Source organism: Pogoniulus pusillus, chromosome 34, assembly GCF_015220805.1.
Source record: "Pogoniulus pusillus isolate bPogPus1 chromosome 34, bPogPus1.pri, whole genome shotgun sequence".
In the NCBI taxonomy this organism is placed as follows: Eukaryota; Metazoa; Chordata; class Aves; order Piciformes; family Lybiidae; genus Pogoniulus; species Pogoniulus pusillus.
Genome location: NC_087297.1, coordinates 10,793,040 through 11,074,609, shown reverse-complemented (window position 1 = coordinate 11,074,609; position 281,570 = coordinate 10,793,040). Strand labels below are relative to the sequence as shown.

Here is a 281,570-nt window from a genome sequence, read left to right as displayed (position 1 = left end):
CATGGAAGACCTGATTTTGAAGCGGTAGAGGAGAAGGAGCGGCCCCCGGAGCGATGGTCACAGGATGAGGAGTGGGGAGTAGTCCCGACAGCGAGAGGCGGCCGGGGGGAGACAACCCGCTCCGGGCATCACCGAGGAAAGCAGGGAAAAGCCGAGTGAAAAAGTAAAGGAGAAGAGAAATCCAGGCGGAGAAGGCGGCCCTGCGGGGAAAAGAGAGGTTACTACCGGGCACTGCAGCCCCGGCAGGGCAGGGAGAAGCCAGGTGGGACGGGAGGGCAGACTGTATCTCTGGTGGTGGGATCCTCGGCAGGATGAGCTTGCTCCAGGCAGCTGAAAAGTGACGGATCTGCCTGAAAACTTGGCTGAATCTCACTGAAAGTGATGTTCAAGTCCGGTTTGAGCAGCAACACCTCCCTCAGGTCTTCCTCGTCTCACAGTGCTACAGACCGTTAGAGATATGCCCGAAGACACCTTTGGCGGTGTGTCCTGAGGCAAATCATGCCAAGAGAACCCCAGAATGCCTGCAATTCTTAATGATACTGAAACTATTTTGAAGTATAGTGACAGAGGCAACTAACTCTGAAATTTACGGATCGAAGGCAGTGGACCCCTGGGGTCCCTCAGCCCTCCCAGCAGACAGTGGAACTCGGGCGGCCGAGTTTTGTGCCAGCGTCACCTGCGATTCCTGACCTCAGAAGTACTGAGGCGCCGTGCGCTCAGCACATCTAAATGATGTTCGAAGTCCGGTTCCTAAGAGGCCGGCGATTGTTTGAGAGCACACAAAGGGAGAACTGGATTGTTGCACAGCGTTAGGAGTCGCTGAGAACTTCTGCTTACTCCCAAAGCAAGGACATGCTCTCAACATCACGCTCCTAGGGGCAGTGTGCTTAGGGTAACTGGCAAAACAGGTCCCTATACTTTTGCTTATGTTAGCTTTCAATCACACTTCAATGTGAACTAAGGGGGGGGGAACAAAACCAAGCGTTTTGGAAGGAGGGAGTCTGTGTTGTGGGTTACTGATTTTGTCTCCTGTACATCTTCATTCAAGAGACAATCGAAGTCCCATTCTGTAACAACACTTACTTGAAATGGGGAAAGAAGCATTGTGCTGTGCCATACACTTCCTACATACATACAAACGGCTTTTAGGAGCAAATGTTTCGAGATACTAGCATCTAGTAACATCCTAACTGATTTTATCACGTTATACATTTAAGATACAAAACATAGCACATTGTACCTGGTCATTCACACCTATGAGAAATGCTAATTTGGCCATAGAAGGTTGTTTAATTGAGATGGGAACGGGAAGGAAAAGACCCATTCTTAGCTTCATTTAGAGCAATGTCTGTTAGGCAAGCTGAGATCTCATTCTCTGTACAGCGTAACTATAATATATAGCAATGATCATGCAGAGCCAGTTATTGCATTGCAAATTACATAAACCCCTTTACATTTTCTTGTGATTGTATAAAAACATCAAATATCAATTTTTTTCAGGCTAAAATGAAGCTCAACAGACAGGTGAGGCCAGAGCTGGAGAGCTGATCAGTTAGATATTAAAGTCTGCTGTGGTTTAATTTAGTATTTTAAAAGCACATCAAGATCCTTAGGAAACATCATCTTTAGAATCAGAGTCATTAAAGGTTGGGAAGGACCTTCAAGACCACCAAGACCAATGGTGCTCTGCCAAACCAAATAGAATAAGTGTTTCTCTTATGGAGAATTATTTATGTTCCTTGTTTTCTTGTTTAAATGTTTTAGTATATTTTTTGTTTAATTTTTATAGCATGAAATTATTCTTTTCTTGTTTAATTATTATAGTATAAAAACTGTGTGCAAGAGGAAAAAAAAACAACACTAAATTAACTTTTTCTCCCAAGTGAAAAGTGTGACTGCACAAGAAGTAAATTCTCATGGTGGAAAAGAAGAGCAGGAATATATATGTTATTACTTTTACATGACAGGTTATGAGATACACATCCAGGTACTGAAAGCTTTTTATGTGCTAGCCTAATTTGTTTTCCTTGCAATCAAAAGCAACACAGCTTAGGAGTGTTTCCCTTTTTCTGATGCATGTCTGTCAAACTAGCAACAAGTTCGATCCTAAGAGAGCCTCTACTTCTACATTTAAGTTGGTGTACACTTGAGAGATCTGTTTCATGAAGGGAAACTAATGGTAAGGGGCAGAACTTAAGCCTTCAGGGCTATTCAGGTGCTAAGCAGTACAGTTCAACCATCTGCTTTGCAGTGAGAATGCCTAGTTTCTGAATCCCTAACGTTTCTGAATGTTACTTTTGACTGAGAAGATTGAATATGCTTCTACAGTGAAGATTGAATACACTTCCATACTTCCATTATGAAGGAAACAACCATTGCTTTTTAGCTCCCAAGTAATAGATATGAATAAAAATATATCAGAATGCATCTGAGCATAAAGGGAGGTGCAGGCACACTACCTGTGAAACAGAAACAGAGGGTCAGCCCTGACATACAGGACCCATGATCCATCTTGTCCAGTGTTCTGTCTGTCAGAGTGGAGACCACCATGTCCTTCATGACCTTCAAAACACACAGATACCAAATCACCTGTTCCCAAAGAGCAGTCCTTCCAAGCCACTCACACAGAGATGCTCTCTGGTGGTCTTTCCAAAACAAGCAGAACTAAGACAAGGTGGCAGCGAGGTGCTTGTTGCTGTTAAATCTTTCTCAGTAAACTGCATCCGTTTTTGCAGGCATGTACACTAGAGTGTGAAGGAAAGCTGCCTTCTGCCAAAGCCTGGGAGACCTGCAAGGAGCTCCTGCAGCTGGCAAAGCTGGATCTCCCCGAGGATGGCAGCATGACTCCAGGAGACAAGAAAGAGCTGGATGAGAACCATCTGCTCACAAAGAAGTATGGAGGCTTCATGAAAAGATACGGGGGGTTCATGAAGAAAATGGACGAGCTTTATCGGGTAGAACCTGAGGATGAAGCCAACGGAGGGGAAATCCTGGCTAAGAGGTATGGAGGGTTTATGAAGAAGGACTCAGATGATGATGCCCTTGCTAATTCCTCTGATCTGCTGAAGGAGCTTCTAGGAACAGGAGATAACCCTGAAGCGGCACATTACAGAGAGCTAAATGAAAATGATGGCGACGTCAGCAAAAGGTATGGAGGCTTCATGAGAAGCGTAAAGCGCAGCCCAGAAATGGAAGATGAAGCCAAAGAGCTGCAAAAGAGATATGGTGGCTTCATGAGAAGAGTGGGCAGGCCAGAGTGGTGGCTGGATTACCAGAAACGATACGGAGGGTTCCTTAAGCGCTTCGCCGACTCCATTCTCCCTTCAGAAGATAATGGGGAAACTTATTCCAAAGAGGTCCCGGAGATGGAAAAGAGATACGGTGGATTTATGAGATTTTAATACCTTTTCCTTTATCCCTTTTTGTCCTAAATGAGAAAGACTGCCTTATTGGTCATAACTTATTGTAACGTGTTGCTTGTACTGTACAGTTTTTTACTGTCCTTGGTTGATGATGCGACCTGCGATTTGGTGTTTCAGGTTATGTGTTCTTTCGAGTCAAAGAACTGATTTCTGTTTCAGTCCAGTTTCACTCTGTATTGTAGTTCCCATGCTAGAACTAATTTGATTACTGTATTCATTTTCTTTAATGAGGAAGTACATCTACAGTAGAGTTGCTTACCTGTATATACAATAAATTCTTCATCCTAACTGCATAAATTCTGAAATCTTCTTTATTTTCTCTCAGACATTTAATCAAATATCATTTCCATTTATCTTTAAGCCATCAGAGCCATGCCAACCTCTTTGCTGTGATTACAGGACTTGTACTGCACACACAACAGCCAAAACACATTTTTGTCTTTAGCTTTCCCACTTTCTTACAATACTAGAATCATAAATATGCTCTAAAGTGAATATCTCTGTATTTGCTCTAACTGCTCTCATTTTAACCAGTTAACAGAATAAATGTTTAAAGCCCAAATTTATAATTCATAGTGTTCAGTCATCCAGATGAAAAAGAAATCCTAAGTGTGTTTGACTTAAAGCATTGTGCACAAAGCCCTGTTTCACTAGTAACACATTTTATAGCCATCCAACACAGGATTCTACAGCTGCCCTTAATGTTATAAACACTAAGTCAAAACAATCAGTTTGTGCAAAATAAAGGTGACTCAAAGTTGCAGAAAAAAACCTTCCAACTCCTAATTTTTACAGAGCACCTGACAAATGGGTTTCCGTGGAGCAGCTTTGTGTTTGCTTCCTCAGCTGGTATAAATCACTGAAATACAGGAAACTGCAGCTCAGACTTTTCTGTTTCGAGAAAACAACATAAGTAAAGCTGAGAACAAACAAAGAAGCCCCAGCACTGACACTGTAGAACCTTTGACATTTACACAGGTGGTGCTTACATCAAAGGCCAGCTCCCACCCCATGATCGTCACTGTCCCCCACATAGAATCATCGCAGAAGGTCTTAGGATGGAAGGGACCTCAGAGGTTTCCTACTCCAACCTCCCCACAATGGGCAGGGACACCTCTCAGCTAGACTCAGCTGCTCAAGGCCTTATCCAACTTGGCTTTGAACACCCACAGGGAGGAGGCATTCACAACCTCCCTGGGTAACCTGTCCCAGAGTCTCACTACCCTTGTACTGAAGAACTTACTCCTAAGATCCAGTCTAACCCTACTGTCCCTCAGCTTAAAACTGTTGCCCTTGTCCTGTCTCTAGACACTCTTACAAAAAGTCTTTCTCCAGCCTTCCTATAATATCCCCTCAGGTATTGGAAGGCAACTCTAAGGTCCTTCCCCTCGAGGCTGAACAGCCCCAGCTCCTTCAGCCTGGTCTGAGCACTTCTCTCCCACCTATCACTGCAACTTACTGGTTACTTCCTGCTTAAATTAACATGATAAACCCCACCTCCTGCTTAAATTAACATGATAAACCCCACCTCATTCTGAGGCCAGCGACCAGAGTCTGCATTTCCTCTGCCTGACTTTTCTCACTCATCTATCATTGTTACACAGCAGTCAATACTCCAGGGTATGTTCCAATATGGTGTCACTGGTCTGAACAAGTGTCATAAAAGCTGAATATGAACAAGGAGTGCTGGAAGGGTCTGGACCAGTCAGAGAGAGCAATGCCTCTGCATTAGGAACAAAAGGAGGGGGAAAAAGTCTAGCGGAGGTTAGGGAAAGATGAGTTGGACTTTTTAATAGGAACTAATTAAAGGCAGAAAAGAAGGAAGGAAGAAAAGGAAGGAAGGAAGGAAGGAAGGAAGGAAGGAAGGAAGGAAGGAAGGAAGGAAGGAAGGAAGGAAGGAAGGAAGGAAGGAAGGAAGGAAGGAAGGAAGGGAAGAACTCAAGGAAGGAAGCAAGGAAGTAAAAGTATTTCCTAAACCAAATGGAGTTCACGTACAGGAGCACATCATAAGGGAGAGAGAAGCTGAAAAATGCAGTGATTTCTGAATACCAAACGGCATGCAGCTGGAGCTCTGCCTGAAAACCTAAGCTTAAATCTTTGGCTAATGAGGAAAGGTCATAGCACCATTCCCACATCTCTAATGAACTTCTATGAGCTGAAATATGCAGAGCACAGCTATGAATTTCATGGTGGTTGTTTTTTTCCTGGTAAATGAATATGTAGTATGGTATAAACCAAATATAAATAACTACAATAATGATTTTGTAATTATGTCTGGATAATTGTTATCATTTGCTTCATAATTGTTTATAACCATATCGTAAATACAAGTAATTATAACATTAATGTTGTTAGCTGCTTCAGATAATGTTTCCCAGGACAGAAGCTTTATAAGAACAGAAACGTGTTCTAATTTAATAAACTGAAATAAGTATGATTAAATGGAGTTCAACATAGACTCTAAACATGCACTGGCTCATTTTAATTCTGAAGGGAACTTAATTAACATGAATCAATGTCTTCAATGTATGCTGTAGAAGAGCCTCTCTGTCCTTAAGGAGGCCTAGATGAAAAGCAGGAGAACAAACCCACATCCCAGTGCCACATAAAGTTTTCCTTTACAGCCTTCTTCCTCAAGCTCAGCTGGACACAAACAGTGAGATTCCTTCTTACGCCACCAGGAACATCCCAGAATTCACAGCTTAGAAGGCAAATGATTGGTTAAGTTCCCTAACCCCAGGTTGCTTTGAGAATGAGGAAATCCCTGGTATACATCCCAGTGCCACACAAAGCTTTCCTTTACAACCTTCTTCCTCAAGCTCAGCTGGACACAAACAGTGAGATTACTCCTTATGCCACTAGGATCATGCCACAATTCACAGCTTAGAAGGCAAATGAATGGTTAAGTTCCCTAACCCCAGGTTGCTTTGAGAATTAGGAAATCCCTGGTATGGGTTAGCTAGCCCTGAAATCTGTTTTATGTATAGCAGTGTCCTGGGGCAGCCCCAAGGAACGTTCCATATTACTGGCCTTTTAAAGCACTGCAGTGAGATGGGAAAAGTCACATGCAGAAGGATGTAGCCACTTCCATATCAGCCTTAAAACTTCTATGGTTCTCTTCAGTTCCCACCAAGATGGGTGAGTGAAGCATCACCGAAGCAATACCCCCACCTAAGCAAGCTTTGCAGGCAGGTTTCTCCAAGTGCAGCCACTTAGGCAGTGCACAGACTTCACCTCTTCTATTCACTCTCTGGCAAAAATCCCTTGGCCAGCTTCCTTTGGATGTCATTTGACCACACAAAACACTGCAGTTTGTTTTCCCACACAGGGCATGAAAGACACTTGTATATATTTAAACTGAGAACAACTGCGACCTCCACTCCCAGGTCCTAACTGAAGAAGGTAGGTGGCTATTTTCAGATGTTCTGCTTTCAGTATTTAGATCAGAACCCTTTGCTACCCACAGCATTAAAACCAGTTGTATGTATGCAGAGGAGTGCACAGATTACATCCAATCTTTATCAGAACTGCATTTCGGAACATCACAACTCTACTGCAGATGCAGACCACCACTCCACACACCCCTGAGAAGGGTAAGGAGCCAGCAGGAGCATAGCTGTAAGCAAGGAGCAGGCTAGCAAAGCCAGCTATAAATCACTGATCCCAGCATTCAATTACTAATCCCATCAGCCTCATTTAAAGCATTTAAACTGACAGTCACATATCCAATTAACTGTTGCTATAGAAATCGAAAACGCCTAGAGGTATTTGACAGGCAAATCTTTACTGCCCCAGCAGGGATTTAGGCTGAATTTGTTTAATTAGATTGTGACTTTACCTAAATGGAGCATTTACTGTAATCCCTGCTGGAACTACGGAATGCAATCCCTCAAGGTTAAACAGTCACCACAAAAGCGCATCCTCGCCCTGCTGAATGCTGCGCTAACAGCGCTGCCCTGTGCCTCATCCCCCAGGAGAAGGCTGCCACGTCCTGGTACTCACACAGGATCGCAGGCTCACAGGATATTAGGGGATGGAAAGGACCCGAGGAGATCATCGAGTCCAACACCCCTGCCAGAGCAGGACCACACAATCTGGCACAGATCACAGAGGAGATTTCTCCTCCAGAGAAGGAGACTCCACCGCCTCTCTACGGAGCCTGTGCCAGTGCTCTGGGACCCTTACAGGAAAGAAGTTCCCCCTTATGTTGAGCTGGAATCTCCTGTGCTGCAGCTTCCATCCACTGTTCCTTGTCCTATTCCAGGGAGCAAGTGAGCAGAGCCTGTGCCCCCCAACTCCTGACCCCCAGCCCTCAGGTATTTATAAACATTGATTTAATTCCTTCTCAGTCTTCTCTTCTCCAAACAGCCCCAGGTCCCTCAGCCTCTCCTCATCAGGCAGTGCTCCAGTCCCCTCATCATCCTCGTAGCCCTCCCTTGGACCCTCTCCCTGTGCATCTTACACCAGTGAGCCCAAAACTGAAGGCAGTACTCAAGATAAGGTCTCACCAGAACAGAGTAGAGGTGGGGGGAGAACTTCCCTGGATCTGCTGGACACACTCATCTTAATGCACTCCAGGAAGAATGGACTGAAGCTTGAGAAAGGCAGATTTAGACTGGAGATTCTTCATACTAAGGGTGGTGAGACTCTGGAACAAATTGCCCAGGGAGGTCATGGATGCTCCCTCCCTGAAGGTGTTCAAAGCCAGGTTGGACAGGGCCTTGAGCAACCTGGGCTAGTGGAAGGTGCTATCCCTGCCCCTGGAACAGGATGGACCTTTAAGGTCCATTCCAACCCAAACCATTCTATGAATCTATGATTCTATGATTCTGTGATGGACTCCATGAACAGTGAGTGCTGGCATAAGATCCTACCAACTCTCTATTATCATATTAAATTTAAGTGTATCCCTTGACTTGCACTCCAAAGGCAGTGAGATCTCAGTGCAGACCTCTGATCAGAGCTCTTCTTGCTTCCAATTAAAAAAATTACAGGACACTGAGTTACAGAAACTCTTCCCACACTCCTGAGAGATCTGCACTGTAACTCTTAGTGCCTCTGGAAAATATTCTAGACCCTTTAGCTTGGTACTGCTTTTTCTTTCTCTCATTAGCAGAAAACAATGGTGGCAGCAGTATAAATAGTAGGTGAATTTCTCTCCTAAAAGCAGCTGAGGCAGATAAGCCACACAAGCCCTCTTAGAACATGTACAGCAACACTTTACAGTTGTGGCCTGCAGTAGAAATAAGTTCTACAGGGAGATTTTCACATTTCCATCTAGATCTCTGCAAATAACAAGCTGACAAGGGTGGCAAACGGGGCTGAGATTTCACCTGCACCACATTTCTCCACCTAGAAAAATATTCCATAGAAGAATGTCCTTTTTTGCTGTTAATATGGCACAGCTGTCATGCTGTGACAGCTACTGACAGAGTTGATGTGACAAAGTCATTCTCAGAAAGTGATTAACTCATTCTTTGCCCATCAGCCAGAAAGTAAGCTGTCAGCTTCCACCTGAGCAGAAGCAGTGGAAAGCAGTCAAAGCAAAGAACCTCCATGGGAGCCCTCACATGCTTAAACTGCATCCCAAGCTGCAGAGCAGCAGACTTGAGATATGGAAGGCATTCCACTTCCAGGTATCCATCACAATGAGTTTCTCTGTAGTAACTGAGACAAGAAATACTTAAAGAAGGCTCTCAGGCTAGATTAAGAGTTCAGAACTACTAACTTCTCCCTCTGAATTCTTCAGACAGCTCTTAGACTGCCTGCATAAAATGGATCAAAGGCAGGTTTTGAGAAAGACAATTTGATAACTTTAGAGGTCTTCTCCTAATGATTCTATGACTCTACAAAAAGTACTTTGAGAAGGAAGAGGGATTCACAGAGAACATTTACACTTAGTGGCCAACCCAGCCCTAACCCTTGACACCTAAATAAACCATGTCCCCAAAGTGCCTTGTCATATACCACATGTGCTCTCTACCTGAAGTTGGTAATGAGCTGTAACCCTCCAGTGTCACATCAGAGCCTTTAATTTAGGTATATGAATTATTAATCAACCATCATTGTCCTCTCAACTACTTACAGAACAGTACTCCCTGCTGTTTGGGTCAGTGGAGTGCAAGAGCAAGGAAGTTATCTATTAGCACATCCAGGCGTGTCCTTTGGAAAGAGACTCCTCCTGCCACCTTACAGCTTGCCAAGTTTTGGTTGCAACCACATTCCTTACCAATGTTGTTTACCTTGGAATGTTGTCCTAATAAACATGCATCACCTCTGGGTTTGCTTCACAACCACAAATTCACATCTGAATCATTTCACCACCTCATACACCACTGGTTTTGACATGTGATTCCTGATTATAGCATAAGACACTGGGGAGTTGCCTTATCCACCTGTTTTGTTTGGAGCCAAGTCCAATGAGGCTTTGAGATCTGCTATCAGTCTCAGTGGATATATTTGAGCTGCCCCTTTTGCTGGCATTTAAACAGAATATGCCATAGTTACTCGTGCATCAAAGTACATCACTCCTACAGGATCATTAGCATGGACAGCATAGAACTTTCCGCAGTGTTTCTTGGTGTAAATTACATCAAATTATGTGAGCTACCACTCTCTGGCAACTGAAATGATTCCCCATCAACTGCAACCTGACTTGTCTTTACAACAGAGGTGTGTGGAGCAGGGTGCACCATGACTTTGCTTCTGTAACTTTCCTGTAAACAAGATCTTTTGTATCACCTATTCCAAACTCAAAGTGCAGCAACAGTGCTCCCTTCAACTGCCTTTTAGCATAAGTGGTGTGTGGAAGATGTCACAGTGATCAAGACAGGCTGGGGATATAGCAGGAGGACAACCTTAGGGGCTGGGCAGGAATATGGAGAATATTGGGGGGGGGGGAAAGAGTGACTCTACAGTAGGACTACTGGAGAAGAAAACAGTGACTCTACAGTAGGAATATTGGAGAAGAAAACAGTGACTCTGTAGTAAGAATATTGGAGGGAAAAGTGACTCTACAGTAGGAATACTGAAGAAGAAAACAGTGACTCTACAGTAGGACTATTGGAGAAGAAAACAGTGACTCTGTAGTAAGAATATTGGAGGGAAAAGTGACTCTACAGTAGGAATATTGAAGAAGAAAACAGTGACTCTACAGTAGGAATATTGGAGAAGAAAACAGTGACTCTATGGTAAGAATATTGAAGAAGAAAACAGTGACTCTACAGTACGACTCCTGGAGAAAAAAAGTGACTCTGCAGTAAGAATACTGGAGAAAAACAAGTGAGTCTACAGTGGTGCAGGCTGTGGATTTAAAGCTGGGTACTGTGTGTATGAAAAACTGAGGGACCACAAGTGGCATGTTCCAGATGTGAAGCAATGACAACCAGGAGGATCACACTGATGGTCGGCACCGCCCTCTCTTTATTGCCATGCCGGCAAGCTGGAAAAGAGCAGTTTATGATCAAGCCATAGAAGCATTCAAGTTCACAGCCACCATAAAGCAGCAGAAAAGGAAGGAAAATCCTCGGCCAGGTCGCTCCTCCTCATGTCCTAAGCGAGATGCCAAGCCGAAACCCAGCCCCAGCCCCGCCGTGCCCCTGGCCGCACCCGCCCCAGCACGGAGTCACCTCCCCGGAGGCGGGCAGCACGGGGCAGGGCAGCGCCGGTCGGCAGTGCCAGGTAGCCCCCGGGCCGCGGCGGACAGGAGGGCAGATCGAGGCAGAGAGGCCGGCGGGGAGCACAGGGCGATCTCGCCGGCTGCAGGCTGCGGCACCGGGCTGGGGCGGCAGCGGGCGGCGCCGGGGGCAGCTCTCGAAGCACGGAAACACTCAAGCGTGCCCCGGCAGGGACACGGCGGCGGCGGGACCGAGGTCACCGCACAAGGCTGCCGGCGGGGTGGTGATAGGAGCTCCTCCTCCTGAGCCTCGCCGTAGCCGTCCGAATGCTGAAGGCGAAACGGGCTCGGTGAGGGGTTAAAAGGAAGGTCTGACACTGCCGGCGCCGTGCTTGTCTGCGGGGGTGGCACTCTGCTGGCAAACGACGGCGCTTGGTGCGATCTCGGTCACACAGCACTGGAACATGTACCCGGAGGGGTCGTGTGTTCATCTTGCCTGCCTTCCGAAACAGCAGACGCATCTCCTGCATCTTCTGTTCCGGAGAGCAGGTCTTGTGAGGAGCAGTGAGGGAGCTGAGGCTGTGCAGCCGGAGGGAAGGAGGCTGAAGGGAGACCTTCTGGCTCTCTACAACTCCCTGCAAGGAGGCTGGAGCAGTTGGGTCAGTCTCTTCTCCCAGGAAACAAGTGACAAGACAAGAGGAAATGGCCTCGGATTGTGCCAGGGGAGCTTTAGATTGGATATTAGGAAGAAAGTTTTTACTGAAGGGGTGGTCAGGCCTTGGAACAGGCTGCCCAGGGAAGCGGTGGAGTCACCATCCCTGGAGGTGTTCAAGGAACACGTAGACATGGCATTTCAGGACGTGGTTTAATGGCCATGGTGGTGTTGGACTGATGATTGGACTTGATCTTGGAGGTCTTTTGGAACCTTAACGATTCCATGATTCTATTCTGTGACTCTGCAAAGAGGACAACTTCCCTCCTAAGACTGATACCACAACAGCGTCTTCAGTGCCTTATATCTCAATCCGCTTCTGCAGGAGAGAAAACTCTTCTAAGGTTCCCCCAACTGAAACCAAGAAGGAACTGAGCAGTTGGTTGATAAAAACAGTTGCATTGTATTTCTCTTACATGCACAGGGAGAAAAGTTAGACATATAGAACAGAAAAGAATGAAAAGCAAGAAATGCCAGAAGGATGTGGTGGAGGAGCTCCAAATTTCCCTGTTAGCTTGATGGTTCTATACTCTTTCCAATCTCATATGTGGTCTGTGATAGTTTGAGGCTAACTAGACTATTGTAATGAGAAGAATTAGATGCTAGGCTGTGAAAAGGAAACAATGGTGCTGTCTGCTGCACTCAGAGGCTTGCTGAGATGTATAAAACCAAGGAGACAAACATAGACAAGATAGTCAGTGTGTGTCTGCCACAGTTAGTGCCTATGCTTTTTTTCTCCCTGTGTAACCCAACTAATTCTGCTTCTAACCCCCCCCCCCCCGGCCAATCCTCCAAACTCACCTTGCAGGTAAGGCAAAGTCTGGGATAAGGTGGAAGGGTGGCTGGGAGCCCCTCCTGGGGATTCTGGTTTCTGGGAGGGCTGTTGTGTTTCTGTGTTACCTTTAACTTGTGTATTTCTGTCTATAGCTGTAGGTATTGTAAATCTCTGTTTGTATATTGGGCTAAGCTGTAAATATAAACCTTGATTCCTGACCTTCCAGCTGGCTGAGTCTAGTCTGGGTGATTTCATAAGAGGGGGAGGAGTTGGGGGAGGGTGGGGAGCAGGTAACTCCCAAACCATCAGAGTGGTCATAGTTACACAGCAAGCTCCAGCTTGCATGACAACACTGTTGTGTGAAATTTGTGGTTCTGAGAGCTCCAGCTTGCATCACAGCACTAGATTGCAGTTTGCTCAGGTTAGCAGTTGCTATAGTCACAGAGATAAGTTTAGGATGAGGTACCCTGTCCAGTTTGGTCACTGTCTGCACAGGGCAGTGTTGAGACACACATCTGAGTTCAGCAGCTTTCACAAATTCACAGACTCACAGATTGCATCAAGTTGGAAGGTACTCTCAAAGGTCATCTTGTCCATCATCTCTACAGTCAGCACAGAAATATCCAAGTAAATCAGGCTGCACAGGGCCATATCAAATCTGATCTTGAATGTCTCCCAGGGATGAGACCTCAACCACTTCCCTGGGCAACCTGTTCCAGTATTTTATGACTCTCGTTGTAAAAAACTCTCATTGTCTAATGTAACTCCTTAACTCCTTGCATCTTATTGTTCAGCTGATAGCACCTTGCTATGAAAACAAAGCTCTCTATAGCCACTGCCGCAGTGTACATGAATAAAATGCATGCAAATATGGATGTAAAAGGGATGTAAAAGGCTACTAAACCTCTTTAATTACCTGGGAAGCTGAGGCCTCTGAAACAAAGCTGCAGATGTTTAGGATCTAGCAGAATATATTTGCTTTAACCCTGCCAGTAAGACGACAGCAACTTCCACAAAGCATGTGTTTAGTGTTCTATTCTGTACCTGCACAGACAATGGCAAAGAAATAGCTGCTTGAAAATCAATTTCTTTTTGTAACTTGATTTCTTGTTTTCACCACTATCTCTGTGTTTTGAAGGACTAGTAACATTTTCCCCTTCTGGGTTTGTACAGCAGAAGAGCTGTGTTTGTGCCTGAAACATGTTCAACTGCAGAAGCATCCTGAAGGTCCTACAGGTCCTGAAATCGATCATTGTTTGTTTGTTAGAGAAGTTAATCCTCTCAATAATTCCTCGACGCAAAAAATCTTTCATTGGGGAAACTGTGCTCATTACTGGCTCTGCAAATGGAATTGGAAGGCAGATTGTCCTCAAATTTGCTCCAACGGCAGCAATCTTGGTTCTTTGGGACATTGACGATGAAGGCAACAAAGAGACAAGCAAATTAGCCCAACAACTTGGAGCTAAGAGAGTGTTTACCTACCACTGTGACTGCAGCAATAAGGAGGAGGTCTATAAACAGGCAGACAAGGTAAGATACAGCTTCTGTCTTCTGCTTTGGCTTCTTGGTTCTGATTTTCTTTGCTTCTTTTTAATAGTATATGCTATTGAAGTTGGCTTTTAGGAAACTGGATTATTCACTAAGGGGAAATAATGTCAAGCAATTACTTTGCCTTTGGGATAAGTAGCTTCTGGATCAAACTTTAACTACATTTTCAACTAAATAACTGAATTTCATCTGCATTGTCAAGATGTATCCATTGCCAGTCTTTGTTGTGAGATGGAAACTTCTCTAAGAGCGTGGTTTGACCTATTCTTGTTAGCAGCAGTTGAGGCATCTAACAGAGGCAAAGATCATGGTAAAACATGCCACAGAAGCCTGCATTAGCTTGTTGGGGCTCTAAAGTTTCTTCTAGGTATCAAGAAATAAAAGCAGATAGAACAAAACCACAGTGGAAGTTGTAAGGGAGGATGTCCTTTGTCCATCTGCTTAGGAACCTGTAGCTCTCTAAGGTGTGTAAACTGCAATCATGGTTTCAGAAATACCATCAGGATCTGGCTGGTCTCCAGTAGAACTCAATCTCAGTTTATTGTTTGGTGAATCCATTTGGAAAATAAAGTAGATAAACCCCTTCACTTTAAATGAGAGCTTACAGACCTGCACTCTGTAAATTTTTACTTTCTAAATTCATTTCTAATTAATTACTTTTCTAAATTAAGATCCACAAACTGGATCTTAAATTAACATATTAATTTTCATTTCACAGGCTCACAGGATGTCAGGGGTTGGAAGGGACCCAAAGACATCATCCAGTCCAACCCCCCTGCCAGAGCAGGACCATACAATCTAGCTCAGGTCACACAGGAACACATCCAGACAGGTCTTGAAAGGCTTTAGAGAAGGAGACTCCACAACCTCTCTGGGGAGCCTGTGCCAGTGTTCTGTGACCCTTCCAGTCAAGAAGTTCTCCCTTGTGTTGAGCTGGAACCTCCTGTGCTGCAGCTTCCATCCATTGCTCCTTGTTCTATCCCAGGGAGCAAGTGTCCTTAAACTGATTTTTTTTCCCAGTATGACCTCACTTACAGTCCACTTCTCTGTCTTTTTACAAGGCTGAATTCTTCTGTTTAATTCTACCTACTGATGTACAGGACCTTCAAGTCAGCTTTTTGACATTCTGTGTCTGAAGGCACACATCAGAGAAATCAACTACAACATTTCATGACACTTGAATGTTGACAGATTGTTTTGGAGTGGCCTTGAAATGTAACATTAATTTTCCATGATTTGTTGGGGGGGAGGCTCTTTGTTTTGTGGTTGTTGCTTTGAATCTTAACCAAAGCAGATGAATTCTTTCTGAACATGACTATGAGAGCTGAAAATAATTTCCTTCATAGAAAAAAAGGCACTTCTAAAAGGTTGGTCAGATTCAGGATTGTGGTGGTAAATTCCAATTTGTTGGACTCCAAATCCAAGCCACTACAAGGATCTGTAAGTATCCAGAGCTCAGATTTCCATGTTTGCAGTCAGCAAGGTATTGTTTGACCTGTTCTTGTTAGCAGCAGTTGAGGCACAGCCAACTAACAGTGCACAGAGGAAAAATGCTGTTTGAGACCATCGGTGCTGGGCATTCAGAGCCACAAGTGGTAGGATAATATCACTTGGACAGTGGTGACAAGAAGATATTGGATCATAATGGCATGGCTGCAGGCAAGCTGTCAAATCTGGCCTCTGCTGACCCAAATCACAGTGTTGAAGAAGATGACCTTTCCCAAAGACTTGGCTGTACAAATGACATGATCCTCCCTGTGTGAGGCACTGATTAGACCTCCTAGAATTTGGGAGTAGGAACCCCAGAGATCCCAGCAATCTCAATATCTGTTGTCACTCCTCAGCAAGATGAAATGTCAGCCTGAACAACTTGTGGTCAGTAAAGCAAAAGGTGACACCTAATCTTTATCCACAGTGACACTACCAATCAAACAGCAGTTCTTTTAGATTCCCATTTTTACAAGGGAAAAAACAATCACTTTAGATCCTCCCAAGATCAAATCTCTATTGAAACATAACCTTTCAAATTGGCACAAAATCCCTTTTGCCACAAATGCTGTCTGCTTCTTGCAAAGGCATGCACCAAGATGGTTAGGTTAAGCTTACATGAGTGATTTCTCTGCAGGACTTTCCTGTCCATGCTGAACATTTTCAAGTTATGTGTTGGTTCTTCATTGAGCAGAGTTCAAAATGTTTGTTTTGTGCACTCCAGTAACTCTCAATCTCCAAATGCATTAACTGGATCAGCCGCAGGGCTTCCAGCCTGCCAGATTTGCTGTGCCCATATCAGCAAAGAACACTCTGAAGTGCACAGCAGAAACTCAAAGGGCTGCTTGAAATTCAGGAATTGCTATGAAGATGTTAAATTATGGTTAACAAACCCAACATCTTTGTAGGCATTTGCATGAGCTGAGCAGTCATAATGGAGCCAGAAATTAGTTTAGACTAAGAGCTAGAGGCCTCCTCTGCTCTTGGAATTACCTGCACCATTTTGGTTGATAATATTAAAATTCTTCAGCTTGGACACAGAAGATAAAGCAAGAGCAGGAAAAAAAAATTGCTTTGATTTGGTGTATTCACTGCAAAAAAAAACCCAAACCCTAAAGGTTTTCCCAGAATGTATGCTTTTTTTTTTTCCAGGAATCAAATCAGATCATTGAAATCCCTAAAGAAGAGGTAGAATAAACTGCTGAAGTGGACAGGAACTGATTTGCAGGATCAGAGAGGAATTCTGAAGGAAGTCAGATATTGATCTGATGAGCTAGAAATACCTGGGGGGGTTGTTTTGTTCACTGTAACAGGTGTCCAAGAGCAATCTGGTCTACTGGAAGATATCTCTGCCCATGGCAGGGGGGTTGGAACTAGATGATCCTTGTGGTCCCTTCCAACCCAAACCATTCTATGATTCTACTTCTGTACTCAAAGGGATCTGTGCTGAATTCCTTCCTGTCCAGTAGAAACAATCTGGGGAAAGGCTTCATCAAGCTTGGATGATCAGATTCTCACAATACCAGAAACAGAGGACAAGAAATGTTCGAGCTGTGATTAAAGCATGCTCACAGTGCACACTAAAGCTTTGTAACTCAACGCTTTGGGTTCCTGTGGAAACCAAAAGTATTCTGGAGATGAGAAGCAGGAAGCAATTAGCAGGAAGCAAATTCTTGGGGAGTGTGGGGAGAAAATCATGGGGATATCATAAACACAAAGATACAGATATCTTATCTCTCTCTGGAAGCTCCTAAGCTGCAAAGGATGAGAAGCCAGGGAGTGAACTGGAGGAGTTCTTTTCTTCCTGTTTTCCACCATGGGACAAGGGCATGCTGCTAAATGGACCTCTGACCTGATGCAGTACAGCAGTTCTTGGATGTTGTAAGAACAAGTTCTTTACCATGAGGGTAGTGGAACACTGGAACAGGTTGCTCAGGGAGATGGTTGGTGCCCCATCTGTGGAGATACTCAGGATGAGGTTTGACAGGGCTCTGGGCAACCTGATCTAGTAGAAGGTGTCTCTGTTTACTGCAGAGGGGATTGGACTGGATGATCTTTGGAGGTCATTTCCAACCCAGATCATTCCATGATTCTGTGACTCTATGATGCTTACACACTTGTGCTAGAAGATAAATAATTGCAAGTAACACTAACATTTTCACAAAGGAAGCAGAAGAGGCAAGGAGACTTTCTAAAGCTTTCTGTTCATCCTTTTTTTTGTTCCACCAGGTTAGAGAAGATGTTGGAGATGTTACTATTCTAATCAATAATGCTGGCATAGCAATTGGGAAGAAGTTCCTTGAGCTTTCAGATGCAGAATTTGAAAAAACTATGAGAGTCAACTTCCTCTCTCAAGTCTGGGTAATGTATGGTTGGTTTGTTTCTCACCTGGGTGACCAAAAGGTACAGACAAGTATAGTGGTGCTGAAAACCCCCACGGTGACACCTCCCTGGGGAACCCAACATGGAATGAAGATGGAAGGGAGGAAGAGAACTTATTATTTTTAATCATCCTGTAATTGGAGACACACCAAATTGGCAGCATCCTCAGCACGCCTGAGTCATGTTGATACAAACCTGCCTGCCACTCTGGTAAATTAACTCTGGTAATTAACACATCTGTGCCTGCTGTGGCTGAAGTTAGTGCTAACATGATGGCTTGTGGCTTCTCTTCAGCTTGGAGAAGCTTACTGCAGCCGTTCAGTACTTAAAGAAGACCTGTAGGAAGAACAATGGCAGCGCTTTCAGCAGGATCTGTTGTGATATGACAAGGGGTGATGGTTTGAAACTAAAAGAGGGAGATTCAGAGTGGATAGAAGGAAGAAAGGTGGTGAGATGCTGGCCCAGGTTGCCCAGATTGGTGGGAGATGCCCCATCCCCGGGACCATTCCAGGTCAGCTTGTCTGGGGCGCTGAGCAATCTGATCCAGTTGAAGATGTCCCTGCTCACTGCAGGGGAGTTGGACTAGCTGAGCTTTAAAGGTCACTTCCACCCCAAACCATCTATGATTCTAGGACTTTCCTGCTCCTGATATTTGCTGGTATCAGATTTTGTCTAATAGACTTGGAGCATCCAAGGAGACACATCCATGGTTTAGTGGTGGACTTAGCACTGTTAGGGTTACGATTGGACTCAATGATCTTAAAGGTCTTTTCCAGCCCAAATGATTCTGTGATTCTACACTGCTATGTTGATGTCAGTCTTCAGGTTTTGCTTTCATCCCTAGTCACCACCTGCCTAGTGTGCATGGAAAACTAATCTGCATCACATGCACTACCTGAAGGAATGTGGTGTTATTTGGGATCTCAGTTCACCTTTAAGAGGTTTTATTGAGAGGGAGGGAGAGTTATCCCTGCCTGCTCTTTCATTCCTTGTATATATGCCTGAGTGAGCAGCCTGCATCAAGGACAAACGTAACCTTGCAACCTCCTCACTAAATGGCATTTCTCAACTGCAAACCCTTGAGACTGGCAGAGCTGTTCCTCCTGACAGGTCTAAAGAGACTCAGGACAGGGGGACAGTGACTGTGGGGCCTCAATCAGAAGAAGATGCACTAGGCACACACATCCAGAGTAGAATAGACATGGCAGGACACTCAGCTGTTGGAAACTATTAGCTACTACTCCTGTCTTTTTGTCTTCTCTCCCCCTTCATAAAACACTAACGTCCTTTTTCTGGAGGCATCACCCACAGCGGTGGTCTGGGGTGGCAGAGCACTCAGACACTTCGGTTTATAACAAACTGAGCCCACAGCCAGCTGAGTTCCCCTTGATGCGTTGGCTTTTAGCTCCCTCTTGTGTACCAAAGCTTTGGTGATAGCCTCGAACACACTCAAGCCACGAGGGGGCAGGAAGCAGAGGAAACACAAATAGAAAGCTTTTAACAACATGATTTTAATGCTGAGCTTTCAATGCTGAGACCACTCAAGGAACTGCTCTCATCTGTGAGTTCTCACAGGCATAGAAGGTCACTTGGTCGGTTGTATTTTGAAGCCCCAGAAAGCAAACTGAGCTCTAATTTGGAAGGCAACAGGTTTGGGTATGCCTACTCACAAAGGATTTTGTTTAATATATGTACAACTCTTAGACTTGCAAGACCTTTCTTCCAGCCATGATGACCCTAAACCATGGACACTTGGTCACCACAGACAGCACAGCAGCACTGATGGGATTCCCCAGATTTTCAGGTTAGTATCATCAGGTGCTGGTCCAAATCAGATCTAGATACTTGTCTTGGAGTTACCTAAACGCTTGGTTTAAGCAATCCACACTGAGTTTCATCTGGAACACCTGGGAAGAGCCTGCAGGTGCAAGCAGTGGGGCTGTACGGAAGAGGATGGTGGTGGCACAGCAAGCTCCCTGCAGACTGTGCTGTGGGACTGCAGCCTGTCTTATCTCCACAGAAGGACAAAAGAGCTCCAGTTGGGGATGCTCCTGCTTACTGCAGGGGGTTTGGACTAGAAGAGCTTTAAATGTCCCTTCCAACCCAGTGCATTCTGTGATTCTATGGATCCATACTAAAGGGTGAAGACGTTTGGAATGGAAAGAATTCCTGGCTTGTGTATGAGTGCCTGGAAAGGCACAGACAATGCAGAATAAACTCATCTTCCTCTACTTCTCTATCATGCACTGGAACAAAGTCCTCTGGAAAGGATTCATCTTAGCTTTAGACAATTGTGCATCAGTCACGGCAAGAGCCACTAACCTTCAGAGCTGGCAACCCCAATGTGCACAGCAACCTTAAAACACTACTTCCAAGACTGCTAATTACATAACTAAATAATAGCAGGGCTTAAATAGTATAACAAAACCTTGATTCCTGTCCTTAACATTCAGTGTGGTGCTTTTGCTGTACTCCTTTCTTTCCTTTTCAGATTATTCCGCAAGTAAATATGCAATCATGGGAATGATGGAAGCCATAGACTGGGAAGTGTCTCGTGCAGGAAAAGATGGCATTAAAACCACAATTGTTTGCCCTTATTTTGTACACACAGCATTAGCTAGAGGTTTTGAAAGCAAGTAAGTAACATTCCCTGATCCATGCATTAAAAATAATCCCTGCTCACCTCACCAGATGTGCCACATCTAGTGATGGCTTTGGAGTAGTCCCTGGACCACTTATAATCTTTAATAATTATAAGGTTAATTTGCTTCTCAATTTTTGCCCTATTGGCACACACAAAGATGTCTCTTGACATTGGGCACTGGAATGGGCTACCTGGGGAGGTGGTGGAGTCGTCGTCCCTGGGGCAGTTCAAGGCAAGGTTGGATGTGGCACTTGGTGCCATGGTCTAGCCTTGGGCACTGTGGTAAAGGGTTGGACTTGATGATCTGTGAGGTCTCTTCCAACCTTGGTGATACTGTGTGATACTGTGATACTGTGATAAGTCCAAGTCTTGTGTACAATCAGTAAGTGATGTGCAACGGGGACTGTGTAATAACCTCACAGCCAAGGAACTGTTGGGATGCAGAGCAGTATTTAAGGCAACCTTATTTGTCAGGAGAATTGGCACTGTTGAGCTTCTCTGCCCCAAGGAATTTTGGCACTGAGGTGACAGTTATGGCTGTCAGGAAAGCCATGGGCTGTCTTTATAAAGTCTGCCCCACTATCTATTAGCAGGCATTGCTCTTCTCTGGGTGAGAACAGCTGTGATGGTAGTATCTGTTTGGTGTCTGTATGGTTGTAGTAATGGGAGAGGCTGCAGGCAGACACCAAATTAGCCACTGCAGTAGTACAGTTCCAGTGATGTTGGGCTTTCAGTGCTCTGCTTCCACCATTCATCACCCTGTAGCAGCACATATTGTGCTTCCAGCCTTTCTCCTGGCTGGAAATAGGCCTGGCCGTGGTCTGCTTAGCTGTCACCTCAACATCAACAGCAGAAAAGTGGAAGGTGAGTGGAGGGCAGAACTCTTACCCACAAAACAGCTTATACTGTGGCTGAAGTGCAGAGTTTTGAATGCCTCAGTCACTACAGGCAGTAACTCCACGAGGGTCTGAGCAGGGCTGGCACTAAAGGTTACTTCTTAGTCATTAAAATGCACAATATCACCAAAGTGATTTCCATCTTGCTTTTGATGATAGAAGGAGCTAAGCTGACTAGAGAGTCCTTGTTAAGAGTACTTGAGGGGATGGAGAAACATTCTTAAATGTTTTCATTGGGTTTGTGTTCGAATATATCTCAGCAGTAAAGTTTTACCATTCTCAAATGCTTGTCTCTTGTTTCACCAGGTGCCCTCTTCTCCTTCCTGTCTATGAACCAGACTATGTGGCTTCCACAATCATGGATGCAATCCAAAAGGACAAGTTTTATGTAGTGATGCCTCCAACTCTACGCTTTTTGGGTATCAAAATGTAAGAGTGTGACTCCTAGCATGGCCTCTTTCCTTTGCCACATGCCTGCAAAATAAGCAGGAAAGCTTAGCAAAAAGAATCCCTTGGTGTTCCTGCAGTAAAGCCAACTAAGTCCCCAGTTAAGAAGAAACAGTGGTTTTCATTTCATAGATCCACAGATTGCTGGAGGGGACCCTCAAAGGTCATCTTGTCCAACCCCCTGCAGCCAGCAGAGACATCTCCAACTAGATCAGGCTTCTCACAGTCACACCATTGAGATTTTGAACATCTCCAGGGATGGGGCCTCAGCCATGTTCCAAGGCAGCCTGTTCCAGTATTTTACCACTCTTGTACAGAACTTCCTCCTTATGTCCAGCCTAAACCTACCTTGCTCCACCTTAAAACCATTGCCCCTCATCCTATCACAGAAACCCTTCTAAACAATCCCTCCTCGGGCTTCTTGTAGGTTCCCTCCTGATATTGAAATGTAGTTATAAGGTCTCTCTGAAGCCCTGCTGTCTGCAAGCTGAGCCCCGACTTTCTCAGCCTATCCTTGTAGAGGTTCTCCAGCCCTCTAATAATTTTTGTGGCCCTTCTCTGGGCCAAATTCATCAGGTCCATGTCTCACTTGTGTTGGGGATCCCATAGCTGGACACAGTACTCCAAGTGAGATCTCAGCAGAGCAGGATAGAAGACAAGAATCACCTCTCTCCAGATGCTGACCACACTGCTTTTGCTGTAGCCCAAGTGAAGAGCATTCCTCTGGCTGCTTCTGTCTCTAATACACATCTTAAGCTATAGCTGACTACAGGAAGCTTAATTTCTTTTCCTGGGATGATACACTGGGAGCAGTGCCTGGGCTAGAACTGTCTGCTTCCAGTAACTCTCCACAGCTGGCTGGGCTTTCACAAAATACCTTTGTCTGGCATTCCTTTCATTCAGAACACAGGAGCACCAAATGGGTTACTGCCAGACATTAGAAGTGTTGAGCACATATAACACAGTTATAATGTCTTTATTTATAGAGTATATTTTTACTGGGGGGAGGGGATCTAAAAAGCTAACTCTGTATTTGTTTCACCAGGTTAATTCCTAGGAAAATAACACTGCTCTTGCTGTCTTGTCTGAAGATAGCAGACAGCATAGATGAAGCCTATGGTCGGAAGAAAAAGGATGAACCCTCAAAGTTATGAAGACCTCAAGTGCCACCTGCTTGAAAATTAGCAGTAAAAAATGATCTTGGATCATGTTTATTCTTTGACCAAAAGAAAACAAAAACCAACCCAAACTTTTGCTTCTTTTATGCTATTTGACGTTACTTAGCCTGCAATTTAATTCTTCTTCTCTTTTAATCGTTGGGGGTTTAGCTATAATTCTCCCTCTCATTACATGACTGCATTTTGCTTTTATCTGAGGTCTCAATAAAAGTCAGTAACAGCAGGTGGGAATGTTGGACTTCATTTCATACTCTGAATTCTCCATTTGTAAGCAAACTCTCGAAGCACAGGCTAAACACACTACTGTACATGCAGAAAGAGGAGGGAGGGAAGAAACCACAAAGCATTTAGCAGAAAGTTAAAACCAAAAACCAATCCACACACAAAACATTTCACATATTTGCCTTTCAGGGCCAAAGCAGCAGTGCAGCTAACACAGAGCTGACATGAAGCAGGGTGCTGTGGGATGATCACAGGCTCACAGGATGGCAGGGGTTGGAAGGGACCCAAAGACATCATCCAGTCCAACACCCCTGCCAGAGCAGGACCACACAATCTAGCTCAGGGCAGGCCTTGAAAGGCTCCAGAGAAGGAGACTCCACCGCCTCTCTACGGAGCCTGTGCCAGTGCTCTGGGACCCTTACAGGAAAGAAGTTCCCCCTTATGTTGAGCTGGAATCTCCTGTGCTGCAGCTTCCATCCACTGCTCCTTGTCCTATCCCAGGCAGAAAGTGAGCAGAGCCTGTGCCCCCCAACTCCTGACCCCCAGCCCTCAGGTATTTATAAACATTGATTTAATTCCTTCTCAGTCTTCTCTTCTCCAAACAGCCCCAGGTCCCTCAGCCTCTCCTCATCAGGCAGTGCTCCAGTCCCCTCATCATCCTCGTAGCCCTCCCTTGGACCCTCTCCCTGTGCATCTTACACCAGTGAGCCCAAAACTGAAGGCAGTACTCAAGATAAGGTCTCACCAGAGCAGAGTAGAGGTGGGGGAGAACCTCCCTAGATCTGCTGGACACACTCATCTTAATGCACCCCAGGATCCCATTGGCCCTCTTGGCCACAAGGGCACATTGCTGTGCCATGGACATGATGTGCCCTGGCTGGTGAGCAGCATGGGCAGCCTATGGCCTGGAGGGGAGTGAACTGCTGTGAGTGCAGGTCTGTGCTGCTCACTGAGCTCCTGGTTAGTCTCAGTGCACTTCTCTAAGCGCAGCTCCACAGGTTTGAATCCAGGCTGACAGCAGATCGTGGATCACAGGCCACAGCTTAGAAAAAGCCTTTGTGAAACTAGTGGTGGCAAAAAAAAAATCGTGTGCCTACTCAAAAAAAGAAAGATGATGAAGCTCCACAACCAGAAGAAGCAGACAGGAAAGAAATCCATGATAGAAATTACTGATGTGGAAATTAATTGCCTTTATCAATTTTGTAAAGCATTCCTGCCACAAAGGAGTCAGAGTATAGAAACACAGGCTCTGCTGGGAGCATCTGCTGCAGGCAGCTGCCTGGTGAGCACTAATGAACTGTAGAACCATAGAATCATAAACACTTTGGGCTTGGAAGAGACCTTTAAATGTCACCTAGTCCAGCCTCCCTGCAGTCAGCAGGGACATCTTCAACTAGAGCAGGTCGCTCAGACCCCAATCAACCTGACCTGGAATGGTTTCAGGATGGGGCTTCTACCATCTCTCTGGGCAGCCTGGGCTGGTGTCTCCCTGCCCATTTCTGCCTTCCACCCAGCCATCACTAACAATCTGCTGTGTCAGAACAAAACCCATGCAGCCCAAAGAGCACCTCTCTTTTTAGTGCTCTTTTCAGTTTCTTTCACTGAAATATGTCAACCTTATCCCTGACATTTGTAGTTGTCAGTTACCATCTACATACACAGGACACGAGAAGATTAAGACTAATATAAAGGAAAGTGGTTTCTTTTCTGAGCCTTATCTCACCTCCTCTGCACAACCACTCTGCACAGCCTTCCTCTGCAGAGCTGCAGCCTCAGCCAAGGGCATGCTTCTGCTAATCTGCTTGTCTCAAGAAGGAATTTGTAAAGCTTATGCTAAGTCTCACAGTGAGATGACAGATCTTCTTATCGGCCCTGAAAATCAGCAACCCCTTCTTTTCTATCAAAATACCAGGAAAATAGTTCATTTTTCACTTGTACAGAAAAGAAGTGTGATGATCCTGCAAGACACCTCCCAGACTGAAAACCAAGACCTCCCTACTAAAGTTAGGAGATGCTGCCAGATGCTGTTCTTCATTTTTAATCTAAAGTTATCTTTTCTATTCTTGGTTTTTAATCTAACATTATCTTTTCTGGTTTGCAATATAATGTGCCACTTAAGTATCTCAGAGTTACAAGGGCACATTGCTGTGCCAGGGTTAACTTGTTATCCACCAGCACTCCCAGGTCCCTCTCTACAGGGCTGCTCTTCAGCAGATCACCTCCCAGCCTGTACTGCTGCAGTCTATTATTCCTTCCCAGGTGCAGGACTCTGTTGAACCTCATTTGGTTCCTCTGTGCCCAGCTCTTGGTCTGTCCAGGTCTTGCTGGATGGCTGCACACCCTTCAACTGTATCAGCCAAGTGAACCCAAAGAGCTCAGTTATCACCAGATCACACTTCTGTGTTGATTGCTAATATGGATTTTTCTGCTTGCTTTCCTCAGTCAATGCAGTGCCTTTGCAGTTCAGATACTTCAGGATGCCACAGCCTGGATTCATTGACAAAATAATGATGCAGACCTAATTGCCATTTCGCACCGCAGAAGCCAGATAACTGATGGGGAACATTCACTCCATTGACTGCTGGCAGCACCACCTGAGGCAGCAGTGATTTAAAGTCACCAGGCACTGCTCAACCCTGTCCCAAACTCCACACTTCCCAGATGTGCACAGATCAAACGTGCCAGTGGAAGTGGCATCCTAGTTGTGGCAATGCCGCTTCCTCCAGCATTTCCTTCCCTGACATCTCATAACCAATGGACACATTCCTATCTCCAGTAGAAATTTTGGGTGCTGTTTAAGTCCCCATACACCTTGTTTCTAATTGCAGCCTGGTTTGGATGAATTCCACTCAAAAATGCCTTCTCTGCTGTGTTGTCATTACAAGGAGCCTAAGTGGCTTGTAGCTACAGGTGTGTGTGATGTAGATATCTGCATGGGCCAGCTGAATTCCTCAGAGAGCAGGGCAGCTCTTCTATCTAACAGAGGGATGGCTCAGAAATCTCAAATGGTAGTTTTTTTGTCTGCATGAAGCAAGCAGAGGGCTGATGATTAAAGGAACTTCTTCATTTGATTGTCCTACACAACACATTTGCTGCTCCAAAGCCTTCATTCACAATCTGGGAAGCACAAAAAAATCCAACCCCATTGTAAGTGACAACTTAAATGTAAATGTATTTTTGATGTTTTTCACTCATGAGAGATGATGAAGGACACAAACTGTTGCTTTATTCCTCCATTTCTCAATTTCTTTAGTCAAAGAGCTCACAGATCTGAAAAATTCACAACTGAAAATTATCTTTTCACTTGCAGCACTTCAGATGCAACTTTAAGTCCTTAAATAGTTTGGGGTTTTCTTTAGGGCCAGGCAAATCATCAATTCCATATGAAGGCCTTGTGAGATTTTCCTTTTCTGTGATGGAATGGGCTAAGTGGAGCGAGCTCAAGAGTCAGCAGGGTTGCCTGTCTGCCTTGGATGATATGCTAGGAGGTAACAGGAAATGAGGAATAAAAGAGATACACTTCCAGAACAGGAAAAGAGTTTGAAAGAAGCCAGAGAGTGTGATAGTCTTGAAAAGGTCTCTGAAAGCTGCTTGGACTCTGAAACAATCAAGCTTAAAGTAGGAAAGCAGGCTAGACCTGATGTCTACTTGCTTATCTCAACTCCTTCTTATCTCTAGCTTGCTCCTCCCTAGGACCCGAGGGAACAGCAGTGCCTAAACTGGTGAATCTGAGTCCCCACACGCATTAACAGCTGTCGATACACAAAAGCCACGGTGCTAACCATGCCCTCCAACACAGGAGGGCCCATGGGGAGTGGAAATAGGAAGAAAATCATTTCCCTTCAATACTGAAGCCACATTATACAGGACCATGCTTCCCTTAGAGAGATGCATTTGCCACCTGCTAAACTGGTGGTGTTTGTTCAACATATATAACTCCTTCATATATACCATTTCATGCCTGATAATTGCCTGCTATGCAATCACTTCACTGTGGCTTCCTAATTAATCATTCCCTTCAGTTTGCACTTTTTACAACCTCCTTTCCCAAGCAGACACATACTTCTACAGGAGAGGCAGAAGTCACTGCAGTAAATAGAGCAAGGAAAATAGATCTGCATTAACTACATGTATTTTAAATTGTTCTCTATCAGCAGAAGCAACAGCCAGGATTCCCATGGAAGAAACAACCTCCATGATTCAGGAAGGGACCTTCAGTTGGAAGGGACCTTAAAGATCATCTAGTTTCAGCCCCCTTTCCATGGGCAGGGACATCTACTAGATCAGGTTGCTCACAGCCTCATCCAACCTGCCATTGAACACTTCCAGGGCATTCTGTTCCAGTGCCTCACCACCTTCATTTCTTCCTAATGTCTAAGCTAAATCCAGCCTCTTCCAGTCTGAAGCAATTCCCCCTTGTCTTGTCACTCCATGCCTTTATAAAAGTCCCTCTCCAGCTCTCTTGTAGACCTCTGCAAATATCAGGAAGCTGCTACAAGAATTCCCTGGAGCCTTCTCTTCTTCAGGCTGAAAATCCCCAACTCTCTCAGCCTGTCTACATAGAAGAGGAGCTCCAGCACTTGGACCATTTTCATGGCTACCTCTGGAGCTGCTCAAACAGTTCCATGTCCAGAATCACAGCCCACTTCCTATGGTGTAAAACTTAGGAGACTTTAACCACACATCTCAGCACCTGATGCATTGCTGGGATGCATTCCCAGCACACACACTCTGCAGATGACATCAGACCTAGAGACATTAGTGGCAGTTGATTAGTTTCAGTGGTTTGTATTCAAAAAACTGCAAAATGGATCCTTCATTCTCATTCCAACACTGATGCATTCCCATAGTTACTAACACAGCCTGTTAGAATCTCTAAAAGGAAAGAGCAGAAAATGGGTATTAGGAGAAGCTGATGATACTACAACTGCAGCATTGTGGTTTTCCTCTTCTCTTAACAGGAAATGCCATCCTTTTGGGGAAAGGAGGGAAGGATGGCCAGGAGCCAGCAGTGTGCTCTTGTGGCCAGGAAGGCCAATGCCATTCTGAGATGTATTAGAAGGGCTGTGATCAGTAGGTCAAGAGAGGTTCTCCTACTCCTCTACTCTACCCTGGTGAGGCCTCATCTGGAGTATTGTGTCCAGTTCTGTGCCCCTCAGCTCAAGAGGGACATAGAACTGCTTGATAGAGTCCAGCACACAGCCACAAAAATGATTAAGGAAGTTGAACATCTTCCTTATGAGGAGAGCCTGAGGAAGCTGGGGCTGGGAGCTTGGAGAGAAGGAGACTGAGAGGTGACCTCATTAAAGTTTATAAATATGTAAGATGTGAGTGGCAGGAGGCTGGAGCCAGGCTCTGCTAGGTGATGCCTGATGACAGAACAAGGGGCAGTGGGTGGAAGTTGAGGCACAGGAGGTTCCATGTGAACCTGAGGAAGAATTTTTTCCCTGTGGGGGTGACAGAGCACTGGAACAGGCTGCCCAGGGTGGTTGTGGAGTCTCCCTCTCTGGAGGTATTCAAGAACCATCTGGATGTGTTCCTGTGTGATCTGCTCTGGGTGATCCTGCTCTGGCAGGGGGCCTGGACAAGATGATCTTTTCAGGTCCCTTCCAGCCCCTATGATTCCATGACATATGAAGAAGGACTTAGCATTAATTTGCATTGCATGCAAAACAGAGAGGGGGAACATATTCAGCTCTCAAGTGCAGAAGAGCCTTCATTTTGTCCTAGTATTTTGATTTTTCAATGAAGCAACTTTGCTTCTGGTTTGCTTTCTTGGCAGAGAACTATCCTTTGTGGGTTTTATCTATAACTTTAACATTATCTCAGAGACACTTCAGTCCCTGGGAGTGTTCTTTGAGGCTTTTCTGTCACCCAGATTTCCTCCAAACACAAACAGCACTGCTGAGGAAGCAGAGCTTCAGACAGAGTTGTGCTGACCTTGCTATTTACAGTGAAATGTATTAGCTCACCTGAATGATCCCACAGCAGGAAGTGTGTGCTCAGTCTCACTTAATTTTGGTGATCTGGAAGTGAGGTGACATTGAGTGAGTGATTCTTGACAGCACAAATGATTCTGCAGCAGTTTATTTCCACCAGCAGATGAGGAAGTTTGGATGGATTTCCTATCCTGAGATGTTCATTTAATTGGCTAAAGTGGGGTAAAGGAATTCCACTCCATGTCCTTAGTGACACCAGTTCAAATACTTGGACAAAACACAAAACAGGCAGGAAGGATAGAGCTAATTTATACCCAAAGTTAAACTGGTTTTAAGCAGTACACACACACTGTGCCTATCTCTAGTGCCAAAACATCACAGTGCTGTTGAGATGTTGGATTATTCCTTCTTTCTTCACTTCAGAGATTAGCTCTTATTTAGAACTAATAAACCTGTAATTGGGTAAGCTGGAAATAATAGATGGCAAGTGGAATGCAGCGAGCCATTAAAACACCAGATGCCTTTCCTATGACTATTGAATTAGCTACAGGTGTTCAGTTCAGGGGGTTAGGTAAAACCTGCCTCCCATCACTTGCTCTCTGTGGAGATCAGTGCTGACTGCAAGGGGTTTATGTTTTATGGCACAGTAGTCCCAGAAATGCTGTGGAGGTTAGGAACTGAGTACCTCTCATCTGAAATTCAGTGAGTGTGGCCTTGGCTACAAGCATCACTACCCACTCCTTACTCACCGCTTCAGAAAGGCAAACGTGGCATGAAAAACACTGATGAAGATGTGAAGTTTGGGTTCAAATTCTCTGGTTTTTTTTAAACCTTGTCATTGTCATGCAGATTGCTAGGGTGCCATGTATATGGATCTTAGGGAGAAGTTCTTCAGTACTAGGGTGGTGAGACTCTGGAATAGGCTGCCCAGAGAGGCTGTGGATGCCTCCTCCCTGGGGATGTTCAAAGCCTTGAGCAGCTTGAGTCTAGTTGAGAGGTGTCCCTTCCCGTGGAAGGGAGGGTAGAGTAGGTGATCTCTGAGGTCCTTTCCAATCTAGGCCCTTGTATGAGTCTATGATACACTAACTAGAAGTGCTGTTTGTTCCTTATGACAAATAAGGTGCCACTGAACTGAAAATTCAGCTCCTCGTGTAGGTAAAAAAACTGCCTAAAGGGTAAAGACAACTGGGAAGAGAGAAGAGCTGATTTCCAGAGTGGAGGTGGACTGCCTGGGGAACCCCAGAGAGATCTGTGCTGGGATGTGTGCTCGTTTCATGCCTTTGTTACTGCTCTGGAAGAGAGGCTGAAGTTACAAAAGCACCTGATGATGTTAAAGATAATTAAGGACATGTAAATCAATTCTTTCAGCCCCTCCTTGGCTTTGTACCTTTGCACCCCAGGCAGCCACAGTGCAGAGGTACTAGTCAGCTACCAGCTAAACTAAGGCAAAGCAACTGTTTGGTGTTTGAAAGAGTGCTCAGGCACTGGAACAGGCTGCCCAGGGAGGTGCTGGAGTCACTATCCCTGGAGGTGTCAAAAAAGCCAAGTAGACATGGCACTTGAGGACATGGTTTAGTGGGCATGGCAGTGTTGGACCGACAGTTGGACTCGATAGTCTTGGAAGTCTCTTCCAACCAAAACAAGTTTATGATTCTGTTCTGTGGTTCTATAGCCTAATATGGTCCAGGTGTCAGCAGACTGTCCTCATGGTACTGCTAATCAGCCATGAGCTTCAGCTCCTCACACAGTGTTTAATGAACTTGCTGAGAGCTGCCAAGCACAGTTGCAGGCCTGTGCTCCCCACGCAGCCAGTAACAAGACTGAGGCAAGTATCTGGACTGAAGGAGTGCTGAGATTTTGAACCCTTGGTGTGTACATGAGTGTGTGAATTGAAGCCTGCCCTCCCAGAGAAGTGTCACTGCAGGAGACTGAGCATGGAGAGTTGCCTTCAGCTGGCCCAGATTAGGCATGCAGGGACTGAAGTACAGCCCTGAATATTTATCCAGAGCATGAGTTGGTAAACACTGGAACCAGGCAGTTAGTGTGGGAAAAAGCCCTATAAATTTCAGCAGGCTCTCCAAGAAGTGTTATTTACTCATTGTTAAAATCTCACAATGTCTGCAGCTGTTCTTACAGACTTTATTTGAGAGGGGACTCCGTGAGGCTGGAGAATCGATACCGAAATCATTTGCTTTAAAGAAAAAGAAAGGCAACTTGGCTGTGAAACTTTACCTTTGTTGTTTTTAATCTCTGTTTCTTATTTTATCAGGTGCATGTTTGCAGTTTCTACTTTAGAGGTGGAGCACACCACCAAGAAAGATCACTCTTGAAGTTCGAGTGGAAAAACACAAGCACATTCTTACTTCAGCACTTAAGAATGTGTCTTTACTCTTCACAGTCTCTTTCTTCTCTCTGCCAGATATTGATTAGCAAATATTGATGACTACAAAGCTGGTGAAAACCTGCAATAAGATTGACTGGCCAGCTCACAGTCATTACTAATCTCAATCACAAAAAGTGGTTTCAAATCCCACTAGCTGAAGAGGATTCCCATAGAAACATATGCTTCATATACATTTTTCCAGCCCCATACATGCATATATTTAGTCCAAGAATTTCCATGAGTCTCAAGCAGAATTCTTTGGCAAAATGCCCTCTGAGGGAGGAATCAACAATTCCCAGTCTCTGAAGTCTCTCTTACTGACTGTTCTCTCAATTTAAAAGGGCTCAACTGAAGAGCAGGTTCTTCTTCATCTGCAGCCTCAGAAGGTCAGATCACAAAGAACAGAAATGGAAATGTAAGATTGTCACATTTATTACTAAATAAATACTAAAGGTCTGCACAATCCCAAGTACAACTCCAGGCTGGGTGGGGAATGGCTGAGAGCAGCCCTGAGGAAAAGGCTCTTGGGGTCTGGGTTGGTGAAAAGCTCAACATGAGCCTGCAGTGTGAGTGCAGCCCAGACACAACCCTGTGCTGGGCTGCAGCAAGAGCAGTGTGGGCAGCAGGGCAAGGGAGGGGATTCTGCCCCTTGGCTCTGCTCTCCTCAGACCCCACCTGGAGTCCTGTGTGCAGTCCTGGAGCCTCCAACACAAGAAGGACATGGAACTGTTGGAGGCTCAGAAGAGGGTCACAAAAATGATCAGAAGGCTGCAGCAGCTCCTCTACAAGGACAGGCTACAATAGTTGGGGCTGTGCAGCCTGGAGAGGAGAAGGCTTTGAGGAGACCTTATAGTGGCCTTCCAGTATCTGAAGGGGACTTCAGCAAGGCTGAGAAAGGACTATTGACAGGACAAGGGGTAATGGGTTTGAACTGGCAGAGCAGAGATTCAAACTAGATGTTAGGAGAGGGTTCTTTACAGTGAGGATGGTGAGACACTGGCACAGGTTGCCCAGGGAGGCTGTGGCTGCTTCCTCCCTGGAGGTGTTCAAGGCCAGGTTGGATGAGGCCTTGAGCAACCTGTTCTAGTGGGAGGTGTCCCTGCCTATGGCAGGGGGGTGGAACTGGATGATTCTTGAGGTCCCTACCAACCTAAACTACTCTGATTCTACGAAAATGGTATCATAGTTATATCTAAGGAGTGTATAGCAATAATTATATATTTCTATGGATTGTCAACTTCATTACTAAATAAATACTAAAGAAGATGGTATTATAGTAACATCTAAAGAGTATACTGCAATAATTATATATTAATATGGGTTGCCACATTTATTACTGAATAAATGCATAGAGTCATAGAATCACAGAACTGTCAGGGCTGGAAGGGACCCCAAGGACCGTACAGCTCCAACCTCCCTGCCACGGGCAGGGACACCTCACACTAGATCAGGTTGCTCAGAGTCCCATCCAGCCTGGCCTCAACTTCCAGGGATGAGGCTTCTACCCCCTCCCTGGGCAACCTATTCCAGTGTCTCACCACCCTCCTAATGAACTTCTTCCTAACATCCAACCTGAATCTACCCACTTCTAGTTTTGCTTCATAATCAATCACTTTCTTTGTGTGTTCTTGTGTTTGCCAAGTCTAAGAGCTCCACGTGGATAAGGGAGCTGTAAGCCTGACAAAAATTTTGGCATCTGGTGGAGGGAGTGGAAGCTGGAATTCATTGGGCAAGGAATTTGTGGAGAGGAGAGCTAGGGATGTTTTTGTAGGGTTTAGGGTTCAATCATAACAACTTCTACAAGAGAAAAACGCTGACTGTGTACAGTTTGTCACGCCTCGTGGCAGCAAATGGCAGACCCAGATGTGCTTGAGGAAAAGAACACCTTTACTTCCCCAACTCAATGTACAGGTTCTTCAAAGAGGCAGGTACCAAGACCAGCTTACAGCATGGGAACCAGGCAGCCTTCTGCTGAGCTCTGCAGGAGTCCTTAGTACATCACTCACTAGCAGGGCATCAGAGAGCCATTCCAAAACACATTAAGCAGCAGGACTTCTTGCTTGTTGCGTGCTGTTTGTTCTCTCCCCTAGTTCCCAAGGGAAGATGCTTGGGCAGTGAAGTGATGGCCTTGGTAGAGCTGGCTTTACTATAAACATGTATGATGCCTCAGTGGTTTTGCCTGAGAAGGTCACATAAATGTATCTCGTGCTCTGAATGGCAGGTTGAGTTTGTGACTGTCCTTATATCCCAGGAGATTTATTTCACTGTCCCACAGTGGTCTCCAAGAACATTCTGTCTCCTGAACAGACAACTTTTATGACAGCATTTACCCCTACTGAGGTGGAGATAGGGAGCAAAGGCAATGGTCTGCAGGGACAGATGAGTGTAGCTGTCAATGCTAAGCTGTGGATGCTTTTTGGCCATGGTGGGAAACTCCAGTGTGATGAGAACTAAATCTTCCTTTTGACTTCTTTGCGGGAGGAGATTGTAGACAGCTGAGGACAGGTCTGATCATACAGTCAAAATAAACAGCCTGGCTGAGGGCTTTTTATTCTAGGTGAATTGTTCTAAGTGCTGAAAAGCCTGCTGACCAAACACATCAGACTCTTGTAGTCCAGCCAGGAAGCAAGTGAAGCATGAATAACTGAGTAACGTGTCACTGTCTGCCAGCATGGGATGGGGTCTTCTAGCCAATCAAAGCCCATAGAAAGTATTACTCAGGGGTAATGCTATGTCCAAACTTAGCCCAATCAAGGAACACACAATCAAGGAATGCAAAAGGACTTCTAAATTATAGATTCAGTTGATCAGTGACAGATGTGGATCGACAAGCTCTGAAGCAGACTGCAGTCTGCACTCCTCACAAAGGCTTTCCTCACATCAGGATTCTTGCCTGGGTTCTGCTTCACACAGCTGGTTTTCATCCTTGGGCTAACTTTGTCCAAGTACAGAGTCAACCAGACAGAAACAGCAGCATGGTTGTATGGAGTGACAGACAGAGCAGTGCATCATCTACCTGTCTCTGGTACTTGGCTTCACACCACCTGATCAGTTTAGCTTGGCGATAAAACAGATTCAAGAGAGAGTGTTCCTGAACTCCACATGTGAACAGTCCAACTGCATCTAGCAATTATTCATCACTGCAAGCCCTGTAGAAAGGATTCAAAACAGCTTAGCACATTCTCCAGCAACCTTTCCTTTCAGAGGAAACAATTTCTTTCCATGGCTGACCACTTCAAGTGCTGCAGGAAGATATGGAAGGGTGTGAACGTGCTGCTTCCCCATAAATAGTCATTTCTGTTAAGGTTAGTGACAGCCACACAAGCTAAATGGCCCTACAGGTCAAGCAATCCTATTTCTTCTGTAGAGTAAGTGCTTAGAGGGGGCTGACTTGTTGGTGACACCTGAGCTCTCTACTGTTTGCCATTTCATTTCCTTCAGGTAATTGTCACAATGAATTCTGCAGGTTTAGTGACTGGGCAGTTACACAGCCTGTCAAGATATTTTTTTTTCCAATTCTTTTCCAGCCATGAGCATCCTTTACTCCTTCATTCATGGCACAGAACAAGCTGGCATTTGGCCTAGACATTCTGTAGCACTGCTCTGTGTTTTGCAATGGAATAAGAAAATAGAGTAATACCTGTTTACTAGTGAGTAGTTTCCTGATTTGATGGGAAATGATGGCTTGCATGAGGAACATTTCTTGACTGAGGAAGCCATGAATGGTAAATGTGCAATGTATGCATTGCTGCAGCTCTGCCAGCAGGCTATTAAAGCAGCACAAGTAAAGCAAACAGTTTATATCTTCCAGGACTATTTTAGCTGCATGGTTTCAGGTGCCCATTCCCATTCATATCATTCAATACATCTCTGACTTTACTAAGAGGAAGGCTTCAAGGAGACCTTGGAGTGGCCTTCCAGTATCTGAAAAGGGCTACAAGAGGGCTGGGGAGGGACTATTGACAAGGTCTTGTAGTGACAGGATGAGGAGGAATGGGTTTAAACTGGCAGAGGGGAGATTTAGACTGGATATTGGGAAGAACTTTACAGTGAGGGTGGTGAGACACTGGCACAGGTTGCCCAGGGAGGTTGTGGAGCACAGAATCACGGAATGTGATCAAAGATCACCTCCCTGGAGGTGTTCAAGGCCAGGTTGGATGAGGCATTGAGCAACCTGTTCCAGTGGGAGGTGTCCCTGCCTATGGCATGGGATTGGAACTGGCTGAGCTTTGAGGTCCCTTCCAGCCAAAACCATTCTATGATTCTGTAATATCTGTTTGCTGTAAATAACTGACATCAGCCATAAAGCTATAATTTCAGATGCTTTAGGGAAGCTATTGCATGGCCTCACAGATCTATTGTTCTTTGAGGGAATGAAGAAGCTTGCAGACAAAGGAAGAAAAGGTTAACATTGTCTATACAGTCTTTAAAAAAAAGGCCATCTGACAAGCTTAAAAAAATACCCTGACAAGGGCAAGCAGGAAAAGCCCTTTTGTTCCTACAACCACTAAAAGAAAACAGTAGACACTGGAGTAAATGCCAAGTGTCACAGCCTTCTAGAACCTGTGCTCAGATTCAAGGTTTTCATCATCATATCCCAAATGACTACAGAATGGTGTGACTCAGAAGGAGATGTGGTGTACTACTGGTGCTGTTCAACATGTAAGAACGAGGGCTGAATATGAACGACAGAAGAGCCTCAGGAGACTGAGTTACTAAGTATGACAGTGGCAGAGGAAATTGCATTTCTGTAAACAACTGTAAAATGATCCATGAAAGCACAACTCTAACTTTGCAGGTACATCTAATGATGGCACCAAACTGGCTACTACTACCAGGGAGTGAGATATTAAAAGCAAGGGTGATAGAGCCCTGGAACAGGCTCCCCAGGGATGTTGTGGAGTCTCCTTCTCAGAAGACTTTCAAAACCCACCCAGATGCATTCCTGTGTGGCCTGTCCCTGGTCCTGCTTTGGCAGAGGGGTTGGACTCAATGATCTCTGGAGATGCCTTCCAACCCCTCACAGGCTGTGATTCTGTGAATACCAGTGTTAAATAATGATTAAATTGCTTTTGTCAGAAGGAAAGGAAATGCTAGGAATTAGTAGGAAATGAACACTGAACAGGACAAAAATGTCACAATGTTGCCGGCTAAAATCAGTTGCATTTATTGTGAATGCCAAGAGCAGGACTGAAAGAGTGTAGCAGAAATGAAAAGGTAGCAAGGATAATATTAAACCACTGAGTGACCTTTCTATAAAGAAGAGGTAGAATAGATTTGAATCACTAAACCTGGTGAGGAGACAGCTGGAAACACAATAAGAAGTCTAGAAATCAAGGGCGGCACAAAGAAGGTGAATAGAGGATCTGTTCTAAAACATCTGGGAGACATCAAACGATACCAGCAATGAAGTGCACTGCAGACACAAATGTGTAGAGAAGTAGAGCTTCTCTTTTATCAGAAAGACAGCTGTAAGCTCTTAAATGTTCCTAGACATGAGACGAGAAGGTTTTAAGGTATTCAAATCTGCCAGCGACACTTCCATGTTTGCCACTGACTGAACCTTCTCCGTGTCTACAGAGTGACCTGAGAAACAACATTCTCTTGCTTCACTCCTTGCAGATGCACACAACTTTGGACATTCCAGTATGACAAGCATGCAAATAATAAGCAGGATGTCAAGTCATTAAGTCTACAAACTTAAATTCTCTTCCTCTCAAAAACAAAGTGGCCCCAGGGAACCATCCCTGACGTGTACTGTCCTCAAAAATCACACAGTACAGATGACCACGGGTGAGTGCTCAGCCTCTGATGCTGTTTTCTTCACCAGTACAGATGCAGACACTGATAGATGAAAAGGAAAACCAAGGATATGACACATCTTTGCACAGCCCCGGGGGAGGCAGGGAAGGCTGTGGTGACTGATCACTTCCTTCTCGTGATTCACGGGCAACTTGCTGTAGAGCTGTTTAAAAACCTCAGCGTGCAGAGGTGTTCTCTGTTCTTGCTTATGGAGCACATATCTGCAAGTAACCTGGGACAAGGACTGAGAGAGCTTCATGGATGTTTCTGGTTTAAATTAGTGCCATACAGACATCTACCAACAGCCAAAGAACGATAGCAGCGCTCCTTTGCAAGCACTGTACAGTCCAGAGCTGTGTGAATGATGTCACTGTGTTTGGAATCATTCCTAAATCACATGAAAAATACTCATGGGCTGTAGTAAGTGCAGCTGAACTTTGCCAGCTTTCATTTCAAGCAGGCAGAATCATCTTGGGTTTGTTTTGGTTTTTGGCTGTTTTTTTTTCCCACAGAACTTAGCACAGACACATTGACTGGAAGGTATCTCTGGAGGTTTCCAACCCAGCTTCCCACTCAATACAACAGGATCAGCCAGAGCTTTGGCTCTCTGAGCCTTGAAAACTGGAAGGAGATTCCTCCATCTCCCTGGACTCGTTCTCTAGTGCTGCACTATCAGTCTAATAATTTTTTTCCTAACATCATAAAATCATAGAATTGCTTCAGTTGTGAAAGACCTCCAAGATCATCAAGCCCAAGACCAGCATGGCCATTAAACCATACCCCAAGTGCCATGTCCACGCATTTCCTGAGCACCTCCAGGGATGGTGACTCCACCACCTCTGTGGACAGCCTGTTCCAACGCCTGACCACTCTTTCAGGAAAGAATTTTTTTCTGATCTCCAACCTAAACCTCCTCTGGCACAATTTCAGACCATTTCCTTTTGTTCTACCACCTGATACTGCAATGTCCATCTTAAACATCCCCAGTCACAGCCCATGGTTATTGCACTTTGTCATTAGATAACAGGGTGAGGAGAATCACTTCCCACAACCTGCTGACTGTGCTCCTTCCAGTGTAGCCCACTATGTCCAGCACCTTATTGTCCACCACAACATAGGCTTGACTCAAATGTCACCTCTGACACCCAGGTCTTTTCCAGCAGGGCTGCTTCAACAGCTTGTAAAGAAAAACCTCTCTGCTGATAAAGGAGCATGGGTCTGTGTCCATGAAAATGGAGAGGTTTCTCTTTCTACAACACAGTCAAACACTGAAAGTTCAGATGAAAAGAAAATGAACTAAGCAATGGGTCAGAGATTATGATTTCATTTAGCTAGCACACGTGTCAGGAACCCAAATGGTGGTGACATTGCAGACCTCATCTGTCCTTGCCTTCAACTGATGACTGCACAGGGAACAGCTCAGAATAAAAAAAGCATAATTCTGCTCTCTTAACATGTCCTGTGCAAAGAAAGAAAGGAGGAAAAAGGATAAAAAGTGTTCCTAAGCTGGATGTATTCATGCAGCCCTACTATCAGCTTTTTAAACAGAGAATGAATTTCCCACATCAGATGTGTGAAGTGGTGTATTCTCCAGTGCCTCAAGATATCAGATGGCTTCTCACTGCCATTACAATCTGTTCTTTACCTGGGTCAGACTGATAAAAACCTCTGCTGGAGATGGTATGTTTGGTTACACTGTATAAGGCTGTGGCTACGTGATCACTTTGATAGCTCTCTCCAGTACATACCCATCAGCAAGTATGCTGAAAGCTGCCTTTCCTCTTGCAGACCAGTTGAAGACTGGCACATTATTTTCAGAAGGGAAGAAAACAGAAGAACTTAAACCTCCAATCCATTCCCTAAGAACTGGAAACTTTGCTGAAGCAAAAAATGTTCACGGAAGATCAGCAACATACTGAAGCCATCAAAACAAAAATTGAATACATCCCTATAATTCAGAAGCCAAGTTTACTGACTATAAATCTGCACTGAAATGCCTGGAAAACCACACAGCAGACTTGCAGCCTCGATAGTGCTTTTCCTCCCCTCTGCTGTTGCAGCATCAGCAAGTACGGGGCAGTGCTGGGATGCTCTGAGCGAGCAGTGGTGCCTCTCTCCTGTCACTGGTGCAGACAGTGTGTGCTTCACTCACACTTCTCACCATTACCATGCCTATGGCATCACAGAATCACAGAATGGGAAGAGTTGGAAGGGACCCCTGAAGATCATCATCCAATCCCCACCTAGAGTAAATCACATGGGGATGCTTCCAAAGAAGGGTTTGGAATGCTTCCAGAGAAGGAGACTCCACAACCTCTCTGGGCAGCCTGCATCAGGGCTCTGCCACTCTCAAAGTGAAGATTTTTTTCCTTATATTTATGTGTGACCTCCTGTGTTCCAGTTTGTGCCCATTGCCCCTTGTCCTGTCACTGGGCACCACTGAGGAGAGTCTGCCCCATCCTCTGACACTCTCCCTTCAGTTATTCGTAAGCATTCATGAGATCTTCCCTCGGTCTCCTCTTCTCCAGGCTAAACAGACACAGGTCTGTCAGCCTTTCCTTGCAGTGCAGCTATTCCACTCTCCTCAGCATCTCAGCAGCTCTCTGCTGGGCTCTGGTCCTTGTACTTGTTACTAGAAATCCCAGAACTGGACCTAATACTCCAGGCAAGGGCTCACAAGTGCAGACCAGAGGTGGAGAAGAACCTTCTTTGACTTGCTGGCCACATTCTTCTTCATGGACCCCAGGATGCCTTTGGCCTTCTTGGCCACAAGAGCACCTTGCTGGCTCATGGTGAACTTGCCCACCCAGACCTTTTCCCCAGAGCTGCTCTCTAGCAGCTCTCTGTTTGGCTTTGAGAGGGCTTGTTTGTTGATTTGATTGTTTTTCTTGCCTTTTTGTTGCCGTTGCTTGGTAGGCTTGGTTTTTAAGAGGAAGAGAGATCTCTTACTCTCTTTTGGCCTCTTGCCAGTTGACTCTTTCAGTTTTCCTACCACAGGCTCTGCTAATTCCACACTACCCAGTAGGTGGCCTCCGTGTATAATGAATTTCTTTACTCTTTTTTATTCATTCTGCCTTGCTTTTCTTTATTGCAGCGACTCTTATATTGGTTTTTAGTTACAATCTCCTGCTTTTGATCACTTATTTCCAACATCTGAGCACCAGCTATTCGTTAAGGACTAATCTCTTTTTAAATGACTCCTTCTTTGTCGGTCTAAAAAACCCATTCAATTTCTAGCATGAAGCTGATGATTTGGAAAAAGACCAGACAAGATCCACAGGGTTGTGCTCTGGTTTAGAAATGTCACCCACATATTTCTTGATCCTTTCTCTACTTCTCACTTGACATGCCTCAAGGCTTAGAGAAACATCTTCTGTAGAGACCATAACATATCACCCAGGTCCAGACAGATGGAATACAGAGGTAGACAAACACGGCACATCTCCAGGGTCATCTTCTCTGGATCTCTCAAAGAGCTACTCCTGATGCTTGTTCTCCCAGCCTCCATCTTCAGAACTCAACTCTTGGGATACAGTCAGCCCCTACTTAACATATCAGTGTTACCTGTACTAGCCATCCAGTGGGAATGCTTTGCCACATAGACAGAGGGAGATTCTTTGGATATGAAACAGATTAAGTGGATTCTTAACTGATTAAAGATATTAATGATCCTATTTCTAGTTCTCATGGAAAAACATCTCTTAGTTTCTAGGTAGGCATGAGTACCTCTGGCTGTGATCACTGGCAACACACTTGTGTGTACCAGTCTCTTATTGGCGGTGTCCAGTGACAGGACAAGGAACAATGGGTAAGAGCTAGAGCACAGGAGATTCCACTTCAACTCGAAGAGACACTTCTTTACTGTGAGGGTGATGGAGCACTGGAAAGGGCTGCCCAGAGAGGTTGTGGAGTCTCTCTGAAGACATTCAAAACCCACCTGGGTGCTTTCCTGTGTGACCTACCCTAGGCGACCCTGCTTTAGCAGGAAGGATTGGACTCAATGATCTCCAGAGGTCCTTTCCAACCCCTACCACTTTGTGATCCTGTGATTTGCAGCTTTTTGTATGTTCAAAGACCAGAATTCATTCAATTAAAGCATTTCAGGCATACCCAAAGTCATCTATCTACTCACTGTCACAAACCAGGAAACTCTGAGCTGCGCCAGTTAGTGGAGTCACTTCCATATTTCACCTCAACGAGACTCTGATTCATTCCACCTTGTCCTACATCATGCAATAAACCCTGTAACACAAGATCCCTTGTCATGTTCCCTGTGACCTTCTACACTGAAAGAGAAGCCAGGATATTTGTGAAACCTATTTGCCCATGCAGTATATTGGTCTATCATGCATCTCACCAAACTTCCTGATCTATTTTTCATAGATAATTGACACATAAATTCCATCTTTGGCTATTGCCAGCAAGCTAATAAGACAGACAGTCTTTTGGTTTCCCTACCATAATGAGGCCTGAAACCAATTTGGCTAGGAGCAAGGAAATATGAAGCCTCCAAATATTTCTGGAATTGCCTCACTCTAAGCTTTTTTCAAAAAGGCAGATTGAAATGTCCTATAATAGATGTGAGTGTTTGCATCACCAAGCAGATATTTTTAGATCTGTGTTAATAAGGGCTTCCTAAGGAGAAGTTGGTGTCTGGTGCTATATCCTGTATCCTAACACCACCCTCAGCTAAGATTGGGATCTTCACTGCCCAACAACGTGGGCTCAGTACTGTCTTCATTTAAGGCTTCATTTCCATGGGCACACTAAGGAAAGCATCGAATCAAGATGAATTTGCTGGTCAGTGCACACAAGTGAGGGCTCAATGCACTTCCTTGCAGGAGAAAGGCAGGTTTCTCTCACAGCAGGCTAAGATAAGGTGGGACCCAAGTTACAGTGAATGAGAGCATCCACACAGAGGTTTAGTGCAACTTAGCATATGTGCATTGGTTTATTTCATTTCAGGCAAGTCCTAAGAAAACAGCCTTAGTCGAAATGAAAACTTGGGTTTGCATTTGTCCTGTCCATGGCCTGCTCTGCTACCATGGAGACAGACAGCTCAGCCAGAATCTAGTAATCTCATCTTCAAAGAAACAAAAACATTCTTGGTGAAAGAGCCTGAAAAGCTGTATTGGCCCTAAATGGGATCTTGCACCCTTCACTGAAATCCCACTTCCTCACAAAAGGAAAGGGAACTATTCTCTTACACCTTTGTTTTCTTCTCATCTCTTTCCCTCACAAGTAGTCAGAGCTCCTCAATAACAAATTGTTCCATGGCCAGCACGGGTAGTGGGTCCTGCACAGCACCCTACATCTGCCCAGCAGCACCATCATAGCACCTCTGTCCCTTCTCCTGCATCTCTTCTGCTCCTCAGTGCAACTCTCCTAACTGTTTCCCACCATGGCAAGCCCCTTCAAAGCCCTTCAGTCCACCCTTGAATGCCTAGCTCAGGCTATTTGGTTCACACCTTTGTTGCCTCCTTTCCTTAGCTCCTGATGGTTCAGCTGGCAACTAAGAGCATCCCCTCCAGATAGCAATGGAGGACCTGCCAAGTGCTGTCTGCCTCCCAGAGCAGGCAGTGACTCAATTCTTCCTGCATTTCCCTCAGCTCAATTCTCCTCTCTTCTACAGCTCTTCACAGAAAGTATGGAAATGTAACTTCTATGTCCTTCTGCCAAACATTCCTGATGGAATCCCAGCAGGGCAGCCAAAAGACAGCCTGATTAGCCATGTGTCATTGTGGGCAGGAACCTAGTCTGTGAGATGAGAATCCTGGGGTGTCAGCCTAGATCACAAAGCAGCTTTCCCTGCACTCCCCACAAAGGGACTTCACCTCACTGCCTGTCTACAGAACAGAAATGTGAAATGGTTTGTCAGAACCAAGGTCAGAAAGGTGCTGAGAGTTCAAGACACTGGTTGGACATTAGGAGACTGATAAGGAACCACAGAAGATCTTCTGACTCTCAAAAACATATTGAAATGAAGAAATTAAAACTACTTTCAAGCACTCAGGGATATTTGTATCTCGGGGGTATACTCTGAATACTGAACATAATTCAGAAGGAACTCCAACTATTTTTAAAGACAGAAGTGACACATGGAAGTTATTTTCATGTTAGCTGGAGAGACATTGAAGGAAATGCAAATTTAACCCTCAGACTGGGAAGGACAAAACTGCAGCACATTCCACTTTCATGAGATTTAAATGTCTCCTCTCTACCACAGAGTAGACAGAGTTCTCACAAGTAATCACAGATCTCAACTCTGTTCCTTCCAGAAGCTGCTGCCAGAAAATCTTGACCCCCTATTTCTTGCTTGCTTGAAGTATTTTATTCCTAGTATTGTTACACATGATTTGGGTGACTATAGTGATCACAAGCTCTTTGTTAACATGTTTGTGCCATGCATAAATTAGTACAGTCACTGGCCTGGGCTCACCCTGAATCCTGTGTGCTGTTCTATCTGGGTCAACGTAGTCATTTAGCTGCTTTGTAATCACCTCCCTGCTTTGGTACAAACTTTCTATGCTGAACACTACAGGAGTCTCATCCTTTCATTTTCAAAGTAAAATAATCAAGCTAATTATCCCACTATAAAGTAGTGTCTCCAGCAGGTGCATCAGTTAACCTACAACTACTGAACCCCAAACTAATCTCACGTCTGTGGTGTGTCCAGCAACAGAAATATGAGATGCAAAGCATCAGCTCTTTATACACCTGTGGCAGCAGAAAGAGGAGCAAAGAGGCTGAGCTGGGAATGCTGCCTGGTGTAAGGACAATGCATGTGGGAGAAAGGTGAGCAGAGATGCAGAAAGAATCATAGAATCAACTAAGTTGGAAGAGAGCTCCAAGCTCATCCAGTCCAGCCTACCACCCAGCCCTGGCCAATCAATCAGGCCATGGCACTACGTGTCCCATTCAGTCTTTTCTAGAACACCTCCAGCCACTCTGTCCCCAGCCTGTAGTGCTGCTTGGGGTCATTGTGGCCAAAGTGTAGAACGCTGCCCTTGGCCTTGTTCAGTCTCATCCCTTTGGCCTCTGCCCACCCATCCAGCCTGTCAAGGTCCCTCTGCAGGGCTCTCCTATCCTCCAACTCCAATATATGGTCAGGATTAGGCAGATTTGATTTCTACTACTGGCTGTAACATATTTTAGTTATTTCAAAGTGTGACCTTTTGTCCTGTTCTACTACAGAGAGGTGTAGAGGGAGAGGAAGGATCACAGTGGGATCACACAGAAACTATGAACCATGTTCTGTATCACTTAGACTTCCAAAGTAAGGCAACAACCAGTTAAGATCCACATGAAAACCACCCAAGTTCTGCTCTCTTTGAGCAGCTGCAGTTTAATCCACATGAATACAATATTCCTGTGAAAATTCTATTGTAGAATGAAGGCTGTGACATTGATTCCATCTCACTGCTAAATCTAATTAGATGTTCACATGAGAGACATTAAACCAACATGTCCCACCCAGTTCTGCACTCAAACTTTTAGTCTGGTACACTGTCAATACTTACAATTGTTTTTTCCATTCTCAAGCCACACAAGTTTGGTACCTAGAATTAACCCTGTGGAAATTTGCAACCATTTATGTCATTCTCAAGCCACACAACTCTTAGACAAATTCACACGGTCACAAGCCTGTCACAGACATCCACAACCCTTTCTTTCACGCACCTCAACAAACCTACACAAGGAGTCCATCACTGACACATGGTATAAAACTCAGCTTCAGCCAGTCTGGATCCTTTTAGGGACCTCTTTCATCTTCTTTTGGCCAGCTCATGTCCCAGGAACAGCTCTCTCAAGTTGCTCCAGTGAATCCCCTAGCCCCTCAGCTCAGAATCACCTGAACATGGGGACACAGATGGATACCAGCAGACAGCTCCAAGTGATTACAGCCCATCCCAGGAGAAAGAGCTAAGGTTGCATCAGCATGAACTTTGCTTCCTCACTCTGTCTGTCAGAGATCAAAGTGTTACTGAAGTGCACCTGGTGAAACCGTGAGGCATGACAAAACAATTCTGACAATGTGTTAACACTTTTTTCTGCAGTGAAATCGAACGGATTACCAAGCTAATGGCCAAGCCTTTTAAATCACAGGCTCATCCACTTCCCCTTCACCCTTCCACAAGCAATCTTCTCTTCAATTGTGTGACCATCCCACTCAGAAAAAATGAGAGAGCTTATCTCTCCTGAGTCTCTGATGCACTGCTGGCCCTGTTTTTTCTGGTCTAAGAGCTTATGCACAGTGCACTTGTTTGCTGTAAACACCTAACAAGTGCATTTCACCCATGCAAACTGTTCTGTAGAGTGCAAAATCTGTGGGATTTTTGCCATAAATATGATTGCATTTGAAACTGGTGGGGAGCACTGGGAAATAACATCCTGCAAAGGCTGCAGCCACTTTCAGCTTTGACCTGCAACTTTGCTTCTAAGTGTTGCAAAAGAATGTGAAGACTGAAGAGAGATGGGAGAAGTACTAATGGACACCTTTACTACTCTATGAAACTCTAATAGGTTTGTGCTCAGGACTTGTCAAAGGGTGTCTAATTTTCACAAGAAACAACAGATACTGTGCTTTCAGAAAGACCTTTCTGCATTTTCAGTCAATAAACAAAAAACAATACTGTATAGGTAAGACAGCAGAAGATCAGGTACTACAGTAACGTGACAAACATGGATGAGTACATGGATAACAAGGAAAACAGATGTAAAATACATGCTTAAATTAACAATCAACATTTTACTTCAAGCACCAACAGAAAGATCATAGAACCACAAAGGCTGCAAAAGACCTCTATGATCAGAAGGGACCTCTGGGATCAGAAGAGAAGACTCCAGGGGGACTTTATAGATGCCTGCCAATACCTGAAGCAAACATACAGGAAGGTTGGAGAGGGACTTTTCATAATAGTGACAGGGGCAGGACAAGGGGAACAGTTTGAAGCTGAGGGACAGCAGGGTTAGACCGGATCTGAGAAAGAATTTCCTCAGTATGAGGGTGGTGAGACTCTGGAATAGGCTGCCCAGGGAGGCTGCAGATGCCTCCTCCCTGGGGGTATTCAAGGCCAGGCTGGCTGAAGCCCTGAGCAGCCAAATCTAATTGAGAGGTGTTCCTGCCCATAGCAGGGAGGTTAGAGAAGATGATTTCTGAGGTCCCTTCCAATCTGAGTCATTCTATGATTCTGTGATCATCAAGTCCAAAGATAACCTGTAAGGGAAAAAAAATCTTCCCTTCCCAACACACCTAAGTCTCAGAGAAGGTGTGCAGCTCCAGTAGATGTGAACACAAGCTTAAAACTAGAGGAACACTGCCTTGGAAATGAACCCTTCTTCTCTCCCTTTAACCACAGTGTCAAGATATTTTACAGGTGCACCTGTACAAGACCTTTGCATGTGTTTTATTACTAAACTTCAGTGACCTGTGTGAGGTAAATAAATCTATCTGCTGCTAATACAAATTTATCTTATCTTGTATGAGGCAACAAATACATACTGACCGTTTCCAATCCAAGGTGGCGTTTTGATTTCCTCCCAGAGCTGACTTCTGCTCATGTTAAGCTCCACTTCATTTTCTGAGCTTTTTCATCTCTGATGTCTTCCACTCACCCCCATTTCTGCCAAGTCTTGAGAGACAATCACCAGCACCTGGAGTTGTAGAGAGGAGAGGTCAGGTGAAGGGACATGATGACAGTCTTGCCTGCTCCATTTCATACACATTTCATTGCACAAATACACAATAAGCCTGGGACTACATTATTACCTTGGTCCCATTTTTTCTTGGTAGCAAATCAGATTAAGGTGTCATTTTATTATGTATTAAATACAGACAGCATGTTTTAGTTTACTCAGGGTCCCTCAATGGTATCACAGAATCAATCATGTTGGAAGAGACCTCCAATATCATCCAGTCCAACCTATCCAACCTATCCATCCAGTCCAACCTACCCAATCAAGATCATCCAGTCTAGCCCTAGCCAATCAACCAGACCATGGCACTAAGTGCCCCAGCCAGGCTTTGCTTGAACACCTCCAGGGATGGCAACTCCACCACCTCCCTGGGCAGCCCATTCCAATGCCAATCACTCTCTCTGTCAACAACTTTCTCCTAGCATCCAGGCTAGATCTCCCCTGGCACAACTTGAGGCTGTGTCTCCTTTGTCTGTTGCTGGTTGTCTGGCAGAAAAGAGCAACCTCATTGCTGTCTACAACCTCCTTTCAAGCAGATGTAGACAGCAATGAGGCCACCCCGAGCCTCCTCTTCTCTGGGCTAAAAACAACCTCAGCTCCCTCAGCCTCTCCTCACAGGGCTGTGGCCCAGGCCTTTGGTGTGTACCTTCTACTGTGGTTGCTACAGGTCCTAACAAATGAAGCAATGATCTAGGAAGCAGGGGGCAGAACACACAAGATGACGGTCACAGGACACAATGATAAAGAAGAAAGAGCAGAAAGCAAATGAAAGTGGAAATTTGGCAACACAGACTTTCCAGAAAGGGACATCAAGATGCTGAGGACATATGGATGAGTAATGGTTCAACCAGAAGGAATTCCTAGGCTGGGCACCAGATCTGAAAACCAGAGAGCAGTGGCTGAGCTGCTTAGGAGACACAACTGCTGGCTCAACTGCCCTTTGCTGCATAGATTTGTCACTTACAGTTTCACAGTCATAGGAGATTTAGCCATAATATGAACATTACACACAGAGAAAACTTTTCTATGCTAGTACAAATAGATCTCTCTCACACAAAGAGAGACTGAGAGACCAGGGACTTGCTAGCTGAAGGAACTAATGCTCAACAAGGGAAAACTGAGCATCTGTCCTTCAAAAGGTGTGGATGGGAGACAGCCAAATGTTGAAGAGGCAATGCTTGGGTGGTTACGCTAAGTTACAACACGTAGTACACATGGATTGACTAACAATCTCCAAACCACCCTGGGTAAGCTGGATTCTCCTGGAGAAGGTCTGTGCTGCGACACCAAGAGTGGAGGAAAGCACACCACTACCAAAGGAAAGGCATGCCAAGAACTGCAGCCCATTTAAGCCTTAAGCATCACTGAGGTGAACCGCAAAAGGAGCTCCCCGCCCTGGCAGCACGGAGAAGCAGGTCTGGCCGGAACGTGGCCAGCAGCATTGATCCCCGGCAGGGTGAAATTGGGGGGTGGAAACCTGCTCACATGTCAGCATCCAGGTGCTTTCCCCACTCGCGGCGGCCTCATCGCGGCGGCACACCTAAGCATTTCTGGAGCGTGTTATGGGATCAGATCCCTATCGCCTTGTCGGGAAGCGTTGTTCAACAGGCACCACTGGCACAAGGAAGTTCATCCACCCCCAGCTCCGTGCCTGAGCTTTGCGCTGACACCCGCCAAGCTTTCCCGCTCACTCCGGCTCAACCAGCAGGTGCCATTTTGTAGCGCAAGAGGCCCCAATACTTCACACAGCCTTCACAGAGGCGGCCCCGGCACTGCCAAGCTGCCTGAGGGGGCTGCGAGCGGGGCGCGGCGGCTCTGCCGCCATGGCCATGCCAGTGCCCGTGCCCGTGCCCGTGCCCGTGCCCGCCCGCGGCCCGCGGCAGCCCCGTACGGACGCGCTCCGTCCCGGCGGGCCGCGTCCCGCCTGCCCACCACTACATCTCCCAGCAGCCCCGGGCGGGGAACGGCGCCATGGCCGCCACGGGGGCTGCTGGGACAGCCGTGAGCGGGACGTGCCCCAACGGCAGCCCTGAGGGGAAGGGGAGGAAGCTTCGCCTTCCGAGGTGCCCACCGGCACCTGCAGCTGCCGGTCGTACTCGGCTGCTGGCAGATAACATCAGTGCTGGTTGTGTAAAGGGGTTAAGAGGGACGAGTGAGTGACCGAGGGACGCGGCAGCACCGATCAGCCTCGGTCCTCCACCTCCTGGTTTTCCGGAGCATCAGGGCTTATGGCTCCGTGGGAAGGAAATCTTTGCTTTTGGTAGGCGCAGACCTAGTGGGGGAAGCCCAACAGCCTGAGAAAATAAAGACAAGAGCAGTGTCTCAGTCCAGTTCTCACTGGGACCAGTAACGGCTGTGCCACCCAGTGCAGAGGAGGTGTGCAGCTGGCTCCCAGGTGGGGGTGTGGGGGAAGCAGCTCCTTCCTTTTGAGGGCTGTGGGACTTCAGAGGTCGATTTTTTAAAAGCCACTTAGTAAATTTACGACTTCTAGAACGACTTCACAGACATCCTGGAGAGCAACGGCTGTGGGAGGCTGTTTATGGGCTGTGGCTGTGTTTAAGGGCATTTGTTCACACAGAAAGTTCAGGCCCTGGCAGGCAGATAGTGTGGCTGGGCACTGCTACACATCAGACCCTTGCCCTTGGAATCATCGAATTAGTAGTTTTGGCTGGAAGAAGTTTTTATCAAGCTCAGCCATTCAGCCAGCACTGCCAAATCCACCACTAAACCATGTCCCTCACCACCGCAGCTAGGTGGCTTTTCAATCCATCCAGGGATGGGGACTCCGCCTCTGTCCTGGGCTGCCTGTTCCAGGGCTTGACAACTCTGTCCATTAAGATGTTCCTAATACCCCTAACCTTGCTCTGCTGCAGGTGGGGGGTGGCCTCTTCTCCCAGGCAACCAGCAATAGAACAAGGGGACACAGTCTCAAGTTGTGCCAGGGTAGGTATAGGCTGGATATTAGGAAGAAGTTCTTCACACAGAGAGTGATTTCCCATTGGAATGGGCTGCCCAGGGAGGTGGTGGAGGCACCGTCCCTGGGGGTCTTCAAGAAAAGCCTGGATGAGGCACTTAGTGCCATGGTCTGGTTGACTGGATAGGGCTGGGTGATAGGTTGGACTGGATGATCTTGGAGGTCTCTTCCAACCTGGTTGATTCTATGATTCTATGATTCTAAGGCTGTTTCTCTTCTCCTATCACTTGTTACGGGGAAGAAGAGACTGACCCCTCCACCTTGCAAAACCTCTTCAGGGAGTTGCAAAGACCCAGAAGGTCTCCCCTCATTCTCCTTTTCTCTAGACCAAACAATCCCAGTTCCCTCAGCTGCTTCTCACAAGACTTGTGCGCTAGACCCTTGATGAGCTTTGTTACCCTTCCCTGAACACACTCCAGCACCTCAGTGCCCTTCTTGTAGTGAAGGGCCCAAAACTGCACCCAGTGTTTGAGGTGCAGTCTCATCAGTGCCAAGTGCAGAAGGACAATCACTTCCATGGCCATTTGCAGCATTATCTCAACATCTGAGAAATGCACAAGAAGCCAAAGTCGACCACTTAGAAGTCACACAAGTGTGCTCTGGCATTCAGTTTCATTGAGGGACAGAGGGTACTTCTTGTTGAGAGGCACTCCAGAATAGCCAGAAAGCCTGATACTTAATAATTCTATCAGCTGGCACCCTAGAAAGCATAGTGCAGTGCTGGGAAATCTCATCTCCTGCAGGCCTCTGAAACACAAAGTAATGAAATGGCAGGGGAATGAAGGACAAATTTCCTTTTTTTTACTCCAGCTTAAAGTGTGGAATGAGGCTGAACACTCACAGAATTAGTGGCCCTGTGGTAGTGCATTAGAGTCCCTGAGGAGGGATCAGCAAGGCCCTGATTTGTAGCACCACTTGGACACGTATTTGATATTTGAGGATATGCTGTAACACTTCTTCGTGACACTGGCATTGCTTGTGGTTTTTCTCCCATTCATCTGCCTGTTCTGAATAAAGTGGGTCAGCTTTGGACACAGGTGAGCTCTGCCATCACTGCGTGTTTACATGAGCCAGCCTTCAGCCACCACTCCCAGCCAGGTCATGCCACAGTACGCTGGGGATCAACAGGCTGAAGACTTGGGCACCTGGAGAGAGTCAGAGTGTGACAAGTCCGTGCCTGTCGCAGGGACTTCAATACAGTTCAGCACCCTTGGCAAATAAGACTCAAGAGAGGCGACTCTGCTGCTGCTGCTATCTGTGTTTATACTGCTGTGTGAGGGGAGATATCAATGAAGCCAGATCCCTGCGCTGCACTCACTGCTTCAGCACGACCCAAAGCTGCAGATCTGACAAGGAAATAATAAGCAGGTATTGGACACATCCTCTGGAAGGTGGAAAATGTGGTTTAAGTCCTTCACACCATCATGATCATAGCCCTTCCACAAGAGTGGCATACATTTCTGTGACTGAGAAGCATACACCACTTTTACAACCAGCAAACACCAGTCACTTGCAGTGCCTGATGTAGCCACCTATGTCCACAAAGACTAACTGGACTTTGGCATTTGAGGACTAACATAACAGGCATTCCCATCTGGGTAAAGAATGTAATTCCAGATACATCCCTGCCTACAATGCTACCTGTTGCCAAGGTTCTGACTCCATGATTCTGCCCACGCCGCACTTTCACATCCCATAGGAGCTGACTGAGTTGCAGGCTTTCGTTCTTCTTCCCACACAATAATCTGCACTGCGTGGGCATGCAGTAAATTTGATCATGGATGTGAATGCAAACTCCAAATATTTTGTTGTCATTTTACTCATCAGTTTTCACCATGATGCAGTAAAACACTCAGGGAATGAAAGACAGAAGTGTCATGTCCTGACACCAGCCATCACACTGTAAACTCAGCTTAACAAGCTGTGAGCTCTGGAATCTGAGCATCCTGAGTCAGGATGGTACTTATTTAGAACTGAGGATTTGTCCCTTTCTTCATTTGATTTACAAGGGAGAGGAACATTCTATTGAGTGCATGAGCTCCTGGTTGTTTGCTGTGCAGTTTGTGAATGCCTTTGACAGATGTTAGTGCAGCACATCTCACCTCCACGTACTCACTAGCAGGACCTGGCACCCTTCCCAGACACAGTGAAGAGGGCACCAGTGGATAATAGTTCTGCAGTTCTCTATTTTCAGTCTGCTGATAGAGGGAACTAGACCTCCATCAACTCCTGCTGGAGGGTAAACGTGACTTAAAGGAAATGCACATGGTAAATGACATTCAGAATGCAAGTCAGTCTTCACTGTTCAGGATGATGATCTCTCCTCCTGGCTGGAATCTCCTTTGCCCCAGCTGGTTTTCTTCTGCTGGAATAAGAAGAAACAGTGAATTTTGGCTAAAGGATGTTTGCCCTACTTCTTCCATAGGCAACATGGGTGGCATTTGACCTCTATTGGCAAGTCACTAATTTTCAAAGACCGCTCCCCTCTGGCAGTTGAAGTATGGGACTAAGGACATGTTTGTGTAGGCTGCAGTTGCAGAGATGGACTTACAACTACTAAAGCAGCTGCCACTGGAAGCTTATCAGGATTTACAATTTTAAGATTAAGATGTATGGAATGAATCATAGTTTATAGGCAGCAGTGGTATTGCCTGTGCTTCCTTCCCTGCTTCTTGCCAGTCAGAAGAAAGCAGAAAGCTCAGGCTGTTCACTAGCATATTACACTGTTCCAATTCAACAGTTGGAGTAGGTGGGAGGTAATTAATGCTTTGATGCCCAAATATTTATCACATTTTGAGTGCTATAAAAATAACAAGAGAGCTTTTAAGAGTGTGGCTGCAGCAGCACACCAGGCTGTTGCTGGGTTTTGTTATGCCAAAGTGAGGATGAGTATCCCAGTCACTGTGCAGTTGCATTTATCCAGTTTACACACACCCTTACTCTCTGTTCATTTGTTGTGACATGGCCATAATCAAGTTTATCTGGTGGTGAAGTCAGCTCAATGTAATAAAGAATCTACTACAGATTCATGAGAGGCATAAATAGCAATTTAGCATGCTACTGATTCCACTGTTCCACTAGAGGTGTCGATATCTACCCAGCAACGAATGCCAAGAGCTTTCTGGAATTAAAGGAGGCCAAAATACAGTGCAGCTCTTGGTAAAAAACAGCTACGGACTAGCAGTACACTTACACAGCATGAGCACTACAGAGCAGCAGAAGTGAGAGCACTTATAACGTTCTTCAGGCTTCTTCTGGTGACTTGAAAGACCTTGATTTCCTTTGAAAACACCCATCACCACGGTACACAAAACACACAAACAATGCCCATCCCAGTTCTGAGCTCCTGGGGTTTTGCCAGCACTCACAAACCGGTCCAAAAATAACGTGTGGCAAGACGGAGACATCCTCATCTAATACAATTCAGAGTAGTGCCACTTCTGGTCTTGAGAGCAGTGATCCCATGTGGGTCTTCTCTGACCCCATGCCATGGAAGACAACTCATTTTACAGTCTTGAAAAGGGTTTTTCTACCTTAAGGCTGATTTTAGCCTTTCAGCATACAGAGAAGCACGCTCAGAACACTTGGTGCAGTTTATTTCAGCAAGTTTTACTCAGTGAGTTTATTAGTTGCAGGAAATCTTTGTACAAGCTGTGGAAAGGAGCCAGGTCTCCCACCTTCCAGCCTCCAACTATGATCATAGGGTCAGTCTCAGTGTAACATGTTATTAATTAATTTCCAAAACACATAACTGAAATTTAAATGAATGGGGTTTGTTGTTGTTTTTTACGCTTCCTTGGTTGAAGCAAGCCTCTGTAAACAATACAGTCCACAACAAGGAAGCAGCAGCCAAACCCAGATTTCATCAGTGTCACTGTTTGGCTGTCATTAACCTCCTGAATTTACTTTATTAATACAATCATTCATTAACTCCCAATAAATATTTAGTCCAGCAGTTCATTTCTCTTCCGTGAGTGGCTCTTGAGGATGCAGCAGACTCTGGATACTGACCCCAAACAGCATTCCTGCAAGAAAAGACCTTCTGACCTCTCTTTCAACAATAGTTTGCATAGAATATGCAGAGGAAGCAAGAAAAGCATTTCTTTTAACAGCACAGAACCTCTCAAACCTCTGCTCTTTCAGACTACAGGGAACCATTTGTCCCAGGGCAAGCAGGCAAGGAAAGCAACCTGCTCCTTCACCAGTTGTTTGCCACCAAGTGTCCTCTCCATCCGTCCTCCTCACAAGTGTTTGTGCCCAGGGATTTCTCAAAACTTCTTTGGAGATTACTGGATCAAGCAGCAGATTTTTAAAGCTGCCTAAAGAAGCTTAAGTTACAAATTGCTGTTTCCTATTCTTTATGCAGTATATTAAATCCAGTGTTTCATAAGCGAGTGCTTGCTCAAATCACTGGATGAAAATAACATTTGGAAAGCTGTGTTCTTGTACCTTCTGCATGAGTCTAACAGCAACACAGACATGCCAGTCCAGAAAGGAGACACAGTAGTGATCTCAGTGTCAAGAAAATTAATACCTTGAGTCATATTTTGTTTCTGGTGGTACTAAGCATCCTCTCCTCATATGGGCTTTCCTTCAAGTGGTGGATATTCAGCACCTTACAGTTTCAGAGTTCTGCTGCCCAAGGATGAGTGTCAGGTTCAAAAACCCCTCCAAAACAATGCTGCTCTAAGGAACAAAACTATCAATAGCAGTGAATGCAGAGCACCTCGCTGAATGAGCAAACTCAAAACACATTTTGCAATGTCAAATCTTGTTTCTTCACTGGAGGGTCCACCTTCAGCCTGGTGAACCCCTTTCTGTGCAGCATGCTTTCACGTGAGGTTTGGCTCTACAGAACAGGCAATCTCTTCACACCCAAAATGTTCCCTCAGGTGCAGGTTTCTTTATATGGAGTAACAGACACTTCAAATAAATTCCTCACTCAGGCTTCCCTAAATCCTACATGTCCTAAAAGCCAGTACTGTCTTACAGAGTTCTCTAACCTTCCTCCAACACCAAAATCAGTTCCCTCTTTCTCTTCACTACTTCTCCAGCAGCCACCCACTTCCCTGCTCAGCCTATGCAGGCTAATTCCTGCATCAGCCCTACAGCACAGTTCTGCACCACTCACAAGAAATCCACCTTCTTCTCATCATGGAATCACAGAATACCAGGGTGGAGAGGACCTTAGGGAGACTCCACAATCTCCCAGCAGCCTGCTTCAGGGCTCTGGCACCCTCATATCAAACAAGATGGGTTTTTTTATGTTTAGGTGAAACCTTCTGCGTTCATTTGTGCACATTGACCCTTGTCCTGTAACTGAGAACCACTAATAAAAAGTCCAGCCCCATTCTCCTGACCACTGCTCTTTAGGTATTGACTGGCATTGATAAGATCCCTTCTCAGGCTGCTCTTCTCCAAGCTAACAGCCCCAGGTTTCTCACCCTCTCCTGATCGGAGAGATGCTCTCACCAATCCTCTCTGCATCTCCATGGCCCATTGCTGGGCTCTGCAGAAGTTCCCCCTCTCTCTTGAACTGGGGATCCCAGAACTGGACACAACACGTCAGATGTTAGCTCACCAGGGCAGAGTAGAGGAGGAAGAGAACCTCTCTCAACTTGCTGCCCATACTCTTCTTAATGCACCCCAAGCTACAGCTGGCCTGCCTGGTCACCGGGCACATTGCTGGCTCATGGTGATGTTGTCCACCGGCACTCCACGGAGCTGCTTCCCAGCAGGTCACTCCTCACCTGGCCTAGTCCTCCCCAGGGGCAGGACTCTACTCTTGCCCATGCTGAGCTTCATGAGCTTAAGTTAGATGGAGCCACCCCCGCCCGGAGCTCGCCCAGCGGCCGCCGCCGCGGAGCCCGGAACCCTTGCGCTCCGCCCCCAGGCATCCGGTCGGCCCCGGGCCGGGCTGTGCCGCCGGCATAAAGGCTGGGCCGTCCTGCTCCTGCTCCGGCCCGCCCCGCTGTGCCCGCTCCGCTCCCCGCTCCCTTCCGCCTGCTTTCCGCCGCTCGCCCCGGAGCGCCGGCTCTCACCGGGCAGCCGGAGGTGTGCCCGCTCTGTCCTTCAGCCCGGCCATCAAGGTACCCACCGGCGCGGGGGGACGGGGCGGGGAGCGCAGCCGCTGCCTCTCGCCTCTGCTCTCGGGACGGGGCTCCCGGGGAGGCTGGGCCCGGGAGAGGGCGGTGAGCAGGTCACCGCGGCTGGAAGCGCCCTGGCGGTGTGGGATGATGCCAGCGGGGGGACAGACGGAGTGCACGCAGCGAGAGTCTTGCTGTGGTGAGGAAGGTACCGCTGCACCGCAGCCCTTGGACTGCCCTAGCTGCGGCACCGCTATGTTTTTGGGGAGCCGCAGCCCTCTGGGTCAAGTAAGCAAATTCCTACTTGCCAAGTTCTGCTCGGCTGGTTGTGTGATCAGGCTTTAATTTCTTTGGCGAGCAGAGGTGTCTTCTGCTTCTGATGCCAGCCTCAGCCCTGTGCTGGTGTTCCGCGGGCACTGACAGGCTGCAGGAGCCGCTGGGCTGGGGACGGAATTGTGCTCACAAGGTTCGTGCTTGGAATCTGCCCGATTAGCCATCGCGAAACCTTTGATAGCCATACTGTGGGTGTAAGCACTTTAAAGACCAATAGCTGGCATCAGAAGGGATCTGAGATCTCTTGGGTGTCAAAGGCACCCTTGGTTAATTCATCTGCAAATAAATCTTTGCTCACTTTTGTCTGGGGAGCCCAACTCAGCCAGATGTGTTGGCTGGACATGCTTGGTTACACTAGCTGCTGTAATTGGCAGTACTGATGCCAGCACTAATTAGCCAGTGGGAACGGAGGGCTCTTGGCCCAGTCAGAGCTGAGTTTGGTGAGAGACCTGTCAGTGGAAATTCAGTGTCTCATTGAAGGATGTGGAGTTGGTGTTCTAACAGCAACTCTCCCGTGGTCTCTATGCCTAAAACATTTCTGCTTCTTCAAGAGAAAGGTAGCACTTCTCTATCATCTCATGTGCCTCTGTCCCGTGTAAGCCTAATACAGTATCACCAAGGTTGGAAGAGACCTCATAGATCATCAAGTCCAACCCTTTACCACAGAGCTCCTGATTGTTTCACTTCATGAATTGCTGACCTAAACAAATTCTACACTGGGATTAGGCTATTACGTTTTGAAGGCAGTTGCCTTTCTTGGTGGTTGGTTGGTTGTTCCCATAGGGATTAACTGCAGCATCCTTGTCTATGTGGAGAAGCTGATCTCCTTTCTTGCAAGTGGAGGATGTTTGGTGCATTGTTAGACTAATCAAATTAAACTCAGGAACTGTATTTATCTGAAAGATTTGTTGCTTCTGGTTTAGACCCAGTGAAGAATCTGTGTTTCCAAAACCTGGCTGGGATTTTTAATACATGTGAAATTTAGCCCCTTTCCTGAGTAACCCTGGGTTTATATCTATAGGAGCTCTGTGAGCTGTAAGGGCTGACTACAGGAGATGTCAGTGTTGGCTCCAGAAAAGTGTTCCTGTGCTGTTTGCTCTTCCTTCCAATTCTTACTGCTGCTACTGCTTTTTGTCTGTGCCTGAGCCTCTGCACATGTTTTGTCTCTTTTTAAAGAGAATGAAGAACAGAAAACATTCACCCTAGGACTCTTCTTCTTCAGAAAGGGAAACTTGGTGCCCTATTATGTTTCTGACAAAAATTTTTCTGTTGCTGGACTGGTCTCAAGCTGCCCAAATGTTTCTGTCAGGAAGCTGTCTGCAGTGGCTTGCTGTCAGATACCTCTTCAAGGCGGGCAGTGCTTCCTGTGTGCAAAACCTGAGGCTCACCATAACACCTGTATGTCTACATGCTGAGTTTCACGACCTTTGCTCAGAGTAGTGAAGCTCTCAGGAACTTATCTCTTGGCACTTTCCAGACACAACCACACATAGGCACAGATAGCAATGTTACCCAAGAGATGTGAGCAAACTGGGCATGTCGTGCCAAAGGTTGAAGTGTAAGCACCAGCATCTTCTACCTTGAATTGTCAGGGAAGATACTGATCTTGTGTACTGCAGTTAGTCAAGGATTAAAACCTGCTTAGACCCAAGGGTGTGTTTTTTCCTTAGCACTGACTTGCTGGGAATTCAGTAGTATTGCTTTCAGGACTTTAGGGCCAGCTCAATGTTAGCATTACTGTGGTGAGCACGCCGTGGAGTCAAATGCATACCTGAGGTGGTATGAGTCAAGCCCACTTGCTTAATAGTAAACATTTTCTTTTGTTCAGGTATCTGTGGAGATAGTCTGAAGATGAACTTCCTTCTGGAAACACTCAAAGTCATTGGACTTCTTTTTTACTACTTGCTGGAGTCGTTTGTGTTCTTGATTGTGCCTAAAAGGAAGAAGAGTGTCAGTGGTGAAATTGTATTAATAACAGGAGCAGGAAGTGGGATTGGAAGACACTTATCTTTAAAGTTTGCCAGCCTTGGAGCCACAGTGGTTCTCTGGGACATTAATGAAGAGGGGCTGAAGGAGACGAGTAAGCTGGTCAGAAAAAATGGAGCAGTAAGAGTGCACAGTTACATCTGTGACTGCAGCAAACGGCAGGACATCTACAGAGTAGCTGATCAGGTAAAGCTTTGTTGGTCTGACGCTGTTCTGAAAGGAGTGAATGCATGTGTGTGATATTTAAGTTTTAGCAACTTCAGAGGAAGAGATTAAAGTTGTCATTGTAATGTATTGTGCAAGCTGCTGATTTCAAGAATACTGCTTTTTAGAGTTGCCTGATGTACCCCTGTTCCTTTCAAATGAGCTGATTCTCTTTTTCTGGAGCAGATTTCAGCTGGGTAGCTTCTCCTTCCTTCAGTACTGAGCAAGAACTTGCTGCTGAAGTGCAGAATATCACTTTATTGAAGCTAAAGCATTCTTTCAAGTTCTGGCAGCCTTTTACCAAAAGTAAACCCTGAAGACCAAGCATTGTAAAAAGAATTCACTGCTTAGGCTATTGTCAGACAATTCCATGGCTGCAAATAGAGTTTTTCATGCTGGCTTTATCAGAACTGAAAAATGTATCTTGAGGTCTACTTTCCTTTCTGAAGAGCTTTGTAAATAGAGCATGTGGATATTTTAGGCAGACTAATAGAATTGCCAAAAGCTAAAATTGCTTAACAGTTTCCATTATAACAACCTGTTCTCATTTGCTTTTAATGTTGCTAAACTTAACTGTTGGACTAGAAAGTTTCCACAGCAAGGGTTTGCCTGAGGATGAATTCTTATTAAAAGAGAAGTTCAGCTGTCTTCAGGAACATCTCTTGGCTGAAATAATGTTTTGGTCCTTCAGTGCTGTTTGGGGAGCATTTTTCTGTCTGTGCAAATATGATTAGAACAAACTTTCTGATCAGTGAAGCTTACACATATTTTGCAGCTTGCTAGAGGCTGGTCCTGTTGAGTTTGTATTCTGGAAATGCTGATCACCCTCTGTCTTCCTTGCAGCTCGCTCACAGCAGTTGGCACATCTGCCATCCCCACAGAGCATGTCTCATTGCAGGCTTGTAGCTGCTTCCCTCTGAACTGGGAGGAGTGGAGGAGGAGAGGGAGTATTTCGGTGTGAAGGACGCTGGCATGAAGAAGATGGAAACTAACCTTGAGTTTTGAAAATTCAAGGGCTGGCACTTCAGTCCCATGGAGCAGTGCAGAGCCTTTCTAGCTAAATAGAAACAAGAGAAAAGGGTGCAGGTGTGTGTGACAGGTTAGGCATGACAAAAACAGGTAGCTAGAAGTGGTGAAGAGGCTGTTGATATATAATTGATTGTAATCGTCTGTCAACAGTTCACCAACAGCTGATCCACCAATAAACCTCCTGCTGATCTACATACAAGAAAATACAACTGTTGTTTCAGAAAAGTCACATCCTGACAACTGATACAGAGCCATGCTGACAACTTCCCCAACCTTCTTAGTGACAAAAAAGCATTAGTATTAGTTCTTGGTGCCTCTGTTTATGCAACGCACAGTAGTAGACTGTGGCTCACAGTGTTCAGAATCAGCCTCTGCAAGATGAGGCAACACGGTTCCAGGTTTTGTCTTTTTCCCCCTGTGGTGGCACCCTCACTCAACGACTTGGAGTTTTGCAAGGTTGTAGTGAACTAAATTCACACAGGCAGGACATGGTTGAGAGTGTTGTGCTCAGTAAATCTCAGTCATAAGGAGATGTGTGGTGATAGCTGTTCGATAGCTGCTTTCTGGTACTTTGTCAGCCACTCAGACACCAGGTTAAAATCACTTCAGTAGGAAGAAAAGAAGAAAAAGCCCTGCACGTGGTGTCCTTGTTCCCAGGATGAGGGACAGCTTTTGGCTCTAAAGAGCTATAGCTGCAAATTTATTTGTAATGTCCCTGTTCCAGAAGTACCCAACCCCAAAAGGAATGTGTCCTCCTCTGAGCTACTCCTCCCTCCCTGGAGTTCAGCTAAGCTTTAAAAATCTAGGGCTTTTCAAAAAGAGTTGTCTGTCAGGCTGTCTGAATGAGAAATGAACTTATCTCACCAGAAGGGTTTGATTTGATGGGTTTTGGGGTTACTTGGTTTTTCTAAATCGTGATTTCCTGATGTTATGTTGCTTGAAGTAGGATATTTGAATAAATAGAGGTTGTAAGGAGGAAATTAATTTTACAGGTGGTGTTTTCCACTGCATATGCAAATGAGGGGTACTTCTTATCCAAAGGGACAGTTTGCTCTTTTCAGTTCCAACAGCAACTCCAGCTGCTTTCCCAGAAAGCTGCAGGGAACTCTGGCCTTGTGTGTGCTGTGGAGTGTAAGTGAAGTTACTACTAGTGAAAAACCACTCTGCAAGACGTGCTGGTGTTCAGTGATTGCTGTCAGAAGAGGAACATGTGGAAAATGGCCTGAAGAGTCTTGCAATATTAAGATGCTGCTAAGTAGCTGCTGCCCTGTGCAGCAGCAGGGATGTATCCCTGGACTGTTGGGATGCAAGCAATTAACACCACCAAGAGGAAATCCAGTTTTCCTTCTGCTCATCAACACCACCAAGAGGAAATCCAGTTTTCCTTCTGCTCATCCAGAGACTCAAGTCGTGGACAAGCTGGCCTCAGCCTTGGAGTTGTATGGCATCCCTGCTTCTGTGCTCAAGTCGCTCTGTGGAAAACACAGGAGGGTTTGAGTGTAATGCAGGGAAGGCCTGGTTATTGCAGCCCTTGCATGGTGAATTCTGAAGCTGTCTGAAGATCTCTTGCTGTGCTTCACCTCATGGCATAGAGATAGCCCTACAGAAAGTAATTCCTCATTGGCTTACTGTAGCAATATAGTTGTTGTGTTAATCTTTCTGCAGAAGAGACTTGCAGGAACTGTTGCAGCAAGAGCCAGAGGGGCCGAAAGCAGAAGCCTGTGTGGAGGTGTTGAGCTCCACACCCTTGAACAAATCTGATTGTCAGTGCAGCTCTGAAAAGGCACTGGATGTGTGATGTGTAAGAACCTGAGTTCAAATGAATAGAGATGTGCAGGATTTCTGTTTCTCTTGTTTTCCTGTATGAAACTTGGAAAGCACACCTCTGCATTTGTTGCCTAATATCCTAAGGGGTCTTCTTTCAGGTTAAAAAAGAAGTTGGTGATGTTACCATCCTAATCAACAATGCTGGCATTGTCACTGGGAAGAGGTTCATGGATTCTCCAGATTCACTTGTGGAAAAAACCATGGAAGTGAACACAATGGCACACTTCTGGGTAATACCTGTACTTGGCATGCAAACACTAAACATCTCTTTGATGTGTTTTCAGTGTTAATTTTGCCTTTTGGGCCTGAGAGAAGCACATGAGGATATGAACTCCTTATTAGTTCAGTCAGAAATGAGACAAGAAATTAGTTTCTATGTCTGGGAGTCTGTAAAATAAGTAAGAGTGGGGAGATGGATCCTCTGGGAACTTCTGGAGTAGGTAGCCGGGAGCAAAAAGCTTCATATTTATAAATGGTCTTAAGAGCTGAAATTTACCATCTGAAGGTCTGAAGCTAGGAGAGACCTTATAGTGGCCTTCCAGAACCTGAAGGTGGCCTACAAAAACATCCCCAGGAAGGGACTTTATACAAGGGCTTATGGGGATAGGATGAGGGAGAATGGATTGAAACTTGAGGAGGGGAGATTCAGACTGACTGAGAAGAAATTCTTTACAGTGAGGGTGGGGAGACATTGGGAAAGGTTGCCAAGGGCAGTTGTGGCTGCTCCCTCCTTGGAGGTGTTCAAGGCTAGGTTGGATGAGGCCTTGAGCAACCTGGGCTGGTGGGAGGTGTCCCTGCCCGTGGCAGGGGGTTGAAAGTGGATGATCTTGATAGTCCTTTCCAACCTAAACCAAGTTATGGTTCCCTCAATATTAATGTGCATGAAGGTAGCCCAGCCTGAAAGCTGCTGCTGTGGTAGCAGAAGCATTCATTTCTGTTTTGTGGTTATGATAGCTTTAGTAAGAAATACCAGATGCTCAGACAGCACTCTTAAGAGAGGCATTTGTCCAAAGTTAGTGACTTATTGTGCTATTTTTTCCTTCCAGGGAAGGCAGGTCACCTGTCTGGTGTTCCTAGCAAAGAATTGCTTCACTTGCTTGATAAATTTAATCACAGTGATGAAATTAATTTAATGGAAGACATAAAACTCCAAATGTTTGCTGTTTTGCAAACTTTGCAGTTAGCATTTCATTAGCATCTGACACACTGCAGTGCTGAAAGAAGCTTAACAAAGAGCTGAAGCCTTTAGCTTTCAGCAAGTTGCCTTCTCTCTTTGGTGTGGAGGAGGAAGTGGTGCTGGTGGGGCCTGGAAAGTCCCAGCTTAGTGGTTAGAGTTCCCTATTTTTAAGAGAGGGAAAGCTTACTTAATCTGTAGGGAGAATTTCTCTACAAACATCTAGCACCTGGCTTGGTGAAATGTTTCACTGCAACTCTGGCTTACCTTGCAGACTTACAAAGCCTTCCTACCAGCCATGGTGGCCTCTAACCACGGACACTTGGTCAGCATTGCAAGTGGTGCAGGACTGGTTGGAATCAATCGTCTCTCAGGTAGGGTGTTAAAGCTGCTGCTCATCTGGACCGTTAGTTTGACTTAGACTCTGCAATTAATGCTCAGGGAAAAACCTCCCAATATTGAGTTTCTGGGCCTTTGCCTATAGGTAAAGCAACAAATGGTCCTACTTTCAAACCAGCTGCCCTTAAATAGACCATTCCTTTCCAAAAAGTTTCAGATGCTCAGCACTGCTGTAAACCAGGATTTTCTGCCAAAGCAGAGGATATAGAAGCCATGTAGAACTTTGGAAACAACTTCAGTGTTGTTAAAGTTAACCTGCAGGTACTTGGAGGGAAAGAAGTCTCATTTTTCATGTTGATTTTTTAGTTAGTATTTATTTTATCATGTTCTCAAGCTAGGCAGAGTCCTGTACAGGTCTCCCTAACTCAAAGAACTACTGAAATGCAGATGTGGTGCAGAAGTAGAGGTGTAATATCTCATTTTGCATTCTCCATCTCAGCCATTCCTTCAAGAGGACATGGGCAGAGATTGAAAGGAAATGTGGAGATTAGGGCAAACTCAGAAAGCATTTGTGGACAGTGCATGCAAAGGCGAAGCAAAACTTAATAAGGTGAGACAGAACAGGAGAACAACTCTAACTTAACGGCAGTGATAAGGAAAACAAATTGAGTGTGAAACTGAAACCACATCAGGGACTTGAAAGCCTGAGTTTGATGTAAGAAGCTAGGGAACAGGTTTGTAGGTGGTCTGGATTGAAAAGAGGAATTCACTTGCTGGTGTTTGGTATAGAGTGGAAAGCTGATTGCAGGGGTGTGGTGAGAGGCCCTATCTGCTAGTCTGAAAGAGTTAAGAGGGAAGAGCAAAGGAGTGAATGACAAAAACAAGTTTTATTAGTAGCCTAATCCTGAAAACAGTTCCTGCTCTGTTGTAAAGTGGTTGATTATTGGAGAGCAATTTGCTGCAGGTACTGTGTATGTGTCATTTCTACAGTGCTGCTGTATGAAAACTCTCAAGCACAGCTTTGCCCTGGTGCTCTGTACAAACTGCTTCTCTCAGTGCTAGGACTCACTGAACCTGTTTAGTAGAGTTTAATTAGAAAGTTAAAACGTTTAACTGCAATTAATATCCTGTTTATTTCACAGATTACTGTGCCAGCAAACATGCAGCAGTTGGTTTTGCAGAGTCGGTTGACTTAGAGATGAAAGATCTGGGAAAGAATGGTGTCAAAACCACAATTGTGTGTCCCTTTGTCATAAACACAGGAATGTTTGATGGCTGTCAAGCCAAGTGAGTAAACTCTTGTCCAATTTGCATGTAAACCTCCCATTCAGCACACTTTGTACCCCAGTTTCCTTTATGAACATCACAAGCTAGGCTGTTCTGTGCTTATGTTATTTTCAGGGCTTCAGATGGGTGTTAACAATGCTGCCCACAGAATGGGCAGCCTAAATGGCAACACCCTGGGTACTTCAGAATCCTGGAATCACAAATGATTCTGGTTGGAAGAGACCTTTAAGATCAATGAGTCCATTCATTATCTTACTCTACCAAGCCTGGGGCTAAACCATGTCTCTCAGCACCACATCTATCTTCCAAACACCTCCATGGATGGGGATTCAGCCACCTCCCTGGAAAGCCTGTTTCAGTGTGTGAGAACCCTTTCAGTGAAGGAATTTCTTCTAATATCCAAACTAAACCTACCCTGATGCAACTTGAGGCAATTTCCTCTCATCCTGTTATTTATCGCTAGGGAGAAGAGACCAATCTCCACCTCACTACAACCTCCTGTCAGGATTATTGTTCCATTTAAACTGAAACCTGAAACGTAATTGGTGTTCTTGCTGCTGCAGAAGCCAAATGCTGCAGTTATCTCTGCTTTCTAAGCTTATTGTCACCCAAAATCGGTGCAGTTTTGCTCAGTGTGCTTGGACAATGACAAAATCTGGGAGCTGAGTAAAAGCCTGGTGTGGCTTCAGCTGAGAACTATGTGGAATTTTGACCTTATTGCTGTCTACAACTACCTGAGGGGAGGTTGTAGCCAGGAGGAGGTTGCTCTCTTCTCTCAGGTGGCCAGCACCAGAACAAGAGGACACTGCCTCAAGCTACACCAGGGGAGATTTAGGCTTGAGGTGAGGAGAAAGTTCTTCTCTGAGAGAGTCATTTGACACTGGAATGGGCTGCCCAGGGAGGTGGTGGAGTTGCCGTCCCTGGATCTGTTCAAGGCAGGATTGGACATGGCACTTGGTGCCATGGTCTAGCCTTGAGCTCTGTGGTAAAAGGTTGGACTTGATGATCTGTGAGGTCTCTTCCAACCTTGGTGATACTGTGATTTATTGTACAGAGGGGAAGGAGCAATGGCCATTCACTCCCCAGCATGATGAAGGGTCTGTTGTTCACAGGAGTACTCATGGTTATTCTTCTACTTGAATAACTGAAAAGTGGAGACTTCTTTGAGGAAAATGTAAGTCTGAGGAATATCTTCTCTTCTAGATGGCCAACTTTGCTTCCCATCCTGGAGCCAGAGTATGTGGCTGAGAAGATAGTGACAGCAGTTCGTCGGGACCAGGAAATTCTGGCACTGCCACGCAGTATTTACTTTTTAATAGCTCTGAAAACGTAAGGTCTGCCTTTCCTTTTCTGCCAAGGGATGTTTCAGCTCTCTTTGACTAAAAGTGCAAATCAAGCTTCTACCTGTTGGTGGCAATTTTCACTAAGTTCTTCACGTTTCTGGAGCGTGTTGGGTTTATTTTTGTTTCCAAGGGTTTAGTCTAGCCTTGGGGCATCCTTGGAGAACTGTGACTTGCTGACTTCACTGGAGTGCAGTTTTACTGTGGGCTGTAGGGACTAGGCCTGCTCCTCAGAAACTGCTTATCTGGTGTCTTAGCACAGCATTAGAATGCTTCTGATCCTGTTGCAAGCCAGGATGAGAGGTTGCTCTAATAATTCAAGCTGCCAGGTGAGTGTAGTGGATACTTGGAAGGGAGCAGTGGCACTACAGAGTGTGTGCTGTCTTTGCCAACAAGAGCCAGGTAGAATTAACTCTGTGATAGAACTGTACAACTCTTGTGATGTCTGTTTTGTGTTTTGTCTCTCCTTATTTCCCCTGCTTGCAGTATGTTCCCAGTGAAAGCAGGTATTCTCCTCATGGATTATATAGGAGTCTTCCGTTTAATGGAGACCTTCAGAGGTCGAGCGAAGAGGAATTGAAAGGTGCAGAATTCAGACCAGCAGCTTTGAAGTGGACCTTGTTAAAAGTGGTGGTGGGAAGTGTCTGCCCTAGCAGCTGCAAACTTCACGTGCCTCACTTGTCAGCAGCACATTTTAATGCAATTGCTTTTTAATTGGTTCTTACTTAACAGCTTTCTCTCAAACTATTTTTTTAATGGCTTTCATTCAAACTATTTTTTTTAAACCAGTGAACTGTTTTCACCTTATGATAGAAATACATTAATTGAAATTAGTTCCTTTTGGTGATGTCTGCTGTAATGCCTTAAATATGACCCTGCATCACAAACTTAACAATGGGCAAGTCAAGGGGAGGAGGGACCAAGAAACCACATGTACTTGTCAGGGAGCCAGGAGAGCCTCACATGGACCTGACTTCTCCCTGCCATTCACTGAACCATGAGGAAGGGCTGCACTGCTGGTGCCTTTCCCGTTCTCTGGGAAGCTGAAGAACTCCAGAGCTTCCTGAAACAACAAATTGGAATCAAGTTATACAAATGGAAGTCTTGTAAAATGGAAGTATTTGCTGTGTGGGTGCAAACCAAATGAAACACAACAATTTCTGGAGATGATCTTGGCACTCACTGCTAGCTGTGGATGTAAATTTGGTATTTATGCTGCTAATCTTTTTGTCTAATTTATTTTAAAAGCTAATACTACAACATTTGTAGTAGAAGTCTTTTGTATTTTCTAAGTGCACTGTTATAAGAACAACTGGAAAATTTCTTCTCCTGTGCAGAATAAACTTGTAGCTATAAAGCATAAGCCTGCCAGTCTCAGTGGGCTGTTGTACATCCTGCCAAGTAAGGCAATGACCTACCAAAAGCCAAGGTGGTGTATTTTGCAGTCAGGTCTTCTCCTGGGATTGAGATAGGTCTGGAATGAATGGAATCATTACAACCATAGCATTCTGAGTTGGGTGTCAGATTGCATTGTGGCTGCAGACTTTACTTTCCCTTTACTCTTAGTCCTGTTTATTCCTTTTGGATAGATGCTGAGCAGGCCTTGCCCTTTTTAACAGTGGCCACCTAGAAACCTGAAGCCTCTTGGGCTTTTGGTGAATCCAACACGAGAGGAAGGAAGGTTATGTATGAAATGTATGTTATCTCTGTACATGCTGGCTGAGCCTACCTCGTGTTGGATGTTAGGAAGAAGTTCTTCACCGAGAAGGTGGTGAAACACTGGAACTGGTTGCCCAGGGAGGTGCTAGAAGCCTCATCCCTGGATGTTTTTAAGGTTCAGGCTGGATGGGGCTCTGATGAACCTCATCTAGTGTGAGGCAGGGGGGTTGAAGCTGGATGATCTTTAAGGTCTCTTCCAGCCCTGACCATTCTGTCATTCTATGTTACACTCCTGGCAGTTGGTAACACTTGCAAACCGAGCCTAAGATGTAGCAACCTGCAGTTAACTGAAGGGCAGTATGGAGGAAAAGGTGGTTGTTAACAAAGTGGGGGTTTTCATAATGGCCTAGAAACTACCTTAGTTCCCCTTCTCTCTGCAATTAGTGAGGTTTCCCCCCAGTTTCCAAAGTGGAAAACCACCTTAGAGGACAGGTGAAGGAATTTAACTCACTGGTTCAAAGGAGAGTCCACTAAGCATGTGGGGGGGATGCACAAAAAGAAAGGAGGGAGGTAGTATTGGTGATGAGGAATTAGTTGGCACATGGTGTCCTTATGGTATGGACCAGAAGACATCTTTTGGGGTCACAGGTTCTTGAGGGCTGGGCCTGTTTTTACTGTTTTGGAGCATTTCCTGAGCTAAAGACAGAGTATGTTAGTGCCATGTCTTGAAGCCTCAAACAAGGTGTTTTAAGAGGCTCAGCAGGGAGTTAGGGACTTTAGAATAGCAGAACATAGGATCCAGGGGGAGATGGAGACACACACATCCATACAGATGAAGTACAGTATTGAAGTTTGGGTTGGAGTCTGTAAAAAGAAGTGGATCAGAGCTGCTGTGAGTGAAGGAGCAATGTCTGCTTCCTGAGGCAGACAGGAAAGCTTCCAGCTCCACTCCCTTTTCAGTCTCTTTAGTTTTCACAGTTTGATTTGTCATAGCAGGTTCCAGCCTTGCATCCAAGGCCATGTAGTGACTTGCCCGTGCAGTGCTCTCCCTCTTGGATTAAATAATCCCTTAAGAAAGCAAGCAGTCTGTGGGGTAGCACTCCCAATGCTAAGAACACAGAGTAAGGAGATGCTGGCACATTCACAGCTTGGGGTTTTTATGCACCCAGCCCCAGGGCTGCCCTATTGGCCATGAGCTTTTAGTGGGGGTTTTGTTGGATTGGGGTTTGTTTTTTTTTCCTAGAGCATGGCACACAAATCATCTTTCCTGTGAGGTCAGGCTGAGGGAGCTGGGGTTGTTCAGCCTGCAGCAGAGAAGGTTCCTGGGACAACTAATAGCAGCTCTCCAGTACCTGAAGGGGGCTGCTTCCAAAGGCCTGCAGTGACAGGAGGAGGAGAAATGGTTTGAAATGAGAGCAGAGTAGATTTAGATTGGATGTGAGGAATGAGTTCTGCACCATGAAGGTGGTGGCAACAAGTTGCCCAGGGAGGTAGCTGTGGCCTCATCCCCGGAGATGTTCAAGTTTAGGCTCTGAGCAACCTGCTGTAGTGGAGGATGTCCCTGCAGACTGCAGGGGGAGTGGAGATGACCTTTGGAGAGCCCTTCCAAACCATTCTATGATTTTTCCTGTGCAAAGGGAGAGCTGTTGCATTATTTTCACTGTGGAGGTCAGTCCTGTGCTCTCTTGTTGAAGAACAACTTAAGGTGAGGAAGAGGATCAGAAAAGGTAGTGGCTGAGAAACAGCCTATTGCTGTCAGAGCACTGAAGGGTTGTGTTTGTTCCTAACTGGGGAGTAATGAGCTGCCTGCTGCTGCTGCTTTGCCCACTGTGTAAGCAAGCAAGAAGCTTGGACTTCTGGTGGGATGCATTTCATAAGGGTGTCAGCAATAGCAGAGGGTTTAGAAATTCTTCACTATGAGGGTGATGAGACTCTGGAACAGGTTGGCCAGGGAAGCTGTGGATGCCTTCTCCCTGGAGGTGTTTAAGACCAGGCTGGATGAGGCCTTGAGTCTAGTTGAGAGGCATCCTTGCTCATGGCAGGGAGATTGGAGTAGATGATCTCTGAGGCCCCTTCCAACCTAAGCCACTCTATGATTCCTCCTCGAGGCCCATGTTTTGATCCCTGCATCTCCTTGGTTTTGATCTCTGCATTGATAATACCTGCTGATCAGAGGCAGAGTGGTCCTGCATCTATGGTTCATCAACCAAATCCTCGTGGCACTGTGTCAGTAATGACTTACTAGCACTTCAAGATTTCTGGAAATTCCTTGGCTCTCATCCTGTTGCCACTCCCAAGTTGGACTGAAAAGAGACTTGGATGGAAAATATGAAGAACCTTTGTGTTTTGTCTGCCTGGAGAAAGGGCTGCTATAAATTGCTGCTGTTATCTCACTGCTTTTCAGACAGCTAGCAAACTGCATCAGTGTAAATGGAGACTAACCCCTTAAGAAATGAGATCTCTCTTAACAAAAGCCATTATCTTGTGAGTTAAAACCCTCCTTACCTGCCAGCTTCCTTACACAGACCTTGTGCTTAGCTTCAGAGTGAAAGGAACAAGAGTGGTAAATAGTTTAACTTCACTAGGCTGGAGACTTCCAGTGCTAAAATGGCTGATGGCTTGGAAATGAATTGAGGCAGAAAGACATTAAAGAAGGCAAATCAGTGAGTCTGATGCTAATAATATTGATTTGGCTCTTGTGCCACTGAGCACACAGCTTGGCAATGCCTTTCCACCAAGGGTGGGATGAGATTAGAGCACAGAGTGCTCCATGCCACTTAGAGGGGTGGGGGGGTGCTTGTGCAGTTGTTTCTCTGCACCTGGTGATGTTTTGGAACCTTACCTCTGGCTGTAAGGATCTCAAACAGCTTCGAGTCCAATGTCTGCTGTTTCAGACAGTGGAATGTTGTTTAATATTAAAGATGTGCTCTTTCCAGTCAGGGTGGTGAGACACTGGCACAGGTTGTCCAGGGAGGGTGTGGAGCACAGAAGCACCGAATGTGATCTTCGATCACATTCGGTGCTTCTGTGCTCCACACCCTCCCTGGAGGTGTTCAATGTTCAAAACCAGGTTGGATGAGGCCTTGAGCAACCTGTTCCAGTGGGAGGTGTCCCTGCCTACAGTGGGGAGTTGGAACTGGCTGAGCTTTGAGGTCCCTTCCAACCTAAACCATTCTGTGATGCATTCTATGTGGGATCTTCATGAGGAAAAAAATAAACCAACCTTGAGGAATTCTTTCCAGGGAGGGTGGTGAGACACTGGAGCAAGTTCCCCAGGGAGGCTGTGGATGTCCCTTCCCTGGAGGTGTTCAAGGCCAGGTAGAATGTTGCCTTGAGTAACCTGGGCTGGTGGCAGGGGGGTGGAACTAGGTGGATATTTAAGGTCCCTTCCAACCCAAACCGTTCTATGAATCCATGAACATCCCTGACCAGTACCTCCCCAGTTACACTGCACCTTCCCCAGCTGGCTTTCTGCTGCAGAAAGCTTCACAACAGTGCCACTGAGAAGCCCTGTCAGGAATAAGCAGTTGCCCAAGGAAGCTTTCATGAAGCAAGACCTCTCCAGGGATGGTTGAAGTCACCTTACATCTGGGCAACCACTTCTAATGGCAGCAAACCTCGATGTGCAAGCAGGAAAATTCTCCCAGCTGCAGAAGACACTTTCCTTGCAAGTCTGCCTTGACAGCTCCCTGTTGCTTGAGGAAATGGAGCCAAGCTCTCACTTTTAGCACTTCAGCAGGTGATTCACCAGCAGCTGAGTCATCCCCATCCAAGGCTAGCACATCCAAAAACCCAGGGAGGGGTGGATGGCTGGGGAAAGGAAACACAGCAAACCTTGCTCCACTAATTCATGCCAGCTGGGAGTGACAGCCCTTAGGCCTGCAGCTCTTTCTTTCTGGGCTGCAAAATATTGTTTACAGTTTTTCTTGCAAAGCCCACGGGGAGTGGGGGGGGGAAGGGGAGAGAGGAAAGACAATTTTATTTAACAGTTCATCATCATTACACAAAGTGTGGTTCTGGATGCAGCTTCAGAAAACAGGAAGCAGGAGTCAGAGGTTTGGGTTGTCAGGCTTTTTATTTTTTTTTGACAGGCTTCTGTTGTCATGAAGGAAAACAATTAGATGGGGAAACTGGAATCCAACTCCCTGTCATGCAGTTGGAGTCTTTTGGTGTCTCTCTGGTGGGCCATAGAGGATGTGAGCTGTGTCAGAGTCTTGACTCATCACTTTGGTTGATGGCAACCCAGGCTTACATGGGAGGTCTCTTGGCCTAAGTGTTCCTAACTGAGGAGAAGGGCAGGAACCACAGCTGGTGATCTGTGAGCAGATGCTGTGTGGTGCCTGCAGCTCTCTGGCCCAGGGCTTGCACAACCACTCTAATAAGTGTGAAATTGCACAAAATTGGTCATTAATGCTGCAGAAGCTGCATTAGCAAACGGCATCAGCTCAGTGAAGGATCCAGCAAGTGGGAGAACCAGTTGTAGGTGGAAGATGAGACTATCCCTAGGCTAGGAGATGGGGGACAGGAGGCAGGGTCTCCCCATCTGCTAATGGTGAGCTATTAAATAGCTCTGCCCTACAACTTAACTCACCTTGCCACGGTCTGTTTACTGAGCTGAGAGACCACTCTCAAAAGAACATCAGTAATAAATAGTTGCTTTTTATCTGCTGGAACCAACAATGAAACACCAAACTTTGCAAGGTAAAGGTACACAGAGGGTTATTCATTAACTCACAGGGCAGGAAAAGCAAACTGAGGGGCTGTGGAAGGCTTTAGAATGCTTGGCTGCAGTCAAAATGCATCTCAAAAATCACTTTGATCTGTAGTTTCTACAGAGAAGGGCATCTACTGCACTTCCACTCTGACCTTGTAGCCTGGGTTGAAGGCAGAGTTTCTGCTATCAAAGGTGGGGCTGAATGGAAGACAAGAGAACTAAAATTAGGCTCCAAGTTCCCAAATCAGCTCAGTTTCTGTAAGGGAGCTTGAGTGGAGGCAAAATATTCCTGTGTCTTCTCCCCCTATTTGCCCCCACTTCCCCAGACAGGGGGAGGACTGGAGAATTCAGCATGTGGTGCAGGTTCTTGAGGTGTAAAAATGTCAGAGTGTGATATGAAGAGTTAAAGGTCAGGACTGGTAGATAGTAGCTGAAGATGAGGCAGCAGTGTGCCCAGGTGGGCAGCAGAGCCAATGGCATCCTGGGCTGGCTCAGGAGCAGTGTGGGCAGCAGGACAAGGGAGGTTCTTCTGCCCCTGTGCTCAGCACTGCTCAGGCCACCCCTTGAGTGCTGTGTCCAGTTCTGGGCTCCTCAGTTCAAGAGAGATGTTGCAGTACTGGAAGGTGTCCACAGGAGGGCGACAAAGCTGCTGAGTGGCCTGGAGCACAGCCCTGTGAGGAGAGGCTGAGGGAGCTGGGGGTGTGCAGCCTGCAGCAGAGGAGGCTCAGGGCAGAGCTCATTGCTGCCTGCAGCTGCCTGCAGGGAGGCTGTAGCCAGGTGGGGTTGGGCTCTGCTGCCAGGCACCCAGCAACAGAACAAGGGGACACAGCCTCAAGTTGTGCCAGGGCAGGTCTAGGCTGGATGTTAGGAGGAAGTTGTTGGCAGAGAGAGTGATTGGCATTGGAATGGGCTGCCCAGGGAGGTGGTGGAGTTGTTGTCCCTGGAGGTGTTGAAGCCAAGCCTGGCTGGGGCACTTAGTGCCATGGTCTGGTTGATTGGGCAGGGCTGGGTGCTAGGTTGGACTGGATGAGCTTGGAGTTCCCTTCCAACCTGCTTGATTCTATGATTCTGTGGCTTGAGATGTATCAAGTGGGTTTCATACTGCAAGTATAGCTTAGGGCAAACCCAGAGGGAGGAAACACTGCCTACATCACAGCTTTCCATCTGAAAATCTGCTCTGAGACTGACACTGCCTGGCTCTGTGAATACAGCAGTCCTGTGGGGATGCCACACAGCTAAACAAGAGAGCACAGACAGCTAAACAAGGGCACAGACAGCAGCCTTCCCCATCCCTGTGTTCTGATGGAACCTCAAAGCCATCAGGGACTGCAGCTTCAGCTTTTGCTGCTTGCTGACTTGGGGACTTTGATACTGGAGGTGGATATGAGCTTCTAAAAGGTATTTGAGAGAAAGAAAGGAGCTACAGCCTAGATCTGCCTCCTTATTACTTTAAAAGCCAGCTTTGACTGGAGCAATAAAGCTCTTTTCTTGTGTCATTATTAAAACACAGTTCTGTTATTAAATACCAAAACAAGTCTGCAAATGCTCTCAAATTTTCTTTATTTCCATTCTGTTTCCTCTTGCTTGAATTATCCTCAGCTTAGTAACTTCCAAATAGTTTAAACAGGTCTTAAAGAAGGGAGGGAGGAAATACACTGCTAGTTTTGAGAGTTAGAATGTGACTGCTTCAGCAGAGGGAAAAGGTGCCCATGGTCATGCACATGCAGTCAACACTGACACATAAATGCCTACTGAAAGTCAGAGAATGGCTCAGGTTGGAAAGGACCTCAGAGATCAGCTACTCCAACCTCCCTGCCATGCCCAGGCATACCTCTCAACTAGATTTGGTTGCTCAAGGCTTCATCCAGCCTGGCCTTGCACACCCACTGGGAGGGCACAAACACAGCCTCCCTGGGCAACCTATTCCAGCGTCTCACCACCTTCATACTGACGAACTTCTTCCTAAGCTCCAGTCTAGCCCTGCTCTCCCTCAGCTTCAAACCATTCCCCCTTGTCCTGTCTCTGGACACCCTCATGAAAAGTCCCTCTGCAGCCTTCCTGGAGGATCCCTTCAGCTATTGGGTGGCAGCTCAAAGTACCCTTTAACAGTGCTGGGGCTGGCCAGAGGCTGGGGGCAACTCCACCACCTCCCTGGGCAGCCCATTCCAATGCCAATCACTCTCTCTGACAACAACTTCCTCCTAACATCCAGCCTAGACCTGCCCTGGCACAGCTTGAGACTCTGTCCCCTTGTTCTGGTGCTGGCTGCCTGGCAGAAGAGTCCAAACCCACCTGGCTACAGCCTCCCTGCAGGCAGCAATGAGCTCTGCCCTGAGCCTCCTCTGCTACAGGCTGCACCCCCCCAGCTCCCTCAGCCTCTCCTCACAGGGCTCTGCTCCAGGCCCTCTTTCAGTTTAAAGCCCTCAGCCCTTGTCCTCAAGCTACCACACACCAGCCCCTGCTCTTGTGCCTGTGCTGTGGAATTGCCATCCCGGCAGCCTGGGAGCTGTGTTTCACCTGCTGCCTGCCCAGAAGCAGCAGGGATTGTTAAACAACTGCTGCAGTGTAAATAAGGGGAAGAGAAACAAAATCTTCTTCCTATGTTTCTTAAAGAAATCTGATCTTTCTGCAACTCTTCAGGGGGCTGAGGTGGGGGAGAGAGAGGCTGTAACTTCTCTCTTTGAGTAGGACTTTTTTAAGATCATTTAGATAAATGTGGGTGCCATGGACAGAGGCACTGAGTGCAGCCTCAGCAAGTTTGCTGCCCACACCAAGCTGTGTGGTGCAGCAGCCAGGCTGAAGGGCAGGGATCCATCCAGAGGGACCTGGACAGGCTGCAGAGGTGGGCACAAGCCAACCTCAGGAGGTTCAACAAGAGCAAGGGCAAGGTCCTGCATCTGGGGCGAGGCAATGCTAAGCACCAATCCAGGCTGGGCAGTGAGTGGCTGGAGAGCAGCTCTGAGGAGAGGGACTTGGGGGTGCTGCTGGAGGAGAAGCTCAACAAGAGCCAGCAGTGTGCTCTTGCAGCCCAGAAAGCCAAGCAGGGCCTGGGCTGCAGCAGGAGAAGTGTGGCCAGCAGGGCTAGGAAGGTGATTCTGCCCCTCTGCTGAGCTCTGCTGAGACCCCACCTGGAGTACTGCATCCAGTTCTGGAGCTCCTGGGACAAGAGGGCTGTGGAGATGCTGGAGTGTGTCCAGAGCAGGGCCAGGAGGATGCTCAGAGGCAAAGGAAGCTTCATTTAAACATGAGGAGGACTTTTTTTTCCCTGTGAGGGTGACAGAGCCCTGGAACAGGCTGCCATGGGGGGCTGTGAAGTCTCCCTATCTGGAGATATTCAAAACCTGCCTGGATGTGTTCATGTGTGATCTGGCATAGAAGATCCTTGTCTGGTGGAGGGGTTGGACTGGATGAGCTTTGGAGATCCCTTCCAGCCCCTGACATTCTGTGATTGCTGTCAGCTTCTCACTGCTTCAACAGCCCAATTAGTAGCAGTAATCAACCTCACCAGCACAGCCAAAACCAACCAGCCTGACCAGTCCAAACCCAGGCAGATCTGTCCCTCTTTGGGTCAGACTGAGGTGGTTTCCCTGACAGAGGGAGCAGCTGGCTCTCTGCACACATCCAGCTTTACAGCAGCTCTGCCAGCAGACTGATCTCCTGCAGCTGCCAACTGGAGGAGGCCAAGAGAGATACTGATGCTCTCTGCCAACTCTTGCCTGGCAATTTTTCTGCAGCACAGAAAAAAAGACCAAAGCACTTTGTGAACTCTTCTTGTCCCACAGCAACCCTAAAAGAGCTGAGGTGTTAAAGTATTTATTAAGGTAATTGATTCTCAGGGTTTCAAACATTAACATTTAAAGGGCAGAAAGCTGAAAGCTGCTTTGAACACCCAGGCAGGTAAATCCCCACCCTGCCTGTGAGCCTCCTCAGCACCTTTCTGCTCCTCACACATGTGCTTGCAGCACTTAACTGCAACGTGCTCCCACCTGGGTCTCAAAGAGGTTGGCACACTCTCAAGAAGACAATTTAAACTGCCCAGCTGGAGATGCTTAGGAATCGTGGCTGCTCCTGGGTTTGATCTGCCCCCTCAAGAGCCACAGCCCTGCTGCACTCAAGCCTCGGATACCTAAGCCCCAGGCAGAGCAAGCTTTGCCTGACCTGTGATGGCAGCTGTGGCTTCAGCATTTGCTCCCTGGCTTCTGCTGCTCACTCACACTCTGTGCTGCCCCTTCCAGCCCAGGGGCACATAGAATCATACAGTGGTTTGGGTTGGACCTCAAAAGAGCTTCAGCTTCCCTGCTATGGGCAGAGACACTATACCAGGTTGCTCAAGGCCTCATCCAACCTCCCTCAGCACCACACCTAGGTGCATTTAGACCCCTCCAGGGCTGGAGACTCCACCGGTACCCTGGGCAGCCTGTTCTAGGGCTTGACAACCCTTTCAGGGAAGGATTTTTTCTAGCACCCAACCTAAACCTCCCCTGGTGCAATTTGAGGTAATTTCCTCTTGTCCCATTGCTTGTTACTTAGAAGAGACCAGCCCCAGGTCACTCAGTGAGCATTTGCAGTCCACAGCTGCTTATTAATGTAAAATAGGTGAAGAGGTAGCCCAAGGGTAGTAGGAATTCTAAGGATGGGCAATGATAGAGCCTGCAGTGTGAGTGCAGCCCAGACAGCAACCCTGTGCTGGGCTGCAGCAAGAGCAGTGTGGGCAGCAAGGGAGGGGATTCTGCCCCTTAGCTCTGCTCTCCTCAGACCCCACCTGCAGTCCTGGATGCAGTTCTGGAGCCTCCAGCATAAGAGGGACATGGAACTGTTGGAGCCAGTCCAGAGGAGGCCACCAAGATGCTCAGAGGGTTGCAGCAGCTCTGCTCTGAGGACAGGCTGAGAGAGTTGGAGCTGTGCAGCCTGGAGAAGGTTTTGAGGAGACCTTGGAGTGGCCTTGCAGGATCTGAAGGGGGCTACAGGAAGGCTGGGGAAGGACTATGAACAAGGTCTTGTAATGCCAGGATGAGGAGGAATGGGTTTGAACTGGCAGGGGGGAGACTTAAACTAGATGTTAGGAAAGTTCTTTCAAGTGAGGGTGGTGAGACACTGGCACAGGTTGCCCAGGGAAGTTGTGGAGCACAGAATCACAGAATGTGATGATCCTTGAGGTTACTTCCAACCTAAACCATCTTATGATTGGGAAAACAGTGCAATGGAAACCCTAAGTCACCAAACAACAAGGACAAAAAGCAATCCCAAGCCAATCAACAGCACCAACAGGTTGTGGAATAGCTTCTGATAGATTTAAATAGATCTTGGTTGGGGCTCCACAATCTGCTCAAATGAAAATGTTCCCCAAAACCCACACAGCTCCTGCAATAGGGAGGCTGTGAGCGTGATCCTCTGGGGAATGAAGGACCTTGAAGGTAATGCAAATAGCACCATGTGTTTTGCAAAAAGGGAGGGGAAAGCCTGGCCATAGAAACCAATTCTCAACAGTAATTTAACATCCATGTTCCTCAAAACAGAATAGATGTGTGCCTGGCTTTAAAAACACACCTCCCTGAGACACCTCTCCTGCTGAGGGAAGAGCCACCCCTCCCCTCCCCACTTGTCTGGGTTTGTTACTGTATGAGGAATTAGGGGATCAGTCCCACAGGCAGCATCAGGAGAAAACATTTCCTAGGAGAAGGCCCTCACAGCTCTCCTCAGAAGAGCTTCCTAGGGACAGAACTGCTAATAATGATCAGTCCATCTGCAACACGACTTCAGCAGCAGCAGGATGTGAAAAACATAGACTCACAGAATCAGGCAGGGTTGGAAGGGACCACAAGGAGCAGCCAGTTCCAAGCCCCTGCCATGCTCAGGGACACCCTACCCTAGAGCAGGCTGCCCACAGCCTCATCCAGCCTGGCTTTAAACACCTCCAGCCATGGGGCCTCAACTACCTCCCTGGGCAACCCAGTCCAGCCTCTCACCACTCTCATGCTCAACAACTTCCTCCTCACCTCCAGCCTGAACCTACCCATCTCTAGCTCTGCTCCATAAAATCTGTCAGAGCTCCCAGTCTGAAGAACTTCAGTGTTGATTTGTCTTCCTCTGGTGCCACAGCCACATACAGCATTCTACAGACCAGTAAGGAAGGGCAGGTTGCTGCTGACAGCCCAAACTCAACATGATGCCCCAGACTTCACACATTTCTTGGGGAAAGGCTGCAAGAAGCTTGCAAAAAAAGTTTAGAAGTCCCTTTCTGGCTTTCTTGGAGGTCCCCTTCAGATACTGGGAGGCTGCTATGAGGTCCCCCTGGAGCCTTCTCTTCTCAAGGGGGGCAGGCACCTCACAAAGGCATTCCAAGTCAGCTGTAGCCAGCGTAGCAGCTCAGCTCTCAGTGCAGAAGTCACCATGTACGAGCTGAGAAGGGCCTTGAAAGTGAAAACCCTCAGAAGAGGATTTTGAGACAGGAGGCATGAAGATAGAAACCTACAAGGATGGAGAGGAATTATCCAAACTCTGATTTTATTTCCTGTATTGCTGATGGCACAAAAGGCAACCTGAGTGTGTGTGCTACACACAGCCCCCTGTGTTTGGTCAGTACAAAAGCAGGGCTTCCCTCCCACAGCTTTCCTAGCAAACAGGCTGTGGCAGAAGTGTCAAAGCCTCAGCACTAGTAAGCTTGGTTTACCTCTTACTACTCTAACACACCACTACTTAGTCCAGGTGCCCCAAATTCTTGCAAGAGAACAGAAGCCTGCAGGAGTCCATTGTTTTTCCAGGTGTTTTTCCCCTACAGTGATTGCCTTTTTTTTTATAGCTGCTCTGGAAGATGTTTGAGTGGTGCAGATCCTTTTAGCACGAGTTAAGGGCTGGGCACAGTAACATCCTACACTCTGAATTCATCCTACCTGCTCCACAGGAGCTCTAGGGAAAGCCACTCCACACCCCCCACCTGTACACCCTCAGTGGCAGGGGTGCAAGAGTGGTGTTAGAAGACCACGAAAGAAGACTCAGAGCTGCAGCACATACAACTCCCTGCCCTCCAAAGCTTCAGTTATTGAGCCCAACAAAGCTTTGGGGATTCTAGAGCAAGGAGACTTCCTTCTAACACCTGCAAGAGCACAGACTCATCCCAAGTGTGGCAGCAGAGGGCTTCCAGAGCCAAATGAAGGCCTTGTGCTGTAGGGTAATGGGAAAGCTGAGATGGCAAAGTGTACAGGTCAGAGTCTGGACGTCCACCTGGGCCTGGCAGAGAGCCTGCAACTGCTGCTCAGTGCTTGGCTGTGATCCACTGCCCACAGTGAAAAAATACTCTTTCAAGGACCATGTTCCAAAGCTGCTCAGGCTGCACTGGAACCTTCCTTTTTCCAGCAGTGATGCAGACTCTTGTCCTCCTCTCTTCTGTGTATAGAAGCAGCACCAGTCTTCCCTTTCTCCTGCCTGACTTCGCTGTGTGAAGAGCCTAAAAACAGCTCCCGAGAGCCAGCAGTGGGTGGAGTGACTCCGTTTCCATGCAGTCTGTTGTGCAACAGCACCATCCAGCTGTCAACCAAAACGAGAGCAAAGCATTGCCATCTCACTATCTCCCTTCGCTCCTTCCACCACAAGCCAAAGAAAGAATTACAGCTCTGAAACAAAACCAAACCCACAGCCCTTCCTTCCCACTTCTGAATTCCTTCTGCTGGTCCACTGGGTCCTGTTTTTTTGGGTCCACAAGAGTGTGCTTGAGCAAAAGCAAGGATTCAGCCCAGTTCAGACTGGCAGGCTTCAGCTTCCCTCCGTGTTTCAGTGAAGTGTGGAATATGCTCTCAGGTATAGGAAAGGATCATTATCTTTGGCTCACAACCAGAGACAGTCAATCACACTACAAAAATTAGTGGAAAAAAACCTCAACCATTTCATACACAAGAGCCTATGTTTTAGCAATCATAACTTACCACTCCTGAGATTCAGTAGTGAAAGGAAGAACAGCAACCTCCAGTGAGGGGGAAAAATGATGAAAACTCAGGCTTAACTAATGGATTACTCTTGAAAAGCTCTGACATGGAGGAAAACTTGCTTTCCAAGCTGTTTCACAAAGTTGGATTATTTAACAGTAACTATAGGGCATGTGCAATGGAAAGAAATTAATGACAGTCCCTACAGAACTGTTTTAAGCTGAAAAAGTTCTTCAGGATTAGAGAGTCCAACCATTAGCCTGACACTACCAAGTCTGCTGCTAAATCCACTTCCTCAGCACCACACCTACAAGTCTTTTAAAACTCTCCAGGGATGATTCAACCACTTCCCTGAGCAGCCAGTTCCAGGGTTTGACCATCCTTTTGGTGAAGAAAATTTTCCTCACATCCAAGCTAAACATCCCCTGGTGTGACTCGGAGCCATTTCCTCTCATCCTGCAAAGGAAGACCTAGTACCTGAGTTAAATCTGTGAGGCTGCTGCTTAAACTGCCCTCAGTTCTTCACTAAAACTCACTTCTGTCCTAACACTCACAGGGAGGTTACCACATATGCCCACTGATGATCAGAAGTCTACTGTTAGAACATTCTTCTTGCACTTCATGTGCCTTAGCCTGCCCTGTGACCCCACATTCTTGCACTGATACCTGAAAGCAGGGAACACATCTCCCTCTCTGACTTTCTGAAAAGAAAGGGCATTTACACACAAAAGAAAACCTGCAAGCCAAACTCAGGGTCAATGAGATGACTTGAAGGAAGTTGAGCTTATGCAAGGAAGAATCAGCACAATCACATCAGGAGATGTCATTTTCCTTGCACAGAACCAAGCATAGATTAGATTTTGATGCAAGCCCAGACCATGAGCACAGCAACAGGAAAACAGCAAGCACCAGAATAGAAACTAAAGCTACAGGAGCAAAGAACATGGCCAAAGAATCACAAAATCAACCAGGTTGGAAGAGACCTCCAAGATCATCCAGTCCAACCTATCTCCCAGCCCTATCCAGTCAACTAGACCATGGCACTAAGTGATGCAGCAGGTGCCAAATGACAGGCATGTGCCAAGTAGAAGGTGCCCTTAAACAAGGCAGCAAAACCACAGAGTCCAGAGACACAACTCTCAGGAAAAGGAGAGAATCAGCTCCTCCAAAGCAGCAGATGAAGATCAAATAGAGGCATGGCACTGAGAAAGTATTATGGCTAAGTGTGACTAATGAAAGCAAGGACTTCTCTCAGAGACAGGGAGAACAGGGAACACAAAACCTTCAAGAGCAGCTGTGTTACAAAGTCATTGCTGGGAGACATCATTGGATCAGAGAACAAAGTTAGAGGGGGAAAAAAAAAAGTTAACTGTTGGAATGAGAACAGAGTCAAATGCTCCAATCAGTAAAAGATAACTGGTGTCAAATGGGCAAAGACTGGTACCGGGTAGGAGGGTATTGGAAGGTGGCAAGGAGATGGTGGTCAAGAAAGAGCCTTTGAATCTACAAGCAAAGTTTCTTCTCTGTTCCACAGAAGAACAAAAAGAAGAATGTCAAAGCCTGAATTTCAAATGCAGAAAAAAAGTAATTCAGAATAAAATCTGATGATCTTTATTGAAGAAAGTCCCATTTCCCTTGTCAGGAACTGACCAGAGAACATGGCTTGGAGACTGCACTGCTATGCTCAGTGAAAGGCTTACTCAGAATGCACAGAGTTACACTCATCAGTAACTGCAAAGGTATGATCAATCCATTTCAAAACTGAGATGTGCAGGGAGAACAAAAAGAAGAGAGAAGGAAAAGCAGACCTCCATTAGTTACTAGGCAGGTCAAATAAGAAGGTAGAAACAGCCTAAAAATCCCACGAAGCAAATAGGTCTCCAGTGGAAAGTGCCAAGCCAGACAGAAGGAGAAACAGGAAGCCATGAAGCCTTTCCAAACAGACTAAATAGAGACACCACTTTTATACCATCCTCTGTGAGGTCAGCCAGAGTTCTGCCAACTTGATTGCAGCAAGTCCTAAAAGGTCTCACGTGGAACTTGAGCTCATGATGGTGGTTTTTCTGTTTCACCACAGGGTGCAAGCTTTTAAGCAAGACCAGAAGGTACTGGAGGTAAGAAAGCAACCCATTTGCACTTAGTTGTTCAGTTTAGTTAAGGAATTAATCCTACTTAAGTTCAGAGTACCTGTTAAACTGAGCTTTGTAGTCTTGCATGAGTAAGCATTTCCAAAGGCAGGGTTTCAGCTGTCCAGAGTCTTAGATAGATGTACTATAGTTGAACCTGCCATGTCACTCAGAGGATATGTTTACATGTCTGCAAGTCCCCCACCCCCACATCCCCATCAGCCAAGTATCTATTTACTATCCACAGAAGGCACTACTCAGTTCAGACCTGAGGAGCTCAGTTCTATCTTCAGCCTCTCTAACCTTGTAACAAAGCAAAGCCTGCAGATCTGATTTACTGCAAGCCTCTGCTGTCACCGATGAGTGCAGCACCAGACCCAGCAACAGGCTTGCTGGATCTGGGATCTTAGCTCCCAAACAGAGACACAGAACACAAGTGATGTGGACACAGTGGTAAGATCGTACACGGTAAAGCCACATTCTCAGGTGGAACAGTTGGATACAAGAGATGTGTTGCACACACCAGTCTCTCAACCTGCTCCATGCTTAGAACTACACTGCAGGACTCACCAGCCCCCTCCTCTTTTCAAAGAGCCCCATTATTTCTATAGTTCACATTCCAAAGCGAGGTAGCTTCTACTTCCAAAGTGTCTAGGCACAGGTTGTGCTGATATCCACATCTTCCACCCAGAGGCCAAGTTCCCATGAGAAGGAGTATAAATAAACCCAGAAAGTTCTATCCCAGAACTCTCACACATTTTAAAATGTAAGATCTTATTTTAATCCAAGATAAAGTCCAGTTCATAAAAGGGCAATTTGCTACTGATAAAGTCTTCATATGTACAGTGAAAACAGTCAATCAATGCAAGTTTCTCCTCAGTAGGGCTTCTCCATTGATTCCAACATTTTCCTTCTCTCTTCTGCTGTGGGCATCTCTGGTTTCACACCATCTCTTCTCCTCTGTATCATAATGTTGTGCTGAAAATAGAAGAAAGTGACCGTGAGAACACAGACTTCTCTGAAGTGTCTGCCTCTGAGCTCCAAATGAATAAGATTCTTTATAGGAAGAGTACTTCTGTTAGAACGTGAGATACTCAACCTGATTAGCTGATAACTGAATGTACTAGTACTTAGCTGAAGACACCTGATAGTCTAGCTTGCTGCTGCAGGAGACAGTGAGTTACAGTATTCCCATTACACTACACCAGACTTAATGTGCAACTGCCTGTAAACAGGTTTTTTTGTTACTGTGCACATGTATTTAAAGTCTAAGCTAGAAGACTCTCTACTGCTGTGGCATAATGAGAGAAGAGAGCAGAGAACAGCCTAACTGCACACAGCTCCTTGTAATACTTCCCTAACACAACAGGCACAGAAGCAAGGACACCACCAAATAAGAATGAACTCTCTCTAAGATGGATATTAAAGTAGTTCATGACCCAAACCTAGGGAAAACCAGATTATCTCACCATAGGAGTTTCTCACTGTACCCATTTACATCAGCCCTTATCACCAGAAATAGCCAACTCAAATTTAGAGAGAAACATATCAGAAACTGCAAGAACCAACTCACAATCTAAGAGGGTAACTTTGGAGAACCAAGTGAAAATAACTTTATATGCATCTGCTTCAGCCTTCCAGCACCACACTAGCACTACCCTGGCCTGCATGTCACTAAGATGAGCAGCAGTCAGCATGAGCTAAGCCTGAAGAGCTCAGGAAGCAGCATGTCACGGGGGTGATGTACTTAAAGCAAAGCATGGAGTAGAACTTAAACTCTACTGTGCTTACCCAGAATTTTCTGCAGTTTTTGTACTTCAGAAAATAAGCAGTGCACATATCCTTGTCATAGTTGTTGTCATCCATACATTTCCTAGAGGCATCTGTTTCCTTTAATAGGGAAAACACACTTCAGAGCTGAAGGAAGTTACTGCACTCAGTGCATAAAAATACCAACAAGTCCCAGAATATCTAAAGGAGATAGGAGGCAGCTTCTCAGATGAAAGAATGCTATCAGAGAGAGCAGAGGAACATCTATCACAAAGGATAATCAGCAATTCCAAGCAATGACTTCATTTAGAGATAACAGATCTTAGTACTCTTTAAACAGTAAGGATAGAGTCCACAGCTGTTTATGAGGATGCTTGCTAAAACCCACAAGAGACCTTAAAAAGAGCAAGCTTGTCTAACCAGGATTTCAGGCTCTGATTTCAAGGACAGAAAATTGAAGAGATTCCTATCAGCTGTATTACTTCTACTTCTGAGGAATTACTCACTGCTGTTTCACACTTATTTTAACAGAGAACCTTCAGATTTTCCCATCTTGGAGCAGAAACACCAATGGAAGAATGCTAAACAAAATGATCCTCTGGAGAACACATTGTTGAAACATGCAAACAGAAAGCCCAGCGTCACCACCTTACCGCTAGACATGGATTTATGTCCTGGTCTCTAAGCTGCCGTGCATTCCTGGACATTCTAGACAGACACTTGTACCTTGGTTGAAACAGAAAAGAAACAGGTTAACTATCTACTTGTAACAGTAACTCAGGATTAAAGCTGAACTTCAGCACGTAATGAAGGCCTTCCAATCACAGAATGGCTTTGGTTGGAAGGGATCTTGAAGACATCCAGAGACCAGGTTGCTTAAGGCTTCATCTCATTTCACCTTGAACACTTCCAGGGTTGCAGCCTCCACAGTTTCCCCAGACAACCTCTTCCAAATAATGCACACAGGCTTTTTGCCTTTTAAAAACAGAGATGGATCACCACAAAACTGCTTCTCAAAAACTTACCTCCAAAGCTCTAACAGCAAGACAACTCAGGCAAGTTCAGGCTGTCGCCAAGACTTACTCCCTGACAAACTCCTACAGAGAGAATGGAGCCACCATGGTGACTCTCACACCAGCCTGCCAGACCACTGAGGAAGTGACTGTGTCTAAGAGGAACGGATCCACGTAGGATGCTCACAGCCAATAGAGTGTGGACACCTCAATAAATGCTGTGTGGGAGCAACAGACAAGTAAACTTTGCCAGGTCTGTGCTCACTCCTTGGCTGGAACACATCTATCTGTATCTTCACTGAGCTTCCCCAGGTGTAACAAGTGCCCAACCATCTCCTGTGTTGCTGTATCATATATTTAACAGGAACTGTTTCACTCCAAGGAGGGACCAGGCCCCTTTACACACCATGTATGATGCCTTTAAACACATTTTCTTCCAGTTTAGTAGCTTGACATTGACTTCGGGAGCTGTAAGCTTGAGAGCCAACAACCTACCCTGACCCAAGATGATGACATCAAGACAAACAGCAGATCTCCATTCCCTTTACAACGTCCCATACATCGCCTCTGGCACACACATGGCCATGCAGGTATTTGTTCCAAACAAATACTAAACCTAACCGAAAATACATTCATGTTAGCCAGATGACAGTGTGAGCCAAGGCAAGCAGAAACACAGAGCTGGAAAGAGCTTTCTGCAACAAATTACAGTGCAGCTGATGGAGGAAGAGGTGAAAGAACATCCTTGCTCGATTTCCTTGTCTGTTTCCTTTTCATCCCACCTAAAAACACTGATGTTAAATCTGAACTTAAAGCTCTTTCTGTTCACAGCAGAGACTGATACCCACAAGTCTACAGCAAAAAGCCAGTTCTGCTTGATCTCAGCAAACAAAAATCAGGTACTACTCTTAGTAGCTCACAGACAGAAAAGAATGTTTCTTCTTTGGGTAAGAATAGGCTATTCCAGGTGACTTAAGCCTTAGAATCTACATCCTGTTCTAGTATCCTCCTGGTGCCTGGAGTATTTTTTCACATTCCACATGACTATTTTCTGCAAATGGGGCTTTTAAATATCAGGGGAAAAAAATCTACTTCCCTTTGAGAATGTTTAAATCAACTTCCCAAGTTGATTTTTTGTGAGTGCAAAGGACTTTCCACCAGGCACTTCCAATGCAAATAGAAGCACAAGTATGTAAAACAGCATCATTCCAGCCTTCAGGGAAGGGAGAGGGGAAAGAAGTAGAAGGAAACAAAAGTGGCATAACAGAACGCTTCAATCTCAGTCAGTACTACAGCCACAACGCCTGGAGAGGTTTGTGTCTGTGTTACAACTCAGCGTTTCACTGCTATCAGAGGCGTAAGCACCACCTAAGCAGACATGCCCCAAGGTGCACGGTATTAGGCTGACTTCAGCGTTGCTCTCCAAAGGAGTATTCCTGAGCAGTTGGATGTGTCATCACCAGGGCTCACTATACAGACTGCAATTAACACTTTCAGTTTGATTGCACTCCCGGAGCCTGGAAGCGTGCGCGCCCAGCTTTAAGGAACAATACACGCAATGCATTAAAGACCTGCTGACCGAACAGGCAGTTCAGGTTCTCATGAAGCTGCTGAAGCTCAAGAGTGGGCAAATGCAGAAACATTAATACTACCCAAAAGGTTTACTAGCTCCTGCTGCACGTGTTGCTCTCTCCCAAGCACTTCAGGACTTGAAACATTATCAGCTGGAAGGGCAGGCAGGTCACTGGGAAACGCTGAAGGAGCAGTTGGGCAGGAAGCGAAGCTTTCCCCTCCCCAGGTTCTGCACAGCCTTCCCTTCCTGCTTCCCCAGCACAGGTCTGAACCAGCCACAACCGAAGGCTTGTCTATGCCACAGTTCTTAATTACGCTTTAGCACATTAACAGTTGTAAACTGTACCACAGAGAAATACAGTGCTTGCTAGCGCTCTTTAACCCGAGGGCTTTTCCAGTTCATAAACCATCAGGATATTTTTCTATAGGCTGCCTCCTATTGAAAAGCGTTTGGGTTGCTTTCTTAAGCGCATATATGCACACAGGCGCACGAAATCGCTAATTATGCTGCAATACAGACCGGCTAATTGAACCTTAAACCCTGGAGTGAACGCCGTATAAAAACCCCACGGTTTTTAATCGCTCTTTGAGCGGGACGAGCGGAGGGGCGGGAAGGAGGCTGCCGGCAGGTCTGTCCGCTCGCCACGGCCCAGCTGCCTTGCCCAAAAGAGTGCCCGGCACGGTGTGGAGGGAGGGCACAAAGCAGATCCCGAGGGGACAGGCTGCCCGCCGCCGGACCGAGGAGACAGCATCACCCAGCCCCTGCCTGTCCCCTCCGCCGGTGAAGGGCGGCGGAGTAGCCCTGCGTCCTCTCCCCGCCCGCCACGGGTAACGGCGACCGATTCAAGGGTCGCAGCCGCTCAAAGGCCACGGCCGCCCGAAGGCCACAGCAAGCGCAGCCCGCTTGTCCCAGCTCCACCTGCCGCTACACAGCGGAGCCCGGAGCCCGGGCCCCGGCGCGGCCGCCGGCCCCCGGCTAGGCGAGAGAGATCCTGCAGACGAGCGACGAAAGGCAAGCGAGCCTTCGCTCCTGCCCGGCGAGGAAGCGGCACCCCATCCGCAGGGCACGGCAGCGCGGGTCGCCGGCACTCACCTCCGTCGCCGGCCGTGTCCGCGGGAGCCCCGAGGCGGGAGGGGGGCAGCCCGTCTCCAATTCGAAAGACGTCAGCGGCTCGGGCAGCCCGCTTAAGTACGGGCGCAGCCTACCCCGCTCCCGGCCTCGCTGCTCCCCCCGGCCCAAGCGCCGCCGCCGCCCACGCCCCGGCGGCGCTGAGTGGCAAGGCCGGGCCTCCAATGGCGGCGGCGGCGGGTCCGCCCCGGCCTTGAGCGGCGCCTCCTTCCACCAACGGGGCGGGCGGTGCGGGCCGCAGGCGCCGGCGGCGGGGCGCGGCCGCGGCCCTGACTGACTGGGGGAGGCGTCCAACCCGCGGTGCGTGTGGGCGGCGGGCGGTGTGGGCGCGGCGTGTGCGGCAGGCTGGGCTGCACCGCAGCGCATACACTACAATGGCTGCTGGAAAGACGGGAAAGCAAACAATTTCCAGGCCCGCCGCGTCCAGCCCGAAATATGGGGAAAAAATTACAGAAAAATCGGAGAACACTGTAAAGGGTGGAAACGGGGCGCAGAGGGGATGCTGAGGCTCCCGCGGTGAGTCTGCTGCGGGTTTGGGGGGCAGGCGCCGGGGTTTAGCAGGGAAATATCAGGGTTATTTAAATTATGAAGGGGGAGGAGGAGAAGGAGGGGGGAGAGGAGAGAGGAGCAGCGAGCAGTGAGGAAAAGTTTGTGTTAACCATCCCTGCCTTCCATCCCGCTCCCCCCATCTCCCGCAGCCCCCCACCACCTCGCGTCGGACCCCCCCGGGGGGGGGGGAGGGGGGGAAGCAGGGGAGGGGAGGCGAGGCGAGGGTGCCCCCCTTCCCCTTCCTCGGAGGGAGAAAGAGATGATTTTCAGAAGAAACCCTCTCTCAGGAGTTTCCTCCACTCCTCCCCTCCCTCCCCGCGGCGCTATGTTGGTTCGCGAAGCGAGCGGGCGAGGCAGCGGGCTGCCCGGGGGACGGCAGGAGGGCGCGGGGTGCCCGCCACCGACCCCCGCGGCGGGCCGGGGCCGGGGCCGCGGCGGCGACGCGGGGCAGGGGCAGGAGCAGGAGCAGGAGCTGCGCGGCCGCCCCCTCCCCTCCTCGCCTCTCCGGAGCCTGTGCTGTGAATGCAGTGACAGCGGCGAGAGCGGCGAGAGGGAGCGGAAGACATTAGAGACCGCGGTGCCGAAAAATGAGGGAAAAAATTAATATAAATTCGCCCCCCGCCTCAAACCGGCCGAATTTCGCACAGAAATTTCCCCCGTGGACCCGGCTACCCGTGGGGTGTCCCTGGGACCTGGCGGCTGCGTCTTTGGGGGGATCCGGAGTGACTTTGGGGCACTCGACCCCCCTTTCCCGTCGTTTTTTGGACAAAAGTTTTTTTTTTTTTCGTAATAAAGAAACGAATTTGCCCGCTCCCCCCCGCCCCGTGGCCCAGGAGCTTTTCCCTTCCCCATCGGTGTGTGTTTAGAGAAAAGTGTGAACCCAAGCGAGTGCTGAGTCGAGTTGCATTGGGGAGGGGGGTTTGCTAACTGAAAGCAGGAGAGATCCGGAGAGAGAGAGAGAGAGAGAGAGAGCAGGGACAGCTTGTTGTCAGTATCATAAACAACCAAAATGGAGGGAGAAGTGAGGCATATAACAAAATAAAAATCAGAAAAAAATGCAAAAAAATACCTAAAAATCGGGGCTGCTCCCCCTTTTCTTCCTCGAGGCAACAGAATAAAACCCGTGTCTGCCCGGGACCGTTTTAAGGTTTCAGGGAGCAAGGAGTTAATATTTATTATTTTTTTTTTTTTGTTGATGAATTCTTTGGAGAGGCAAAAGCCTCTTAAAACTCGCCACCGACAATGAGAAAACGTGAAAATCCCTTTCAGGAGAGAGAGGTAGGGGGAGATGATAGTGCAGAAAGTGCATAACTTGAGGGTAATGTGGAGTGATCCTAGATAAGATAAATGCTGTATCTGCTGCTTTATAACTTCCCTTTTTCATGCTTTTTTTCGGATGTTTGGGGGGCTTGGGGGGTCGGGAGCTCCTTTCTTTTCCTCTATGGTCTTTTCTATTTGGATTTTCTTTTCTTTCCTTTTTTTCCCCTCCTCACTTTTTCTTTCTTTCTTTTTTTTTTCTTCCCTTTTCTTTCTTTTCTTTCTTTTCCCCCCCCTTTTTTTTTTTTTCGGACCGGAATGTAATGCCTTTGTAGTGTCACTTTCCTGATCTAATTAGGATGTGTGAGGCAAAGAGTAAACCTTTCCGGTTTTATAAAGTGCGTTTTCGTTGCCTTTGAATTTCAAGTTTTCCTGGTGGCTCCCTCCTCTATTTAAACTGGATTCTTTAGGGTGGTGTGGGGTTGAGGTAATGCTCCATAGGGAAAGCAGAGAGGGCTCAGGGGCAGGGCACCTCATCTGCCCGTGCTCGCTGGTTTCCCTGGCACGTTCGCTTCACCTGTTCCCTTACAAGAATGTCTCCTGCAGCCTCCTCGGTTTGTTTCTGTAAAATAGTGATGCCTTCATCTCACCTCACGTTGAAGTTAATGCGAAAGTGCTGCTGATGTTGGTTCCACGTGGGATCAGGGACATAGCAGGGCATTTTAAAGAGACAGCTTCTCTTTTCCTAGGGTTATCAGCACCTCTGCAGCACCTCTGTCTCTAGCTGAGGGATGCTTCGTTGTTGTTTTTTTTTAATGGGAAGGTATCAAATCGGCCCTGGTCTGATACCTTAAGGCAGGATACCAGGGGGGAAACGTGCAGATTCGTTTGGATCAGGGCGATTCTTTTGTGTGTGGCAGGTCTTCAGGGGAGTTTTCTTGGTGTGTTTAATTAAAACGCTGTGTTTTGGAGAGCAGGGTTGAGGTTTTTTGAGGGGGTTGGTTTGGGGTTGTTTTTTTTTTTGGTTGTTGGTTTTTGTTTCTTTTATTTTTGGAAATGGGTGTTGCAGAAGTGAAATAGTCCCAGGTCGTATCATGTTAAAACCCAGTGCTGTTCTGCCAGCTGTGAATTCCCTGGGAGGAGACCTGTGTGCACAGGGCAGTTTCACAGACATCTTGTGGAAGTTGTGAAGTGTGTTAGTTTTTACTTTAAATAAATCCAGTTTGGTTTGGGACACCTGAGTTGGCTGAAAAAGAATTGTGGAGCTTGTGCTATGCTGAAATGTTCTGAGCAGTCCCAAAAGGTTTTGAAAGTGGTGAAAACAACTGTAGGGTTTCATTGGCCGAAGTAAGGGCTTTTTACGAGTACACCTTCCCTGTGTAATTATAACATCACTTGGAAGAATTGCCTCTGGCTTTGTTTGAAACAAGAAAAATCATCCCAAGTGCTGTCTGGTTTCATGTGTGTGTGTGTGTATGTGTGCCTGCATGCGTGCTTTTAGCATGGGTTCGGGCTGATTTCAGGGGTTTTTTTTGCTTAATTTTTAACTTGCAAATGTTTAACTGGGATGATGTGAAACGCTCTGCTTGTCCCTCTCAGCTCTGCTGTATTTTAATTTTCAATGAAATATCCTTTATGCAAAAAAAAAAAAAAAAAAATCAGCGTCGCCTCTCAGCATGGCAATTTGATACCTTTCGGAGGAGTCAGGGTGTTTCCTTCACGTGTGCCTCATTTTTCTGGTCTCTACATTTATTTCTAGATGAAAAAATTGAATGCAGGTATGTGGATGTTGAAGGAAGATGGAGCACTGAGCTTGTAGGGAGGCTGTTTCAGCAAGTGTTTTCTTTGAGCTTGTGGAGGTTGAGTATCGGTTGTGGTAGCCCCTCTGTGTGGACTAGCATGTGTTTGCAAATGATCTAGACCTTCTCTGCATGTGTGACCAAAGAAGCTGGTGTGCAGTAGTTGTTGACTGGGATACAGATTCTGGAAGAAATCTTAGAAGTTTTCCAGGGACTTACAGTTGTGAAAATTAAATCACATTAACTGCTCTTAGGCTAGGAAAAAAATAGTAAAGAAGGTTTATTAAGGAAGAAAAAAATTAATCAGTTTGGATAAAGGAGTGAAAATGAACCTTTTTTTTCTCCCCCCCAGAACTGTCTTGTATGGTTTCATAGCAAGAATTCACACTTGAAGGTGCCTTTCTGAATATTTCTTACACTGATCTCTTCTTTTCATTGCCTGAAGTAACTTTATCCTGAAGCACATAGAAAGTTGATAGATTAACAGCAGCACACTGTGTATCAGTGCTTTTAATGTACCAGAGCAGATAGGCAGTAGTAGATGTGCAGAACTAACTTTAATAAACTGCTTAATGGTGCTGAGAACAGTATTTAAGAACTCAAAACACTGCGTCTGTGACCATCAGTATGAAGTGTTTCATGTGTTAAAATGTTACAAACTATTAATGCTTCTAAACCATTAGTATTGTAACGCTGAAAATAGGTGTAGGCACTGGCAGTGCCAAGGTGAAAGAGGTGCATGTTGTGGAGTGTCTTTCTTGGCTTACAGTTGTGCATTGCAAAGTTAAATTCAGTGCATCCAACCCTAGGGTAAAAATCAGGACATGGAGGGAGGATGAAGTGGAAAAGAGTGTTCTCCCAGAATTTGATCCTCTTTTAAACTGGGTTTGATTTTAAGTTGTAATCCAGCTGGTGAGAATAACAGCAGCAGACAAGTGTTCTTTAGGATTGCTTTTTACAAACTGGTTTACTCGTTGTAGAAAACTGAATTATCCTTTCAGGGGTGCTGTGGTGTTTGATAAAAATAGAAGCAGCTTGCAAAGCTTCCCCACTTCTAAGGGCTGAGCTAATCTTCTCTCTGATATGTTGCTCTGTTCTGTACATGATTCAGTTGGATTGTTTTTATTTTTTTCCCAAGGTTGTCTAAAACTAAACCACCTGAGGAAACAAATACTCAAAGCTATTGTTGCTAAAGTTACCCCACTTTTTATAGGTGAACTGGGGAGCTGTAAAGCTATTAAAATCCTTCTTCAATACTTAGCAGTCCTGTTCAATAACATTTAAAAATTAAGAACCAGACTATCCTTACAGCAAATACAGGAGTCTGAATTGCCACACATTCCGCTTCTCTTGAATGCTTAGTTGAAGTGTGTCTCTTGGTGTGGACTTCTTATTTATTAGTTATCCTGGGGGAAAAAAAATTAGTTTCCCCTAGTGCAGAACTTTTGAGATTTTTAATTAAGGAGCTTGGGTAAAAAAAAAAAGTTTGTGCAGTTCCAAAAGGCACCGCATTAAAAGCTCAGCCACTGCTAATGGTCGTCCATCTCTGCAGCTAGTCAGGCAAAATGGTGCCCTTAAGTCTCCTCCTTGCAGGGTGGTGCATGTGTTTTAAAATTAATGGGTTAAAGAGGAGGCTGCTCATGTTTGAAATAAACCACTGTTTGTAGCTGCTCAGGGTTCTTTTGTTAGATGTTGTACTTCTGAGTCTAAAACAGGAGTTTGAAGTATTTTTTTTGTATCTGTCACCTCTGCTATTTTTTAAATCTTTTTATTATTTTTTTTTGGTCAGCAAATACCTTTTGGCAGGGTTCTTGAACAACTTTTTATCTGTTAAGCAAGGGGAGGTAGTCTGGAAAAGGTGAAATCTGTTAGAGCAGTTAGATCATTCTGAAATCAATGTGGAGTTAAAAGGATCCTGCAGCCACCACCACCAGAGTGGCAGAGCACTTGTTTTCAGGGAGATATCCTCCAAATCATCTGCTGCTAGGGAGGGTTTAGCTTTCACTGCTTGTGAAAGAAATGTGCAGCATCTACCCTCTGGACTGCTGAGCATCTTTAACCAATTACCAAATGTTTAGGTAGCCTTAAAAAACTATTTAAAAATAATTCAAATATTAGAACAAAGCAGCAGTTTGTATTGATCAAGTGTAAAATGTTTAAGTTTCTGAACTGCAAGGGAGTTTCTTTTTTTTTTTCCCTTTGCATTTATCAGAGCATTTTGGTTGGGGAGAATTGTGTGGTTGTCCTCCCAATCAAAAAAATCACATCTAGAATTTAATTGAATTTGTTTTTATTTTTAAACTGTGTGAACTTGTAACTTGAATGTAAAACAGTGAGGAACTCTCAAAAAAATCACTTGTGGAGCTGCCTATATTTTATTTTAAATTTTTTTTAAAGGATATAGTGACCTTTTAACTGAAATGGAACAGATTCCACTTACTGATTCATTTCAAGTGAGCAGTTGTCCACTGAAAATCAAATGTGAACAATTCTGGTTGTACACAAGTTACAAAAAGCTAATACTGAACAGAGCTGCTCACCACTGCTGCAAGTTCTGTTTAATTTAGGATGGTTTGTTAAAGCAGGTTTTGTCTGCTTCAGTCTCATTGTTCACCTGTTAACTGCCTCATCTTGGAGGAGAGAATTAGGAGAAATGGATAGAATTAGAGGGGAGGTTAAATTTTGGAGGAGATGCAATATGCTCTTCAAAATAGTTGTGTGCTAACAGTTACAAAGGATGGGGCCTTCTCATAGGGGATATTAAAATTGTTAATATTGAAATGGACTCTCCATGTCCTGTAAACAGTTACTGCAGGGACATGGCACAAAATTCACCACCAGACACAGCAGGGGTTTGAGATGGCTGCATGAGTACAGACCTGACAGTGAAGAGTGGCAAAGCTTGCCTAGTTCTTCTCATGTTGAAGGAATCAATCAGTTTCTGTTGTAGCCTTCTTTGTAGTAACTTCTGTCCCTTTCCTAATTCACTGTGTGCCCAGGGTGCAGAGATACCTTGTCAAGCACAGTAAAATGCATGCTCAGAGTGATGGGCTCTGTTACACATGCCCAACCCTGCCTGGTTTGCTAGGCTTACAAGGGGGCACAAAGAGAGTAGAATGTGGCCCAACCTGCATAATTGTAGTTCATTTGTACAAGGGAAAGGGGAAAAAAAAAAAAGACCAGGGCTGAACTAGAATAAAACCAAAAAAAGTGAAATAGATAAAAGAAATGAATGCAGACAATTGTGGCTGTAACACACAGAACAGTAACTCAAAGCACCGAAGTGAAATAGCTCAAATCAGCTTTGAGAAGTCAAGGGGGAATCAAGCAAGCAAAACCTGGAATTGCCATCAGATGTAATTAAGAAATAACTGTGTAAAGGAACTGGGAGAAATGCAAGAAGTGTCTGTTACAGTAAACTGAATTGCTCTAATCTTCTTTTGCACTTAATGTGCTAAATTCCTCTCTCAAAGGAGAATATCCCTAGAAATCAGATTAGAAAGTGTTTAAAGGGAATTATTTGTCAAAGTTGTTTTTTTTAACTGAAGTTAGGGTAACTAATAAAATCTCTTCCATATTGCTGTAAATAATACTTAATTTGATAGCATTTAACCATGCAGATTGCACATGAAGTGGCTTATGTATTGTACAGGTGACTTACCTGGTAGCCTGATGCTCTGTGTCACTAGCTTGCAACCTCAAAGCTTTTCTTTCTGCTTCTGGGTCAGGTTGCATTTTGGAAACGGCCAAATCTGAAGTATTTCTCATGAAATAAGATGTGGGTGGTTGATTTTTGTCTTACTCACATTTGTTGTGAGTTGCCAAATAATCAAAAATTCAAGGAGAATGCCCGAAAACTTAACCTTGCCTCCTCATTTATTGAGTATGTGTTTGTACGTCACAGGCTGTCAGATTTACTAGTGCAGGAGTTGTCTAAAAAAGCCCTGCAAACCCTCTGGTTCTGAATTACTGAGCTTTCATTACCCTGAATGTTTGAGCAGCAGAAAGACCCTCTGTATGCAAATCAGAGCTTACTGTCCCCAGTGCTGGTCACTTCTGATAACACTGGGGGGGTCGAGGTATTTTTATGTGTGTATTTATCATGAGCATTACATTTCTATGCCATCTAGATACCCACGTTTAAGGAAACACCTGGCTGTGCCTGCAGAATGCCATCTCCTTTGAATTGATGGCGATAGAGGAATTCTGGGTTTGAGAAAGAGCCCTTTTTGAGGGGAAGGCAGAAAGGCAGCTTGCTATTAAATTTCAGTCAAGACCGTATAGTTAGTAATAAAACATTTACAAGTTTGTAAATGTTGCGTTTCTTCAGCCTCTTACTGTCACGTGTGGAATTCTCATTTGTCCTAATTGTGCCTTTACTGCGGCTGCCTACATGCAAGGCTTACTAATTCCCTCTTTGTCAGGTGGAAGCACAGATACAATATCAATACAGAAAGAGAAATTGCCCACAACAGCTCCTAGGGACTCTTCAGATGTTGCACTACAAAGGTGTAAATATATGGTGTTAGCTACCTCTTATCACTCACTGCTGCTCTTCCTCTCGCAAGTACTTTTAAGAAGAGTTGAATATTAAACTGAAATAAAACAGCTCTAAAATCCTGTCAGGGTTTAGTGCTCTGTTTAAAAGCTAACCACAGACATTGCTCGAGCTTATTTTGTTCACTGGGAGTTACTGTGGTCAACACACACAGAATTTGTTTCATGCAGGGCACCAGGAAAGACTGAACTCTGTAGCTGAGAACTGATCACAGCAAACACAGTTAATTTCAATCTGTATATTAGGAGTTTGGTTTGGGTTTTTTCCTTCTCCTCTGTGACTTGATCATTTGCTTTAATTCTTTTGAATAGTGGGGATTATGCTTAGATTTACCCACTTCTAATTCCACCCCAGCACAAACCTGTAGCTTATGGCTATATTTTAATCAGTTTCAGGAAAAAGTAGTAAAAAATAATGTTACTGCATCTGTCAGAAGATGGTGTTGCTGCATGCTATTTTAAATGGTGTTTAAATACAGTTATAAGCATACCAGTCCAGTGAAATCAGCTCTGTCCCTAAACAACAAAGTTACATTATTTGTCAGTTTAAAAGTTAACCAAGAATCATAATATGTTAATTACCCCTAATTATTCAGGCTGGGTTTAATATGTGTTGCAATTGCTTTAAATGCCACATATGAATTCTTTATATCAAACTCATTTAATTTCTCATTGCTAGTAAAATGTCATGTTTGGCCACTTGTAATTTTAAAGGGGCTTTTTTTTGTGTGTCTTACCTGCCCAAGTGTATCCTTTGCTTTTAAATATCCTCTGCTCTGAAGCCAGCACTGATTTAAAACTCTTCCATTCACTCCTAGTCCTTTTGTATTGAGATTACTAATTTCTGTGCTACAGAAGTTGTGCTGAGGAACACTGTGGCATTAACTTGTGCTGATGATGCTACAAGGATAAAAATTGGGTGTAGAGTTATGACACAGGAAACTTAATCATAGTGGTATTTGAGTGATGGAAATAGTCCCAAACTGGCTGAATGTTAAACGAGCCTGTGAGGAAATAATGTCAGGTTTTGCAGCCTCGTAGCATTAATCAAAGATGTGGTGTCACTGTTTCTCAGAAGAAACACTCAAAGACACTCCTAGCATCAATTGCTGTGGAAGGCAAACAGAGATCTAGATTAGACTTTCAGGAATCAAGAAGTATGAAATAAGTTTCTTGGGGGAAAAAAAAAAAGCTTTAACGTTATTTTACCTCTTGAAAACTTGACCACTTCGTAGTGTTAGAGGACAAGTGAGTTAAGTCCATCTGGAGTTAGGCATTTCACTTTCTGGTGGTGTTTTTATCTGTTCATCGTGTAAAACATACTCCTTGCTCCTCTTTTTGCTTCGTTGTTTGTACTGAAAGGAAATTAAATCTCAGCAGTTTTAAACTGCATTGAATAATCGTTTGATTGGAGTAGGAAGGTGCTTGCATCTGGGGGGGCTGACTCTGTGTTGCTGTTTTCTATTTTTCTGTAGTTTTCCAAACAAAAAAATAACACCACCCTGAACATAAAAGGAGACTGGATCTTTTCTTCAAGCCCTGATGACGAGGGAGGTGTGGTCAGGAAGGGGCTCTGATGACTTAAATCACTGCCCCTCAGCCTCTCAAAAAAATTAACTCCTGTGAATTTGCGATTTCAGTCGCACAGTGATGTTGCAACTTTGAAACTGATAATATATTCAGTCATCTTGAGATGAGCTCCACAGTTCTTCGTTAGGCAGATTGAATTCCCCAAAGGTTTTGTCTGAATAAGTACTTGAGTATTGTGCTGTTTGTTCCAGTTTCCATCAGGAATCAAGCCACAGAAAGTCTCTCAGCTCTGAGTAAAGCCTCAAAGGCTTCATGGGTGCCCTAAACCTCCCCTAATTCCTGTTATAGTTTTAGTTGCTAAACTGTGGTTGAAGGTCAAATAAACCTTTTTTGCTAAGCATCCGAATTCTATCATAGAGGAGGGAGTTTGGTATTAGGAGGTAGTTTTAATATAAAACCTTTATGTAGGTAACTTAACAAACTTAAAGGCAGGCAGAAATTCTGCTGTCGGGTTGCAAGTGCTCTGCAACTGTTACATGAAGTAGTATTTAGATCACATTTATTCATCAAGGTAGGAGGACTCGGTTGGAAGAAGACAGAGCTTAAGTGATTTGTTAATTCTTCCTTCCCAAAGATAGGGAAAAAATTTGGCCACCACTTTAGCTGCCAGCAGTGCTCTGAAGATTATCCATTTGTATCTGTCAGTCTGTCTCTCCAGACTTTCTGAAACGTGGGCCTCCTAGGAAGGTTAAGGCTGGAGATCATAAAGTATTTGTATCCCTCCTATGAACTGTTACCTAGCAACTTTGTCCATTTGTTCTGTGATGTTGTGTTTTGGGGTATATCTGAGCGAGCAGGCAGTACAAAATGGACATGCTCTCCCCTTGGGCATGGCAGAGCTCAGGCCTGAAGAGCAAATACTCTGTCGTCTTGCTTTGGGGATTAGGTTGGTTATGTGGGGTTAACAATTGAGTCTTCCTATCCCTGCCACTTGTGGCATTCATCACTTTAGGAATTCTGTTTCTTTATATTTTTTGAGGATGTTGCTGTGGCTGGCAAGGGTATTAATTAGCTGCCCTGGCATACAGAATTTGTAGATGAAAGGAGGATATATATATATATATATATATATATATATATATATATTTTCTGATCTAATCATGACAAGATTATGTAGAAGTTTCCTCAGCATCTTAGACACTGCTTAGTTATAAATCAAACCAAGTTGAATTGAACAAACAGTCAATAAAAATACTTGTTCTGGGTTCCTCTGCAGAGCTTATTAAACTCCAGTTGAGAATTCTTTTCACTGTGACCTTTAAGATATTCAGGCTCTATTTCGTGGTTTCCAAATATCATCATTTCCATCTATCACATTTTAAGTAGGTCATTAGTAAATGTCCGGTGGCTCACGTTCCGAGCCTGGCTGTGTTAAAGCTGAAAAGCTTCTTGGGGAGCAAGTGATATTGCCCCCTTTGTTCTTTACATGTTTCCTATTGCTCGAGGTTGATTCAGGTGACACTCATGCAAAGGGTTGATCTTTCAGGTTCTTAAGAATCGAGGTGTTTGTAGAGGTTTTGTTTAGGTTAAACCCAGTAATTTGTTCTAGCATCTTTTGGAATCTGGTGGTCATTGAGGGTATAGGGAACAGCAGTCCTGTGCTTCTCAGCAGGGATTGCTGCTCAGTGATGGAACCGCAGTGTCCTGAGCGTGGAAGCGGCAACCCTGCAGTGAAGGACTGGACTAGATCTATAGTGTGAACGGGGAACTGTGTTACAAATAAATGAATTGTTTGCAATGAGATCCTTCCTTCACACACTGACATTTTAATTTCATTCTGCAGTATCAGAAATTGAAACTTCAGGATGATTTTTACAAGTCTGTCAACTTGAAAAGGCAATTACTGTAACCACCAGTGAAGTCAGAGTGTTTGGAAAGGACAAAATCCTTTTAGTAAAGGTCTTGGAAAAACATTTTATTGCCTGGAAAGCAAAGAAAAATAACTGTTGTATTGGGAAGATGATATTTTTCAACCAAGTAAATAATACTTAGATGTTGTGGGAGATTCATCTAGCAATAGCTTGGATCTCTCTCTAACAGAATGTCATGTTAATATATTTATCAAACTAATACATAGAGCACATTTAGAAGAGTGCAGCCTTCAGCAACAGAGCCATCAGAATTTAATGAAAGCAGAAACAAATACTATGTTGTGTCCCTGTACACACAACTTCTTTTTTGAGATGAAAAAGGTTAGGCATCTAGACATGCAGAGGTGTTCAGAACCCTGCCACGATGGTTTTGGGGAACTGTGCAAATACAAAGCTCTGCTACCACATCCAGATAGAAAGCACTTGATGGTGCACTGAGGTTAGAGAGTTTGTTGGTTCTGTGGTTTGAATTCAGAATTAAAGCTGATACATGGAGCAGTGGTGGCACACTGTGTTTTAGTCCAGCGTTGGAAGCGTGTCTTACAAACCTGAATGTAAATGCTACATGGCTTTGGAGCTGACTTGCTAGTACTGTGGATTTGTTACTTCAGAAAACAAGTGGTTTGTTTGGACAGAATTGCTGTTTCCTTCTGGTGTAGTTGCCCTTAATTGAATTCTGCTCCCTGATTTGTTGTAGTTGTTGCTTGCACAGAATTGTGCCTGTGCTTTTTCCTCAGAACACATGCAAACAGCATTGTGCTCCTGCTGTGATTATTATACATAACACCTCTGGCTCAGCAGATCAAAAGTTGTGTTTATTGGAAAACAGAATGAACATTTTATGCTATTTTTTTTCCTTAAAAACTACTTAAAAATAGCTGTGGCAAAAGAGCTTCTCCTTTAACATGCTAATCCACTAAGCCACCATACATCACTCTGTAGGCGATGCTTTTATCCCAGGCAGCTACCTCTGACTAGAGTCCATCTGAAAGGTTTCATGTTATCACAGAGATGCACCCACAAACCTGAATTCATAAGGAGAGAGTTTAATAAGATGCTTAATGTATTTTTTATTAATCAACTGGCAACTGCCTTTTCTTTTCCCCAAGAATTGTTTCATGTCAGTGTGGTCTGGGCTACCTTAAGGCATTCTGGTTGTTCAAAGCAAACTGGTGACGAAAAATGACATCTGCAGAACTTTCTCTGAGTGTGGGAATGTAGCAATTCCTAGTTTTGCTGTAGACTATGATGTTGTGATAGCCAAATACCTGAGTGGAATGCTATACTGATCATGGAAGTGATAAACTAAAGGAGGCTGAGAATTTCTGCCAGCTGGATTGGAGGCTGAGATTCACCTGGATTAATAGTTTCAGTTGCTAATCTCGCCCCCGTGTTCCTCTGCTGCTTTGTTTTCTGAAGCTGGATTTTCCTCATTGAATTCCTGTAACTGTATACTGTGGCTGTGTAAAGAGCCACACAAACGTGGGAAACAGCAAGACTGACTTGGCAGAAAATTGTCTATAGTGTCAAAAACACAACAGAAACAATATAGTCCCACTTACCTTTTGCCTTCAGGAATCGTAGACGTTACTCCTAAGAACAGATGTGCGATAGCCTGAAACGTGACTGTGGATTGCCTGTCCCTGTGTCCAGCAGTGACTAGAATTTTTTAGGTGTTAAGTGCCAAGAGAAGGATGAGTTCCAGTGCAAAGTTTGCCCAGCAGCTGAGAAAGAACCGCTGTCATTTATTTGTACAAATGCTAATTCAGGGCGGTACAAGAGGAGGGAGAAGTGTGGTGGTTGTTACTCCTTGCTGCTCTGTTCTGGCTGGTCCTGGAGCTCTATTTAATGCTATCTGACAGATTAGAGCATTTAACTTGAAAATGTGCTGCTGCTCGACTGGCGGGTTGGGACATTGCCTACTGTGATTTCCTACTGGCAAGGAGTCTGCAAAGCCCATTTTAAGGCAAGCTTGGCCGTGCTTGAAACTAGAGGAGTTAGGTAAGATTTGAGACGCTGCTTTCTTCTTCAGGCACTGGGGCCGACTGGAGAGTTGTTTCCTGTAATCTAAGGGACTCCTCTGCGTTGATGGCATTAGCTCTGTACCTTCAAGTATGGTTTGATGGGGTTTTGGTTACACTGGTGGCCTGGCAATATATGTGAGCAGACCATGACGTGTTGTGTTGTTGGTCACTTCCATATAGAACCATCTGCAAAGAACAGGGTCAGGATGAGGCGTGGAGGGAATATGGGAAGGAAGATTGTGTCTGCCCTGGTAAGACCACACCTAGAATACCATTCCCAGTTTTGGGCTGCCTGGTTCAAGAGAGACAGACAGCTGCTGGAGTGAGTCCAACAGAGCTATGAGAATGATTGCAGGACTTGAACATCTCTCTTATGAAGAAAGGCTGAGAGCCCTGGGGCTGTTTAATCTGGAGAAGAGAAGGCTGAAGGGGGATCTGACCAGTGCCTCTAAATATCTAAGTGGTGGGTGTCAGGGTGAAGGTGCCAGGCTCTTTTGGTGGTGCCCAGTGATAGGGCAAGGAAGGATGGGTACAAGCTAGAACACAGGAGGTTCCACCTTTGCATGAGGAGATACTATGGTGAGGGTGACGGAGCACTGGAGCAGGCTGCTCAGAGAGGATGTCTTTGGAGGCTTTCAAAACCCACCTGGAAGCATTCCCGTGTGTCCTATCCGATCCTGCTTTAGCAGAGGCATTTGGACTTGATGATCTTTTGAGATCCCTTCCAACCCCTGACACTCAGTGATTCCGTGAGACCTCAGAGGGCTTGCAGTGAGGACGCAGTAACCGTCCAAAGCAGCTTGTCCTCACAGTGTGCTGCTGTTTGTATGTGATAACACCTCCTACCTAACCCCTTCATAAATAAAGCATTTTCACCTAGGAGTTCTTTGTATCAGCAGATGATCAAAGTGCTGCACGAAGTCGCAGTGCCAGGCTTCATGTAAATTGTTTTTAAATAGACTGTTGGATAAGCTGGTGTTCCAAACAGTCACCGTTTGAAATCCCGATAAGGAAGGAATTGTTGTAAAGTGTTTTGTTCCAAAGCTGTGTACTGAACTGTCCTGGCAGACAGAGTTCTTCATTCTTCCAGGGCTGGATTTTCACTGTGCTTTTAGATGAAGTTGCCTACCTTGGAACTGATTCCTGAAGCCAACCTAACTGGAGTGAAAAACGACGATGCTGAAAAGCAGGACGTAAATCACGTTGCGGAGCTGGGTTGTTAAGTGTATCAGTAAAATGTGTGTCCTTTGACTCACTGGTTTAAATCACAGGGGGAAAAATAAAACACCTAGAGGGTTCTCTGTGCGATCAGGATAGGGTATTACTCAATTTGTATGTGTAGCCAGTGCAGAAACAGAGAATGTCTCTAAATTCAGCAAGTGGTGTGTGTTGCTCTAAAGGCAGCAAGTGACTCATGTGACTGTCTTAGCAGCTGGGCAGTGAGATTAGAGGAGCTACTACGTACACATTCCCTTACTGAGGGCTCCAAGCTATTGCTAAATGAAGTTGTGTTCCTGCCAACAACTGAATAATGGGCATAAGAAAACAGAGTAAATAAGTGTGTCATCAGGTTAGTGCAGTAGTTATTCCAGACAGTTGTTGAAGTGCAGGAACAGCCTCCCCCCGGCCCTAACTTTCCCAAGATTTCCATTTAAAAGATTTTTTTTTTGTCCCTTTTATAAGGTCTGCCCTCGCACAAGGTTACATCTCAATTGTCCCTTACAGTCTGCAGATTTGTAAAAGTCATCTTGAAATGGCTGTTCCTGACACTGGAGGAGGGGGAAAAAAAAAGAGAGGGAATGTTAGTGAGAGAAGAATCTTATTGCAGAGAGCTCATTTCTTTGTAAAAGCACTAAAAATACGCTCGGATCGAGAAGTGTTTTGATCTGAACTGAAGCTGGCAAAGTGTCTACTTCTTGGTCACTTGTTAATTTGAAGACTTATTCATGATGTTATTCCTCATGTATTTCCTAATTGTAAGAATTTGTGAGGTTTGTTCCAAATTGTCTTTAAGTTTTCCTGGCATGCCAGTGTGGCTTAGTGCAGTATGAATTCTTTTTAGGTTTCTTTTTCACATTTCCTTTAAGCTCTTTCTTTTTCTTTTGTTGGTTTTTTTTTTTTTTTTGTCTTTTTTATTTTTAACTCAGATCCTTGCTTCTCTTAGGCAATTTGTCAAACCTTCGTGGCTGCTTTTTCAGTATCTAAAGGAGACCTACAGGAAGGCTGGGGAGGGACTGTATACAAGGTCTTGTAATGACAGGATGAGAAGGAATGGATTTAAAGTGGCAGAGGGGAGATTTAGACTGGAAGAAGTTCTTTCCAGTGAGGGTGGTGAGACACTGGCAGAGGTTGCCCAGGGAGGTTGTGGAGCACAGAATCAAAGATCACATTGGGTGATTATGTGCTCCACAACCTCCCTGGAGGTGTTCAAGGCCAGGTTGGATGAGACCTTGAGCAACCTGTTCTAGTGGGAGGTGTCCCTGCCTATGGGATGCTCCACAACCTCCCTGGAGGTGTTCAAGGTTGGATGAGGCCTTGAGTGACCTGTTCTAGTGGGAGGTGTCCCTGCCCATGGCAGGAGGTTGGAACTGGATGAGCTTTAAGGTCCCTTCCAACCTAAACCATTCTATGATTCTATAAATGTCTTTGCAGATCCACATTTATGCTTCAACTATTATTTATGATTTAAACAAAGTGTCACCTGTCAAACATCTCTTTAGGACTAACCCTCATAAGAGTTCCTCAGTCTTGAGGACCAGGGGATGTGTTGGCATCAAATAAATTGATACAGAAGTCAAGGCAATGTGAATTTAGTCTGGACATTAGGAAGAAATTCTTCATGTAAAGAGTTATTGCCCACTGGAATGGGCTGCCCTGGGAAACAGTGGAATACCCATCCCTGGAGGTGTTTAAGAGGAGGCTGGATGAGGCACTTAGTGCCATGATTTAGCTAAGTAGAAGAGTTAGGTGATGAGTTGGACTCAATGATCCTAGAAGTAATTTCCAACCTGGTTAATTCTGTGGTTCTGTGAATATCTTCTCTGGTTTTAGTGTTAACTTTCAGACCAAATTATGTTTTAAAGATGAGGATTACTTTTCCAGAGGGGAACTGCCATGTTTAAAAAGCCAAGACTGACAAGAGGTCAAGCTGATGATGAGTTCTTTAAAGGAAGAGAGGAGCAGTGGAATGTGCTCCTAGCTGTCATCACCGTGTCCACTGCCCTCAAAAAGATTAAACTGTTTGTTTGTTTGTTATTCTGCTTAGCAGGGTTTCTGCTTTCCCTCTATTCCTGCCTGCTAATGACTTGTTGCCTATCTTTTATTTATTTCAAGTTGGTGCAGTTTTCCTCGGCAGTGGTTTTCATTTTGATCTCTTAAGAAACACAGAGCATAAAACTACCAAGTTGTCAGTGCCTCTGAAAGCAACCTTCTCAAGGTCAACTGTCATTTTAATACTTCAAACCACCTTGCTGGTTGGCCAGGCCCTTTTATTTTTGCACATGTTTAGATTTCTTCATCATGCAGTCTCTTGCTGTTTAGCATTTTGAAATCTTTTGATTTCTAGGAAATGTTCAGTTTGGGTTTTGTCACAGAATCAGTTTGGTTGGAAAAGACCTTTAAGGTCATCGAGTCCAACCATTCTTTAACTCTACCAAGTTTTGATTTATCCTCTCCTGAATGTTTCATCACTGCTTTTGATTTGAATGTACCCTTTTCCTGTAGCAAATTGCTTTGCTGCTCTACTTTCATGATTTTCAGTCACTTATTACTCATCGGTTGCAAAAGAAAAATGTTTATGTTCTTCTTTCTGCACTGCTTGGTCTGATGGTGCTTTGTGACACTGGAGCACTAGGAGACAGAGGGATATTTGTGTGCTGGCAAGTAGCTTGCAGATAAAACACCAGCAGATTGTGGCCAAGGATATACCTGCAAAATATGGTAGTCTTCTGACTGCTTGAAAGCCTCAGTGGATACTTGCATGCTGTTCTTAGCATGTTCCTTGAGATGAACCATCAAAAAACTGCCAGCAGAGTTTCAGGTCCTGGGTCTTGCTGCCCTGTGTTGTGTACCACAGCAGCTCCCTGGGCTTGGACTTCTCCCCTCCAGGAAAGAGTTGTGACGTGGTGCAGGTTGTGTTGAGCTGCTTTCCTTTTTTCTGCACCCTGCTGTTTGCTTAGAGCACCTTTTGCACAACTGGAAGAATTCTTTAAAGTGCAGCAGCTGTCCAGAGAGGGTATTTGTGTGAATTTGGGCTTTGACATCTTTCTTTGTGCCCCTCAGAATTACACCCAACATTTTTTAGCCACAAATTTGTGCTGTTCCGCTGAACTGAAGAAGGAAGTATCTTTTCAACAGTTCTGAGGAGGAAAGCTCTTAACTTACCTCCAGCCAAAAATGCAGTTTTTTCTGTAATAAATTTGATTTCCACTTGGCCAAGGAGAAACAGCCCAGCAAGGTCAGCCAGAACTGCCTTGTGTTTGTGTGAGATTACTCCTCGTAAGCAGGCGTGGTTTGAAAACAGAATAGGAGAGATCTTTACCTGCAGTAGTCCTCCTCCTCCTGCTCCCTCATGCCATTCTGTTCTTAGGATGGGATCTTTACCTGCTGCAGTCCTTCTGCTCCCTCATGCCATTCTGTTCTTAGGATGGGATCTCTACCTGCTGCAGTCCTTCTGCTCCCTCATGCCATTCTGTTCTTAGGATGGGATCTCTACCTGCTGCAGTCTTTCTGCTCCCTCATGCCATTCTGTTCTTAGGATGGGATCTTTACCTGCTGCAGTCCTTCTGCTCCCTCATGCCATTCTGTTCTTAGGATGGGATCTTTACCTGCTGCAGTCCTTCTGCTCCCTCATGCCATTCTGTTCTTAGGATGGGATCTTTACCTGCTGCAGTCCTTCTGCTCCCTCATGCCATTCTGTTCTTAGGATAGGCACTTGCAGTGTGTACTTCTCCAGGCTGTTAGGCAGTCATGGATCTTTTGAAGCAAGCTGAGGTGCTGTTTGTGATTCTATTTCTGCCTTTCTGGTGAGAGTTTCACAGCGTTACTGCAGTGGCATGTGCCACCTGCCCAATATGCCTTCCTCTGACAGGAAGATCTACTACCAAGAGTTAGAAATGGTTTGGGGGAAGTTGGTTGCTTCTTTTCACAAGGCTCAGCCTGTGCTCTCTGACAATATTTCACAGGGCTGAGTTGCAGTCTCACCACTTTCCTTGCGTGGGGCAGACCTGGCAAGTTGGCTGGAAGTTGTAAGTTGATCAGAAGTGACTCCTCAGCTCTTCAGTTTCAGATGTGATCTTGGTATTTGATTCTCTTAAGGAGTGACAAGCTTCCCAGTGATGAATTTCGGTGGCTGCCTTTGGAAGGGGAGAAATCTCGGGGCTGGTATCCTCTGAGAAAACAAACTTTGTGGGGCAAGCTGAAAAGTAAAGCATGGGAAGCATCAGAGCCTAGATAACTGAAGCACTCTTCTCCAGTAACTATAGATACTGTGGGCTTTCACAGGAGAGCAGTGGACAGGAAGAATGTTTGTTTCTAAGGACTGATGACCGAGTAAGAACAAATAGAAGCAAAGGAGGCTTTCCGAGTTGTGTTGCTTTGTTCATGTCTTTAAAAAAAGTAGCATCCATTTTTAGGATTCAGTGTACTAGAGGCTGAAAAGGAAAACACAGCAGGCATCTGTCCTTCCCTGACAGGCTCACAGTGTTCCTTGAAGGAGAAGAACTGAGGCATGTGGGAAGGAAAGGAGAAAGAGCAGTTGAAAGTACTTGTGGTTGCCTGTATGTGCCCTGTTTAATTTTGTGTGTTAATTTAACAGCAGTGGCTGACCCTACTGTTCTTAAGTAAAACAGTGAATTCAGCTGTCCCTCATTTACACAAAGCCAAGTTATGTTCCTTGCTGTCATTGCCGTGGGCACTCCTATGCTATCCTGCTTCTCAGGCCCTAGATCACCCAGTGTGATGCCAGTTCTCAGAGCTCTCTGTATCCCACAGATGGGAGCTCCTAAGCCAGTTTGCTGGCTGGAAACCTACACACGGATCTTGACAATGGAACATACTTGTACAGAGTTCTGGTATGCTCTCCAGCATGTCTGCTGTTGTGCCTTGGGCTCTGGATCCTGGGAGAGTCACAGAATTAACCAGGTTGGAAGAGACCTCGAGGATCATCGAGTCCAACCTGTCACCTAACCCTACAGCCACAATCCTTACCCTCATGAAACACCTACTTGCACGTGTGTTGTTTCTGACTCATGATGGAGAGGTGCTACCTGCCCAGCCTGCACCGTGGGGCTTGTGCTGTGAGCAGCTTGTGGTGCACTGCAGGCTCTCCTGCTTTGCTCCTGGTGCAGAATGAGAAGACAGCCAATAGCTCCTGTGGGTTTGCTGAGGGTTGTTGAGGGCTTTTTCTAAGAATCAAGTTTCTTGGCTTTTTTTGGGAGAACCTGTTCTGAGCATATTAGGCTGAGTTTTTCAAAGCTGTTGTCTTCAGTAGCTGCTTGAGGTGCAGGTTCCACTGCAGTGGCAGGCACTGAGGATTACTGCACATCTCTTCTTGTAGCATCATGTCAAGGACCTGGGAAATTAATGACTTCTATAATATTCAATTTAAATGACACCAAGACCTCTAGTAGAATCTGAGTCCTCTAGGACAGTGCTCAGTTAACTGACTCAAAAGGTTGCTTTCTGAATGGCTAATGGACTTGTGGAGTAAGTGATAAAGAAACTGGCCAAATTCAAGTGGAGTTCAGAGGCATGACAGCTCTGCCTCTATCCTTGTCTAATTTCAGGTCTCCATCCCAATGGACAGGGGTTCAGAACTCTAGGGTAAGGAAATGTAGGAAAAGTCTATGGGAATCTTTTGAGACAGACAAAACTGTTTTTCCATTAACTTGTTTCTTTTTATTTTTAAGTGGCACTACTGTTTTGGATGAATAAAAAGTGAAGAAATAAAACACTCAAGCAGACGCAGATTGTAAAATCTCAGCCCAAACAATGGCAGATTGGCCAAGTCCTAAGTTGTCTTACTTAGAGAAGTTTGTCTTCTAATGGCAAGTGTTTGGCAGCCTGGTGAAATGTGACCCTGCTCATTCTGCCAATAGTAAGATGTGCTGGATTGGAGTTACCACTTGTCCCTGCTGACAGCAGTGTCAGCTCTCCTGTGAACTCGCAGAGGAATTGTCCTGCTTTCAGCCCAAGACCTGTGAGACAACTCTTATCACAGGTCTCACCAGCCCAGCCGAGGCCTGAGATGACAACTACTACTTTTAATCAACATGATAAATGCTGAACAGATACTGAGTTTGCATTTGATTTAGTAAGAGTAATGACCCTGTGTGCGTATCGAAGCCTGGGGTTCTGTTTCTGGCAGCAGCAGACCCAAAGGTGTGTGGAAAGGCAGAGCAGCAGGACAGGCATAGGAATGGCTTTCCAGGTTTCAGTGATTCACTTGTCCAAGGCTTGCTGAGCTGGCCTGTCGTGATGGGTTTGTATTTACTAACCTTTACTGGCCTCTTTCCATAACCTTTTCCTGTGACCTCGAGCATTTGTAAACTCTGAAGTGTCTAAACAGACTGTTGCAAGGAGTTCCAGGGCAGAAATGTTTGAAGAACAGATAAAGCTCCTTCTTGAGCCTGCATCCTCCTCATTTCGTTTCCCTTCTCCAGCTCTTATATTGGCAGGAACCACCAAAATGTTCAGTTTCATCTCTCAGTCTCCAGGCAAGTCAGTCTGGGTACACACCTGAACAGTCTTCAGTTGCATCTCCCTTGTCTACATGTTTATTGATTTCTTCAGAGGACTCTGATTGCTTCATGCAGCTTGATTTTCCTCTTCCAAGATGTGTTGCCTTTTTACTAGTATGTTGTATTTGTTCATGTGTCCTCTACTACCTAACATTGTTAGAGAAGTTTAGACTGACTTGCTTGATGTAGAGGTCAACCTACTGCGGGACTGGAGTGAACATTGGGAGTTAACTGGTGGGAAAGACATAAACCAGGCAGGATTTGGTGTTTGTTTGGATTTGATGCTGTTCTGAGACTCTGCCACTCATCACTTGGCATCTTTGCTTCCCTTTAAGTTAGACAGTAGCACTGCAGTACAAAAGGAAAGGTTATAAAGTCTTGTAGATAGCTTTCAGAAGCCCCTGTGTCAGTCTCTGTGGTTGTAGATCATCTCTGGTGCACAGAACTGTAAACTTCTACCCTATTTCCACTGTAATGGAGTTGAAATAGTGGCCCACTGTTTCTCTTTTGTGAATTTAGGTGTTTGGCAGATTTAGGCCTGACCAAGTTATTCAAGGAAGTCTGTGCACCACCAGTAATATGAATGTACTCTTTTAGTACTAGATGAGAGCATCTCATAGGACTGTGATAGTCCATTAGTCTCTTATGCTCAGTCTGTTCTACCAGTTGATTCCCCTCTCCATCTTCTTGGACTTTGGGTCTGCAAGACCAAATTCCCTTCTTTGGCAGGGTGCTGAAATTGCTGCTGCAGCAAACTCTGAATGTCTGTTCAATCTGGTTAGAGCCAAGAGGCCACAGGAAATCTGTGGATGCAGTTTTTGGGTGGTTTTCAGGTTGGGCTAGAACTGCAGCAAACCCAACCTGCTCATCCCTGTGTCTGAGAAGGCTCTCCCCTTCCTCCTCTTATGGCAGCGCTAAGCAACTCCAAAGCCTTAGACTGGGCAGCACTGTCCTGTGCTTGTCCTGTAGGGCTAAATTAACCATTTTAGCTCTCTAGGTTCATTTGACTGTTTCAGCTGTCTGACCTGGTATGATGTGTAGTCAAACAAGCACACTTCAGTGTGAAAGGGAAAGGGGAAGAAGCACTGTGTCTTAGAATCATAGAATCATAGACACGGTTGAAATAACCAGGCTGTGGGCAAGATGGCAGATTGCTGTCCTGGGAGCTGGACAGATGTGTCCACCTCCAGTCCCAAAGTGCTGGCTGGCATGCTGTGCCAGAGCTGGTACCCCTGCCTCCCAGCTGCTTGTGGGCACTGCCTTAGCCGCACAGCCTGGCCTCCAGGGAGGAGGTTGCTTGTGTCTGGCCAGCTCAGGGTGCAGGCTGGGCATGATTGTCTCTGTCTGTGGTCGACTCAGTAAACAAGGTGCCTGCTTAGGTGGAGTGAGCTAATTCTGGAGATAGCTGCTTTGCTTTTGGGATTGAGTCCAGAGATCAGAAAGTAACTGCTGAAGCTGCTTGCCAAGGCAGCTATCAGATCTGATGAGGGATCAGGCCTTGAGGTTAACTGGCAGCAATTATCTGTACCATAGCTATTTCCACGCTGAGTGATTCTTCTTTGTTTTGTTTGGTGTCAGTTTGGGTTGGTAGTAATTTTTTTAAACAAAAAGAGTAATGTCTTACAGCTCTGGCTTCCGTGGCCCTGAAATTCAAAGGAAGTGTCAGCCCTCCTCTTTGCCAGTACAACCTTTTGGGTACAATCCCTGAAGTTGTGGTGACAACTGTGGCAACAACGAGACTGAAGTAGAGATTTCTCACGTGTTCTCATGTTCCCATGGGATACAGGCTCTGAAAGTGCCCCTCTGCTTTGGTAAGGGAACAGGTGACTGCAGAAAAGGGTGTACCTGTTTTGATAGCCTTACCTCATTTCTCTTAGCCATTCCTTTGCTAACCCTAACTCCTTCTGACTGTTTTGTGCCCAGCCCTTTAGCAGATGTTCCCTCCCAGCACTACTTGTGGTGGCAGTTTGTGTGGCTAGGAGAGAGTGGTGTGTCTGGGGAGAGGGATGGAAGATTATCATCATACAGGTCAGAAACAAGTGTATTGTGTGTGGGCACAATGGGCTGCCTGGGGAGGTGGTGGAGTCGCCGTCCCTGGGGCTGTTCAAAGCAAGGTTGGATGTGGCACTTGGTGCTATGGTCTAGCCTTGAGCTCTGTGGTAAAGGGTTGGACTTGATGATCTGTGAGGTCTCTTCCAACCCTGATGATACTGTGATACTGTGGCAGTAATACAGAAGAGCAATTGAGGAAGATGAGCTTCCAGCCTTCTCTGCAGGAGAAGGGGCTGCACATCTTCACTCCAGCAGGCTTCTGTGCTGGGATGGGAGGCAGGAAGGAAATGTACAGCCAAGATTCTTAGTGCTGGAAAGCTTGGGTGGATGCTGTGCTGTCAAACCATAGCACGCAGCCTCAGCTGCTCCTGAATCTGTGCTTCGTGTCCCCAGGTACTTCTTTTCCCTTGCGGACTGCTCATTTGCGCAGTTACAGACACTGATGGCACAGGCATGAGCCTCCAGCTCTCCCTTGGGTGAGCAGGGCAACTGTAGTTTGAAATCTGCAGTCATATCTATTAGAAGTAAACAAAAAGGGGGGAAAAAGAATCCTGCTAAACGAGCAACGTAGACCACACCAGATCTGCTTCAGATAAGCTTGCCCATTATTGTGTGCAATTAGACCAAGTGTTTTAAAGGATTAGGAGATACTATAAGAGATTGGTTAGTGTTAGGAAGTGCCAGTGAGAGTTTTTTTTCTTCTGGAGTCCAAATGCAAAGATCTCTTATTAAAATTTATCCAGTTGTTTAGCTGTTCTTAACAGAAGGTTCATAGGTCACAGAAACAAGTGTGGTGTGAAACCTAATTTTATTTATTCCAAGCCACCAGTCACCTGCTTTTGGAGAGAGCTTAGTGATGTTCCCTCTGGTTAGAAAGGAGTGCATTTAGTTATCTACTGCTTTGTGCTGTCAAAGTGTGCCCCTGTTTGTTTACATTCGTGTGTGTTCTAAACTGTTTTGATTTTGGTTTGTTACTGTTATTTTTAGCTGCAGAAGCCCTACCAGGCTCGCAAGGATCTTGTTACTTTTGCTTTCTAGACACCTTCCCTAAGAAAAGGTGACCACAGCGAGGCTGTGAATAATCCTCGGTGTATTTAAATCAGGTGGAGGGCAAACGTTGCCTTGCAGTCTGCTGACACTGCTGCTTTGCCTCTGCTGTGCTTCATTTCACTTTTCAGGCTCCCTTCTCTTCCCCACAGGGTTGTCCTTTGGAGGGAGGGGGGATTTACTACCAACTCATCAGCTGCCAGATAAAGAAAGGGCAAGTTGAAGACTTTGCTTTCTTATAATTTTTAAGAGAGCCCTGTTGTTCTGAACCCACCTGAAATTTGGCTCTTCATCCTCTCTTTTTTCCTACTGAATCTCAAAATTAATCTCCTCCCCTATCGCCAAACCTCTTCACCTTCATCCTCATCGCTCCTCCCTCCCTGATCTTTGTGTTTAGAGGAAGCCAGGAGGTGTGGTTAGTCACTCAGTTATTACTTACACTGGGAAACTTCATCCTGTCCAACAAGTATGCTATTCGTAGCCTTGAGGGATATATCTAAAGGGCACAGAGTTTCCACTCAAAATGTAAGTAGATTAGATTATGTATACATATTTGTTGTGACTTGGCAGGTGTCCCAGTGCCCGAGGTCTTAAAACATCCACTTTGCTGTACTCCATGCAGGCTCCACAAAAGATGCTCTGGAGAAATGGGAGGCTGCTGTTTTGGTTGGGTTTTTTTTTTTTTAAGAGAGCCTTGTTGTTCCAAATCCACCTAAAATTTGTCTCTTCCTCCTCTGTTTTCTCCTGTTTAATCTCAAAATGAGTCTCCTCCCCTATCACCAGAGCTCTTCACCTTCATTCTCATCACTCCTCTCTCCCTGATCTTGTGCGTTTGGAGGAGTGCACAGAAGTGTTTGGCTCTCTAGATCTGATACAACACAGGAATTCTGACTACTGCTCTGTCTAGTCCTGTATTTCATCTTGATATTAGCTGCTATCAGATGCTTCCAGAGGTGCTGTAACCATAGGATACAGAGGAGGAGATCCTCTCTTACTTGACTCTCTGCTGGTTTGGGTTTTGTCCTGAAGGATTGATGTTATTTAATTCTGGAGCCCTTTGGCACCGTCCCTGGAGGTCTTCAAGAAAAGACTGGATGAGGCACTTAGTGCTATGGTCTAGTTGATTGGTTAGGGCTGGGGGATAGGTTGGACTGGATGATCTTGGAGGTCTCTTCCAGCCTGGTTGATTCTATGATTCTATAATTCTGGATCAGAGGTGTCCCTGCCCACGGCAGGGGGGTTGGAGTGGATGATCTCTGAGATCCCTTCCAACCTAAGCCATTCCATGACTCTCTGACAGTTACCTGTGTGATCCTTGTGTGTCTGACTGTGTCCTGACTTCTGGCAGTGAAGCCCACAGGCTAATTCCTCGCTCTTAAAAACTAGAGTATTGGTGTTTGTTAGTTTAAAAATGGCTATTCTGTGGTTTCATTGAATGCCTCTCGTTGTTGTTAGAGCAGGTTAAACCATCTGAGCAAGTTGCTCTGCTGCTGATTATTTTAATAGCTTTATCTTGTTGTCTTGTTAATAAAACCCTAGGAAAACACAGCCCCAAACTTAAGGTGCTGCAGACATGCAGGAGGGAGCCACGAAATTAAACCAGCTGTGTTTTCTGAGATTTTGTTTGGTGTGGCACTTTTCCTTATAAGGTCCAATGACCAATTGTTTTGCTTATTTAGAAGGAAAAAATTCCATGAGAACTGTTCCTGAGAGTGACTAACTTGGCATTAGGGATCTGTCACTCTTACAGCATTCGATGCAACACTGAAGTTAATTAAGACAGCTGAACCATCCTGTTGCCACTCACTACTTCAGCCCCTCATCTGTGGCCCTTCTAGTACCTTTCCTTGTCAATTGCTAATGGTGTCTGTCAGAAAATGCTGTCTTCTTAACATCCAGCCCTCTGTAAGTAAATATCAACCTGTGTATCTGATGGAAAGACTCCAGCATTTGATCTGTGGTGATCTGAAGGCTTCAGCTGAAGGCGTTCCTCAGCTTTGTCATGAGAGCAGCAAAAGCTTTGAAGGGAGGAGCGTGGGGCTGCGACTGATGGGTGGTGGAGGATCTGCAAGAGCTGCACGTTGGTCAGGTTGCAAGAGAAGAACGTGCTTGACAGAGGTGGGCCAGGGGCAGTCACCTGGCTTGGTTCTTTAAGCGTGGATTGGAAGTTGATAGCTGATAAGCAGGAGTTGTGATGTTCTTTGACTCAAAATTGCAGAGGGGTATGTGGGAGAGATGGGACCAGGTCTTAGATCTGAAATCTATCTCCACCTGACCTGTTCTTTTGGCATCTCAGTGGCTTAGAGGAGATACATTTGAAAACAATCACTACTGCTACTCAAACCCATTTGTGTTAGCTGTTAGTCTCCTAAAGGCAAAGGAGGAGGAATAACGTGGGGATTTTTTTGACCTTCTTCCTGTATGTTGGGGGGAAAAAAAAGAAAGAAAGAAAGAAGAAACAGAAACTGCATGCAAAATGTACTGCTTTTTTTCTTTTTTTACTTCTCTTTTGCTTTTTCTGGGTATGGAAACATAAGATTCGCTCAAGCAGATAATAGGTAGAATTGTTCCTTTGTGAACCTTAAAATGGAGGTAGTGAGAAAGAATGTCTAGGCTGTTGATCACTGGGAAATAATTAACAAAACCATTTTACTGTGGCTTAGTCGACAGGAGGATGGTACCCTGAGCTCACTCTTCCAGCATCGTGTGTCTGTGCTGGACTTTCTGTCAGAAGGGACTACTTGCTGTGCACTAAATGCTTGTGGCAGTGAGGTGGCTTCCTCTTGGAAAGTCTCTTTGGGTTAGTGGCTTGTGATGTGCTGGAGTTTGTGTTTGTTCCCACCTGGCTCAGGACGCGTGTCCTCATGTCCTCTTTTACTCCAGAAGCATCTTGACTGGAGGTGAATGCTCTGTATGTGTTGGCAGGTAGCCAGGAGCATCGCTGCTTGTGGTGGGAGGGTTGTAAGCAAGTTGATTGTGACAATTGATTAGTCCTAGAGAGTCTGCCAGGGCTCTGATGGCCTCCAGTTCAGGTATGTCTGGCCCTACTCAGAGAGCAATCGTTGCAGGATGGACAGATACAGGTCACTGCCCACATAAAGGAAAGCGAGAGAGCACACCTGGACCTGGCCTCGGGGATGAATCAGCACAAAGGACCACAAGGGACGTAGCAGAAGACAAAGAAACACAACAAGACTGTTGATCAGTGCCCTCATACGTGGCCTGGGCCGTGGTTTGGCGAATGACTTTGCCTCGGAATCCAGGAGCCGTTTGGTTTTCCGCCCCGGATAGTGCACAGTGCCACAGCAGAGGCGAGCGGCTCAAAACCCAGCAGCTAAAGGTCAGTAGCCTCACCTATGCTAGAGTGTCCAGCTGGGCTTGGGCCTGCTGCAAGCACTGTGACTCATCAGACGTGAACAGTCCCCAAGAAACGGCTACGGGATCCCGCAGAGGCTGGAGGAGGAAACCGATCCAGTAAGTATTGCATGCCCGTTGCACAATAACTTCGCAGGAGGCTTTACACTCCTCCCTCTGCAGAGGAGCAATCTTGCCCAGGTAGCAGCCTTCTCCTTGCCATCTAGCTTGGCTCTCCTCAAACCTAGGTCAGATTATTCGTTGATTCGTTTGCTGTGGGCTCCTCGTCCACACAGATGCACTGTCACTCACTGACCACCTCCAAACCTCTGCACTCCAGCTGCTGTCCCCACATCCCTTTGTTTCTCTGAGCCTCTTTCTAAAGGGTGCCAACCTTTACTCTTGGCATCTCCTACCCTACCATCTTGCATGTCAAATCCAGCAAGTTCAGTCTTCACTCAGCTACCCTTGTCTAGTTAGCAATTATGGTGTACTGAAGGACCTCTCAGAAGCTTGGCTGTATCAGCTCTCTTGTACCTCTCTGTCTTCTTCACCTCGTTCTCTCTGCTCTCTACCATCTATGTAAAAGATGCATCCCATGAGGAATGGCATCAAGTCCACTGTCCAAGTCTTTGAAGCTCTGTCCCATAGCTACCTTACTCTATGTGGGAAACCTGAAGATCTCTGGAAGCAGAGGTGACCCTGCTCTTGGTGCTGATACCACAACAGAGCATGCTGCCTGCTCCCTGTCTGCCCTAGGGAGCCCTGAGCCTGTGGGGAAGGCATGAAGCAGCCCAGCCCAGCTAGACAAGCCAGGAGCTGGGGCCATGGAGGGGCTCATCCCCACGCTCCCCAGAGCTCAGCTCCTTGTGTGGCTACTGCAGAGGGTTTGAAGGCTGGAGGGAGCTGAGCATTAAGGGGGTGCAGAGGATGGGTGGTGTGACATGGAACTCTCTTCCTGCTGCTGCCTATGTCCTGCCCATGCCACCTGTCCTTCAATCTGGGTTGCCTTTCTCCCAGCCACTGTCACCTGTCACCCCTCTGCTGCTGGCCCGGGGCTTGCTGGTTTCTCCAGTACCTGTCTCCACAGAGCTCTTGCTCACCCTGTCTGACGCTTCTATGTTTGATCTCTTGCTCCCCTCCCTGCAGTGGCATCCTCTCCTCACTCTCACTTTAAAGCTTTAACGACGCACTTCTTCGCTGTGCCAAGTGCCAAACGCGAGCTGCACTCTTCTGCCTCCTCTCTCAGCTGTTTTGATCCCTGGATTGCTCCTGGCTGATCACAGCCTTCTCCAGCTTTGGTTATGCTGCCCCCCTGCTCCAGACCTCAGTCATGCTCCGAGTGTTTGTAAATCCTGCTGCAGCCTCAGCCCCGACGCTGCGCTGTCACCCAGCCCCGGCAGGCTGCTCAGGCTTTGCTCGGGGGGAGGTACACCAGCAGCTTGGAGCTGAGGCTTTTCTGTAGCCTTGTGACTATCTAACAACCTTCTGAGCTTTGCAGTCTGCGTTACAGCAGTTCGAACGAGCCAAAAAAAGAGTGGGGGAAAAAAGTGTAGGGGAGGGAAGTTTAACATCAATATTGCAAGTAAAGAAAGCGATGTGGTTTGGGGGTGGGTTTTACTTTTCCCTTCTCTTTTGTGTGTCTTTTGGGTCGGTTTGTTTGTTTTTCTTCGGTTTGCTGTTTTGGATTTTTGGTCGGTTGGGTTTTTCTGTTGGTGGTGGTTTGGGTTCGTTTTTCTGTTTTGTTGTGGGTTTGAGTTTTTTTTTTTGTGTGTATGTCTGTGATTTTGAGGGGTTTGGTTGGTTTGGGGTGGGAGTTGTTTGGGGTTTGGGGTTTTTTTTCCTTGATGGAAATGCCCCTCTAGCGCTCCTGGGTGTGAAGCCTGTTGGTAGGCAGCCTTGCAGTGTGTTGTCTTTATAAATGAGGCCCTTAAATCTCCCAGGCATTTGCCCAGGGAGTGATACCCTTCAGCCTAAGGACAGTGAGTTGCACATGTGTGCAGTTCCAAATGCCATGCCTACTGTTGTTTTTTGTGTTTGGGTGTTTTTTTCCCCCCTTTAAAAACCAACAAAAGCAGAGCCCTTTTTACTCAAATGCCTCTCCAGCAGTGTCTGACCATTTCAAGTTCTGAAACAATAGCAACCAACTTACCCCATTACGCACGTCCCAGAAAAACCTACCACAGCATATGGAGTATGTGGAAGTAATTTGGAAGGCATCTTGCACTGTTGAAGGGAACACGGTGAAAAGAAAAGTGTAGGGGGTGGGGGGAGGTGGAAATCAACTGTGACCACGAGGGAAGAAGCTAGTTAGCGCTAAAATAGAGTTTGCAATGAGTGGGGTGAGTAGTAACGTCTTTATTTCTTTCTGATTTCTCTTAGCACATAAAAAAGCTGCAGCCCATATGAAGAAGGGAGATTTATTAGCTAAAAGATAGCCGTCAGATTTCAGAAGATAAACGAAAGGTGGATCTGAACCTTGAAATTGTCAGCTCAGCTCAGCAGGAGGTTGCAAAGGCAGAGTGGTGAAAGGAGGGTTTCCTGCAGAACTGCCAGAAGATTGCAATGGATTATGCGATTCTGGAAGGGGACAAGAAACAGGCAATGCAAAGGTGCTGAACATAAACAGTTGTAAACAAAACACTGCTCAAGCACTTTACCTCCAACACCCTGCAAAACCTAGAAGATGTTCTGTACTAAGACCACTGTGTCAGTTGAGCTAATTAGAGATGTTTCCTGGCAGGGCTCAGGATCTGGTGTACAGCTAGAGGATCGCTCCCTGCCTGACCTGCTCTGGTTTTTCAGGTCATCCTTTTTCACTGAGAAAGCACCAGCAGCTAAATCAGTAAACCAATACATTTTTCTAAGGACCTGTCTGGAAAATGACTGTAAAACTCCTCTCTTCACAGCTTTATAAAATAAAATGGAGCTAAACCACACCTTTTTGGTTGCACATTTTTTTTTTGCTGACCTACAGCTGCTTTCCAACTCTGTGAAAGGAGCTCAAGCATCTTGCTGGAGAGTGTTTTAGATGAGTACGTTCTCCAGCACTCACAAAATCATCTCTGTTTCGTGTGTCCATCTGCCCTCCAGGATGGTTTTTTTTTTCCTGTAATGTGCATCCTATACAGTCATAAGACTATTTTTATTCCATCTTTTTTGTCACAGTCTTTCTTCCACCTTTCTGGAAGCCTGCCCCATTGGCAGTCTGCAGCTGCTCGAGGCAAAGCCTTACGTGTGTTTTTATCCCATCACTTAATGTAGGCTTGGAAATCAGGGCAGCAGAATCTATTAAGTTGCTTTAATAAAAGGAGGAGAGCTCTTAAAGGTTCTGGTTTCTTGGACTGTGGAGAACGTAAATTACCTTTCAGGGCACAAGTCCTTCGTCATCGACCAGCTGTTATTAGTGCTGGTGAATGCTTGCTGTGATAAACCCTGTCCAGCAGGACCGTGAAGGGATATGCCATTGTGTGTCTGGGAGGTGGAGCTGGGGTAGAGCAGGGCAACAGGTATGCGTGTCAGAACCTGCTGCTATGCCAGCAGGGAACCCGATCCCTTCATGGCTGTCCGTGACCTGCGCACTGAGGCGATGTGGAGAACCCTCCTCATCCCCCTGTGTGCCTTCCTGACTCGATTGCCCTGCCAATAACAAGGTGATTATCTTGTGATTTAATGATAAAGTTGTTTGGTGACTGTATCATTATGACATTTCATCACCCTGGCAGGACCTCCCAGATTGGTTTTCTGTTGGTGCAGCTCCAGGGCGGAATCTATGTGGACTTCTGGCAGGTTCTGCCTTTGCTGCCTGAAACTGAATCCAGTAGTTGCTGCCAGCTACCTGAATCCAAAACTTGTACTCCAGGTGACTGCAGATACTGCCTGGCTTCAGCTCCCTCTGCTGTGTTCAATCGTGTAGCTCTAAATCATGCATGACTGCTTTCAATCATTAGTCTGGCATCAAATCTCAGACTTCTTACAGCTTCAGACGTGCACCCCAAAGAGTGCTGCGTGCCAGGCTGAAGGGAGGCAGAACAAGGGCAGAGCCGTGTGCTTTCCTCATGGATGAGGAGGCTGTCAGAGCAGAAGGGGGTGCAAACAGGCTGTGGAGTCACTGCCCAAAGTAAGCTGCTTAGGTGTATGCAGACCACTGCATAGCCCAAGCTGGACATCAACGGTCAAGTGATGCATTTGGTGTCTCTACTGTGCAGGTTCTGCAAAGTTTGATGAGCAGTGCTTAGAAGAGGGATTTGCTTTGATGTTACCCCAAGTGTTGTGTGTCTTTAGTTATCCTTGCCTGAGGCTTCTGTGTTGTAGCACATGAGGTCAGTGATAGAACCATCCAGAGTCACAGCTGCAGCAGTAGTAGCAAAGGCCATTGAGACTGAACATGACACTTCTTAATGTAAAGTTGCAACAATCTATGGAGTGTTTCCTTCCCGGCAGTTCCCCTCTGCAGGGTGCCTTGCAAGATCAGTGGCTGCTCAGACATTGGGCACTCTTACTTGTTACCTTGTTTGGGGGGCTGAGATAAGAGGCAGAGGAGACAGGCTCAGCATTTCGGTTGGAATAGCTCCAAGAAATCATATCAAAAGACAAGGTTGCAAGAGCCCATGTCGCAGCTTTTGCCCCCAGGCAGTGAGGTTCAGGGCAGGACTGGGCTTCTGCTATGTTCTTTGGACTAATGTGTAGTTGCCACCCACACCTGGGGTGTGGTGAATGTGCTGGGGAGACTGTTCTTCCTCTCAGACATTTCCTCTCATTCACAAGTTGTCTTTTTGTCCCAGATGTGAGTTTCCCAACCATCTAATCCAACCTTTTGAGGGGTATCTGACTTCTGTGAAAGGTGTTGTCCTGTGGCAGTCACAGAATCCTAGCATGGTGGGAGTTGCCAGTGACCTCTGCAGGTCATCTAGTCCAATGCCCCTGCTAAATCAGTGTCACCCGCAGCAGGTTCCGTTGAGTTTGAAATCACTCTAGAGAAGGAGATCCCAGAACCTCTCTGAGCAGCCTGTTCTAGGGCTCCAGCGCCCTTGGAGCAAAGAATTTTTCCCTTATGTTTAAGTGAAACTTTCTATGCTTAGTTTGTGTTGCCACTTGTCTTATCACTAGGCACCACTGCATAGAGCCCAGCCCCATCCTCTTGCCTCCTGCCCTTTAGCTGTTGATCAGATCTCCTCTCAGGCTGCTCTTCTCCAGGCTGAACACCCCCAGGTCTGAGCCTTTCCTCCTCACAGCATCTTTGTAGCTTCTGCTGGACTCTGTGCAGTAGTTTCCTGTCTCTTGAGCAGCAGTCTCTGCAGCTTCTGTGTAATACTGCAGATTTTTTCAGCTACCACCACCTTGCCACCTCTGCTTGAGCTTCTGTTAGCTAGATAGCAGGCAGATACTGAGGTAGGGTAGAGGATTTCTGCAAGCCCCAGTGATGAGTCACAGGTTGGATTGTTGTGGTCCCATATTTTCGGACATACGCCCCATGCTTATTTTACAGACTTTGCTATTTAAAACCTGTCCCTGCCTTCTGACTCTCTGTTCATTCCTCCAGCACAGCCGGTTCCTTGATGCTGCCTGCCCTGCAGGCCTCCTGAGCTCTTCAGTAAGTTTCACTTTTTCATCTTACATGAGGGGCACAGCAGAGTTCAGGGATGTCATTGTGATTTCTGCCTCACAGACCAGAGCAGCAGAACCCCTTCTACTTGACAGGTTCCTGAAGCTGATAAAACACCTTGCAGTGCAATCCAGGGTAGATGACTGTCTCAAAAAGTACAGCTTGTCACTTCTCAGCCTATCTAGTTGTGCTCTGCAAACTGTGTTATTTCAAGTATCTTCAATTGTTATAGAAGAACAGCTTAGGTTGGAAGGGACCTCAGAGATCATCTATGCCAGCCTCCCTGCCATGGGCAGGGACACCTCTCAACTAGACTCAGCTGCTCAAGGCCTCATCCAGCCTGGCATTGAATACCTACAGGGAAGAGGCATCCACAGCCTCCCTGGGCAGCCTATTCCAGAGTCTCACCACCCTCATATTGAAGAACTTCTTCCTAATATCCAGTCTAACTCTGCTTTCCCTCAGCTTCAAACAGTGTCCTGTCCTAGACACCCTCATGAAAAGCCCTTCTGCATCTTTCCTATAGGATCCCTTGAAGCATTGCAGTTAAAAAATCTTCTGCAGTGTAAGTAGGTAAAATCATGGTGTCAGAGGTGGTCTGGGCCAGGCAAATCTGAAATCTGTACAAGGCAATTTTGATACTAACTGCAATAAAACATAGAAGTGGTGGCCAGTGGGCTAGGTGTGATGATTTGGGAGGAGTCAAAGCTGCATTTGTAAGAGTCCTGCCCTAGGCTGATAGAGTTTTTTGGAGGCATTGGCAAGAAGTAAAGATGTTCAGGTTCAAAAATCAAAGTGAACTTGATAAAAAGGCTTTTTAGGGAAACTAAGGAGCAGTAATGCAAGAGGGAAGGCCTTTGCTTGAGTAAATGACAGATTAAAAGGGAGGATCAAAGGGGAGAAGGTCAGTTCTCAATTAAAGGAGGGTCCCAGCTGAGTTCCACAGAGATCTGTGCTGTTCAGCACATTGCTAAGTGGTATCTGTAAGAGGATGAGCAATTGGGTGAGCAAGTTTGCTATGAGGAAGAGAGTCAGCACTGGAGAGCTCTAGGACACATCTGTGAGGTCTTTTCCAACCTTGTTGATACTGTGACACTGGAGTGCTGAGGACTGTGCTACAGAATGTGTGATGGAATCAGTGTAGGTAAATGAGGATGCCTGAGAAGCACTGGGCTGAACTGGGCTGGTTATGTGTAAGGTTATGAGCCTGAGCTGAGTATTGCCATTGAGGAGTAAGATTTGGGAATTGGAATTGATGGTGCTGTGAGAAGCACAGGATGGAAGGGCTTGGAAGCAACCTCTAGAGGTCATTGAGTCCAGCCAGTCCCCCTGCAGGATCACCTAGGGCAGGTCACACAGGAACACATCTAGACAGGTCTGGAAGGTCTCCAGAGGAGACTCCACAACCTCTTTGAGCAGCTGGCTCCAGTGCTCCATCACCCGCACCATACAGAAGTGTCTCCTCCTGTTGAGGTGGAACCTTCTGTGTTCTAGCTTGTACCCACTGAGCCTTGTGCTGTCACTAGGTACCACCAGAAAGAGCCTGGCACCTTCATCTTCAACACCCACCCGTCAGATATTTACAGGCATTGATCATATCCCCTCTCAGCCTTCTCTCCTGCAGACCAAACAGCCCCAGGGCTCTCAGCCTTTCTTCATCGCAGAGATGTTCAAGTCTCTTAATTAACATCCTCATAAATGGTCACTGAAATTTGCTTACACAGAGACGTGCAGATTATTCTTGGGGGAGGGGATGGTGGTGGTAGTGTGATTCCAAAATCCATGAAAGCACTGCTGCAGGTTTTAGCAGTAATTACAGCATCAGCGTGGTTTGTGTGGCAGCCTCTCCAAAGGGTTTAGCCAAACATCTCTGCAGTGCCATAGAGATTCTTGAGAAGCCCATAAAACCCACAACGATCAGATGGGTTAGCTCTAGGCAGCTCTCACTTCCCTTGATTTAGTGTCTCATCAGGAATCCTTTGGAACACTCAGTAACCAAAAACTGAGCTCTCAAGATTTAAAGTAGACCTAAGTAATTTGAAACATGGAAAGCCCACAAAGAGATGCTGGAGAGTATTGTGATGGTTTCCCCCCCCCCCCCCTTCTTTAAATTACAGACTGTGAGGGCATGATAAAATAAACTTTGGTAAGTTCATGTTCTGCTCTTCCAGAGACTTAAGAAGGGAGAAAAAAGAAGAGGCAGGCAAGATAAATTCCCCCCTCTATATTCTGCAAAGGTTGTCCAATACTCTTTCTAGTGTTGCATGTCCTAAGAATGAGCTACTTTCTAATAATTAAGAAGCTTCTTGTCCAGATATTATGACTATAGCACAGCTTTCAAAAGCTGATCATGAGATAAACCAGGTTGTACTAAACCAGCTCTTTCTGTAGATGTGACTGTTTTGTGTGCTGGTGCCTGTCCCATGGCAGGGTTTTTTCTCTTTGAGTACTTTATTAATTAATAGAAGTTACTTAAGCTTAACATGTTTCCTACTAGAATCTGTTTACTGCTTAGAGGAAAGGGGTTTAATCATAACTTGGTTTGGGTTGGAAGGGACCTTAAAGATCATCTCCTTCCACCTCCCCTGGTGTGGGCAGAGACACTTCCCACTAGCCTAGATTGCTCTGTTTAGCCTGGAGAAGAGGAGGCTCAGGGGTGATCTTATTACTGTCTACAACTACCTGAAAGGGCATTGTAGCCAGGTGGGGGTGGCCTCTTCTCCCAGGTAACCAGCAATAGAACAAGGGGATACAGTCTCAAGTTGTGCCAGGGTAGGTCTAGGCTGGATATTAGGAAGAAGTTCTTCACAGAGGGAGTGATTTCCCATTGGAATGGGCTGCCCAGGGAGGTGGTGGAGGCACCGTCCCTGGGGGTCTTCAAGAAAAGCCTGGATGAGGCACTTAGTGCCATGGTCTAGTTGATTGGATAGGGCTGGGTGATAGGTTGGACTGGATGATCTTGGAGGTCTCTTCCAACCTGGTTGATTCTATGATTCTATGATTCTCAAGGCCTCATCCAACCTGGCCAGGGAGGGAGCATCCACAACCTCCCTGGGCAACCTGTGCCAGTGTCTCACCACCCTCACTGTAGAGAATTTCTTCCTAATCTGTAGTCTAAATCTCCTCTCTTCCAGCTTAAACCCACCCCCTCTCATCCTATCACAACAAGCTCTTGTATAAAGTCCCTCCCCAGCGTTCTTGTAGTGCATTTGTTCCCCTGCTCCCCATATTTCACACTAGTTTGGAGGGGCTGGGAGGGTTCTGCTCAAATCTGTGCCATTTCAGCAAGTTTCTCTTCAAAACCAAAACCTGAAACTAAACAACAAGGACTTGGTTAAAATTTTGTGCTGCTGAAGCATCTCAGTTCTTGCATTCCTCTACCTTCTCCATAATGTTCTTTGCAGCCTAATCGTTGTTCTGCACAGTCGCTACCGGTCCTGTGCTGTCACTGGCAGCAGCCCGCAGGGGTTGCCTGGTTGTAGGTTCAGTGCTTTGTGTTAGGCTGTTTCCCTCAGGGGCGAAGTCTTCTGTGTTATCTCCAACTCGATCTTTGGTTGCACCTGAGATTGTTGGATAGGTGTTCTCACTGCTCTGCCCACATCATTCCATTTCCCCCCAGCAGCTTCACTGGCAGGTCTGCTGCTTGCTTGGGTCTGGTAGTGTCCTCCTGCAGCCTGTCTTGCCACGCTGTGTACCCCAGGCTAGGGGGTTTGGAAGTGTCCTCCTGCAGCCTGTCTTGCCACGCTGTGTACCCCAGGTGAGAGGGTTTGGTAGTGTCCTCCTGCAGCCTGTCTTGCCACGCTGTGTACCCCAGGCTAGGGGGTTTGGAAGTGTCCTCCTGCAGCCTGTCTTGCCACGCTGTGTACCCCAGGTGAGAGGGTTTGGTAGTGTCCTCCTGCAGCCTGTCTTGTCACACTGTGTACCCCAGGCTAAGGGGTTTGGAAGTGTCCTCCTGCAGCCTGTCTTGCCACGCTGTGTACCCCAGGCTAGGGGGTTTGGAAGTGTCCTCCTGCAGCCTGTCTTGTCACACTGTGTACCCCAGGCTAAGGGGTTTGGAAGTGTCCTCCTGCAGCCTGTCTTGCCACGCTGTGTACCCCAGGCTAGGGGGTTTGGAAGTGTCCTCCTGCAGCCTGTCTTGCCACGCTGTGTACCCCAGGCTAGGGGGTTTGGAAGTGTCCTCCTGCAGCCTGTCTTGCCACACTGTGTACCCCAGGCTAGGGGGTTTGGAAGTGTCCTCCTGCAGCCTGTCTTGCCACGCTGTGTACCCCAGGCTAGGGGGTTTGGAAGTGTCCTCCTGCAGCCTGTCTTGCCACGCTGTGTACCCCAGGTGAGAGGGTTTGGAAGTGTCCTCCTGCAGCCTGTCTTGCCACGCTGTGTACTCCAGGCTAGATCTTGAATCCACACAGATGGATTCCTCTGAACTCAGCTGCCTGCTGTGAGAAGTCCTGAAGTTCAATATAGGATAATTACAGCCTTGCATGTATTTAAAAACAAAACAAAAATCTTCTCTCCAAACACTGATTTATTGTCACAAAGGAAAGGATTTCTTTTTTATTTTCTGTTTCCACTCAATCCTGTCAAATGTAGCAAATGTTGCTGTTGTTCATACAAACTTAGCCCCTTGGTGTGCACTTTAAGTTCTTTGCTTAATAACAGCTCTGCAGAGGTTGAGATCCCAGCTAATTGTAGGTGTAGCATTGCCCTCATCTGGAGCCACTGCTTTGTGCTTTTGTTGTGTTCAGAAGGTGATGAATAAGAGTACCTGACCTTCCTGCTTCATTCTCTTCAGCATTTTAACCACATCTGGTGTTTATCTTGCTTCAGTTTCCCCTGATACAGTTATCTTGCCATGCCTCTAATGGACTGTCTCTGAAGGGCATCAGCTTTTTGCTGGGATGACTTCAGATGTGTGGTGGGAACTGAGTACCAGAAGCATTTCAGAAGAGATGTTCAATACTGTTGAGAGGGCGTTAGAATGTTTGAAAGAGAATTTGGGACAGGAAATAGTCTGTAAATATCAGTAGTGGAGGCCTACATTTATGTGGCTATCTGAAATACTGTCCAAGTGTCATGAGCCACATTACTGGAAACACCATGCCAGTGAAGCTCTTCCCTGCTGTGATAGGGGAAGGTGTTGAGAGAGGCATTGCATGGCAACTGATTTATAAGGGTCTTGCTGAGAGAGGGGGTGAGGAGCCAGCAGCATTTTCTCTCTGAAACAAGGTGATTTGGGAACTTGTAGAAGCAGAGGTGAGGGTTGTGTCCCCTCTCTCACTCATTAGTTAGCATTCACATTTTCCTTGGGTACTGGAGCTGTTTGTACCTCCTGCTTGCGTGGGCAAAGCCTCAGATAAATGCTGCTCAGCTGTCAGAAGTGGAGCTGGTTTCTCTGAAGCACTTTTGCCTTTGCTAGGTGTTCAAGGACACAGGTTTGCTGACGTTCTTGCTTACCAGCAGAGGAGACTGGGGCTGAACGTGGTACCAAAAGGAAGAATAATTTACTGGAGTGACTGGGAAGTGGGAAGGGAAAGCAGTGTGTGTGTGTGTGTGTGTGTTACGTTACTCCAGAGCTCCTGCCAAATGCCTTCAGCCTGTGGTGCCATGTGGGGTATGTTCACCCTTACAGATCTGGAAGAGTTGGAGGGGATAAATCTCCCCATTACACCGAGGCACTATGCCTGTGTCATCCAGGAGGCCTTCTAGCAAGAAAAGGAAGACGTGCTGCAAATTTACAGAAGGATGGTGGCAAGGAGAAGGGAGATAAAAGGGAAATTCCAGCAAGGCCCTCTGGATTTGCTCAGGCACACCAAGACTTGCCCTCTATTGGGATTTACCTGTAGCATGCACATCATTAAGAGGCTTTATTAATTTTTTTTTCCTTGTAATTAATTTTATTTTCCTTTGCAGGTCACCTTTTAAGCTGCTATTTCCTGTATAATTAAGCAGAATGAAGGCATTAGGTTCTAGTAAAGTTGGGCTTAATCCAGAAATCTTCTCTTACTCAGTCCTTTCTGAGTAAGAAACTCAAGTCCGAACCCAGCGTTTCACACCTTTTGCTGCTATTCCTAAATGATTTGTGGTCTGTGCATTTTTGTTTGTTTCATTTTGAAAACTCCTTTGCTTTTTCATCTCATTTTATCTCTTTGTCACCGTCCAGCATAGTGTTAGTTGAAATGATGTGTAAGTATCCTACCAGTTGAAGTGCACCACTGCGCTGCTGGCAATGCAAGAACGATTGATTTCCTCCAGTGTGTCGTTAACAGTCCAGAATGTTCTGTGCATGGGTTGGGTCTCTCCCTTTTAACTTTTCCTTTCCAATTTCTTTCCAACCCCCCCCCCCAAGTTTTGCCTCATCCCAGCCTCTCTGAGTGTCCTGGTTTTGCTGGAGTCTAGTCCATTCTTCCTTTTGTTTTTCAGACCAGTAAAAATGGGAAGTACTGGATTCTGGTTTCCTCCAAGAAGAGTCAGCGGAACTGGTTAAGACCAAAATCTGAGGACTTTAGTGGGCAAACATCAGGTGTGCATTGAACAGAGGCTGCTTTAATCCTTCTCTTAAGTATATGCTGCTTTAAAAGTAGTAGTATAAACGAGTTTTTATTGTGTGATGTGTCTGTTATATTCAATACTGCATATAATCATTCACCCTGCAGTTGTGAAAGCACCAGTAAGAGTGAGGATTTTAAGTGATAAATGTGTTGAGACACAAACAGGCAATATTACTCATAAAAATTCTTTCAGCTGGTCTTTGGAAAGTGTAATATTTGAGGATCAGTGGTTTTTAAAGTTTAATCTCCATTGCTCAGTCTATATATCCACAAGGGGGGAAAAAAAAGAGATCAATACTAAAGTTCTTAATTGCCTCATCTGTTAGAAATGGTACCGAGGTAATAATAGTGCATACTTGGTTCTCTGTAAAATGCTGTCATTGCCAAAGATTGGATCCACACAGTATTTATTCTAGTGATGCAATTTGAAGGACACCTACAGAGAGTTCAAAATCAGCTTAATTAGTTTTGATCAGGGAGAAACAAAACCTGGATTCTTCATCTGTGTGAATGTTCGGAGTTACTTCTGGTATAGAGCAGCTAGGCTAGCTGGAGTGTGGGGATGGCAGTAATGTTCTGTTGGCCTGTGTATAGGATGGCCTCCAGCCTGAGGTGTGATCTTTGCACTGAGTAAAGGAGTGAGAAGGTGTCAGAGTTGTGGATTTAACAGCTAAGCCTTGTATGCTGTTCCACAAGCACTGCTTTGGACTTCCCGTCAGACCCTGCCTATCGCCCTTCTGCATGGCCTGACGTGTTGCATCTCCCCGGCTTGGTGCATGTCCTGTACCCCCACCCTGCTCCCAGCATTGCCAGCTTGTCCCTATCCCTGTGCCCTTAGCTATTCCTAATGGCTTTGCAGTGCTTCCTGCGCCTTCCTGGCTCTGCAGCCCCATCCTAGTCCTGCCTGTTGTCCCTCTCTGTGTCCTGCCAGCAGTGCCTGCTTCCCTTGCCACCAGGTGGGCACAGAGGCTGCTTGCTGCTGAGCTCTGCCCCAGCATGATCACACTAACCACACTCTAACCCTTGCAGCAGGCTGTCGAGGCAGGTAGCTCCTCTGCTCTTTGCTGCTAGCACTGCCCTGTTTGGGACTAGGCATGGATTTGGCAGGGAGGGCAGAGGGGCCTTGGCCCCGCTTTACCCCATTGAGACTGCAGCGAGGGCCACAGCTGCTGGCTGTGTGTGGAGGGTCTCACACAGGTGCCTATCTGAGGTTGGACTTTATGTTTCTCCCTCTGAACTTCATTTGTCAGGAGAGCTTAGGCTAACCCAGGATTTCATTCTTTATTCAGGCCAATATGCAGAGTGTGCTCCTTTAGAAGAAAGCAAAGTTAGGTTTATTACCAGATTCTGATGAAGGTGTATGTTTGAAAGAGATCTTGAAATCCACAAATAGAGCACAACTCTGATGTGAATCAGACCCTGCTTTTGGTCACATTGGTGGCTTCATTGAAGTCATTGGAACTGGTCTTCATTTACTTCTGTTGTGGAAAACTACTGCTCCCAAGTCTCCTAACAACTCTCCCAATTTTTCACTTATGAACCAGATAGTTGATTTAGGAGACACAAAATAAAGTTAAGCTGATACTCTGAAGACCTGTGTGTTGTTCCCACTCATGGAACTGATGCCTCCAGGCTTTGTCCTGTGAGTGGGAATGAGCCCAGGACAAATCTGAAATCCTAAGCCCTTAAAGAAGCACTTTTCCTGTCACTGGCTATCTTTAGAGAGGTTCCACAGAAAACCTGGGGGAGTAGAGGTGGCTTTGCAAAACTCCTAGCCCAGTGTAACCTGCCACTCAGGGAGTTCAGGGCTGAAAGGCAGCAGATTTCTGTCTTGGTGTGCCACTGCTTCTCTCCTCTTGTAAAGACAAGGGAGAAGCTCCGGGGAGGAGGGAGGAAGAGGCATAGCCAAAGACGTACTCTGTGTACACGTTTTGAATGGAGATCTCAGGCCGAAGAGGTCATAAAACAGAGACATTACAGAGGTGCATCCCACTCACCTTGCCCTGCCCCTCCTGCCTTGCACTGAGCAGAACACAGACCTTCCTTCCTTCCTTCTCTCTGCCTTCCAGGGCTGCGCTGGGGCTCTCGCAAGGACCCATTGCGCCTGGGCGCTGCTCTCCCCTCGGGAGTGAGTGTTTGGCTCCTTCCATCTCTGCTGAGCCTCCAGAGAGGAGAGCTGAGCCCAGGAGCCACTCAGCCTCCCCACACTGCCAGCAGGGATGAGTCCCTTTGGATTGTCAAGGGAGTCGTGTTAGAGTGGGAAGCAGCTGCAGCCTGGTGCTGCCTGCCCTGCTCCCAGCCACCCAACTCCACCTGTCCCAGCAGCTGCTGCCTTCCCCTGCCCTGCTGCTGGGGGCTGTGGCGGCTGCCAGCCGCTGACCCCGACCTCAGTGCTGGCCAAGCCCAGCCACCTCTTGAGTGGCTGCCCCACCAGAGGCTGCAGTGGACAGCAGCTGTGAGCTGTGACAGCAGGATAAGGGGTTGGTGTGCCACTTTTGAGGCCAAATTTTGGGGCTTTCTGGCCCTGCCAAATGCTTGTGTTGAGTACCGACCTCCTGCCCTCCTCCTTCTTGCCCCTGCTGCCTCAGACCTCTCTTCCTGCAACAGGTAGCATTGGGTTTGGGTATCTCCAGTAGCAACTGTGCTCTGCTGATGGGAAAAAGCTTTCAGCTACCCCTGACAGAGGAGGGCTGTTGAGTGCCCTGTAATGGCAGGTGCCCAGTTGCTGCTAGATGTTACCAGGTGATGAATCTAAAGCTGTTCCATCACAAGTCAGACACGAGCATCAGGCAGCTCCTTCAGCTGAAAGCCTCTCACTTAGCTGACAGGTTGCAATGCCCCAGCAGGGCTAAGAGCCTTTATCCTGACCTACCCAACATCTGAATGCTGACAGCCCCTACCTCTTGCAGGATAGCATCAAGAGGATGGGGGTCTCAGTGAAACCCTGATCTATTTAATATACCCCCAGTCTGGGGGGTTCTGTCATCAGCACATCGAGCGGAGGGTTAGCAGAGGGTAAGCTCACATCAGGATTTCACCTGGCACTGGCAATCGTTGTGTGCATTAGAGTAGATGTGCAGGAGCCACAGGAACAGGAGCTTTGCCCTCCCCCAGAACTGCCAGCATGGGTACTGCCACTTCTCACGCAGGGTTTCAGACATGTGGAGGCTTCCAGGTTTTCACTTGCTAACCGTGTGTGTGCGTGCGTGTCTGTGCAAACTCCGCGGGTGGGGATGTAGTCCCTTTGAAATCCGAAGCTGCCAAAGCTGTCTGGGTAGGTCTGCTCCTTTGCCTGATGCCTCCCCTAGTTAACCCGAGAGAAACTGCTCTCCATCAGTGCTTGAGGGGAAGGCTGCGAGGTGCGATTTGAGGGGCATATGTGGATCTGTTCATCCTGAGCAATGCGTTGTAAAGAGTTGCAGCAAAGGGTGTAAAAGCAACCTGCAGGTATTACGTTAGACCAGCTGAAGCTAATTTTATTTTGAAGTTTTATTCAGAAGCATCACATAGCAAGTAAACATCAAATCCTGAGTTTAGTTACAAACTAGTTGTTTCTTATTTTTTTTTTCCAGTCCCCTTTTGCTTTCTTTTACGACCACATGAAACTTGAGAAGCCATCTAAAGCTAAATCATTTAGTGGAGTTGGGCAATTCCCAAGTGTCCAACAAGAAGGCCTGGTTTAGGCTGCGATGGCCACTGTCATTCCTGGTGATTTGTCAGAAGTAAGAGATACCCAGAAAGTCCCTTCAGGGAAACGTAAGCGTGGTGAAACCAAACCAAGAAAAAACTTTCCTTGCCAACTGTGTGACAAGGCCTTTAACAGTGTTGAGAAATTAAAGGTTCACTCATACTCTCACACAGGAGAGAGGCCCTACAAGTGCACACAACAAGACTGCACCAAGGCCTTTGTTTCTAAGTACAAATTACTAAGGTATTAAACTCTATTTATCTTTCAGATTCTATTCTCTATTTTATGTTGGCCGTGTTAAGCCGTGTAAAAGTATATATTTGTGTACGCCTTCAGCCGATTGCAGAGAGGATGTGTTAATTTAAAAGTAGCCGTGGGATTGTTTCTAGCATCCTAAATTACCTAAGTTTGCAAGCTAATGTCTTTTGATTTCCTTTCTTGATTTGTTTTCTGCTTTTGTTTTCTGCTTTTGTTCGTTTGTTTTGTTTCGTTTCTTACTTTTAATGAGCGTAGAATTTTCGTTTGTGTAAGGAATTGTCACGAGAGAGAGAGAGAGAGAGAAAGAAAGGGAGAAAAAAAAGTATGGACTGAAAATTTTTCTTGGCTATGGACTTTTACACGAGTACTTTCATACTTGCCCCTATTACCCCTGTTACAGTAGCTAAAACCCACCAAAGCTAAAGTGTGGAGTTAAGAGAAATGGCTTGCGGTTGGCTATGCTTAAATATGTCAAACTGTCCTTTGTAGTGCTGTGCTTTCAGTTAAAAACGAAACGAAGGTTGCCTTGCAAAGCAGCCCTTAGTAGCGTAGCCTTTAGCTGCCATTAAAAGCAAAGAGAAAATGAGCACGGGTGTTTTTTGATCCAAATAATTACTTACAGAATATATCTGTGTTTAAAGGCATATGGCTACTCACTCTCCTGAGAAAACCCACAAGTGTAATTATTGTGAGAAAATGTTTCACCGCAAAGACCACCTAAAGAATCACCTCCATACACACAATCCCAACAAAGAGGCCTTTAAGTGTGAAGAATGTGGAAAGAACTACAACACCAAGCTGGGGTTCAAACGCCACCTGGCCTTGCACGCGGCGACCAGCGGCGACCTCACCTGTAAGGTATGTTTGCAGACTTTCGAGAGCACGGGCGTGCTGCTGGAGCACCTCAAGACCCACGCGGGCAAGTCGTCGGGTGGGGTGAAGGAGAAAAAGCACCAGTGTGAACACTGTGACCGTCGGTTCTACACCCGCAAGGATGTCCGCAGACACATGGTAGTGCACACTGGAAGAAAGGACTTCCTCTGTCAGTACTGTGCACAGAGATTCGGGCGGAAGGATCACCTCACGCGCCACATGAAGAAGAGTCACAACCAAGAACTTTTGAAGGTCAAAACGGAGCCAATGGACCTTCTAGATCCCTTTACCTGCAACGTTTCTGTGCCTATTAAGGATGAGCTGCTTCCAGTGATGTCTTTACCTTCCAGTGAACTGACATCAAAGCCATTTACAAACACTTTGCAATTAAATCTCTACAACACTCAGATTCAGTCCATGCAGAGTTCTGCGTCTGCACACCAAATGGTTGCCACATCGCTGCCGTTGGGCATGCCTTGTCCCATAGACATGGAGTCTGTCCACCCTTCTCACCAGCTCTCGTTGAAATACCCGCTCGGTACTACCTCATACGCAATTTCTATGCCTGAAAAAGAACAGCCATTGAAAGGGGAAATCGAAAGTTACTTAATGGAGTTGCAAAGTGGTATGCCTTCTTCCTCCCAGGATTCGCAAGCCTCTTCATCAAAGCTAGGTCTGGACCCGCAAGTCGGGCCGCTAGATGACGGGTCCGGGGAGGTTTCCCTTTCCAAGGGCTCCGTTCCCATCAGCGAACCTCTAAACACCCCATCGTTGGACTTCTCGCAGCTGTTCAACTTCATCCCTGTCAACGGCCCTCCCTACAACCCTTCCGTGTCGGTGGGGAACCTCGGCATGAGCTACACGCAGGAGGAGGCACACTCTTCTATGGCTCAGCTTCCACCGCAAACCCAGGATCCGCAGGATCCTAGCAATAGTATAGGGCTTGGGTCTCTGCACTCGTTGTCGGCGGCTTTCACGAGCAGTCTAAGCACAACCACCACCCTCCCACGATTTCATCAAGCTTTCCAGTAGGATGTACAAAGCTGGCTTGTTGCTGTCTATCTGTAGAAATGCCTTAGGTGACCATTTTTAACTTAGTGCCTACAAGAAGACATTATCACTTTCTCTGCTTTTGTACAGTACCAATCTCATGAAGCCAGTAAGAAATCTAAATTAACTTTTTAAAAACAGATGTTTTGAAAGTGTTTTTATTCTCAGCTGTGTTTACTTTGTTGTTTGTTTGGTTTTGGTTTTTTTTTTTTGGGGGGGGGGAGTTGCTGTTGTTTTTGGGGGGGGGGGTTGTTTTTTAAAGTCTCGTTGTATGGTTTTCATTTCCTTTCACTGCCAAGTGACACATTTGGAATCTTCAGTAGAAAGTTAATCCCCAGCAGAACTCTCAACACTGAGCTCTTTTGTTTTAAAAACCTTTTCACCCACACCAGCTTTTCTCTTTGGGTGGTGTCTCAGTGGTGGAGTTGCCATTTGCACCTCCCACCCATATCACAGAATTGTCAGAGTTGGAAAGGACCTCGAGGGTCATCCAGTTCCAACCCCCTCCCTGCCACGGGCAGGGACACTTGCCACTACATCAGCTTGCCCAGAGCCGCATCCAGTTTGGATGTGGAAACGTCTTACTCTTTGCAAAGAATCCAGTAGCACAAATCATTGAATCACAGAATGCCTTAGGTTGGAAAGGACCTTTCACAGAATCACAGAAGGTCTTAGATTGGAAAAGACCTTCAAGCTCATCAAATCCAATCATGAATTTCACACTGACAAGTCCTTGACTAAACCAAATCCCTTAGCACAACATCTAATCACTATGAATTGCTATGGTTGGAAAGGACCACCAGGTCCAACCTTCATCCCAGCATCCTTCGTCACTAGACCATAGTGCTTTCATGGTCATCTGTTTGCTATTGGCAAGGTCTTGTAATGACAGGATGAGGAGGAATGGGTTTAAACTGGCAGAGGGGAGATTGCAACTGGATGTTAGGAAGTTCTTTGCAGTGAGGGTGGTGAGCCACTGGCACAGGTTGCCCAGAGAGGTTGTGGAGCACAGAATCACCCAGTGTGAGCAAAGATTACATTGGGTGATTCTGTGCTCCCCGACCTCCCTGGAGGTGTTCAAGACCAGGTTGGATGAGGCCTTGAGCAGCCTGTTCTAGTGGGAGGTGTCCCTGCCTATGGCAGGGAACTGGCTGAGCTTTGAGGTCCCTTCCAACCTAATCCATTCTGTGATTCCACGATCTAGTCCAACACCCACACAATGAGCAGGGACTAGATCAAATTAAAGCTTCCTCGGGGGGGGGAAGGAATGGTGAAAAGATTCTTTAGTCCATTTCCAACCAAATGCTTTTCCCAGCTGGTGGCAGGTCTGATCTATTCTGTGATGACAAATTGAAATTTTATAAATAAAATGTACAATTCAGATTTTTTTCTGAACCCTCTGTGTGTGTATATATAGAAACCCATATATATATATATATATAAAATATATATACACATGTACATAGAGCATTTTGACTTGTATTGAAGTCAGTACAAAAAGGTGTTAAGAATGTTGCCACTTTCTGGCTTAATTCCATTTTTTTTTTGGGGGGGGGGGGGGTTGGGTTTGTTTTGTGTGGCCTACTCCACAGAGTTTTCAATAATAAATTTAGTTGAGTTCTTTCAAAACCAGTGGCTGAAAAGAATTTTAACAGAGAATCTCTGCTTGCCTAAAAGGTTTCAAGTTGAATTTGGAACTGTGCTGTTGTTTGTTTGTGCTCTGCTAGGGGGAGAAGAGGCAAAGCGAACCTTGAAACAGCAAAGTGTTGCGATGTAGTAATGCAGAAGATTTTTGTCACAGCTGTTTGGGGGTTTTGTGTAGTTGTTTACTTCTTAACTCACTCTTTGGTTGGGTTGATTTTTTTGTTGTTGTTGTTGGTTTGGTTTGGTTTTGGTTGGTTGGTCTATATCTTTTTAGTAGCCTAGAAAGAGAACTGCATAGGAATCTCCTCCCGGTAGCGTACTCAGCATTTGTAGGCATCAGTCTTCACCCAGCCACCACCACCAAAGGGTGGATTAAGTCCAGCCAGAAAGTGTGTATCTATTTTCAGTTCCAACCTAGTGTGCAGTCAGAGAGTGAATGTAAATTTGCAAGTATCAGCTTTTTTGGGGGTTGGGTTTAGGGTTTGTTATTTTTCTTTTATGGGATATTTTGGGGGGTTTGGGTGGGGTTTTTTTGGTAGGTTTTGGGGTTTTTTGGTAGGTTTTGGGGGTTTTTTTTGGTGGTTTTGGGTTGGTTGTTTTTTCTTTTTATTGGCATGCTCTTTTCAGTTGTGTTACACGGTGTGTTATGTCCTCCTAAGCAACAGTTTAGATGTTGATCACACTTTCTACACCTGGGTACTTGGTTAGGGGACTTTTTGCCCGTCGCCAAGATTTAAAGACAGGACTCTTAGGAGTGAAGTAAAAGCATATTGCTTACACCACTTTTACCTAATGCAATATATTACTATTCCCCAACCCCTTAATAACCAAAAGAGGAAAAAAAAAAATAGATATATATATAACTCCCCCCACACCCTTACCCCTGTGATGCATGGAAGCAAAGTAGATTTGCTGTCCTTTCAGCAGTAACCTTCTTTTCCTTGTCATTTTCGTACAAGGAATTAAATAAACAGCGATCAGGTGTGTTAGTATCAGACAACAATCAGGCTCCATCCAAGGTTTTAAGTGGTTAAACTAACTCCACTTCACAGAAACAAAAGTTGCTCCCATTTAAAGGAGCTCCTGCTCCAGATGTTTTATCAGTAGCTCCTACTTTTTTTTTTCTTTTGGAGGGGGTGGGGGGATTGTTTTGGGTCGTTTGGTTTGAATTTTTCATTCTAGGAGCAATATGCAGGTGTAGTTTTACTCTTTTGTACATGATGTTTATTTAAATTTTATTACTGAAAGATAACAGCTTTTTATAAAGGTGTTTTGTGTGTTCCAAAGGCATTAAAAAAAAAAAAACAAAAACAAGGAGAATACCTTTTGTGGGCTTGGAAATTCTGCAAAACTCCTCCTAGGTTTTGAGTTCAGGAGCACGTTGTCTCAAAGAGGGCTTTTAGCTCTGCTTCATGACTGCTTCCTCTGGTTTCTGTGAAACAGATTGCTTGCTTGCTCACATCTTTAGTTGAATGATTTGTTCAATATTGCTTTTTTTTCCTCTCCTTTTTTTTTTCCCTTCCCCCTCCCCCCTGTTATTTTTTTTTCTTTCTCTTCACCTTTCTAAAGGAAAGAAACACAACAGATGAACAGAGCACAAGGTAAATGCAACCAAATGTAACTCTAGTTCAAAGCAACAATCGTTAATGCAGCTAGGAAGAACTTGGGTTTATTCCCAGTCCTTTCAACCAGTCTGAGCTGAAGAGAAATGGGCTTAATTCCTCCAGTGGGTTATGTCCTGCCTGGAGTCACAGAGTCATAGGGGCTGGAAAAGACCTCCAGAGATCATAAAATCATAGAATGGTTTGGGTCGGAAGGGACCTCAAAGCTCAGCCACTTCCAACCCCCGCCATAGGCAGGGACACCTCCCACTAGAGCAGGTCGCTCAAGGCCTCATCCAGCCTGGCCTTGGAGGGAGCATCCACAACCTCCCTGGGCAGCCTGTTCATGGAGTCCAAGCCCAGTCGTGCCCCTGCGGCGAAGGCGAGTTGTGAGTGCTCAGCACCCTGCCGCCAGCCCAGCAGCATGGCCGGGCAGCCTCTGGCACACACATCTCCAGCCTGCCGCAGCCGTTGATCAGTCTCAGTTGCCAATTAGACTTCATTAAAAACACAGAACCCAAGAGGAGGCTTTGCCAAGACCCCTTCCTGAGTGCGTAGCCAGAATCCTTACTCCTTTGTTCGTGCCTTAGCTTCCCAAAGGGGATTGACATTTCACTTGGAGTCAGACGGACATTTCACTTGAGAAACAGGGACCTCAGACAAGATATTGAACCTCATTCAGTCAGGGTTTCAGTGGGTTTGCCACCAAACTGGGATGTAGGGTAAGGTGGAAGCAGACTTGACAATAAGCAATAGGCCCACCACAGAGTGCTTTCCACATCACTTAGGCAGAGGCAGCATTGGCCACTACTACGCTCTCCGTTTTGAGACCCTTTTTTCCCCGTTTCAGGCAGGTTCTTTTGGGAGGGTGTGGGGGGGAGGGGGAGGGCTGGCTGATTGTGCACCACTCTTTGTGCAACTTCTAAACTTCTAGTAAGGTTTTTTAGTGCATCAACTTCTATTAAGGTTCTTTAGTGCATCTTCTAAACCTCTAGTAAGGTTTTTTAGTTGCATCTTCTAAACCTCTACTAAGGTCCTTTTGGTGCATCTTCTAAACCTCTACTAAGGTTTTTTAGTTGCATCTTCTAAACCTCTAGTAAGGTTTTTTTAGTGCAACTTCTAAACCTCTAGTAAGGTTTTTTACTTGCATCTTCTAAACCTCTAGTAAGATTTTTGTAGTGCATCAACTTCTATTAAGGTTCTTCAGTGCATCTTCCAAACCTCTAGTAAGGTTTTTTAGTTGCATCTTCTAAACCTCTACTAAGGTCCTTTTGGTGCAACTTCTGAACCTCTAGTAAGGTTTTTTAGTTGCAACTTCTAAACCTCTAGTAAGGTTTTTTGGGTGCATCTTCTAAACCTCTAGTAAGGTTTTTTAGTTGCAACTTCTAAACTTCTAGTAAGGTTTTTTTAGTGCATCAACTTCTATTAAGGTTTTTTTTGTGCAACTTCTAAACCTCTAATAAGGTTTTTTAGTTGCAACTTCTCAACCTCTAGTAAGGTTTTTTTGGTGCATCTTCTAAACCTCTAGTAAGTTTTTTTAAGTGCAACTTCTAAATCTCTAGTAAGGTTCTTTTGGTGCATCTTCTAAACCTCTACTAAGGTTCTTTTGGTGCATCTTCTAAACCTCTAGTAAGGCTTTTTTGTGCATCTTTTATTGAGGTTTTTTTTGTGCATCTTCTATTGAGTTTTTTTTTGTGCATCAACTTCTAGTAATGTTTTTTTGTGCATCTTCTAAACTTCTATTAAGGTTTTTTTTTTGTGCATCAACTTCCAGTAAGGTTTTTTTGTGCAACTTCTAAACTTCCAGTAAGATTTTTTTGGTGCATCTTCTAAACTTCTAGTAAGGGTTCGGGTGGGGTTTTGTTGTTGTTGTCGTTTGTTTTGGTTTGGGGTTTTTCTTTTGTTTGCTTTTCTGTTGGTTTGGGGTTTGTTTGTTTGTTTTAACATGCATCTTTTTGTGTACTTTTTGCTTGTGCTTTATTTGAGTAGGAAATTGTGGGGTTAGAGTGACTGATTTTTGTTTTGGTTTTGTTTTAATCGTCGTTCATTTGGCAGTAGAGGTTTTTAAAAACCACATACTGACTGAACCATGAGCCAGAGCTGATTGCTTTATGAAGCTAATAATGAATGTTAAGAGTACATATTTTCAGGATCCTTTTGCCTAGTGAGCTAAACTTGTATTATAGCCAATATTTTTGAAAAGGAAAAAAAAAAAGAAGCTTGGTCAACCTCTATTGTTACACATATTAACAAGATATAGCACTTTGAAAAAAAAAAATCAAAAAACAGCAGAAAAGAAGAAAAAAAAAAGGAAAAAAAAAAGAAGTTTAAAAAAAAAAACCAAACTAAACCTTTTAAGAAAAAAATTCTTAACAGGTTTTGCCTTTTTTTTGTTTGTTTGTTTAATTATAAGAAATAAAAGACCCAACTTTTCTCCTGATCTGTTTCAAGTGCCATTAGATTACGTATAGGTAGACCTTTGGTAGAATGCTTTGTGTACAAATATCAAACCAGAATGGTAGCCATTGCCATTTTGAACAGGTACATTTTTACAGTGTTTTGGGTTTGTTGGTGTTTTGTTTTGTTTTGTTCTTATCAATTTTGCTCTATTGCACAGAACCAGTGTGTCTTTCTTAAGGGTTTTACAATGGTTGTTACTTAGGTTTACATGTTTCAAACTACACTGTCTTCTACTGCCATCATGAATACCAGGCAACAACAAACAAAATCTAACCCAGACAATTAGGAGTTTGTCCTCACCAGTTGCAGACTGTGTCCTCTGGAGTTCTGGATGGTAAACTATGGCAAAAAACCAACAAGCTTTTTAAGAGGCAGTATTTGATACCGGTTTGGTTTCTGATCGTATCCTACCATCGCTATGCTGCTGTCTGAAGTTAACTTAAGGCCTGATTCCTGCACCAGTCAAGGTGGAGGGGAGCAGGATTGCATCCTTCATTATGTCTGTCTCATACACTGGTTTAGCAGCTCACCCTGTATTCTTCTCAGGCTATAGATAAGCCTCTGAAATAAACATACTTATCTGCTATGTAGTAAACCATATAGGCTTAGCTGCCCATCCTGCATCAGTGTACAGATAAAAACCGCAGCCCCTCCTAGCATCACGCTCAGCCTCCAAGTAGTTGAAAACACGTTGGGATAGTCCCAAAGCTTTCATGCAATAAGGGTGTCTTACTTTTGTTGGAAGGCAGTGTCTTTTGATAACAGTTATCTAGCCCTGGAAGTGACACAGAACTCTTGCTAATCATATGTAAACACTTTTTTTCAGTATAAGCTTCAGTGGTACAGTTGAACTAGAGTGAATGTTTATCTCCTCAGAAACACTCCTGCAATATTGTTATATTGGATCATGCTGCTAATGTAACTTGGGATACAACTCCTCTCATGGTGCTACAAAACCTCCCTGTCTCGTTCAGATGTATTTTTTACCCATAGAAACAAATAAACAAAACGGGGGAAAAAAAATAATAAAAGGAAAAAAAGAAAAAAAAAAGAGGAAAATAAAAAAAGAAAAAGGAGGAAAAAAAAAAAAAAGGACTATACCAGACCTATAGTTGTATGATATATTTTTATACTGTGACTTCATTTGTCATTCATGAACTTTGTGCAACACCACGATGTATTCACATGCACTTGCAAAAAGAAAAAGGCAAACTATTTTGGACATGCAAATGGGAACTCTTTGGCAAGCCCAGCTCTTGTTCACAGCACACAGGCGACTGCTGGTTCCATTGGAAAGGTGGGCTTTTGAGAGGGTGTGGAGTGAAGAACATGCTGTATGCTACTAAAAAGCCTTTGAATTTACACACAAACAAAGGAGAATAATAGTGGGGGATGATGCCACACCCAAACCTGACTTGGATTGCTGAAATTCTATTTTTTAGCTAGTGGAAGCGGAGGGGGTGGGGGGGGTGGGAAATCAATTGTTTGGACTTGTATGCGAGAAAGGTTGTTAAAGAGAAAAGTTTTGAGTCAAAAGAAATAGAGAAAAACAAGCATTAAAAAACAAAAACCAAACCAGAACACAAAAACCCTGCATTCCAGACTGAATTTGTATATGTTTCTTGCATTTAAAATTTGCTATCCTGTGATATGGGAAAATTTTTTTGAGTTGCTTATCATGTATATGTACTTTAAAATGTATTCACAAACTACTGTTGTATTTGTATAAAATATAGACAAAAAAAGATGGCATATATATTTTTGTGTATAAGCTCTGTAAAATAGCAATCACATTATGAAGCTGCAGCAGAGAACTTAACATTTGAAACATTCACATCCAAAGAAACAGACTATTTATTGTCCACATACCCTGATGATAAAATATACCTTGCTGCTATTGAACAATAGTGCTGCAGCTTCTTGTGGCCTACAGTGTTATGTTTGCTGTACAAACAAATAAAAAAAATCAAACAAAAAAAAAAAAAACCAAACCTATGTGAACTCCACAAAATATATCAATAAAAGTACAGAATGGTTTTAGTTAATGAATAATGGGTGCCTGGCATTTCAATAGATACGCTTCGAGCCGCGGGGTCGGGGGTTGGCTACTGCAAGTGGCTGCAGGATGCACCCAGCCCTGCTGGCTGGAGCTGCTCAGAGCTGGCCAAGGTGGAACTTTGCTCCTTGGTGAAAGGGGGAAATGTCAGCTTTTTCACACAGCCTGCCAAAAGTGGCTGTGCTTGGTGGTGTCACCAAGGAGCGCACCTGTGGCTGTGAAAAGGCAGAGCCCAAGTGAAGGAAGCAACTTGAGTTAGCCGGCAGATTGCGCCTCGAAACGCTGTCAGGCGCTGGAAGGTGAGTTTGGGGTGTCCAGAGAGGGAATGCTGGTTTGGGAGACCTGAGTGAGTGCTTCTGCATCACCTTAGGTTAACACAGGTCCTGGCAGGACAAACCACAGAGCATGGCACCTGCTAGGCACAGATGTGGGCTGCCTTGCAGGTAGCATCACGGAATGTCAGGGGCTGGAAGGGACCTCCAAAGCTCATCCAGTCCAGCCCCCCTGACAGAGCAGGATCTCCTTTACCAGATCACACAGGAACACATCCAGGAGGGTTTTGAATATCTCCAGAGAGGGAGACTCCATGACTCCCCCCCCGCCCCGGGCAGCCTGTTCCACTGTTCCCCTCGCAGGGAAAAAAAAATGTTTAAATGAAGCTTCTATGCCTCAGCTGCCACCCATTGCCCCTTGGCCTGTCATCGGGCATCACCCAGCAGAGCCTGCCTGCAGCCTGGCACTCACCTTTCCATATCGATAACCACTGATGCGGTCACCTCTCAGTCTCCTCCAGGCTAAAGAGCCCCAGCTCCCTCGGGCTCTCCTTTAAAGAGAGATGCTCCATTCCCTTAGTCATCCCTGTGGCTCTAAATACTGCCGGAGGAGCTCTGTGGCTCTGACCCCGGAGATCTGCCTGCCCCCGATGCTGCTGGAGAAGTCTGACCAACCCATGGGGGAGGAGGTGCAGCACAACCTGCTCCCACCTGCCACAGCTGCCTCTGCTCCCTGCACACCGTTGCTGCCTAGCCTAGGCTGTTTGCCAGTGAAGAGTTCATGTTCCACAGGGTTTGGGGACAGACTTTATACCATGCTCAGCATTGTCTGTGTCCTGCTTTTGGGTTCCTCTTCCCCAGGTCTAGATTTCTTGCTGTAAGCCAGTTTGAGAGAAATGGTTATTCCAGAGAGCTGTTGGCTCTCACCTGCTCTGTACACAGACACTTTCCCTTCGTTGTGATCCCTGTGCCTTTCCTCTGAGCTCACCACCTCTGTCTCACAGGTAGTGCATTGGCCTTGTTATACTGAGAGTCAAAAGGTATGGAATACTCTGCAAGATCATTTGTTCCCTCTCTGCCCTGAGAGAAGACTGCTCCATCGTGTTGCTGTCAAAGCCTGTCTTGCCCACCATTCCTGGATGAACATCCCTTCCACACACACCCCCTGGGAACTGTAACAAAGTGAATGCATTTGCATGGATCATGCTGGTGTTACATCCTCAGATCTCAGGGTGCAGTCCCTCCAGAGCTTGGCAGATTCAGAGCCCTGGGCATCTGCCCCTCTCCCTCCCCTGCTGCCAGCCCTTGCCAGAACCGCCTAAGAAAGTACAGAGAAGAGGTTCCTCGGTTCCCTCTACACCTTGTCTGGCTGCATCTGTCTCTGCACCTTGTCTGGCTGTCCTCCAGCAGTGGAAGAGAAAGACTATTCCAGCTTCCCCCTTCGCTCTTCCTTCCCGCAGCTCAACATGCCCTAGGACAAAGAATGTTTGGGTTTTTTTTGACAGGGAGATGCCAATGTGGTGCAGAGCTGCTGCTGGACTAGCAAGGACTGAGCAGCTACGTGCTGGTGGCTTCCCCACTTTGCAAATCACAACATTGGGTTCAGGTCAGATAGGCGCCGAGTTTCCAGCATGTCAGTTGGTGCAGCTGGCACAGCAAGGGCTGGCGAGCACAAACAGGCAGTGGGCAGCACAGTGAGATAACCTCTGCTGCAAAGTGAGCGTTTGAGAAGTGCAGTGGAAGCTGCTGCTTGGCACTGTGAGCTGGAGCCTTCAGCAAGCCCACAGCAGTGGAGGTGGGGATGTGGAGAATGACAGACCCCCCTGCAGCAGCGATTTCCAGCTCCTGAGTGCTATAGCCCAGGTCATTCAACGTAAGTGACTCCTCATAAAGGTGAACATTTCTCCCCCCTGGTTTTACGAAGCTGCATTTATTTGTGGCAGTGGTGCTCTGTGTGTCCTCAAGAAATTAACATTTTCAGAGAAATAAGTGTTTATGAATAACATAATTAGCAGCTGTTTTCTTCAGTGTCTGGCCCTGTTCAACATCCTTACTGATGATCTGGACCAGGGGATTGAGTCCAGCATCAGTAAGTTTGCAGATGACACCAAGCTGGGAGCAGGTGTGGAGCTGTTGGAGGGTAGCAGAGCCCTGCAGAGGGACCTGGACATGCTGCCTGGGTGGGCAGAGGCCAATGGGATGAGACTGAACCAGGCCAAGTGCAGGGTTCTACACTTTGGGTACAACAACCCCAAGCAGCACTACAGGCTGGGGAGGGAGTGGCTGAGAGCAGCCAGGCAGAGAAGGATCTGAGGGTAGCTGAACATAAGGCAGCAGTGCCCAGGTGGGCAGCAGAGCCAATGGCATCCTGGGCTGGCTCAGGAGCAGTGTGGGCAGCAGGACAAGGGAGGTTCTTGTGCCCCTGTGCTCAGCACTGGTCAGGACACACCTTGAGTGCTGTGTCCAGTTCTGGGCTCCTCAATTCAAGAGAGATGTTGCAGTACTGGAAGGTGTCCACAGGAGGGCGACAAAGCCGCTGAGGGGCCTGGAGCAGAGCCCTGTGAGGAGAGGCTGAGGGAGCTGGGGGGGTGCAGCCTGCAGCAGAGGAGGCTCAGGGCAGAGCTCATTGCTGTGTAAAACTGCTTGAAAGGAGGCTGTAGCCAAGTGGGGGTTGGGCTCTGCTGCCAGGCAGCCAGCAACAGAACAAGGGGACAGAGTCTCAAGCTGTGCCAGGGCAGGCTCAGGCTGGATGTTAGGAGGAAGTTGTTGGCAGAGAGAGTGATTGGCATTGGAATGGGCTGCCCAGGGAGGTGGTGGAGTTGCTGTGCCTGGAGGTGTTCAAGCAAAGCCTGTATGGGGCACTTAGTGCCATGGTCTGGTTGACTGGATAGGGCTGGGTGCTAGGTTGGACTGGATGAGCTTGGAGGTCTTTTCCAACCTGCTTGATTCTGTGATTCTGTGATTCTATGATGATCATCCTACAACCTTTGTGGCATAAAAGTCCCCCCCTACAAGGCCAGTTTGCCCTAGAGGAGACTGGAGAGGCATCAGCTGAGCCCTCTGGAAGCAGGGTGGTAGTAATACATGCTGGGGCCGGGCTGGGAAACATTTCCATTGATCCTCACCAGTTTTCCCATGGCACTGATTTTCCTGCTGCACTGAGCTACTGTCTGCAGAGAGGAAGAGCAATGGTTTGGGTGTCACTGTCACAGAAACCAGTCAGATCTCTGCTTGCTGTCTGAAATAACACAGAGAACCTGGATCCTCAGTTTCCAAAGAGCAGCACGTTGCCAGGCTGGTGTGTGTGCACAGATGGATGGATGGGAGGGGAGCAATCCAACCTGGAGAAGCTGAAAACCCAAGGATTTTATTTAGTGCCAGACTTGGTGGAGTTAGATACTGGTTGGACTTTTCCAAGCAAAGCAAGTCTGTGGTGCCATGACGAGTCCAAAACTAACCCTGCAGGCTGCAAAGGTATCTCTTAGTTAACAGAGCCTGTGGGCACCCAGGCAAGGTGGAAGAGTTCCTTCCAACCCCTTGATTAATCTACAAGAGGCAGCAGTTTATCTAAGGGGCACAGAGGCTCCTGCAGGGAAGGTGTTTGTCAGCTGTCCTTGTGGAGCAGTAGATAGAATTTCAGCAGAGATGTGCTGTGGGCTGTGCCACCCAAATGAAGCTCATCTCTGGCTTCCTGCCTGTGTGTTGTGTTAGACACATGGGCAGGGGTAAATCCTGAACTCCCCCCACGAGTAGTGAGCTGGAAACCAAAAAGCAAGCCCAGGCTCGGGGTGGGGAAGGGGCATGCCATAAATGAGCAACTTCCAAGCTCTAACAGGAGTATAAAATACCAAACATTCACAGCAAATAAACACAAACTAATCTCCAAGACCCACTGCAGTCACCTAAAGCAATGAAGCTTTTCTCAGTCCTTCAGCTACAAGTCTCACATTCCACCATGACTTTCTGTCATCAGCCTCTCACACAGGAAGTTCTGCATAAGCAGAAGGTAAAGAATCTTCACTTTGAGGGCAGCAGAGCACTGGAACAGGCTGCCCAGAGAGGTTGTGGAGTTTCCTTCTCTGGAGGCTTTCAAAATCCTTCTGGACACCTACTGTAGGTGATGCTGCCCTGGTAAGAGGGGTTTGGAGGAGGTGATCTTCAGAGGTGCCTTCCAAACTCTACCAGTGGTGACCCCTTACTTTTTTTTCCACTACAAGCACAAGCCAGAAAAGAGTCTAGTTCCCATTTCAGAGTTTGGCTGTTCTGGTGAGGCAATGACACCTTGGGAAAGCAAACACAGACAGTGATGAACCCAAATGCAAAGAAGAAGTAGGTCTGCAAGAACTGTGATGCTGTTTCACTGCTGAGAGACATCATCATCATCATAAACATTTTAAAAGGTTGAGCCCTAGTTTACAAATGATAAGATGAAGTTTCAAACACGTTGCCAAACAGCAGCTGGATGCCTTTTTTCTTCCCAGTGAGGTTACTCCATGAGCTCAGGAGCAGGAAGCAAAGGCTCTCCTTACCTGAGTGCCCTCAAGGTTTAACTGAAGGCACTGGTGAGGTTTCACAGCTCGTTTCCCGGGGTCTCAGTGCCCACCACTGAGCAAAGGGGACCAGTGATAAGAACTTGGGACACTGCTGCTGTGGATCAGTAGCACAGTTTTAAAAGAGCACCTCGAGACAAGCTATCAGAATATAAAATTAGGGATAAGGGCAATAAATTCACAGCCTCCAGATGTGCTCCTCTCCTTGGCCCTTCATCCACACATTCTTCAACCTACTCTTCTCCCTCAGCCAACTTTTCCTTTGAACCCTCCCTGCCACCTTAACCTGGTGAAAACAGGTTGAAGCACTGCCATGAGGTGGTTGGAACTCACAGCAGAGAGATCTCCCTGCTGCTTTTATATACTCATTGGTACAGAGCTCCACACAAGAATTAGAGCTCTAATAGCACTCAGAAAATAGGCACTAAAACACAGCTTCCTCTGCCTCCTGCACCCTTACATGTCCATCACAACTAGCCTGCTTAGAAAACAGTGACTGCAGAGACTGGCAGCGAAGACTTTAGCCTGCAAGCACAAAACCAGAGAGTAAACCACCTGCTGTCTCCGTGGCTTACTTCACTGCATATTTAAAAGGACACTAAAGCTCCTTTGGTCTCCCCCCACCTCAGAGCACCCCTGCAGCACTGCTGCAGCCTCCAGCCAGGTATCTCCAGCAAGTCTGCATCAGAGCAGTTCAGGGGCCAAGAGACCCTTCTGAGAGGGTCAAAGAAAGAGGAGCCTTGTGTTGTCCCCCACCCAGGGCCATTGAGAGGCTCTCTGGCATCCCTAACTCCTTGCACTTTCACTCCTTACCAGCTCCTATGATGCACACCAGCACCTATTGATCTTGTTCTTCTCAAGCCTATCTGTTCCCTACTGGCAGCCAATAACCCAAATTCCCCTCATTTCTGGGCCAGGTTTGCTCCCTGGTGAGCAGTATGACAAATGTCTCCTAACAATCCTAAGTCTCAGTACCTGAGATCTCCATCACTGATTCACTGAAGTGATGCCTTTTAGGCCCCCTGGCTGAATTCAGGCTTGGTCAGGAGATCACACCTGGCCTGGAGCCTCCAGAACCTCTCAGGCAACCTGTTAGAGTGTCTCACCATCCTTGTAGTAAAGAATTTCTTTCTACTGTCCAGCCCAAACCTACCCTGCTCTAGTTTAAAACTGTTGCTCCTCGTCCTATCGCCACCTGCCCTTACAAAAAGTCTCTCTCCATTTGCCTTGGCTTTCTAGAGTTTCACTTCAGGATTGGGGAAGAATGCTTGCAGGTGAGCCTGGCTGAGTTCAGCTGCTTGTGACAGATGCAGTTCATTTGGGGGTGGGAGGGGAGAGTGGTGAAGAGGGGATAAAAGGCTTTGGAAGCCCCTCTGGAGTCCTTTCTGTCAGGGTAATTTTCCAGTCTTCTGTCTCAGTGCCTCTTTTTTTTCTCCACCTTATTATGCCCTCTCCTCTCCCTCTTAATTGCTTTCTTCCTTTGGCGTTTTCCCCATCTCTGGATCTCAGACCCTGCAGCAGCCCCTTAATTATCCCTGGCAAGGACAGCAAGAGCTTCTTGGGGGGAGCTCCTTCAGGCAGGACTCGCCGCTTGCCTCCACGCCTGGCCTGGTGCTCCATCGACTGGGACCAGCTCTGCCTCCTGCAGCCCCTGGGCTCTGGAGGCTTCGGGTCTGTCTACAAAGCCACCTACCGCGGTGCAACCGTGGCCGTGAAGCAGGTGAAGAAGAGCAGCAAGAACCGCCTGGCGTCGCGCCAGAGCTTCTGGGCCGAGCTGAACGTCGCCCGGCTGCGGCACGCCAACGTGGTGCGCGTGGTGGCGGCCAGCACGTGTGCCCCCGCCAGCCAGGACAGCCTGGGCACCGTCATCATGGAGTACGTGGGCAGCATCACCCTGCACCACGTCATCTACGGCACCGGCGACGCGTGGAGGCAGGGCGAGGGCGGCGAAGGAGGCTGCGGCAGGAAGGGCCTCAGCATGGAGGAGGCTGTGTGCTACTCGTGCGACATCGCGACCGGCTTGGCCTTCCTCCACTCGCAGAGCATTGTGCACCTGGACCTGAAGCCCGCCAACGTCTTCATCACCGAGCAGGGACGCTGCAAGATCGGAGACTTTGGCTGCTCCCAGAAACTGGAGGAGGGCCTGGCCCAGAGCCCCCACGTTTGCCAGCAAGGGGGCACGTACACGCACCGCGCCCCCGAGCTCCTCAAAGGGGAGAGGGTGACCACCAAAGCGGACATCTACTCCTTTGCCATCACCCTCTGGCAGCTGGTCATGCGGGAGCAGCCCTACCTGGGCGAGCGGCAGTACGTGCTCTACGCCGTGGTGGCCTACAACCTGCGTCCCTCCCTGGCTGCTGCCGTCTTCCACCAGTCACCCGTGGGACAGACGCTCCAGAGCATCATCAGCTGCTGCTGGAAGGCCAACGTCGAGGAGCGCCTGAGCGCAGCCCAGCTGCTTCCCAGCCTCAGGGCTCTCAGGGGGAGCCTGTAGGAGAGCTCAGGGCTGTCTTTCAGTGCTGACTTTTCTTTCCTTTCCCTCTGTCTTTCCTCGAGCAGAATGAGTCTGCTCCTTGTGTGGTCGAAAGGCTGTGTTGCTGGGTTTTATACTGCAAAAGAAGAAGCTGTTTTGATATGAGAAGAATATAAATAAAGAGATTTAACAAAACTGTGGGGTTTTTACCGCGGCAGGGGATAGACACAAGGCTCAGAGAGGACTTTCTGGCTGCGATCTGTCGTGTGCTGCTTTGCTTGGGGAGAAACTGGGGAGTGTGATGTGCAGGGAAATGGTTGTCTTCAAGCGAAGCACAAAAAAGAAGGGCTGCTTTTGGAGGGTTCTTTGTGCACAGCAACTTCTGGTGTTTGCCAACTGTCAGCTAGGAGTAGCCCTTCACAGCAGTCAGGTTTGTGCATCTGAGCTTTTCCTCTTTGTTTGCTAAGGGATGAGTATGCATCAGCAATCAACGCAGGGAGAAAAGGGACAGTGTCAGTGGGGCTTTTTCTCTTGTTCTTGAGTCTGTTTCCTTTCGGTAAGTGTGGCACTTCTCAACTGGGAGCTACCCAATCTCCCCACTGAGATACGTCAGCCTTTCTGCTGCTCTGAGGCTGCTAAGGGCAAGAGGATGCATGAACAATCTGTGTCTTCAGAAGACCTTTGTGCTACCAGGTGTGTTGCTTGCAACTTGCTGCTTGGGCTGTTGTGTGTTTTAATAGCTGAAGAGCATCTTGTGTGGACTAGAAAGCTCCCAGGTTTTGGATGGGGAGTTGAAAAATAATTGGGGAAAGATGAAGAGAGAAATCAGTATAAAAATGTCCCAAACCAGGGTGAGTGTGGGGGGGCTCAGCCTTTTGCAGTGTGTGAGGTTCAGCCTTTTGTAATGTGGGGTTCAGTATCAGGCAAGATGCTGGAAGTACTGAAATTTACTCAAAGCAGTGATAAGGATCCTCTGCTGCTGCTCAAACCTCACACTATTGCACTAACCTCTGTGCTGCTCCTGTCTTACCTGTTCTGTTTCCTGATCTGGTTGTAACGTGTCTGGGAGTGGAAGCGCTGCAGGCAACGCTGAAGACAGAGCTCTGATCCCTGATTTATCAACACTGATAACTGCAGATCTGTCGAGATAGCAGCCCTTATCTGGCGCTGGCGCTACAAGGATCTGACTGCTGTAGCTGGTAATGCCATGCTGCTCAAAGGCTCAGGTTCTTTTTGAGGCAAAAGTGGTGATGTTTCAGTTAAATTTAGTTTTCTTCTTTCCCCTTCCTCCCCTTTGCTTCTATTTGGGGGGGAGAATCTCAAAGGATTTGAGTCAGTTTCCTGATTTCTGACACATCTGCTCTTAGCCCCATGAAATCCTGGAAATGAGCAACTGTGTGAATTTGAGATGATTCTGTAGGTCTTCATGGCATTTGGGCTGGTCATTGAAAGGAATAGTTTATAAAGCATATCTAAGCTTAACTGTTTCTTGCTCTTCTGGCCCCCTGAAGTGGAACTGTAGCATGCCAGCTGGAATCAGAAACCCAAGGTAGATTCTGGAGTGGGTTTCCTGTGTTCTCTGTCAAAATAATTATCCTATAGAAACAGGAGTTGTGTGGTTTGGGTTTGGATTGGTTTTCTCACGTTGCATAACTTCTTTTAATAAACAAGAAATTATCTTCTAGAAGTTATCATAATAAAGCCAGGTGCCTTGTAAAATGATTAGCTGAGGGCATGTTAAGATATACTGGCTGATAAAGCCATTGGCATGCCTCACCTTAACATAAAAATGTTTCTCCAGCCCTCAAAAGAATGATTAAAAAAATGGAATTAGTAGTTCCTAGATGCTGCTGTGTTTGTATTTAGTTTGCCAGACTAGGGAGGCTGCTGCTGAAAACTGCCAGAAACTTGCTGGTTTGTGCTTAAGGATACTTTAGCATCAGTAAGTGCTACTTGAGTCTCTGTGCAAAATCAAGCACCCTTCAAAGTCTCTGTTTATACTTGACAGAAGAATACTGGATGGCCAAGACCTACTTGTGAAGCTTAATCAGCTCTGCAGATGTCTCTGTCAACTTTACTGGAATCTCTTTGGAGAGGAGGTGAGATCTCTGCACAGCACCTAAGGTGCAGGCTCCTCATCATCTGCTGCCGTAGTGGTGGCCTCTAGGTTTTTTTCCCCAAGATTTTACTTGCTGCCTTTTGGATTTTGAGTTAATTCTGCCCAAGAAACATCTCAGGATGATAGCTCAGAGTCCCCAGCTCTGTGTGATGATTTTGCTTGTTTGCCTTGCCTTACCTCAACCCACCCTGAATTTCCTTCTGCCGGTTTGCAGCTGGCCCTTAGCCCCAACCTCTTAAATGCCCCCATCAGCAAACTAACTTCTCTTATGGCTCGACTTCCTGCTCTTGATGGATGTGCTGAGCAGTACAAGACCCTCTGAAATGCCAGTGGGCACTTTTCTAGTTGAGAGGGGTGATTGCATTTGCCTTTAGAGGGTACCTGGGATAGTAGGGGAATTCATAACCTAACAAATATCCTACTGCATACAAGCCAGGGTACAAAGAGCAAAGCAGGCTGTAAACTGGCCCTGTAAATGTCCAGCTCTTAAGTTACTCCAACCCCAAAAGGGCAGAAGTAAATGCAGTTTCATTTGCAAGGCATGGCTTATTCTCAGCCACTCACTTCAAAAATGGTGAAAGGGTTTTTATTCAATGCCTGCCATTCTGTGAGCTCAGATATGGCACAAGTGAAGCTGGCCCAAGAGACACAAAGTTTAGGTCACTTTTCAGTGGCGCCCAGTGACAGGAGAAGAGACAATGGGCACAGATTGGAACCCAGAAGGTTCCACCTAAATGTAAGGAGAAACTTCTTTGCTGTGAGGGTGCTGGAATCCTGGACCAGGCTACCCAGAGAGGTTGTGCAGTTTCCATCTCTGGAGGCATTCAAAATTGACCTGGATGTGGTCCTGTGGTCGTAGGTGAGCCTGCTTTAGCAGGGCTAGGGGTTTGACTTGCTCAACAGACTTTGCTGTGCTCTCCTGTGAGCGCTCTTAAGCAAACCTGCTGGGTCTTCTATGAACTCACACTGCTGACTCCTGCCCCCCTGCTGCAACCTCCTAATTTCTATGTTGTAAGCTGCAGCTGCCACTTTGCCAAGTTAGCTTTTTAGAGAAGTCAGCAAGCCCTTTGAAACCAAAACTTCTTACTATGTGTGATGCCTCTTGGATCGCTTTCATGCGACGTCGTGGATCTGCCCAGCTGCTCTGAACAATCACAGTGCCATGATTGCTTTGGTGGCTAATACCTCCTGCTTCTGAAGAACATCTTTAACACACTGCTATCTCCTTTAGTTCCAGGCCGTAAGCTTTATGTTATGATTCCTGTTTCTGCCAGGTTTTGAGTCATTTAACTCTGCTAGTTCACAGAGGGTCAGCTCGCAACAGAAGCATTACTGACCTGGCTTTAGTCTTTTCTTTCCAGACTCCAGGGTGGGGAAGGGCATCTCTTTGCACATCCCACAGAACTCAAGCTGACCTCTGAACGTAATTGAGCTAAAACTGAGCTGCAACTGATACCCTGCCCTAACAGTCTTGTACCATCAAGGCAGTGATTTGCCCTTGCTTTAAATCTCATCACCTGTGCAAGGCACTCGCTAAATTTTGTGCTGGCAAATGTCTGTTATCTTAAATCAGTCTGAGAATACCATGAGGAGAAAATGAACTGTGAAGGGGTGAGGGGGAAAAAAGCCTTTAAAGCCCAAAACATGCTGCAGTGATGTGTTCTGTATCAAGAGTTGTCTTTCCTCTAGTCATCAGGCAGTGTGAGGTCAGTATCATTCCTTAAATTATCCCTGCTCCATGGTGGAGAGGCAGCACAAGCACCGTGAAACAATTCCCTCCTACTCTGTCTCGACGAAGAATTAGATTAGATTTAACTGCTGTTTGGAGGAGGAAGGTGTGACCAGTGACTTCATAACTGGGCTCTAGAACAGCAGACAGAGCCTCCTGGGCAAAAATTGTGCGGGCTACATATATTAGCAAATGTAATTGCTGTAAAATCAGTCATTTTCCTCTTCAAGGAGGGATCCAACCATGCAAACACTGCTGCTGGTGGCTTCCCACAAGGTCTCTGCAGGAAGCTGACACAAAGAGAAAGGACAACTCTGAAGTCTTTATTAGCATAGTACTGCAAGTTCCCATCCACCAGCACGTGCTGCTAGCTCCTGAACACTGAGCAGAAAGCAGGTGTAGAGAAGCCAGCCAGGTAAGAGCAGCAAACCAGCCTGCATCTTTCCAGAGGGGCTGGTGAGATGCTGGAACAGGCTGCCCAGGGGGGTTGTGGATGCCCCCTCCCTGGCGATGCTCAAGGCCAGGCTGGATGAGACCCTGAGCAGCCTGGGCTAGCAGGAGGTGTTCCTGCCAACAACAGGGAGGTTTGGAGCTGGATGATCTTTAAGGTCCTTTCCAACCCAAACCATACTATGAATCCTGGATGCCATTTCAAGTTCTGTTCTTAAACCACTTCTCTGTGTTCAGTCAGCAGGACTGGGGGTGACTGTACCCCTGTACTCCACACCAGCAAGGCTGCACCTTGCATACTGTGTTCGCTTTTGAGCCCCAAGCTACAAGGACATTAAGATGCTGGAGAACATCCAGAGAGGGGCAACAGAACTGGCTGAAGGGAAGCAAAAGCCCTGCATTTGTAATGGGTGTTTACTTGTGTGAATAGCATGAAGGAGTATCTTGTTTTTAAACAGGGTATTTCAGAGAAAGCAGAGAAAGTGCAGACAGATTTCTGTGCTACAGCTGTGGGGAAAACCAACATGTATCAGAATGATTCTGACAAAAGCTAAGGAAAGCCTTAAACATAGGAACAGAAACAAGGCGGTTTTTAAATCAGCAGCTCCAGATAGCTCACATCCAAGAATTTTAAGAGCTGGCAAAGGAGACCTGTGTGCTGTTAATGTGGATTTTCCATAAGCTCTGAGAAATCTGGGGAAGCTCGGGGAAAAAATAACAACCCAAACCAACCTCAAAGAAAGGCTGAGGTGGTGCCAAAACCAGAGATAAAAATAAGAAAGGAACAAATTACTGTCAACTTGGTGTTAATCCTAAAGAGAAAATAAAACAAAGCAACCCCAAAGCACAACAACAAAACCAGAAATGAAACCAAACCAAACAAGAAGACCCAAACCCAAACCAACAATTTGATATATGCATGAGAAATAACTGAGGACATTCTACTTAAATTACAGTTTAAATGAATGGAAAAATCTCTTTTCACAGATTTTATTGTCTGATGCAATTACAGCACACGTTTGGTAGCAAAGTGTTGATGTAAGACACTTGTACATTTGAATTATTCAGTAGGAAACAGAAACTGGCAGAGCTGTGCACATACTGTTCATAGTAAGTAAATTAAAGCTAAAGCTACAGGTCTGTCATCGAGGAGGACTCAAAACGTTTCTAACTGAATCCCTGAGGAATTTGTTCTTGGCAGAAAGCTACTCAGTATTTATCTGGAAATAAAGTTTACTGAGAACACTCACAAAAGCTCCAAGTCACTATTGTATCAAGCCTGCTGATTGGGAACCATCTGGATTACTGGGAAATTGTTTCAGCATGATCAGCGTGAGGTCATGTATTTAAGAGGGAGGAACATAAAACGCTTATAGATGGAAAGCTTCCTCAGGAAGTAGTTGGAATAGCGGATAAGAGAGTAAACATGGGTTCTTTATGCATAAGTGAGTTCAGACTTGTTAATATCACTTAAAGGGCTCAGAAAACAAGCCACCAGAACTCAGTGTTGCTTCCATTGTAGGGAGGAAGAGGCCAGGGAAACAAAGGCCATCATCAAAACACCTTTTTTTGTGCAGTTACAAATCTCCATTGCTGCATTTCAGGAAGCTTCAAGGTGATGACAACTTCTGTATCCATGTTTATTGGAACTGCTTTATCACAGCAGCTAATCCAACCGAGTTATTAGCCAAACCAGAGATTTCAGAGAGCGGGTACAAGTGATCCAAGTGCAAAACAAGTCTAACACCGAGCATCACAATGCCACAGCTGGCACACAGAAGGTAACTTCATCGCATGTGGTTTATGGACTGTATGAGCATAAAACATTTGTTAAGGGGAGGAAAAAAAGTATTAAGTGCGGTGTGATGACCCAAAGTAAGTTCATATTAAGCCACGAAGCAGGCTTGAATAACTGCAGTAATTACTAGGCTTCTAAAGCTGGCAGTACCTTTGCTAAGGTTATAGAGGTCTATGATCACTAAACGACCTCCCCAAATTAAAACATTGTTTTTAAAGGATAGAGTGACCTTACTTTAGGCCACCACTCCATCCGTGTACCATAGAATGGTTTAGGTTGGAAGGGAGCTCAAAGACCATCCAGTTCCACCCCCCTGCCATAGGCAGGGACACCTCCCACTAGAACCATCTTTTTCTCCGGTCTGATAAACCGAGTTGGAAGTAGAAACAGGCATATTCTCAGCAAAATGCTTGGTTTGGGGTAGAATTTTCACTGTCCAGGCCAAATCAATGGCTTCTCTCACTAAAATATATATATAAATCCCTCCACTGCCCAAAGTGAATAAATACAGGGACTTCACTAAATACAATGAAGCTCCGAAGTTTAAGAATGAGGGAAACCAGCGGCTTCAAGCCTCTGCTCTCAGGCCTCCGCTCTCAAGAACAGCTGAAAAAGACAGAAAGAAAAGGTTACACGGCAGGTCCTGGCAGAGCCTCGCCGCTGTTTCAACTCCCGCAGCTTTGCCCAGCGCAAAGCCGAAGTCCGCAGGTAAAGGCAACGAGGAGCGCAAGGTGCCCGGGGGTGCCAAGCGTGACTCTGCGAGCCCCGCCGCTGCCAGGCCCGGCGCAGGAGGGCCGGTACCCCCACGGGCCGCCCGTCCGCGGTGCCCGGTCTGCTCGGCACGCCTACAGCAGGCCCCGGAGCTCAGCCCCGCTGCCGCTCGCCGCTGCTCCCCAGCGCGGCTGGGCGAGCGGAGCCGCTCCCGGTCCTCTCTACCCCTTTGACGCGCCGCTAACCCCCGCAGCTCAGGCTGCCGAGGCTCCGGCAGCTACCTACCCGGCTTCCCGCTCCGCGGGGCGGCTTCCGGGCCCCGGCGGGTGAAAGGTCCCGCAGCGCCCGGATGGAGGCGGTGCCGCCCGCTATAAAAGGGCCCCGCCGCCGCTCCCCCTCCTCTGTCCGCGCCGCCGCCGCCGCCTCCTGGCTCACCGCTGTTCGCTGGGCCCCTCGCGCCCCTCGCCCGGGAATAAGTCGGTCAGGAAGGCGCCGCTGCCGCCATGGTGAGGCGGGAGGCAGCGGGGAGCGAGAAGGCCGGTGGGGGAGAGAGCAGGCCGCCGGCAGTCGGCAGCGCCGCGTGGCTGCCAGGCCCTGGCGGCCGCATGTGCCCTGCTGGTGCCGGGTCTCGGCCCCGGGACAGGGCTGTGTGTGCCGGGGGTGTGCGTGGGGGAGCCCCCGCTGCAGGCCCCGGGGCCGTGTGCCGGCTCCGCTCGCGGAGCGGCCCGCAGGCAGCGCGGTCCGTCAGGCCCGGCCGCGGCGGCTCCTCGCTGAGCCGGCCCGGGGCCGGTGTGAGTGGCGGCGGCAAGGCCTCGAGTGTGTGCCCTCAAAACCCGGCTCTTAGTAGAGGAATGTGGCAGTTTAAGTGACAGGTAGTGTCTCGGTAGGGTGGGGAAGCGCCGTGTTTCATCCACGAGTTTTCACGACCTTTCTTCCTGTGTGTTCTTACTTCTATTTGCTTTAATCAACTCCCTCGGCCCACGTTAATGCCCAGTTATGTGCAAGCGTCTAACTGCATAAGCTCTACGAACCAGTTTGGAGCCCTTAAATCAGTTTGGTCCCTGTGGCCGAATTAGCCCTTCTGGCCAGACGTCCCTTTTTGATCTCTCTACTGGTTTGTTGCTACCTTTGATACTTAGTTCGTGTAAGAGAGAAGGAAATCTGCAAGGTGTTCTGTTTTGAGCACAGGAAGGATTGGTGACTGGACTGCCTGCTGCACATAGGCAATGCAGGAGGGATTCTCCTACAGCTTCCCCTTGTTAAGATGCAGTTAGGCACTGAAAAATTGCTGTTCCTCAGTGCTCTTCAAACTTTGGGTTCCCTTTTAGTTCTCACTGTATCTTCCATGACACTGTGCCCTTTGGGTATGGCGTTAACTTGCATCTGACTTATTAACGTTGCAATCTCGCATCTGATTTATGCTTTCCAAAAGAATCTGTTGTAAGAAGCTGTGGGGCAGCGTTAGTTGGCATTGACTGCAGTGTCTGATGCTTGTGACTTCAATGTTTTCAGGCGTTTAAAGATACTGGCAAAGCCCCTGTGGAACAAGAGGTGGCCATCCATCGCATTAGGATTACTCTGACAAGTCGCAATGTAAAATCACTTGAGAAGGGTGAGTGATGACTTGGGGTTGTTTTTATTTAACTGGGCTAGCTTGTTATGTAATGGGTGATGTCTGTGATAGAGTGTATTGGACCTGGGTGTTTGCCTGTCTTTATGTGACCTGGCTAACAAAATCAACCCAAAGTGCTGACAAGTAGATTCTAATTCAGCTTTTAATGCAAGCTAATGTTCAGGGCGTTTCATTGTGCTGAAACATTTGTGTCATAATGACTAGCCTGAGTGCAGCTTCCTTGACAGGGCTCTGAGCAGCCTCATCTAGTTGAAGATGTCCCTGCTTACTGCAGCAGTGTTGGATTAGTTCTTTACTGTGAGGGTGGTGAGACATTGGAACAGGATGCCCAGAGAAGCTGTAGATGCTTCATGCCTGGAAGTGTTTTAAGACCAGGCTGGATGAGACTTTGACCTGGCCTAGTAGGAGATGTCTCTGCCCATGACAAGGGGATTGGAACTAGATGATAAGCTTTAAGATCCTTTCCAACTCAAGCCATTGTGTGATTCTATGATGAACTGTAAAGGTCTCTCCCAACCCAAAGCACTCAATGATTCTTCCCTTAAGTCCTTGTGGGGGGTTTTAGTTGTCATTATTTGAATGTATAAGAACTGAGAGGCACCAATCTCTTGGTTAATGTTTCATCCCTCTTGTTAAGAAGACTTTAGTTTAGAAGTGTAACATCCTGTAGGAAATTGTTTAGTCTTCTTTAGGAACTATAATGTAAATGTTGTAGAATCACTGCTTGATGCAAGAGCTTCAGGCTGGTAACAGCTTAAATACAGCTTAAACTTGTAGTGATGGCTTCTGCCCACTGTTGTAACATGATTTTGCTCGCTGTGCCATAATTCTTCCACTTTGTGGTTGGCAATGAGGATAACACTGACAATGAATGGCAGTGATCACTTCATACGCTATTCTGAGCCAACAGTGTCTTTGAAATCATCACTTAAGAAAACAGATGAACAAAAAATGACTTCATAATCCTGAGCTATTTTTATATATAATTTTTTTTTCAGTCTGTGCTGACTTGATCAGAGGTGCTAAGGAAAAAAATCTGAAGGTGAAAGGACCTGTTCGCATGCCCACCAAGGTACTTAGCACTGTGTTCCTGCCTTAAGTTTGGGGGTTTTCCTGCAAATGTGCCCTTGAAGTATCTTTTTAAATAAAAACGTTGCCTGCTGCTGAAGGAAGGGATTCTGTCCCTCTGCTCTGGGGAGACATCAACTAACAGTGCTCTGGAGCTCCTAGCGTAAGGACTTAGACTTCTTCGCGCAGGTCCAAAGGATGCCATAAAGATGATAAAAGGGCTGGAACACCTCTGCTGTGAAAGAAAGGCTGACAGAGTTAGGATTGTTCAGCCTGGAGAAGGCTCTGGGGAGATCTTTCAATGCTTACATGAGGCCTATAGGAAAGTTGGGGAGGAGGCTTCATCAGGCAGTGCAGTGATAAGACAAAGGGTAATGGCTTTAAACTGAAAGAAGAGACTTAGAATGAATAGAGGGGAAAAATGTTTGCCATAAGGGTGGTGAAACACTGAAACATGTTGCTCAGAAGTTGTGGATATCCCTCTGGAAGTGTTGAGGACCAGGTTGGATGTGGCCTAGAGCAAGCTGGTTTAGCAAAATATGTTCTGCCTATGAGACAGGGAGGCTGGAGCTATAGCATCTCTGGGCCAGGTTGGATGGGGCTTTGAGCAAGCTGGTCTAGTGAAAGATATTCTGCCTGTGGGACAGGGAGGCTGGAGCTAGAGCATCTCTAAAGTCTCTTCCAGCCCAATCCATACTATGATTCTTTGAAAAGCAGTACTGCTGAAGAGAAGGTGACCTGGTGTAAACAGAATAAGACTTCAAGACGTTTTGATAGTGCAAAACATCTTGAACATGGAAGGAGCTTTTCTCTCCTTCACTTCTAAGTTTCTAGATCTAATTTATTTTCACTGGTGATTTTTTAATTGAATGGAATGTAGGGGAGGAGTGCTAACATCAGTGCAGTATAACCTCAGTAACTGTAAAATTACATAGATGCCATGTAGTGCTTTTGATTGTTAAGTCCTGTGTTTGCATCATCTCACTGCCCCACGTTCATGATTTGTCTGCAGACTCTGCGAATCACTACCAGGAAGACTCCCTGTGGTGAAGGTTCCAAGACCTGGGATCGGTTCCAGATGCGGATCCATAAGCGGCTGATCGACTTACACAGCCCTTCTGAGATTGTGAAGCAGATCACTTCCATCAGCATTGAGCCAGGTGTAGAAGTTGAAGTTACGATTGCTGATGCCTAAGTGATGGTCACTGCTGAATAAAACTGATTTACAAATTTTCATCCCTGCTTATTTTCATGTCCTTGCTGAGTCTGTCTGGTTATCCCCCCGATCCTTCACATCAAGAACAGCAGAGAGGGTCGTGTGATATTTAAGGAAGAATATGCCTATTGTAAACAGGAAGATGAAATTTGGGCATTGCAGTTTCACTGGAGGTTGGTGACTCTGTGCAGCACTTACATCCCTTCTGGAGAGAAGTATTTTTAATAATTTAACTTGGCAGTAGCATTAAAATCAGTCTGTAGGTACATTACCAAGGGTTTGATTCTGGTTTTGCTCTGCAAGCCTGAACCAGCACTTGGCTTTTTTATTCCTCGTGCTTTTCACAGTCTATGGATCCTGAGGATGCTACTTATACACCACAGATTACAAAGTTTTCTATGATGACTTTAGACTTGGATGTAGAGTAACAAAACTAACCTGTGTAATTCTCTAGCTGTGTTTCTAGGTTTAGATTTCTGTAGGTTTGAATATTAAAGGAAGTACTGAAGTTAAATCTGTCTGTAGCAGTAAACTCAACATTTTCATTGCTGGTGCACAGGTCTCTCAGCCTCAGTGGTGGGGTAATTTTTCTTCTGCAAACTAATCCCTAAAGGAACTCTAAGTCTTAAATCTACAAGAGAAAGTCCCAAGTGGAGTTAAAAAAAAACAAAACCAAAACAACACCCAAACTGGCTTCACTTCATCTTTTTTAAGATCAGGTTGCTGCTTCTGCATTAAGCACGGGAGAGGAATTCCAATGAAACAACCAGAGGTGTGGAGCTTGAGGTTCCCTCTACATCTGCCAAGACCTAAAAACCAGCAGCAATAGTTGTATCTTCTTAAGGGATTAAGGTGTCCCATCTAGATGGCTAATTGTCTTAATTTCATTAAATGTAAAGCTTTGGACGGGTTTTGTCCCTCTGGTTAGCAGAGGGATTGTGACCAGCTTGCTTCCTTGGGAAGCATCTCAGAGTTGTGAGCATAAAAAATACAACAGTTTTGCTAAAGGTCAGTTTCTTTTAATAAGTTATAAATATGAGCTGCCTGACAGATACTTTTAGCCTTAGTTTTATAATTGTATTTTATGGGGTGTTCTGAAAAGCATTGTAAGAAGTTGGTGACATCAGGCTGATTAAAAGGGGATAAACAGGAGACAAGTAACAGACTGGAAGTGTTGCTAGCTGAGGCTGACCTTTGCATGTGGTTAGTTGTAGCAACCAAGACATCATCCCTCTGACTCAATAGCCTGACCAAAGCCACTTGGATCTAGGGAAGGAGGGCTGGGGGGCTTTGACATCATTGCTGCCTGTGGTCTTTTTTGTTAATCAAAACTTACTGCTATGAACCTGACTTTTACCGTTCTTCAGCTGATCCTTGCACGTAGCTAAACAAATTCAAGTCCCACCTATGTTCTTTGAGCAGCTGTGGCTCTTCACATTCTGAGGATGTCTATTTTCACATGCCTCCAATTGACACTGATGGACAAACACATCCATGTCTTGCACTGCAGAAACACAGCTGCCTCCCTGCTCCGAGTAGAGGGTCTCAAAAGGTGAAGTTTTTCCACTCTTAACAAAAGAGACCTTTTGCTTGCCGAAGGTGAGGGACTAGAGCCAGGTGCTCCCACCCCGCGGGGTTTGTTCTCCTCCCTGTGGTACGGTTTGCTGTTGCGGTTCTGGCTTTGTGTAACCTGAACACTCCGTGATGTGTACTCGGTTTACGACAACACCACGCAGTGTCCCGGGTTGCGTAAGGCCCACGGTAACTTTATATAACTTCTGACGGCAATATTTAGGTACCGGCTCTGCCCCCTCCCCTGACCGCTAAGCCGCCGCTGCCGGTGCCGCTTTACGGCGCGGTTCGAGCCCTTTCCTTCCCCCGTGCTTATTAAAAAGGATGAACAAACTCTGCGTCACCACTGACCCTGGCCTCGTTGCGTCCCCTCCCGTCCCGTTCCCCCCGCACTCCCGGCGGCCGCAGCCCCCCTCCCCGTCGGTAGCGCCGCCGCCTTGCGCTGTGTGCTGGCGCCCCCTGCCGGGCGGAGCGAGCTCGCACCGGGCTGGTCCTCATTGTCACTCCGCCCCCTTGCGCTAGGCCAATCAGCGCCCGCCTTTCCCGGCGCCAAAACGCTGCCCCCTCGGCGCTCGGCAGGGGGCGGTGTGTGGCGCGGTCCCGCACGCGGTACGCTGGCAGCGGCTGCCACGCTCGGCCTCGCCTGGCGGGACGCGGTGTGAGGCCTGGCACCGTGCCGAGGGTGATCTCGCCGGGCAGCAGCCAGCCAGCCAGCCCTCTCCTCTGTGCGTGTCCCTGGCGGCCTGGCCGAGTCCTGCTTGTCCATTCTTTGCGGCAGAACGCGGTGACCTCGGAGGTGAGTGGGAGCCTGAGTCTGGTGACCGCGTCCCTGAGAGCGGAGGCAGGGGCAAGGGGGGCACTAGGCTGCGGCCCAGCGCTTCCCGGTGGGTGACAGACGAGTGTTGTTAGTATGCTTTCACATGCGTGTTCCTTAGTGCAACCTCATGGCTAGGTGTCTTTTGACGATTCCTTCATCCTCTGAAGCTACCCTGGTGTCTGTTTTGCTGCTTGGGCCTGTTTTTGCTGGTTCAGAGAGAAAACGATGGCATTCTTTGTTTTTTCCTCACAAGTTCCTTTCCACACCAATGGATTGTGAGAAGAAAAGCTATGTTTCTGGCGAAGTAGCTGATACTTCAGTTTCTTGCCTGAATGCAGTGGATAAACCTTCGCCTATGGAGTCAACAGGATTGCCTACTGCAGAGGAGCAGGAGGTGTGGATTGGTTTTGTAAGGTGTCTCCTGATCATGCCTTTTTTATGTCTTTAAGCATTTCTGGCATTTTTTCTTTTCAGTGAGGACTGCATTTTGCCTTCAAGGTGTGTTTGACTCTTCTGCTTCCTTCCCATTGCTTACAAATAGATCACAGCGCAGGTGGTCAATGCTGTGTGGTGTGCTGAGCTTTTGAGGAGTGTTTAAGGAGTTGCACTTTAAGTGTAAGGTGACTGTGCTCTTAAAGCTGAAAAAAAGGGGTTGGATCCTTGGTGGGTGCACATTAGGTGCTTGCAAAAAAAAACCAGCCCAAGTTATAATGCTGTGCAGCAGTAGCTTCTGGAACATGGTTTAGCCACCTGTGCTTTTTGAGAGTCGTAGGTTTCCTTGAGTGCCCTCAGGTGACTTCATTTTGTGTGATTAGTGGAGTGCTGGGCATGGGAGGCTGTGATTAGCTCTGGTAAATGCAGCTGCTTGATGAACAAGTTGCCAAAATAGGGCAACTTTCTCTGCAAGAAATGAAGGCATGCTGGAATCCCTCAAATAAAACCCCAAACAAAAACTCCTCCCTGCAACTATCACTTCACCTGGGTGGGGAGACCTTTGTAAAACGGACCGGGATGGGAAAGCTCACCCTAGCAACCGAGAACTGCCTCATGGCTGTTCCTGTGAGGAAGATGAGGGGCTAGTGCCTGGCTAGGGACAAGGGAGTGATCTCTAGAGGCTAAGAATGTGTTAACCCAGGAGCTGAGCGTGCGATGTGTGAGCACGACGCTGCGGAGCGGCTTTTGAGACGCGCAGCTGGAGTTCAGTACCGAGGGAGGCCAGGAGGTGGAAGCAGCAGTTTGTGCCTCCTGTAGTGCGCTCTTTTAAATCAAAATGCTGGCTTTGTTGTAAAGACTATAAATGAGGGGAGGAGGTGTCAACAAAGAAAGGGTTACTTAAGGACATTAGAAGGTAAAGAAGCAATGAGAGCTTAGGGTCTGAGCTTCACAAGGAGAAAGTGAGGCAGTATTTCCTATTTTATTTTCCAGCATCAGATATGTATGCTGATGTGATTGATGGGATCTGGGGGTGTTCTGCTCAGAAGTGGCCGTTGTAACTGTGTGTTTTCCATTTTGTTTTCCAACAAATAGACGAATCAACCTTTGAAAGTCTTCCTGAGGGTGAGACCCTTTTCTGTAGCTGAGCTTGAAAACCACGAGTCTCAGGTTAGTTGTAGAAGTAAGAAATGTTTTCCTTTTCCCTCTCAAAGACCACTGAATATTGTGAGCTCAGAGTTTCTTTTATCGATCTACAGGCTGCTTCTAGACAGCATCTGTGGATTCACCTGGATAAGCATGAGCTTTTTGTATCTCAGCTTTTAGTGATTTGCATAGCAGAGACATGCAAACCTGTAGCTCTGCAAAATCCCACTGGGTATGTTATTTAAAAGTAGATGTCACTCTTGACTCTGTAGAGTGCTCAAGAAATAAAAGACTTCCATGGAAGAGACAATACAATTATGAGAGTAATTCAGGTATCTGACCCTTGAGATTCTTTGGATTGCCAGAATGTTCTACTACCATGTCCTGGTGACAGTTTGTGCTGTCAGATTCTTCTTACCTCCTCCCTGGAGGTGTTCGAGGCCAGGTTGGATGAGGCCTTGAGCAGCTGAGTCTAGCTGAGAGGCATCCCTACCCATGACAGGGATGCTGGAGTAGATGATCTCTGAGGTCCCTTCCAACCTAAGCCATTATATGATTCTGGAACTTTTAGAGTTTTACTGTTGTTTCACCCTGAAAATGATTGAAGTGCAAACCCAGTATGTTTCTATATAGTTTTATTTTCATAGCTGTGTAGGGGACTGCAAGCCACAGTCCACAAAATACCAGAGATTAGAAAGTTAAACCCCAAAAGTTGATGGAAGGAATCCTAAAAAATCTTGTATACCTCTTGGAAAACTCCAGGTCATTGCCTTAACTTTGTGTCCACTTTCTCATTTGAAGCAAGTATCTCTCTAGTTGTTACAGCCGCCAAGGGAGAAGTTACATCTTCAACTGTTTATTTATACAGCTACAATTTTGTTCTGGGCTTGTTTCTTTTTGATTTGTTTGGTTTATTGTTTGTTTTTTATTCACAGGTAACTTTATTCCTAAATATTTTTTTCCTGGTATTTGTGTTTTCTTAAGGGTTGTGTAACTATTGAAGATCCTCAGACAGTAATTCTTAGTGCACCCAGAGCATCTTCTGCAATGAAAAACAGTGAAAGAGGAATTGGTCATTCTGTGCACAAGTTCACCTTTTCTCAGGTAGGTAGACTTTCTCCTCACTTTTAGTTACCATTTGGTTGATTGGTTGGTTTTTTTTTTCCACTGTAATGATAAAAATTGAATTTTCTACTCTAATGCAATGTGATTTTTCTTCTTTGAATTACATGTGAAGATACTTGCCTTAAAAGTCCCAAACCGCTTATTAATTACTGCTGGGCTGTCAAGAAAGCTATATTACAGTGAAGGTGTCTATTACATGACACAAGGAAGCTTCTTTGCTCTTTTCTTTTGTTAGATGTAACAGGAGCTTCTTGTGGACACAGATTTACTGTGTTCCTGCTCTTCTGCAGATGCCCTCCTCTGGGAAGTGCTGCAGGAAATCATGGTTGAAAGGACTTATTTTTGAAAGAGTAGCAGTCCAGCTGCTTAAATCTTCAGTACTGGAATTAAGTTACATTTATCTGTTACCTACAGCAAGAACTTCTGTTCTTAGAGTATCAAATGACAAACAGCTCCAGGCACTGAATCATTTAGACCATCCTAATGCTGATCTCTGTGACTGGAGCAGAGTGATGAGGGACTTGTGCATCTGCACCAGAGCTCTTGAAAGTGTCCACTGAACAGTATGTGGTCAGAAGCATCATGAGTGGTCTATTTTAGCAATAGGAAAATATGCAAAAATTAAGTGCAAGGCTGAGTGCCTCCCAGAATTAAGCAGGCATCCTTTGAGAACTCAGCAGAAAACCTTGTATCAGAAGGAGTTCAGGCAAGACAGCCAAGCTGGTATCTCCTGCTCAGCTTGCTCTGAAAATCTGATCACCATAAATCCGTGCTTAATATTTTGACATGCTACATTTCTTTGTGCCAATTATAATTCTTCTCATTTTTTTTTTATCCTTTATATTCCCCCCCCCCTTTTCCTAAGGTCTTTGGACCAGAAACTACCCAAAGGGAATTTTTTGAAGGCTCGATGAAAGACATAGTAAAAGCCTATATTAATGGAGTGAATGGACTGGTGTTTGCTTATGGGGTTACTAATGCAGGCAAGACATTCACCATCCAAGGTATGGGATGTTTGCCAGGAAGCAGACATAGCTGAGTCAAGATCCAGTGAGACACATATATGAATGGCTGTATTCTGTCTTTTGTTATTTTCAAGGGACTTCAAAAGATTTTGGTGTTCTACCTCGCTCACTTGATGTGGTATTTAACCACATAAGGGGTAGACAATATCTGAAGATGAACTTCAAACCACATTTGAGCAATGAGGTTAAGAAACTAGAAGATGTGCAAGTTAAGCAAGAAGTAGCCATAAAAGCTGCCATTCTTGCATCACTGAAAGAGGTCAGTGACCAGATACTTCTTGTTACTGAATGAAACTTCCTTAAAGCTTCCCGTCCAACAGACTACCTTCAGTACAATCTCTGTTTTACTGTCAATTCTTTAGCTTTCTCTAAACCACTTGGAAAACCTTGGGATAACGAGGCAGCTGCCTGGGTTGGGAGCTCAGGGTAAACTGGAAGAACTTCCAGCAGCAGGTAGCACATGGTTCAGAGCAAAATCCATTGCAAAACCAAAGTCTGTGTTTCTATAGAGGAACAGTTCTGACCTATCTAAAACCTGCCTCTTTATGTCAGTTGTCTTCTGGGACAGTTCCCAGGCTGGACCTTAGGGCATTTGTTCAAATTCCAGTACTAGCTCAGGAGAGGTGGTGGCGAGATCTTAGCAGGGGCAGTGGAGAAGACAGGACAGTCCATTTTGATGGCAGACAGATTAGAACATTTGCAAACCTGTGATTTATGTGACTTGATGAAAAAAACCTCTTGTGATACAGCAGTGAATTTCCTGCGAGGATTACAGCCTGCTTTAGAGAATTGCATGAGTCTTTAACTCTGATCTCTGAAGGCTCTAGGTCAAATAGAGGAGTCTTTACTGTGGCAGCCTCCTGTTCTCATTATCTAGTCATTTCTATTTCCATTGTGAGAAATGAGTGATGTTGCCAGAAAATGGACACCAGTGTGTGTGTGACTGCTCTGTGCTTCTAGACCCATTTGCAAACTGTCACAAGGTGTCTGGCTTTTTAAACTTCTGTTCAGAACAGTTTGTTTGTTTGTTTTAGTATTATTCTGAACTCTGATTCCATGCATTTAATCCCTAAATCTGGTAGGCTCAGCTGATGATCACTGAAAGCAACTGTAAATTCTGGGAAGTAGAGAAGCAATGACTGACTGGGTTTTCTGTGGCCTTCAGTATCAGCGTTACTGAAGCACTCCAGTTGGCTCTGAAAAAATAATCCTTCTTTGATTTAGACTTTGGAAAGTTTCAGTCTAAATTCTATTCCTTAATTTAAACCCTACAAACCAGAAACTTTGTTTAGTCTGAGTCTGGTTAACTTTTGAGGAGAGATCTCAGCTTAACAATCTAAGTGACCCTCAAGATTGTGTATTTTGAGAGGGTCTTAAAAGCTTGCTCATACTGTGCATGTGTGTGCAGGGGGTGTGAGTCTTAAAGATTGAGGTGGTCAGGAGGACATTAGATAAATGCTGTTAAACAAGCTCATAAGAAAGAGCAATCTAGGAGCTCAGGGTCTAGAACAGGAGGTCAAATGTCTTATTTTGAAGATAACTCTACTTGACAGATAACCCTGTTGAATCATAGCCTGATTTGATTAATAGTTCAGTTACTAAATGTTGCAGTAGGTGATCTAGATGCACTGCAGTGAATATCAAGCAGGACTCCACCACCAGGAGGGAAAGGTAAACATGCTTCTAGAAAATCCATTAGCAAGGTCTTGTGTCACAGAGACAGCTCAGCTATCCATGGGACTGTGGCTGTGCTTCCTTATAGCCTGTGAATGAATAGCATGGCTGTTTGGATGCTCACTCAGGCTTGTAATGTAAGAGCAGATACGGTTTGGTGGGCTTTTGGTTTGCATGGATCCTGCAGGCCCCTTCCCCAGGCTCAGTTTACATCTTGTGCAGAAATCCTGGGCCAGACATGAGCTGTAGTCTGTGAGCAGTTTGAAGTCAGCCAGGTGAGCTGAGTTTGCTCCAGGTGAATTGATTGTTAGCTCAGTACTGTTAGAAACATTTCATTTGCAGCTGGAGTGAGGGTGGCTTAGTGCTTAATAGTACTTCAACATTTAGGTCTTACTGGAATTGCTATCATTTTTAATTTCTCTTCATGTGGATCTAATGGTCTGTTATTTTCTCAAGGAGACAGAAAACATCTCAAATGCAAATGTGTGTGGTGTGCAGTCTGAGTCTTCCAACTGTACTTCAGTGAGTCCTACTGATTCACTAGGTAAAGTAGGAAAAAAAAACAGGGTGGAAAACCAATAGTAATCTAGGAATATAAGTAGTTAACTGTGGTGGGGTGAAAAATCTCTATAGTGCTAAGTAAAATATATAGTTTTAAACCAGTTTTTAATGGCTCAACTTTGGGGAAGGGACATGTGAAAATGTTTTGATAACTTGGCTCCTTTTGGGGAGAAGGAAGCTTAGTTCTGCTGGCAGCTTGTGGTAGAGAAAGCCTAGAACTTGGATATATTCTGCTGAGAAGTTTGCTCTTGGCTCCGCTGACGGTTGTGTAGTAGAGTGTATCTTACTGTGCAATGCAGATATAAAGAAGCCTCCTTCTAAAGGGTTCTCTATATTGTAAAGAAAATTTATCAGGGTGTTGCTTGATCATTGAACTGTTTCTCTCTTTTGGGTTAGCAGAGAGGAACTTTTTTCCACTTGACATATACAGGACTAACCTACAGCAGAGAACACAAGCATCTGTGTGGATTTCCTTCTGTGAGATTTACAATGAATATGTGTATGACCTGTTGAATGTGTTTTCTACCTCAAAAGCACAAAAACGCAGAGTCTTGAGAATCTGTGAGGATCAAGGAGGAAACTCTTACATTAAAGGTAACAGTTCTGGGTTATGGGCTCAGCAGTGTTACAGGATTCCTTTTCTGATCAGAAGTGTATGTGAAGGTTCTCTCTCTTCACAGACTTAAAGTGGGTTAACATTCAGAACATTGAAGAAGCATGCAAAATACTAAAAATAGGAAACAAGAACCGAAGCTTTGCCTGTACTAGAATGAATGAGCAATCAAGTAGAAGGTTTGTTCCTCTATTGGCATGCTCTGCCTCTTCTTTTAGGAGGAGGGAGGAGGGGAAGGGAGAAGATTTTAGAATGTTTGAAGTGAGCCACTTTTCAATAACAGTTTAAGACTTTTCTTGATTACTCTGGGTTTATTACAGAATTCGTTCTAGAAGAAAGCTCAGAGAAGCCTTCTGACTTTAATGATAGCTGAATTTGGGTTGCTGTTTATGGCTTTGGACAAGCAAAAAATCAGTTCAATTTTGAGTGAGCAGGGCTTATACCTCTTGGCACATGCTGACTGGGCTAAGTGCAAATGATGCAAGCATCTTGAAGCAAAACCTGGCTAATTCTTCACCACTGACAGTACAATCCTCAAAAGCCTGGAACCTGTCAGTAGGGGATGTAGAGCAAATTGTGCAATTACCTAAGTTAATTCTTCAGATTTACTGATTTGGGTGCTGCCTAAAGTTTGTGCACAAAGTGGCTCCCTCACTACTCATTTTCTGATCAGTAATTAAGTGACCTGCCTTGGTTTTTAATCCAAGACAGCCTGTAGGCTTTCCTCTTTCCTGTATTGGAATAAATGGAAAATCACAAACTACAACTTCCATTGCTGCTTTTTGCTGCTGAGTGAATGCATTGCGAGGGTAGCTAATGTAAATCAGTGAGTTCTTGTTCTTCAGCATTGAACTCTCTGTAGCACATACAGATTTTACTTTGTTTCAGTGACTGCTTAACTGGGATTATTAAAAAGGTCTTCTTTCCATTCCAGTCACAGCATCTTCTCCATCAGGCTACTAAAGCTAACTGATGAGCACCAGCCCCGTGTTCTTGGAGTTTCAGAGTAAGTGCTTCAGCTGATTACTAGGATGTAAATATTTCAGAAGGGTTGGTAAGATACAAGCACGCTGAACTGGTGAACTTGCTGTTATTAAATCCTCTGAGAGCTGAGAAGGAAATTGCAACTCCACTAGCTGCACAGAAGGGTATCCAGTAAGGATAGGTGTAGAAGTGTTTCCTTCTCTCTTTTCTTCATTCTGTTAAGATGTAGCTGAAGGAAGCAGTTAAAATTCTGTCACTATGTGAATTGAGTGAAATAGATATATGGTGGGGACAAAGTAGTCCTGCATAACACTCCACAGTATATTTTGACAAGCAGAATTCATGTGGCTGACAGAAGCCAATCTCTAAGGTTGGAGTGCAGTAGCAAATGCTGAATGCCCAACATACAAACCCCTAGAGTTTATGGGTTGAATGTTTGACATGCTCCTGGAATGCCAAATCAGGCAAAAAGATTGCAGGTGACATTCTCTGGGACTGCTGCATGCTACAATCCGTGGTAAGGAGGAGTTGAGTGATTGCTTAAACTGTTCTCCTAGTCTAAAGCCCTAATGTAGGTAAGAGCAGTGCTAAATCCTTACACCTCTATGTTCTTTTGTGCTTTATGGGAAGTGACCTAATCTTTTGTCTTGAAGCCATCTCGATAGCTTTTGTTCTTTCCTGATTAATTGTCCTTTTAGGTTGATAAGGGAAAATGAGGCCAGCCTGTAGTTCACTTCTACTGATTTCTCTCTTGTCTCTGAGTAGAGATGGTAATAGATACACTTCACTGTGAGGTAACAGCTTTTCATGTCAGATGTTCCATTGATAAGTACTCCAAGGAAAGATAACTTGAGTAAATGACTGCATCTGTGTCCCTAACCATTGCATGTCTTTATATGTTCCCCTGGCAAAGCCTGTAGCAGCTGTGGGGTCAATGTCAGAGCTTGTATGTTGTATAAGGAAGTAGAAAAACTCTCCATCTTGTTCTGGAATGAATAAAGATCATAACCTTTCACACAGCTGAAAGATGTGCCTCAGTGATTTCAGGTTAATTACCTGTTGACTGTAACCTGTTGTACCATAAGGCCTGAGTTTAGTAGCACACAACTGCTAAAGCCAAAGGACTCTGAGGTGATCTGGGAGGATTTCAGGCCTCTGGTGTGCAGTATTGAATGAACAGGGCTGTACCCAGAGCAGACAGTGTGTAGTGTATTGAAGCACAGTGCTGTCCTGCCATCCTCTTGGGGCTGGCATGGGTGAAAGTGCTGTCAAAGTAATTCTGGAGTGTTGCCCCAATGTGCAAAACTGTTTCAGGATTTCTTCTTGTTTGGATGTATTTACTTAAGGATTGCAAAAGGATTTGGATTGGTAAACTGATTTTTTTAAACACACCTGTGAGGTTTTAGGTGAGCACTACAAATAGACTTGATTGGATGCTCTGAATAGACAGAGGCAGCAATCTTGTTCAAATATCTCAATATACAGTGGAAAGTGACGTGCTGGTATCCTAAATATCCTCCTGGACAAAGGTTAGTTATTAAAGTACAGCTTATTCTGTGATCTAGGTAGGCTGAAATAAGTCATCTTTTGCACTTTAGACACGAAGAGATAAAAAGACATGCACTTCTGTTTTCCTGCTGTTTGGAAACCAGTTTATATGTGGCTTCTGGGTAATTCTTTCATGCAGGTTGTCATTCTGTGACTTGGCTGGATCAGAGAGGTGCAATAAAACACAAGCCTTTGGAGATAGACTAAAAGAAGCAGGAAATATTAATAATTCTCTCCATATCCTTGGAAAATGCATTGCAGCACTGAAGCAAAACCAAAACCCAAAGTAAGTGACAAGTTGTAAACAACGTGCTAGTTTTTATGTTGAAATCCTAAGCACCTCTAGATGTTTCTGAGCGGTTTGTGGCAGGAGGAAAATGGAAATCTACAAAGCCTTTTCTAAGCCTTATTACAGATCTCACTGGAATACCTGAACTGAACATCTTTGTCTAAACTTACTGTTTGTAGAAAATAAAAATGCCAGTTAGCAGCAGACTGCAAAGCTTTTTCCAGTGTGTGTGAGTAAAACACTTAGCAGACAGAACTCTTGTTTTGTCCTCTTTCCATCCACATCCAAGTGTGCAGGTAGATAAACAAGACAGCTGAAAGATATCCTGTGCTTACTTTTGGCTTTTGACTGGTTTCAGTCTCTGCTTTTTGACACTAGGATACTGTGATGCAGACACCATATTACTTTTTAAGTATTTCAGTTTGTTGGAGAGCTTCTGGCATCCAGGAAAGCCTTTGCTCTTTGATGTGAAATAACTGAGGCTCAAATACAAGTATTAAGCATCAAGTGATAGAATGAGAGGAAATAGCCTTGAATTGTACCAGGAGAGGTTTAGGTTGGATATAAGGAAAATTTTCTTTCCTACAAGAGTGGTCAGGCATTGGAACAGGCTGCCCAGGGAATCACCATCCCTGGAGGTGTTTAAAAGAACATGTAAACCTGGGGGCATGTTTTACAGGCCATGATGGTGTTGGATAGAATGTTGGACTTGACCTTAGAGGTCTTTTCCATCCTTAATGATTCTGTGTGCATCCTAGAGAAGAGAAACAGAATGAAGCTCAGTTACAGTATCTCACAATTTCTACTTTTTTCCTATTTCACAATTTTCTTACTCTCTCCCCCATGAGGATGAAGCCAAGCTATATTCCCTTCAGAGAGAGCAAACTGACTCGTCTGTTTCAGCCCTTCTTCTGCGGGAAAGGCAAAGCTTGTATGATTGTCAACATAAACCAGCACGCTGCCACCTACGATGAAACACTGCATGTCATGAAATTCTCAGCTATAGCCAAGCAGGTAAGAGAGCTTCAGCTTTCTCTGCTCTTCTGCATTCTCTAGTACTCTTGCCTTGTGAAATGATGAGACTGTACAGGGACTTCTGTGTGATTTGGACTTTCAGTGCATCACAGTAAGTCTTCTGCATGTGACTTTGCCCTGAAAGGCTTCTACGAAGTTTTCAGACCTATTTGTGGTAAGAAGTTTAGGTAGCGGCAGATGTCCGGCTTGGTCAGTTCCACACTATCAACATGCTGTGTAAAACATAGTCAGGATGCTTCAGATATGACTCAAGCAGGACTTTGAGTCAAGCTTTTGCTGAATTTTGTAATCTGTATGCAGTTAGATGTCTGTTGTGCAAGGTGACAATTGTCCACAGCTTTCTGGACCACTAGTGGTGGTCATGGAAGAAGGAGCCTCTTGTTTTGTTGTCTAAATGAGATCCTTTATACCTGCTTTGCTTCTGTTAAGCTAAGTGCAAATAAGGAATAATAAAGAGGGAAGACTTTTTTATTGGCAAGTCGATGCTTGAGGATAGTCTGCTCTTGCCCCTGAAGGCAAAGCCATCTCTGTTAATCTATGGTGTTTCTTCCTGCTAGCTCTGCCTGTCAGCCTCCTATTAAATTCCAGACCTGGGTCTGATGTTTGGCTGATATTGTTCCCTGGAAGCTGTTTCTTGCAGGAAGTGGGATGGTGGGCTGTGCTGTATTCCACAGAAGAAATTAAATCCTCTTCTAGTCTGGAACCATGGGTTAATTCTGACACATCTAATGTGATCTGAGAGAGAAAGCTTTGTCTCACTCCTGATTTTCCTAAGTGTATACTGAGGAACAAGCATTTCTGATATGTTGGTCTGTGACACACTTAAAACTGTTACATATCTATCATGAGTTCCCTGAGTCCTGCCCACAGTATTTCAGGAAGGAGCAGATGTTTTAGGGCTTTACTGCTTTTCATCAGTTTTCCAGGAAGCTACACTAAACCTTGTATTTTAGGGGGAGAGAAAGCACCTTGTAGCCAAGTATATAAAGGTTGTTAATAGACAGCTTTCCCATTTTCACTTTGTTACAGTACCAAAGTGTTCTATTTGTACTGGTGGATGTTTTTTGTCTGCTCAGAGACATTTACAGTTTCGTTTATGTTTTTGTAATCATAACAATGCACTTGTGCCACTTGTTCCTACTGTTCTCTTATCGGTGCTGCCAATATTGAAGAGAAGTCAGTGCCTCTAACTTTGGATTTTGCAGGTAATCCAGACAATCTTACCCAGGAGCTTCAATTATTTTCCACCTAAGCTGGTTGGAGGTGATGGCGGAGCTATCATTCACTTTGATGCTAACACCTCTACAGATGACTTGCCTGACAGTGCTGAAACCCCTGCAGAAGAGGAAGTGGACATCACCATTCTGAGCCATGAGGTAGATACACATCTACTCAAAGCTGTACCCTAGAAACACATTGCTGGTTGTTCTGATGTTAGAATCTTTTGCTATAAGAGCTGTGCTGGAAGCTGTATCAGAGGAGAGTTGTAAGCTTCTGCAACTGGGCTAGCTGGAATACTTCAGTGAAAGAAATGAGATTATAGGCTGTGAAAAGGAAACAGTGGTGTTGTCTGCTGCACTCATAGGCTTGCTGAGATATATAAAAAGAAGAACACAAAACATAGATAACAGTTGGTGTGTGTCTCTGGGTGCCTGTACTTTTCTCCCTAGCCTGCTTTCTGTGTAACTAGTCCTGCTTTCTGACCCCCCTGGCCGATCCTCCAAACTCGCCTTGCATGTAAGGCAAACTCTGGGATAAGGCAGAGGGGTGGAAAGAAGGTGAAAGTGTGGTTGGGAGCCCCTCCTGTGGACTCTGGTTTCTGGGAGGGCTGTTGTGTTTCTGTATTAGTTTTTAATGTGTATATTCTTGTGTATAACTGTAAATGTGTGTGTATACATGCTTGTATATTGTGCTAAGCTGTAAGTGTAGCTTCATTCTTCCAGACCATACTCAGCAGAGCTGGGTAATGCCATGAGAGTGGGGGCGTGGGTAACACCCAAACTGTCAGTCAGGCAGACCCAGACTGCGTGGTCTAGATGTTAGGGAATATAAGCATTGCTGAGGAAGGCTGTGTGTGGCTTTCTAGTTAGGTTGAGTGCTCAATTTGGAATTCAGCTGGTTGCTCAACAAGAAGAGTAAGGAAACTCTGTGTGTGTGTTTAGAACAGCATTTTCTAGTCACTTGTGCTGCTTGGGGAGCAGCAGGAGCAAGTTAAGGTACAGCAGTTGAAAAACAAAGGATCTACAGTCTAATGGCAATGAAGCTGTGTGCTGAAGAGTTGTACAAATTCATAGTTAAATGCCAAAGCAGTAGTAAACTCCTTGACAGCAGAAACTATCAAGAAAGAGGAAGGTTTATTTGAAGGAGAAGTTCACATTTGTCAGTGTTTCACCTTTGGTGCAGCCTACTGAGAATGCAGGCCAGTAGAAGTGCCCTCTGTGGCTTGCTGCCTGTGAATATTTCATTTCATCATTTCACTGCTAGCTTGTGTGAATATTTCATTTAATTTCTAGCTTGTTTTCTGACCTCAAATTTGTTACATTCAGGATCTCTTGAAAACTACAGAGAACCTAAGGGAGAAGCTAGTTGCAGAAAGGCAAAGTAAACTCCTCCTGGAGGTGAAGATACGCAGAGAGATGGCAGCAGCCATGTTCCGACAGCTGTTGGAGACAGAGGAAGCCTGGAGGCAAGTCACATTAGTCTTCTGCAAAGGGTTCCACATCTGTAAATGCATAATCTTATCTATACATAGATTGCATGCAGGACATGCACCTATGTTATTGAGAGAGGTCAGGGCTGGAGAATTCAAAGCTTCTGATGAAAAGGGAAAAACTTGTACAGCTCTACCTCTTCCCGTGTACAGTGAAGAAGTAATGCTGCTTTCTGTTGAACTGTTCTGTTGACCTTTTCTGTTTAATTTGTAACTGCTGGAGATTATCCTGACTCAGTGTTCAGAAGATTGTTACATGTACCCCACTGAGGCTTAACGTGGCTTGGTCGTGTGGGTGTGTGCATGTGCTCAAGGTAGCATGGATTGTATCTCTGAGCTCTCCTGGGTGACTTGATGAACCATTGTTAGGTTACTGTCTTGTAAATTACTGTGGCTGGCTGCACTGGGGGAACTAATTTGGGGATTTTTCTTCAAGTATGTTCAGATTACTCAAGCTGAATTAATTTCCTCTTAATTCTTCTCTTCTTGAAATCAGTTTCCTGATTTGAGTTGCTAACAGAGACTAACCCCAAGCTGAGTTCCCAGCTGAATGCACCTGCACTGACTTAAAAATCATTTGGGTACCCTTTGGCTGAGCAACTGAACCAGCAGTGACACCTTTTCTGTTGAGCTCATGTTCTGTGTCACTGCTGGGGCATTTATTTTAAACTATGACAAGAGTAAAGTGTAATGAAATAAGGCAAAATTAATTTGACATTTATCTTTAACGGGGAAAAACTTCCCCAAACCAATATGAAAGATGCCTCCTGGTGATACACTTCAGTTATCAGGTCTGATTTGGGTGTAGTCCTATCTGTCATTACATGGTGGTGGATTTTATGCATATAAAACACTTGACAGAGGTTCAGTGCATGGTGTTCTGTAGCAAGCTGTAGAAGTTACACCTTGGTGCAAGTCTTTGGGACCATTGAGAGTAAGAAGGAGGAAAGGGACCAAAGCAGTAAGATGAAGGAAAGGGACCAAAGTTATTTCTCGGTCTCTTAACTTCACTATTCATAATGAAATGAATAGCTTTGATATTGCCAATTGAACACATGCAGTCAAAGTAACAGCTGGAATGCCAATAGAATAAATTGATTCACATGTTCTCCTCAGCAACCGCTTGGAAGACATGAAAGACAGTTATGAAGAGAAGCTGGAGAGCAAATTTGAGATGTATAAAGAGGCCATCAAGAAACATGCCTACATGTGTGCAATGGAACAAATCGAGCATCACTATGTTCCCATAGAAGAATTTCTGGCTGAACAAGAGAAAGTTGAGGTATGACTTGATTGCTGCTTAAAAGATGTGTAAATGTTGCTCTTCCTTAGCAGAATCATTTGGGAATCCTAAATGTAACACTGAACAGTCAAAATAACTGCTGATTCAGACTGGCTGTTCTAGTGTCCAGTCCTGTCTGTAAAGATTGAGATACCTCAGTCTAACACTACCTACACTGTTTGCCTAAACCTCCTGATCTTTGGGAGCACAGTTCAAGGAAATCCAAGTCATCTTCATCTCTGTACTACAGTGACTGTAACACCTTGAGGGATGGTGGAGAGAGCAGACTGTGGAGATCCTTGGGATTGTGGAGTGTAAAATGGAAAGTTAGCCTGAAAGGGTGGTGGAGAATGTAGTACAAGGTAGTATTATAATGGCTCTTTGCTCTGAAGGTGTATTGGGAGAATTGTGGGGTGAGAAACTGAGATGAGACATCAAACTTTATGCAGGAAAGAATTTGATCTCCCAAGTGTACTTAGAACTGCTCCGAGATGGCATCAGGAAGTTGCTGTCCTTTTCAATGTGCAACTCTTCTAGCCTCTACAAAGATGGCTAAGTGTGCCCAGGCAAGGGATGAGACCTGTTGGTGTCAGTCTTTCACAAGATCTGAGGTGGAAGAATAGAGCATCAGCTGTGGTGGTCACCAGAGCTGCTTCCTTACAACACTCTCCTGTCCAGGAACTGATGTCTTCCTCCACTGGTAGGCAGGTTCATTTCAAGGCATGAGGGAAGTGGGTTTCTGTTGTAGATGGTCATCCACAAGCATTTCTGCTGCATTACAGCTCTCTGCAGCTGCTGGCAGACAGCACTCTATTGTAACAGTCTTAGCTTTGCCAGCTCCTTCACACTTGTCTTTTTTCTCTGTTAGGCTCCGATTTTATGTTCACTTAAGCCCCAGCTGTAAACCATGTTGGGGTGGAGAAAACACATTTCAGTAGTGCATTTTGCACTTGGAGCTGTCTCTTCATACTGGCCACAAGGCTGTGTTAAGGGGAGATTCCAAGTACAAGATGGTCTTTGGTGGCAAGTTAGATAAGGCACTTTAAGATGTAAAAGTCTGAACTGACAACATGAAATCTGAGTAGGCAGCTTCAGATTAATAACTTTTCTTGATGGCAACGTGTTTGATTTCTCACTCTGTAATGCTCCCCTAACAATCCAAGAGGTACAGAAAAGGAGATCTATGAAACATATTCTTCCTTAACTGGAAACAGTGTTGAAGCCAGATGCAGTAAAGTTTCCCTTCTGCCACATGGATACGTTTTTTATACAGCTTGGAAATGTTCAGACTGGAAGAGCTGACTCCTGTGTACAGTAACTTCTTCCTAGAAGGTCTCATGATCTGAGTGTTTCTCCTTGTGGTGATTTCTCAACCATAACCATCTACCTGTGAAATGCTTTTAGAACTGCATATACATATGTAACATGTGTAGTGTGTTTGAAATTGCTGCAGTAGTGCATCAAGGAGGGCCATGAAGATGATCCAGGTGATGGAGTACCTCTAAATGAAGACAGGCTGAGAGACTTGGAGAATAAGTCAGCCTGGAGAAGAGAAAGGTCTAAGTACACCTTATAGTGACCTTTCAGTCTTTGAAGTGGGCTACAGGAGAGCTGGAGAGGGACATCTATAAAGGCACCTAGTGACAGGATGAGGGGTATGGGCTTCAAACTGGAAGAAATTTGATTTAGTTTAGACATTAGGAGGAAATTTTGTCCCATGAGGGTGGTGAGACAGTGGAATAGGTTGCCCAGAGAAGTTGTGGAGGTTCCAACTCTGGAGGAGTTCAAAGCCAGGTTGGATGAGGCCGTGAGCAAGCTGGTCTAGGAGGAGGTGTCCATGCCCAACCATTCCATGATAGGTTGAAATAGCAGAAATGATAATAGCAAAAATTCAGCCAAATTCTACCCTGTGCCCTTTTCTTTCAGGATAGAGAAAGTAAAATACGGCAGTTGGAAAGACAACTGGATGAAGAGTCAGGGAGGCTGCTGGGAAGTCTGAATTCAGATACACCAACTGCTGACAGTAATGTGGAACTAGGTAGGAATCTCATCTGGGTATTCAAACTTCAGTTTCTTTTTGGCATTGGGCACAAACCAACCCAACTATTTTTCTGTTTCTAGATCTTACGACCAGAGCGATGCAGAGAGCCAATGAAGGGCTGCAGAAAAAATGCAGAGAGAAAGAAGAGGTAGGTACTGCTTGGTATTTAACCAACCTCTGGGGATAATGGTCCTAAACTCTGACACAGTTCAAAGCTTGAAGAGCTGCACTGTAGGTAAAAGCAGGAAGATTCCTGTAAGTGGTTGTCAGGTTGACAGAAAAGCCCTTGCCCAACGCTGGATGACTGCTGCTGGAGTTTGGCCATGTTGTGGCTTTACTCTGGTTTGTAAAGGCTTCTGTGACTGTCAGAGGTTACACGAGGAATGTGATGTAGTTGGAAAGTATACAGCCTTGTGCTGGGATCTGTTGTAAACTTTGCTGCCATGGCCTCAGAATTCCTTCCTCCGACTCTGCCTGCACATGCACGGGGGAACAGCTGCAGAATCTGGTAACAGTTTAGGTCTAGAGCCAAAACGGTCCCTTTAACCAGTCCTTTCTGTGGGAACTGAACTCCACCATCCTCACAGACTGAGGTAAAGGGGAATGTCTTTGTTCTTCAAACAAGACTGGTGTTTTGAATAGCTTATAGAGGTGGAAATTGAGATTCAGGCTATGTTGTGGAAAACAAATAGTTATTATTCATAGGTCTGCATTCTTAGTCTTTAACTTGAATGAGCCTCTTGTAAGGCTACAGTTAGTTTCTCACATTTAAAGTGGATGGGGAAGAGAAGCTTTTCTCCATTCACTACTAACAAACAGGAGTAGGGCTTGGAGAAATAGTTCCAGCTGGGTCTAATAAACCATGTAAATGGAAAGTGAGCCCTTTCTATTGACAAAAAGTACTCCAAAAATAGCTTATTCCTTACCAAGTCTTGTGCTGTGGCCTTGGCATTTGTTTTCCACTCCTGTACTTGTGAGCTCTACATAATTCTCCATTTCCTGTGTCAGTTTCAAATGCTGATGGAAGATTGGCTTTACTGCTTGATACAGTATTGATTGTTTTGTGTGGCTAGGAAGGGTTAGAAGGCTAGCATTGTTGCCTGGCAGTAAGTGAGAGCAATTTGAAGCAGTTGGTTCTGTCATTGCCCATCAGCTCATGCATCTGCACGTGTGATGAGCACTTCAGTGCTTTTTCTCTTCCCATCAAACATGAGCAAAGGGTGGTTGGGTTTGTTCATCAGTCTAGTTAGTTTCCCTCCAACCTTGCAGAAGTTGGTTAATTATATTAGTTTTGCTGATTCAGAATCTCTTTTCCCTCTCAAGGGTTAATCTGTCAATACTTCCATCAGAAAGGTGAGGTCTTCTGTTGTAACTGTGCTCCAATTCATTATATAGTGATAATGAGACAAGCATTCTTGCACTTCCTCTCTCTGTCCCACAAGTAGCTTAGTCTGTGCTGCTGTTCTTAGATTGACAAGTCAGTGCAAATCTGGTAGCTTCACTACAATAGCCCTTGAATGCTCCAGCTGTGTTTTATCATCAGAAGGGATGAGTTGGAACACAAGAGGTTGAAAAGCAAACTTCATCTTCATTGCTTTGATCTTGCGGTGTTCACCACTAATCAGAACTGCTTCCAGTGTCTGCATGAGTTCTAGTCATAAACAAAGCTAATGGGAAACATGCTCTCTTCAACCTCACTGGGTATGCCTTTTATTTTCAGCTTATAAAGTCTCTGAAGTTGAAAATACAGAAATTAAATGAAACCCTGCTAGAAGCTAATGAAGGCTACAGGAAAATGGCAGAAGAGAACAGTCAGCTGAAGCGTACAATCACACTCAAGGTTTGGCAACAACTGAAAAGTAACTTTAATATTGTTTGTATCTACTTTTTACTGAGTGCTTCTGCATCTTTGTGCACGTAAATACACTCTTCAGTCTTGCTAATTTCTTTTGGTGTTAGCATTTTTCTGTCTCTAACATCCTGAATTAGGAGTGAGAGCTCTTCATTTGCTCCTTGACTCTGTATCCTGTAAGACAGAACTGATTTTTCAGCTGAAGTGATAGACTTGGTCAGTAGGCAAACTGTGCTGACAACACCTAATCTAATGATGCCACAAATTGTCAAGCCATGAAAATACTACTCAGAACTCTAATCATGAAGTGTTTTGCTGATGGCAAGCAAATGTCAGTGCCTTTAAAGCTCTACAGATGCTCCTGCAGAGTTGGCCAAGCTGGGTAAGATATGTGGGCAGGTAAACTACTTCATATTGAATCAGAAGAAAGATTTCCTTCAGAAGCAGAGTCAGAGACTCAGAATTTTTCCTCTTGAACCCTTGTTTCTTAATTGGTTCTAGGACATAGGAAAAGGTGATTTTTAATTGATGGTGGTTTTTGTTAACCACAAGGATTAGAGAGCATCTTTAAGACTCTCTATTCTGCCCACTCAAAGCATTTATTTAGTCCTGGTTAGCAGACTTATGACTATTCAGTTTTGATTTGAGCAGTTTTGCTTTTAGTAACTGCAGGTTAGGACAGGCAAGCTGCCTTTATGTGGTTCCTAGAATAGTGTAGTGTGGCTGAGTGTCTTAGCATCAGCTTTTTAGTCAGATTTGGTCTCTAACTGCATCTGTTGGACCCATAGGTTGCTGCTGTCTAAATATGTTAGAGTCAATCAGAAGTAGACACTGAGTAGGCATAGTAATAACAAAGGTGTTTACTGGTGTAGTAAAATGATATGAAACAAAATTAACTCCCTGAAAAAGACCTCAGAGTGTTCACAAATCTGACACAGCCTTGTCCTCATAGGATCAAGAAATGAACAGTCTCCAGAACTGGGCTAAACGTGTCCTGGAGCTTGAAGAAATGGTCTCTTCCCTGCAAAAAGAACTCGATGAACGGAAAAAGCCTCTCCCTCTCGAGGAGCCAAACCCACAAAAGCCCAGGAGAGGTTTGTTGGCCAACCTGAAATCCACAGTAGCAGCCACTGCCAGTACACCTCTTGGTAAAGGCTGGGGGAAGCATGAAGATGCTTCATCCTCCTCAAGAAAACAAGTACTGTTGGCTTACAGAGCAAAAGAATGATGTTTGGTTAACCAAAGGGTGCAGTTACTGGGCTTTTTGAATCTTAAGCTGTCAGCTTTTTCTTACTCCAAGATGCTCACTGTCCTGTTATCTCAGAGATAAATGTTTCATGCAGATTTTATTTATTAATTGGATCAGGGCTGAATTTAGAGCTGTGTTTTTAGATTTCAACTTGTGCTTTTACTGTTGATAGAGGGATGTGATTTGAGAGATAGATGTCATTTTAATTCTTGGGTAGCTGCTGTCATGGTCTTTGATGCTGATAAATGTGTTTCATGCAAAATGGGATGTACCTCATCTGCTGCCCATTACCTTTTTTAAGTAAGTATTTAATTTCATTGTTGACTCTTAGATGGCTTCTTAGCTTCATATCCTGTAGTTAAAATACCTTAGGTCTTCAGCTCGTAATCTGTGACCTGGAGAATGCCATCTTGGGACCAGACTGAGCAGATCACTAAAAGAGGCAGCAAAAGAAGGCCTTATCTGGCTCCTTGCTGTTCTTTAACTTTGGTTTTGTAAAGGAACTTGCTTTCATATCTCACTTGAATTTCCATTAAGAATATGCATAAAAGTATCTATAATAAATGTTTCCGTTACTAAGTTAAGCTCTGACTATTCCTTCTCTTTTTATGAAGGTGAGAAAAATGAGTGAAATCAAGGTAAGAGCATAAATTTAGGTGCCAGGTGATCACAGTGATTGACATAAGATGATCTTGAGTTGAAAGAATTATATCCCTGATTGTGTTTCTTACCTTTATCCAGTAGCTCAAGGAAGGAAGAGTGGAAGAAAGACCAGAGCTTTTGTAGCTCTTATGAAAGTCCCAAGCCTGTAAGTGCTGGAGGATTGCTTTAGAACAAGGCAGAACCTGTAAGTAAATGGGACCTAGTTCAGAGGAGGATGTCACCCTCCCTGTGGTGACACTAGGTGGTGCAGCCTTCCTGTGAGACACCGACAGTAGCCCTGCTCTAAGGTGACTGTGACAGGTCTTTTGAGCTTGGTATTGAACTGGATGCATTTAGTGGTAAATAATCACTGTGTGTCTTTAACCAGGCTGAGATGCAGCACCTGAGCCAGTGCTGGTCTCCTGTTCTGAGACTTTTCTGGCTCTAGTAGCTACAGGGTAGAGTTCCTAAAATATTATTCTACTTCTGGCCAAACTATTCCAGCTATGAAAAATATTTTAGTGTAGCAATATTATACACTGAGTGTTAAAACCCTTGAATAAGAAAGCTATGATCTACAAATTCCTCTAGGAACAGCAGCATTCAATCAGAAGTTTAAAAACAATGAAGCCATCAGAACAGGCTCATGCTGGCAACTTCCTGTTAATACTATTTTAACTTCCTGTTAATACCATTTCAAACAATCCAGTGCTGCACCTTGGCAGCCTGGCACTTGGCTGAGACTGTGTTAGCAAGTTTGTGTAACATTAACCTTTTAGTCCCTGAGCAGCTGCTGTTTCCATCTTCTGCTTCCCAGAGCTCTTTGGTTGCCTACAGGACATGATTAGGAAAACAAGGTTATGTTATCTCAAATTCTTTCATTTTTTCCCTTAAAATGAAGCCTGTAGTAAACTACTAATACCTAACTGCAGTGTTTTCCCTAGAGTTGCAGTGGACTGCCTTGCTATTGCATTGAAGACTTTGGAGAAGCTGTTTTAAAGGACACTCACAGCTTCTCTTTTTGCCTTCCAGACCAGCACACAACCCTAAGAAAGATGCAGAAAGGTTGATTTGGTTATCTTCAGCTTCTCAAAGCTCAGTAGGTGTAAGGAAAGGAGAATCCACAGATCCTGGTAGTGGTGATGAACAGATGTTGCCCTGTTCCCAAGGAACCGACTGCTCAGCCATTTGTATCTCAAATTAGTACCATACAGCTTGCTTCAGAGTAAGTGTTTTATTAAAGTTAAAAATCACCATCAGTAGAAACTATTTACATATTTAACTGAGAGGCTGCTCAAACTGCACAGCTTGAAGGAAGCCTGTGGAAAGGAAAAGCAATGAATGTTTATGCTGCTGAACTTCAACTGCAGGCACACTGAAGCTTTATCCAAAGGGTTTTAAGCTTCTGCAGAGTACCATTTGCCTAAAGAAATGGGGGCTCAGAGGTGGCAGAGGTATTCTAGGTTTTAGTTGTAAAGAACCAGTGTAATTGTGGGGAGAACCAGAAGTAATCTTTGCTGTAGTTACATTGCAGTTGCACCAGCTTGGCTGTTCTGGGGAGTGATTTGGTAGAACAAAAGGTAGAGCTTAGCAAACTGCCCTTATGAATGAGGTTTGCATACAGAGCAGCAAAGCCATAGTGTCCCTGCAATGTAACTTGGTGTCCACAAGTTCTGGATTGTGCTAGAGCTAGTTTTAGCTTTAGAACAGACTTGAGGTTAGTTAAAGCAGCACAAATAGAAGGAATACTCTTGGATAATCACAGGAGGTTGAAAATTAAGGTTAACATAGTTTCACTGGTAAGTCTCAGCAACTGCAATGAGAGTCTTCACTTCCTTTAAACTCCTGTGCTTTCCCATGAGCTTCAGGGGATAACTTTGGCCTGGTGGGGAACTGAAGGGTTGAGCATGGAGCAAGGTGTGCTGCCACCTGTTCATATTGCACTTGTGCAGCTGTGAGACGCTTTGGAGAGGATCTCAAGTTCAGAATGGGTAATACAGCAGAAAAGATTCATCTTCTTTACAACCCTTCCTTAGAGGAAACCAAGACAGTGTTAGGAAGTCCTACAAGAGGTGACAGTGCTCCAGCTACCAGTGCAGGGTAACAAGGATATAAAAAAAGTTTTCATAATATGCTGAATTGAAAAAAAATTAACAACATCACCATGTCTTAAACTTGCAACTTCTCGTTCTCGACTCTTTCTTTTGCAAGCAGCTGTTTGTGCATCTTCTTGCCCCTTCCATAAAGGTCTCCTCGTAATGTACTGCACGATTTGGATCCTAAGATGTTGCCAAACTGCACCATGATCACTTCCTTCTCCTGCCCCACCCCAAAAAGCCTGCTTGCCTTGGGGTGCTTCTGCAGCTGCAAACCACAGAGCATTTAAGGACAATGTCAAGCTTGCTTCAGAGGAGCTGTTTTAACCAAACAAAACCATGATTGTTTTGCTGCAGAATTACTCTTTCCTTCAGCTTTTCAGCTTCCACACTCAGTTCAGACATCAAGACTCGTGAAGTAAGTGGCTTGAGCAGTCTGTCCAAATGAGTCTGTGCCAGTGAGCCATGGCAACTGAAAAAGTGTTCTCTGTTCTATGGCTGTTGTTGATACTGCCCTTCTGTTGCTGTGTAGAAGTCATCAAGCACACTCTGTAGGTAGTCAAATGTTGGCCTCTCTTCTGCTTTGTCTTTCCAGCATGTTTTCATGATATCATAAAGCTCAGCTGGACAGGTTTCCATGCGTGGCATTCGGTACCCTCGCTGAAGAGCAACCATCACGTCTGAATTGCTCATACCTTCAGTGGAAGAAAGAAAGCTGTGCTGAAATGCTCTCAGATCCTAAAGGAACATTTCTCCATATTAAAGGTCTTCACCCAGCAGGACAAGACTTCTAGCTAAAGGTAGCTATTAATATAAGGTAAATAAGCAAGGCTACTGTGCACCAGCACCACAAGACCTGCTCTGAAAATATTAGCAGGGGGAGATTTCCATTTCCTTTATTGGATGCCTCAACCTCTTTAGAGCCAAGTCCAACAAGACTATCAGAGAGATCATAACTCTTGTCTCCAGACAAGCTCCATTCTGTTCTTTTGACCAATTCTCCCACCATTTGTTCTGCAAAAGCCTGTCTTAGCATCAGCTGTTGTGTCTAGCTTCCGAGTTTCTAACCCTCCTGCTACACATCCCATCCACACAAAGACAGAGAGCAGCTGATGTGGTTAGCTGCTGGCTAACCACACTGTCCAGAAGTGTACCACCTTCAGATTTTCTTCCACATCAGCTTGTGGGTGAGTGCTGCTGCTTGCATGCCACTGGTCAGTCACTCGTGATAGCATTATGTGTAACTGGCAATTTCCCTTCCCCTCTTCCTCATCCTATTGCACAAAACCATCTTGCTAGCTGTGCTGAGCTTGCTTTGTTTCCCTGGTATGGTTGTCTTTCAGAGCATAGCAATTTGAAGTACCCACAGTGTACCTTGAGCCTTATGTGCTGACTATTGTTTCAGAGAGACCTGCCCTGGACTCCATCCTCCTCAGCTCCCTTTTTCTCCCATTCCCCCCCTTCTTTTTTCAATCCATGACAGATTGGTTCACAGAAGGATTTCAACACCACCTTGCAGAAGATCATTTCAGAGGCATAAAAAGACTCATAACTTCCTCCCCAGCAACCTTCACAGGTCTTAACCCTTTGCCAGTTTCAACTCAACCTGTTTCACAGGCAGCTTTATGCTGAACACTTGCTAGCTAATAATTAAAACATAATATTTTGAAGTGTTCATATTAAATTCATTTTTCAGTTCTAGTGTTTCTCTCCAGTGGCTGCTGGTTACAACCTACCACCAGGTTGCTCTTGCTGTGCTGGATTCACTTGCCTAAACCTCTCCCATCTCTACCCATTTAATTTGCTGTCCTTCTGGCCCTTCACTATGCCCCTTCAGTCTAACAGGCTATGACAATTTCTGTTGCTATTCAATATAGACATAGATCCTTTTTGCAGTTTAAATGCAAGCTATGCCTGCAAACCATTAAAATCTTCCAGTCTGCAGTCAAGAAAGGTCTGCTTTTAATTGCTGGTTGACAAATGAATCCACAATGTATAGCCTATTTATGGTGCTCATAAAAATGCTCCCATACACAAAACAATCTGCCCAGACTTCCCCTGGAAGAGAGATCTTTTCCCACAGCAGAACAGCACTACCCTGTCTGCTCCGTGGGCTGAGTTTGTTCTTAAAGTACAAATGTTTTACAGAGGTAAAGGCAGCCCAAACCTAGCTGTAGGGCTAAGAGTTGAGAACCACAGAAACAGCCAGGTTAGAAAAGCCCCTCAGGATCACCTACTCCAACCACTCTCCTTGCTCTACAAGGTTCATCTTAAACCATATCCCCAGGCACCACATCCAAACGACCTTTAAGCACATGCAGGGTTGGTGACTCCACCACCTCCCTGAGCAACTCATTCCAGTGCCTGACCACTCTTTCCATGATTTTTTTTTCCTAATGTTCCATCTAAACCTACCCAGTCACAGCTTCAGGCTGCTCCCTCTTATTCCATTGGTAAGGTCCTCTCTCAGCTTCCTTTTCTCCAGCCTAAACAGGACATGAGTCTCAGCCTTTATACAGGAGAGATGTTCAAGTCTCTCAGTCATCCTCATAACTCTCCCTTGGACTCTATCCAGCAGATCTTTCTTTCCCTACATGTTTTCTCTGCTTTTTTAACAGCAAAACATCACTACAGAGGTGCTGCTACAAACACTTGTGCTTACCTGGATAAGGAATCTTTCCATATGTGACAATTTCATACAGGAGAATCCCAAATGACCACACATCAGATTTAATAGTAAAAGAGCCATAGTTGATTGCCTCTGGTGCTGTCCATTTAATAGGGAACTTGGCACCTGCAACAGAAGCACAGTCTCAGGCAAAGGCAATTTGAAAGACACAGTATCAGCTCCCTAAAAGCCCTTAAATGATTTGCCTCTGATACCCCCTAGATGAACAAGGGACCACCACCTCTCCAAGAGTCATCAGCAGAGATGTGCTGCAGGATGCACATCACCACACTGCATGTCCCTTGTCAGCAGTAGAAGGGAGATGCTGCAAGTAACACAGCAGCTTTGGACTTGGGTATGGTGAATTTTGCTGCTTTCCCTTCTCCCAAGGGCCAGGCAACAGGCTTACAATTCCCACCACCTGGAACATGACAAGACTTTATTTTAAAAGTCAAACAGGTTAAAAATTAATCTAGCTGCACCGTGCATTCACAGATTGCACTGGGTTGGAAGGCACCTCAGAGGTCATCTTGTCTAAGGGCAAGAGGGTGAATAAAGGCACAAAGAGGCAGCCTGACCTTCCCTTGCTGTGTATTCATTGTCTTCAATGACTCTTGCCAGCCCAAAGTCAGCAATTTTGCACATCAGTAAGTCTGAAACCAGAACATTTGCTGCTCTCAGATCTCGATGGATATAATTTTTTCTTTCTATGTAGGCCATGCCTTCTGCAATCTGCAATGAAAGAAACAGCTGGTTCAGTGTATCAGCACCACACACCACCACCAGCAGGTCCCACCTCTCTCCTCAAAGCTATCCACAAAGTCACATCCAGTTAGTCATTAGCAGTGCCTTTGGAATATTTTTGAGCTGGAAGAAAGGAAAAGGTGATTGCCATGGAAAAGCCACATGTGAATCCAGCTGCATAGCTATGCAGCTTGAAATTAATCATTTAGGTGACCAGATGTAGAGAGGCAACGCTTCAGAGGCATTTCCTGAAACAAAAATCTTAATTAAAACATTCCTAAGATTTTCACTAAAATATTCACAGAGTCATAGAATGGTTTGAGTGGGAAAGGACCTGAAAGCTCTTCAGTTCCAAGCCCCTTGCCATTTGCAGGACTCTTTCCACTAGCCCAGCTTGCTCAAGAGCTCATCCAACCTGGCCTTGAACACCTCCAGGGAGGGGACATCCATGACCTCCCTGGGCAACCTGTTCTAGTGTCTCTCCACCTTTGCTGCAGAGAATTCCCTCCTCAAGCTTCAATCCACTCCCTCCCATCCTACTGCTACAAGCCCTTGCAAAAAGGGCTCTTTTCCCTAATTATCAACAAGTTTCATTTCCAAATCCTAAGAAGCATGGAAGAAATTAAAAAGTTAAGACAGAGATGTTCTTTTACAGCTTAACAAACAAACAGTGCAGACAGAGTTAAAAACCAAAAACACAACAACTTTACCCAGAATGAGTCTGGACAATCAGGAAACAATTACTAAGCCAGGGCAAACAACTTTATGTTCTTCTACAACAACATGTTCCTACATGAGGAGTGTTTGGCAACAGCCAGCTCTCAGATGTTATCCTAAGTAAATCTGATTTGTATTTCAGCAGCCCAAATTAATCTAAAGATGATTAATGCCCTCAAAATAGTCACTGGGGATAATTTCTGCAGGATTTCCCCAGACTTACCTTTTTTTTGTTGTTGGGTTTTTGGTTTTGTGTGTGTGTGTGTGTTTGGTTTTCTCCTGAAGAAAAGCATTTTAATTTTCAGAAATAAAAGAAGAAACTGCAAGAGGAGTTTGTAAACTTAGAGCAATGAAACTGACCTGGAGATGCTGGATTCAGAGGAGCTAGGAAAAAATAAACTCAATGCTTGTAAGCTCTCAGTTTTCCTCCTGTTTGTGACATTGGTGATGGGAAAAGCCATTCCCATGGTCCAGCCTGTGCCACAGGCAGCTCCCTGAGCTGGCAGGGGGTGGGTGAGAGCTCACCCCCAGCTATATGGTCTGGGGAACACCCAGGCTCTTAGATCTGCTGCCAAAGCAGCAGCAAAGCAGTGAGAGCCTTTCTGGAGTCCCAGTCCCCATCAGACTCAGACAGAGGCTCTTACCCCCTCAGCAAAAGTCCCAGGCACAGACCTCTGCACAGCACCAGAGGTGCTGGTTCTGGCCCTGCAGTAAAGCAGGCAGCAACAGCCAACAAAGTCTGAAGAAAACATCACTTCTGCTTATCCACTTTCACAAGTCCCCCAGGGGTGCTGTGCGGGCACCCAGTGCTAGCTACCCCTCAAAGCACAGAACCACATGGGCCTTGTTCCTCTTTCTGTGTTTGGGCAATGGAAAAGCAGAGCCACTTGCCCTCCCACCTCCTTCCACTGCAAACCTCTCACAAACTGACAAACTCCTCAGAGCAGAGCCTTGCAACGGGCAAGGGGTTCCCAACTGGACCAGAAAGAACCTTTGATGGTGTAGACAGGAGACACCTGCAGCTCACAGCCTCTAGAAATAAGTAAGAGGCTCTATAATGAAGGAAGCAGCCACTGGTGAGTGGTACTAGAGACCTACAGACAAAACAGAAGTAATTAGAGGCTCTTCTGCCTCTCTGCCCTCCCCTTGGGTGTCTCTCTCTTATCTGCTGTTTGGGCTTGGGGTGCAATGAATGGGAAGGTTTTGGTGCCAGGGCACAGCTAACACCAAAACTGATTTGAACATTAAATTCTTCTTCAATGAAAAAAAAAACAAACACACAAACCTTTAGGATTAAATTGCCCAGCAAGTTCCAGACCATAAACCTCCTTAACTCTGAGCATCTTTCTTAAAACTTACCTGAGCAGAGAAGTCAATGAGCTTGGGAAGCAGCAACTTACTTCCTTCATCACTCTTCAGGAAATCCAGCAAACTTCCTGTGAGGACAGAGAAAGGTGAACTCAGGGCAGTTATTGGCAAAATCAAGGTCAAGTGAGGTCCTGCATTGTCTGGATCACTTCCCACCCCCCCTTTTTTTTTTTGCAGTGAAGTGTTTTGATGTATTTTCAAGTTGACTGTAGTAAGGCAGTCTCTTTACATTCAGTGTAGCATCCAGTCCACATGGCAGGCACCCAAGCTTTGCCATTTTCCTGGGTGTAAAAAACTCCCAGCAACTCACACTTTAGCTGAGTGGTGCTGAGTTTGGGCTATGGATTATCAGGGAAGCTGCTTAGGAAAATCACAGGGACCAGAAAATCATAGAAGGATAGGGTTAGAAACATGGAAATGACCTCCAAGGTCATGGAGCCCCCCTGGGCAGCCCATTCCAATGCTAATCACTCTCTCTGACATGAGCTTCCTCCTAACATCCAGCCTGGATCTCCCCTGGCACAACGTGAGACTGTGTCCCCTTATTCTGTTGCTGGTTGCCTGGGAGACGAGACTAACCCCACCTGGCTGCAGCCTCCCTTCACATAGAATCAGACAATCAACCAGGTTGGAAGAGACCTCCAAGCTCATCCAGTCCAACCTAGCACCCAGCCCTATCCAGTCAACCAGACCATGGCACTAAGTGCCTCACCCAGGCTTGGATTGAACACCTCCAGGGATGGTGACTCCACCACCTCCCTGGGCAGCCCATTCCAGCGGCAAATCACTCTCTCTGTGATGCAGGTAGTTGTAGACAGCAGAGCATTCAAAAGAACAACACTAAAAGCCCCAAGTTTTCATCTTGCATTCCTTCCTTTTCAATGAAAATAGACTACTTCAGGAGAAGCAGCAGAACCTTGCTGAAGCACTCCTTGCAAACCCAGCGTCCTCACCTTTCGCCATGAATTCTGTTATGATGTAAATAGGTTCTTCTTTGGTGACCACAGCATAAAGCCTGACCAGCTTATCATGCTGAAGTGTTTTCATCAGGTTGGCTTCCTCCAGGAAGGCTTGCACAGACATTGTCCCAGGCTTCAGAGTCTTCACTGCCACTTTTGTGCTGTTGTGGTAGTAGCCTAAAAAAGGAGGGAATATGATCAGGGCACTTGAAGTCACTCAGGCCTCTGCGTGGCACTGACTAGCAGGAATTTGTAAGGCAGGTGAGGGTGGATTCCAGCAACAGCTCAGAGCTGGAGAGCAAATGCCAGGCATAGCACAAATATTTAGGCTGGAATTCCTTTTTATTTTGCAGCTGATAGAACAGTGCAGTGGGAGAGAATCCAATCCTTATTTTTAGAATCACAGAATCAAGCATGTTAGAAGAGACCTCCAAGATCATCCAGTCCAACCTAGCACCCAGCCCTAGCCAGTCAACCAGACCATGGCACTAAGTGACTCAGCCTTGAACACCTCCAGTGACAGCAACTCCACCACCTCCCTGGGCAGCCCATTCCAATGCCAATCACTCTCTCTGACAACAACTTCCTCCTAACATCCAGCCTAGACCTGCCCTGGCACAACTTGAGACTGTGTCCCCTTGTTCTGTTGCTGGCTGCCTGGCAGCAGAGCCCAACCCCACCTGGCTACAGCCTCCCTTCAGGTAGTTGTAGCCAGCAATGAGCTCTGCCCTGAGCCTCCTCTGCTGCAGGCTGCACCCCCCCAGCTCCCTCAGCCTCTCCTCACAGGGCTCTGCTCCAGGCCCCTCACAGCTTTGTCGCCCTCCTGTGGACACCTTCCAGTACTGCAACATCTCTCTTGAATTGAGGAGCCCAGAACTGGGCACAGCACTCAAGGTGTGGCCTGAGCAGTGCTGAGTACGGGGGCAGAAGAACCTCCCTCATCCTAATGCAATCAGCTAGAACTCAGTTATCTGGAAAAATAAGATTAAAAATAAAGCAATCTTCATACCAAGCTTTCATTTATAAGCAGACCATAAAATATTCAAACAGTCAAGAGCTGCTTTAATGGATGTCAACAGGAACAGTCTCAGTCTTAACCAAGTCTGTGGATGGCTCTCAAGATTCTGGAGCAGCTTTAAACACCACAATTACAACCATTTTCTGCATGCCAGCCTCATGCCTGGAACCCCTTCTGCAACTAGGGCACTAGAATCAGTCAGGGTTGGAAGGGACCACAAGGAGCAGCCAGTTCCAGCCCCCCTGCCATGCTCAGGGACACACTACCCTAGAGCAGGCTGCCCACAGCCTCAGCCAGCCTGGCCTGAAACACCTCCAGCCATGGGGCCTCAACCACCTTCCCTGAGCAACCCATTCCAGCCTCTCACCACTCTCATGCTCAACAACTTCCTCCTCACCTCCAGCCTGACTCTCCCCACCTCCAGCTTTGCTCCATTCTTCAGAGTCCTGTGACTAACTGACAGCCTAAAAAGTGCCTCCCCAGAGCTTTTGTAGCCCACTTCAGCTCCTTGAAGGCCACAAGATGGTCACCTGAGAGCCTCCTCTTCTGCAGGCTGCACAGCCCCAACTCTTTCAGTCTGTCCTCACAGCAGAGCTGCTGCAGCCCTCTAAGCATCCTCGTGGCCTCTTCTCTCAGCTTTCTCTACAGGAGGATCACCCCCAGCGAGAAGCCACTCTTACTATCACAGCATCCTATCTGCCTGGCAATTTCATGTATTCCTGCAAGCATAGTCAGGTCAAAGCCTACCAAAGCTGTGCCTCTAAATGATCTACTAATAAGAAATGACAGCTACAGGTCAAATCTGCTGCTAAAGCTCAGCTATGCAGCCTATTTCTAGCAGAAAATAAACCCCCAAACAGATATGAACTATATTTCCTTCTGCTTTAAGAAGCAGAAAGCTCATTTGTATCATTTCTGCCCCATACCCTAAAGCAGAGCACTCGTTCCTCTCCCAGTTTGTTGGATGCTCTACTGAACACACTATTAATGTCATTATTTCTGTGAAGCAAGTGTGAGCAACACTCCTCTGAACGTTAATGATGTAGGATCTTACATTCCTGAAGAGATCCAGCACTTAGGCTTCTACTTGGAGGGATTTGATGTTACTGCAACACCCCCCCCACACTGATGTTTTCTGCAGGGAAATGGCCTGCCCCAACCCTCTGCTGGCTACACACAAAGCAAATTCATAGAATCAGCCAGGTTGGAAGAGACCTCCAAGCTCATGAGGCCAATCTAGCACCCAGCCCTGTCCAATCAACCAGACCATGGCACTAAGTGTCCCATCCAGGCTCTGCTTGAACACCTCCAGGGATGGTGACTCCACCGCCTCCCTGGGCAGCCCATTCCAGTGCCAATCACTCTCTCTGGCAAGACCCAAATCAGCTGAGGACAACACAAAATTGATCTTCATCTCTCTCACATTCATCTATTTCAGCAGATATTACTGAGTCACAGTGTGGTGGCGTTGGGAGGGACCTCTGGAGATCACCTACTTCAAAGCAGCTTCACCTAGAGCAGGTAACCCAAGGTCACATCCAAGCAGGTTTGGAATCTTTCCAGATTCTTCTGGCAGCCCAGTCCAGGGCTCTGCATTGTGAGGGGTCCCTTTCCTCTATTACTTTGTTTCTGTACTATGACTTACTCTCATTTTTCCAAGAGCTGCATAAGAACACACACCAGCCAAAATACACCTTTCTTATCCTCTGAACTGGGGGGGGGGTACCAAATGAGAGAATCTTTTGCATGTGAGATGCAAACAGAATGTGTCTCATCAATAAAAGACACTATAATGGCTCCATTTGGCTTGTTAACTTCTCTCTTAGCCCTGCTTGAGGATTCTCTTCATGGTTTATTCACACCACAGAGAGTCAGGCTTCACATCCTCTCAGTGCACACCAAGAAGAAAAATACATACAGCATAGTCCCTGCTCCTGCAGTGCTACCCTGCTTCATCCCAGCACTGAAGAAGCTGCCCAGATGCACTCCTTGGTCAGAAATCCTTTCATACCATGGCAGGAAGGAAATCTGCTGGCAGTGTGGGCTTCTGTTGAAAATTCAAGGTGATGCCAGCTGCAGATGGTGACACCAAGAGCCACATCCTCCTCTGCATGTTAGACTAGGATCCTCCAAGAACTGTGCTCCAGGTATTCATTCTGGAGTTGATGATGATTATTTGGACAGAGCAGTGCCTTGGACAGCCAGCTTGGCCCCAGACCCTTCACAGAATAGGGCTGGTGGGGCTGGAAGAGACCTCCGAGGCAGTCGAGTCCAACCGCTGGCGTTCCCACACTACTGCCAAGCCACTACCACTGAGCCATGTCCCTCAGCACCACACCCAGCTGCCTTTTAAATAACTCCAAGGATGGTGACTCCACCACTTCCTTGGGCAGCCTGCTCCAGTGCCTGAGAAGCCTTCCTGGGAAGAACTTTTTCCCTAATATCCAACTGGCAGCTCCCCTGGCACAGCTTGAGCCCATCTCCTCTGGTCCTGTCACTTCCTGCACGTGAGAAGAGACCAACCTCCACTTCTCCAACCTCCTTTGAGGCAGCTGTAGAGGGCTGTGAGGTCTCCCCTCAGCCTCCTGTTCTGCAGACTAAACAAGTATTGCCTGAATACCTTGGTAAGACCCCTCTAGAGCCTTCTCCAGGCTGAACAGTCCCAACACTCTCAGCCTTTTCTCACAGCAGAGATGCTCCAAGTCCCTTCAAGCACCTTAGTGGCTTTTTGCTGGACTCCAGAGCTCTCTTTCCAGAGCAGCCCAGTTCCTCTGTGTGGCACACTCTTCCCTCTGAAAACACAATTCTAGGCACCCTCTATGAAGAAATCTGTTCAGTAATTAAACAATGGAAGAGTACTTCTCTCTAATTCACACCATGGCTGCAGTATAACATTGCTCTACACAAGGAGAGAGCCTAACCTCTCTAATCACACCATGGCTGCAGTATAACATTGCTCTACACAAGGAGAGAGCCTAACCTCTCTAATTCACACCATGGCTGCAGTATAACATTGCTCTACACAAGGAGAGAGCCTAACCTCTCTAATTCACACCATGGCTGCAGTATAACATTGCTCCACACAAGGAGAGAGCCTAACCTCTCTAATTCACACCATGGCTGCTGTATAACATTGCTCCACACAAGGAGAGAGCCTAACCTCTCTGATTCACACCATGGCTGCTGTATAACATTGCTCCACACAAGGAGAGAGCCTAACCTCTCTGATTCACACCATGGCTGCTGTATAACATTGCTCCACACAAGGAGAGAGCCTAACCTCTCTGATTCACACCATGGCTGCTGTATAACATTGCTCCACACAAGGAGAGAGCCTAACCTCTCTAATTCACACCATGGCTGCAGTATAACATTGCTCCACACAAGGAGAGAGCCTAACCTCTCTAATTCACACCATGGCTGCAGTATAACATTGCTCCACACAAGGAGAGAGCCTAACCTCTCTAATCACACCATGGCTGCTGTATAACATTGCTCCACACAAGGAGAGAGCCTAACCTCTCTAATTCACACCATGGCTGCTGTATAACATTGCTCCACACAAGGAGAGAGCCTAACCTCTCTAATTCACACCATGGCTGCAGTATAACATTGCTCCACACAAGGAGAGAGCCTAACAACTCCAGCCAGGAGATCTAACAACTGGGTTATTTCCCAACAGCTCCACACAGCTCCTGGTGCCCCTGGGTGATCATTACATAGCACAGTGTTTGGTGATGCCCACACCTGACCTACTATGTCTTGTCCAGCCTGAACTTCGTTGGTTCCAAGAGTAACTACACTCCTGATCTGAGAACCTGAGAGACCTGGGGCCCTTCAGCCTGGAGAAGAGCAGACTCAGAGGAGACCTTCTCAATGCTCACCAAGGGCTAAAAGGTAGAGGTCATGGGGATGAGGCTGGGACCTTTTCAGGGGTGGCCAGTGACAGAAGAAGGTGCAGGACTTGAACACAGGAGGTTTCACTTGAATGTAAGGAGAGAGCTCTTTGCTTTGAGGGTGACACAGTGCTAGAACAGGCTGCCCAGAGAGGCTGTGGAATCTCTTCCTCTGCAGAGATTCCAAACCCACCTGGTCATTGTGATCCTGGGAAACTCAAGCTAGTTGAACCTATTCTAGCAGGGAGCTGGTCTAGAGGATCTCCAGAGGTCCCTTCCAGCCCCCACCATGCTGTGGTTCGGCGAGAGGAGCGAGACTGTGCAAATCAGCTTCTCTTTCTGCAGAAAGGAAGCCCAGCAGAGGAAATGCAGCATCACTTTCACAGCACAATAATTTTTCTCACAGTGCAACAACTCAGCTGGAGGGGTTAGGCCCAGTTGAGGTGTTAAAATAACGACACAAAGAGGGGAAAATATCTTGAACCAGAGACACCTTTGCAGTTCGATGCCTTTGTGTGTGCCTGTGCAGAAAGAGTCACTTCCCAAAACGGTCTCCATTTTCAAGCAGGAGATTAGCTCCTGCCACAAAAAGCTTTCAGAGCATTTCAGTGTCAGCTAAACACTTCTTGACCTGGTTTATTAGCCAGAAAACACTGCACCGTGCCTGATGCTTGTCTTAAGCAGTCTGTAAATTGTCACTCACACAGACTGTAGCCAGGGGGTTTCTTAAGCCTTTTCTCATGAAGGCAGCTAAAAGGCTGGGTTTGGCTGTATGGTAGCAGAGGGATGTGTTGCTTGTGGTTTTTCTACATGGTTTGTGTCTAGAGATGGTGCCTGTGAGTGAATTGGAGCTTCCTGACTGACACTAGTTGTGGGTGGAATTTGCCATTCAAACAGCATCACTCTGTGCTTCCTTTTCCTAAACAGAACCATAGAATCGTTTTGGTTGGCAGACACCTCTCAGATAGCAGCTCACAGGCTGTCAGGGGTTGGAAGGGACCCAAGATTGAGTCCAACCCCTCCTGCCAGAGCAGCACCATACAATCTAGCACAGATCACAGAGGAACACATCCAGAAAGGCACTGAAAGGCTCCAGAGAAGGAGACTCCAAACTTCTCTGGGCAGCCTGTGCCAGTGCTCTGGGACTCTTATAGTGAAGAAGTTCCCCCTTGTGTTGAGCTGGAACCTTCTGTGCTGCAGCTTCCATCCATTGCTCCTTGTCCTATCCCTCCTGACCTGCAGCCCTCAGATAGTTATAGACATTGATTAAATCCTCTCTAAGTCTTCTCCAGACTAAACAGGCCCAGGTCCCTCAGCCTCTTCTCCTCAGGCAGTGCTCCAATCCCCTCATCATCCTCACTGCTCTCCACTGGACCCTCTCCAGCAGATCCTTGTCCCTCATTAAGAGCTCATCAAGCTCAATTATTAATCCTTGCCAGGCCCCCACTAAACCATGTGATTTGTTCCATGTCTCTGTCAGGTACCTTCCCCTTCACACACCCTCTCTTATGAAAATCACAGAATATTAGGGCTGGAAAGGACCTCCAGAGATCATCCATTCCAACCCCCTACCAAAGCAGGATCACCTAGGGCAGGTCACACAGAAATGTGTCCAGACAGGTCCTGAAAGTCTCCAGAGAAGGAGCCTCCACAACCTCTCTGGGCAGCCTCCATCCATACAGAAGTGTCTCCTCCTGTTGAGGTGGAACCTGCTGTGTTCTATCCTTGTCCTATCACTGGGCACCACCAGAAAGAGCCTGGCACCTTCACCCTGGCACCCATCCCTCAGCTATTTATAGGCATTGATCAGGTCCCCTCTCAGCCTTCTCTCCTCCAGACCAAGCAGCCCCAGGGCTGTCTTTCTGCACAGGAGAGACACTCAAGTCCCTTCAGCCCTCTGTTGGATGCTCTTCACTAGGTCCCTGCCTCTCTTGAACTGAGGAGCCCAAGGTTTACTCCAGGCCTGATTTTGCTGTTTTACAGGTACACTGGACCAGTTTCATGCCCCTTCTTGTTCTGAAGGCCTCCAAACCAACACTTTCTTCAGCAGATTTAAACCCTCATTTCAAAAGGCACAAACTTACCCATCCAGACCTCTCCGAACTGACCAGCTCCAAGTTTCTTCACCAATTTAATTGACTCCCGTGGAATTTCCCAGGCATCTTTATCCCATGGTTTTTGAGGCTTGGGGCTGATACAAGCTTTTTCCAACTTTCTGCATAAGCCATCTGACTGCTCTGGTTTTCAAAAGGGAAAAAAAACAAACCCATCAGACCCCCACTGCTTCCTGATGCGAGGCAAGAAGTGTTACAGGACTGCAGCTGTGCAGCAGCCAGCTCAAAACAGTGCCCAAAAGACTCAGATCCTTTGGTGAAAATGTCACCTTGCTGGTGCTTTCTCACAACTTTCAGCACCTGTGGTGGCTTGGGTGTTACCCACCCCCCACACTTGAGAAAAATCACCCAGACTAGACTCAGCCCATCTGGAAACTGAATGAAGCTTTATACTTCCAGCTTAGCACAAGATACAAGCAGAGGTTTACAATATAGACAGAAATAGACAAGGGAATACAGCAACACAACAGCCCTCCCAGAAACCAGAGTCCCCAGGAGGGGCTCCCAACCACCCTTCCACCTTCTTTCTATCCTTCTATCATACCCCAGGCTTTGCCTTACATTCAAAGTGAGTTTGGAGGGTCGGCCAGGGGTGTTAGGAGGCAGAAGGATTAGCCAGGCAGCAAGTCAGAGAGAAAAGTGCAGCCCAAAGCCCAGAGAGAGCAACTCTGTGATCTGTGTTTGTGTTCTTGTTTCTATACATCTCAGCAAGCCTGTGAGTGCAGCAGACATCACCACTGTTTCCTTTGCACAGCCTAGCATCTAATTCCTCTCCTAATATCCCAGCTAGGCTCAGGCTAGCACAGCACCTCTGTCCCAGGTTAGGGAGGATCCCTCTCCCGGTAGAATAAACTCAATACAACACAGACACTTTTGGAAAGTCAGGGGAAGATGAAATTGTATTTCTTATAGCTTAAATCTAACAGTATAAGGAGAAATAAACTCCAAGAGAAATAGAATAACCTTAAGGAAGCTGGGGAAGGGGTCAAGCAGTGGCGAAGCAGCAGCAGCCAAAACAGCAGCAGGGGAAGAGAGCAGCAGGCACAGCTGAAGCGGCAGAAGGCAGCAAGGGGAAGGTCCAAGCTGTGCTTCCAGACATAAAGCTCTTGATGCTCCAGTGAAATGAAGTTAACTTATCCATTGCTGCCATTCTCTGGCCTACCCCTAGAATGGTCACCTCTCCCCTATGCCTGAGCTAGAAATTGAGCTTGAACGGCCACAACCTCTGAGCTGACATCTGGGGTTCAGAGGCAGAACTAATGAGGAAGTGTCACAGGCACCTGGCTACCATCAGGTCGTTAAGGGGGTTTAGCCAAATTATGCCAGTTGTGATTGCTGACTGTGATGAGATGAAGACACAGGCTGGTGCCAGGCTTGGGACCTGTGTTCTACATTTGCCATTACATTTTCTTGCAGCCTGCTTTCAGCCACATGTGCACACAAGCATAAGTAGGTCACTGCTATAGATGTATGGTTTTTCCTCTCTCCAGACACTGACCAGCTATAACTATCAAACAAATGCTGAACAAGTCTCAGGTTTGGGTTTGTTTTTTTTTCCCCAGCTGTGCCAAAGAATTACCACACTGGGTCTAGCAGCTCACAGAAATCCCATGGCCAAGTCCTCAGTGAGAGAAGAAAAAAATCACTGGGTGGTCTTCTGGTCTGCATTTCTCATCAGTCTAACCAGTAAAAACAAACAAACTGCCCCAAAACCAACCAATTCTTGAGCCACCCATCAGGATGCAAAAGCCCCTTCTGTAGTTAAATGTAGGTAAACATCTTGCCTCTCTTTTGCCTGCCTCAAACACAGGCTAAACCTTGTCTCTCTTCTGCCTGCCTCAAACACAGGCTAAACCTTGCCTCTCTTTTGCCTGCCTCAAACACAGGCTAAACCTTGCCTCTCTTCTCCTGCCTCAAACACAGGCTAAACCTTGCCTCTCTTCTGCCTGCCTCAAACACAGGCTAAACCTTGCCTCTCTTTTGCCTGCCTCAAACACAGGCTAAACCTTGCCTCTCTTCTCCTGCCTCAAACACAGGCTAAACCTTGCCTCTCTTCTCCTGCCTCAAACACAGGCTAAACCTTGCCTCTCTTCCCCTCTCCTTCAAGCAGATGTAAAATCTTGTTTCTCTTTCTCCCTCAAGCAGAGGTAAAATCTTGTCTCTTCTCCTCCCCCCCTGTTTTAAGATAGAACACCTTTACAATTCAATATGGGTGCAATTTTCTTCCTTTGAAGCCAAGGGAATTTGACTTCCTTCAAAACACTATTAACAATAAATTGATTTTATAGGGGAAAAAAACCCACCTAACCAAAGCAGCTCCAGACCCAACAGCAGCTTCAAGACAACATGCACAAGTCTGCACATACTTCTGCTAGCTGTGAGTGCAAATCTACTCTCAGACACAGCATTCATTGCTTTGCAATGCAGGCAACTCTTCGTCAGAGCTTCAGATGCTTGTGGCTTTGACAAGGTACTTTAGTGAGCTGTTCTTTGTTTCACACTGGTATGGCACAGAGCAAGCAGCATTAGGCCTGATTGTGATAACAAAAGTTCCAAGCAGCTTTACTTTGTCTCTGGTAACATGCCTGGGCTGTTCAGAAATAATCACTGGGTAGGAAAAGAAAGATGGAAAAGACTTGGAACAACCCAAGAAAGCTTTTCTTGCCCTTCACAGGAGCCAGTTCTAGCAAGTGATTCCCTACTGCATCCACTTACTTTGATAATGTTTGATCATGTCATTGATGCTGGGGAAAGTGATTCTTGGAGAGATGTAAAACCCTCCGTTGTCTAGGCTCCTGATTTTGTAGTGCTTGATAACATCACCGTGCTGTGGGTCATAGTCTCTTATGGAGAGAGAATAGCTGCCTGTGGAGAAAGAAATCATCATCAGCAACAGATAATAACAGCCTTCAGTGTCCACAGCTGAGCCTAAGGAATTCACTTCTTTGATCCTTTTTTTACTCCCTTATTTCCTCAAAATCCAGCTTGCCACCAACAGGAGGAAATTAGCCCTGACCTGGCCACCAAAGTGCTTACAGTCACACTTTCTTTTTCAATCTTATTCAACACATTCAGGAGTTCCCTTAGCCAAACAGCTCCACATCCAACTCCCACTTCTGTAGAAAGTCCCCCTGGCACAAGTGGAACTGGCTGGCAAAGCAAGGCTGCCCCACTCCTCAGGCAGAAGCTGAAGTTCAGAGGCCAGTGTGGCACAAGAGGAGGTCAACTAGCAACAGGGTAGTTTGGAGATGGCTGAGCTAACATTTTGGCTGTTAGAAAGACAACAGCTATCCTTTGGGAGATTGGATGGACAACAGGAGGAAGCTCCTCACAAGGAGTAAGCTTAGTTTGAAAAAGAGGAGGCTGAGGGCAGACCTCATTGCTGTCTGCAGCCACCTGAAGGGACATCGTGGAGAGGCTGCTGCTGGGCTCTGCTCACAGGTCACTGAAGACAGAACTAGGAGGGGGAATGGCCTCAAGCTGAGGCTGGGCAGGTTTAGATTAGACATTAGGAAAAAGTTTTTCATGGAGAGTGGTCAGGGACTGGAATGAGCTGCCCAGGGAGGTGGTGGAGTCACCCAGCCTGGCTGTGGTGCTTAGGGCTGTGGTTTAAGGTGACTCTTGTAGAGCAGGGTTCTAGGCTGGCCTTGGTGATGCTGAGGGGCTTTGCCAGCCTGCATGGTGCTGTGATCCTGTGAGGGTAGTGAAATACTGGAACGAGATGCCCAGAGATGTGGTGGAGCTCCCATCCCTGGAGACATTCAAGGTCAGGCTCAACGTGGCCCATAGCAAACTGATCTAGTTAAAGATGCCTCTGCTCCCTGCAAGGGACTTGGGCAGGATGACCTTCAAGGGCCACTTCCAACCTGATGCACTCAGGGATTCTCTTTTTTCCTGGTGACTTTCTCACTCATCTCACCCCTGCAGACAGTTCACACACTTGGGACACACACTCTGGGACTACTCCATACCCAGTGCCACCTGATGCCAATTTTTTTATGAGGGCAGACTGCACCTTTTAAACTCTGCTGCCCATTTCAAGGTGACCCAGCCCAAAGCCTACCTTTTAATGTTTCACTTTCTCTGATAAGGAAAGCTCCAGGACTGTTTCCAGGAGCCAGGAGCTGTCTTTCAGCATCTTTGCGGGTTATGTCTTTGAAGAACCACCTGAAAAGCATTTCAAAGGGTTAGCAGCGAGTCCCTTCCCCACCCACCAAGGATACCCCACGGCGGGGGAAGGAGTTGGGCAGCATTGCCAGCCTGGAGAACTTACTCTTCTGTTTCCAGAGTGTTTACTTTGGCTACATAGTTGCTGGGAATGAAGCCTTCCTTCCTGGTTGTGAGAGATTTTGCCCTCCACCATTCTCCCTGCCTGAAAAAGCAGAAACAACAAAAGTACTCACTGAAAAGGAAGAGGATAAATGCTGCTGTCTGGCTCCCCATGTGCTGAGAGCTTTGGGTGCCCTGGGGAGAGAAGCAGACTCTTTCCCTGAGCCTCCTGAGATGCCATGGGCTCCATCAGACCAATCTTCAGTCATGTTACTGGGGGCACAGACTCAGAGAATTGTTTTGGCTGGAAGAGACCTTTAAGATCATCAAACTCAACCACCAACCTAAACCCACCATGCTCACTAAATCACATCCCAAAGTGCCATGGCTCCATGTTTTAACACGTCCCCAGAGATGGCAACTCCACTGCCTCCCTGGGCAGCCTCTGCCAATCCCTGACTGCTCTCCCAGTAAAGACATTTTTCCTGATCTCCAAACCAAACCTCTCCTGGCCCAGCTTGAGGCCACTTCCCCTCATTCTGCCAACAGCTCCACATGCATTTGTGCTTTCCCATGCAAGGGAGCCCTCTTACCATTACAAGAGGGATGTGGAGATGCTGGAGTGTGTGCAGAGCAGGGCCAGGAGGATGCTCAGAGGGCTGCAGCAGCTCTGCTGTGAGCACAGACTGAAAGAGTTGGGGCTGTGCAGGCTGGAGCAGAGGAGGCTCCCAGGTGACCTTCTTGTGGCCTTCCAGGATCTGAAGTGGGCATCCAAAAAAGCTGGGGAAGGACTTTTTAGGCTCTCAGGGAGTGACAGGAGTGGGGGGAATGGAGCAAAGCTGGAGGTGGGGAGAGTCAGGCTGGAGGTGAGGAGGAAGTTGTTGAGCATGAGAGTGGTGAGAGGCTGGAATGGGTTGCCCAGGGAGGTGGTTGAGGCCCCATGGCTGGAGGTGTTTAAGGCTGGCTGAGGCTGTGGGCAGCCTGCTCTAGGGTAGGGTGTCCCTGGGCATGGCAGAGGGGTAGGAGCTGGCTGATCCTTGTGGTGCCTTCCAACCCTGACTGATTCATTCACACACTCATCAGTAGGATACCGAAACACCATGAAGTGAATCAGATGAGCCCCAAATGACAAACCCATCAGTGCTGTCCTACTTACTCCTCAATAACTTTCATTTTTTCTCCTTTTTTGAAGGACAGGTCATCTTCATGAATGCCATCATAGGGGTACAAAGCTACCACGATGACTCCATGCTCCTCTGATTCTACAAAGGTAGAAAGCCAAAGGCAGGTTTGTGTTATTTCACAGGCTGGCACAGGCATGGCACACAGCAGGGTGGCTCCTAGGAGAAACCTACCTTCACTGACAAACCTCTGTCCTGGTAAAAGCTGGGCTTCTTGGTTTGCCTACAATAAAACACATCTTTAATGAAGCAGTTTCAGATCCTTGTGCCAGCCTTACATTGCACTTACACACGATTCAGGCTGGTCTCACACACCTTACATTAAAACAAGTGCTTCACTCTCTTGCCATGGTTTTCCAGAAGCAAATGACAACCTGAAAATCTGATCATTCCCCACTAGATTTTGAACTGAGCAACTTTGGACTTCAGAAGGTGGAAGTCAACACCTCTGTGTCTTCTGCAGAAGAGGCTTTACGTGGGGCACTTTCACATACGATCTGGTTGTAGTTGTCCCTGCTCACTGCAGAGGGCTTGGTGACCTTTAATGCTGCCATCCAACCCAAACCGTTCTGTGATTCTATGTAGCTGTCCTGCTAAAGAGCCACAAACAGGGCTACATAGCTAAGACTTGGTTATTTTCTTGTCCTTGCACAAAGAGTCGTTTAAAAACCCAAGAAGGTAGCTTGTGGTGTGGGTGCATTGCCTGGGATCACACCGAGCCCGGCTGGTGAGGGGACACCTGCAAAGAGCATGGACCTAGGGTAGGAGCAGTCAGGAAACTGCCCTCAGGCAGTGGTTTCCTCAACACGGCGCAGAGAGGGCAGCAGCCTGCACAGCAAAGAGTGTAGCAGTCTGCAAAGCAGCAAAGCCACTTGGTACCCAGTGAGAGCCCCTTCCCCACCACTGCCACGGCACTGCTCTCTCAGCTCTCCTCCCATCCTCACCTACACATCCCTGCAAGGTCAAGTAGTGACCTTCAGTGAGTGACAGGAGAGTTGCCTTGAGCTGGTCAAGAATCACCTGGGCTGACTTCAGCCCTTTTAAATGGAATAATCCACCCCTGGAGCCCATTGCCAGGAAAAAATCCCCAATGGCAATGCTCTTAAACCCCAGTTCTGATCTACTGCAGGGTTTCTAACAGTCTGCTGCAGAGGCAGATGTATCTGGAGCCAGTGTTGCCAAGGATGACTGCTTTCTCAAGCATCACCAAGCCAAGGCAAAACACAGCCACTGGCAACCAACCACCGACTGCTTTTTATTCCTTTAACAATAGTTCACTGAGGGTGAACTGCAGAACTCTGAAAGCCCAACTGTGGGCTAGCCATCGTTTGAAACTCTGCATGCATGTGCTTGGGATTGCAATTTCAGTTATGCCAGTCATGCTTTGATCTTGCTACTGGAATTCTCCCCTGAGACTATCTACTTACTGGCCTCTGCTGTTTATTGGCCGTTGGATCCCTCACATAAATAGTTCGGTCAGTTTTACGTACTGGTTGGTTCTTCAAATCTAGCCCATCTCCATGCAGATTCTCTTTCCTTTTTGATTTTATACATCCCATATTTCCTGTTGGAATAAAAGAGGTATTAAACAAAACCATTATGCCATAAGCCAAGCCTTTTCCCATGCAAGCCTCCAGGTGACGCAGCCAAAGCCTGCTTCCTTTTCACACGCAATAGCTCACGGGCAGAGCAGCTGAAGGGTAGGAACAGATGCTGAAAGCTCTCTTTTTTTCTGCTGTGAAGGAAAGAAAAGGCTTCTTGTCTCAGTCCACAGGTGAGCTAAGTATTTCAAAACAGTTATTTATCACCTCAGCATTTCCTCCCCAGTCTGCACCCTCTCCCTTTACATCTCTCTGCATCTTTCCTCCCCAGTCTGCACCCTCTCCCTTTACATCTCTCTGCAAACATCAGAACTGATAAGAAAAAACATTATGACTGCAATGAGAACTGAATTCTTTCTGGTTTAGAGGAAAGGCTGCTTTGGAAGAAGCAGGACACAAGTCCAGCCCAGCTGATGAGAAGTGCAGCTGGAGTACCTGTATTTCCTCTCCTCATTCTGTGCATGCCAGGCTGGCAGGGAGCTCTATGTGACTCCCTTCCCCATCTCACAGGAGGCTGATGACTTGTGCAGCCCCAGCTCCACGGCTGCTAGGCTGCTGCTGTCACCTCCAGTAATGGATCTCCATGCTCAAACAGGGCTGCTCCTCTGAAACAGCCAATGGGTGAGGGCACAGCAGCATAGAAAGATTTCCTCTTCAGCACAATTTGGAAGGCTGCTTCTCTCAGGATGTGCATCCATGCCCAAGCAGATACAGCTGTTAGCATCTCTGTGACTGCAGCCTGCCAATCCCATGATGTAATTACACAGCACTCCAGCAAGCACACCTACAGCACTACCTCTGTATTCCTCCCTCGGAGGGCAGTAATTATACTTACTCCTCAAAGAATCCACTGTGAGTGCTTCTCCAACCTCTCCTTACTTCCTCTCTCCCTCCTTTCAGGTCAGTGCTCTAATGCTAGGTCCACAGTCACATTTTCCCTTGCAGGCACACACTCTCACCCCCTCCCCTGCCCTAATTAATCTTTAAAGGCAGTTCTTAGAAGAACAATGTGAAATCTAAAATAAGAGCTCAGTGCAGGCATGGGCTCAAGTAATCAGCACTGACTGAAGCACAGCTGGAGAGGCTAAAGAGGATCGTAACACTCTGTGCTCCATCTCGCTTTTACCTTCATCTCAGGGACAGAAAAGGTCATGGCAGTTAACAGCTAAAGTGGCAGAGGTGTTCACTTGCAGACACAACTGTTCCTGAGCTGGGGCTTTGCACAGTCTATCCCTGCAGGGAGGAAAATTAGCCAGAGTGGCCTGGGTTCATACTTGATCTTGAGTACTATGTTCAGTTCTGGGCTCCTCAATTCAAGAGAGATGTTGCAGTACTGGAAGGTGTCCAGAGAAGGGCAGTGAAGCTGGTGAGGGGCCTGGAGCACAGCCCTGTGAGGAGAGGCTGAGGGAGCTGGGGGTGTGCAGCCTGCAGCAGAGGAGGCTCAGGGCAGAGCTCATTGCTGTCTGCAGCTGCCTGCAGGGAGGCTGTAGCCAGGTGGGGTTGGGCTCTTCTGCCAGGCAAGCAGCAACAGAACAAGGGGACACAGCCTCAAGTTGTGCCACGGGAGGTCTAGGATGGATGTTAGGAGGAAGTTGTTGGTAGAGAGAGTGATTGGCATTGGAATGGGCTGCCCAGGGAGGTGATGGAGTCGCTGTCCCTGGAGGTGTTCAAGCAAAGCCTGGGTGAGGCACTTAGTGCCATGGTCTGGTTGATTGGACAGGGCTGGGTGCTAGGGTGGCCTGGATGATCTTGGAAGTCTCTTCAAACCTGGCTGATTCTATGATAATAATCACAGTCCCAATTCACTGTAACAACAGCTCACATCACCTTCATGTAATCTGCTATCCTGCTGAAGAAGCACCACACAGAATCACAGAATGTCAGGGGCTGGAAGGGACTTCGAAAGCTCACCTGGTTCAGCCCCCCTGCCAGAGCAAGATCACTTAGATCAGATCACACAGGAAGGCATCCAGACAATTCTTGCATATCTCCAGAGAGGGAGACTCCACAACCTCCCTGGGCAGCTGCTCCCAGTGCTCTGTCACCCTCACAGGAAGAAAAATTAAAATGCTGACACTGTTCACTCTACAGAAATCATGGAAACATTTCAGCTGCAAGAGACTTCTAAACTCTTTAAGTCCAACCATCAACCCAACACCACCGTGGCCATTAAATCATGTCCCCACACTTTTTGAACACCTCCAGGCATGGTGACTCCACCATCTCCCTGGGCAGCCTGTTCCAGTGCCTGACAAGTCTTGCAGGAAGGAAGTTGTTCCTAATATCCACCCTGAACTTTGCCTGGAGGGAGCTGAAGCTTTTCTTCTCCTTCTCTTCTAAACACAAGGAGGGTGCCTCCTCTCCTACCATTTCTACAAATCATCTATCACCTATTGCCAACAAATCTCAGGTGACCCTAAGGCTGCAGTGTGATGCAGTGAACTGTGAGACTGGTTTAAAGGCAGCACGAGAACTCATTGCTCCCCTTCTCATCTTCTCTTGAAACAAAAATAAAAGGAGTCATACAGAAAGTCAATAGGCACTGACCAGGCATCATCATCCCAACGAGGCAGAGAAAAGTTTCCCTTCCTGTCTGTCAGGATTGCAGCGTTCCCACACTTGTTTAAAGGCACTAAGGGCAACTTCAGCCAGATTCTTCCCTTAGAAGGTTAAATCTTTAACATTTGATTGCAGTTTGTGAAAGAACAAACCCAAACCACACAGATTTTTCAGAACTCTCAGTTCTCCATGGGTTACAGACAGGCTGGTTTGGAATACTGAGGAGGATTAAACAAAATTATCTAGATATAACTGTGGATGACTCCTGTTCTACTGCAGATAGTGGTCCATGGGACATTTCTGTGCACCCCCAGGCAGGCTGGGGTTTGCATGCTTACCCTAGACATCAGCAAGCCCCATGTTTAATTACCTGCTGGATCTGCAAGATCAGGTATTTAGCCACTTAAGTGCTAACCTTTTTGCCCTTGAATAGTTCTGCTTCTGCACAGCAAACAGCTCAAGTGGAGGATATTGGGTAATTGGATCTAAGGTGTCAGCCAAAAATCCTTTACCCCATCGCTGCAAGAAAGCTGAAGGTAACTTTAGAGGCTACACCTTGCCCAGTACTGATGGAAACTTCCAGTTTGTTTCATAGAACCACAGCACCATGCAGGCTGGCAAAGCCCCTCAGCATCACCAAGGCCAACCTAGAACCCTACTCTACAAGAGTCACCTTAAACCACAGCCCTAAGCACCACAGCCAAACCACCCTGAAACACAGCCAGGCTGGGTGACTCCACCACCTCCCTGGGCAGCTCATTCCAGTCCCTGACCACTCTCTCCATGAAAAGCTTTTTATGGATGTCTAATCTAAACCTGCCCAGCCTCAGCTTGAGGCCATTCCCCCTCCTAGTTCTGTCTTCAGTGACCTGTGAGCAGAGCCCAGCAGCAGCCTCTCCACAACATCCCTTCAGGTGGTTGTAGACAGCAGTGAGGTCTCTCCTCACCCTCCTCTTTTTCACACTAACCACCCTCAGCTCCCTCAGTTGCTCCTCATAAGATTTATTCTCTAGGCCCTTCACCTTCTGCATCTTAAAGCACATGAACAGCTGCAACTTAAACCTGCTGTGAGGTTGTGCTGCTAAACCAAGGTTTGCACTTACTTGTGGCAGAGACCACAAGGGGCAGGTAATGCCAAGGTGCAGGGGGGGTCCATAATCCCACCGAAGTCTCCCTGATGTTGTGTGAAATCCCACAAATACAGTGTGGGAGAAAACAGATGTGATGGCACCAAAGAGAAGATCCTGAGCCTCACCACAAACCACTAGTTTGGGGCTTTCTCCTGGTCCTCACAGCAAGGTCCACATTACCAAACAACTCCACCAGCTGGTGCTGAAACTCCTCTCTGCTTCAGGTCCAGCACACCCTCAGGGGCTGAATACTCAGTAGGAGCAAGACCACAGCAAGGCTTTACCCATCTGCATCTTCCTAAAGCAGTCCCATCAGAATTAATCAGGTAACCAGCAATAGAACAAGGGGACACAGTCTCAAGTTGTGCCAGGGGAGGTATAGGCTGGATATTAGGAAGAAGTTCTTCACAGAGAGAGTGATTGGCATTGGAATGGGCTGCCCAGGGAGGTGGTGGAGGCACCGTCCCTGGGGGTCTTCAAGAAAAGCCTGGATGAGGCACTTAGTGCCATGGTCTGGTTGACTGGACAGGGCTGGGTGCTAGGTTGGACTGGATGATCTTGGAGGTCTCTTCCAACCTGGTTGACTCTATGATTCTATGAAAAGACCTTCAAGATCATCAGCTTCAACACAAATTCTTGCACTCCAGCTCTGCTCCACACCATAGCTACAGCCCAGCAAGCAAGGACAACTGCTTTGGTAGTGGGATCCTGATCCAAACAAATGCTGATGTAGAAACATCCTGAGACAGTTTCATTACAAACCAAGCCTCTCAAATCTTGCAGAAGCATGAGAAGCACCCAGGAACATGAAGCTAACTTCGAGCACTCTGTGTGTAGCAATACAGTGAAGTACATGAGCTGTAATTCCATATTTAACTTGCTGGCTTTGGTCTTTCTAAACAAAGATAGGCAGACAAAGCATAAACTCAGCTGAAAAGTAGCTCTGAAGCAGCAGAAGGAGCTGGCTCAATGAGGGCTTGTTCCTTTGATGCTGCCAAACAAAAGAGGTTTGAACTCTTCAGAGGCCACCAGACCTCGCACCGCGGGCGCTGCGTGCGCTGGGCTCCAGGCTGCAGGTGTGATGCTCGCTGGGAGCAGGCAGCGCCCGAGGGAAGCGGCACTGCCTCGGTTACCAAAGCTCCTGCCCAGGGACCGCTCAGCCACTGGCAGTGCCAGCTGGTTGCATCTGTTTCCAGCACAGCCTCACGCAGCTTTCCTGCAATCCGATCTGGGGTCTTTCCCAGGGTTTTGAGAGCGGTGCCGAAGCCAAGAGGCACAGGGCAGATACCAGCCGCAGGCACTGGTGGCAAGGTTGCAATCCACACCCGTGGTACTGGCGTTCCAAAACACAAAACGCTGTCGTCGTTGCCAAGGTCAGCTTCACAAATGCTCAACCCTAGCAGATCACTCATACAAAAAACCACCCCATCTCTGAAACAGAAGAGTGGGTGTGCTGTGTGCTTCTTTTAGGTTAGCCAGCAGCCCCGAGGAAAATCGGAAAGGGACAACTTCAGTAATGCATAAATAAAGCATCTCACTCAGGTGTAAAAACCTCTATTTGCACAGCTCTCTGTTGCTGTACCACAGCGAGCATCGAGGAAGCCTTTTGGGCAGATGTAAAGAGAAAGGGACTATGGTAAGCAGAGAGCAATCCAGAGAGCACAGCACCTTTAGAAGGGAAACTACATCATTGTTTGTCAGAGATAAAAATAAAGTAGACCTTAGAGGAAATGCTCTCAGACTCTGCTCCAGCATTTCCTGCTCCAACTGCTTTCAGTGCAGGAGACTACTTTCTATCCATGCTTTGCATTTATGCCATACTTCTACACATAAAAGGTATTTCATTAAAAGAAACTCTCTGTAATCACATAACAGGGGTGAGAGGTGTGTGTGTGGGCAAGGAACCTCTCCAAATCATCTGCCTCTATACCCCTGCTAGAGGAGGATCACCCAGAGTACATCACCCAGGAACAAGTCCAGGTGGGTTTTCAATGATGACAGAGACAAAAGACCTCACAACCTCTCCAAGCAGCCTCTTCCAGTGCTCTGCCACTTTCAAAGTGAAGCTTTTTTCCCCCTTATGTTTACATGGAACCTCCTGTGCTCTAGTTTGTGCTCATTGCCTCCTTGTCCAGCCACTGGACATCACTGAGAAGAGTCTGGCTCCATTCTCTTGGCACTTGCTCTTTAGATATTCATAAGTATTAATAAGACCCCCCTTCAGTCTGCTGTTGTCCAGGCTGAACAGCCCCAGGTCTCTCAGCCTGCCCTGAGGCAGATGTTCATAGAATCATAGAATGAACCAGGCTGGAAGAGACCTCCAAGATCACCCAGCCCAACCTATCACCCAGCCCTATTTCAGCACCTTAGTGGCTCTCTGCTGGACACTACCTTCTATAAACAGACACCAAAGCAACAAAGAGCATCTCCCTTAAGGAAAAACACCTTGGATCACACAGCAGCAGGAGTCTCTACAGCAGGTTGTTCCACAGACACCAATTCTGAAGTCCACAGAGGTATTTGCCTCGAATTTCCACTCCGAGTCCCCCATTTCATCTTGCTACAGCATTACTTGTGTCTTGACTGCAAATGGCCTGGGATGGGTGGGTGTCAGGAACTAGCACACTTTTCCAGGGTTAACAGCTGCTGCCTATCCCCCAAGCACCTCTGTTTAGCTGCCTGTTGCTGCAGCACCAGCAGAGCCATGGGGCTGAAGCCACATGTTCATGTCACCATTGCCTGTCCATCCACCAGCAGCAGCATCTGAGGTTTCATTTCCTCCCAGCACTTTATCTACAAAGCCAACCTCACTTTTTGTTCTGCTCGTGGTCACAGCTACTCTCCCCCCTTATGATTCTGCTGCACACAGTATTTACAGTGCCCATGAGAACTCCTTTCCTAAAAGTCCTCCTGCCACACCTGGCCTTTTCTCCATCCAAGCCATGCCCATGTGAAAATGATCCTCAGATCCTGGCAGATTTATTTTTCCCCAACAGTTTAGAGTGGCTTCATTTTTGGCTTTGGCAGAAAAAAAACCCCAGCCTTTAAAGAATCCCAGTTAAAACAGATCATAGCTTGGCTTTGCCAGTAAGAAAATAACAGCCAAAAGAACTAGAACCACCCCACTGGGTACACAAACACCTCTGTTTTATCTGCTGTTCAAAAGGCCACAAGCAGCAGTCCTGAGGGTGGCTTTGGCTTGGAACAGATTTACAAGCAGTCAGTTCTTCATTTAAGTCACAACATTTCTTAAGCTGAGATAGAAGATGTTTTCTTAGCAGCACAAATGAGAGGCAGTGCATTATGAAGTATAAAGGGAGGAGGAAAAAAAGTATTTTAAATATTAAATGATATATATATATTTAAATCAATACCCTCAGAATTACTTTGAGCTTTGAATTTTGGTCTGTGTTTAACCTCCATCCCTGGAGGTGTTTCAGGCCAGGCTGGACGAAGCTCTAGGCAGCCTGATCTAGTGTGAGGTGTCCCTGTGCATGGCAGAGGGGCTGGAACTAGATGAGCTTTGTGGTCCCTTCCAACCCTGACTGATTCTATGACTCTGAATCAAAGAGCAGGAAGCAGTTGCTTATACACATACATATATATATACACACACTCCAACTACTTTTAAACCCAGAGCTTTAAAGCAGCTTAGAAAGCAGAGGGGTAAATAATTTTGGTTTTTAACATCTTTTAATATATTTCAAAGCTGGGAAAGAATCTCTTTCCTCCTCTGGGTTTCAGACATCTCACCCTGGCCTTTAATGCCAGCTGCTTTGCAGCCACTTTGCAGATTATGAAGCCAGAAGTGACAGTGATGCCTTCATTGGATCTCCTGAATAATCAAGAATGTGAGACTTCTCTGCATTGTCCTCAAGGTCAAGGCAGAAAAACAACAGAGTGATCAGTTTAGATCTAAAAGTGTTGGGGAGGAAACACCAAGCCCACTTTGGCCAAGGGCAGACAAAAGCATCACTGTGAAGAATTTCTTCCTAATATCCAGTCTATTCCTCAACCTTCAATCCATTCCCTGTCACCTTGTCACTACAAGCCCTTGTAAAGAGTCTCTCCCCATCTCTCTTGTAGCCTCCTTCAGATGCTGAAAGGTTGCTCTAAGATCTCCCTGAAGCCTTCTCCTCTCCAGGCTGAACAGCCCCAACTGTCTTCATAGGGGAGGTTCTCCAGCCCTCCACACACCTTCACAGCCTCCTCTGGACCCTTTCCAGCAGTTCCATGTCCCTCTTATGCTGGGGACACCAGAACTGGACGTAGTGCTTCAGGTAGGGTCTCACCAGAGCAGAGCAGAGCAGCAGCAACCCCCCCCCAGTGCTGCTGCTCTCCCTGCAGCCAGCACACAGCTGCCTGTGGGCTGCCAGCGCCCAGTGCTGCCTCCTGGGCAGTTTGTCAGCACCTGGTACCCCTGAGTCCTACACGTATGGATGCACATGCACACACACAGCCTTCCTCACACTTTACTGCGAGCCCTAGACTCTTGCAAACACACAACTCCTGGGCCACTTTTCATCCTGGGCTTGTTTCACTTCCTACATCTTGTCTCTGCACTTGAGACCAACTAGGGGAACTTCAGCAGCTTGTTCTTCCCTTGCCCTTCTGCTGAAATGCTTTTGTACATTCCAATCACTTCTCACCTTATGTATTTCAGTCTCTCTTAAAATTTAGCTGATTTGTACAGGTCCAGATTCTCTGGGTGGGGCCAGTCTCTTCTCAGTGGTGTCCAGCAACAGGACAAGAGGCAATGGGCACAAACTGGAATCTGAACATGAGGAGAAATTTCACTTGAGTGTGCCAGAGCCTTGGAGCAGGCTGCCCAGAGTGGTCGTGGATTCTTCTTTCTCTAGAGAGACTCCAAATCCACCTGGACATTGTGATCCTAGGCAAGCTGTTGTGGGAGAACCTGCTTCAGCAAAGGGGTTGGAATAGATGATTTCCAGAGGTGCCTTCCAACCCCCACAATGCTGTGATTGATTCTGTCACTTAGCACATTTCAAACTTTCAAGTATGAAGTGACCTGGGACAGCCACACAGAAATCTGCTGTGCTCAAGCAAGAGCTGAGGATTGTCTTCTTCCCTCTGCAGCCTTCGAAACATGAGCACTTTGGCCAAGCTAACTGTATCAGTTCAGGTATTCAAATGACACTAATCCACAGCCCAACCTTTAGGTCTCTGGGGAGAGGTTCAGCACTCAGCTCAATGACACCTGATCTTTGTTGGGGCTCACAGATGACAACTTAACACCTGTGATAAGGAACATGGCAGCTGATGACACGAAAGGTGGCTCTGATAGGGGTGAGGAGTCTTGCCAAGAAAGAGGCATCTTCTATTTCTCTCTAAGCCTACCACAGTCTGTGCTTGGATTTCCTAAAAGCTTTTTTTTTTCTCCATGCTGGAGCCCCTGCCCTATAAGGAGAGTCTGAGGGAGTTGAGGTTGTGCTGTTTGGAGAAGAGGAGGCTGAGGAGAGACCTCATTGCTTTCTACAGCTACCTGAAGGGAGGTTGGAGCAAGGAGGAGGCAGCCTCTGCTCCTTGGTGGCAGCAACAGCACTAGAGGAAATAATTACAAGCTGAGCCAGGGGAGCTTTAGGCTGGATATTAGGAAATGTTTCTGCACTGAAAGGGTTCTTAAACATCAGAATGGTCTGCTCAGGACACTGCTGGAGTCACCATCCCTGGAGGAGTTCAAGCGATGCATGGATCTGGCACTTAGGGACATGGTTTAGTGTTGACCTTTCAGTGCTGGGTCAAAGCTGAATGATCCTTGAGGGCTTTTCCAACCAGATATATTCTGTGATTCTGTAATTTTGGCAGTGGTAAAAGACAAAGAAGCAAACCAAAATGAAAACCAAACCAACTCCCCTGGAAAAAACATCAGTGGTAAAAAAAATAAGTAAACTAAAAGCCAAAGCTAAAATAAATACATAAAGAGCCCAGAAAACCACTGAAAATAGCCAATGTCACTGGGGCAATACAACAATGTTATAATGCTTGAAAGAGGCTGAAAACTAAATTATGATACAAAACATCACACTGAAGTGAAACAAAATATATTAGAATCACAGAATCAGTCAGGGTTGGAAGGGACCACAAGGAGCAGCCAGTTCCAACCCTCCTGCCGTGGCCAGGGACACCCTACCCTAGAGCAGGCTGCCCACAGCCTCATCCAGCCTGGCCTGAAACACCTCCAGCCATGGGGCCTCAACCACCTCCCTGGGCAACCCATTCCAGCCTCTCACCACTCTCATGCTCAACAACTTCCTCCTCACCTCCAGTCTGACTCTCCCCACCTCCAGCTTTGCTCCATTCCCCCCAGTCCTGTCACTCCCCGTTAGCCTCAAAAGTCCCTCCCCAGCTTTTTTCTAGCCCCCAGTATTGGTACCAATTACTGATTCTTTTCCTTGTTTAATCAACTGAAGGAAAACACCACCACAGAAGAAAAAAGTTAGTCCACACAAGAGTGATTTTGTTCACACTGCACAGTAGACTTTCCCTAGAATGAAAATGTGCCAGGCTCATGCAGTCAGTAATTCTGGCACTGATTTGAAACCAAGCCTTAAACTAACATCTGGTTTCTGACCTCATAACACTCACTTCAGTTTCTGACAATCATTTGCCTCGACTCCATTCTCCAGAATTTTGAACCAACATCAACAATGAATTAATTCACTTTGCCAGCCCTCAGGCAAGCACAGCTTCCATTTCCTCCACTTTATTTTTTGGTGGGGTTTTTTTTTTCCTCTCCCACTGTACTGTGTCTTTTGAAGACAGGAGAAGAGGTCAAATGACATCTTCATTTGTCATAACACAATAAATGCTTCTGCCAAAGGATCATACGATATGGAACAGAGAACCCAAAACCCAGCTGCAAGGAGGAGGTCCCAAAGTTACACTGGCACAGGTTGCCCAGGGAGGTTGTGGAGCACAGAAGCACCCAATGTGCTTCTGTGCTCCACAACCTCCCTGGAGTTGTTCACGACCAGGTTGGATGAGCAACCTGTTCTAGTGGGAGGTGTCCCTGCCTATGGAGGGGGGTTGGAACTGGATGAGCTTTGAGCTCCCTTCCGACCTAAACCATTCTATAATTCATTCTAAGTACTTTCCAGACTTAAGTGGCATGCAGTCTCTAAGTAAAACTGTCATTTTCTTTACTAATAAGCAGCTTAGGAGTGACAAGCAGCAGCTCCACACAACCAAATCTTCACTTCCAGATGAATATTTGGCCAAATGAGCACACTGAAGATGCTCAATAGTTTCTTTCCCCAGTGCATTCAGAAGCATCCTGCTCCAGCTACCAAATCTCACCCCCTACATTCCACACCCTAAAATGTCCCTCCCCAGATTTTTTGGAGGCTCCCTTCAGATCCTGGAAGGCCACAAGAAGGTCACCTGGGAGCCTCCTCTTCTGCAGGCTGCACAGCCCCAACTCTTTCAGTCTGTGCTCACAGCAGAGCTGCTGCAGCCCTCTGAGCATCCTCCTGGCCCTGCTCTGGACACACTCCAGCATCTCCACAGCCCTCTTGTGATAGGGGCTCCAGAACTGGATGCAGTAAGGTTTTAAGGGTGGCCTCATAGAAAGTTTACCACTTCTCCTTTGGCTTTGTCTTCTGGTTGCAGTGTGTTTTAAAATAAAAGGGCAGGGAAGAAAGGGGGAGCAGATCCTTTGTGCTCAACAAGCTTCTGTTCTCTCAAATCCAGGTAACCATATCCCCATGGAATAAATCAATTGTTATAAGTTAATACCTGCTTTGACACACTTTACAATCCACTTTCAACACAGATGGAAAGAGCTGTGATTATATTAGAGCAGAAGGATTTTTGTGTCAGTGGATCTTATCTCTGCACTAGTCTGGTCATTTTGGAACTCATTGTCTTGCACCACGCTGCAGTTGCCATCCTGCTCCATCAGTCTGAGGGCTTCTTCATCTGCTGTCAGTTCCATGTTTAAATGCTGACAGGTGCTCATGGCCAAACTTGTAACTCAAATAGGGCATTCTTGTTAGAGTAGCACTGTATTATGCCCTGGGCATCTGCCTAAAGCACTCAGTTTCACAAAGGAAAATCAGATTTATGTCCCAGCCTCTTCAAACTCCAGCATGGAGGTTCAGTTACTTCTCCAGTTGGGGTTTTGTTAGCTGTACAACACCAGACCTACACAAAGAAACCTCCTTGAAATCCAGGCCCTTGTACTGAGGTGTGTGGTAGAGATTTAAGAATGGACTCTAAACTCAGATGAAAATTTGGGGTTAAAAATCATTCACGCTGAGGTGGACTCTTAACTCAGAGTCCAGTTCCTCTAGGAAGTTAGCAAGCCTTGAACAAGTTTTCTTAAGTCACAGGGGGAAGTTGCAAGAGCTCTCAAAAAGAAAAACAAACCCAGAAAACCAGACAGTGTCTAATCCAGGGCCAGCAAATGACCCCAGCAAAGCTGAAGTTCTGTGCTTTGCAGGGACACCAGAAGAACATTCAGCACCAACTGTGCATGTCTATCTGTGAGCAGCCACGACACTGTGTTCTCACTGATTCAGGTAGCAAGCCCTCCCTTAACTTCAAGGCTGTAAGGTTGTACTCCAGGCTCTGGCACTTCACAGAGGGTTCTTTACAACTTGTTTGTTTGAAATTAATTTTATCTCTATGTTAATTATATTCTTTTGAGGCTACAAATTGAACCCAGGCACATTTCCAGTTGATTTCATCCCCAGCTTAGTAAACTGTCCTAAGCAAGTGCTGCCTGTTGGGAGATGTGCAGGGGCAGCCTGAGCCAACAGTTTGCTGTAGATATGATAAACAGAACTAAGAGATGTATCAAGAGCAATTTTGGGAGAGTTTTAGGTTAAGTCCTTGAGAGTCTGTTCTCCAAAGTAACAAGTGATAGAACAAGAGGAAACAGGCTCAGGTTCACAGGATATTTTAGGGGTTGGAAGGGACCCAAGGAGATCATTGAGTCCAACTCTCCTGCCAGAGCAGGACCACACAATCTAGCACAGGTCACACAGAAACACATCCAGACAGGTCTTGAAAGTCTCCAGAGAAGGAAACTCCACAACCTCTCTGGGCAGCCTGTGCCAGTGCTCTGGGAATCTTCCAGTCAAGAAGTTCCCCCTTGTGTTGAGCTGGAACCTCCTGTGCTGCAGCTTCCATCCATTGCTCCTTGTCCTATCCCAGGGAGCAAGTGAGCAGAGCCTGTGCCCCTCTCCTGACCAGCCCAGTTGTGTCAGGGGAGGTTTAACTTGGACATTAGGAAAAAAATTCTTGCCTGAAAGGATTGTCAAGCTATGAAGAGTCCCTGGAAGGATTGAAAAGTCACATAGATGTAATGCTGTGAGATGTGGTTTAAGAGTGACTTGGAAATGCTTGGTTAATGGTTGGACTCGATGATTTCAGAGGTCTCTTTGAATTCTACGATTCTATGAGATGGTTTCTTTTTTAAACAGGTATGAGTATACTCTGTGTAAGCCTACCAAAGGTGTCCTGAAGGACTGCAAGCTGCCTCCAATTCAGATGTGAAAGCCTGGCATGTAAAGACAGAAGCACACTTCAGACACAAGTCTTGTGAAACTGCATGCTCAGGCTGGGGTGACAGCAAGAGTGTAAAAGGAAATGCATCACTGAACAGACATGGAGTAAGAATTCACCTCCAGTTTCTAAGCAGGCTTTGGACATTTGTTGCACACATGAGTATGAAGAAGTTTCTCTAAGGTTAGGCAATATTAAAAAAAGTATTTTGCATTATTTCATTTTCAGAGAGGGTTGAGAGTGGGGAAGCCAGAAACTCTTCTGTGGGAAGGTTGTGAGTCACTGATGTGACACTTCACTTGGTTGTTTGGGCTTCAGATGTCCTAAGAACCAGACCTCTTGGGGTTTAAACCCACACATGGCTTTGCAGAAGATCTGTCTCAAAGGCAAGAATGAACACAAATCATCAGGACAGCAGCTCTGTGAACACATTAACTGAAGTTCTTTTATATTTGAATCACAGAATCAACTGGGTTGGAAGAGAGCTCCAGGCTCAGCCAGCACAACCTAGCACCCAGCCCCAGCCAGTCAACCAGACCATGGCACTAAGTGCCTCATCCAGGCTTTGCTTCAACACCTCCAGGGATGGCAACTCCACCACCTCCCTGGGCAGCCCATTCCAATGCCAATCACTCTCTCTGCCAACAACTTCCTCCTAATATCCAGCCTAGACCTGCTCTGGCACAACTTGAGACTGTGTCCCCTTGTTCTGTTGCTGCTTGCCTGGGAGAAGTCCACCTGGCTACAGCCTCCCATCAGGTAGTTGAGAGAAGTTATTCTATACCAAATAGAAGTTCTGAGTGGAGGAGTGATTTGAAGCAACATGTTGCATTTGATCAATGGCAAATTACTTCAAGAACCAAAAAGTACTTTGCTGCTACTGTTTTGACTTTGCTTTTTCATGTTACCCCTCTCCTAAATCAACCATCATTGCGATCTTCACAATGTATCATCACTGGGTTGCACAGCATTTAGAAGGGAGATGGAAGGGTGGTTGGGAGCCCCTCCTGGGGACTCTGGTTTCTGGCAGGCTGTTGTGTTTCTGTATTACCTTTTTTAACTTGCATATCTCTTGTCTATAGCTGTAGATATTGTAAACCTCTGCTTGTATCTTGTGCTAAGCTGTAAATATAAAGCTTCATTCTTTAATTTCCAGCCACTGAGTCTAGTCTGGATGATTTCATGAGTGGGGGGAGCAGGTAACACCCAAACCATCACACCTTCCAACCCCTAATATCCTGTGATCCCAAGCAAGAAGTAAGAATAAATCACAATGTTCACAATGGTTACTCAGGATTGTTTCAGGAGAACAGTAATGAGGCCACAATGAACTTTTGTTTGAATTCCATAAGATTAAGCACTGTGGAGGGAAAAAAAAGCTTTAAAAACCATTAAGATTGCTTTAGTGTTAGGCATGCACAGGGAATTCTGAGGATAGCAAAAATCATATGAGAAAAGGCATAGGAGAGGAGGCTGAAATCTCAGAGAAGTCAAAACTGAGGTTGATGCTCAGAAAGTCAAGAGAATAAAGGAGAAAAACCCCAATCAAGAATGCAGATGACAACTCACAGGGCAGAGACAGTTACAGTCCCTAGCACAGCACAGAATCTCAATCAGTAAGAGAAGACACAGACCATGTAATAAACATAATACAGTGACATCACTGAAACTCCATCCTGCACCCAGAGGAGAAGCCTCTCTCCTGTGTCATGCTGTTCCAAGTGTCTTGCTATTTTTCCTTTCACTGCAGGAGCAAGCAAAAGACCTTTTCACCCATCCAAACCTAGCAGGAAAAGGCTGCCACTGTGCACAGCCAGACACGTTACAGAAGAGAACACAGCTCTGATCTCCAATTCAAATAAGCTGGTTTGCCTTTTCTGACACTTGTATCCCCAGACTTGCTCAAATGCTCCACTGAGAGCAGAAACATCTCACCTGAAGCACCTTCCCCCCCCCCTTGTTTGCCAGCCAAATCTCTTTCCTCCTGCTGCCAGCTTTGCTGAAGTTGCTTCTTCAAAACTTACCCTGCCTTCCCAAAGCCACATGTCTCAAGTTTCACTTTCTGCAGGGGACAGAGAGAGCATGTGGGGCATGTCGACAGCAGAGCACAGCCCAGAAGTCCTGGAACAAGAGCTGTTGCCTTAGCACCAGCCAGCCTTGTTTTCCTCTTCACAGGCCAGCGCACATGCCAGTAAATCCATGCTTTGCTGCACTCAACCAGGTGGACTTACAAGTAGGGTCAAGGCTGGCACAAAATCCCTTTTCATCTGCCAGCACACAGCACAGAAAGAACTCCTGCATGCAGCAGAAATTAAACTCGACCAGAGGTCAGAGCAGCCCAGAAAGGGCTAGCAAAGGATCCACACTGACCATCCTCAAGATAGAAACTAACTTCTATCAAGCCAGCCTGTGGTCACCACGTAAACCCAGAGGCAGCAGAGCGTGGCAGTGGGCTCTGAAGATACTTCACACCTACCCACAATACATGCTCCAGATAGAACTCTGAGTTGGCCATCTACTGAAGTACAAGGCTGTCCTTTAAGGAGGCAGAGGCTTCTTAGACACTGTGAAGACCACGTCAGTACTCCACAGACCTTCACACCTCTTGGAGAGGCTGAGGGTGCATATTTCTGGGCAGACATTCCCTGATAAGGTAGCACAAGTAGAATACAAATGGTGATTAGGTTACGAAAGGTGCTGAGACATTATCCTGGAAGGGGAAAAAGCTGCTGCAGAGGAATCTAAATCAGGAGATTATATAAATAGCTTAGACCACTGACAGCCCTGAAGACAAAGAAACAACAGAATGATGCTGAAGGAACAAAAGAATGACAGGAGAAGAAAATGGCACAGTGGTAGGGAGGGAGTTCTGCTCCAGCAGGAGAAAGACTGAAACGTGGCTTACTCCAGGAAACTGGGGAGAAAAAGCCCCAGACAAACAGTTCAGTACTGATAATGAAGACATTTGAAGCAGGGTGGTTCTAAGGCTTTTCAGACACACTTCTAAGCATCACAGCAGAGGGATGGGAGCTGCCACCAAGGAAATTAAGTGGGAGATGCTCAGATGGAGTACACTGTTTGCCTAGCAGAAACCATCCATCAGGCCATCCACACCCTAAGAGAAATGGGCTTAGCATCCCCACAAACACAACCTGGTGTTTCTTCACTGGTGGCACAATCCCTCTTGCAGCCAGTGTGAATACTGCTGGAAACTGGTGACAAAGCAAAGCCCTCACAAGACAGAAAAAGGAACACAAAGTGCAAGAGCAGCAATACTGCAGCAGAGTTGCTTAAAAGGAAGGGGCTTCCCACACCCGTCCTGGGCTGCAATGCTCCCCTGTAGCCTTTGCACAGCTGAGCAGATCTTTTGCAAGGGTAGATCTGCAGTTGCAAAAACAAGCTTTGAATCCCATTTTCATGCTCAGCTTTGCCACAGCAGCACATCCAAGTGACTCTTGCAATGTCTTTTGGACAAGCTGAACCCAGAACATCCAACATAGGATTTCCTCTTTCTCCCACCCATCCCCTTCCTGTGTGTTTACCAAAAGACTTTCACTTCCTCAGTGGCACTGACACCAGCTCTGGCCATCACTTAAGCCTCTTCTCCAGCTCTCATCTGCTGCCCCCAGAATCACAGCTACCCTAGGGCATCCAGCACTTACTGAAGGCTTTTAGAAATCCCATCCAGACATATGGTAAGGCTGGGGCTGCCCTAGAGGAAACCACTTTCTGTCCACCATATCTCATGAGTGTAAGCCTCATCATGCTGGCAAGAGATGTTTGAGCAGGCAGCCTATGCACTACTAGCCACATCTTTTCCTACTCAGTTGATACTACCAGGAAATATTTTCTTTGAGTAAAACTTAGTCACAGGTCAGATCTGCTGATTTCTAATTATCATTAAGGAGGAATTCACTCAAACACACTTTATCTTTTAGTATTAATTTTGTTCTAAGCCCCTAGTACAGTCATGCACGAGGAGAAAACTAACTCCTGTAAGACCATATGGTTTCACTTATGCCCAAGAAAACATTTCAATAGCATTTCAACCCCAAAAATTGGTTAAACAGGTTTGTATACACTCAACTCTACCAACTAATGAAGGAAACATGAATATAGTACAGATGTCATGTCAGAAAGCCTACTTAACAGACTGGGCTTGTGTGATGAACTTAGAATCACAGAATCAAACAGGTTGGAAGAGATCTCCAAGATCATCCAGCCCAACCTAGCACCCAGCCCTGGCCAATCAACCAGACCATGGCACTAAGTGACTCAGCCAGGCTTTGCTTGAGCATCTCCAGGCATGGTGACTCCACCACCTCCCTGGGCAGCCCATTCCAATGCCAATCACTCTCTCTGCCAACAGCTTCCTCCTAACATCCAGCCTGGACCTCCCCTGGCACAACTTGAGACTGTGTCCCCTTGTTATGGTGCTGGTTGCCTGGCAGAAGAGCCCAACCCCACCTGGCTACAGCCTCCCTGCAGGTGGTTGCAGACAGCAATGAGCTCTGCCCTGAGCCTCCTCTGCTGCAGGCTGCACCCCCCCAGCTCCCTCAGCCTCTCCTCACGGGGCTCTGCTCCAGGCCCCTCCCCAGCTTTGTCGCCCTCGTGTGGACACCTTCCAGTACTGCAACATCTCTCTTGAATTGAGAGAACTTTCTGAAATGGCTTTCTGTTAAACCAACAGAGGAGTAGTGAAGGACATGTCCCAGAGGGAGTTCTTTCCCTCCAGACTTTTATAATGTTTAGACTTCCAGTAGCCTTCTAAACCAGAGAATACTGCAGGAAGCACCAACCCAGAGGAGCAGCTGCCTCCCACACTTCAATCCCCATGGTGTGCTGCTTCCGACCATCCCAATTTGCTGCCACAGGCACTTCCAAGAAGTGGCTTGGTCACAAGAAGGGTCAAACACAGGCCTTTGCACATCACATCAACCTCAGTTCAGACAGGAAGAAGTAGCCCCTGGTACAGACAGCAGAGACCATAGAGGAAGAAGACCACATTGTTCAGACTGTTTATCATCTGAGCCCTTTGAATAGAAGAAGCAAGATAGAGCTGTGCAAACACAGGAACCAATTGTAGGTACTTCAGATGCCAGCAGCTTGAAAAAGACAGACCATGCCGACCTAAGGGATGCATACAGTAGTCTGAATGGTGTTAGTGTCCCCTTTTTACCCCAGAGAAACGAGATCCACCCATTCCTCCACCTGCCTCTGCTCTCCTCCTCCCTCTCTCCCCAGTAAAAGCACTGCTGTCAAAATAGCATCACCCTTCTGACATTTGGCTGACAAAAATATCTCACCTATTTACCTCCACAAGGCACACAACAAACCCCAGCATCTCACAGACACTTCCAACCCCAGGTGAGTCCTACCTGTGCATTTTGTTCCATGAACCCCCATTTTCAGGAACGATGGAGAACACGATGGGGAATGATTCAGCCTCTGGAATTACAGCGTTTGATGACAATCTCAGCAGGAAATGTGTCTGAACCAGGCAAAAATAGGAAAGCACAGACCTTTCCATCCTTCCCCGAGGGACAATGACGTTTAAACTTGGAACAGTCACACTAAGGACAGTCTGCATTTGCCTTTCGTTAGCATAAGCTGGATGCTTTGAGGAGGCACCAGGAGCATTTACACTGTGGCAGTCGTCTTCTCTTTGCATGCCTCACTAAAGGCTGTTTTCATATGAATGGAGCAAAGTTGGAGATGGGTAGGTTCAGACTGGATGTGAGGAGGAAGTTCTGCAGCATGAGAGTGGTAAGAACCTGCCCAGGGAGGTGGTTGAGGCCCCATTCCTGGAGGTGTTTCAGGCCAGGCTGGCTGAGGCTGTGTGCAGCCTGCTCTAGGGTAAGGTGTCCCTGCCCCTGGCAGGGGGGTTGGAACTGGCTGATCCTTGTGTTCCCTTCCAACCCTGACTGATTCTGTGATTCTATGAATGTAATGTCACCTTTTTCTTTAATCTACACTGTTTCCTGTTCTCACTGTATCATCTCTATCACTTCTACACATACATGGGAGAAATAGGAAGGAGGAAAAGAAAAAGCCTAGCCTTTACCTGGGCACCTTTTTCTCCTATGGAATGAAGTTGGTTCTAGAGATAGAAATTCTACAGGTGTGAAATAGTAGCAAGTACAACAGTCAGGTGGTTTGGTGTAATTATTTGCACATGGAGCTCCACAGCTTCAGAAGGAATTACCACCTCCTGTGCACACAAAGCTCAGACAAAGCCACAGGATCCCTAGCCAAGATTGATTTTCCTCCCACCTCATGCACTAGCACATGGCAGCTCACTCCCACCAGGGCTGCAAACACACTCCTCTCTGTACAGACACAGTAGTAGGAGTCCTCATCTATATCCATGCTTTTACTGATTCCTCATCTGCTTGTTTCCTGTGTTCATTCAGCTTTGCAAAGGGCTTCCTGAAGCCCCAAAGTAAAACTGGCTCTACAGTTCCCCGGGCACATGAAATAAAGTCACTCAGAATATGCACACACGCAAAGGAGGAAAGCCCTGGACCCCTCCCCACATCACCCAGCACTTTGAGACAGAGGAAATTTGGTTCACAGTCAATATGTTTCTATCCAAAACCCTCAAAGATGCCCACGAAGAGTCCAAACAACAGGTACAGACAGAAGTGGGGCAGAAATGCAATCATATCTGAGACTAAAGACTGCAGGTCTTAAACTTTCCAGCTACGAGAGGTCAAATGCTGCTCTTGGATGTGCTGCACAAGAAAGGTCTCTGGTTCTGTGAGCCACCCACTGAAGATCAGCTACTAAGTGAGGCAGGAGGACTTTGGACCTTCTTCACTGCCTGTTTTAGGACTTGCTTCCAGCAACTCTTGCTGTTCTGCAATGTCACTTATCTCACAAGAGCCAACCAGGCCATAGGAAGAGAGATAAATTACACAGATAAACTGGGGAGGGGGAAGTATTGTGAAAGAGTTACCTATACAGTCACAAGGACTTAGATATTCAAGAATGATTTTCACAGCTATGGAAACTCTCTTGAAAGGGTAACATTAAAAACTGGGATATTAAACATCTTAAAGGCAATAAGGGGTTGACTTCATTTATGAACCTTTCATAATGCATTGCATGGTCTGAAAAAAGTCACTGCACAACTCTGCTGGTCAAGGAATTTACAAGGACAGGACTTACCTTGTTCTCTGCATATTTATGTAGGAAAAACCCCATGCTATTTACTCAAGAATAAAAATAGAGGGAAGCAGAGTCACTACATGACAGCACAAAGAAAGACAACCATTCTGCACCACCACGGTTGAAAAAAATCCCCTCGACAACAGACAATTAAAACCACAACTTTCTGTCATTAAAGCAATCGTTATTTTCTAACTATTCTGTAGCTCAAAGTTGAGATGAGGAGGAGAAAAAGAGCTGAAAATCGAAGAGATTCATCGAATGAGGCATCTGTTGATGCCAGTTCATTAATTTTCATCCTTGCCCAAGATCTCACAACGTTCTGCTAACAGTGTCTAGCTGACTTCTAGCCTGCTGCTACTCTGCCAGAGAACAGCATTGGATTTTCCTCATGCACACTTTTCAGCGCTGCTGCTGGTGCATGTAAGATAGGAAGTCCCCAGCACAAGAGAGATAAGGTAAAATTTACTCTGCCTTCAGGCATGGGTTAAAAATGATTCACACAAACAATTTGACTGCCCTACCAATAAACCACTATTTTTTTCCCCAACACAGCCTTACAACTGCCCCACGTTATTTACTGATTTACAAGAACACCTCAGTGAGCACAGACACCACGGCCACGACACCACCCAGCTCCCAATGCTGTACAGATACCTGCAACTGACAAAGATTTTTACATCACAAAAGTCTGCCAAGTACTTTTTGGGATCCAGCCACAAAACATCATTTCCAATTTGTACCCTGATGTGTTAAAATAAGTTAATATTGGTCAGACTGAGTGTCGTTGGGTTGGTTTTTTTTCCCTCCAAGGATGGGAATGGAAAGCAAGAGATGGGAAGTTGACTTAGAGTTTCAGATGAGACAACAGAGTAACAACTCAGCCTCTGTGCTCCCTGTGTATATCCACAGAAACACACTCTGGCTAAACACTCTGGTCTTAGTCTCAAGAGTGAGTTCTTGCAAACCCATTCACTGCAAACACAGAGAAGATGCAACTTCAACAGAAACTCTGAGCTGCTTTACTTGGAGCAAAGCATCAGCTAGGGAGAGCCAACTTGACTTTCACACCCAAAACTAAAACTGGAAGGAGAAAACTCCTCAAGACCATTCCTTAAGCACGTTACAATAGCAGTCGGCAAGGAACACCATGCACCGAACAAACACCACAAGGGCATCTTCTCTCTTTTAAGCTAAAGCACCTTTGAACTTACAGTTAAGAGGAAGAAGTTTTAACTTGGAAGCCACTCCAGGAATTACTCTGCTAGAAAGAACGCAGTATAAGAAGGCATCCCCAGAGGCCAACCTGTCTCTCCCAGGTGAGGGCTGTCTCCTTGGCTCGGAGCAGCGAGCGCAGCCTTTGCTCGCCTCATTTCACACGCGCTCCAGCACGGAAACAGCTAGAAGGCACCCGAGCCTCACAGCTGGAGCTGATCAAAGTGCCCAGGGGTAAATCCCGCTTTCGGCAATGGTTATCGTGTTCCAAACGCCCCATTTCCTCTAAGACCCCATGGCGAAGCAGCACCTCGTCCGGGAGGCAGGGGCGCGGGCAAGTCACCCCGAAAAGCATCTTGTACCCGCCGGGCCGTGCCCGGGGGCACGGAGGCAGCCCGGCAGGGCATCAGACCCCGCTGTTCTCGGTGCGCTCCCGCTGCACCCCCGGGGAGAAGCCGAGCAAGCCGGGCTGCCTCCCCTCACTGCTCCCGCTGCACCCCCGGGGAGAAGCCGAGCAAGCCGGGCTGCCTCCCCTCACTGCACCCGGGGAGAAGCCGAGCAAGCCGGGCTGCCTCCCCTCACTGCTCCCGCTGCACCCCCAGGGAGAAGCCGAGCAAGCCGGGCCGCCTCCCCTCACTGCTCCCGGTACATTCCCGAGGAGAAGCCCAGTAAGCCGGGCTGCCTCCCCTCACTGCTCCCGGTGCATTCCCGGGAAGAAGCCCAGTAAGCCGGGCTGCCTCCCCTCACTGCTCCCGGTGCATTCCCGAGGAGAAGCCGAGCAAGCCGGGCCGCCTCCCCTCACTGCTCCCGGTGCATTCCCGGGAAGAAGCCCAGTAAGCCGAGCTGCCTCCCCTCACTGCTCCCGGTGCATTCCCGAGGAGAAGCCCAGTGAGCCGAGCTGCCTCCCCTCACTGCTCCCGGTGCATTCCCGGGAAGAAGCCCAGTGAGCCACGCTGCCTCCCCTCGCCGTTCCCGGTGCATTCCCGGGAAGAAGCCCAGGAAGCAGGGCTGCCTCCCCTCACTGCTCCCGGTGCATTCCCGAGGAGAAGCCCAGTAAGCCGGGCTGCCTCCCCTCGCCGTTCCCGGTGCATTCCCGGGAAGAAGCCCAGTGAGCCACGCTGCCTCCCCTCGCCGTTCCCGGTGCATTCCCGGGGAGAAGCCCAGTAAGCAGGGCTGCCTCCCCTCGCCGTTCCCGGTGCATTCCCGGGGAGAAGCCCAGTGAGCCACGCTGCCTCCCCTCGCTGCTCCCGGTGAGTGAGGGGCTCCCTCCCCACGCTGCTCCCAGAGGAACGGCTGGCGAAGGCACTTACTTCCCGAGTGCGCAAGTTGAGCGTCAGCGAGCGAACTCGGCGGCTCCCGGCGAGAGGGGCGTCCCGGGGCGGCAGGGCCGGCGCTTGGAGCGGGGAGCGGCAGCTGCTGCCCCGCCGGCCGGGACGGGGGGGATGGCCGGCGGAGGAAGCCCGTAGGAGCGGCAGCGGTTGGCTCTCGGGCTCTGGGCTTCACTTCCTGGTGCCGGCTGCAATTTGCATGCGCGGGGGCCGGGGCGAGCGCGGCGAGAGCAGGGGAAGGGCGGCGGGCAGCGGGCAGCGGGCGGCACCGGCCCCGGCGGCTGCCGGCGGGGGGGAGCGGATCCGCCGGCTGAAAGCCCGAGCGGGGATGTGACGGGGGCAAGGTGGAACAGGTGCTGTGGAAGAACGGTTTAGAGGCTCTGCCTTTTATCCGGTTGCTGTCAAGTACCTAGCGTCCCTGAAGCCCAGAGCAAACTTCGTGAGGTGCTGCGGTGCCCACCGAAAGCCGTACTTAGATAAAACTCTGTTAGTCTGAGAGGCAAGGCAGGAAAAGCTGTCGTGTTCCACCAACAGCCCCATGAGCTCCTGCAAGGAGTCACTGGCCATTGGAACAGGCTGCCCGGGGAGGTGTTGCAGGCGTTCGAGAGGAGGCTGGATGAGGCACTTAGTGCCATGGTTTAGTTATTCAGAAGAATCACAGAATGGTTTAGTTTGGAAAGGACCTAAAGGGGCATCCAGTTCCAGCCCCCTGCCACGGGCAGGGACACCTCCCACTAGAACAGGTCGCTCAAGGACTCATCCAACCCAGCCTTGAACACCTCCAGGGAGGTCGTGGAGCACAGAAGCACCCAATGTGATCAAAGATCACATTGGGTGCTTCTGTGCTCCACGACCTCCCTGGGCAACCTGTGCCAGTGTCTCACCACCCTCACTGCAAACAAATTCTTCCTGACATCCAGTCTGAATCTCCCCTCTGCCAGTTTAAACCCATTACCTCTTATCAGAAGGTGATAGGTTGGACTCGATGATCTTAGAGGTCTTTTCCAACCTGTTTAATTCTGTGATTCAAAACTCAACTATGGCAACTTCCAAGGTCCATGGGAAGCTGGGTTGGAAGAAAAATAAGAACAAAATAAAGAAAGAGTAAGGTCATCCTTTCTTTCTGTCTTTATTTAGGTGTTAAAGAATTATTTACTAGCCTGTTGAAAAGTGAAATACAATTTCATGGGTCAGCAAAACAGGAAATTACAAATGTGTGGCCATAACACTCAGGATGCAGCTGAAAAGAAGAACTGGAAGAGCAAGGACTGAAGTCAATGTGTCCTATGTGCACTGCCAAGACCACCTGGATGAGGTCAGGTCATTAAGATTTTGAGTGCAGAGGTTCAAAGGAAAAGCATTTAAGCTTTCCATAATAAGTGTTGAAGACAGCTGGACAAGCTTGGGAACAGTCCAAAGTGGTACTAGGTGCAAGATGCTCAAAGGTTATTTCTGTATCCTTTACTGCAGCCCACCAATAAGGCCTAACTGTAGGTTAGAACAGATTGGGCAGCTGGTGAGGACTTCCAGCAGGGCATACAAATAGCTGAACATGGCTCAATGCAGCTCACACCTATGGGTTTAAGAGGAGGAAACTGAATCATGTCAGCAGGATGCAGAGATCCTTGACACTGATACAAAACCCTGTCACTCATGGTGAGGTGCAGTGGGCACAATCTCTTCAGCCCAGTATGTGCTGCAGTCCTGCTTTGAGGATGTGACTCCAGCACATGGGCTTAGAAGACTCAGATCTTAATCAGAGCTGGGACTAGCCCTGGACAGTAACTCAAACTTCATAGTATCATAGAATCAACCAGCTTGGAAGAGACCTCCAAGATCATCCAGTCCAACCTAGCACCCAGCCCTAGCCAATCAACCAGACCATGGCACTAAGTGCCCCAGCCAGGCTTTGCTTCAACACCTCCAGGGACGGCAACTCCATCACCTCCCTGGGCAGCCCAATCTGATGCTAATCACCCTCTCTGGCAACAACTTCCTCCTAACATCCAGCCTAGACCTGCCCTGGCACAGCTTGAGACTGTGTCCCCTTGTTCTGTCCCTGGGTGCCTGGGAGAAGAGACCAACCCTACCTAGCTGCAACCTCCCTTCACGTAGTTGTAGACAGCAATGAGCTCTGCCCTGAGCCTCCTCTTCTGCAAGCTGCACACCCCCAGCTCCCTCTGCCTCTCCTCAAGGGCTGTGCTCCAGGCCCCTCTCCAGCTTTGTTGCCCTTCTACAGAAATTTGCTGTTCAAGTAATGAAGCTGATTTGCTTTGCAAAGAGAAGTGGTGTAGGAAGTTAAGTGTTACTTTCAAAGATGAAGCAACAAACTTGATGCACTTTTAGGTTCCTGTTCTTGTTTCCAGTTCAGGGCCTGGGAAATAAAGAGTTTAGTGACATTAAAAAGAAATGAAAATAAGCAGATCTCAAGTTTTAATGGTAATTCCACTGTGATTGTTTGAAATGTATCACACGTGAGTTTTTGACTAATTTGGGGGTAAACTTTTGGCAATTCCACTTTGTGGAATAAAGTCCAGATCCCTGTATTGACTCGACCCACATCTGACCTGTCATTCAGACTAAGACTACACACAGTCAGTAGGGTGAATTAGGGAAAGCTGGCATCTTTCCTCTAAGTAGTGGCCTGCCTAATGCACAGCTGCTTACATATGATTACACTGCTATTTTCCAGCCACAAATCCTAAATTCACCCTGTTTTGGTTTGATCTTGTTGCTTTTCATTCCCATGACTGACCCATACTAATACAGCACACAGAACAAGTGATTGTCTTGAGGCACTCTCGTTCTGGAAGGTAATAAAAGTTGCTTCTTCTCTGCTGATTTTAAATACTGGATTCATCTGCCATTGGCCTTCTTTTTTATGCACAGGAATCCTTCCTGTTTGTTTTCCACTTGTTGCATGGCTGTGAGCAGAAAGATTGCTTGTTAGTGAATCAAACTGTGTCCAACACTGGAAGCCAGTTTGAGAATGGGTTGCAATTAGCTCGGCTGTGTTGGTGACACAGCACTGGTGAGTGTCCTCACAGAGATGTGCTCTGCAGAATATCCCAGCTGCCCTTCTGTAGAAATGACAGCTCAGATAAAGGCACATCTTGGGGCTCATGAGTATCATCTTACAGAGCCAAGAAAAGCAGCTGGACTGATGAGTTCTTCACAACTCACTTGAGCAGGCAGAGATAAGGGTAAGCTGACAACAAGTGGTTCCAGGAGCCCTCTGCTTTCAAAGATTTGTGGCCATTTGCACATATTCTTATTGGTCCAAAGAGGCTGCCCAGGCTGTTAAAAATTTGTTTTAATTTGCTTTCAATTTAGAACACAGTTCTGTGATCAATAGTATTTAATTACCTGAGAGGCCAGGTCCGAGCTGATTGAGGAGCAGCTGTGTGACCATTAGCAGTATAACACACTGCTGATGGGTTAGAGTGTGTGCTTGTTTGCTGCCCACTATCACCAGCCTGGTTGGACATCCAGCCTGTGAATTGCTAGTTCAAAAGCAAGGCAGCTTCCAGAGTGGGCTGCTGTCAAAATGTACCTTTCCTTTTCCAAGATCAGCGAGTTGCTACAGGAAATTTCCTTACGGAGAGGCACTGGACCATTATTAGCATCACAAGAGCACTGCAGTGCTCAAGCTGCCCTTGTCTAGCCATAGGAGGAAGGCAGATCCATTCCTGGTCACAGTTTACAGCTCTGTGAGGCATGCCTGTACCAAGCAGTTTTCATTTCCTTCTGGGACAGCACAGAACATCAGGCAACATGTCTGGATGCTGGGTTAGTGAAGTGATGTTTTCATCACTGCTACCAGTGATGAAAACATCTGATACTAATTAAAGTTATCAACCTTCTTCCCTTGTTTTGTAAGACCTCTTACCTGGGACAGAAGGTGGTTAGCACCAGAGGACCACTGAGCATCAAGAAGAAGGTTGCAGTGGTTGTATGAAGCCTAGAAGCACCTAACTTTTACCCATCAGCCTGGGTTTGGGAATGTGGCAGCTACCTAGTTGAGTTAGGAGGTGCCAGTTGCCACTTGGAAAGTTCTCAGCCTCCACCCTCTGTGGACATGGAGGATGTGTTGGAAGGCACATGTAATGTCACCTGTAATGACAATGTGTTAGAGTGACCTCCTGACTTGGCACAATTTTCCACCAGCAGGAATTCCAAGAGGAGCCATCATGGATCCTTACAGACACTTGACTGCTGTCAGCTCAGGCTGCCTGGGCTCACAAGGCATGTGGCCCTCATGTCTTTTATATCTCCTGCCTACCTGATGCTGTGCAGCCATACCAAGTACAAACCTGCTGCTGAGCCTGTCTAGAGCAATGGAGTTGCTGAACCATCCTCATGGAGCCTGCTTACTTCTTCTTGCACTTAGCAGCAACTTGGGTGTTGCTGGAAGCTCTGCCATTACATGTTTGGGGTAGGGCTCCAAAATGGCAGTGCAATGTGTCTAAAAGGACTGCCCTTCCAAACCCAGCTCCTGCTTGGACACTGTGTCCTTCTCCAAAACTCGGAGAGGCAAAAGAACAGATGGTGGTGGGGTAGGAGTGGAGCAAGTGGAACCTCAGCCAGTTCCTCCACCAGCTGCAGCTCATTCGTTTCCTGGGAAAACTGGGAGGGTCACTCTGTCAGGGACAACCTGGCTAATTGTTTTCTGCTGAGTGCTTGGCAGCTGTGTGCTGTAACTTGAAATCACACATGTGTCCCACATCAGCAGTAAATCAACTTTTCTCTGACTTCCCTGCCCCCAGTTGCTGCTTCCCCCTGAAGCCCTTTGTAATTGTTCTTGGAGCCAAGCCCTGCTGGTCTGATGTCCCAGCTGTGCCATCCCATCTATCTACTGCAGTTCGGCAGCCTTTTGCCCCAGGCTTTGAAATGATTGAAATCTCAACCCCTCAGCACCTTCGATGCCAGCCAGCCCTGATGCCAGAGCCCCCAGTAATGCCCTCAGCTGGAAACAAAGGAAAAGCAGGAAGCAAGCAAGCAAGCAAACAAAACCAAAGGCAAAAAGAAAATCAAATCTCCAGTGCAGTAACTATTTCCAGACATACCTGAAGGTGAAGTGGGGAAGATGTGCACTGCCTGAGCTCTTGCCCAAGGATCAGGTTGTGGCAAGACTCTCATACAGTGTCTCCTACAGGCAATGTCTGCTCCATTTGGAATTGTTCCTTAGGTTGAGCTTTGGGTAAGTTCTCTGATACAGAGTCTTAGGTTCTCTGATACAGAAGTGCTGGGGACAGGCTATGAAGGGGTCAGGAAGGCCAAATTTGAGGTAGCAGGAGATTCTGAGGGAGCAGGATTACTGATGTTCATTATGGTCACCACCAACCTACACTGAGTCTGTGCATGCACTTGTGCTGCTCTCAACAGCAGCTTGTCACTATTTTAGCCCTTGCATGCCAGTCGAGGAATTTCTATGAGATGTCTCTTTTTAATGTTGGACCACAGCCCCAGAGGCAAGGCTGGCACTACAGATACAACTCAAATGTCAAAAGCAATTTAAGGCTGAGCTCTGTGTGTGTGTTAGCCATGCATGTCTGATTAACTAAGTTAATTTTCATCCATATGAAGTCAAATGGTAAGCATATGGATTTTTTTCTTCCTGTGGTGCATAGTCTAAAGTTTTACTAAACAGCTTCATGAACAAATCAAAATTTCACCCTGCTAACATGAGGGGTTTAGTGAAACCTGCAACAAGGCTCAGCAAGCACACACACTACTGCTAATAAGGCAGCTCTCTTCCTCACAAAGGGTTAAAGCTAAGTATTTGGAAGCCTTCTTGCTCATAAAGGGGTAAAGCTAAGTACTTGGAAGCCTTCTTGCTCATAAAGGGTTAAAGCTAAGTACTTGGAAGTAAATCAAGTTTGCTCAGAAGAAGAAACACAGAAGTGCACTGTGTAGTCCCTCAACATATAGAAATGCACACACGACATTGGGCATGCAAATTGCCTCATGGTAAGTGTGGCTTATTTGCTGTTTGCTTGTATGTATATATCAGCATTTCTTCAGGTGCAGCTGTGAGGGTGCAGTATGGAAGGTCAGAGATAAGCTGAATGAACCCAGTCTTTAGCATTCTGAGCTAAGATCTGTGATACACAGGAGATTCTAATCTAGTTCTAATCAACTACCTAAATTAGAGGCAGAATTTCTAACCTTGTGATTTGTGCTCAACAAAGCAGGAGAAAGCAAACAGAAAAATAAAGCAAATTACTTAGAGCTTGAGAAAATCTAAAAGATGAGGTCTTTTCCAAGTCTTCACCCTCTCAGGAAGGCCATCAAATAGGGAGCTCCAGGGATGGGGGAGGGAATGAGAACCGTCCAGAAGTGCAGCTGCTAAGGGACTCCCAGCACCTTGGATATCATCACCAAAAAGTACTCCCAGCTGGGTTCCATTTGTTCAGGCTCCTGAATGGGCTCAAATGGGACACAGCTGAGGCACCTGCCTCTGCATGTTCTCCTCCTCCCCTGACTTCTGATTTCCTCTTCAGTTTGGCATTTGGACTTAGGTGTATGTAGATGAAGATTTTAGCTCATTCTGCAGACTTCCAAACTCTTTATATTATTTCAGCGTAGATCACTGTTTTGGATAGCTGTTGGCATTTATTTAGGTGACCAAGCAGACTGATTTTTGTCATGAAAATGTTTTAGAAGTGGAAAACCTTTACCCACAGCAGAGACACACTTCATAATTTGCAGGTCTACTCACCCAAGTCATACACTGAGAAAAAAACCTATGTGGTAATCCCTAAAGCCATATACTGGCTTAGATTTGTAGATAATTATCATACAATCATAGAATCAAGCAGGTTGGAAGAGACTTCCAAGCTCATCCAGTCCAACCTAGCACCCAATCAACCAGACCATGGCACTAAGTGCCTCATTCAGGCTTTTCTTGAACACCTCCAGGGATGGCAACTCCACCACCTCCCTGGGCAGCCCATTCCAATGCCAAACACTCTCTCTAGCAAGAACTTCCTCCTAACATCCAGCCTAGACCTGCCCTGGCACAACCTGAGACTGTGTCCCCTTGTTCTTTTCCTGCTTGCCTGGCAGAAGAGCCTGACCCCACCTGGCTACAGCCTCCCTTCAGGTAGCTGCAGATGGCAATGAGCTCTGCCCTGAGCCTCCTCTTGTGCAGGCTGCACACCCCCAGCTCCCTCAGCCTCTCCTCAAGGGCTGTGTTCCAGGCCCCTCATCAGCTTCATCACCCTTCTGTGGAAGATGTTTTCTCTAAACAGGCACATTTTGAAATGTGGGAGCTGTTGTCCTATTGCTTGGAGACATCACTTCAGGTGCTGCTGTGCTTTGCCATCCCCTCTGCAGGAATGGAGTGGCTTGTCAGGGGCTGACATCAGGCAGCCTCCAAAGTAGCAGCCTGTGCTGATATGTCAGATCAATGTCTGCCAGCTCTGGTGACGAGGTCATTGAGCAACAGCCAGTGGATCTGTCAAGCTCATGATCAGAGGAACGGATCACAGCAGTCCCAAAGCAGTAGAAGAAATTACTGTTAGTGACAGCAACAGCACTGATGACCATTTTGAGCAAGAATTGTCAAGTGACTCTAATGCCACTAAACTAAGCAGTAGCTTCCTGAAGATGAGGATGCCTCACAACAAATGGGAGTGTAGCTGCATGGCAAGCTCTTGTCCTGCTTTAACAAAGGCAGTCAAGGAGTCACAGCCTAGGCAGTGCTTTCTGCCACCCCCAAGCCTGTCCTAGGAGTTGTCTGCCTTAGACTCTGTCTTTGCTCTCTCACAAGTCTGACCCAAACCCCAGCATGACTCACTTTCCTGGGGAGCTCTCTCAGGTGCATAAACTCCCATTTCATACCCTCCATAATGCATGCACACTGCTGCAAAATTAATTTGAGTTTTAGTAAGCCATTTTAGAAAGAAATCCATGTCAGCTCTAACCTTCAGAATGAATCAGGAAAAACAGTTCCCCCGGATAAAAGCTCTTTTTGGGATGAATTCTTGATGTGCTCTAGTGACAGAGCTACTTCAGGGCACAGCTGGAACTATGTGGCTACTTTCCCCTTCCTATCTTCCATTTTCTTTTGCATACTGCATCCTAGTTGCTCAGGGCTTTGCTTTTTGAAGGTTTTCCTCCTCCTTCTCTTTTAGCTCCTACCTTTTCTCCTGTTCCATTATCTTTTATCTCAGCAGGGGTGAATTTGCAAATTGGAGCAGGTTCAGCAGAGGGCCACACAGATGATTAGAGAACTGGACTGCATGATGCATGGAAAGCTGAGATCTGTGTCCATCACAAGGAGGAGATTGCTCACAGAAGATTTATCATAGTCTTCAGCTACCTGAAAATGTGCAATAGAGAAGTTGTCAGATTCTTGGAAGTGCAGAGTGAAATGACAAGAGGCAATTGACAAAGTCACAGCAATAAAACATCCAGGTGGATCTAAGGAGAGATATTTTCTCTGTGTGGGTGGTTAAACCTGCAACAGCTGCCTAGAGAGCCTCTAGGATCTCCACCTGTGATGGTTTGAGGCTAATTGGAGTATTTTAATGAATTTAAGAAAACAATGGTGATTTCTACTTCACTCACAGGTTTGCTGAGGTGTATTAAAGCAAAGACACAAACACAGATAAGACAGAGAGTCTCTATCTGACAGAGTCAGTGTCTGTGTTTTCTCCCTGAGCTTCTGCTGTTCTGCTTGGATCTGTGTAACCCAATTAATCCTTCTGCTTCTACCCCCTCTTGCTGATCCTTCCAGCTCACCTTGCACTAAGGCAGCCTCTGGGATAAGGTAGAGGGGTGGAAAGGTGGTTGGGAGCCACTCCTGGGGACTCTGATTTCTGGGAGGGCTGTTATGTTGCTTTATTATCTTTAAGTTGCACAGAACTGTAAATATCTGTAATACATTGCAAAGATCTGCTTGTATATTGTGCTAAGCTGTGGCTATCAAGCTTCATTCCTTATCTTCCAGCCAGCTGAGTCTAGTCTGGGTGAATTCATTGTGAGTGAGGGCAGGTATCTCCCAAACCATCATGTCATCCTTGAAGATGCTTAAAACTCCCAGACAGAGAACTCGGCAACCTGATCTAACTTCAGAGAACTCAGCAACCTGACCTAACTTTGAAGCTAGCCCTGATCTGAGTGGCAAGTTGAATTCCAGCTCCAACAACTACGTGATTCTGTCTTCAACTCTCTCTACCCTGCTAACCTTTGTTTTCTTAAAGCTTTCTTCTCAAACAAGCTTCTCTGTAGCCCACCCCACTCAAGCCTACTGCCCTACCTGCTCAGCCACCAGTAACACTGCCCCCAGAGCGAAGCTGTGCTTTTGATTCGAGTGCACACCTGTCCTGTGGCAGGCAAAGAAGAGCAGGGGCAGGTGTTTGTGAGGCACAAGGACGTCTGTAGGACAGTCTGATGATTCTGGCTCAGCCAGCAGTGGAGGGGAACGGAAGGCTGTGCAGAGGAAGGGTGCTCCTCAGCCGTGCCTCCCAGGCACTCAGGAAGCACCTGCACAGGACAGCCGCACTCTGTACCTACCTCTGGGCCTTCAGAGGCTGAGTACATCAGCCAAGATCAAACTCCTGCTCAGAAGAATCAAGCAGCCTCTGCCAGAACCTTGTGCCATCAACAGGCACAGGACACAGCTTCTGGGAGGCAGCAGCACATCACCTCCCTGGGCACTGCTGCCCTGCAGCTCCAGGCTCCATCATCAAGACTGTCCAGCCCCAGGAGGCTGAGACAAAGCCAAGCCATGAAAGAACAGTTTCCTTTGTTTCCTTATTGTTCTCCTGCTCTGCCTATATACAATGACATAAATTCTGAGGGTGGTTTGTGCTGTGTTTAAGGAAAGGGATAGTGGTGTCCTCCCCATTCTAAGCCACCCATCAGTTCTCTGACACAGATGTTTTGGGACTATTACTCATGTAGTGCTGTGGTTTAGATATTTGATCAAATCAGTGTCTAAAGCACACCCCAATGCTCCAGCTTCTATCAAACAGTGATTGCATGGCATCAAGGTCATCTCTGTTTCTCCATTTGCCCCTTCAGTGCTTAGACTGGGAGGTACACAGTAGGTTGGGAAGGGACACAACCAGGAAGATGACCTGAACTAACCAAAGAGATACTCCATACCATTATAATGCCATGTTCAGCAATAAAAAGCAAGAAGAGGAGGGGTTTAGGAGGGAGACCAATGTCCAGCCTCTTCAGATATAAAGTCAGCTGTGTACCTCACAGTAGATGTAAGTTATAATGATTTTCTTCCCTTTGTTCTTAAACTATGTTCCAGCACCTCAACATCTCTCTTGAATTGAGGAGCCTAGAACTGGACACAGCACTCAAGGTGTGGCCTGAGCAGTGATGACTACAGGGGCAGAAGAACCTCCCTTGTCCTGCTGCCCACACTGCTCCCGAGCCAGCCCAGGATGCCATTGGCTCTGCTGCCCACCTGGGCACTCTGCTGGCTCATCTTCAGCTACTCTCTACCAGCATCCCCAGCTCCCTCTCTGCCTGGCTGCTCTCAGCCACTCTGTCCCCAGCCTGTAGTGCTGCTTGGGGTTGTTGTGTCCAAAGTGTAGAACCCTGCCCTTGGCCTTGTTCAATCTCATCCCATTGCCTCTGCTCTCCTATCCAGCCTGGCCAGGTCCCTCTGCAGGGTAGGTAAGTGGCACATCTGGGCTTCTATAAAATTAAAATAAACCACATATCCCCTTTGTGCACAAGAAGTTGATCAGTATCTTTGATACATCTCAATTTACAGTCAGACTTGATGATCTCAAAGGTCTTTTCCAACCTACATGACACAGGCTTTACAAAGACAAAACCCCACAGGGATAAACGTAAAGACTGACAGCAGCATAACACAAACTCTCTTTGCCCAGCTTCACTCCTTATTTACTGTGACAACTTAAAACAACTTTTCAACTAAGTACTCAGGAAACTCTGTGCTTGTGAACCTGGCTCAGCTGTGTCAGCCAGCAAAGAGAAAGGAAGTACAACCCTAAACTGGTGTGTTAGGTGTGCTCTGAAGTACAAAGTCTAGGATCACAGGGATTACACCAGGCTAGCTGGAGGAGAACGTACCAGGGAAGTGATACCTGAGCCACCACCACCAAACCCTGAGAGCAGATTAGTGAGCAAACTAAAGAGAGATCCCTGCTACTGCAGGAATAAAAAATGCCACCTGGAACAAAGCAGCACATTCTTTCCTCTGGCATTTCTCAGAGCATGTGTCCAGTTCTGGGCCCCTGAATTCAAGAGAGATGTTGAGGTGCTGGAAGGTGTCCAGAGAAGGGTGACAAAGCTGGTGAGGGGCCTGGAACACAAACCCTGTGAGGAGAGGCTGAGGGAGCTGGGGGTGTGCAGCCTGCAGAAGAGGAGGCTCAGGGCAGACCTCATTGCTGGCTACAACTACCTGAAGGGAGGTTGTAGCCAGGTGGGGGTTGGCCTCTTCTCCCAGGCAACCAGCAATAGAACAAGGGGTCACAGTCTCAAGTTGTGCTGGGGAAAGTATAGGCTGGATGTTAGGAGGAAGTTGTTGGCAGAGAGAGTGATTGGCATTGGAATGGGCTGCCCAGGGAGGTGGTGGAGGCACCGTCCCTGGAGGTGTTGAAGCCAAGCCTGGCTGAGGCACTTAGTGCCATGGTCTGGTTGACTGGCTAGGGCTGGGTGCTAGGTTGGACTGGATGATCTTGGAGGTCTCTTCCAACCTGGTTGATTCTGTGATTCTATGATTCTATGTTTTACTAAGCCAAATAAATCAAAGGTTTTAGAGAACAATTAGCGGAGGAAGATAAGGTTCAGGTAGTAGTTGACAGAAGCAAGGAAAACCCAAATGATTCAGAAAGGCTGTTGCAATTAAAAGGGAGAAAAAGAAAAGGCTCTACACTACTGGTGTTGAACAGCTTCAAAAGAGGCCTCAGGACCTGAAGCTGGATGAAAGAAGAGCTCAAGCATTAGGAGAAGCATCAAGAAATTTGCAGCAATCTTTACCTTTTGGTCAAAGCCAAAGAAACATTTGTTGGAGTGGTTCCTGGAATTAATAGGCTAAAGCCTTTTCAACCCCACCAGCATTAGTTACTGTAACAGGACTTTGAGGTTTGGAGCTGGAGCTTTTGGAGGATAAGTAAACATATATACATGTCAACCTAGAGACAGTCCCTGCCCCAGAGACTTCCCAGTCTAGACTCCAGGCATGAAACTGATGTGGAAAGCAGATAGGGAGGGGAAGATGTTCTGTAGACAAAAGCTGTTGTGAAATAGGTGGCACAGGAAGAGAACTGGTGATTGAAAAGCAGGGGGGAAAGAGTTTGCCAACAGATAGAATGAAATGCCTGGGAAAAGACTCCAAAAAATGAGGGAGTGGCAGAAGAGTGCATGAGAAGGGTATAAAAAAAACTACAGGGAGCTTCTCACAGCAGAGAAAATGCTGAAGGATGGAAATAACAAATGAAACTTATTTGGTTCCTGGTAACTGTGAATGGGATCTATTGAAACCATGACCACAGCTGAAGACCACTGTGCTATGTTTCAAACTAGAGAAGAGCAGATTTAGACTGGATGTTAGGAACAAGATCTTTCCCATGAGGGTGATGGAATACTGGAACAGGTTGTCCGGGGAGGTAGTTGAGGCCCCATCCCTGGAGATATTCAAGATGAGACTTGAAAAGGCTCAACCTGATCTAGCTGAGAATGTCCCTGCTGACTGCAGAGGGGTTGGACTAGATGACCTTGGGATGTCCCTTCCAACCCAGACCATTCTATGACTCTGTGATTCTATGATTCTGTGAATTTATGATTCTGTGATGCTCTGATTCTTTGATTCTCTGATTCTATGATTCTGTGATGCTCTGATTCTTCGATTCTATGATTCTGTGATGCTCTGATTCTTTGATTCTGTGATTCTGTGATGCTCTGATTCTTTGATTCTATGATTCTGTGATGCTCTATCATTCTGTGATTCTCTGATTCTGTGATTCTCTGATTTTATGATTCTGTGATTCCATGATTCTGTGATTTTATGGTTCTATGACTCTGTGATTCAGTGCTTCTATGTTTCTATATAGCATGCAACCCAAAAAGGCCTTTCCTGACACAAAAGGAATATATGATAAATGACAATGAAAACCGAAACAAACCCCTCTGTGTCTCAGTAACACAAGACCGTTCCAGTGTCGTCAACTTCTCTATGCCACAGCAGGAACAAGCCTTGAGAAGAGGTTTTGAGGAGGAAGATGAATTCCAGGGCACTCCAGTTATTTTATGTGAAGTCCTGCCTCCAAATTTCTGCCAGGAATCATTCCTGGAAGTGCGTAGTCACCCCGAGAAATGACTGCCTTCACCTCCTGATGTGGGAGAGGATCCAAGCAAAGAGGAGAGCCCAGACAGGACTCCACTGGCACTTTGTTCCCCAGTTCACTATTTATGTTGTGGGGAAAAAAAAAGTAGAAGTTAAGGCAACTGCACAACGGTTACAGGATGTCCTGTTGCATTTATCTAGCGGTGCAGGCGAATGACTCACCCCAAATATTTGGTGATCGGAAACTATTCTGTTTTTCTTTCTTTCTCACATTTCTTCCTGAAAATATCAAGCATTCAAACTCTGAAAGATGGTTAAAGGCAACATCTTAAAGCTCTGTGAATTCAAGGAAAGAATAAGGAAGCTGAATCTGTCTTTGAAAGCTTCTCGTAGCCCAGAAAAGAAACCCAAAGCCCAGGTGATGAAAATGTGCCTGCACAGCTCTGGTGGCTGTGCTACACGGAAGAAAACAGTGTCACAGAATCACACAGGATCACAGGATGCTGGTTGGAAGGGACTTCTGTACATCATCTTGTCCACCCCCTCCTCCAGAGCAGGATCATCCAGAGTAAATCGCCCAGGAAGATGTCCAGGTGGGTTTGGAATGCCTCCAGAGATGGAGACTATGCAACCTCTCTGGGCAGCCTGCTCCAGTGCTCTGGAATGCCCAAAGTGAAGAACTTTTCCCTTATGTTTATGTGGAACCTCCTGGGTTGCAATTTGTGTCCATTGCATCCTCCAGATCACTGGAAAAGGTCCTGCCCAGAGTATATTCTTTGCCATGGGTTAAAGTTAAAAGATGCCCCTGAGTGGCCAGTCATGCCAGCCACATTTCACACCAGCATTAACAACCTTAAACTGGCCGGGGGATGTGCAGTCTGGAGGAGAGGAGGCTCAGGGCAGAGCTCATTGCTGTCTACAACTACCTGAAGGGAGGCTGCAGCCAGGTGGGGTTGGGCTCTTCTACCACGCCAGCAGCAACAGAACAAGGGGACACAGTCTCAAGTTGTAGCAGGGAGGTCTAGGCTGGATGTTTTAGGAAGTTCTTCACAGAGAGAGTGATTGGCATTGGAATGGGCTGCCCAGGGAGGTGGTGGAGTCAATGTCTCTGGAGGTGCTCAAGACAAGATGGGATGAGGTACTTAGTGCCATGGTCTGGCTGACTGGACAGTGCTGGGTGCTAGGTTGGACTGGATGATCTTGGAGGTCTCTTCCAACCTGGTTGATTCTATTATTCTATGAAACTGTTCCCAGTTCCTGTGGTACAGAATCCAGGGCAAGGTTGCTCACCTATGGTTGTCCAGGCTGTAGGTCGCTGGCACGTGGCCTATGCACAGCTGGGAGGATACTTGGTGTCTTCTTCCTCCCTTTGTCACATCTCCTCTGGACCAGCCTGGGACAGGGAAAAAATGAATCCCAGTCCCTGCTCCAAGGGATGTATAAAGTAAACAGAGATTGGTTACAAAGGTGGGTTGGGTATGCTAAAAAAAGATCTGTCCAGAAGAGTCTGTGGTCCAAAAGAGATCAGAAGAGGAATCCTTGAGTCGTTTTGGTTGGAAGAGACCTTTAAAATCAAGTCCAACAATTAACCCAGCAGCACCAAGTCACCACTAAACCTTGTCTCTCAGCACATCTCTTTAAAATCCCTCCAGGGATGGGAACTCCACCACCCCACACTTTTGGACCTATAAATGAGGGGGAAAAGAAACCCAACCTAAAAGTGGTTGACTTAGGTGAGAGCAAAGACTGTTACCGGACATTTCACAACAAATCAATCCTTGTGTGGCTGTGTTTAAGAAGCTGCCAAGAGCCATTAGGCATGCTGACCTAGGAGGAGTGAATAAAGGGTCAGACTGACCATCAGATGATTTTGTGTATCTCCAGGATTTAAGGCTGTCTCGCTTCACATTTTCTCAGCACCCACAGAGCTGGAAATGGAACTGCGATGTTAGTGAAGCTGAGATTATCATGTGGTTCCTCGATTACCATCAGGCAGAGAATTAAGCAAACATCAGATCCCATGACATTCACAGGATTGTGAGAGTTGGTGGGACTGGGTATCTCAGCATACAGAAGAATGTCTTTGTGCTGTGCTTGTTTTGGGTGCTGAGCACTCAGCTATTGCCGGGTATCTTTCTGCCTCTCTCTTTTGCTTACAGGGAGGAATTTCTCAGTCCTGTGCAGTAGGGGAACAGATAGGAAATGGCAGTTCCTGTCCCAGGGACAGAGAGAAAAAAAAAAGGTGGGAGGCAGAAGAACAGCATAAGCAGCTCAATGGCTTGGCCAGACACCAAGCTCTGTTCTGACTTCCAGCTCAGAGCTTTGGACCCCAGCCCCCCTTACGTGGAAGGTTTTGTTATAAAAGTCCACTGGGTTACGCAAAAGGGAGGCAGAACTAAAGGCAGCCTAAGAATATCATCCTTAAGACTCACAAAGTCCATGCCTTAAAAAGTCCTTTTATGGGCCTTTTCCCAAATAATAGCTGCCTCAGGCTCCAATGCCTCACGCCCAAGCACAGATTGGGTTCAATTCCTGAAGAAGTTGGTTTGTCTGCTCAATTGTTTCCCATGGATCAGCCTGTTCGCAAACACAAACCACGCCAGCTTCCAGCTGGGTGTTGCTGCTGCCAATTTCAAGACAATAAATGGTTCAGGACGGAGCAAAATTCAAACCTTCGATTCCACAGAGCAATAAAAGCAGTAGACATTGTCTGCTGACACACTGCCAGAGTAAACACTACCTACTGTAGAAGTTTCCATCCAGGGCTTTCGTCAGGTTGAAGTACAACCACAGACGCTATGGAGCTTTATCCTGCATTAGAAGAGTTGTCAGGAATGATTGAAAAACACTTTAATTACATTCTCCAACATATTACTCATTGCATCTTAAGAAGCTACAATCAGGGGGGAAAGCCTTCAGGGAAGAGTTAAATGGCTCCCATGGTATTTCTGGTACCCCAAGGCAGGTGTTTCTAGCACATCAAAACCAAGGGAATGTGAGCTCAGCACATCTGCAATGTGACTCCTGGTGGCAGCCAAGCCAGCAGAAGGGCTTTCAGATCACCTTTGTTATTTGGTTGTTGTTTTCTTTATCAATACACTGAATTATGATGTTAGGAACAAGTTCTTGATGTTAGGAAGTTCTTCAACATGAGGGTGGTGAGACCCTGAACAGGTTGCTCAGGGAGGTGGTCAAAGCCTCATCGCTGGAAGTGTTTAAGGCCAGGCTGGATGAGGCTGTGGCCAGCCTGATCAAGTATGAGGTGTCCCTGCCCATGGCAGGGGGGTTGGAACTGGCTGATCCTTGTGGTCCCTTCCAGCCCTGACTGATTCTGTGAGTCTATGAATTACCACAGTGCTGGTTGTATGCAGGTAATGGACCACTGGTAGGGAGCCATCTCCTAATGTTGGTGGAAACATTTGCTACAAACAAAACCAAAGTGCTAGAAATGTGCTAGAATTAGGAGGATGTGTGTATACACATATATATATCCTTTAAAAATAAATCCACTGTGTTCTAACCCTCTCACAGTTAACAAAAACTTACTTTGGCTCTTCCTGTACCTTTAGTAAAGCCATGTTCCAGTTCACAGCTTTATGGAGCCACAGAGCTGTTTTGGTTGGAAAAGACCTCTGAGATCATTGAGTCCAACCATTGACCCAACACCACCATGGCCATTAAAACATGTCCCAAAATGCCATGTTTACACACTATTTGAGACTGCACCACCTTCACAAGATCACAGGTTATTAGGGTTGGAACGGACCCAAGGAGATCGTTGAGTCCAACCCCCCTGCCAGAGCAGGACCATACAATCTAGCACAGATCACAGAACTCATCCAGACAGGCCTTGAAAGTCTCCAGAGAAGGAGATTCCACAACCTCCCTGGGCAGCCTGTGCCAGTGCTTTGTGACCCTCATAGTAAAGAAGTTCCCCCTTGTGTTGAGGTGGAAGCTCCTATGCTGCAACTTACACCCATTGCCCCTTTTCCTATCCCAGGGAGCAGTGAGCAGAGCCTGTCCCCCCCTCTCCTGACCCCCAGCCCTCAGATATTTATAAACATGAATTAGATCTCCTCTCAATCTTCTCTTCTCCAGTCTAAGCAGCCCCAGGTCACTCAGCCTCTCCTCACCAGGCAGTGCTCCAGTCCCCTCGTCATCCTCATAGCTCTCTCCTGGACCCTCTCCAGCAGATCCCTGTTGCAGCCTATTGCAATGCCCACTCAGGGCAGTCAGAGCCAGATGTCCTGTGGTGCAAACACACCCAGGCAGCCACCAACAGACCTGGTTCTGTCCCTGAGGTCTGACTGCACCACTTGGTCTCCCCTGGCAGTGGTCAGAAGCATCCCCTAGGGGACTACATTTTCATTTGGGGCAATGAGAGGAACTATGAAGAAACCAGAGGAACGAGCCATAGAAAAGGCAGAGGCAGGAAAGGATGCTCTTTGGCACATCAAGGGTTAAAACGAGGAGGCTGTAATCTATTTATGGGAAAGAGCTAAGAGCTGTGTGTATGTGGCAAGCAGCTCCAGCTCCTGGAGCCACCGAGGTGGCAGAATCAAGCTGAGGATGCTAATTACTGTAACTGAAGAAGGAGTGCACTTATTATCTGATAGAAAGCAATTTTAGAAACACCCACAGCTTTAAAATAAGAGTAATAACAGTAATTGGAGACATGAACTGACAAGTTATATCACACCAGGCTGGAAGAACCCCCTGTCTTTACAGAGCACCCTTCTGTCAACCCCTGACAAATACACACACCCCAGCAGGCTGCACAGAGGATGTTCAAATATGCCCAAGCCCCCAGTTGTGGTGTTTCTGTTAGGTCTTGTTGTTCCCAGAGTAAGGTGGAATTCCAAAACCATATCAGTAATTGGCATCAAAACCACATTCCAGTTTGTCCAGGCAAATCAAATCAACTTCTCTGAGCTACCAGGTTTCCCTTGGACACAGGTAAGAGTTTGGTATCATCATCATCATCATCACAGATTGGCAGGGGTTGGAAATGACCTCTGGAGATGACCTAGTCCAATCCTACTGCTAAAACAGGGTCACCCAGAGCCAGGTTGCCCAGGATTGCATCCATGTGGGTTTGGAATCTCTCCTGGGAAGGAGACTCCATATTCAATTAAAGCAGGTACCTCAACCTCTCCCCTGCTGCTGACCATCAAAGGCTGAGGTGAGCCTACGTGCTGACGTGAGCTCTTCTCCATGCCACAACAGGTTTCAGGCTTCTCTTATTTAGGCTCATATCAGGTGAAAATAAAACTTAAAGACATCAGAAGCTAAAATATTTGCCCTATTTATCACATGGAGAAGCCATTCAGAAAGCACAGAGACTTGTGGCTTGAGCCAACAGTGCCAAGCTGCAACTGACTGTTGCCCACATGTCTCCCGTCTAGGCAGGAGAGGGCAGGGAGGACACAGGCACAGGTCCCATGTTGCTGCCTGCTTCCTCAGCTTGCCTTGAAAAGACAAAAAGACACAAAGTTTAGTAATAAAAGCAAGAAGCTTAGTGAAATGCAGGCTGGATGTAGCGCAAGGTAGGGGGAAGTTTTCTTTTCTCCCAGCCATTCTTGCCTTACTTTCATGGAATTCAACTTTTGGAAGTAGCAACAACTGAGAAAATAGCTCTATAAAAGTTGCCCCTCCCTGTTCCACGCTGGCTTTCAGCAGCTCTAGGATACCTTATCCTGTGGCTGCCCATGGAGACTGACAAGCAGAGGAAGTGGGAGGAGGAGGGGGAATGTATTTGCATTCCTTGTGTTTTCTGGGTTTGGAGGTTTATTCTGATAGCATCTCCAGGATGATCCAGTCTCTAATTAGCCCCAGAGCTAACGAGCTGTGAAAGCACTGTAAGTCACTTTTCTTTCCAGCAGCCCTTCTGTGTGCCCTGCTCAGCTACATCCAGATGTGCCATTCCCTCCAGACTGCTGCATCCTGAGAATCACAGAATTATGAATAGAATCATAGGACTACAGAATCATTAAGGTTGGAAAAGACCCCTAAGGTCACTGAGTCCACCTCTCAAGCCAACACCACCGTGCCCACTGACCTGTGCCCCAAGTGCCATCTCTACACATGTTTTGGACCTCCAGGAATGGTAACTCCACCACTTCCCTGAGCAGCCTTTGCCAACAGCTGACCGCTCCGATGGAATTGATCTGGATGCTCACCCTGATTTCCCAGTTAGGCAGAGGAGGCTGCCAGCATTTTCTCTCTCATGAGCTTGCTCACACCAGGGCTGTGAGTTGCACCTGCCCACCTGCCCCAGACCCAGCCTGGCACTGCCGCGCACAACGCTTGGCTCTCTCCTAGTGCCTCTCTGGATGTTTGCCATCTGGCAGGCCCTGCTCACATGTACAGCACTCTCTGAAGGGGGTGAGGGTTGTGCTTGCCACCAGCCACACAGACATACACATTGTGTGGGGCTGGCTGCATGCCTGGCTTTGCCCAGCTCTAGCGTAACCTACTCGTTCTGTGCATCTCAACCTGGGCGCATAAGCAGCATCCATTAGCAGCAACGACAACAACAATGCATCCTGATTCCAAAACAGTCTTGCCCTGCTTGCTACCACTTCATTCATTTGTCTGGCTGAGCTGCTTCATCTCTGTCCTGAGCTACACCCAGCAGCCCAGCTCCAGAGCTGCACTGTCCCGAGCAGCCGTGGGTGTAAGGCTGGGCAGCATCCATGCGTGCTCTGTGGCTCACAGGACTGAGAAGAACTGGAAAGAGGTGGAGGCAGGGTGTGAGATAACCTCTTCAGATAGCTGTGGCGGCTATGCAGCAGCAGCTGACGTTACAGGAACCCCCAAGGTAGGTATATAATGAACAGGATAATGTTTATCATTAGATGCATCTCCCAGCCAACACCTGTAAGGGTGGTGCACGTCAGCATCTGAAGGGGCCTACTAAAAGGCTGGGGAGGGACTTTTTAGGCTCTCAGGGAGTGACAGGACTGGGGGGAATGGAGCAAAGCTGGAGGTGGGGAGAGTCAGAGTCAAGGTGAGGAGGAAGTTGTTCATCATGAGAGTGGTGAGAGGCTGGAATGGGTTGCCCAGGGAGGTGGTTGAGGCCCCATGGCTGGAGGTGTTTAAGGCCAGGCTGGCTGAGGCTGTGGGCAGCCTGCTCTAGGGCAGGGTGTCTCTGCCATGGCAGGGAGGTTGGAACTGGCTGCTCCTTGTGGTCCCTTCCAACCCTGACTGATTCTATCTGCAGCTCCACGCGAGGTGACACAGTTTTAGTCCACACAAAAATGGCACAGAAAGGAAAGAATGATCACTATGGAGAAGCAGCCAGGCTTGGGTGTTCCCTATCCTATGCTTTTTGTCCCTGTCCACTCCAGCTTCCTGCTGCCCTTTGCTGCTTCAAACCAGCCCTTGCAGCTGTGTGGAGGAGCAGCCCTGCGTGCCCCACACTGCCAGGGCCCCTGCCCTGCTCTCACAGCTGGGGCTGCTGTGCCCCACAGAACGAGACACTGGTAGCCTGCCAGACAGCCTGAGATCACTCAGAGCACACTGAAACGAATTTTAAGTGAAGGCAAAGTGAAATTGTATTGGCATGCAAAGTAGAAGCACTCAGTTGCTGTCTGCAGAGCCAGACAGACATGGAAATGAGGAGAAGCAGCACATATGGCTAGCAGTGATTCTGACTGTTTTAGGTCCAGTTAGCCCTCCAGTTCTCCCAGCTGGAGAGAATCAGGAGGCTGAGCTGGGGTTCAGTCCCTGGGTAAGGCATCAGTTATCTGCAGGTATCCCCAGTTTAATTTAGATCCAGGACACGTTTTTCACACTGATGTTGTGGTTACTGTGGCTCACATTGCACTGCAGGCCTGGAGTGTGCAAGCTGGATTCCTGCCAGGGGAGCCTTAGCCAGGAGATCACTTCCACCACCACCAAGTTCTCAGCCCACAGGAGTGACCAGAGATGGTCTGAGATAAAATCCCAACCATGTGTGCTGCATGAGCCCTCTGCAGCAGCTCTTTCCCCCTCTAGCTCCCTTCCCAGGCTGCTACAGGACTTGATTACGCAGACCAAGCTGTAGTAGCTCTCCTGCATGGCTGGACACTGATTTTGGGATTGGAATCTGGGTTGCCCTGGTAGGGAGATGATCTAACAGCATGAAAGCCAGGAATGTCTCCTTGGCTACAAGTAGGGCATTTGAGGCTCAGGCCACCCATGGTACCAAGCAGGCATGCAGCTAGGACAAGGAGGCAGCAGCAAGATGTCCTGACTTCAAAACTCCTACTGCATCCCCTTGCTAGGCTGAGTGTTCACAGCTCTTTGTGCTAACCCCAACGGCCTTAGCAAATACAAATGACAAGTGCAGTGCAAGCAGCAAACTGCAGCACTCCTGTTACCACCAGAAAACAAAACTCATCACACCTCAGCAGCTGTCACCACCTCAGGCCACTGACTCATTTTGACCTTTTTGTTTGGTTTTTTTTGTTAATGAAAAGCTAATGAGGAAAGGACAAGGCAGGTCCTAGCCCTCAGGGGCAGCTGCCAGCCCACAGGGACAGGAGATGGCCACTCGTTGCGCTGCCTCCTTCCACTGGCTTTCTTTAGAGGCCCTTGGGGAGCTTGGAGTCTTTCAGAATCACAGAAACATCCAGGTTGGAAAAGTCCCTCCTCAGCATCACCAAGGCCAACCTAGAACCCTACTCTGCAAGATTCACCTTAAACCACAGCCCCAAGCACCACAGCCAAACCAGCCTTAAACACATGCAGGCTGGGTGACTCCATCACCTCCCTGGGCAGCTCATTCCAGTCCCTGACCACTCTCTCCATGAAAAACTTTTTCCTAATGTCCAACCTAAACCTGCCCAGCCTCAGCTTGAGGCCATTCCCCCTTGTTCTGTCTCCAGTGACCTGTGAGAAGGGACCAGTAGCAGCTTCTAAACAGTGTCCCTTTGGGTAGTTGTAGCAATGAGGTTCAGATGTTGTGTGGACCACAGCTGGTATCATTCTGCTGCCTATTGAGCCAAATGGGATTCCTTCTTGGCAGACCTTGATTCTGCAGGCTCCATATCCACTTGTGAACTGGTTTTCTATTTGCAAAGAGATGAAATCACTTCTCCACTTTGATTTTTTATGACAAGTGATGATCATTCTGGATGAGACTTTTCTTCTCGTTATCAGAGAAAACAAACAGGAGCAGCCAGACTGTTTCCTGCTTTTACATATCTATAACAAATGCCCCAGTTCATTAAACACAGCTGATAAATCAGAGCAGTCCCAAGTGCTGGACAATCCTAGCAGCCTCTCTCCAACTCTGTGCCTCAAGGCCAAAACATGAGGTGGACCTGCCTGGAAGCAATTGCAAGATAAGGACATTTTGGACATTCTCATCTGATTCCCAAACTGTCATCATGCATCCAGGTCTTGTCAGCTGTTTTGGTTGGAATTTTAACTGCAAGAGTTACAGCTTTCTTTCTGGAGGAAAGCTTGGGGGTTTTACAGACAATGCCCTTTACAGGCTGCAGTAAAAAAAAACCACATTCAAAAGTCTGGCAGTCAAGTCACAACCCTTGGCAGGAAGAAAGCAAGAGTGGACAGGAACAGCATCTCTTGCAGAAGCTACAAGGCAGGCATCCTAACTTTCAGCTGTGCAGCCTGAGCATGGCTCTGTTGCTCCTGCTTGGTCCTGCTCCCAGCATTCAGCTCATTCCTGGGCCATGAGGAGCCCTTGCTTGTAGAACACCCTTCCCTACACTACATCTTCAATAAGCTGTCCTCAGACCTGACAGCACCTCTTCTAGCAGTTCTGAGCAGGGTTAATGAGCACTCTGGCTGGTCATTTCTGTGTCAGGTGGAGAAGCTCCAGGAGGCTCACTCCTCTTGGCAGAATTGGGCTTCCCAGTGCCAAAACCCAGCACTCAAAGCGCTTCCTGGAGTGCGGTTCCCCCACAGCAGGAGCTGCCCACACAGCTGTTTCCTGAGGAACTCCAGCTTCTGCTCTGGGGACAGTCACTTTCCAGAAGAGCAGGTCTGAGCCTGAGCTGCAGATGACATTGCATCTGCCAGCAGCATCCAAACGTTGTGAGGTCCAACGGAACTCCTTGGGTAAGGCCAGCTGCAGCTTGCACGCACTGGAACTGGTTCTTGCACTGGCACAGGTGTTGGCATGGGCAGTGCCCCACCAGGAGTCACTCCCAGCCAGTTTGGGGTGTTTTTGAGGGCAAAACTGTCTGTGTTTAACCTTCCCAGGCAGACTCCCAGGCTGGGAAAGCAGAGCATCCTTTGCTCCCCTGTTTGACATAATCACAGGTTGTCCTAATACCTGGAACAGCTTAATGAGTACCTTAGGATGGGGTTTGCTGTCAGATCATAATACCACCCTTCACAAAAGCTCCTGACACTGTCACCATTGCTGTGTCTGACACTGTGACAGTGTGAAGAGCCCCCAGAGCTTCAGGTAGGGCTGCTCTGATATGATTAATGTGTTTATTCAACCTGAATCCATCTGCAGTAATGATGCAGAGGAACATCCTCTCTGATGCCTATTCTCTTGCAACCTGCAAGGTGACCCTGCTGTAGCAGAAGAGTTGGACTGGATGATCTACAGAGATCCCTCCAACCCCCATAAGCCTGGAGCACAGCCCTGTGAGGAGAGGCTGAGGGAGCTGGGGGTCCTTCAAGCGCCTTCAGTCCAAGCATTAGTTTCACACTGACAAGTCCTGGGCTGAACCAAATCCCTCAACACAACAACTAATCACTATGAATGGCTGTGGTTGGAAAGGACCACCAGGATCATCCAGCCCAACCTTCATCTCAGCATCCTTCATCACTAGACCACAGCTTCAAGCACCACATCCACTCTCCTTTCAAACACCTCCAGGGATGGTGACTCCACCACTCCCCTGGGCAGCCTGTGCCAGTGCCTGACCACCCAATCAGTAAATACTAAGACATCTGTGCTGCAAAGCCTGTACTACCAACACCAGGTTAGTTCACACTGTGTGTTAGGATAGGACTGCTCTCCTTCCCTGGTATTTGGAGGTGGGAAGCTTTGCAAGTGAGAGGAGGATAGTTAGAGCAAAGAGTGAGTGCAAGGCAAATAAAAGCAGAGAGAGAGCAAACCAAGTGCAAATGACCCAATTTTCTACTGATTTGTTCAATGAGTTACAGCAAGTAATTTTTTCCTTCTGCTATTTATGGGCTTTCCCTCTTCTAAATGTTACCACAGTCCCTGTGGTGTAAGATGAATTTGTTTATGTAACCCCTGAGCTGCACATGCAGCCCCAGATGTTGTTTCAGGACCACTACACTCGGGGAGGATTTTCTGCAACCTATGCATGAAAACTTCACGGAATGGTGATTCTTTAGCACAACACTACCAGGGCCCAGGGGCACAAACAACAATTGTCCTACCCTGAAGAGGAGGTTGTCCAGCCCCACTGATGATCTGCTCTGGGCCTCCTGAGCCTGCAATCAGGCTTCAGCCTGAGTTTAACTGCATGTTTAACTTCACACCATGCATCAGAAGTCAATGGGCTTGATTTAATGATGGCACCTCATTTAAAATAAATCTTAGAGATGAGGAACTCAGGAGTGCAGTGGACACTCTAAACCAGTATGGACTCATTTCATGTCATTCAAAGCTCTGGGGAGACCTTAGAGCTACATTTCAGTTTCTGAAGGGGACATACACCCAAGCTGGGAGCAGGTATTGAATGTTAGAGGGTAGCAGAGCCCTGCAGAGGGACCTGGACAGGCTGCATGGGTGGGAAGAGGCCAATGGGATGAGATTGAACAAGGCCAAATGCAGGGTTCTACACTTTGGACACAACAACCCTAAGCAGCGCTACCGGCTGGGGACAGAGTGGCTGAGAGCAGCCAGGGAGAGAGGGACCTGGGGGTGCCGGCAGAGAGGAGCTGAAGATGGGGCAGCAGTGCCCAGGTGGGCAGCAGAGCCAATGGCATCCTGATCTGGCTCAGGAGCAGTGTGGGCAGCAGGACAAGGGAGGTTCTTCTGCCCCTGTGCTCAGCACTGCTCAGGCCACCCCTTGAGTGCTGTGTCCAGTTCTGGGCTCCTCAGTTCAAGAGAGATGTTGCAGTACTGGAAGGTGTCCACAGGAGGGCGACAAAGCTGCTGAGGGGCCTGGAGCAGAGCCCTGTGAGGAGAGGCTGAGGGAGCTGGGGGGGTGCAGCCTGCAGCAGAGGAGGCTCAGGGCAGAGCTCATTGCTGCCTGCAGCTGCCTGCAGGGAGGCTGTAGCCAGGTGGGGTTGGGCTCTGCTGCCAGGCAGCCAGCAACACAACGAGGGGACACAGTCTCAAGTTGTGCCAGGGGAGGTCTAGGCTGGATGTTAGGAGGAAGTTGTTGGCAGAGAGAGTGATTGGCATTGGAATGGGCTGCCCAGGGAGGTGGTGGAGTTGCTGTCCCTCGAAATGTTCAAGCAAAGCCTGGATGGGGCACTTAGTGCCATGGTCTGGTCAACTGGACAGAGGAGGGTACTAGGTTGGACTGGATGAACTTGGAGATCTCTTCCAACCTGGTTGATCCTATGATTCTGTACAGAAAGGCTGGGGAGGGAATGGTTAGAAGAGCCTGTGGTGATGGGATGAGGGTGAATGATTTGAAAGTGGAGTGGGGCAGATTCAGGTTGATATCAGGAGGGAGTTCTGCACAATGAGAAGTGGTAAAATACTGTAACAGGCTGCCCAGGGATGTGCTTGTCCCAGTAGACATTCAGGATCAGACTCGATGTAGTCCTGGGCAGCCTGATCCAGCTGGATGTGTCCCTACTGACTGCAGTGGGGTTGGACAAGCCAACCTTAGAGGATGCCTTCCAACCCAATTCAACCTATGAATCTGTGAACTTCAAAACAAATCCTGCATCTTTCCTACATCTTATTGTGTGGCTTAAAATTTGGGGAAGACCAAGTCTCTAGGAGAATTTACCTTACAGCAGCAACATAACTTCTCTGTAGTCTAACATACCACATGCAAAGCACTGCTTGCATCCCAAAAGGGTATGAAAACTCTGGGCATGAGATCTCCAGAAATTTAACTCTATCTCAGCCCAGGTTATCTTTTATTTTCCCCTACAAAAAAAAAAAAAAAGCAGAGCAATGTTTTACAGAGACTCCTATGACAAATGAACCTGTCCTCAATGAAGTTTCTGTTGGCTGAAACTACTAACAACAGAGTAAAAATACTCATGGATGTCTTTCAGGTTTAAAAGCCCTGGGGAACTTCACCTGTTGTGTCCCAGCTGACAGCAAGATTTATGGCCCAGCCAAGTGTATTCTGATTTCACGTGGTATTTAAAAAACACAATACATAGAAAAGAGACCTTTTGTAGCCAAAGGGTAGAGTTCTCCTGCAAGCCAGAAACACAGCCTGCTCTGTCCCAGAGCTGCAAGAAGCCAGAGTACTCACAGGGAGAAATGTGTGGAGCTTCATAGAACCAGAATTGTCATGGTTGGAAGAGGCTTTTGAGATCAAGTCCAACTGTTAACCCAGCACTGCCAAATCCACCACTAAACTATGCCCCTCAGCACCACATTTACATGGCATTTAAATCCATCCAGGGATGGGGGCAGCCTGTTCCAGGGGCTTGACAACCCCTTCCAGGAAGAAGTTTTTCCTAATATCCAACCCATACCTCCCCTAGTACAACTTGAAGCTGTTTCCTCTTGTCCTATCACTTAATACATGGGAGAAGAGACCAACTCTCACCTCACCACATCACACAAAGCAAAGCTGAAAAGGCTTCCAAGTGAGCACGGAGCCAAAGAGACAAACTGCAGTTGACCTCTGGTAGTGTACCTGACATTCTAGTTATCCACCTGATGTTCAGATGCTTTTGTTTCTGAAGCAGAAAGCAGTTCCTGACACACAGCAGCTTTCAAGCTATTATTTTGACCCTCTGAATACTCTAAACCAAAGTACAGAAGCAGCACACAGGAGAGTTACAAACAAACCCTGAACTCTCCTTCAACTGGCTGGGACTTGAACCTTGCAAGAAGACAGCATTTTACAAAGATCTTTTTTTCCTACACTGGCATCTATTCTACATTTAGAATTTGGCCAAGATGAGTCTAAAACATTTATTGACAGTTACAACAAATAGATTTTTTTTAAAACCAACCAAACAAGCAAAGAAACAACCAAAAAAAAAAACAACCCTCAGAAATTAAAAGTGGGAAATGTCTTTAAGTCAGTTTTGGCCAGCCAGCTGTACAGGAGGTTATGCACACTGAGTTCAGGAGGTATCATGCCTTATGAGATCTCCAAAATAAGCTGTTATTGTCTTCAGTTTGTTGTTGAGAAAATTTTGTTCTATTTCAACCTTCCCTCCTGGCCCTGCTAAAGAAGCCACCTGAAAAGCAAAAGAGCAAATCAATCAATGCACAAGAAAAGAGGCAACACCCAAACTTTTCATTCACCTGAAAAAAATATCACCTACCACACAGCTTCAGCTCAGCTAATACTGCTGACAGTATTCCTTGGCACCTAATATAGCTGCTCCTCTTATAGAATCAACCAGGTTGGAAGAGACCTCCAAGCTCATCCAGTACAACCTATCCCCCAGTCCTATCCAGTCAACTGGACCATGGCACCAAGTGCCTCATCCAGGCTTTTCTTGAACACCTCCAAGGACAGCAACTCCACCACCTCCCTGGGCAGCCCATTCCAATGCCAATCACTCTCTCTGCCAACAACTTCCTCCTAACATCCAGCCTATAATTCCCCTGCCACAACTTGAGGCTGTGTCCCCTTGTTCTGTTGCTGGTTGTCTGGGAGAAGAGTCCAACCCCCACCTTGGAGCATCTCCTTCTACTCAGAATCATTTGGTTGATGCAACACAGAATCACAGAAACATTCAGGTTGGAAAATCCCCTCACAACCACCAAGTCCAAACAATAACCCTACTCTACAAGGTTCACCCTAAACCATATCTCCAAGCACCACATCCAAACGACCCACACTGAGGGTTGGTGACTCAGACACCTCCCTGGGCAGTCCATTCCAGTGCCTGACCACTCTTTCTGTGAAAAAGACACCTTAAAGATCAAGTCCAACCATTCACTAACTTTACTTCTGGTGCTAAACCATGCCTCTCAGCACCACAAAGTGATTTCTGCACTTTCCACAATGGAAAAGATGAGGTCCTAGGTTCCAAATTCCTCTTCCCACCAGAAGAAAACAGATCCTGTATTTTAGCCAAATCAACTACGTAGATCTTAAATGCTTATTTTCATTGCTACTCTCCTCCTCACTAAATATTGCATCAAATTCTACTCTGGAACACAGCAGGAGTCTTGAGGCAGGCTTACACACCACTGCACTCTATTTCTAACAGGACACAATGAAGAATTACTTGCCACTGCTATTGGGCAGGGATAATTGAGCTAAAAGATTCCTTTTTTAAAACTACAATTGCAATTCTGTCAGTTCCTGAAAAAAAAAAGCTACCCATCCATACAAATACATCCTAGAGAGCTAAACAGAGACCATCACACTCCAAATCACACCCTCAAGCAGACCAGAGAGCTAAAGTCTCCTATGTGAGCAACACAATGTGGGTACAAAACCCATCTGCAGGCTCAGAATGGTTTGGGTTGGAAGGGACCTTAAAGCTTATCTTGTTGCTATCTCCCTGCCATGGAGGCTCAAGGCCTCATGCAACCTGGCCCTGAACATCTCCAGGGAGGGGTCATCCACAACATCCCTGCTGAGCTGCCAGAGACAGAACCCAGTGGATCCAAACTCAAGAGTGTTTCTACAACTACATCCCACCTGAGACTCCCAACTTCAGCCTTTTTCACCTGCTGCATGCTGATTTTGGAGTGTGGAAGCTGGCAAAGCAGCAGGGTTTAACAGATTCAGATGACAAACTGCCTCTGTCATTTGCATCAGAGAGGTGGCCTATGGCTTCCTTGTGAATGACAAATCCCTCACCCCAAGCTGTGACAATAAGAGCTTTGGAACTAAAGATAAACAGTTGTGGTTCCACATGCTGTGCTGAGGTGGGAGATGTGACCAGCTTGCAGGGTACGTGCCACGTGGCACACTCGGTTGCAGCAAGAAGGATGTGAACTGGGCACTCAAAGTGTCAAAATCTCAAGTTTTGAGGAAGGGAAAAACCAAGGCCTAGAATTAAGAAACAGAGATTGCACTGAAAGGGGCGTGGGGGAACAAGCCCTCTTTGGACCCTTCACTACAAGGACACTGAGGTGTTGGAGTACATCAGAAAGAGGGTAGTGAAGCTGGTGAAGGGTCTGGAGCACAAGTCTTGTGAGAAGAGGCTGAGGGAACTGCCTGTGTTTAGCCTGGAGAAAAGGAGGCTCTACAACTCCCTGAAAAGAGGATGGAACCAGGTTGGGGTTGGTCTCATCTCTCAAGTAACAAGCAACAAGACAAGAGGAAACAGCCTCAAGCTTTGCTAGGGGAGGCTTAGGTTGGACATGAAGAAAAATGTCTTCCCTTGAAAAGGTTGTCAAGCCCTGGAACAGGTGCCCAGAGAGGTGCTGGAGTTCCCACCCCTGGAGGTTAAAAGCAGCATAGATGTGCTGCTGGGGGACATGAGTGGTGACCTGGCAGTGCTGGGTTAATGGCTGGACTTGATCTGAAAGGTCTCCTCCAACCAAAACCATCCCAACTCAAACAGAGACATCCCCCAAACCTCGAACAGGCAGGGACTCTTACAAGGTAGAGGCACACAGTGTTTTGTTGCTACTAAACCAAAAGCAGCAGCCCTTGTGTGCCCAGGAGTGCTGGGCAGTGCTGGCAGCAGCACTGTGGGCAGGGAGAGCCCATCAGGCAGCTGGGCCCAGCTCTTGTGTTTACAATCACTGGGGTGAGAACCTCACTGTTCACGCTCTGCTGCTGAGCCAAGTGCACACCTTTAATGCTTAATGATTACAGACAGATTGCTTTTTGCAGTGGACTTTGATTTTGGACTGGAGCATGCAATACTCTTTCCTCTCCTGTTCCTAGCAGGAGGCCTCTGAGGTATAGCAGCCACACAGGTTACCAACTTCTCACCAGGATGGACTGCACACGCAGAAGGAGAGAAGAACATCACCAAAATTGAGTGCTGACTGCTTTTCCCACCCTTATCATGTACCCTGAGGACCTGTGCTGCAATGGTGCTGCTTGCTTCACAGCCAGTTCTGTTCCACGTTGCTGTTTCCTGCCTGCTGCAAAAAAAAAACCACCTCAATTTCTGATAGTTCCCTGTGCAGGGAAACTTCCCAGGCAAAGTGATCAGTGTCTACAAACCTGCTGCAGATTTGAGCTGATCTTTAAACCCAGAAGTCTGTGATGTTAGCAGCTAAAACTTGAAGTTCAAGCTGCATTATTAACTGCTCTGAACTCCTCTGAGACTCGTCTCTGTAGAGCAGGTTTAAATATAAACCTGCTGAACTTCCTCTATTTTACTGTAAGTAAAACCCCAGCCTGCTATCAAGAGGAAATAACAGATTAATCTAAGTTATACTTTGAACCTTTATTGACTTGCCCAGAAAATTGCCACAATTCTCTAAATCAAGGATTTGCTTTGATGTTTTTTAGTTTTCTCCTGTTTAATTTGTTTCACTTTCTGCAGAGCAAAAGAAAACTCTGAGTGGGTTTCTTCACCCTTCAGTTTAATGGTAAAAGGAAAAAAAAAGTCTCCATGTTCTTGTCAAAGAGGAACCTGCCACTTAAGTGAAAAAGCAGAAGCTGGGTGACTTATAAATAGCAGAAGAATCTGAATTTGGCAGGTGATCAGGAATGTTAATTTTACAACTTATCTTTTCTTATTTGAAATCCTCAAAGCAGTTGACACTGCGGGGAGATCCCTGGATATTTTTTTTCCTAGCAAGATATGAAGTTTGTCCTTTTAATTTTATTATGAACAAAAGCTGGAATGTCCTCTCCAAAAAAGTAGAATTATAGAATCAATCGGTCAAGGTTGGAAGGGACCACAAGGAGCAGCCAGTTCCAACCCCCCTGCCATGGGTAGGGACACCCTACCCTAGATCAGGCTGCCCACAGCCTCATCCAGCCTGGCCTTAAACACCTCCAGGGATGAGGCTTTCACCACCTCCCTGGGCATCCCATTCCAGGCTCTCACCACCCTCATGCTCAAGAACTTCTTCCTCACATCCAGTCTGAATCTCCCCATTTCCAGCTTTGTTCCATTCCCCTCAGTCCTATCCCTACCTGACAGCCTCGAAAGTCCCTCCCCAGCTTTCTTGTAGCCCCCTTAAGATACTGAAAGGCCACAATAAGGTCACCTGGGAGCCTCCTCCTCTCCAGACTGAACAGCCCCAACTCTTTCAGTCTGTCCTCATAGCAGAGCAGCTCCAGCCCTCTGAGAATCCTTGTGGTCCTTCTCTGGACACCTTCCAGCACATCCATAGCCCTCTTGTCCCAGGGGCTCCAGCACTGGATGCAGTACTCCAGGCGAGGTCTCACCAGTGAGGAGCAGAGAGGCAGGATCGCTTCCCTTGCTCTGCTGCCCACACTGCTCTTGCTGTAGCCCAGGCTCTGGTTTGCACTTTGGGCTTCAAGAGCACACTGAGCTCAGACTGAGCTTTGCACTCTCTAGTTAGTGAATTGTTGAAGCATTCCAAATTATTAATTGGGTTAGCCAGCTTAACAGAAGAATACTGAAATTGCTGCCTTGCAGTTAAGCATCCCCACTTCCAGGGCGTGTTTCTGTCACTGGCATATCTGAGGATGACTTAAAGCAGTGAGATTAAAACCAAGTGTATACTATTTCTCTTAGAAGACCAATGAAAGCAAAATGCTTCATCAGTAACACAGGCAAACACTGCTGCACCTCTGCTGAGGGCTGATGGCATCAAAGGTCACCCCAGAAGTTAGGTGCTCTGTGTTAAGCCGCTAAGAGTTGCCTCCAGGATAACCAAGACTAATTTCTAACAACTGCTAAAAGTATTTGATAAACCCAGGAGTGACAACAACCTGATGAGCACATGGGTGTGTGCTCTGCAAGGACAAAGCCAGCACCACATGCTCCTCAACCCCCTCCCCCAGCACACAGAGAAGAGGAACACAAATCCTCTGTGACGATGCTTATTTGTAAACTGCTGGAGGCTGCACATTTAATTACGGAGGAGCTGCCAAGTTTTCCTCAGAAGGGCTCAGTCAACCCTGACAGAGGAATGAGGGAAACTGCCACACACCAAGCTGCAGAAAGGTGCCAGTTTGGCAGGGGGATGCCCTCTAAAAATAACAGCAGATTGAGAACGATGCTCTGAGAAAAACAAAAGTGCTCACCTATTTTTAGAAGTGCCAACACCATCTCCTGTTCCTGCAGTGAACTGCAAGGCTGAGGATGAAAGGCTTTTTCGTTTGTTTTTAAACTGGACCAGTCCAAAATCTGTTTATTTTGCATTTTCCTGTGCAAATACAACTCCCTCCTGGCAACTCTCCTTATCCTGGCTTGCTCTAGTCCCAACTGAGGGTGGCAGAGAACGCTGCTTTGCTGTGCTGGGCAGCTCTGCATGTGCCAAATGCCTCCCCGAGGCAGAGGCAAGGGATACAGCTGCAGCTAACACCTTCCTGCATCCCTCTCACCCAATCCTTCATCCTTCAGTTCAGCAACTGATGTTGCTGAACTGATGTTTAATGCTCTGTGGTGTAGCTATGTCTACAGCTATGCCAAAGAGCATTAAAAGTAGCCAGCAAGTGTGGTCTCAAGTTCAAAACAGGAGACATCAGAAAATAAACCTTAGAATGGCTTGAGTTGGAAGGCACCCTAAAGACCAGGGATTTAAGTTCCAGCTGCCTTACCATGGGCACCCACTAGCCCAGGGTGCTCAAAGCCTCACCTAGGCTGCTCAAAGCCTCATTCAGCCTGGTTTTAAACACTTCCATGAACGAGGTGTCCACAACTGAAGGGAAACAAACAAGGAAGGTTACTTCAGGAGCATGAGCTGCTTAAGGTGACCCTCTTGGTTTGGTGCCTTTCAGGTCTATTTTTAGACTGGAAGGTTTTCCTGCTGGCCTTGCAAGGATTTTTTTATTATACTGGAATTTGTTTTGTAAAGGAACTTCCTACCTGTCCCAAACACCATTACTGCAGATAAAAAAGCTCTATCACTATTTTTCCCTCCTCCAAGAAACTGTTCTAGGGTATGAGAAATATGAGCTGTTTGGCTTAGGAGGCATCACACAAAGACACTGTGACTCATTTTGCTTTACAGAATACTAGCAAAAGGAGGAACTCTGCCCCTCTCAACTAACCTAAAGGCAAGAAGGAAAAAAACCTCATCAACCTATGTGATAGTTTGAGCATAGCTGGGATACTTTGGTGGGAAGAATTAGATTATGGGCTGTGAAAAGGAAATAATGGTGATGTCTGCTTCACTCATAGGTGTCTTGCTGAGATGTATAAGAACAAGAACACAAACACAGATAAAAGAGTCTCTGTCTTTGGGGCTGCACTTCTCTCTCTCTAACCTGCTGTCTGTGTGACTAATCCTTCTGCTTCCTAACTCCCCCTGGCCAACTCTCCAAACTCACCTTGAACGCAAGGCAAAGTCTGGGGTAAGGTAGAGGAGTGGGAAGGAGGTGGAAGGGTGGTTGGGAGCCCCTCCTGGGGACTTTGGTTTCTGGGAGGGCTGTTGTGTTTCTGTATTACCTTTTTAACTTGTCTATTCCTGTCTGTAGCTGTAGATATTGTAAACCTCTGCTTGTATCTTGTACTAACCTGTAAATATAAAGCTTCATTCAATTTCCAGTGGCTGAGTCTAGTCTGGGTGATTTCCTTAAGTGGGGTGGTGGTGGGGCAGATAACACCCAAACCATCACAACCCACTTTAAAGAAAGGCAATGACATTCTTTACACTGAGTGTCAAAAAAATAAAAGCTCTCAGGAGGCTGAGGAGAGATCTTCTTGCTCTCTACAACTCCCTGAAAGTAGATTTGAGAGAGGTGGGGTTGGTTTCTTCTCACGAGGAACAAGTGATAGGATAAGAGGAAATGGCCCTCAAGTCGTGCCAGGGATGGTTCAGGTTGGGTATTAGGAAAATAATATTCCCTGAAAGGGCTGTCATGCCCTGGAACAGGCTGCTCAGGGAAGTGGCTGAATCACCATCCCTGAAGGGATTTTAAAAGTCATGTGGATGTGGTGCTGAGGAACATGGTTTAGTGTTGACTTGGCAGTGTCAGGTTAATGGTTGGCCAGGTCACCCCTAAACCCTGTCCCTCAGCACCTCTTTAAGGTCTTTTCCAGTCTCAACAACTCAATGCTCTTATGAATAAACCAACCTATTTTCTAATCTATGTGCATGCATATATACAATAATTCCTGATCACTCCTCAGCTAGGAAAAAAAATACACATGAGAGGGTCCATTCAACCTGCATCCAGGACAACTTTTGTAACAAGCACATGCTTGCAAACAAGGAAAATTGATGCAGTTAAGGGAATTGTTTCCCATTTCTTCTAACTGCATCAGCCACGATCCACTGGCTCGCTGCTCCCTCTCGAGGCAGAAGTACAGAAGCTCCTTTTTCACCTGTACTCAGCAAATACTGTAAGGGAGCTTAAACCACTCCATCTGTCTCTCTGCACAGAACAAAAGGCTGTGTCTGTAGACATAAGAACTGGGTTTGAAATAAAATCATGTGGAACAAGGTTGGATGTCTTGTCTAGCAGTAAGGCAACAAACACCGCGTCCTCTGACACAGTCAGGTCAAAGCCAGCTACCAACTGCAACCAGGCCAGCAGCAGATGCATTTTCTGTATTAAGTATACAACTGTAAAATGAAGCATCTGTTTTCCACTGCAATTTGTACCACCTTAACTAAAAATCACAGAATCAGTCAGGGTTGGAAGGGACCACGAGGATCAGACAGTTCCAACCCCCTGCCATGGGCAGGGAAACCTTACCCTAGATCAGGCTGCCCACAGCCTCATCCAGCCTGGCCTTAAACACCTGCAGGGATGGGGTCTCAACCACCTCCCTGGGCAACCCATTCCAGGCTCTCACCTCCTCTCATGCTCAACAACTTCCTCCTCACCTCCAGTCTGAACCTACCCATCTCCAGCTTGGCTCCATCAAACACTACTCTTACTGTAAGTCTGCTCCTAACTGCTGGACATCTATTTCCATTTCCGCTTGAGATCCACTGTCAGACAAGCAAGCTTGCACAGACACAGAGACTTCATTATCTTAACTTTGTGCCCGTAACAAGTACGTTTTAAGGCAACCAAGCTTTATGTGATTACCAAACCCTTGCCCAGTAACAGACCTGGTCAATGTCAGCATTCCGAGGTAGAAAATACACAATGTTGTTGGTGATCTTCTTGGAGAGCCTGAAAATTTCAAATGTAGAAGCCAGTAAAGGAAAACACAAGAAAGGGGAAGAAGTAGCAGCTTTATACTAATTGATTTTGAAAGTATGTCCCAAATGCAGTTCCCATGCAATTAGATTACAGTCCTCTCTGTGTGTTACATTCATAGAATGGTTTGGGTTAGAAGGAACCTTAAGGATTATCCAGCTCCAACTCCCCTGCCAGGGGCAGGGACACCTCCCACTAGCACAGGCTGCTCAAGGGCCTCATCCAACCTGGCCTTGAACACCTCCAAAGAGGAGGATCCACAGCCTCCTTGGGCAACCTGTTCCAGTGCCTCCCCACCCTCACTGTAAAGAATTCTTCCCTAATCTCCAGTCTAAATGTCTCCTTCTCAAGCTTCAATCCATTCCTTCTCATCCTATCACTGCAAATCCATGTAACCTGTCCCTCTCCAGCTTCTCCTTCTCTCCTGAAAGGCAGAAATTACTATTGTCTAAATGCAGAAACTCTATTTCCTGATTACTGCCCTAGAAAGTAGGGGGAAAGAACCCAAACCAACCCAAGCCTTCACTTTTAAAGCAAATTTAACTAAACCACTTAATTATTATTCTAACTAAACCACATTATTAATTATTACTCATATATACACACCACTTGGCTATTTCATTACTTCAAGGTATCTTAATATAATAAAGGTGTTAAAAGTGCTGAACTGATGATATAAATTAAGAAGCTATTAAAATTCCCTAAAGGGTTTGTTACTTTTAAGATTAAGTCTTTATGACCTCTCTTTTTTTTAAATTGAAACATTCTAATATAAGTATTTAATTTTAGGTGGTCAAAGCCATAGAGCTGAGGTTAGGGGAAGAGGACTAATAAATGTGGGACGCATCTGGGACTTCTGCTGCTTGTTAACATCCCATCAGCCAACTGGACAATGGCCTTCCAGTATCTGAAGTGGGCCTACAGGAGGACTGGGGAGGGACTATTTACTTACAAGGTCTTGTAATGACAGGATGAGAAGTAATAGGTTTGAACTGGCAGAGGGGAGATTCAAACTAGATGTTAGGAAGGAGTTCTTTACAGTGAGGGTGGTGAGACACTGGTACAGGTTGCCCAGGGAGGCTGTGGCTGCTTCCTCCATGGAGTTGTTCAAGGCTAGGTTGGATGTAGCCTTGAGTGACATGTTCCAGTGGGAGGTATCCCTGCCTATGGCAGGGGATTGGAACTGGATGAGCTTTGAGGCCTCTTCCAACCTAAACCATTCTATGATTGTATGCAAAGTCCATGTTAAGAGAAGAAGGAAGAGAGGAAAACACCCGGAAATGGCCCAAACCTGCAAAGTGTAACTCTGAAAGGATATCCATCTGGGCAAATCATGGTCTGGATATCGAAGATTTCAGCAGTGGCATAGTCAGGACCCCCCCAGGGCGGGCTGAGGAACACAACATCTGCTTGCAGGTCAGCAGCCAGCTCCATGAAGTCTCCACACACGAATTCTATCTGCTCTGCCACGCCGTACACCTCCGCGTTGTTGCGGGCCAGGCTGAGCTTCTCTGGGTCGATGTCAATGGCGATCACTGCAGGGCAGAGAGAGCAGACATGCAGGGTGAGGGCAGCTGTGGGTGTTACTCCAGCCACCACAGGGACGTATCAGGAGGCTGTTCTTCTGCAGCCACTGCATATGGGTCAGATCTCTAATTTCTTTTTGTGTGGTGACTACTTCAGTTTTGTTGGCCATGGTAGACAAGAAGCTACAGTTCCTCAACCCAACCCCACCACGTCCCAAAATGCCATGTCCACACATTTCTTGAAAGCCTCCAGGGACGATGAGGGGCCTGGAACACAAACTCTATGAGGAGAGGCTGAGGAAGCTGGGGTTGTTTAGCCTAGAGAAAAGGAGGCTCAGGGGTGACATCACTGCTGTATACAACTACCTGAAGGGACACTGTAGCCAGGTGGGGGGTGGCCTCATCTCCCAGGCAACCAGCAACAAAACAAGGGGACACAAACTCAAGTTGTGTCGGGGAAAGTATAGGCTGGATGTTAGGAGGAAGTTGTTGGCAGAGAGAGTGATTGGCATTGGAATGGGCTGCCCAGGGAGGTGGTGGAGTCACCGTCCCTGGAGGTCTTCAAGAAAAGCCTGGATGAGGCACTTGGTGCCATGGTCTGGTTGACTGGCTAGGGCTGGGTGCTAGGTTGGACTGGATGATCCTGGAGGTCTCTTTCAACCTGGTTGATTCTATGATTCACCACTTCCCCAGGCAACGTATTCCAGTGGCTGCTGAAAACCATTTAGGGAAAAGAAGACTGAAGGAACAAAAAGATGTGCTGCTTACCTCTCTTTGAGGTCAGTGCAAACTGAATGGCATTCCCTCCAACCCCACAGAAGGCATCCACGATGACATTGCAGCTGAATGACTGGCTGACTCGGACAGCGATGTGCTCAGCTATTTTCTCTGGAGTAACAGAAAACCAGCCCTCTGCAAAGGCAAGGGAAGAAGGATATGTTCACCTCTCCTTTCAAAGTCATTGCAATGAAAACCAAACAGCCAACTCCCCCAACACAACTGAAGGTTTAGAGCTAATCCCAGCAATTTTTGCTTAGGCGTTTGAGCAGGAAACACAGGCTTTGAAGATGACAAACTCTGGTCAGTCCCAGTGGTTTGCTAAGCAAACAAAGTCTCACTGAAGCAAACAGATATGCCTGAATCTAAATAAATGCTTTGTTGAATTTGGTGATGAGGATTCTGGTTTATCAAGGACAAGCTCACTTAGACAGCTGTGAAAAACTTCATACATGAGGATTATGATCTTTAATAAGTAAAGCAGAACTATGCCCAACAGGTTATTTTCTTTATAGTGAAGTCTGCTCTGACAAATAATCTAAGTATTTATGTGGGAGAGGATTAGAAGTGAAAGTCTGACAAAACAAAGATACCATACTAAAAAGAATTAGTAATCCTAATTCCTCCTTTACTGATAAATGCATGATTTGGAAATGGCTTCCATGCAAACATGAGAAAAAATAACTCTACTCTGCCCTGGTGAGACCTCATCTTGAGTACTGCCTTCAGTTTTGGGCTCCCCAGTTGAAGAGGGACAGGCATCTGCTGGAGAAGGTCTGAGAGAGGGCTACAAGGATGATTAGGAGACTGAAGCACTGCTGAGAGATTTGGGACTTCTTAGTGTGGAAAAGAGAAGACTGAGAGGGGATTTGATAAATAAGTATCAGAAGACTGGCCGGGAGCAGGGGGACAGGCTCTGCTCATTTGCTCCCTGGGATAGGACAAGGAGCAATGGGTATAAGTTGCAGCAAAAGAGGTTCTGCCTCAACACAAGGGGGAACTTCTTTACTGTAAGAGTCACAGAGCACTGGAACAGGCTCTCCAGAGAGGTTGTGGAGTCTCCTACTCTGAAGACTTTCAAGGCCCATCTAGATACGTTCCTCTGTGACCTGAGCTACATTGTATGGTCCTGCTGTGGCAGGGGGGTTGGACTCGATGATCTCTTTGGGTCCCTTCCAAACCCTAACAACCTGTGAGCCTGTGACTGCTGAAACTCAGAATAAAAGGGAACAAAGCTGAATGAGTTTAGCTTTAGAAAGTTCTTCAGTATGAAGCTGGTGAGACTCTGGAGTATGCTACTCAGGGAAGCTGGAGATGTCCCCTCCCTGGGGGTGTTCAAGGCCAGGCTGGACGAGGCCCTGTGCAGCCAAAGTCTAGTTGAGAAATGCCCTGCCCATAGCAGGAAGGTTGGAGTAGATGACCTCTAAGGTCCCTCCCAACCTAAGCCATTCTATGGTTCTAGATCCATCAGCATATTTGGAAGTTTGAGGAAATTATTTAATAACACATAGAAACACAGAAATGCCCTCGAATTTCTGATAAAGCCCTGAGCAAGCAAAATGTGGGTAAAGAACCTTCAGCAACCATCAGGATTAATGCAGACAGGAGTGTCCCAGGCTAGAAGCACTACTGAAGCCCAAGACGCCCGTTTGCCTGCCTGCTGGGGGATGGCATTTATCCAGAGCTGCAAACACACATTCCTTAACGCTCCTTTTATAAGGCAATCAGTAATAAACCATGTGAAGGACCACAGTTTGGATAAACCTTACTCCACCAAGCCAGCACACTTTGCACAGAACACACCTCTGTCTAGTTTAATTCCCTCATCAAAGCGAGAGAAGAGTCGGTAGCGTTGTGCCCAGTACTTGGCCAGCTCTGGATCAGCAGCAATCTCAGCAGGGATAGCTCCCAGCCCATTTCTCTTCTTCCTTCTCCTCCTTTTGTCCTTCTTCTTTATAGTAACTTTTTCATCTACAGCTGGAAGACACTGCAAAAGTTCAATCACTGTTCTTGCAGGCTAGGAAGAACGGTGAGAGTTAAGATCTAAGAGGCTCAAGTTCACTCACACAGCTACATGTCCTTTACTACTGCCTGTCACTTCATGCAGATTAGTGGGTTAAGATAAAAAAGACATCCTGTATTTCAAAGGAAGAGTGTTACCTGACAGGTGTCAGTCACACTCCTAAAAATCCTAACACTTCACCCATTATTTAGGAGCCTTAGCAGACAAACCATTGTCTTCAACTCACGGCAGTAAACTGCATAATGAGGGAACAGGAGGACTGGAGACCAATTTAATGGACTTACCTAAACAAGGAGTAAGAACCAATCTAGGCAAGAACTTAACAATAGAAACCCAATAAATTAATTGCTGCAGGTAGGACTAAACTGCACGTAGAGACCTGAACAATCCCAGTTTCCCTTCTTTACAGTATTAAATAGGAGAGTTCCTATTGTTCCCCTAGAAAATTTTAGCACTGCATGCTCCCCAAGCTCAGCATCTTGGAACTCCAAACCTGCAGCTACCCTGAAGTTAATCATCCTCATCCTTTCAGGGAAAAAAGGTGTGAATCTGAAACCTGCTTGATCACATCTAGGATGAACAACGGCCATTTAGCTGCAGAGAAGCATTTAAAATATTAAAGATGGTGGATTCTGGTGCTTCAAGGACAAGTCACTTTCACTAACTCAGCTCTCAACCAACCTCATCACACTCTGGAGCTAATAAGTCTCTTTGACTAACCTAAATCCCACACAATGCTGTACTTTGGGCAGGCAGCATTCAGGCTGTTGCCAATGAATTCCCAGTGTGTAGGAAACTGATGTACCTTGGCTGACGTCCTCTGTCTCTGCCCGGAGGTAATCAGGAATATCGAGAGAGAGCAGCTGCCTCCCGCAGCCGTTCTCCCGCCTCTCCACACCCTGCCCATCATCAGAGCCGCTCACAGCCGCACCCAGCGCTTCCTCCTCAAGGTGGCTGCTTCCAGCTTCTGTGAAGACTGCACTGGAAGAGGCTGACTTTTGGTTTTGAGCGTTCAGTGTCACAGTCTGAGCGGCAGTAACACTTCCCTGGTCCTCTGAGTTGCTGCTGGAGGTCAGTGCTTCACCCTTGGGAGATGCTGTCTGGGATGTGGATTCCTTCTCAGGTTTATTAACCAGCTTTAGGAAGTTTTCCACCTGCAATTGTCAAGCATCACAGGTGATTAGATGGTGCTGTTAACCTGAAAATTGCTAGGGTATCTTATATATGGATCTGAGGAAGAAGTTCTTCAGTATGAGAGTGGTGGCACACTGGAATAGGTTGCCCAGGGATGTTGTGGATGCCTCCTCCCTGGAGATGTTCCAAGGCACAGATGGATGAGGCCTTGAGCAGCTGAGTCTAGCTGCACGTGGTGGGGAGGGAGGGTGAAGCAGATGATCTCCAAAGTCCCTTCCAACTTAGGCCATTCCACAATTCTGATTAATTCCTAAGGACATGAAGCTACTTGAAACACATTAAGCCCCATAAACATTTTTATCTCACTGATGAAATGCCAGCACTAAGAAATGCCTGCACATGCAACTTAAAATCAGCATACTTTAAATAACTGCAGAAACCCCCCCACACACCTCTGAAAGAATGAGGTTGGGAATGACTTCCACATTGCATCACCATTAACCTCCCATTCCTCTTGAGAGATCCACCAAAGTCCAACAACAAGGAAGCCACCAAACCTACAAATTACAGCAAACATTAACATTTTGCCTTACCTTCTTCAAAGTTGTAGTTTTTTTGCAGGACAGTTCTGATTCCTCTGTGAAGAAGATGTGTGTGTTCTTGCTCTTCCTTGGTTTACGCATATCCAAGAATTTGGACTTGAGTTTTGCCTTTTTCTCCAAGTACTGCACACTTCTGTGGGTGAAATCTGGAATTCCACCATATCTGAAATCAAACAAACAAATAAATGACTAACAAAAGTACCTGGAGTACTGTATCCAGGTCTGGAGCCCCCATTACAAGAAGGATGTGGATGTGCTGGAGCGTGCCCAGAGAAGGGCCACTGGGCTGATCAGAGGGCTGGAGCAGCTCTCCTATGAGGACAGACTGAAAGAGTTGGGGCTGTGCAGGCTGGAGAAGAGGAGGCTCCCAGGTGACCTTATTGTGGCCTTTCTGTATCTGAAGGGGGCCTACAGAAAATCTGGGGAGGGACTTTTCAGGATATCAGGGAGTGACAGGACCGGGGGGAATGTAGCAAAGCTGGAGGCGGGTAGGTTAAGACTGGATGTGAGGAGGAAGTTGTTCAGCATGAGAGTGGTGAGAGGCTGGAATGGGTTGCCCAGGGAGGTGGTTGATGCCCCATGCCTGGAGGTGTTTCAGGCCAGGCTGGATGAGGCTCTGGCCAACCCGATCTAGGGTAGCCATGGCAGGGGGGATGGAACTAGATGATCCTTGTGGTCCTTTCCAACCATGACTGATTCTATGATTCTAAGCTGCAGTCCACCTGTGACCTGTGATGTTAATTCTACAGCCCTGACTATCACACCAAAAATGAAATCTCATTGCTCAGCACCCTGGCAACACTTTATTAGTATAGCAACATTTCACTACTATAAAGCAGCCTCATTCCAAACAGAAGTAATTCTGATCTAAGCTGACTGTACTCCAATCTGAGAGGATCACTGATTGCCAGAGTCTTTACATCCTAATGGAATCACAGAAACATGTATGGTGGAAAAGCCTCTCAGGATCACCAAGTCCAACCTAGAATCCTCCTCTACAACATTCACCTTAAAACACAGCCCTAAGCACCACATCCAAACCAACCTTTAACACATCCAGGCTGGGTGACTTCACCACCTCCCTGGGCAGCTCATTCCAGTCTCTGACCACTCTCTTTCTGAAAAACCTTTTCCTAATGTCCAATCTAAACCTCTCCAGCCTCAGCTTGAGGCCATTGCCCCTTGTTCTGTCTCCAATGACCTGTGAGAAGAGCCCAGCAGCAGCCTCTCCACAACTTCCCTTCAGGTAGTTGTACACCAAAGAAGCTGACCAGCCAATTCACATTTACCCAACTGCATATCCCTTAGGAGTTCTCATTCAAAGCACTCTTCTTGTTACTCTCCTTAACTCTACATCTCCTCCTAGCCAAAGGATGACAGTTTTATTCAGAGCAGAGAGAAAACTTGGGCATCATCTTCCAAAGTTTTAAAACAATGGGAATGGAGATGAGTGGCCTATTTGCAAACAAGACAGCTGATTGCTACAAAGAAACCCCACATTTCTTGCAAGCAATTACTTTTGTCCTGTGCCACACTTGAAACCCAAAATAGAGCAGGTTTCTTCAGGGTCTTCCACTGGGTCCTCATCTGCATCCAGTTCATGGCTGGGAAAAAAATGCACATGATGAAGTTACTTATTTTACAGATACACCTCCAAGAAACTCACGCATCAAAACCATTTCAATGTGAGTTTCAGTAAGTTCTTCCACACACTGCTGAAACCAAACAAGGCAGGAGGACCTCTTAAAATATTTAATATCAAAGTCCTCCATGGAACTGATGAAGATAGCTTTTGCTCATTTCCAAATCACCTCTATCACCTATCATGTTATCTGTATGAGTCTCTATCAGTAATGCTATGGCAGCAGCAAAATACTAGAACAAAATCAAAGCTACCTGATGAGCAGATAATCACAGGCTCACAGGATGTCAGGGGTTGGAAGGGACCCAAGGAGACCATTGAGTTCAACCCAGAGCAGGACAATCCTATCTAACACAGATCACAGAGGAATACATCCAGACAGGTCTTGAAAGTCTCCAGAGGAGACTCCACAACCTCTCTGGGAAGCCTGTGCCAGTGCTCTGGAACCCTCACAGTAAAGAAGTTCCCCCTTGTGTTGAGGCAGAACCTCTTTTGCTGCAACTTACAGCCATTGCTCCTTGTCCTATCCCAGGGAGCAGTGAGCAGAGCCTGTCCCCCCAACTCCTGGCAGCCTTCATATATATATATTAACATTTATCAAATCCCCTCTAAGTCTTCTCTTCTCCAGACTAAAAAGTCCCAAGTCCCTCAGCCTCTCCTCACAAGCCATGCCCTCCTGTCCCCTCATCATCCTCGTAGCCCTCTGCTGGACTCTCTCCAGCAGATCCCTTCCCTCTTCAACTGGGGAGCCCAAAACTGAACACAGTATTCAAGATTAGGTCTCAGCAGGGCAGGGTAGAGGGGGAGGAGAACCTCCCTTGATCTGCTGGACACACTCCTCCTAATACATCTCAGGACCCCACTGGCCTTCTTGGCCACAAGGGCACATTGCTGTGCCATGGTTAACTTGCTATCCACCAGGACCCCCAGTCCCTCTCCACAGGGCTGCTCTCCAGCAGATCACCTCCCATACCGCACTGGCGGAGATTTATTATTCCTCCCTAGATGCAGGACTCTGCACTTGTCCTTGTTGAACTTCACCTGGTTCCTGTGTTCCCAGCTCTCAGTCTGTCCATCCACCCCTTCAGCACTGAATTTTTAAATTTATCAGAGAGATAATTTTTAAATTTATCTCCTCATCTTTGAGGCTGCAAATATTGAGAGAAGAAAGAAAAAGTCTATGCCAAGGCAGAGATGAGTTATTTTACAGCTGCCATAGCACCACTTTACAATCCAGCTGAACAACGCAAATTATTCACTATCATTCTTGTGCTTTCTACACCAATTAGACCTAAGTGAGCAAGCTGTGCTCTCCAGTTTAACAATTTTCTGCACATCAGTGCAATACCATCCCCTCGCAGAGTCTTGGAGGCTATACATTGTTTTCACAAAGTAGAAAAAGATAAGAAATATCCACAGCTTGGTGCTAGGTAAAGTGATAAGCAGTTGTGCTGGTCTGAGGCTAACTGGAATATTATACTGAGAGAAATTAAATCCTTAGCTGGGGGAAGAAAGGAAAAAAACAACAGTACCCTGTATCACTTATTCTTCTGCTGAGAAACACAACTAGTCAAAATATAGGTAAGACACACACTTCTCACACACATCTCAGCTCTCAGTTCTGTTGATTCTCTCTCTGGCAGTCTGCGTGGTTGCCTCTGCCTTAACTCTTTAACCTGACCTAACTCTTTTGCCTCTAACCTCCTTGTTGTATTTTTGAGGTCTCACCTCACACCTCTCCAGATTTATCACATGAGATACACGTGGGTTGATGTGGTTATTTCTAAAGGGAGGGAAAGAGGGGAGAAGGGTGGGAGAAGGTTTGGGTCAGGAGCCCTCCTGGTAGTCTGATTTCTGGGAGGGGCATTGTGTTTCTGCATTACTTTTAACTTGTATATAACTGTGAATATATCTGCTTGTCAATTGTGCCAAGCTGTAAATATAGCTTCATTCCTTACCTTCCAGCCAACTAAGTCTAGTCTGGGTGATTTCATTGTGTGTGGGGGGTGTAGGTAACTCTCAAACCAGCACGGCCGTGATGAAAGACTATGTGGTTTTGTACTGAAGTTTCAACTCACAGTCAAAGAGAAGGCTTCCAGACCTTCAGAAAAAAAAAAGCTCAGCTAAATTTCATGACTTGCCTTCTCTTGATTTTGACATGTCTGTACTCAGGAGGCTCTTCATCCTCATCTTCACCTCGGTCACGATGCCGCAGTTGCTCTTTGTCATGTGAATTGGAGCCACATGACCCCCGTGAACCTAAAAAAGGTAGATGAGATCTTATTTGCCTTTTGTTTAAAATAATTCCTTATCTTCCTGTCCCCAAAGTACATCTGCAGCTACAGTCAGGCTGTCACACATACCTGAACCTGACAATCAAGGCACAAGTTGCCAAACACACCTACTTCTACCTGTCTTTGTTTGAAAGGCAACATATCAATGCAAGCTTAAGCAGGACTGACTGCAAATGACCTCAGCTCTCCAAGCAAAATTAAATGCCTACAAGATACAGATTCATAACAGTTTCTTCCTTGTGTGTGAATTTTGTTTCCCCTTCATTAGCTAAGCAAAGATATCCATCCACATACGTTCCATAAAAGAGGATTTCAACACTCCTCTCATCCTTTGTTGGAAAGAAGATTTTCCACATCTCTCTCAATTCAACCCTACTGCAGGATCATGATGGGACACCTGCATCTTCCTTCCTCAGGAAGTCACCAGCAGTAATCAGAGGTTTCCCACCAAACTGTAGACCTGAGCTGCTGACACTTAACTCAGGTTCTCCACTTCATCAGGAGAAGCCACAAAACAATCAGGAAAGATGTTACAGTGCTGCTCACAGCAAACACCGGCAGGAAGAACTGGCAGGCAAATGAGATGCCTCTCTCCTGTCTCTGCAGGCTAAACTGGCTGGCAAAAACATACTATCATCAAGTTTGGAAAAGACCTCTAAGATCATCAAGTCCAACATCTCAAAGACCACTAGACCATGTCCCAAGTACCACAACTACTTATGCTTTTGAGCACCTCTAGGGATGGTGCCCACCACTTCCCTGGGCAGCCTAGTCCAATGCTTCCTATCCCCAGCCCAGTCTTGTATCTTCCTCACTGAAGCTCTTCCAGCAGCACAGCCACTGCTTTTCACCATACTACACTACCTGTCCCTTCCACTTGTCAGCACTAGCTGCCAATGTATGAATTTGGGGGTGTAAAGATTACTGCAGCTCAACACCCAATAAACAACTTGATGCTGAAAGGACCTCTGAAAGACATCTGCTCCACAAGTAGCACAGTAAAACAAACCAAGAGTTCATTTCCCAGGGTGGAATTTTTAGGCAGAAAAGCCCAAAATAAACCCAAGAGCTGCAAAAGCTTCTCAGAAAGCTGTTCTTCAAATCTGTCACATTCATGAGAACATCAGCCTGAGTTTTCATTCATTTTAGAGCATCAGTGAGAAAAGATACACAGGCTGAATGGCACAGCTGCAGTACTAAGATAAATAAACACACACTGACAGTGCTCTCTCAGCACTTTCTGTAGTACATTTGAAGATTTATGAAGTAGATGTTCTGCTAAAATCACTTCTGCCTCAAGAACGTATTCAATATACAGGTTAGAGAGGAAAGAGATCACCCAGAGAAGCAGAGGGAAGAAAAAGGCATCAAGGATGCAATCATTCCTCAAAATCCTTGATTGACTTTCATAAAACAGCACAGTGCAGACATGTCCTTGTTTCTTATACATAACCACTTAATGATTTTGTATTACCTGACTGGTTCATACTTTTATGTTCACAAGATGCACTCCTCTTCCTGGTTCCTCCATCACAGGGCTCCTTCTGGCTTTCACTGTCAGATGAAACACACTCCTGAGGATCTTGGTGGGCTACTGTTAGAGCTGCACTTCTCTGCTCTGCTTCCTCCAAATTCAGATTTAAATTACAGATCCCAGAGATGATTTCACCGTTGGGCTCAGCGCGTGAAAGAACTGCTTCCTCACTTCTGCTGTTACATGTAGCCAGCTTCAAGCTCAGCACTTCACTGTGTTCAGCCTCTGGGCTAACCAAGTCTGTTTTTCCTATAGGACCAATCTCCTGGGTGACCTCATTGGCTTCCACACTGTCACCATGCGAGCTCTCAGTAGTCCATCCCTGACCTGTCCAGTACTGAAACTGTTCCCAGTAATACCAGTACAATTCACTATAATGCTGCTCCCACTCTTCCTTGGTGTCTGGACTATTCCATGGCTCAGAGGCTGTAGCGGCCTCAGCTGATGAATGCTCTTGATGCTTCTCCAGCCAGCTTTGCCAAAGAAGGCCCTCCCCATACTCAGTCCAGTATTTCTCCCATTTTTCTTTAAGTTCCCTTGGTAAAGTTTCACTTGCAAGACTTTCTGAACTTTCACAGTTGCCTTCACTTACAACCTGGGCTTTATTGCCCTTCTCACATTGCTCTGTCACTATGGCCAGCTCACCAGAAATGGACTGGATATGACCATCATCAGACTGATCCTGGCATTCTTGCCCCATTTTACCCTCATGATTGTGATGTAACTCCTTTTTCTTCTTCTTTTTCTTCTTCATCATCTTCATGTTACTTCTCTTTCTGTAGGTTTCTGTTGCCTAAAAAATAATGGAAACACACACTAAGTCCACAAAATAAAAGTAGCCTTTTCTTGTCTTATCTCCAAGCACACTTCTGTTCTCATTGTAAGCCTCTCTCCCACTTCAACCATGCTGTTAGCTTTTACCCCCAAAAAGCTGCAGGATTTATGAGTTTGATAGAGCTCTGCTGCATAACCTTGGCTGACATTTCTGAGATGTGCTGTATGTGAGGAAGCAGCACAGATACACTGCCACCAGCTGCGCTCTCAGAAAGAACTGAGGAGCACACACGGTGCTTCATCTGGAACCACAAAGTAAACAGAATAAATAAAGGCAATAAAGTTTTACCACAAAGTCCCTGTGGGCTGATTGCCCACCAAACTGAAGAGGCAATCCCATGCTCTTCATAAGCTCAGCCTCCGAGTCTAGTTCAGCTTCTTCCAAGTCCAGAGCGTGATTAATATCCACCTTCAACGTCACACTGGGACAATGGTTCTCCTCCTCAGATCCCTGGTCCTCCCCTATCAACAAATTACATTAAGTAAATATAATCTGGCCCAGATACTTCAGTCCAACAGCATGGCCTGCAAAACTTAGCAGAAGTGCCTCTTAAGCTTCCTTTCTCATTTCCATTTTTCATCACAAGCATCTTATTTTCCACATAACTATCAGTACGAAGCAAAATTAGACTTCAACAGGCAAAACACTGCAGAGGATGTGGCTGGCATGGACCTAACTTCCCTCCTATCAGCCCACAGGGTGCTGTGTTTGGGATCTGGGAGTAAAACAGTGTGGATAACACACTATGTTTTGGCTATTGCTGAACAGAGCTTGCCCAGCCTCAGCCTTCTGGTTTCCCCTCCTCCCCAGCAAGCAGGCCAGAGTAGGTGAGAGAGTGAGATGGGGACTGCTGACCCAAACTGGCTGAAGGGATAGTCAATAATCTGTGTGATGCTCAGCAATAAAGACTGGAGACACAAACATCCACTCATCTTGCAGAGAAAACTACAGAAACACCCTGCAAACATTCAGGAAAATTAACATGAGGAAAATTCTTCACAGGAGTTCTTTTGGCCTCTATCAGAGCAAGCTTAAAATAAGAGGAATTGTTACAGATCTTTCAAACCCACAGTAACAAAACCAACACATTTTACACACAGAAGTGTGAACTAGAGGACATTAATTCCCTCAAAAGTAACTGTTCAGCTATTGAAACACTGCCTGCACAGCTATCGAATTTTTAAGCTGTATCACATGCATACAAAATGACAAATACCACTGAGAAAGCAGGAACTGTACACTGATGAAACAACTGAAATACAAAAGCTTTTGACACAGCTGCTAAGACTGAAAAGACTTTTTTAGGTCAGGATATACTTATTGCCAGATTACCACATAGCACAAGATTCTACTGTTTAACTGATTACTCTCACAACTTGATCACATATACACACAAAATAATGTTTCATAATCTCCTTCTTAATTCATGCCTCAATTCAAGAGAGATGTTGAGATACTGGAAGGTGTCCAGAGAAGGGCAGCGAAGCTGGTGAGGGGCCTGGAGCACAGCCCTGTGAGGAGAGGCTGAGGGAGCTGGGGGTGTGCAGCCTGCAGCAGAGGAGGCTCAGGGCAGACCCCATTGCTCTCTACAACTACCTGAAGGGAGGTTGTAGCCAAGTGGGATTGGCTTCTTTTCCCAGGCAACCAGCAACAGAACAAGGGGGACAGTCTCAAGTTGTGCCAGGGGAGGTATAGGCTGAATATCAGGAGGAAGTTCTTGACAGAGTGATTGGCATTGGAATGGGCTGCCCAGGGAGGTGGTGGAGTTGCCATCCCTGGAAGTGTTGAAGATTGGATGAGGCACTTAGTGCCATGGTCTAGATCATTGGCTAGGCCTGGGTGCTAGGTTGGACTGGATAAGCTTGCAGGTCTCTTCCAACCTGGTTGATTCTATGATTCTCTGCTGTCTCCATCTAATCCATGCTATTCATATGCAGCTTCTAGAGATGTTTCCTTCTCTTCAGACTGCTTTGTTTCTGAGCAAGCCATTATATGATGATGGAGCCAGCAATACAGAAGAGGCAGGAGGACATCATTATTGCCAGACAAACATCTAGGATCTGAAAATTTTCTGTCACATAATTTTGAGCTGGGGAAGTTGCTCTGTGCACCAGCAGGTGATTATGTGAGCTGCTAAGTCTATCTGGACAGCAAAAAACCATCACACCTGGTTTCACACAAACTTCCACATCAGGACTATTGCAACCTGAAAGTCATACAGCTGTCAGTTTATTATTCACATCCATCCCTATAACAAAAGAGCTGAAAAACCAAGCCAGAAATAGGAACAAAGCTATGGGTTAGTAGTAATACCACTACTGTACCTTAAATAACCACACATAACTCATTTTTAAGTGTAGCATCACACTGCACAGCACATCTTATTAGCTTACCTGTACTGCCATTGTCATCCTTGACATAAAATCCTTTTAATCCCAGTTTATATAGTTTTCTATCTCTGCAAAAAAGAAGAGAGACACTGGCTCAAGTCTTCATTACAACGATTTCTTTAACAGTAAAACCAATCCTTCAATGGAACAACCTCCCCAGGAACACGGCAGGGCTTCCATCACTGGGGCTTTCAAGATGCAGTTGGAGAGGATGCCAGAAAACCTCACCTAGGCTCTCTCTCCCAGGAGATGCTGACCCTTCCCTGAGGTCCCTTCCAGCCTGGGAAGGTTCTTACTGATTCTAAACACGCAAAACAAAGAATAACACCAAAAAGGTGGCCCTGATACGCCTGCTCGAGTGGGTGGAATTCAGCGTCTTCAGTCCAAAAGTGCAAACATTCCAGCCACCAACCCACGGCTGAAGGCAGCACCTCGCATTCGCAAGCACCTCGGCTAAACACCGAGCGTGTTAAACACCCACAGCTCCGGTACCGGCCGCTACCGCTTCTCCCAAATCACGCATCCCACAGCCCGTCAGCAGCATCTCTCCGCTCGTCCATTCTTCCACGAGAAACGCTCTCTGGAGGCCCCAGATCTCTGCATGCCCCTTAGGGGAAGTGAGAACGGGACGAGGATGCTCTGGCCGCGGAAGGGAAGGAGCGCTGCGGGACGAGCCACGCACAGCCGCTGCTCCGGCCGGGACCCGGCGGGAACAGACGTCTGGGCTCCCTTCCCCTTATCGATGGCACCGCTTGGTAAACACAACCTACAGACACCCTTTGGCGCATCGCCCCCTGCTCACTGCCACCACGGCCGCTTCAGCACGGCCATTCTCTGGCCGCGCCGCGCCGGGCCTTCCCGTTCGGTGCCGCCGCCGAGGCTGCTACTCACTCGACAAAGGCGCGGGAGCAGAGGCAGAGGATGCCGCGGGCCTCCCCCGACCGCAGCAGCAGCTCCGCCACAAGCTGTCCCCTTGAGTCCTGCACCATCGCCGCGGAGGGAACGCACGCCGCGGAGCGACTCCGCCGCTTCCTTCCGCCGGAACTGCCCAGCGCCGAGCCCGAGCCCGCCCCCGAGCCCGCCTCAGAGCCGCCTCCGAGCCCGCCCGGCGGCGCCCAGGGGCGGTTCGAGCCGAGCCGGGCTGCCTCGGGGTGGCGGCGGGATGGCCCATGCAGGAGCAGCGGCTGCTCCCGAGCTGGCCACTCAGCTTTGAGCGCCCTGCTTGGCCTGTGCCAGGGTGCCCAGCCGCAGCGTGGCTGCCGTTTGGGGCGCCTGTGTGAGGGCCGCTACAGTTCTTGTGCTTTCAGTGCAGGGAGTATGTGCATCTTGATGGTGTGCAGGGTGAGGGGAAAGCAGGGGAGGAAAAAGCAGGGGAGGAAAGGACATCGGCAGTAAAAACCGGCAAGGGAAATGTGGCAAAGCCGAGAGCGGGAAACGGGAGCGGAAAGCCCGAACAAGGCGTGAGGGAGAGTCATGGAACGGTTTAGACTGGAAGAGACATTTCAAGGTCACTTAGCCCAACGCTCCTGCAGTGAGCTTCAAACTGTCCTTGGCAGGCTGCTCAGAGCCTCAGACAACCTGACCTAGAATGTTTGTTTCCAGGGATGAGGCATTTACCACCTCCCTGGGCAACCTGGGCCAGCGTTCCACCATCCTTACTGTAAAAAAATATCGTCCTTATATCCAAAATCCTACCTCAGGGTCTGCTAAAACCTCTGCCCTCATCTTCCTTATAGTCCCCCTTCCAGTACTGAAAGGCTGCTTGTAAGGCCTCTCCAGACTGAACAACCTCAACCCTCTCAGCCTGGCCTCACAGCTTCCAGCTCTGCCATCATTGCTGTGGCCTCCTCTGGCCCCACTCCGACAGGTGCTTATCATAGAATCATAGAATCAACCAGGCTGGAAGAGACCTCCAAGCTCATCCAGGCCAACCTAGTACCCAGCCCTGTCCAATCAACCAGACCATGGCACTAAGTGCCTCATCCAGGCTTTGCTTGAACACCTCCAGGGACGGTGACTCCACCACCTCCCTGGGCACCCCATTCCAAGGCCAATCACTCTCTCTGTGAAGAACTCCTCCTAACATCCAGCCTATACTTCCCCTGGCACAAGATGCTTGTCTGTGCTGTGCTGAGGACTCTATACTGGGACCCAGCACTGCAGGTGGGTCACAAGCAGAGCAGAACAGAGCGGCTCCGTGCCTTGAACCACTGCATCCTGAACCACGCACGACCTTACACCTGATACAAGCAGAAGCACTAAATGCCATCATTAATCAGGACTTGTACAAAGCTGTTGCTACAGCAATTAAACGCTTCAGGGATACAGGAGAGATGACGCCAGTCACAGCACTCGTGTGGGTACAGCAGCGTCTGCAATTAGGATGCTACATCACCTTCATGTTTCAAAACTTTAAAAGCAGTAAAATAACAATCTTTCAACACAAGCTGTTTAGCAAGAGCTGCACAAAAGCTGTGTAAAAGCCATCCCAGGTAGGTTCAAAGTTTTCTTTAAATGGCTGCTTTTCTGTACAATTGTTTTCCTGTGTAACCCAAATAAACACGTGCCACAGAGTAGATATCACAGTATCACAGTATCAACAAGGTTGGAAGAGACCTCACAGATCATCAAGTCCAACCCTTTACCACAGAGCTCAAGGCTAGACCATGGCACCAAGTGCCACGTCCAACCTTGCCTTGAACTGCCCCAGGGACGGCGACTCCACCACCTCCCCGGGCAGCCCATTCCAGTGTCCAATGACTCTCTCAGTGAAGAACTTTCTCCTCACCTCAAGCCTAAATCTCCCCTGGTGCAGCCTGAGGCTGTGTCCTCTAGTTCTGGCGCTGGCCACCTGAGAGAAGAGAGCAACCTCCTCCTGGCCACAACCACCCCTCAGGTAGTTGTAGACAGCAATAAGGTCTCCCCTGAGCCTCCTCTTCTCCAGGCTAACCAATCCCAGCTCCCTCAGCCTCTCCTCGTAGGGCTGTGCTCAGGGCCTCTCCCCAGCCTTGTCGCCTTTCTCTGGACACGCTCAAGCATCTCAACGTCCCTTTTAAACTGGGGGGCCCAGAACTGAACACAGTACTCAAGGTGTGGTCTAACCAGTGCAGAGTGCAGGGGCAGAATGACCTCCCTGCTCCTGCTGACCACACCATTCCTGATGCAGGCCAGGATGCCACTGGCTCTCTTGGCCAACCAATCAGGTAACTGATTCGTTGCAGCACTGAGGAGTCCCATCAGTTATTGCTGGTACCTTTAATTCCTACACAAATAATCTTCTAGCTCATGCTTGGAGGCAAAAGCCAGCAAGACTAGAAAGGGAACAGGTAAGTTCAATCATGCTTGTGCTGCTGTGGATTTGATTGTCACTGATTCTATGTGTCTTCACAGCCCAAAGTGCCTGCAGTCCTCAAAGCACCTGTGAACTCTGGGAGAGCCATGCTTAATTGGAACAGAACATGTTTGAGTTTGCAGTCATTATGCACCATTAACCCAATACTTCTGTTGCTGCCCACTGCAGTCTCTGGTTTAACTTTTTATATCCCTTTTAAAACGTTTTTTGGTACAGTGTTACATGCAGTTAAATCACACCCAGCCCTAGCTAATGGGTCAGGTAATTTCTTTTACAAGCAGACACTATTCATTTGCACCTTTGCAAGTGTTACCCGCACCCCCACTTAAGAAAATCACCCAGACTAGACTCAGCCAAGCTGGAAATTAAAGAATGAAGCTTTGTATTTGCAGCTTAGCACAATATACAAGCAGAGATTTGCAATATCTACATCTACAGAC

The 281,570-nt window shown here is 46.5% G+C and overlaps 10 protein-coding genes, 3 long non-coding RNA genes and 1 other non-coding gene across 25 annotated transcripts in view; 9 read left to right on the top strand and 5 right to left on the bottom strand.

Moving 5' to 3' along the window:
* PENK (proenkephalin) overlaps window positions 1-3,719 on the top strand; it is a 4,770-nt gene extending 1,051 nt beyond the window's left edge. Inside the window, exon 3 of the mRNA XM_064170553.1 lies at window positions 2,736-3,719. Within this exon, the coding sequence (XP_064026623.1) occupies window positions 2,736-3,401 (666 nt within the window). The 3' untranslated portion in view covers window positions 3,402-3,719. The remainder of the gene's footprint in view (window positions 1-2,735) is intronic.
* Window positions 3,720-13,707: 9,988 nt separating this feature from the next.
* LOC135189827 (epidermal retinol dehydrogenase 2-like) lies at window positions 13,708-23,299 on the top strand. The gene is made up of 6 exons (XM_064170552.1): window positions 13,708-14,054; window positions 17,790-17,921; window positions 19,647-19,746; window positions 20,434-20,578; window positions 21,789-21,911; window positions 22,975-23,299. The coding sequence occupies exons 1-6, from the start codon at window positions 13,725-13,727 to the stop codon at window positions 23,081-23,083; spliced, it is 939 nt and encodes a 312-aa protein (XP_064026622.1). The 5' UTR covers window positions 13,708-13,724; the 3' UTR covers window positions 23,084-23,299.
* Window positions 23,300-56,069: 32,770 nt separating this feature from the next.
* On the top strand, window positions 56,070-67,091 carry LOC135189842 (epidermal retinol dehydrogenase 2-like). Its single transcript, XM_064170584.1, has 7 exons — window positions 56,070-56,212; window positions 58,371-58,714; window positions 61,687-61,818; window positions 63,037-63,136; window positions 64,244-64,388; window positions 65,592-65,717; window positions 66,215-67,091. The coding sequence occupies exons 2-7, from the start codon at window positions 58,394-58,396 to the stop codon at window positions 66,306-66,308; spliced, it is 918 nt and encodes a 305-aa protein (XP_064026654.1). The 5' UTR covers window positions 56,070-56,212; window positions 58,371-58,393; the 3' UTR covers window positions 66,309-67,091.
* Window positions 67,092-82,903: 15,812 nt separating this feature from the next.
* CHCHD7 (coiled-coil-helix-coiled-coil-helix domain containing 7) lies at window positions 82,904-87,996 on the bottom strand. 2 transcript variants are annotated; one of them, XM_064170523.1, is made up of 4 exons: window positions 87,595-87,778; window positions 84,570-84,642; window positions 83,938-84,036; window positions 82,904-83,124 (listed from the first exon to the last, which is right to left on the bottom strand). In XM_064170523.1, the coding sequence occupies exons 2-4, from the start codon at window positions 84,621-84,623 to the stop codon at window positions 83,023-83,025; spliced, it is 255 nt and encodes an 84-aa protein (XP_064026593.1). In that variant the 5' UTR covers window positions 84,624-84,642; window positions 87,595-87,778; the 3' UTR covers window positions 82,904-83,022. The 2 variants fall into 2 exon arrangements, with proteins under 2 accessions (XP_064026593.1, XP_064026592.1); XM_064170522.1 differs by lacking the exon at window positions 82,904-83,124 and having other exon boundaries at window positions 83,938-84,156; window positions 87,595-87,996.
* Window positions 87,997-88,056: 60 nt separating this feature from the next.
* PLAG1 (PLAG1 zinc finger) lies at window positions 88,057-133,628 on the top strand. Of its 3 annotated transcripts, XM_064170520.1 has the most exons (4): window positions 88,058-88,146; window positions 127,492-127,591; window positions 131,192-131,550; window positions 132,207-133,628. In XM_064170520.1, the coding sequence occupies exons 3-4, from the start codon at window positions 131,309-131,311 to the stop codon at window positions 133,468-133,470; spliced, it is 1,506 nt and encodes a 501-aa protein (XP_064026590.1). In that variant the 5' UTR covers window positions 88,058-88,146; window positions 127,492-127,591; window positions 131,192-131,308; the 3' UTR covers window positions 133,471-133,628. The 3 variants fall into 3 exon arrangements, 2 of the variants coding, with proteins under 2 accessions (XP_064026590.1, XP_064026591.1); XR_010308320.1 differs by lacking the exons at window positions 127,492-127,591; window positions 131,192-131,550; window positions 132,207-133,628 and adding exons at window positions 115,184-115,589; window positions 117,852-118,408 and having other exon boundaries at window positions 88,057-88,146; XM_064170521.1 differs by lacking the exon at window positions 131,192-131,550.
* Window positions 133,629-147,466: 13,838 nt separating this feature from the next.
* Window positions 147,467-148,739, top strand: MOS (MOS proto-oncogene, serine/threonine kinase). Its single transcript, XM_064170602.1, has one exon. It carries the CDS (start codon window positions 147,516-147,518, stop codon window positions 148,563-148,565), a length of 1,050 nt encoding a protein of 349 aa, XP_064026672.1. The 5' UTR covers window positions 147,467-147,515; the 3' UTR covers window positions 148,566-148,739.
* A 5,077-nt stretch (window positions 148,740-153,816) lies between these two features.
* LOC135189853 (uncharacterized) lies at window positions 153,817-155,731 on the bottom strand. The gene is made up of 2 exons (XR_010308332.1): window positions 155,637-155,731; window positions 153,817-155,246 (listed from the first exon to the last, which is right to left on the bottom strand). It is a non-coding gene; the product is annotated as an uncharacterized LOC135189853 (long non-coding RNA).
* A 19-nt stretch (window positions 155,732-155,750) lies between these two features.
* On the top strand, window positions 155,751-159,288 carry RPS20 (ribosomal protein S20). The gene is made up of 4 exons (XM_064170601.1): window positions 155,751-155,857; window positions 156,864-156,963; window positions 157,983-158,056; window positions 159,065-159,288. The coding sequence occupies exons 1-4, from the start codon at window positions 155,855-155,857 to the stop codon at window positions 159,245-159,247; spliced, it is 360 nt and encodes a 119-aa protein (XP_064026671.1). The 5' UTR covers window positions 155,751-155,854; the 3' UTR covers window positions 159,248-159,288.
* On the top strand, window positions 157,829-157,893 carry LOC135189973 (small nucleolar RNA U54). The gene has a single exon (XR_010308409.1). It is a non-coding gene; the product is annotated as a small nucleolar RNA U54 (small nucleolar RNA).
* Window positions 159,289-161,430: 2,142 nt separating the features above from the next.
* Window positions 161,431-181,510, top strand: LOC135189849 (kinesin-like protein KIF20A). 2 transcript variants are annotated; one of them, XM_064170592.1, is made up of 19 exons: window positions 161,431-161,636; window positions 161,911-162,051; window positions 163,185-163,259; window positions 164,220-164,339; window positions 165,226-165,364; window positions 165,460-165,644; window positions 167,516-167,603; window positions 168,020-168,214; window positions 168,301-168,412; window positions 169,168-169,239; window positions 170,905-171,051; window positions 171,903-172,068; window positions 173,295-173,465; window positions 174,636-174,775; window positions 175,916-176,081; window positions 178,008-178,119; window positions 178,203-178,270; window positions 179,843-179,962; window positions 180,927-181,510. In XM_064170592.1, exons 2-19 carry the CDS (start codon window positions 161,926-161,928, stop codon window positions 181,200-181,202), a joined length of 2,478 nt encoding a protein of 825 aa, XP_064026662.1. In that variant the 5' UTR covers window positions 161,431-161,636; window positions 161,911-161,925; the 3' UTR covers window positions 181,203-181,510. The 2 variants fall into 2 exon arrangements, with proteins under 2 accessions (XP_064026662.1, XP_064026661.1); XM_064170591.1 differs by having other exon boundaries at window positions 168,017-168,214.
* Window positions 181,511-183,828: 2,318 nt separating this feature from the next.
* LYN (LYN proto-oncogene, Src family tyrosine kinase) lies at window positions 183,829-235,587 on the bottom strand. 7 transcript variants are annotated; one of them, XM_064170598.1, is made up of 13 exons: window positions 235,572-235,587; window positions 204,323-204,459; window positions 203,070-203,118; window positions 202,871-202,976; window positions 201,719-201,817; window positions 201,509-201,612; window positions 200,161-200,310; window positions 197,416-197,568; window positions 190,412-190,594; window positions 189,450-189,526; window positions 187,208-187,361; window positions 186,624-186,755; window positions 183,829-184,656 (listed from the first exon to the last, which is right to left on the bottom strand). In XM_064170598.1, exons 2-13 carry the CDS (start codon window positions 204,452-204,454, stop codon window positions 184,454-184,456), a joined length of 1,542 nt encoding a protein of 513 aa, XP_064026668.1. In that variant the 5' UTR covers window positions 204,455-204,459; window positions 235,572-235,587; the 3' UTR covers window positions 183,829-184,453. The 7 variants fall into 7 exon arrangements, with proteins under 7 accessions (XP_064026668.1, XP_064026664.1, XP_064026663.1 ...); XM_064170594.1 differs by lacking the exon at window positions 235,572-235,587 and adding an exon at window positions 228,382-228,492; XM_064170593.1 differs by lacking the exon at window positions 235,572-235,587 and adding an exon at window positions 227,409-227,456.
* LOC135189852 (uncharacterized) lies at window positions 184,302-184,761 on the top strand. Its single transcript, XR_010308331.1, has 2 exons — window positions 184,302-184,379; window positions 184,557-184,761. It is a non-coding gene; the product is annotated as an uncharacterized LOC135189852 (long non-coding RNA).
* A 13-nt stretch (window positions 235,588-235,600) lies between the features above and the next one.
* Window positions 235,601-244,631, bottom strand: LOC135189848 (uncharacterized). Its single transcript, XR_010308330.1, has 4 exons — window positions 241,999-244,631; window positions 240,931-241,044; window positions 240,548-240,827; window positions 235,601-235,752 (listed from the first exon to the last, which is right to left on the bottom strand). It is a non-coding gene; the product is annotated as an uncharacterized LOC135189848 (long non-coding RNA).
* A 10,122-nt stretch (window positions 244,632-254,753) lies between these two features.
* Window positions 254,754-278,807, bottom strand: TGS1 (trimethylguanosine synthase 1). Of its 2 annotated transcripts, none has more exons than XM_064170626.1 (13): window positions 278,670-278,807; window positions 277,782-277,846; window positions 275,677-275,849; window positions 274,509-275,346; window positions 272,867-272,984; window positions 270,601-270,687; window positions 269,075-269,246; window positions 268,153-268,501; window positions 267,128-267,301; window positions 265,316-265,459; window positions 264,340-264,556; window positions 262,931-263,009; window positions 254,754-255,039 (listed from the first exon to the last, which is right to left on the bottom strand). In XM_064170626.1, the coding sequence occupies exons 1-13, from the start codon at window positions 278,765-278,767 to the stop codon at window positions 254,923-254,925; spliced, it is 2,631 nt and encodes an 876-aa protein (XP_064026696.1). In that variant the 5' UTR covers window positions 278,768-278,807; the 3' UTR covers window positions 254,754-254,922. The 2 variants fall into 2 exon arrangements, with proteins under 2 accessions (XP_064026696.1, XP_064026695.1); XM_064170625.1 differs by having other exon boundaries at window positions 274,494-275,346; window positions 278,670-278,806.
* Between the last annotated feature and the right edge of the window lie 2,763 nt (window positions 278,808-281,570).

Coding starts and splice junctions, on each gene's coding strand:
- LOC135189849 (XM_064170591.1), top strand. CDS start 161,926: ATGGATTGTGAGAAGAAAAGCTATGTTTCTGGCGAAGTAGCTGATACT. Junction 169,240..170,904: donor CGTGTTCTTGGAGTTTCAGA/GTAAGTGCTTCA, acceptor TCTTTCATGCAG/GTTGTCATTCTGTGACTTGG. Junction 178,120..178,202: donor TGACAGTAATGTGGAACTAG/GTAGGAATCTCA, acceptor TTCTGTTTCTAG/ATCTTACGACCAGAGCGATG.
- MOS (XM_064170602.1), top strand. CDS start 147,516: ATGCCCTCTCCTCTCCCTCTTAATTGCTTTCTTCCTTTGGCGTTTTCC.
- PLAG1 (XM_064170520.1), top strand. CDS start 131,309: ATGGCCACTGTCATTCCTGGTGATTTGTCAGAAGTAAGAGATACCCAG. Junction 131,551..132,206: donor TCTAAGTACAAATTACTAAG/GTATTAAACTCT, acceptor CTGTGTTTAAAG/GCATATGGCTACTCACTCTC.
- LOC135189842 (XM_064170584.1), top strand. CDS start 58,394: ATGAACTTCCTTCTGGAAACACTCAAAGTCATTGGACTTCTTTTTTAC. Junction 61,819..63,036: donor ACACAATGGCACACTTCTGG/GTAATACCTGTA, acceptor CTTACCTTGCAG/ACTTACAAAGCCTTCCTACC. Junction 65,718..66,214: donor TTTTTAATAGCTCTGAAAAC/GTAAGGTCTGCC, acceptor CCCTGCTTGCAG/TATGTTCCCAGTGAAAGCAG.
- RPS20 (XM_064170601.1), top strand. Junction 156,964..157,982: donor TGTAAAATCACTTGAGAAGG/GTGAGTGATGAC, acceptor TTTTTTTTTCAG/TCTGTGCTGACTTGATCAGA. Junction 158,057..159,064: donor CTGTTCGCATGCCCACCAAG/GTACTTAGCACT, acceptor ATTTGTCTGCAG/ACTCTGCGAATCACTACCAG.
- TGS1 (XM_064170625.1), bottom strand. CDS start 278,767: ATGGTGCAGGACTCAAGGGGACAGCTTGTGGCGGAGCTGCTGCTGCGG. Junction 275,347..275,676: donor CAGCCCACAGGGACTTTGTG/GTAAAACTTTAT, acceptor ATTATTTTTTAG/GCAACAGAAACCTACAGAAA. Junction 270,688..272,866: donor CATGTCAAAATCAAGAGAAG/GCAAGTCATGAA, acceptor TTTTTTTCCCAG/CCATGAACTGGATGCAGATG.
- CHCHD7 (XM_064170522.1), bottom strand. CDS start 87,996: ATGCGCTGCGGTGCAGCCCAGCCTGCCGCACACGCCGCGCCCACACCG.
- LYN (XM_064170598.1), bottom strand. CDS start 204,454: ATGGGATGTATAAAATCAAAAAGGAAAGAGAATCTGCATGGAGATGGG. Junction 197,569..200,160: donor CATGATCAAACATTATCAAA/GTAAGTGGATGC, acceptor TTTGAAAACCAG/AGCAGTCAGATGGCTTATGC. Junction 184,657..186,623: donor TGGAAAGATTCCTTATCCAG/GTAAGCACAAGT, acceptor CTTCCACTGAAG/GTATGAGCAATTCAGACGTG.
- LOC135189827 (XM_064170552.1), top strand. CDS start 13,725: ATGTTCAACTGCAGAAGCATCCTGAAGGTCCTACAGGTCCTGAAATCG. Junction 14,055..17,789: donor TCTATAAACAGGCAGACAAG/GTAAGATACAGC, acceptor TTGTTCCACCAG/GTTAGAGAAGATGTTGGAGA. Junction 19,747..20,433: donor GGGATTCCCCAGATTTTCAG/GTTAGTATCATC, acceptor TTTCCTTTTCAG/ATTATTCCGCAAGTAAATAT.